Source organism: Trichosurus vulpecula, chromosome 4 (assembly GCF_011100635.1).
Source record: "Trichosurus vulpecula isolate mTriVul1 chromosome 4, mTriVul1.pri, whole genome shotgun sequence".
Lineage (NCBI taxonomy): Eukaryota > Metazoa > Chordata > Mammalia > Diprotodontia > Phalangeridae > Trichosurus > Trichosurus vulpecula.
Genome location: NC_050576.1, coordinates 186,598,653 through 186,853,271, shown reverse-complemented (window position 1 = coordinate 186,853,271; position 254,619 = coordinate 186,598,653). Strand labels below are relative to the sequence as shown.

Below are 254,619 nucleotides of genomic sequence, written 5' to 3'. Positions count from 1 at the left end.
TAGGAAACCCAAATCCCTGGAAAGAACAAAATCACACAGGAGCAACCAAGATTCATTCTCTGCCCCGTACTGTTTGTTCAATAGGATGGAAACTTGAGAAATGGCTGCACCAATTCCAAGCTCCTTCAATTTGGGAATTACATTTTTGTTGTAGGTCCTAGTGGAAAAGGAGAAGCAGCAAAACCTGTGAACCGGTAATAAGGTGTTCTTATCCTGCTTAAACCTCCTTTTCTCCCTCTGCTCTGCAAAATATGAGTGATAACCTGCTATCTTCATGTAGTACTGCCATGGCCTTTTCCTCTTTCTGAGACTGGCCCAAAGGGCAGTGTTGAAGACCATACAACCGAAAGCATGGGGACTTTGAGAATTTACTTCAGCAGTTTTTCTCTCTATAAAATCAGGTGGCAGTGAAAAGGAAAAATGAAGCCTAAAATTCAGCAGCCACCACAAAGGACTTAAAGTGCTGAGGCGTTTGATAATTCTACGTACAAGAACCTTCGACATTGTAACTACAACACTTACACCTTCTTAGATTTTTAACCTGGATCTTTTGAAATTTAGGTTGCCTCAGCCATCCTCAGGAGAGAGTCACCTATACCCTGAGTGTAGAGTTAAAAGAAAAATTTCCATTTCTCTTTAATTCATCTTGTGAATCGTTGCTGCATTTTCTCTTCCATAAATAAAGTCAATACAACAGTCAAACAAATAAACAGACATAGAGCTACCCAACCCCAGACCGGTCGGTGAGCATAAGTCTCCCTATCTGGAATTCACCGACCATCTTGTGAAGATTCACACTAGCCTGTCTGTTCAGAGGATCCAGGAAGCTGCTGTGGCAACCACATAGATAGATGGTTTTTTTGTAAACAAGGAATTATTTGAACTATGCCTGCTTAAAAAAAATAACCATTTGTTAGGTAGGTGACTGTTTTGTGCAGAAGACTGTTCTAAGTTCATAAAAGTAATCTAAGGTCTCTAACCTCATGGAGTTTACAATTCAATAGTAAGATAACATTAATTTTGACTATTCTAATTCACGATAGGGCAGCTAGGTGGTGCTATGGATAGAGCATTGGGCCAGGAGTCAGGAAGACTCATCTTCGTGAGTTCAAAACCAGCCTATGACACTAGTTGTGTGAGCTGGGGAAAACCACTTCACCCTGTTTGCCTCAGTTTCTCACCTGTAAAATGAGCTGGAGAAGGAAATGGCAAACCACTCTGGTATCTTTGCTAAGACAACTCCAAAATGGGGTAATGAAGAATCGGGCACAACTGAAACAACCAAACAACAAAATTCATGATAATATGGGCATTGGATTAGCTGAAGTTCAACCTTTCATATTTCTTGGGGGGCAGGATGGAGAAGGAAAGACAAAAAAAAATGCAAACAAGATAGGCAGAAGAATGTTTAACCTACTAGAGAACTTTTTAGTCTCAATATATGTTTGAGTACAATGCTACTTTTAAGTAATCTTTGTCTTTTAGAACCTGTATATGCCAACACCATAGTAGTTGATAATTTATTTCAAAGAAATGAAATTTAAGTTTCTTTTTAAAAATATGCCTTGAAGTCTTTTAAACTCATTTAAGTGGGTGGTTTCTCTAATAGTACGAATCAGTGAGATCTTGTCATACGTGGGATTTGAGATACAGTATAGATCACCATAGATTAGACCCATTTGACTTCTAGGAAAGTAAAGCTCAGAGAAGGTGAATAACTTGTCCAAGGCAAATAAATTGATGGCAGGAAGCTCCTTCCCAAATTCCAGCAAGATATCTTAATGTAAACATGATTTCGGCATGAGGATTTTCACTTCAACAAGCATTTTATTTAGCACCTGCTATATTCCAGGCACTGTGCTAAGCAGTGGGGATACATAGACAAGAATAAGAAAACAGTTCCTGTCATGATGGAGGTTAAAAGCTACTGGGAGATTAGATATAAGTTTAGAGAGTGGTTCACCAATATAAAAAGAACTACCATTTGGAGCTGTCAATCAGTGCAGCCATTTTAGAAAATAATTTGGAATTATTCAAATGAAATGACTAAACTGGCCATACCCTTTGCTTCTACTACTAGGCATATACCCCAGGGAAGTAATTGGAAAGAAAGACTCTACATGTAACAAAATATTTATAACAGCACTTTTGGGGGGGCGGTGTAGCAAGGAAGTGGAAAGAAAGTAGATGTCTATCCACTGGGGAACAGCTAAACGAATTTCATTGTGTGAATATAATGGAATATTACTGTGTTGTAAAAGACAGTGAATACAATGAATAGAAAAAGACATAATTTCATGCAGAAAGAAGTAGGCAGATCCAAGAAAACAACATGCACGATGACTGTAACAAATATACACGGGAAAGACAGCAACCACAAAACATCAAAAGTGACTATTGCAAAGTTATAAAAAACAAGCCTGAAATTTGCTCTTAATGGTAAGCTGGAGACAGCCAGACCTGGAAGAGTTTTGAATGCCAATGAAAGTATAATGAGAGCCCAGTCCTTAGAGCATGCCCAACATCCTCTACCTGTGGGCAATCCATGTGAACGCTTGGTAGCCCTGTTTCTGTGTGTGTATAATGGGGGGGGCACTTTTCTCCGATTTAGAGCAAGCACAGGTATCTTTGTTTCCTGTCAGTTTACTGCATGGTAATGGAAAGTCATTTAATTGGCTACTGAGCCAGAACAACTTTGTTGACAAAAAGTTTGAACAGACCAAAAAGCCTAGTGGCTTTCAAGTAAGCAGAAAGAAAAAAATGGTATAAGCTTCTGGATGGAGAAATAGTAGCAGTGGCAGCAAAAGCTTGGTGCTACCAGCTACCTTCTCTCACCACCCAGCCTCTCTCTTTGTGGTCATGAATGCATGGTGGTGTCTACATTTCTTTCTCTAGGTGAATGAGTAATGGAGAAAATGGACCAGGTTATATATGACCTTGTGAGCTTCAGAAGGCTGGAAGAACCCCCAGACACCCAGCAACCAGAGTCCATAGCAGTGTTTTCCAGTAGCCACATCTACTAAGCCTGGTGTAGAAGGACTTTTATTTTTTGCTCTTTAAAAAAAAAAAAACCCTTTAGCACTTCTAGAAAATCTTGCTGGGCTTATGTCCGATCTGTAATTGCCTTTGAAGCTTTGCTTGTAGGTGTCATTGTCTTCTGAGTTTGTGTCCTGAGCTTCCCTGTCACCATAGTAGGTTTTTATGGTCAGGCTAATTTTTACAGCTAATTTCTTGACTTTGGACTTTATATTAGTGTTTAGGCTCTGCTCACTTCTGGATGGGTGGCAGGGAGGGGTGGTGGCTGGCCTAAGCTTTTATCCTTTATGCCTTTCTGCTGCTTTCACAGCTCAGTCTGGGGGTCTGTAAGTTTGTTGCTTCCAACATAGTGTAATCCAGGGAGAGGTCTGGTCACTTTCCTTCTGGTCTGCACTATGGTCCTTGCCCAGTTAGGGCCTTTGTTCCCTTGAGACCATGAATACCCCTACTGGCCCTGGAACTTTGACCTGGAAGCAGAGCTACCAAATGGTACCCACCTAGTGCAAGTATATGGGTCCCTTGGGAACTCTTTCTGCCCAGATCTTCAGTTCTCTGGGCACTGGGCTGCTCCCCAACAATGCTACTGCAGGTGTCTCCACCAGATACTACTTCTGCAGCTCTGGACTCCTGGCCCCCTAACAACAGCGTACACAGATTTCTCTCTTTCTAATCTGCCTGGACTGGAAAATCACTCATTGTGACCTTTTCTTGGCTTTCCTGAATTTCCAGAATTCAGTTGGTGTTTTCTGTGGCTGTTGTAGAAGAAGTTTTTGGGGAGCATTGTTCACTCACTCCACTATCTTAACTCCACCCATGAAGAGTCACTCCTGAGAAGATGACACCTGCTTGACACCCAGCTCAGCAGTGCATGTAGTCAGTAGTCCTACAAACTGGAGAGCGGCTTATTCATCTGCTGTGCTGCATTCAAAAGGGAATCTGTTTGGGGGAATGGTTGGTAATCAACTGCTTGAAATTTAGTTCATTGTCCCCCAGGGACTGAGATGGTAGAGGAAAGTGCAAATGTGGGAGGTTTATATTCTTTTGTTCTTGCTATAGATTCTTGACGTTAATTGGTTCATTGATATTGAGTAGAGATCAACTGGGCAATTGATATGATGGGACACATTGGATGGGGGCTTGTCAGAATTGCCCCTTAGAACTTTGAGAGGAGCCACTGCTGCACTCTGGGGAGCTAACCTGCTAGTCTGACTGGGTTAGGAGTGTGAGCCCTACTGACTGTATAAGGAGTTGGTATTTTGTTTAGTAGGCAGTAGGAAGTCACCCAGAGATTTTTGAGCAAGAAAATGGTGTGCACATAATAGATGCTGAATAGACATTTATTGAGTAAGTGAGTGAATGACTGGATAAATCCTCAATTCTTATCTATGAAGCCTTCCTTGGTACCACTCACTAAAAGTGATCCCTCCTGCCTAGAATCTCTCAGACCACTCTGCCCTCTTCTCTGTATTTAATAATTTTCTATTTTGTGATGTAGCTATTTGTGTATATGCCTAATATCCCTATTCAACTGGAATAGTGCCAAAGAATTGAAGATTGAGGGGATCCTCATCAATTGGGGAATGGCTGAACAAGTTGTGGTATGTGATTGTGATGGATTACTATTGTGGTATAAGAAATGACAAGCGGAATGGCTTCAGGCAAACCTGGAAAGACTTACATGAATTGATGCAAAGTGAAATGAGCTGAACCAGGAGAACATTACACACAGTAACAGCAATTTTGCAACAATGATCAACTGTGAAAGACTTAGCTGCTCTAATCAGTATAATGATCCAAGATCATCCCAAAGGACTCATGATGAAAAATGCTATCCATATCCAGAGAAAGAACTGATGAAGTGTGAATATAGATTGAAGCATGCTATGTTTCACTTTATTTTTTTTCATGGTTTTTTTGGGTCTGCTTCTTCTTTCAGACATGACTAATATGGAAATATGTTTTACAGGATTGCATATATATATATCTTTTAGATAGGGGGGAGGTGAGGGAAAGAGAAAATCTGGAACTCAAAATTTCAAAAAATTGAATGTTAAAAATTGTCTTTATATGTAATTGACAAAAATATTGTTTAAAAATAAAAAGTTAAAAAAGTAAAATCTGAAAGACATATGAACAGATGTAAAGTGAAGTGATGCTTATCACTTGGAGAATGGCTGAACAAGTTGTGGTATATGATTGTTACGAAATACTATCGTGCTATAAGAAATGACAAGCAGGATGGTTTCAGAAAAACCTGGGAAGACTTACATGAACTAATGAAAAGTGAGTGGAACCAGGAGAACATTGTACACAGTAACAGCAACATTGTAACAATGATCAACTGTGAAAGACTTAGCTACTCTAATCAATATAATGATCCAGGACAATTCCAAAAGACTCCTGAAAAATAATGCTATTCACCTTTGGAAAACTGATCAATTCTGAGGGTAGACTGAAACTTTTATTCACTTATTTTTACTGTTTTTTTAATATTTTTTCTTTTGCAACATGGCTAATCTGAAAATATGTTTTGCATGAGTTTGCTTGTATATTGCTTCCTGAAGGGAGGAAGAGAATTTGCAACTCAGAATTTTTAAAAAATGAATGTTAAAGTATAATTATTTTTAAAAAGCACACAACATTCTTATGCATTACTTTTAAAACTGTGAGAAAAAAAGAGGAGCCTCTAGGAGAGGGAATTACCACAGAGAGATAGGGATAGGGTCAAGTGAGGGTAAGAAACTGGCAAAAGACAGAAGTGCCCCTTGAGGAGTAGAGATTAAACCCAATAGAAAAAATAGATATTGGAGGCTATATACAGAGGTCTCTGGCAGGCTTCCTCTGCCATCTAGTGGCCAGTGTGAGTTATATCACCCTAGGAATATGGGATGCTTGGAAGGGCATCTCTAACTTGAACCATAACCATTATTTAATGTTCCATGGACTATTCTGGGGGATGGTGTACATTCATTGGGAGGAAGCTGAGTTTTAACCTTCTCTGTGGCTCTTCTGGGGATCCAGGCAGCTTCTGTCTCATGAAATCAGATTATCAGAGCTAGAAAGGACCATTGAGACCATTTTAAATCCAATCCTACAGAGGAGAATACTGACTCCTAAAGGGTGAGAAGAGTAGGAGGTAGCTTTATGCTTTCTACAGCTTTCTCAGACCTAGGGGACTGACATCTTGGAGGTGAGATAGATTCTCCCATCCCCCTCTAAAAAAAGTGGGTAGGTAGATGCCTGCTGGTGGCAGTGCCCATGGGAGATGCTATTATCTCCTTGCCTCTCAAAGACATAAATGGGACTTAATGTCCCATAGTCTGATACCTTCTTGGAAAGTGGTGTGATGTGAGCCCCAAAGCCATTTAGTCTTGTTTGTCTTTCCATTTTTTTCTCTCCTTACCACTTCTCCCCCCAAACCTGCTCTCCTTTTCCCTCCAGAGGGAGTTGTCGTTCCCCTCTAAGGAGGACATCTGGAATGATGCTGTTGTTGCATCATGTCTGACTTCTGTTTTATAAAGCAACAAATGGCATCTGGGAGGGGTTTGGCCCCAGCTAATCCTCGGGGAGGGGGGCACTGACAGGAGGAGCCAGGAACTCAGGGAAAGTGTCCACAGATAGCCGCTTTTACTGAAAGCTCAGATAGAACCCTTCCCCCTTCCACCTAGTAGAGATCCTAAACCCTCCATGATGTTCCTCCCTCCCCACCAAGACACGCACACAGACATACACAAGCGCTTCCTCCCTCCTTCCCTCTCTCCAACTCTTCCTCTCAGAGGCTTTGCAATCTCTGCTCTCCCTCACCAGGATTGCATCATCTTTGGCTTTGTTCACCAAGCAGCAGGTGGAGGAGGATGACGAATGGTGCTGCCTGCCCCCTTTCTTCCTCCCATCTCCTTCCTTCAGTCCTCTGTCATTTTCCCCATCCACCCTGTCTGTTCCAAGATACCCCAGCAGCTTCCTTCCTTACCTGCTATTCCCAGACTCGGCCCTTCCCTTTACATCCAAAACATCATCAACTTGGAAGGAAGAAAGGGAAGAATGACCTCAAATGAAAACAGAGTAAAGCCAGGATTTATAAGCCATTCCAATTGTTCCTATTCCCACCTAGCCTCTGATTTATCTAGCAGAAGCCTGGTGGATTTAGGTCAACAATTCAACAAATATTTATTTGCTTGTTGAGAGGCAGCTTGGTAGTAGCTAGAAAGCTGGCTCCCTCACTTCAGTCCTTACCTCTCCCACAGACTGTGTGACCCTAGGCTAGTCTCTTAACCTCCCAGTGCTCTAAATAACTCTAAGACTGAGTGGTAGAGCTAGTTCGGACCTGCTTTGGTAGAGGGAATTTTCTAACCCAGGAGTTCCCTAGATCAGTGAAAGCATAGGTACAGCCCCTATCCCTGTGTACTTTGTCCATACTTTATATTTACTTCTCTGTGTATATATTGTTTCCCCCTCATCCCCCAAGGGAATGTAAAGCTCCTCAAGGGTGGGAACTATTTTGGTTTTACTATTTGGGTGAAAGGAGTTTCCTCATTGGACTATCAGTGAAATCACAGGCCCACTCCTCTCCATCCTGTGTACCAAAAGCAAAGGTCATACAGCTAAAGTCATGAGCAGAGAGTTGTTGAAAGTGTTGATGGCTCTTTGTCTGAAATTATAGCCTTGTTCAATGGCAAAGGCACCATTGAGAGCCTCAGGAAACCTCTTTTGCTTAAGGAGTATGTATGGAGAGGTGGGAATAAGGTCAAATGAGGATAGGAAACTCATTCTCCTGGGCTCCTCCTCTCTGTGTCTGCTGTTCTCCCATCTCCCCACCCCCACAGCCCTCCAACAATACTCTACACTGGAGAGGATTTCGAATATCACCTTCCCAACTCTCTCTCTGCCAGTCACTTCCTTCCCTCATGGGATGGTTAATCTGCTGGCCGCCTCACCCCGAGCTTGGAAGGAGGGAGATACTGTTTATTGGTTGTCTGTCTGAGCAAGTTTCTCTTCTTGGTCTCTCTCTGCCTTGGAACAGACTCCGTCTGAAGGGACAAAGGGACCCATTGACCCCACAGCCTTGTGACCCCACCCAAGTCTAACACTCCTTCCCCCTCCCCCCTCCCCACTCCACTGCCAAGTGACACAGACTCTTGGATGGCATAGTGGCTACTAGGGCAAAAAAAGGGCATAGGAGGGAAGTTGAAGAGAGAACTGTGCCAACCATCTGGGGGACACCAAGGGGCATGACCTCCCAGAGCCCTGGGAAACCGAGAGGAGGGAGGGAAGTAGAACTAAAGGGATTTGGGTTAATGTTCTAGGGTAGGGCCCTAAGGCTTCTGGTCAGAGCCATAAGTAGTATCCCTTCTTTCAAACTGATACTGTCTATGGCCAAGCCATCTAGGGGGCAGGAGGAATCTGGCCCAGTGAGGAGGAATGGGGGAGTTGGACTCCTCCTCATCTCTTTCCCTGGTCCTAAACTAAGTTTCCTTGGGGAGCTCTGGGCCTCCCTGCCCCTGGTCTACATTCCTGCTTCCCTCACCCCAGCACCCCACACATACCCTGCCCATAAAGCCCCCTTTGTCCTCAGTTCCCTCCCCTCCAGGAGCACAAAGGATTTCCAACTTTGTCCCTGCCTCTGTTGTGCTGACCCCCCCCAAGTCTCCCCACTCCAGTGCCTGACAGTGGGGTAGAGGGAGGAGGGAAAGTGGAACCAAGTTACCAGAACAAAAAGGATTTGTCCCTTTTTACCCTGAATAGTGTGCTGACTGAAGGAGGGGTCTGGGCAGAGAATCTATGTCCTTGACACATGGCTCCCTTCTTCTCTCAGTACTAGATCTGTCTGGGTTAATTGATGCCCCCTCCACGCTCCCTGACTGGGTACCCCCATTTTGGGCAGAGTGCCCACTTCTCACGTGCCTACTCATGTGACATCCTTTTGACTCTGGCTTGCCTAGCCAGGCTGGATGTTTCAGGCAACAAGGGCATGGTTGGCATAAGGGACACTACCCAACAACCTCTTCCCTGGCAGTCTAGGATGGGAGAAAAGCCTCTTTCTTTCTTTCTTTCTTTCTTTATTTATTTATTTGTTTGCTAACCCTTTAGTGTCTCAGCAGGACTCAGAGTGGATATCTCCTGGCTAGGGTGGCACAACATCTTTCAGACAGACTGGCCATGCTCCCAAAGTGCCAGGTTCTTTGGATGCTGTCCAGGGACTCCGTCCATTGCTGTCCCTTCCCTGGAACTGGGTAAATAATGTGGATTACTCCTGTAAGAGAGGCAGCCTGGTGTAGTGGATAGAGTTGGCCTCAGAGTCGGAAAGATTTGGATTCGGATTCTGCCTCTGACATGCTGATGGTGTGACTCTAGGCAAGCGACTTAATTTCTCTATGTTCTAGGCAGCTCTATATGACTAAACATTGCAGAAAAGGTGCTCACCTGCATGCGTAGAGGGTATATAGTTCCTTTCCCTACCACATGCTCTATTGTTCTTTGTCCATGCCCCCATCCCCACCCCTCACATAATATAAATGCAGGGACTTTGGGGGAGGGAATTATTTATGTCCCCAACTCAATAAAAAGCCCTAGAGACGGATTTTGGTAGATGATTAAATTGAAGACTTTGGGACCAAACAGAACCAGGGTTCCCTTCTCCTCATTCATAATTTGTCCACTCCTCACCATCACTGGAAAATCTTTTGGCAGGCAAGACCTTTGGGCCAGACCTTCCAAACCAACTAGTTTTCAGGACCTGCATGTTTTTCACAAGAGACAGGGTTTGCTGAATGACAGGATGGTGGGGTTCCTGAGCCTCTGGGCCTTCTCTGCCTCATTCTGGGAAATGAAAGCCAAGTCTTTCTGGGAATGAATGGTCCCCTATCTCACCCCAGATGATCTCTCCTCACTTCTCTTTCTCCACACTTGAAGATGTTGCAGATTTATTTGTCTGTGGGGTTTGAGTCCCCTGACCCCCGAGAAGGTGATGACGGGCCTCTCTCTCTGAGAGTCCCTTCCTTTCCAATATCGAGCCTGGCAACCGCATGACACGTCTGCAGCCCAGCTCCGTCCAGTGCAGACAGAAAGAAGGTGCAAAGAGGAGTGGGAGGTACTGACTGGGTGGGGTCTGTGTTAACGTGTGTGAGTGTATGTGATGCCTTCATCAAAGAGGGGCGGGGAGGGGGCGGGCGGAGAGGCGGGGCGTGGAGGGAAGGGGATGGGAAGGGGCGGTTGGTGTGCCAGACATCAGCAGCTGCTTTTCTGCTCCTCCGTGGCTCCACTGCCGCCTGGTGCTGGTGCTAGCACTACCCGACCCTAGGCTGGAGACAGGACCTAGGTGGGCACGGCTGCATGGAGGGCCCGCTGCTTCTGGCTTCCTCTCCAGCTGGCTGGGCGAGGGTGGCATAGAAAGGGCGCAACATGGAGCAGGTAGGAACGGTGGCGGGTTGGGAGGGAGGGTGGGAGGGGGAGACTTTAATAGCCGGAATAGATGCTGGAGTCTGGGCACGGCCAGGGGGGAGAGTCCTTGGGGGCGGAGGAAAGGCCGCTCCCTGCTTAAGCTGATGGGGGCGGGGCCGTAAGGCTATCCGTGGGCATGGGCGGGAAGGATGCTGGGCTCTGAGGAAGGGGTGGATGTGACACAGAGTGGCATCTCTCCCTCCCTCCCTCCTTCTCTCTTCTCTCTCTCTCTCTCTCTCTCTCTCTCACACACACACACACACACACACACAAACAACATGAGTGCTTCAGGGTAAGCCCCCACTGTGTCCCCCACCTAGGGAGACACAAGGAGAATTGAATTAAAGCATACACCCAGGGAGTGTACATGGGGCACCCACGCACTCACACTCGTGCGCGCGCGCATGCACATAGCGCGTGCCCTCAACACCGTACGCCTCACCGCGATCACATCTAATGAAACAGTATCCTACATCTGCGAAATGTCAACAATAAGTCTACACCGCTTACGCATGCTCCCAGTTTTTCTGTGTGAGGTGTGGCCCCCCAGGGAGTAAGTACCATTTGGGGGTTTTGGGGGGGGGGAAGGGGAACTTCAGGTTATAGCTATGGGAACTTTAGCGGCTGAGCAGAAGTAAGGATGTGTGCTTGTATTCAGTCCTCCACAGTGAGATTACTCCCTCCCCTCAGCCTTTCCTTAAGCGCTCATCTGAGCCTGGGCTCCCCCTTTCTTCCTCTGCCTCACTTCTTTTTACCTCATGACAACAGCAGCAGGAGCTGTTGGGCTAACATTTCATGACAGGAGAATATGGGGTAGGACGAGGTAGGAGAAGGACTCTTCAAGTACACAGACATGCATTCCCAGAGAGACACTGAGGGTTGGCCTTGTACACGCCTGCCCGCATGGATTCACCATGAGAAGTGACAAACCATCAGGAGGTCATCAGGATGCAGGAATTCTGTGGATAAACTTACGTGTGTGACCTGAAGAAGTCACTTACCTTCTGTGTAACAAAGAACACTTATGGATAAACGTGTGTGTCCGTTGTGGGGGTCTGTGTATATATACGCACACATATACATATATGTATTTTTCTAGATAACCACAGATATATACATATATGTACATTTATATACATGTGTTTATTTTATATACACATACATATATTCATATATATTTACATGCTATCCCAAAAAATCTTAGTGAAGCTTTAAGTTGTTAAAGTATATATATATACACCCCCACACCCATATCTACACAGGTGACCCAAAAATGATCTTACTGCATTTTTAAGCTTAAATAAATACCGTGTGTGTGTGTGTGTGTGTGTGTGTGTGTGTGTGTGTGTGTGTGTATTGGAGGCCTCTTTTAAAATAGAATTGCTCTTGTTCATCCTGTTGTTGTCAATAAGGAGGGAAATAAAGTACAAGCCCAGGAGTTTTGTTAGCTTCAGAGGTGACTTTTTCTAGGAAAAAGATATTTTCCCCCATGCTCACGGTACTCATGCTCACCTAGCTATCCCAAAGTATGCTGATTCTAAGGAGTTTTGTGTATGTGTGAGGGGAGTAGCCATCAGACCAAAGGCTTTACCCACCCACTCGGGCATCTGAGTGAATTGGGAAAAAGCCTAGGTCCCAACCCACACATCATGATTCCTTTTGTCCTGATTAAGGATTATCCCTAGAGGAGAGCCAACAGCTGTCAACTACCAGATGTGGGCATATTTGTGGGATTGGGTAGGTTGGGGTGCTTTCTTGCTCCAATTTTCTCTCCCAATCCATGCTTTGTATTCAGGCTTTCCCTATTCTCCCAGGTGTCACTGAATAGACAGTCCTAGTAAGGAAGGCCTCTGATGAAGGGAGGGCATTGAGGCCACAAGGGAAGGTGAACACTGGGGTTACTTGGCTAACTCAGTGGTGACCAATTGGGGAATCTCTTGAGCTCAGGATCCCAAGTCATCCCACATTGTCCCAAGTCAGAGGTGGCAGGAAACACAAGGCATGAGATAGCTGACTTGGAAGTAGACCGATGATCCAAAGCCTCTCGGAGATGGAGTACAGAGAGGGTTCCCATGACAAGTGTATCCACACATTCTAGCCTGTCCATGTCTGTGGACAGATATTTCCATATTTCTGCCCTCTCCTATCTTTGCTTCTGCTTTACCAAGCAACACCCTGAGGGGTGTGGTTGAGATCCTGGGTCCCTCAGGACTACTGTATCCACAGGCTCTTCAGGACTCAAGGCACTCAGTTTAATCAGTATTAAATTCCAGCTTTGTAGGGCAGCTAGGTGGCACAATGGATAGAGCACCATCCCAGGAGTCAGAAGGACCTGAGTTCAAATATGGCCTCAGAAACTCATTAGCTGTGTGACCTTGAACAAGTCACTTAACCCTGATTGCTCAGTCTCCCCTCAACCCCCCCCCCAAAAAAATTCCTGCTATTTACAAGTTACCAGGGATGCAAAGATGAAGCTCGCTACCCTCAAGGAACCTACATTGGTGGCTAGGTGGCAAAGCCAATAGACTACTAGATACAGCAGAGTCAGGAGAACCCAAGTTCAAATCCTGCTTCAGTTCAGTTCAAAAACATTTATTAAGTGCCCACTGTGTGCCAGGCTTTGTGCTAAGCATATAGGTATTTAGAAGCCTTGTGACTCTAAACTAGTTACCTTCTTCACCTCCATTTCAACTGGAAAATGGGAATAATAAAAATCACCTTCCTCACAGGCCTGTTGTGAGTCTCAGATGAGATAACATATGTAAAGTGCATTGCAAATCTTAAATTGACATATAAGTTCTGGATATTGTCATCATTACATTTTACTGGGGGTGTGGGGATGGTGCCCACAGATTAGTAAATATAAACTATATGCAAGGACATATGAGAAGGGTAGGAAGAAAACACTGGCTGCTTGGGGATATCAGGAAAGACTGCCTGTAGGAGGTATCCCCTGAACCTTGAAGGGAGCTAGAGATTCTAAGAGACAGAAGTGAGGAGGAGGAGCATTCCAGGCATGGAAAAATAGATAACATTCCACCTCTTGGTGCATAGAGTACCTTCTGTTTTCTTGAGTTCTAATCTGGTTTCAGACACTTATTAGCTATATGGCTCTGGGCAAATCACTTGACCCTGTTTGCCTCATTTTCCTCATCGGTAAGAAGGAAGCAGGGTTAAGAGTGATGGAATAAGGGAGTGGGAATGGGGATAAGGAGCTAGAATGTCAGGAGTTTGAGATCTGGTATTGGGGTTGGGCAAGTAGTTACTGCTCAGGTCTGGAAGAAGAGCATGTTCTGCTGGGAGATGATGCCCAACTGATCTCCAGGCCTGTTTGGTATCTGAGCTTTTAATTCAAATAGTCCCTGGCAGCTTCGTAGAACTCTGGGCCTTGGAACAAGAAGACAGGAGGATGGAGGTCTGTGGGTTGAGAGCTATGATGGTTTAGTGCAGATTAATTGGGTTTCTGCCAACATGCCCAGTTGGGGCACAGGCACTCGGAGATAAGGAGGCGGTGTCCCTCCCAGAGGACCTGGAAATCATCCTACTGATTCACTAATGGATTGGGCCTGGAAATAAACTATCCCACTGCCTAATCTTGTCTGTTGAAACGCCAAGACACAAACTGTCCTCTCTCAGCCTTTCAAGTGTTTAATCACGTCCTTTCTTGTTTGGATAGAAATTTTGGGGTGACTTGATAGGACCTCTCTAATTTTTAAGGACATATAACTTCCTTTGGATCCTCCTCATTAACCTACAGGTTGCCACCCAGCCTACATAATAGCATAATAAAAAATGATAAGAGCTGGCATTTATATAGCCCTTTAAGGTTTGAAAAGTCCTACATATATATGCTATATCTCATTTGACCTTCAACAGCTCAGTGAGGGAGGTGCTCCTCCTTTTGGATGTCATATCTCTACTTTACAGAAGAGTGAATGGAGGCTGACAGAGGTTAAGGGACTTGCCTAGGGTCCTACATCTGGTAGGTTGTCTAAAGTAGGATGTTAACTCATGTTTTCCTGATTCCAATTCCTGGGCTCCAACCACTACACCACCTAGCTTCCTAGCAAAATATGACAGTATGGCACACTGGTTAGGTCATCAGATGTGGACACTCTCACTGACCTTACGTGTGTGATCTGAGGAAGTCACTTCCCTTCTGCACAAGGTACAATAAGGAGTATTTTTACACGGGTATACACATACTTCCCCTCATATACCGGGTGTTCCTAAAGTCTGGACACATAGGCAAAAATGCATATTTTCAAGAAATGAAATAAATGAAATTTTTGACAACATTCTATTTAATTGGAATATTAACAAATAACATCTTCAATATGATTTCCATTATTTGTGATGGAAAGGTTGCTGCGCTTTGCAAGATTCACATGAACTCGATGCAGTAACTCCACATTGCCGTCAATTTTAGCACATTCACTCTTTATGCATTCAATCAAGTGTGTGGCATCTGTGGTTTTCATTGAGCACATCTTCTCCTTTAGTATATCCCAGAAAAAGAAGGCAAGGGGGCTAAGGCCTGTTAATATTACAAATATTTCAAAATATGCATTTTCCTATGTGTCCAGACTTTAGGGACACCCTGTACAGTGCCCCAAGTCTTTAAATTGCACTAAGATGTGTGTGTGTGTGTGTGTGTACACATAGGTATGTATACATACATAACTTTATCTTTGCATTTGGACTGAAGGTTTCTTAGATGTGAACTCTCTCCATTAACGCAGGTCTTTACTCCTTAATTTAGCGTTATAGTCTCATAGCTCTACAGCGGGAAGGGAATATAGAGACCATTTAGTTCACCTCCCTCATTTTTCAGATAAGGAAACTGAGACTCAATGAGGTTAGTGACTTGGTCATGGTCTCATAGTCAGTAATGTTTGAGTGGCCGGAAATTAACCCAGATCTTCTTGACTCCAAAGCCAGCTCTCTCTTCAATATTATATGCTGTGCCTTATGTTATTTTAAATAAAGACCTATGCTTAATGCCACAAAATTCCAATCTGTGGCACCACATCCCACGTGCTCTGGTACAAAATGCTGGGTGGGGAGGGGGGAACAGTAATCCTCATCAGTCAGCCCAGGCTGAGCGCAGGCTCCTATTGGTCTAAATGACATCTAAGGTCCCTTCCAACCAAATTCCATGATTCTATTTCTTCTTTCCCCATCCTCTTCTCACATCATTCAGACTCATGAGATGGATCTGCTGAGAGAAATAAGCAGATCACCTCTCTCCATTGGATTGTTAAATGTATCCAGTAAGTTGTTTCTGTTATTTTCATGATTGACTGTAGCTAGTCTTGACTTCTTATATATACCAGAGTGGGACCCAATGGCCATGCAAGTGCATTGCACTTCATAGCTTCTCTGGAAAACTGTACATACATATGCAGAATTTTCATAAATTGAATCCTGTCTTAAGACAAGGGTGAGTAGTGAGTGATTTAAGGGCCTCTGCACTGAAAGTGAAAAAGCCTTTGAAAATGCAAAGAAGTATCCCCTGATTCATCCATTGGATGTGCCTGGCTTTTCTGCAAACAAAACAAAACAAAGCCAATGTTAATAAATGGAACACATCTCAAATTTATTGTTGAGCCAGGAATCTCCAGGTATGACAAAGGTGGTGACTTCCAAAGTGACACCAAGGTGTGATTAAACCCTTATCCTCTTTCCTTCCTCTGGTAATTCTCCCTTCTCCTACCCTACCTTTTTTCCCCTCGAGCTTTTTCTCTTTTCCCCCCTAGTCTAGGCAGCTTAAAGCTACTAGTCTAGACATAAAGCTACCTTTTTCTCTCTATTGTTTTATTAATTTTTTAGAGGGGCGAAGGCAGGGCAATTGGGGTTAAGTGACTTGCCCAAGGTCACACAGCTAGTGTGTCAAGTGTCTGAGACCAGATTTGAACTCAGGTCCTCCTGACTCCAGGGCTGGTGCTCTACTCACTGCACCACCTAGCTGCTCCCTCTCTATTGTTTTAAAAAAGCAATAGCTTATATTTCTATAATAATAGGATATAGACAAGACTCTGAGGTTTGTAAAGCAGTTTACATAATCCTATCTTTTTTTCCATTTAGTAGTATTTTATTTTTTCCAAATACACGTAAAGATAGTTTTCAACTTTTACTTTTATAAGATTTTGAGTTCCAATTTTTTTTCTCCCTCCCTTGCCTCCCCTTACCCCAAGACAGCAAGCAATCTGAGATAGGCTATATATTACATATGCTCTCTTATTTGATATTCACAACAACCCTGCGAGATAGGTAGCTACAGGTATCATTTACCCCTATTTTAGAGATGAGGAAACTGACTCAAAGATAGGAAGTGACTGGCATGGGGTCACATAGCTGTGAAGTGTCAGAGGTAGGTAGGATTCAAGCCCAGGTCTCTTCTGATTATCAACCTGGCACTTCCCCCCTACTATACCACTCTGTAGCGTTAAGGATACACAACATTTGCTTCAGGACAACTCTATGAGTTCGTATTGGCTCCATTTTACAGATGAAGCAACCAGGTCTCAGAGAGGTGACCAAACATCACATCCCTGAAGAACAATGGAGGCAGGGCTTGAATCCTGGTCCCTGGATTCCACATTCTACTGTCTTTTCACTGTTTCATACTTCCTCTGGACAGGAGGTCTGTGGCGGTTTGCCACTTCCTTCTATAGCTCATTTTACAGATAAAGAAACTGAGGCAAACAGGGTTAAGTGACTTGCCCGGTTAAGTGACTTGCACCCATTGCATATGCTAAAGGATTTTATTTTATTTGGGGTGTGCCCAGATGGGAAGTTTCCAAATTCAGCACCCTCTCCTAATTGTGTAGGAGGTTTATGGTTCCTGTGAGAAGCCAGATGAAAGAAAAAGAAATAAGGCTGGGGCCTGGCTGTCAGTGATGTCCATGGGGATCTGCCTGGTATAGTGGGTAGAGATGGATAGAGAGCTGACCTCTATCTTAAACTCTCAGGCAACTGAGGTCAGAAGTTGCTAATCTGCCTTGGTAGAGGGAATTTACTCATCTGGGAGGTTCCTATAATAATGAAATCACAGATCCAGTTCTAGCTGCTCAATAGCTGCTCTGGTAGAGAAAGGTAGTACAGTGGTTAGATCATTGGGCCTCCAATTGGAAATACCCAAGTTCAAATCCAGCCTCAAACATTTACTGGCTGTGTGACCCTGGGCAAGTCACTTAACCTCTGCTTCAGTTTCCTCAACTTTAAAATGGGGATAATAATAATACCTCCTAGGGTGTGCCTGGTATATAGTAGACCCTTAATAAAGGCTTTTTCTTTCCTTTCTTTCTCCCAAACTGTCTGCCACCCCAGTTCCCACGACATCCAATTAATCCAAATGAATGTTTGGGCTCCCACCAGGTATACTTAGCCCATACTGGCAGGGAAGTGAAATCTCTTAGATGACCATGGATGTAGAACTGAAAGGAACCCTAGATCTAGTCTAATCCTCTAATTTTATAGATGAGAAAACTAAAGTTTAGGGCCGCTAGGTGGTGCTGCAGTAGAGAGAGTGTCAGGCCTGGAGTCAGACTCATCTTCCTGAGTTCAAATCTGCCTTCTGATGCTTACGAGCTGTGTGACCTTGGGCAGGTCACTTAGCCCTGTTTGCCTCAGTTTCTCCATCTGTAAAATGAGCTGGAAAGGAAACGGCAAACCGCTCCAGTATTTTTGCCAAAGAAAACCCCAAATGGAGTCAGGAAGAGTTGGACGCAACTGAAAAGGACTGAGATAACAACAAAACTAAAGTTCAGTAAAGAAGAAAGAAAGACTCGCTCAGGGCCACAGAGCTAGGGAGGGAAGTGGCAAAACTGGGATTCTAACTCAGGTCCCATGGCCTCAAATAATCTTAACTCAATGTGGCTGTGATGCTTGAGGGTTTACAAATCACTTTCCTCAAAAGGACCTCGTGGGGGAGAAATGGCAAATATTATTAACCCCATTTTACAGATGAGGAAACAGAAGTTCAGGGATGTTAATTTACTTGACAATCAGTAAGCATCAAATACAAGTCTCCCCTGACTCCAAAATCCAGTGCTGAAGAAATTGCTTACTTGGAGAGGTTCCATACAGCTAGGAAGTGATAGCTCCTTTCTAATCCAAGACACCCAGGATGGACATCAGTAGAGAAAGGAGACACACCTGCGCCCCTGCTACCCGTGCTGGACCAGTATGAGGCACCTGGATAGTCAGAGACAACAGCCGATGTTGGGCAGAGTGACGCTGGTGTTCCCTTGACATAACCCTGCCATTTTCATTCTTTGTTCCCTTAGGCAAGTCACTTAACCTCCTCTCTTCTGTAAAAAGCAGGGGTTGGCCTAAAAGCAGCAGTCTTCAAACTTTTTTGAAAGCTTATCCCTATGAGAAAAAATGTTTGAGTATCCCCCCCCCAATGTAGGGCTATTTATTTAAAAATTATATATGATTACTGTATACATGTATACATACATATATATCATAAAATATACGCAAAAGCAAATTTTAAAAGGATGAGACAAAGGTGAAATGAATATTTTAAAAAATCTTTATTTTACTAAATTTACAAAAGCTTTTTTTGGTTTTCACTAGAGCAATCGTAATATTTTAATGAAAACTATGTTATTGGATGTGCTTATTTGTTTAAATTTTGGGTAAAACATTTTTTGATGTAGTGATTCAAGGGTCTGGTTCCAAGTTCAATGTATTAAGATTCTTGGTTTTATTGGCCATCAGTGTTGAAAATGATACTTCCCAAAGATATAGAGAGCCAAATGGAAGAAGCATATCATTAACTACTCTTACTAAATCATAATCACGCTTTAAAAATCCCATCTACCAATTATACAAAAACAGTTGGTTTTCTAAAAGAAAATTCTGCCAGCTAAATTCCATTTTCCCTAATGTCAGTCATTCTTGTAAATTAATCAGAAAGTGTTGCCGTTCTATATTTTTAACAAATAGGTTCACAATTCATCCTTTGGAAGATTTTTGAGTGGGATAGAAAATTCTTCTTCCAAGTTCTTGAAAGTGGGTAGATGTGAGAGGTTTTTATAGGTGACACACACCTCATTTTGGCAACCCAAGCTTTGTTTTAAATGTCTTGCTAAGCATGACTGTATGCTATAATTGGGTAATATTTCTAGACACAATACACCCTTAGGTAAAGGTTCGTCATTAACAATAGTGGAAATAAATCTATATTTTAAACAATCTTCTTGCTAATACAGCATTTGCTTTTTAGGTTACCTTCTTATCAGAGCATTGTTTTTGCCTCCTCATCTGACTGATGAACTCGGAGCTAAGAGCAAGAGAAGTTTGGGCTATCTTTTTTGTTTGTTACTCTATTGTGCTCAAGTAATTAGTATTAATTGATTTCTTTGCAAGAATCTTTTTGAGGCACTTGTCTATTTTGTGAGAGGTAGTTTATGTAAAACCAGATAACATAATCCATAAACCTACTTCATTACCTGCAATCCATTACAACAGGCTGAAAATGAACCAGTGGGAATGATATCACATTCAACCCCATCCCATTGTAGAACTCCAGCCCTCTCCTCTCAGGATACCTTGCCTTACAGTATGTGACCATTCCTGATGTATAGACAGAGTGAGGGCACCCGGGTGGATCTATAGATTATATATTAGCAAAGCTTAATGTCTTATATTTAATAATACATATGCATATGGTATAATATTTTCTTCCTGTACCCCATTGCATCATCTTGTACACCCATTAGGGCAGGGGTGGGGAACCTGCGGCCTCAAGGCCACATGTGGCCCTCTAGGTCTTCAAGTGCGGCCTTTGACTGAATCCAAACGAAATCCCCTTAATAAAAGGATTTGTTCTGTAAAACTTGGACTCAGTTAAAAGTCTGCACCCAAGGACCTAGAAGACTACACATGGCCTCGAGGCCACAGGTTCTCCACCCCTGTACTTAGGGTGTGTACACCTCATCTTGGAGATTATTGGGGACCTCCTAGCTCTAAATATAGGAAATCCTGAAACATTTTTCATTGCCCCTTTCCCTATAGGGTAGAAGTGTTTCTCAGGTATGTGATATCAAGTTGGTGGCCTCAGTGAGGTGATGGTGAGTGGATGCCTCCCTCCCACTGCTTGGCTGGCAAGATGCAGCAAGACTACAGTAGATACCCTTCAAAAGAAATTCATGCTATCATTTCTTCTGGGATATAGAGATAGCACTTGGTGCAATCCCATCCTGGATCTGTGGCCAACCTCTTGCTCCACTGGGAGCACCCATCGGTAGATGAGAGGTAGGGGGAGAAAGGATGTGGGGGAGGGCGAGGAGAGCAGCCAGGGTAAAATGATTAAAGGTGGGAGCAGACAGTAAATTGGTTTAAGTCCACAATTTAGGTTCCTCCAGCCTGCCTATATCTGTCCACAAGAGGGCGCTGTTTCTTTTGGTTTTAATGCCTGGAGTCAAACCTTTTCTCCACTGTCACAATTCCCTCCCAGAACAAGACCCCTCCCCCTGCTTTCTCAGTACCGGCCTCCTGTTTCATATTTTGGAGGAAGATGGTTGGGACGGGGTGTATTTCAGGGTCAGTTTTAGGTTCCGAGACGCTAGTCTGCTGGATTGTTCTTTTTATTCCCAACTCTCTTCCCTACTTTCCCACATCCCCACTTTTAGAGGGAATTGGATTTGGCTTCACTATCCTCTTCATCACAGCATCTGGAGTTGGAAGAGACCTTAGAGGTTTCACATCCAGGATCTGTGTGACCTTGGGTAGGTCACTTGCCCTATCAGCCTCAGTTTCTTCTATTAAAAAATGGAGTTAGACTAAATGTCCTCTAAGGTGCCATCCAGTCCTGAATCCTATGAGCCTTGATATAGAACCATCAATTGGTGTCTGTTCAATCTCCACCTAGGAGTTCTCCTGGCATGTTTGGGGAGGGAAAGGAAGACCCTGTTTAGCCATATCCACCTACCTATAAATTCTCCCTCAGCTCCAGCCACCAATATCTAAGCAATAGAGAGAGGGAAAGAGGGAGGGAAAGAGAGAGAGAGAGAGGAAGAGAGAGGAAGAGAGAGAGAGAGAGAGAGGAAGAGAGAGGAAGAGAGAGAGGGACAGAGAGGGAGAGAGGGAGGGAGGGAGAGAGAGGAAGAGAGAGAGAGAGAGAGAGAGAGAGAGAGAGAGAGAGAGAGAGAGAGAGAGAGAGAGAGGATGTAATGAGATGTGAGGAAGGAAAATAATCAGATGGGGAAGAAGGTAGGAGGGTGGTAAAGGGGCTGGAGCTTTGGGGGCAACAGGAAAGGAAGGGATGAGGGGACGAGGGGTATAAGATGAGATGGAAGAGAGAGGTGGAGGGGTGTGAAGGGACAGGATGGGTGCCTGGGCCAGAGGAGGTGGGTCAAGAGTGCAGGAAGAGGTGTGGAAGAGCAGTGAGGTGGGGGAACTTTCTGGGAAGTGGGTGGGATCAGGATTGGGGGTAGTAGTCAGGGGTGTGTGTGTGTGTGTGTGTGTGTGTGTGTGTGTGTACATACTAGTGTATTGTAGACTAAGGAATTTGGCCGGATGGGAGTGTGAGCTCATTTCCTCTCGCCTCTTTCAGGAACTGAGGGCACCACAGGCTGGAAAAAGTGAACAGGGGGCACCCCAGCAGTCACCACCCTCCTTCCCTCCCTTTGACTCAGGTCATGATGCCTGATGCCAGTGTCCAGATTCTTAATCAGTCTAAGACTAGTGAATTTCATTCCCCCCTCCCCCCAAAGCAGCCTGTTTGTCCAGGAAGGGGAGGGTACACTGGAGAGACAGAGCACTTGGGACCCATTCAGCAGCAAGAAGGAAAGAAGTGGGGGACCATGCATAGCCTGAGGAAGTGACAGGAGCATATAAAGAACTGGCAAGAAAAAATGGACTACCACTACAGCATGAAGGATTGAAGTTAGACAGCAAGAATGATTTCCTGCATTAGGGAAATTCATGGGCTAAGATGCTCTGAGTCAGCCTTCTGTGTTCTTGAGGCTGGAAGCTTGGTGTGGGGGTGGGGGTTGTTTCAGGGTTCAGGAAGGCATTTTCCCTCTACCAGATGGAGCCATTTCCACATAGCCATATGGTAGAAGACAACCTCCCATTCAGCACCCATGTGCTTTGAGATGAGGTTAAGGGATATATTTGGGGATGAGGAGGGGGGGCCAGGGATAGGGCAGAAATTGGAATAAAAAGACATTCTTCCATAAGACTAAGGAGCCACAGATAAGAATTGAATCTCTCCCTGGGCTCCTTAGTGTTAGCACTACCCTTGCCCCCACCTTTTTTCCGGCTCTGGAGACCCAAATCCTGCTTTGGCCCAAGGAATAGAAGATTGGGAGATACTGGATACAACCAAGTCATAGAGAAAGTGTGTTCTTCCCTGTTTCACTGGGAAAGGGTAAAATAAATAGGTGACCAGTGAAAGTTCTCTGCCCCATCTCTAGGCCATAATCCTTTGTGTGGACCCTAAATCCTTTCCTTTAATCATCTGGAAGCACAGGATACAATATGCAAAGAAGTGAAGGGAAATGAAAGGAACACTGAGTTTCATGTAGCAGAAAAGATAGAGGTTAGATTGCAGGAAGGATTTACCAATCTGAAAGATCAGGTGTAACCCAAAGAATCTGGGGTTTCTTCCTTCCTCCCTCCCTAGGAGTAAGAGCATTGCTAAGCTGGACAGAGGGTAGAGGGATGAGGGATATCTAGGTGGTGACTGGAGGGAGGTGGATTTCCGACACACCCTTGTGATGCCCTTCCAGGCAAATCTTTGTGACTGGCTCAGGGTTAGACTGGAAAACACTCTTGGTGCCTTATGTAGGAATCCAGTGACTCACAGGTATGTGTCTGTGAGTATGAGTCTGTCCAATATTTCATCTCTCATCCTACACTCCTAGACTAAGGTTATTTTCTCTAGAGGCCACAACCAGTGGGGATAGTGGGAGATAAAGGAATTATGGGGATAGAAAGGAATTAAGGTAGCAGCTTTATATCTTTCTGTCTACTACCTCTTTTCTCCTATTTAATTACATTACCTTGACTCCCAAACACACATACTCCAGGGGGAGTGGAATCAGGAAGCCTGGTTTAGAAAGCCTTCCTGGGGAACTGATGATCTATGGGGAATACTGCATTCTTTCCCATAGTGTATCACCACCGAAAGATAAGGGGATTCTGACTCCCTCTCTCTGTCTCTCTCTTGTACATGAGCCTGCCTTTCTGTCTTGGCTCCATGTTTTTGTGTCCCTGTTCGTCTCCATATGTCTAATAAGTATTTAAGAAATCCTCTGTCTGCCTGTCTATCTTGTCTTATATATGTCTATATCTCTCTTTCTCTTTTGCTATTTCCCATACCACAGTCTGTCTATGTCTGTTTCTCTGTATTTCTTCTCTTTGTCTCTTCCTGCCAGTTCTGGGTAAGGTGTCCTTGACCTCTTTCCCTGACCTCACCAAGCTCTCTATCTGGGCCGTTCTAGGGGAGGCAAGTTTTGTTTCTTTTTCTCCTTCTCCTTCTCCTTCTTCTCCTTCTTCTCCTTCTTCTCCTTCTCCTCCTCCTCTTCCTCCTCCTCCTCCTCCTCTCCTCCTCCTCTTCCTCCTCCTCCTCCTCTTCCTCGTCTCCTCTTCTCTCTCTCTCTCTCTCTCTCTCTCTCTCTCTCTCTCTCTCCCTCTCCCCTCTCCCCCTCCCTCTTCCTTTCTTTTTCTCTCTCTCCTTCCTTCTTCTGTCTCTCCCTCTCTCCCTTCCTCTTTCTCCACTATTCTTCCCTCCCCCTCTGCCCCTCCCTCCGTTTCTGTTTCTCCCTACTCTCTTTCCCTCTCTCTTCCCCCTCCCTCTCTGTTCCTCCCTCTTTCTCTCCCTTTTCTCTTTCTCCCTCTCTGTCCCTCCTTCTCTACAGTCTTTCCCTCTTGTCTCTATCCCTCTCTCTCTGTTCCTTTTGCCCTCTCTCGTTAGCTCTCTAAGCTCGGTTCCCTGCTCTCTATCCTACCCATCTCTTTGCTGCTTTCTCAGCCTCAGGGTTCCGTCTGATCTATCATCCTGTGGGTTCCGATGAGCAGGGCAGGCTCTGAGCTCCATTTCTATCGGGGTAGGAAAGTAGGGTGAGTTCTCTTCTTGTTTCTCTCCTCCAGTTTCTAGCTCCTCTATCAGTCTCCCCTCACTGGGGGTCTCTATCGGTTCTTCACTTTCTCGGTGGGCTTGCCCCTTCCCTACCAAGATCTCCACCTCCTCCTCCAGGGGCCCCTTCCTATCCCTCCCAGGTTCCTCCCACTCCCCGCCCAAGCTACTCCCACTCCTCTCCAGGCTCCGCCTCTCCCCTCCCCCTTCCCTCTCCCTGTCCCTCCCCAGCCCTGATCCGGCCCCAGAGTCGCCGCTGCTGCCCGATGAATGGAGTCACCTTCTGCCTGGTCGGGATTCCTCCCCGTCCGGAGCCCCGGCACCCCCAGGTGAGAGGAACTGGCAAGGAGTATGTACGGGAAGCCTGGTGCTAAGGGATACAGGGCATGGGCAAGATGAGTGATGCTACCCAGCAATGATACTGCCACCTCACACAGAGTTCACCTAAGTGAGAGCTGGGCATGGGGGGGACCCCCTTCCTGGAATGGAATTGATTGGTTGGCAACTAGGGGCTCTGGATCTTGGGTCAGGATGTGGGTGGAAACAACCCCTGAAGCTACTAGGTCTGCTCAAGGATGGGTACAGTGCCAGGACAGGAGTGGGCACCGAGGGGTGGCAGAGAGAGTGGACAGTAAAAATACTTGCCCAGGTAAATGGTGATCAGGCTGCAGGAGTGGAAAGGGGAGGCCCGATCCCTTTGTCCCTCCGTTTGCCTGCCAGCCAGGCAGGGCGACTCTCACTCCCGTTTCCTCTGCCCGAGTTTTCTTTTTCCGTTGGTGAGGCCCAGACACAGCTGGAGAGGGAGAGAGTGGGGGAGGGGGCTCCTTTCAGAGCTGGACGTCCTCTCCAGGGCAGGCAGGGCAGGCTTTAGGATGCCAGGCTTTAGGGCTTAAGAATTGGGGCTACTTCCTCCCTAGGGCCAAGGGCAGATTGGTCAGCCTCCCTCCCCCCATAACTCACAGCCTCAGGACAGATGGCTCCTCGCTCTCTGGGGGAGTCCCCTGCCCCCACCCTTTGCTCTTGGGCTGCTTGTCTGGGTGGGTGGGTCTGGCCTGGAGGTGCCAGGGGGATTAGTCAGAGCTGTGCTGCTCTCCCTCCCTTGTTTGGGTTCTTTCATCTACCCAGCTGCTGAGGATGGGGAGAGGCCATGCACCCAAAAGGCACCATCCTGACCATCCTGCCTGTGTGACAGAGAGGGCTGATCTGGAGACTACCTTTCTGTCGATAAAGGAACCCTCACCATCTCCAGCCAGGTGCCCCTCTGGTCAAAAACCTCACCTTCCTTCCTGAGAGGTTTTTGTTGTTGTTTTGTTGACTGGAAAGGACATTGGAAACGAGGGGGCATTTATTGGTGGGGAATCGCTATACTCCACTGTATTATCTGTGTAGCCCTGAGCAAGCCAAGTTACCGCTCTCAGCCTCAATTTTCTCATCTGCAAAATGGGGATAATAAAATAGCGCCAACCTCCCAGGATCGTTGTGAGGCTCAAAAGAGATAACCTATGTAAAGTGTTTTTGCAAACCTAAAAGTGCCGCATAAAATGTTAGAGCTATCCTTATTATTAAGAGTGGCTACTAGGCATGGAAAACACCATACCAAGAATGATTCGGCTTTGGGGTCTTTATTGAATCCTCTTCTTCTATCTTTAGGGTTAAATTCTTAGGGACCCCCTGCCTTAACCTTTTTATTTTATGGTTGAGATTTGGTGCTTTGACAATTCCGTGCCTGTAGGTCCGAGTATGTCTTCCCAGGACCGGTAGATGAGATTCTCATCTCTCGATGACTATGCCGGCCTGCCCCCTCTCTTCACTCTTCCCCTCCACATCCAAGCTCCAGTGTGTTTCCTAATTACGAACTTGAAATTCAGGATGAACTGGGGGGTGGGGTGGGTCATTAAACATGAGTCCTTTGGATATACCCCTTTCCTACATCTTCAAAATTGGGGGTGGTTGGGGTGTGAGCCTGTGTGATTGTCCCCCTCAGGCAAAGCTACAGCCCCATTATCAAAAGTGCTGCGGCTGTTGATTTGATGTGTGTTTTTGCGTGTGATTTGCTTCACTTTTATGGGACAATCCCTTTCACCCCAAACCTGGTCTAAAGGCTCTCAAACCCCAATCTTCCTAGTGCCTCTAGTCCATGCAGGGGTAAAGGTTATAAAGGCTAGTTGGGATCAACCCTCTTTCCTCTATTTGCTAGGCACCTCCTCTTCCCTGGCCTTTGAGATATTTTGGCAGAGTTGTCAGCTCACTCTGGTACCTTCTTGGGCAGGAACGAGGCAGGGGGGATAGGGGAGTAGTGTTGGGAAATTGGCAGCAACACCAGGCTCAACTGGGCATGGAGTTGCGATGGGGGTTGGGATGGGTGGTGAGGAGACCAGTTTCTGATCTTCACTCAGCTTGGTTTTGAGGATTTTGTTCTCTGTCTCCCTCCCCCACTCCTAACTGCAGCCGCAGATCTAGGTCTCTTCCCAGCATCCTGGGAGAGATGGGGCTAGTCTGGGGAGTGCATCTGGATGAGTATCCTGCATTTCTATTCCTTCCATGCCCTCAAGGGGCAAGGGAACACTCTCAGTTTACCAAAAGTAAACTTCTGCTGCTTGGGCCCTCTTAGGGATGTGTGTGTGTTTTGTGTGTGTGTTGTGTTGTATATTGTGTATGAGAGACACACATACAGAGGCAGAGACAGCCAGAGACAGAGAGACAAAGAGAGATGCAGAGACATAAAGACAGAAGGGGGGAGGAGAGAGAGAGAGAGAGAGACAGACACACATACACACAGAGACAGAGAGAGAAAGACAGAGACAAAGACAGAGAGAAAGAGAGAGACAGACAGAGATAGAGACAGAGACAGAGAGTCAGAGAAAGACGGAGAAAGAGACAAAGACAGACAGAGAGAGACACAGAGAGAGAGAGAGAGAAAGAGAAGCAGAGACAGACAGACAGACACACACACACACACAGAAACAGAGAGAGACAGAGAAGCAGAGACAGAGAGAGACACACACACAGAGACAGAGAGAGAGAGAGATCTAGTTCAAGGTACAGAGTAGGGGGTTGGATGGTTTTATCTTCCAGTGGAGGGATACTTTTGAAGGCTTCTTGTCATGCCCGACATCATGACAGGAAGAAATTTCAGTTTTTAGCATAAGAGATTGAGGCTAGATGTCTGGAAGGGATAAGACAAAATGATGTAGTAGAAAAAGTCCTAGACCTTTAGTCTAGAGACCTGAGTTCAAATCCTAGCCCTGACACTTACTAGCTTTATGAGCCTGGGCAAATCATCAAACCTTTCTGAGCTTAAAGTTTCTTTATTGGTAAATCAGGGAATGGTAATATTTTCACTGTTTACCTCTTCTGCTTTGTAAACTGTAAAACTAAAAGGTATGAGCTATTGTTATTATCAAGAAGCTTTTGTAACTTGTCCCTAGTGCCCTAAACAGCTCCTGCCCTGTGGCAGGCACCTAACTGAGGATTGTGAGATGGGGGAACACAAGGCAGTAGGATTTCCCATTCTAGAGTCTCTAAGTGTTAGTTTTCTGTAACTAGAGGGGGGTTATTCAGAGCCCTGCCCAAAGGCAGAGTAATGATCTCTCAGAAGAGGGAAAGAAAGGAAGAAAGAGGAAAAAAGAAAACCAAAATGAAGAAATGGTTGCTACACCTCCTTGGGCCTCAGTTTTCTCATCTGTAAAATGAAGACTTTGAACAACTAGATGATTCTAAAGCCCCTTCTAAATCTAAATTCTAATGATAGAATCATTAGAGCTGGAGGAGATTTCCAAGTAGGAGTGTGCTGGAGCCAGCTTGAACTGGATTCATGAAAGCTAATTGTTAAATTTTCACTGTGCTCATTTATGCCTCAGAAATTGATAAACTACACATCAGGGCTTGATTTATTGTTTTATTGAGTTCTGGACCTAAGAAAGTAATGGAGAAAATATTAATAATGCAGAATAAACTGAAAATTGTGTAGTGCATGCACCACCCCGCCTCGAGAGCCAGTTGTTAAACATTTACCAGCACACCCCTGCTTAGACATCTAGTTCAACCTACACATTTTACAAATGAGAAAACTGAAACCCACAGAAGTGAAGCAACTAGTCTGAGGTCCCCAAGTCTAGCCTTTCATTACACACTAGGATCTATGTGATTAGCACGAAAGTAATTTTATGAGGATAATTTGTTTTTAAGACTCAGTCAGCAAGCTTTTATTAAGCACCTACTATGCGCCAGGTACTATGCTAGGTGCTTGGGGATATAAAGAGAAAAAGTATACACCCTTTGCTCTTAAGGAACCTACATTCTACATTCTGCCAGGGAGTGTTAGAACAGCATTTCTGCCTGCTTTTGGTCCCTTGTCTAAGTTAGATCTGCTGTATATCCGATGACCACCATCAATTCTAGGATTTTGTCAAGGGATCACAAGATTGCATGATTTAGAACTGGAAGGAACCCTAGAGGTCATCCGATCCAACCTCCCCATTTGACACAAGAAGGCCGAGGCCCAGAGAGATAAAGTCTCTTGCCGAGTCACAGGAGTAGTAATGGAAGCAGGGTTAGAATTTGAATTCAGGTCTCTGACTTCACATCCAGTACTTTTTCCATTCAGGTCAAGGATGACTAAACTAGGCCTTTCACCAGGGAGAACAGTGCTCAGTATTCTGGGAGACAGTGGATACTATTCATTATGGCTCCTACTTTTTTTGGAGGGAGGAAAGCAGGGCAATTGGAGTTAAGTGACTTGCTAGTAATTGTGTCAAGTGTGTGAGGCTGGATTTGAACGCAGGTCCTCCTGACTCCAAGGCCAGTGCTCTACTCACTTTGCCACCTAGCTGCCCCTCCTACTTCTTTTCTGACTGTCACAGGCTGGATTCACTTTGGAGTTGTGCGTGGGAGCTGGGACAAAGAGAAGGGAAACAGTCTAATACAGCTTGCAGAGGTGAAGGTGGGAAGAGGAGGTGAAACCATTGACTGAAAGGATTTTGGATTTTTCGTGATTTTGAGTTATCTACCCAACTGACTCCCTCCACCTCAAGAAACATGAATAGGGCCTGAGAGAGCTGGCTCTGCCTTCCTCCTAACCCCCTCGCTCCCCTCCTCCCCAGGCACACAACCCGCCTTTAGATCAAGGGCCCCTTTACATTGTGTGAGATGGTGCCAGCTTGTCAGCATGGCCGTGCCAGCCAGTACCCAGTAGGCACCCCCTCCCCCCCTCCACTTGCAGGGATCCAGTGCCCAGCCAGCCTTAGAACTGGATCTTAGGACAGGTCCTGATCAGGGACAGTGGGATGAAATGTGGGCATGATTAACCCTTTGTGTTCTCTGCTAGAGCAAACATCCCTGAGGCCCAAGACTCAGGAAGGGAGCAGAGCAGGTATTCTTAACTGAGAATCTATGAACATTTTGTAAAATATATATTTTGATAATTGCATTTTGATATAAGTGGCTTTCTTTGTAATACCATGTATTTTATTTTATGCATTTAAAAACACTATTCTGAAGAGTCTATGACACACAAAAAAGGTTAAGAACCCTTGGAGTAAAGGGAAGAGAAGGTTTGGAAAATCAGAGAGAAAACAAGATAGACTGGTAGGAGTAATTCACAACCTATCAGAACTTTCTATGGCTTCATCCTTAGGAAGTGGCTGGCATTAGTCTTGGGAAGACAGATCAAAGGAAATGCCAAGTCACTTTCAGTTATCTGCTTTGTGGATCATTCATTCATCCAATCCAGTCCAATTCTGGAAGCACATATGAAGTGTCTGCTATGTGTAAGTTTCTGTGCTAAGCCCTGAGGGGGACAAAGGAAAATAATAAGCAATTGCTGCCCTTAAGTAAGTAGGAAGCTTGGGCTGGAGTTTAGAGTCTGCAAAGGAAAGGTTGGTTCCAGATGGTGAAAGACTTTCAATGACCGAGTTGAAGAGTTTGTTTTCTGTCCTTGGGGCAATAGGAAGCACCTGAAGGTTATGGGGGAAAGTGGGGGTGGCATGGTAAGCTTTACCAAGATCATTTTGGCAGTTGTGCGGAAAATGGAATGAAGGGGGAGAGAGAATGGAATCTGGGAGTTCAGTTTAAAAGACTGTTGCAATAGTCTAGGTTAGAGGTGATGATGAGTGCCTGAATTAGAGTGGTGAGGAGAGAGGAGAGAAGGCTGAGATGTGAGACTTTCAGTGGAGATAGAATTGACAAGATTTAGAAACCGATTGGGTCTGGGGGTTGAGAGAGGGGAGGAGTTGAGGAAGACTGATATTGTGAATCTGGATCTCTGTAAGGATAGTAGTGCCCTCATCACAGATAGAGATGTGTAGAGGAGGGATAGATATAGGGGGAAGAAAATGTGTTCTCTTTGGGACTTGGTGAAATTGAGATATCTAGGTGAAATTAGATGTCTACCACCCTTACGTGCTTGAGGATCCACCCTTGTGGAAACTCACCTTTGTATACTTGAGAAATACAAATTCATTTCAACATCAGTCAGATAAAGAAAAGGGGACTCTCATCTCTGACCACCTCCTTCCCTCCCCTCCCCACCCCCACTCCAAATCCTAAAATGCCTTTGGGATAAAGTACAAAGTCTTCTGTTTGACTTTTAAAGCCCTTTGCAATCTGGTTCCTGCCTGCCTTTCCAGGCTTAGAGCAAATTCCTTCGGGTACTCTACATTTCAGCTAAACTGGCCTGCTCAATTTTGGAAAGATCACTGCCTCTAAAGAAGAGGATCTGGGTCAAAAATTTCATTTTGATGCTAACTGCCTGTGTGACCTTGGTCAAGTCATTTATAGAATTTGAGAGCCCGAAAGGACTTCAGTGTCCATTTAGTCCAATTCATGCACTAAAGGAATCCTTACTGTAACCTTACCTGTCAAATGGTCGTCCAGTCTTTTCTTGAAGACCTTCAAGGGGGGAGGGGCATCGTACCACCTCTTGAGGCAGCCCATTCCACTCAAATAGCTCAAATTGCTAGGACTTTCTTTTTCCTTGACAAGCCTAAATTTGCTTCTTTACAATTTCCACCCATGGCTCCTGGTTATATCCCCTCCGGACTGAACAATACAAGTCTAATTACTCTTCTACATGACATCCTTTCAGGTACTTGAAGATGGCTATCATGTCCCCTCCAGTTTATTTTTTCCAGGTTGAACATGACCAGTTCCTTCCACCAGTCCTCTGGTCACAGACTCGAGGCCCTTCATCATCTTGGTTGCCCTTCTGTAGGCCTTCCCACCTTATCAGCGTCCTTCTAAACTGCAATGCCCAGAACTAAATACGGTACTCTAGATAAGGTCTGACAAGGGCAGAGAACAGTGGGACTATTATCTCCTTGTTCCTCCAAACTAAGCCCCTAAATACAGCCAAGGATCCCGTTAACCTTTTTGTCTGCTGACTCATGAAGCTTGTAGTCCACTGAAAACCTTGGATCATTTTTAGAACAAAGGCTAACAATGCTTCTCTCCCCCGCCCCAGACACATAAAGTTGATTCTTTTGTAATTGGATTACATTTACATTGGATTTCATCCATTTAGCCAAGGACTCCAGCCTGTCAAGATCCCTTGGGATCTGAATCATGACCCATTGTATGAGCAATTCCTCCAGGAGTCATGTTATCTACAAAATTGATAAGCATCCTATCTATGCTTTTATTGAAGTCATTGATAAAAATGTTAAATGTCATAGGGCCAAGCACAGATCCTTGGAATACTCCGCCGCAGACCTCCTGACACATTGACATTGAACCACTGAACTCTTTGAGTCTTAGATCCAACCAGTTCCGAATCTCTCTGACTATGATACCTCCCCAGCTTCTCCACGAGAATTGTAGGAGATAGTTTACCAAAAGCTTTGCTAAAATCTAGGTAATCGATAGCCACAGCATTCCTCTCATCTACTAGTTTAAAAATCCTACCAAAAAAAAAAGGAAACAAGATTAATCTAGCGTGACTTGTCCTTATCGATGCCAGGTAGGTTCTTTGTAATCGCAGCTTCCCTTTCTAGATCTGTTCACAGACCATCGCTTTCATGACCCTTTCTAGAAATTCCCCTGAGACAAAGTCAAGCTCATTGGTCTACAATTTAGAGACCTTTGAAAAAAAAATTGTGACATTTTGCCCTTCTCCAACGTTGTGGTACCATGCCTATCTTTCAGCTATCACTGACTGACTCTGCCATCACATCTGCCAGTTTTTTCGGGACAGGAGGTCGTTCATATGGGCCAAGAGACTTGAATTCATCAGGAGCAACTGTCTGCTCTCTTGCTATCTCATTACTTTTCTTAACTATCAACTCGTAGCCATTTTTGTTCTGTCATTTATAGAATTCATTAAGTATAAAATTTATTAATTAAGTATATTAATATTAAGTATAAAAATCGTCATCCTTTGCAGAGAAATTAGAAAGAAAATAAAAATTGAGTAGCTCAGCCTTCTTTCTGCCATCAGTTATCATCATCCTATCTACCCCCAAGCAATGGCTCTATTGCTTCTTTGATCTTCTCTTGTCTCCCAGTAGAACTAAGAAACCCCTTTTGGTCGTCCTTAGCTTTCCTTGACATCTCAACTCATTCTGAGCTTTAGTGTTGCCAGCATTATTTTGAGAGAACCATGTCATGCTCTGGTACTCGTCTTCTCTTGCACATCCTTGCTTCCATCATCTGTAATCCCTTAATGTAGTTTAAACTTCCTGGGCCTCAGTTTCCTCATTTGTAAAATAAACTGTTTGGACTAGATGGCTTCAGATTCCTCCCAGCTCTGGGCCTATGATCCTAGAATTTCCTGACTCTGGGCTTTTGCTGTCTCCCATGCCTATAATGTATTCCCTCCTCACCTCTGCCTCGTAGACTACCTCGCATTTTTCAAAGCCCTATGCACAAAAGCCAAGCACCAGTTCCATCTGATCCCTTCGATTGATGACGCCCTTCCCCTGAAATCACTTTGTGACTACTTTGTATTTAAATTTCTCTGTGCATGTTATTTTTATTATAATTATTATTTATTTTGTTAAATATTTCCCAATGGCATTTTAAAAAAAATTAACAATTTTTAAAAATTTCGAATTTTAAATTCTCTCTCCCTTCTTCCTGCTCCTCTCCCACCCATTGAGAAGATAAGCAATATGATATCAATTTTACATGTGAAGTCCTGCAAAACATAATTCCATATTAACCATGTTGCAAAAAAAGAAAAAAAACCAACCATGTACATGTTATATACCCTCAATAGAATATAAGCATCTAGAAGGTAAGCACGGTTTCATTTTTGTGTTTGTGTCCCCTGTGTCTAATTGGCACTTAACAGATGCTTGTTGAATGAATGAATGCTTTTCAAAGTCAAACGAGAAATGCTTTTGCATTATTCACTCCTTTCATTATCAGTGCCAGAATTTTCCTGGCCTTAATAAGCTTGAGATAATTCTGTTTTTTCTTTTCTTCAGAATAGGAAGATGCCTACACAAAGCTTTAAAGGAAAAATCTTATTTCTTGTCTCTCATGGCACTCCAAGGTTCAGAACCTTGGGCCCTTCATGCAGAAGGCTAAGCAAGGGCCATATTGGGAGACCCCGCCTGCTTCCTGGGAGGGAGGGAGGACTGCCCGTCTGGGGCTCCCAGTGCACCCTCTCTGGAAGGGGAGGGGCTGCCATGCTCATTTAGATCCCTCAGCCCAGCTCTTTATGGGCCAAGGTCATCTTTTCTGTCTCTCAGTCTCTGTACATCAACTTCTTTCTTCTTCATCTTGGGCAGAGGAGAAACAAGGGTCACTCTTGTCTTCTCCATCCAAACCATAAATAAATAAATGATAAGTTTATTCATTATTATAAAGAATTGTTATAAATAAATGAATACACTTCATTTCATCATTCGGATATCTAGCTATTTGAGTGCCTTATTTGTGCTCAGTAATGTTCCAGGCACTGTTCCAGTCCCTGCCCTTATGGGGCTTACAATTCAGCTGGGGTGGAATGAAAATGCATGAAAACGGATTCGTAGAAAGACAGTTAAGTGCATAATCAAATACCTAAAATGGTGGCATAGAATGTAAGTGCTTTAGGAATTCATATGTGAGGGAACTCAGTGTGGCTCTGGAGCAGTCTGGAAAGCTTTGGTGGGGGGAAAGAGGTAGGGGCCTTCACCTGGGCCTGAAGGGTGGGTGGGATTTGGGGAGGCAGGAAAGAGATGAGGAATAGATGTAAGCCTGGGCAAAAGGTGTCCATAAGGACATCAGAAGTTCTGTCCTGTCTAACTTGGATCTCTCCTGCTGCAGCCAAGCCTTAGTGAAACTGTTCCACCCTGGAGTTGAAGGAGGAGAGATGGTAGCTCTTTGCCAGGGGTGTCTCAGGGGGAGGGGCATGGGGGAAGCCTCTGGTGGTGGCAAAGAGCCCGGGGCTGAGATCGGAACTGGGGGAAGAAAGGCTCCTTGTATCCAGTGCATTTAGGGGTGCCCAGGGGGTGGGGGAACAGTGGGGCCATTGTCTCAGGCCAGGGTCGGGAATTTGGCTGCAGAGCCTGAAGAGCTGTGCCCCCCTCCCCCCTTGCCCGGGATGCTAGGTTGTCAGAAATTGCCAATGGGTCCCCTCTAACATAACCTCTGTGGGGGCCAAGCCAGAGACATGGGGGGAGAGAGACAGTCCTGGGAGGAGAAGAGACAGAGAGATACAAAGACAGACAGAGAAACAGGGAGATTCTTGGAGACCTTGAGTCTGCAAGCTTTGAGTGTTTCCCTCTGAGGGGCAGGGGAGGATAAGGGAGGGGGGCATGTGGGTCAGGAGGAATGTAGCCGTTGCTGTGGGTGACAGATGGAAACCATGTGGTAGAGCCTGGGGCTGGTAGCGGAAAGGTTGGGGTGGAGAAGAGTCCACAGATGGAGAACCAGTATAGGGGATAGAGAGGAGACCCGGGGAATGGTACCGTTAGATCAATCCGGCTTCCTGGTCAGTTAGTCTCACAGTCTTATTTCTTTCAGGCTAGCAGCTCCTTTTCCTGGAGGTGTGAAATTCCCCCAGATTTACCTCTCTACCCATACATAAGGTGGGGGGCAGGAGGTCTGGGGGTGGGGGGGTTGTAATGGGAAGACTACAATGTTATCAGTCAGCTTTTCCTTCTCTAGAGTCCGCAACAGTCAGGAAGGGGATAGAGTGCGAGCGCCACCCTCCCGTAACAATCACGCTTAACTCCAAGGGGTCTCAATGTTGTGAAGAGGGAGGAAGATGCTTATTGCTCCCATAGGAGGTGGGGAGAAACACAGGACATTGAACGTCAGACCTGAATGGGATCTTGGAGGTCATTGAGTCTCAGCCCCTCATTTAACAGAAAAGGAAACTGAGATACATTAGGGGAAAGTGACCTGATGAGAGGAAAGGGAGAGGAAGAGAGAAAGGAAGAAAGAGAGGAAGAGAGAGGGAGGGAGAAGGAGGGAGGGAGGGAGACACAGGGAGACAGAGAGACAGAGATGGTTTCTATTCACAGGTTCCCAAGGTCAAAACAGGAAGCAGGGACCCTGGTTTTCATGTCCCAGGGCTGAACACGTTGAACAGGATGTATTCTCCCTAAGTTCATGCCCATCTCCATTTCTCCTCCAACCCTCTGTGCCCCTGAATAATAGTAATAATGATAACAGCAATAAAGGTAACAGGAATATTAATAAGTTCGATTTCTATACTTGAGGGGTTACAAAGCACTTTCCTCACAATAAACCCATGAGGTTGCTAGTGAAGCTATTATCACTACCCCTATTTAGAGATGAGAAAACCTAAGATCAGAGAGATGAGAGATTATGGACTTGCCCAGGGTTCCATAGCCTGTAAGCTTTAATATCAATTCTTGGACCCAAGCCTCCTAACTCTTGAGACCATCACACCATTACTTCTACCTCATTCTTAAGGAGGAATTCTTCAAGGCCATCGTCTCTCCTCTTCTAGGTTGAATGGAAAGAGCAGGGAGGAATGTACCTCTTAACCCTGATTCAGGGGTAATGAGGAAGGGTTCCCTCTGTCCCTTCCCTTCTTCTCCTTATTGGGGGTCTCTTCTGACCTTTCAGCAGAGTCTTCTCACAGAGGAACAGACAGATTTGTAGGATGGCAGGCTGATAGTTTCATAGGTGAGGACAAAGGTGGGAATGAAGGTCCTTCTCCTTTAAATCACTGGGAGTGAAATGAAGGATTGAAGAGCCACGGAGGCCGCCAGCTCTTGTAGCTGCCTCCCCTTATCCCCTGACCTGCAGCCAGAGAAAGCCAGTTCTTCCTTTGGATCCACAGCTTAAGGAAAATGAGGCATCTGACAAAAGAAAACAGGCAGCTGGTATAAAATGTGAGACTATTTACTGTCTTTCTTTGAATCTCTCCTGTACTGGGGTTTTTCTAAATATCCATTTGGGAGTGTGCTGGCTCTCTGCTGGGACATCTACAATAACTATGCGCTGCTTAGATCACATATGGAATATTGACTTCAGTTTTGGGTACCACTTTTTTGTGATTGATGGTTTTAAAAATTATACACACACACACACACATACACACACACATATATTGTAACATATTCTCTCTCTCTCTCTCTCTGTCTGTCTCTCTCTCTGTCTCTCTCTCTCTCTCTCTCTCTCTCTTTCTCTCTCTCTCTCTCTCTCTCTCTCTCTCTCTCTCTCTCTCTCTCTCTCCCCCCACCCCCAGTCATTTCTCAATATTCTCTACTCCCAATGCCTTCCCTCCTCACACTTTCCATCTTCCCTTAGAACAAAGACTGGTCAGAGGCTGGTAGCTTCCACGATTATTTCATCCCTAATCTCATCCTCCAGATGTAATTACTATTTATTATGCAGCAATATTATAGGAGACAGCTAGGTGGCACAGCAGTTAGAGCACTGGACCTGAATTCAGATTTGACCTCAGACTCTTACAGACTCTTCGACACTGGCAAATCACTTAACCTCTCTTTGCCTCAGTTTCCTCAACCATGAAAAATGGGGATAATAATAGCACTCACAGGAGTGTTGTGGGGATCGAATGTGATAATATGTGTAAAGTGCTTGGCATAGTACCTGGCCACAGTAGGCGCCATATAAATGTTTGGTTGTTGTTGAGTCATTTTTCAGTCACGCCTGACTCTTTGTGACCCCATTTAGGGTTTTCTTGGCGGAGATAGTGGAGTGGTTTGTCATTTCCTTCTCCAGCTCATTTTACAGATGAGGAAACTGAGGCAAACAGGGTTAAGTGCCTTGCTCAGGGTTACTCAGCTAGGAAGTGTCTGAGGCCAGATCTGAACTCAGGAACATGAGTCTTCCTGACTCAAGACCTGGCACTCTATCCACTGCACCACCTACCTACCCTATATCAATGTTAGCTATCATTATCATCATCATTCCTACTATTATGATCATCATTACAATTATCATCGTTCTCATGGAACCAATCAATCCAAAAGTCATCCAACTAACGTTTTATGGGCCAGGCACTATTCTAGTCACAGGTGATAAAAAGATGACAATGAAACAATTCTTGTCCTCAAGCACCTTACACTTTATGAAAGGAAACAACATATACAAAATAAACACAAGGTATATTGCTGGGAGTAGAGGGAAGAGGCTGGAGCGGGCAGGAACAGTTGGGAAGATAAGGAAAGGGCTCATGTAGAAGGTGAAATCTGAGCTGAACTTTGAAGAACACTAAAGATTCTAAGAGATGGGAAGCCAGGAGGGAGTGACAGCTTGTGCAAAGGAATGGAGATGGGAAATCATAAGTGAGGATCAGCAGGAAGGCTAGTTTGGCTGGAATGTAGAGTCCATGAGTGTATAATGTTGGAGTCATTTTGTGAAGGGCTTTAAATGTTTATATTTTATCCTGAAATCCAAAGGGAACCATTGGAGCTTCTTGCATGGGGTAGTGACTTGATCACCTTTGCTTTAACACTATCATTTTGTATATTTTGTTGTTGTTCAGTCATTCACGTGTGTATGAATGTATATATTCATGTGTGTATGTATAGTGTATAATTTTTGTTGTTCGGTTATTTCAGTCCTGTCTAACTCTTTGTGATCCCATTTGGGCTTTTCTTGGCAGACATACTGAACTGGTTTGCCATCTCCTTCTCCAGCTCATTTTACAGATGAGGAAACTGAGGCGAGCAGGGTTAAGTGACTTGCCCAGGGTCACATAGCTAGTAAGTGCCTAAAGCCAGATTTGAACTCAGGAAGATGAGTCTTCCTGACTACACTCCTGGCACTCTATCCACTGTGCCACCTAGTTGCCCTCCATTTTGCATATAGACTTCTCAAAATCAACTTAGACTTGGTTTTTTGATTCGGATATCTTCAGGCAATTTAAAGAATTGGAGAAATCTGATAGCCAAAGTAATATCATGGGACCTACTTTATATTTCTAGCATGCATTTCTACTAACTTTTGTTCCTTTTTTGTTCTTATTCAAAGTTTTTTTTTACACTTAAAAATTTGCATTTTGCTGCTAGTTGTAAATTTGGTGCAAACTGTTTAATAAAATACTCTCCGTATAAAAAAATTTAAATATCATTTGGGCAGCTGTGTGGAGTATAGAAGGCAGTAGAATTTAGAGGGATTAGGAAAGGCTTCCTGTAGGAGGTAGAATTTTTGCTAGGACTTGAAAGAAGACAGGGAAGACAGGAGGCAGAAATGAAAAGGAAGAGCTTCTTGGGAGTGGGGTACATCCAGGGAAAATGCCTTGATCCAAGAGATGGAGTGTCTTGTCTGGAGAAGAGCAAGACAGCCAATATCACTGGCACAAAGAGTATATAGGGTAGTGTAAAGGATAAGAAGACTGAAAAGGTGAGGAGTGGGGTGAAGCAGGTTATAGGATTTTGAATTTGATCCTGGAGGTGATAGGGAGTCATTGCAGTTTATTGAATAGGAGGGTGGTATGGTCAGATATGAATTTTAGGAAGATCATTTTGACAGCTCAGTGGATTCGAGTAGGGTGAGACTTGTGGCAGGCAGGCTAGCCAGTAGGCTATTGCAATAGTCCAGGCATAAGGTGATGAGGGCTTGATACTAGCATAGTGGCAGTATCAGAGGAGAGAAGGGGGTACATTCAAGAGATATTTACAAAGGTAAAGTTGGAAGCTTTGATAACTGATTGGATGCAGGAGATGATAAAGACTCAGGACTTTAAGATGCACTTGGGTTGTGAGCCTGGGTGACTGGGAGGATGGTGGTACTTTTAGTAGTAACAGGGAAATTAGGGAGAGGAAAGGGTTTGGGAGGACATATAATGAGTTCAGCTGGAAAGTAGTTGTAGACGTGTATTGGTGAAAGGGGTTTCCTGAGAGAGAATTATCCATAACGATAAAATACAGGTCTAGACCAAAAAAGAAAAAATTAACAAACTAGGTTGAGTTCAGATAGAAGCAACCAAGAGGCTCAGGGCTCTGGAGATTGTTGTCTAAGGAACAAAAGAAGGAACTAGTGAAGGAACTAATCTGAAGAAGATCTAAGTTGGGAGAGCAAGGGGAGCTATCTTCCGATATTCTGTAGCTTCGGAGGGCATAACCAGAACTAGTTGGATGGAAATTGCAAGGAAGCAGATTTCAGGTCAACATAAGGAAGCACTGGGAAGTAGTGAGTTCCCTGTTATTGGATGTATTCAAAGAGAGGCTGTATGAAAACCTGTAAGGGATGTTTTCAATAGGATTAAATTCATCAAGAAGGAGGTTGAAGAAGATGACTTCTAAGGTCACTTTTGCAGTGAAGACTTTATGATTCTATAATGATAAAAGAGTTATTGTGTCAAAATAGGTAGAGAGATGGCCTTGGAGTCAGGAAGACCCAAGTGTTAAGTCCAGTTTCTGACACATACTGGCTGTGTGACCTTGGGCAAGTCAATTAACTGCCTAGAGCATTAAAAGACAAAGTTGAAAAGAGTGTTTACTTGCTTTGATAGAAGGAATTTCTTTATCCAGAAGTTTTCCATATCAAAATATCAATTTTCTATATTTTTTCTAATCAATTAAATCACAGATCCAGTTGCTATCCTATATGTATATATATATATATATATATGTGTGTGTGTGTGTGTGTATGCATATATATCCTATATCACAAATTGTGCTATATTAGCATTATTATATGTACAATATATATATCACAATTTGTTTAGCCATTTCCCAAATGAAAGGAATCTTTCCTTCTCCCCCTTGACCACTTGACCACTCCATCTTTCTTCTTGACATAGAGGCAGCTGAGTAGTGTAACAGAGTAGCTAGGCGGCACAGTGGATAGAGCACTGGGCTTGGAATGAGGGAGACTTGTGTTCCTGAGTTCAACTCTGGCCTCGGACATTTACTAGCTGTGTGACCCTGGGCAAGTTACTTAATCCTGTTTGCCACAGTTTCCTCACCTGTCAAATGAGTGGAAGAAGGAAAAGGCAAACTACTTCAATATCTCTGCCAAGAAAACCCAACATGGGGTCATGAAGAGTCTTCTACGACTGGAACGACCGAACAGCAACAAAAGGTGGTATAATGAATGTGGAGTCAGGAAGATCCCAGTTCAAAATCCTACTTCAGACGCTTACTAGCCGGGTGACTCTGAGCAAGTTACTTAGCCTGTTTGCCTCAGTTTCTTCATCTGTAAAATGGGGAATAATAAAGCTCTTTGCAAATCTTAAAATACTAAACAAACCCTAGATATTGATTCTATCTCCACATGCCTCTTTGTTCAATGATTCAGTCAACAGGTATTGAGAGAGTGCCCATTGTGTGTTGAGCACCTCAATGTGGTCTATAGATTTCCCTGGGGAGACCAAAATTACAAAAAATGTTGACATTTATATGGTGCTTTTAGATTAGCAACACACTTTGCCTGCATGATCTCATTTAATTTCCACAAAAACCCTGTGAGGGTGTTACTTATGGGTATTATATCCATTTTAAAGATGAAGAAACTGAGGCTCAAAGGAAGTGAGATGACTTACCCAGGATCACACAACTAGTAGGTCTGGGAAAGAGGATTCAAACCTGGCCTTCTGACCCCATGTGCAGCATTTTGTCTACTATCCCATGATTTCGCTTAACAAGTAGGGGAAGTGGTAGTAGTATGAGGTAGTGGGTTCAAGGTGTCAGATGAATAGCGTAGGACTTTAAAGGCTGTAGGAGTTCAGAGAAGGGAGAGATCAGGGTAGTTTTCGTGGAGGAGGCAGGCCTTGACCTTGGCCGTGAAAGCTGGACATTATTTGGATTAGGATGAGGGTCAGAGAGAGAGAAAGCTATTCCAGACTGATGTGTTTGTTGTTTCATCACATAAACACTCCTCCAAGCTCCAGTCCTCCCCCCATCCTCAACATATGCTCAGTGTCTTTCAAGATGGAAAAGTCACTGTGAAGAAGATTACACCCAAAGATGGTAAAAAGGGTAAGACTGAAGTTGGATTTCACAGAGGCAGCTAAGTGGTCGAGTGGAATGAGTTGTATGTCAGGCTCTAGCCTCTGGCATGATTCTCTTGATTCCCACTGTCCCTAGCTGGAGGGGGACCCAGAGCTGCTACTACAACTCCCTTCAGGGACACCCTTGGGGGGTCTGTGTGTGTCTTTCCAAAGCTATAGCTCATGAGCCCCCACTGGTGTACTTTCCCTGTGATTACCAATTGGTATCAATTAGCCAGGTCAGCTAGGTGGTGAAGTGGATAGAGTGCAGGCCTGAAGCCAGGAAGACTCATCTTTCTGAGTTCAAATCTGGCCTCAGATACTTCCTATACTCTGGGCAAGTCACTAACCCTGTTTGCCTCAGTGTCCTCATCTGTAAAATGAGCTGGAGAAGGAAATGGCAAGTTACTTCAGTCTCTTTGCCAAGAAAATGCTAAATGGGGTCATGAAGAGTCAGATACAACTGCAATGACCAACACCAACAATAAATCAATTAGCCAGCCAGACTTCTAATTATCTTTTAATTAGGGGGCATTTATTAAGGGGGCTTAACAGGAGGAACAAAACATTCACTCTAAAAGTCTGTGACACACCCTCCCACAAGTACCTACAGATTATAGGAGAAAATAGGCATGTGGAAAAGGGGTTAACTGGTCTCTCTTGGGAGTCCCTTTGCCAGGGTCTTCTAGATGTTCCCCTCTTGAGAGATGGTGTAACTTTCTGCTGGGCTCTTTGTAGAGGCCTTAAGCCACCTTTCCTCAGTATGTCTAATTTGACTTGGGCTCCTGATAAAGACATTGCATGAACTGTTACAGGGACATTGTCAGGAGCAGGATGCCAATGGGAAATCTCAAATCCTCTGGCCTGTCAAAGTTCACAAGGCCCTCCTTTGGTTAAGGAAGGGAAGGAGACAGAGACACAGAGGGGTTGCACCCAGAATAATCTTCTCACACTTTCCTCCACCAAGGGGTTCCCTCTCAGAGGTTCTATTCTCTAGGCTGCCAAACACACCAATGCTCCATTTCAAACTATCTTTCTGTTTCTATACAAGTTCCATAGATTACGACCAAATCTCTTCAACCAATCCTTGTATACTTCCTGGGCAACATCACTCTATTCCATTCAATAATAACTTTATGAATAAAACATTTATTAAGCTCTTACTGAGTGCAGGGCATTGTGTTGAATGCTTGGGATATGCATAGAACAATAAGACGGTCCCAGCTCTCAAGAAGACAGACAAACACATAGGGAAGGTTTCAGCTACAAGTCAGATGGAAGTGTCTCATGGTCTTTAGAGTACAGCAGCAAAGCAGATGGCAATACCTTTTCTTTAATGTTATTTCCATTAATAAAATCATATCAGTTGCTGATGTTAAATCATGAGACAGTGTCCAGGATTTTAGTGGCAAGAACTTTATTCTCTAGGTTTTCAGTAGCTGTGGCTGTAGACCCTGTAGGAGCGTTTGCCAGGCTAGATCTCCACAGAGGTTGCTATCCAAGATGATGGCTGAGGACGTTAGACTGGATGCATTCCTTTTTCCAAGGTTCAGGGTCCTGGGCTGTCTCCATCAAGGCCTGAGGGGGAGATGGTGAGACTGGTTTGATTTTCCCGAAAAATACCATGTCCTATCTCTCTCGAAGGGAGCTTCCACTAAGCTGGCTTGCCTGCTCTGTAGGTGGCAGCTGATTGGCCAAAAACTTTCAAAAACTTCTAAATAGATTACACCGGGCAGCTAGGTGATGGACAACAGCTGATATGACTGAACAGCAACAGTCAAGGGCAGCTAGGTGGCTCAGTGGATGGTGTTCCAGGACTGGGGTCAGGAAGACTCATCTTCCTGAGTTCAAATCTAGACTCTGACACTCACTAGCTGTATGATCCTGGGCAAGTCATTTAATGCTGTCTGCCTCAGTTTCCTCATCTGTCAAATGAGCTGGAGAAGGAAATGGCAAACCACCCCAGTATCCTTGCCAAGAAAACCCAAATGGGTTTTTCAAATGGGTCACAAGGAGTCTGTTACAGGCCTGAAAATAACAAAACAGAATTGATTATGACTTTTTGCACCTATTCTAAGGCCTTTAATTGTTTGATTCAATAGAGGTATTCTTACCTGGTTAAGGTATCAGCGCACAATAGCTTGTTAGTTATTTCAAGCTGCTAGGGTGATCGAGTGATTAATGAAATCAATTAATCTTCAGTCTTACTTTACTTTTGACTTGGAGTCAAGGAAGACCTGAGTTTGAATTCCACAGCAAACTTTTCCTGAATGGTGTAACCCTGTTAACCATTGCCAGCCTTGCTTTCCTGATCTGTAGAATGGGGTTTCAGCTGCCTGCCAGGACAGGTACTTGTCTGTTCAAAGGTTAGAGAGGGACTAAGGCACTGGCCTGAAGAGTTCATGCTGCTTTCTTCCTCTCTCATCTTCTACTCTGGCTCCACGGCCTCACTCCCCATAAACCTAGAACCTCAGGGATAGAAGGGGTGTTACAAGTCATCAGATAGTACACCCGTCTCACACGTGTGGAAGAGAACGAAATCAGCATGAATGCTGGAGAATGTTGTGGGCAGGAGCCCTCTTGTCTGACAGATCGTAGGGCTTGGTATGTGTCACTTAATTTCACCCCCACCCTGCTCCCGTCATGCTGTGGGGTGAATGACTTAGGGCTCTGAGTTACACAGTGTCCAGCTCTGCAGCTTCTAAGAAAGGGCTAAGAGCCTCTTCTTCATGGGACTCCCCATCAGAGATGTCTATGGACTTATTATTTTGTATCTTACTTACCCTTCTCCCACTATACTTATCCAAAGAATCTCAAAACAGGCTTTCCCTCCCTCCTGCCCTACTCCCCAAGCTCCATTTCATGACCCCTCCTCCTTCATCTCTAGCATGGCAGGGGGAGGGGGTACTGCCCCAGATGGCCCTGCCTGTTCTATTCATAGCTCAGGCGGCTGACATGGTTCACATACTTGACATTTCTGATGTCTGGCCCCAGGGATGCTGCCCCCCACCCCTTTCTGCTAGCCTCCTCTTTCTCTCCTTTTAGCTTTCCCACTTCAGGGTTGACAGGGACCTTAGAGATCAATCAGTCCATTTCACAGAGGAGGAGACTAAAGTCTAGAGAGGGGAATGACTTGGCCAAAGTCACATAGCCAGTAATTGAATCAGGACTAGAATCCAGGTGTCTTGACTTCAAGCTCATGGCAATGTAAGGTGATGGTGGTACACAACAATGTGTGTGTGTGTGTGTGTGTTAGGGATCTGGCAATCAATCAATCAACAGTCATTTTATAAATTTGTGCTAGGCACTGTACTAAGTAAACACCGTGAATACAAAGGAAGAAATAGTCAAGCCCTCATGATCTAATGGGAGAGACAACCTATACCATTTATTTATGGGTTGTACATACAGGATACACATAAAGTAGATGGAAGGAACCTTAGTAGGAAAGGTTTTAGCAGTTAAGGGGACCTGGAAAGGTCTCTTCCAGCAGGTGGCATTTGAGCTGAGTCTTGAAGGAAGCTGGAGAAGCAGAGAGGCTGAGATGAGGAGGAAGAGCATTCCAAGCATGGGGGGCTGCCAGTAAAAAGGGATGAGTGTCCTGTGCACAAAACAGGGAGTAGCTCAGCATCTCTGGGTCACAGAGTGAGTGCATGGAGGGGAACAAAGAGGAAGGAGACAAGAAACATAGGAGGGATCCAGGAAGGGTTTTAAATACTAAACAAATGACTGGAGATATTTCCTCCTGGACGTAATAGGGAGCCGTTGCAGTCGGAGGGGGTGGAGGTGACCTGATTAGATTTGTGCTTAAGGAAATTGCTTTGGCATCTGGGTGACGGATGAATGGAGAGGGACTTGAATCAGGGAGACCGGTTAGAAGGCTATGAAAATAGTCAAAAAGACGGGTGATGAGAACCTCAAATAAGATAACTGGAGTGCAAAGGAGACATACACGAGATGTTGCAAAGGTTTAAGAAAAAGACAAAACTTGGTAAAGAATTGAATATATGGGCTGAATGAGAGTGGAATTGGAGATGACAATGAGGTTTCAGGCCTGGGTGACTGAGGATGGTCGTGCTTTTACGCAGTAAAAGGGAAGTTTGGAAGAGGGAAAGATTTTGCTGAAAAGAGAATGAGATCTGTTTTGAACATTTTGAGGTTTCTAAACAACAGATGAGGGCAGCTAGGTGGTGTAGTGGATAGAATGCCAAGCCTGGAGTCAGGAAGAATCAAGTTCAAATCTGGCCTCAGACACTTACTAGCTATGTGACCCTGGGCAAGTCACTTTACCCTGTTTGCTTCAGCTTCCTCATCTGTCAAATGAGATGGAGAAGGAAAAGGCAAACCACTTCAGTATCTTTGCCAAGAAAACCCCAAATGGGGTTACAGAGTCAGACACGACTTTAAACGACTGAAGAAATTAGATCCAGTAGACATTTATTTGGAAATGTCCAATAGGTAGCTGGTTATGTGGGATTGGAGGTCAAGAGAGAGACTGAGGCCAGATAAATAGATCTGGGAGTTTTTTGCAAAACTGAGCAACTCTGTCTAATCAAGGCCTCTTCCTAGCCCCCATCTGCCCCACTTCACAGAAGTGAAGAAGGAGGAAAAGCCAGGTGCCTGGATAATCCATTCTGTATCATGCCCCTGGATAATTCAAAATGGAGTTTCTTTCCCCAACCCCAATCTAGATCCTGCTGTCTGACCTTTCCTATGTTTTTGTTAGGGATGGAAACAGCTCAGGAAATGGGGGTGGGTGGGTTATGGAGGTTTGGTGGGTAACAGGCATATAGGAAGTAGACCCTTTCCCTTTTCTCATATGGGGGTCTAACCTAGAAGAATCTGGTCTCCTGAGGCCAGGATATCCCTGAACTTCTCTGGAAGGAAATATTCAATTAATTTCAACAAGCATTTATTAAGTGTTTGTGCAGGGCACTGTGCTAAGGGCTCAAAGAACAAAAAAAAAAAATCCTAAACAAGAAACAATTCCTGCCTCCAGACACTTACAAAGGGGAAAGGGAGGGAACAAGATTGTGTGGGGGTGGGAAAAGGGAAACATATAAAAACATGTAAAAAATCAGCAGCTCTTTCAGGTTACCAATAACTTTATGCATGTTGCCTCATTTGATCTTATTCCAATGACTCTCAGGTATTTATATGTACACACACACACACACACACACACACACACACACACACATCCAATTTCGGTCTTTCCCCTGAGCTCTAGTCCTGTTGGCCCTTGACTGTCCATTGAAAATTTAGAGCTGAATGTACCATAGGCATCTCAATAAGCTCAACATGTCTAAAACAGAAATCATGCCTTTCCCCAAACCTATCCCTTTTCTACTTTCAAGGGCACTATCTTTTTTCGAGTTACCCAGGTTCACAATCTCTTTTGGCTCCTCATTCTCCCTTCGCCCATCTCTGCAATCAGTTGCCAAATCTAGTCTCTTCTACCTCCACAATTTCTCTCATTCTCTCACTCATTTTCTCTCTCACCCATAAAGCCACCACACTAGTTCAGGCCCTTTTCTGTTCAGTCATTTTTCAGTTGCATCTACCTCTTCATGACCCTTTTTTTTTGGTTTGTTTTCTTGGCAAAGATATATCATTTCCTTCTCTAGCTCATTTGACAGATGAGGAAACTGAGGAAAATAAGGTTAAATGACTTGCCCAGGGTCACACAGTAAGTTTCTAAAGAGGGATTTGAACTCAGGTCTTCCTGACTCCAGGCCTGGTGCTGTATCCACTGAGCCACCTAGTTGCCCTTAATACTTCTTATTTAGGCTATTGCAGTAGCCTTCTAACTCAGCTACCTGTCTCAAATGTCTTCTCAGCTTCAGGCCATCATCCATATAGCTGCCAAAGTGATTTTCCAAAACTATAGGTCTATGTCACTCCCTTGCTCCACAAACTCTCTAGTAGTTCCCGATTATGTCTAGAATCAAATATAAACTGCTCCTCTTCTTTCATTTAAAATCCTTTACAACTTGGTCCCAACCTATCTTTTCAGGCTTGTTATTAAATATATTATTCACCTCCACATACTGTAAGGTTCAGTCAATTTCACCTTCCTAGGTGAAACGTTTCCTGATCTCCCTAGCTGCTAGAGTCCTCTCTCCTAAAATCATCTCATTTCTGTTTTGTTTACATCCGTATAGAGGTTAAATGACTCCCCCAGGATCACACAGCTAGTATAGGAGGCAGGAGGTTTCTAACTCAGGTCTTCCTGACTCCAGGTCCAGCACTGTACCAGAAATTTAGGAATCTGAAGAGTGGGGAAATGATGGAGTCTTAGAGCTAAGGGTTGATGTCTACCACCCCTCCATGGATGTCTCAGTGGGTTGGCAGAAGCTGTGACTACTTGGTTGATAGTGGCTAGGGAAAAGGAGGGCAGAGGCATGGATGGGTATTTGGAGGATGAGGGAGACATCTCAAACTTATTTCAAGTTTTTGTGCCTTTGTTAAGACTTTTTACAATGCGTTGTGCCAGGGGCTGGGAGAAAACTTTCCTTGCCCTCAAGGACCTTACATTCTACTGGTGGTGGTGGTGAGAGTGTGATACAACATACACCTAGATAAGCAAATTACAAGATAATTTTGTGTGGGGGGAGGGGAGGAGTGGGGAGAGCTAGGGATGGCTATGAAGGTGATTCCTGTACTGAGCAGAGGAGGGGACTTGATCTTTACCCTTTCCATTTCCAGAACCCCCACCCCATAACCAGGCAGATTGTGGGAAGGTTCTTAATCTGAAGGAGTGTTCTTCAAGGAGTTCTTTGAGGATCAAATGAAATACTATTTGTAAAACGCTTAACAGTGCCCTGCACATAGTAGGCACTTAAAAATGCCAGTTCCTCTTCCCTTTCCTTGCCCTATCCCTCTCAGACAGCCCCTCTCTCAACACATCCCCCCTCCAAGCTCCTCAGTGGTAGGGGATGAGGATAGCTGGTGCTAAAGATGGTACTCAGCTCAGGAGCTCATCTGCAAGCTGGCACTCTAGTGCTCAGGAGATGTTGCTACTGCCAAGCCACCTTCTCCAGAAGAGATCCTCAGATGATGGTGATTTTGGCATTGTGGTTTAAGGTGGAAGGAGATGGTTGCTTGTGCTTGAGAAAGGCTATTGAGTGATAACAGGGAGAGGAAGGATAGGCTGACTTGGGCACAGGCTGGGAAGGGACTAGAGTGAGGGGGTGGGTAGTTTCAGGGGCAGGGCTGAGAACTACTTCTTACTAAGCAGCCCCAGGTGCCCCGAGGAAACTTATGGAAGCTGCTTAGACCTGCCCAGGGAGGGAGGTGTGGCCTAGGTTTGGCTCTCTGACTTCGCCTCTTGCTCCTCATTGCCCTTGCACCTGTTGCCTGGGTTCATCTCTCTCCTGGTGGTCACGAAAACCGGAAGGACTTACCAAATGACCCTGATGGCAGAGCAGAGTGATCCTGGTCTTGGAATTCTCCCCTTTGCCTCTTCTAGGCCAACTTGAAAGAAAGGGCTATAGGGTCTTGACTTACAGTTTAAGAAGTGCTGAAAGGTTCTTGAGTGGAAAAAGTTTAAGAAACTCTGGTCTAGTACAGAGGCAGGGCAGTGGGGGTGGGGAAGATTGGGCAAGTATTGCAGAGAAAGAGCACTGAGCCTGGAGTTCAGAGACCTTAGTGCTGCTACTTCCTAGATGGGTGGCCCTGGGCAAATTACATCGTCTCTCTGGGTCTCAGTACCTTTATCAGTAAAATGATAAGGTGGGACTAGAGAAGGAGGTCCCTTTCATTCTGGAATCAGTGACTCCTGGAGACCTTGTTCTATAGTTTGGAGAAGAACCTTGAGAGGTCATTTCCATCATTCCCCTGCCTAGGCAGGGTTGTCCCTATCCCTAACCCAGGCCAGACAGACTTGTGTTCTCCTCTGTTTAAATAATCTGGTTGTTTTGGCGTTGGGCACTTAGCTTTCTTCTATTATTTCTTTTCTCCTAGGATCTAATTTAGCACCCTAGATTGTAGCTCTAGAGCTGAGAAATATTAAATACCAAATAGTAACTGTTTCTCTTTTGGCCAGGAAACCTAAGGGTTTCTCCCTTCCAGTTTGATTTTTCTCTTGAGTTTCGATTAAAGGGGCCATCCCTTAATTAACTTCTTAAAGAGGCCTTTTTGCTGAATGGGTGTTACCCACTCAAAGTGAGAACCTGAAAAGACTTTAACCTGAAAGGGCCAGGGTCTCCCAATGCATCCAGGGCCATCTGCAGTCGTCCTGATGACTATCAGGCCACTGCACCCAGATGGCTCTGGAGGAGAAAGTGAGGCTGGTGACCTTTCACAGCCCTCCCTCACTCAAATCCAAGTCAACTGCAAGTCATGTCATCATTTCCCTGATGTCGTGGTCCTCTTCGAGAATGAAAGACAAACACGGAGCTGAGAAGGACCTCAATAAAGTCAACCAGTACAACCTCATGGGTCCACCCTCATTTTACATTTGAGGAAACTGAAACTGGAAAGATGAATGACTTGCCCAAGATTACACAGCTAGTAAGAGGGATTTAAACTCTCGTACTGCAATTCAGGGGGCAGCTAGGTGATGCCATAGTGTACAGAGTGCCTGGTCTGGAGTCAGGAAGATGAGTCCTCCTGAGTTCAAATGTGGTTTCAGATACTTCCTAGCTGTGTGACCCTGGGCAAGTCATTTAACCACTTCAGTATCTTTGCCAAGAAAACCCCAGATGGGGTCACAAAGAGTCAGACATGACTGCAAACGACTGAACAGGTGTGACTCTAAGTTTGTTGTTGTTTTCTGCTGCCTTTCTGCCTACCACTTCAACTATTAGTCATCAAGCATTTATTAAGAGTCTACTCAGTGCCAGGCACTGTGCTAAGCATGGGGGACACAAAGAAAGGCAAAAAATACTGTCTCTGCTGTTAAGGCATTCCCATCCTAATGGAGGAAACAGCAAGGTAAGTAATTAGGTTTATACAAAATATGCTCAGAGCTGATGGAAGGACATCTTAAAAGGAAGGTGAGATGGGGAATGAGGTCTTCTACAGAAAGTGAGATTTGAGCTGAGTCTTGAAGCAGCCAAGAAAGTAGGCAGAAGGGAAGAGGGAGAGAATTCTAGGTTTGGGGGACAGCCAGTGAAAAGTCACAGATCATTAAAGACAAGAGGTGGAAGGAATGTCTTGTTTGAGGAACAGCAAGAAGGCAGGTATTGCTAGATCTCAAAGTGGAAGATTGGAAGAGTAGGAAGGAGTCTGGTTATGAAGGATTTTTTTAAAATAGTATTTTATTTTTTCCAATTACATGTAAAGACAATTTTTAACATTCCTTTTTTATAAAATTTGGAGTTCCAGTTTTCTCCCTCCCCCCTCCCTCTCCCTTCCCCCCTCTTGAAGACAGTGAGTAATTTGATATGTCATATATGTGCAATCATGTAATTTGTGAAGGGTTTTTAATGTCAAAAGAGACAATTTGATATTTGATCATGGGGGTAACAGGGAACCAGTAGAATTTATTGAGTAAGAAGGGGATGTGGTCATATCTGTGCTTTAGGAAAATCACTTGGGGAGCTAAGTGGAGGATAAATTAGAGCAGGGAAAGACTTGAGCCAGGGAGACCAACCGGAAGGCCATTGCAGCATGAGGTGATGAGCTCATGCCCCAGGGTGACAACTATGTGAGCAGAGAGAAAGGGATGGATAGGAGAGGTAGAAGGTGAAGGTAGAAATGAGAAGACTTGGCACCAGGCTGGATATGTGGGTTGAGTACTGTAAACGCCTGGGCTTTTCTGAGCAATTGGGTTCAGGGTGAATGAGGAATGTGACTATCAGGAAGTTGGAGAGAGGAATAAGCAAAGCCTGAATCTGGCTAGTATGAGGGAGGGGAAAAAATGCCAGGATTGTGCCAGCAGGGGGCTCTGCTTCCCACAGGGACCTGAGTGTGTGTTAGTGTGGGCAGATGTTACAGGTACTGGTAACTTAGATTGCTGTGGTGTTTTAAGAATTACAAAGTACTTCTCTGCGTATCTAGGTAGATGGCCCAAGTATTAATCTGCATTTTGCAGATGAGAAAACTAAGTCTAAGAGAAATGAAATGACCTTATTACAACTAGTCTATGTTGGAGCTGGGAATGAGCCTAGGTCTCCTGACTCTTAAGTCCTGGCCTCTTTTTTGTTGTTGTTGCTGTTGTGGTTCCCTCTTTTGTCCTGGCCTCTTTTTACCTCCAACAACACATGTCTGGATGAATATGGGTGTGCTGTATGAATAAGCACACGTATACATATGCAATGCCTGTATGACTGCATGTGCATGAACATCTGGCTGGATCTATTGAGAGATTTACTTATGAAATGATTACTATTTGCCAAGTTCTGTGCTAAGAGCTGGGGATAAGTACGAGCAATGCCTGCCCTCAAGGACCTTGCATTTCAAATGGAGGAAGATAGCACATGAAGTGAGGAGGAGAAGGGCCAAAGGAGTGGAGGCCTGGCTCTTGGCAAGATTAAGGGAAGCTCATCAATCAGACCTGGAGTTGTCTAGGGTGGAGCTAGTGAGGGATGAGGATGATGACTGGATTTTAGGCATCATGGTGAGGGGTTCAGTTGGTTAGAATTTCATCCTGGTGGAACTGGTATCCCATGTTTAAACTATGTGGGGACTGATTACTTTTGTGTTGTTCAATGGTCATAGGCTGCTTCTGTCACAGCATGTTCTCTCCCTCCCCTAGCCCCTCTCCCCCTCACTCATTCCAATCTACCTCTGAAATGTGAACCTTGGACCCCAGAGTCATGAACACAAAGTTCATATCACCTCATTATGCATTCATCCATTCATTCAATACTTATTTTTATAATAGATTTTTACTTTTATCTTTTCTTTCTATATTACCAAGATTTCCTCCTCTATCCATTACCTTATTCCTAACCCAGAGAACCATCCCCAATAACAAAGAATGTTTAAAAAAGAAAGGAAAAAGAGGAAGAGAAAAAAATCATCAAAACTAATACATAATTCATTTAAAAAACCTGACATTATATTCGATGCTGCACATCCAAGGGCTTCCCCCTCCCTGTCCCGCCCCCTCAAGCCATGGAAGAAAGTGTTTTCTTGTATTTCTTCTTTGGAGCTAAGCAGTAATTCTTTTAGCATCGCTGTAGTCATTGTCCATGCTGTTTTCTTGGGTCAGCTTACTTCACTTTGTATCAGTTCACGTATATCTTTCTTACACTACTTACCGTAACAGTGTTACTCTTTCGAGACTCAGAAAGTGTCCTAGGTTTCCTAAGACTGGGACATTGTAAATATCCCCTTTCTTTGTTCCTCTGTCTCCCTACTCCCAGTCCCTCAGCTTCTCCCCCCTTCATTGCTTCACTACTACTCCTTTGGGCTCCTATTTGTCTCTGTCCACAAGATAACATCTGTGTTTGGGCACACCCAGCTTAGCCACAGGTGGGTGCTTACTGGGCAATAGTGATGGAGGGAAGGAGTGTGTGGAAATATTTTTAGGTAGTAAATGACTTGGTGCTCTGAGCTCCTGTAATCTACCAACAAGCATTTATCAGGTGCCCACTGTGTACCAAGTATGGTGCTGGGTACTGGGTGATACAAAAAGAAAATGGAACAATTTCTGCCCTCAAGGACCTTAATTCCGTTGTTGTTCAGTCATTTCAGTCATATCTGATTCTTTGTGACCCCATTTGAGGTTTTCTTGGCAAAGATACTGGAGTGGTTTGCCCTTTCCTTCTCTAGCTCATTTTAACAGATGAGGAAACAGTTAAGTGACTTCCCCAAGGTCACACAGCTAGTAAGCATCTGAGGCCAGATTTGAAATCAGAAAGATGAGTCTTCCTGACTCCAAGCCTGGCACTCTATCCACTGTGCCACATAGTTGGCTATCTTAATTCTATCATATGTAAGTCTATAAATATAATATATATATAGAATTATATATATAAATCTATGTATAAGTCTATAAAGATAAATACAAAGTAACAAGGGAGACACTAGTATCTGGGTATTACAAAAGGCTTTCTGTAGAGGGTGGCACTTATGCTGAGTTTTAAAGGAAACTAGAGAAGCTAAGAAGGCAGAAGAAGGGGTGCATTCTGGGCAAGGGGGACAGCCGCTGCAAAGGCATGGAGATGGGAAATAGAGTGGTATGTGTGAGGAACTGTAAGAAGGCCAATTTGACATGGCTGGAGTGTAGAAAATGAGAGTAATATATATAATAAAGCTAGAACGGGAGATTGGAGCCAAGTTGTAAAGGACTCTAAATGTGGAAGAGAGAAATATATATTTAGTCCTGCAGGTAATAGGTTTGAAGTTTATTTGAAGTTTATTGAGTAGGAGAATGACATAGTCAGGTTTATACTTTAGGAAAATTGATTTAGTAGCTATGAGTAGATGGATTGAAATGGGGAGAAAAAGGGGCAGGAAGACCCAATTAGGAGGAGGCTGTTGGGATAGTTCAGGGGAAAGATGACCGGGGCCCAGAGCAGTGTGGTAGCTGTGTGAGTGAAGAGATGTGATGAGTGATATGGAGAAAGAAATGATAAGATTTGGCAACTGATTGACTGTGGGGTGAGGGAAAGGATATCCAAAGGCAGGAGATCTAGATCCCATCTTTGGGAAACTCCTGTTCAAACAAGGGAGCCAGGTCATGTGCCCAGGAGACAGAAGGAGGAAAAATTAACAGGGGCAGTATTTATGTAATAGAAAAGAATGGACTGGGGATGAGAAGATGGGTTTGTGTCCGATTTCTGTTACTTGTTGCCTTTAGGGTCATTCATTTCCCTCTTTGGGCCCCAGTTTCCTTTTCTGTACAGCAGGGACTTGGACTGCATCCATCATCTCTAAGGCCCTATCCAGCTCTGGCAGTACATGTTATACGGAATAGGGCTAAGCATGTGGATATTGGTGCTGGGAGTAAAGAGGAGGAGGAGAAGGGGGAGAAGAAAGAAGAGGAGGGGGAGGGGAGGAGGAAGAGAAGGGAGGGGGGAGGAGGAGGAGGAAGGAGAGGAGGACAAAGGGGAGGAGAAAGAAGAGGAGAGGGAGTGGGGAGGAAGAGGAGGAAGAGATGAAAGAGAAGGTGAAGGGTGGAGTTAATCTGGGAAGGCTTCTTGGTAAAGGGGGAGGGGATTCAAAACAAGTCTTCCCCTCCCCCTTCCTCAGATGACCAAGAAAATGCCTTTATGTTTATTTTGTGGTAGGACTCAGGACTCACCCTTTCTGAAACTGCTTATTTACCACAAGCTGTGGGCTCCATGGTCATCTAGGTCTGTGAGGAAAGGCTGATGGTTTCCCTCCTCCTGTCTTCTGTCTCCCCTCCCTTGACTGCTCCTCCTCTTTCCAATGCCCTTCCCCCTTACCTTCACATTGGGGAAGCTGGCTCCACTGCTGTGGCAGCAGTAGGGATAGGGGACATGGCCAACCTGGCGCCTTTGCCATCCTCCTCTCTCTATCCTGGGAACCTCTGATGGACTTGTCCAGAGCCCCCTTCTACTATAACCCTAGTGAATTAACTCAGTGGTTATTGAGGCTCCCTCCCCCACACTCTCCCAGGGTCTGTGGGTAGAGAGCCAACTCAGTGGCACTGAAAGCATGTCATCATGTCTGAGTGTAAGATTGTCTGTGTGTATCTAAATGTATCTGTGTGTATGCATCTATCAGTGCATTTATGTGCCTTTTGCTCATTGCCTATGTGTCTGAATATATTTACTGTGTTTCAACATTCTTGCAAAATACAACAGAAATAACTTTTACATTATTTGTTGTTTTGAGTTATCTGTGCCATTTGTTTACTCTCCAGTTCCTTCCCATGTCTTAATTAAAGTATGCCTGTAGTTTGCAAGTTCCTTTCACACACCCCTCTCCCCCCCCCCCGCTCCCTGTACCCCCCCTTCCTAGTCCCATTGCCCAGGAACTCTGGGGGAGAACTCTTCTCTTCCATATACATGCATCTCTCTTCTACTATCCATCTAGGGATGGGGAATGAAAGTGTATTTTTGAGGCAATAAGGGTTAAGTGATTCTCCCAGGGTCACACAGCTAGTAAGTATCAAGTGTCCAAAGGTGGATTTGAACTCAGATCCTCCTGACCCCTGGGCCAGTGCTCTATCCACTGAGCCACCTAGCTGTCCTGAGAGTTTATTATAGTACATTTCATCTTCACTGGCTATCTGTCCTGCCTGGACTGCTCTGCCTCCTCATCTCCACATCCTGGCTTCCTTCAAGTCTCAGCTAAAGCCCTGCTTTCTACCAGAAACCTTTCCCAGTTCTCCTTAATCTTAGTTCCTTCCCTCTGAGATTATTGCCAGTTTATCCTGTGGATACATTGCTGGTACAAAGTTGTTTGTATATTGCTTCCCCAATTAGACTTGAAGCTCCTTGAGGACAAGATCTGCTTCTGCCCCATCTGAGTCTCTCACCAGTGCTTCACTGAGCGTAGTGTCTGGCACGTCAGAGGCCTTTACAAATGTTAGTTGATTTATTGATTGACGGTGATTGATGTAGTCCATGCTCACTAAGTGTCTGTTGAATGAATGAATGAATGAATGAATGAATGAATGAATGGAGACAGAAGGGAACTATATGAGAGCTGAAGATGCATAAACCAGTGGGGTCGGCCAGGGTGGTGACTGGTAGTCAAGGCCCCAATCACGTGAGTTGTGCTAGCAGATCAGAAGTTAGGATGAAAATTGAACGCAGGGGTCAGAAACCTTGAAGGACAATCACTCGGGATGCTGAACGTGTGGGAAGAGTGACCGGACAATGCAAACCAGAGGGAGACCCAAGCCCCAAAGGAGGACTCAGGGGCCTGGAGAGGTCACCTTGGTTATCGCCTTGCCTCTGGGCTCCTTCGCTCTCTGTGACTTGGGCAGGAGATGGGGTGGGGGTGGGGAGAGGGGTGCAGGGAGTAGACAGTCTTGCTTGGCTGGCTCAGTGGCTTGGCTTGTTGGGGCATGTCAGGCAGGGGAGCCACGGGACAGGCAGTGCTGGGAACCAGGCACCCATTGTGGGGTAAAAGGGCGGGGAAGGGACTGAGGGGGTGGTTGTCCTTGAAGGGGGGGACTGGGGCAGGGGTTCATAGGCATGGGGATGGACATGTATGGAATTTGTTTGGTATCACATTCGGTGCATGCCTGCTGAGTGCGCAATGGGTTTGGTTTGTGGGGCTGGGTGTGATTTGGAGTGTGTGTGTGTGTGCGCGCGCTCGCGCTCAAGCACAAGAGCACTGCTCCGAACCCTTGTGATGCTCCTTAGCTGTTGGAGTGTGTTTAATGTTATGACTATCTCTCTTTCTCTGTTTCTGTCTCTGTCTGTCTGTCTCTCTCTCTCTGTCTCTGTTTCTGTCTCTGTCTGTCTCTGTCTCTGTCTTTCTCTCTTTGCATATGTAGTTATCCAGGATTATTTGGTCTTTAGACCGTCACTTGGAGTGCTTAATGGAGATATACAGCCCACCCCCAACCCACACTGACTTTGCATTTCTGGGAAGGGAAGGGGATTGAAGGAAGGAAGGAAAAGAGGTGATTCCTGATCCTTGAGGGCCCTTCACTCTTACTTCCTGTTCCCTCCCATCCCTTAACCACTATCAACATTCCCAACCCCCCTTTTTTTTCTCACTCTCTATCTCTCAACCCTTGGGCTAGAAGGAAGTTCTCCTCCTTCTTCCAAGGTCATCTACTCCATTCTCCAGTCTCTGGGCAAGACTTCCTCTCTCTCTCTCTCTCCTCTTCCCTGCCCCCCCTCCACCCCAGCTCAGCCCAAAGGAATGTCTGTCAAAAGTGGTTCTTCTGTTGGCTTTGGAGTCCTTGCCCCAACCAAACCATGTGCTCCACATAAGACACAGAACCCCTCAACTCTTGCTCCCAGGTCTCACTGATTTTAGAGATGTAAAGAATTTTGTTAATCTGAGAGTGGAGTCCAGGTTCTCCTATACTCCAAGGTTCTGAAAGATAAGGACAGGGGAAAGAAATCCTAGATTGAAAGTCAAGAGGCTCAAATGAGAGGCAGTGAGGAGCAATGGACAGAGTTAGATTTAGAGCAAGAGACCTGGGTTCAAATCCTACATCTGATATTTTCTAGCTGTGAGCCTCGATTTTCTCAACGGGGATAAATAAACCTCTAGTACCCACCCTACCAGATTGTTGTAGGGTTTAAATGACATACTATATGTAATGTGCTTTGTAAGCTGTAAAATGCTATATAAAGTCAGCTGTGATTATTAGGGACAGGGGAAGAACCTTTTATTTCATTGGCGTAAGGAACTTCCTGGTAAGGAACTCTATTGCAAATCAGAAACTTCTCTGAAAGCTAGAGAGCTGCCCAGGGTGATGAGAACGTAAGTGATTTATGCAGGGTCACATCACCTGAATGGGTCAGAGGGAGGACTTGAACCAAGATCTGCCCGCCCCATCCAAGATCATCTCTCTTCTCACAATGCCATGATTCTTCTCTGTCATTAACATTGTTATGCTGACTAGACTTGTGATTTTACTAGGGATAAGGAGCCCTCAGTGAAGAGCTTCTACCAGGGAGGACCAGCATCTTCCCTGAAACTTATAGTCTTGGGAGCAGCTAAATGTTGCAGTGGATAGAGCACTGGCTCCACAGTCAGGAGGATCTGAATTCAAATCTGGCCTCAGGCGCTTACTAACTGTGTGACTCTGGGCAAGTCATTTCATCCCTATTGCCTCCCCCTCCCCCCAAAGAAACTTATAGTCTTAGATAATTGTTGTTGTTGTTCGACCTTCATTTTCAAAGAGGACCAATGCCACATAAGCCACAGGTGAGAGTGGGGTGAGGGGGTACACCAACTATGGATGAGCAGCCCTGAAGAGGGCTGGACAAGCCCTCACACCAAAGGTGGTAGTTCTCCCTGAGCACCCCATACTCTTGGAGAATAAATGAGATAAGGAGATGGTTACCGAATATCCAGAAAAGAAAGAGGTGATCACAGAGTGCCAGGTCATGCCAGAATAAACTGATTTCCATGTCTGATAAAGCTGGCAGATCACAGGGATGCTGAAGGTGGTAGAAGATACCTAGATTTTAGAAAAGCACTTGATAGAGTCACTCATTCTGTTCTTTCAGAAATGGAGAGATGTGGGCTAGACAGGACTCGTCACATCCCCAAAACAGTCACTAATAGTTTTAATGTCAGTTCATAGATCTCCAGTTGAGTTCTCCAGGGATCTTTGTATAGCCCCGTGCTATTTAACATTTTTATTAGTGACATAGGAAAAGGAATAGACAGCATGCTTCTAATTTTCAGATGACACCAAGCTAGAATGGCTAGCTCATTGGGGAACTGTAAGGAATTTGAAAAGACCTTGAGCAAGTAGGACGTTGGGTCAAATGGAATAAGATTAAATTTGGTAGTAAATGTAAAGTCTTACTCCTGGGTTTAAAAAATCAACTTCATAAATACAAGACGGGGCAGGTGTGGCTAGATATCAGCTAGTTTGAAAAAGATCTAGGGGTTTTAGTGGACTGCACACTACGTATGAGTCAACTATGTGATATGGCAGCTGAAAAAATGAATGCAATTAATTTTAAGGCTACATTAAGAGAAGTAGTGTCCCCAGTTCTAGGGATAATAGCACTGCTGTACTCTGCCTTGATCTGGACCACATTTGGAGAAGGACATTAATAAGCTAGAGGGCATGCCGAGGAGAACCAGACCTTGAAATCATGTCATAAACAAGGCACAGTATAAAAATAAACAAATTAAAACAAAAAAGGGGGGCAGCTAGGTGGCACAGTGGATCAGCCTTGAAGTCAGGAGGACCTGAGTTCAAATCAGGGTTTAGATACTTACTAGCTGTGTGACCCTAGGTAAGTCACTTAACCCCAATTGTCTACAAAAACAAGGCACAGTGTCCAGGATTTAGGGAAGTGATAGTGCCACTCTGCTCTAACAGATCACATTTGGAGTGCCGCATTCAGTTCTGGGTGCAACAATTTAGAAAGGTTTGCTAATAAGCTAAAGGAATGTTATCTGGATGGTGAGAGGACTAGAGATTATGTCCTATAAGGATAGCTGAAGGAACTGGGGATATTCTACCTGGAAAAGAGAAAACTTGGGGGAGAGAGAGGACATGACAGCTGCCTGTTATGTGGAAGAGAAAACAAAATTGTTCTGCTCAGCCAAAGAGAACGGAAGTAGGAGTAATGGGTGGAAGGTGCAAAGTTACAAATTTAGACTTGATGTAAGGAAAAATCTATATCGCTTTCTAAAAATGGAACGGGCTATGTGAGGAGGTAGAGGGGGTGACTGGAGGTCTGAAAATAATGAAGTGTCAGATTTGAAGATGACATTATATTATTCTAATGGTGCTGGCGTTAAACTGCAGAAAAGACTAGTTCACCTCCCCCTTTAGTACCAGCTCTAAGGAAAGGTGGGTCAGAATGAGAGGCATGAGAATATAATATAGTTTCTCATCCCTTCCTCCCCAGGAGCAGTTCCCCTTATTCGTGTCTAGGAAACTAGACTGGATTGCCTGAGGGGTAGAGAAAGTTGGGGAGGTGGTCAAATAGGAGGGGTGCCATAAAGTCTGCTGGGTCGTTCTTGGTTTTGGGGGGAGAAGGACTTGGGAGAGGTCGTTGGGTGGGGGGAGGTAGGGCGCCTGTGGCAGGAAGCCTCAGAATAGAATCTCAGCAACGCCTGGTATTTTGAAGCACTTGGCCCCCCTTCCCCCACCTCCCTCCTTTGCCCACCCCACATTCCTTTCCCAGAGGAAATGCTGAGGCTTGAGGGAGAGGGACAAGAGGCACCAGAGACCCCTCCCCTTTCTTCCAGATGGTGAGCCTCAGTGGCCCCTCTGAGCAAGTCTTTCTTAGAGGCAGCTGGGAAGAATGGGATGGTGCAGGGGTTGGGGACGTTGTTTGGTTTGCTACAATCCCACCCCTTACCTCTGCCAGCTTAGCTGCTTAACTGGCTGAATATCACACATGGCTGTTACATTTTCAGGACCTCTCAGCCTGGGATAGAATGAAAACACCAACACCTTCCTCTCCACTTCCCCCCTCTTCCCAAGCTCTTAGTATGTCCCTGGCACATAGTAGGTGCTTAATAAATGCTTGTTCCCTTCCTTCCTTCCTTCCTTCTTTCCTTCCTTCCTTCCTTCCTCCCTTCCTTCCTCCACTTACCTCTTCAGAACAGGTAATAGGGAAATCAATGTTTAATGGGATGGTAGAGTTGTAGGATGGTACATTTATTCTCAGTATTCCTGGAGAGCAGGGTAGAGGAAGACTAGATGGGTTGGCTGAAGGAGAGACAGAGGTGGTGGTGGTGGTGGTGGTGGTGTGTGTGTGTGTGTGTGTGTGTGTGTGTGTGTGTACTAAGAGAAGAGGCAAGTGGATGAATCCTCTGCTCCTTACTCTTACAAGTTTGAAGGAGAAAGTGTTCTTTCTGTAGGCAGTAGGTGAAGGGGCCAGTGTGAGTGGAGGTGGGGAAAGGACAAGACAATCCCTTCTTCTGGAACCGGAGGGTCTGACCTGGCTAGAGAGTTGCATTGGGAGGATCTAAGGCAGGGAGCAGGGAGAGGGACCCCCAACCCTGAAATTCTTAGAGGAACCAGACTCCTCCCTATTGCTGAACTGTTCCTTCTGTGTCCTGAATCCCTCCTGACTCAGCCCCTGTGGCTGCCTCACTCTTCCCGTCCCGGCTTCCGCCCCCCGGGGGTGGGGGTGGGGGTGACTCCTGCACAGGGGGCCCAGCTCAGCCTGCAAACAGGAAACAGGAGAACAAAACAACTCCCGGCCCAGGCCAGCCCAGGCCTCCCCACATTCCTCATCCTAACCCTTCCTCCCCTCTTCCCTCTCTTTTCCTTCTTCAATCTCTACCTCTTCCCATTCTTTCCATTCTCTTTACCTCAGTCTCCCCCCACCTTCTGTCCCTTAGTCTCCCCCATTTTTTGTCCCTTCAATTTCTTTCCTCTCTGTATATCTTCAGTCTTCCCTACCTTCTGTTCCTCAGTTCTCCCATCCTGTCTCTTAGTCTCCCCCACTCTTTCCCCTCTGTCTTTACCGTACTCTGCCCCTTCAGTTTCCCTCAACTCTCTGTCCTCTTATTTCCCCCACTCTATCTTAAGTCCTTTCACAACCACCTGATTTCTAGTCTCTATCTCTCTTCATTCCCCCAGTCTCCCCTCTCTGCCTTCAGTCTCTGTCAACCTCTGGCCTTTGGTCTAAATTTCTCTCTGTCCCTCAGTCTCCCTACACCCTGTCCATTTGTCTCCCCCCTACTCTCTCCCATCTTTGGTGCCCCAGTTGCTCCTATTTCTCTCTTTCATTTCTCCCCCCACCCCATCTTTCAGAATCCTGTCTTCCTCCTACCCCTCCTCTTTCAGTCTCTGCTGTGTTTGGGCTCCCCAACTGGAGGAATTGACTTAGAGTGATAACAAGGGGAACTATGATAGCACTTGGGAGGCTCCCAGCTTGCATGATGATTAGGATCAGAGGCAGCCTTGGTCAGGGGGTGATGGATAGGGAGCTCATATGGTGCATTAGACACATCAGTGGTTGTTCCAGATGAAAATTCTCCTCTCCTTCAGGTTCTCCTCTAGTTTGCTTTCTCCAGGAAGCCCACATTGGATTGAGTAGCTGGTCTGTGATGTGGAGATGCATATCTCTCATCATTCCTCAAAAGCCTGCTTTCTCTCCCCTCCCTTGGAAAGACCTATTTCAAATCTCTGTAGAAGGGGGAGGAGGTCTGGAAAAAGAGGATGGCAGCAAGAAATCGTCCCAACCCAACCCCTGCTCCACCCCACAAACATACTCATACATGACAGGTCACAGTTACTGCCTGACTATTGGGGGAGGAGAGTTGTTTCTGGGGGTATCCATCCCAATGGTAATTGACAAAAAGACTCCTCCCCCCCCAACTGAAACTATTTCATTAATATTAACATTAAGGATATGAGATACACGAACTTCAGTTTTCCCCTAAACCCACATTTATGGTGAGATATGAGGAGCATTCAGACAGCTGGTATTGTGGGAGGGGTGGGGTGTTGCCTGCCTGTCACTCTGCCACCTCTGGGAGCTGGGTGGGGTCTTTGGTTTGGCTCCTTTAGATAGGTAGCCTTGATGTGTGTGTGTGTGTGTGTGTGTGTGTGTGTGTGTGTTTGCATGTGTGTGCAAAATGTTTACAACTCTTCTGTGGGAACTATGCACAGTACCATTTTTCCAGGTCATGCTGGGGGTGGGGGAAATGGAGGGGTAGAGGAAGAGAACTGTGCCACTCTCTGATGAATGGGGAGTAATATTGCGATGTGTCTCTGTGGTGTGCTATGTCTCTAGTATGTGCCGGAAAGGACTCTGTGGTGTGGTGTGTGTAGTGTATGTCTGCTCAGGTTATGTGTAGTGTGTATGTGCATGTGTGTTTGTGAGGTTTGTCTGTATGTAGTGAAGATGGAGAGCGAATGCATCTGGGCGTGTGTGTACATTGACGAGCTGGAATTGATAGATTCCTGGTCTGTGCATCTGTGTGTGCATTGTATATATTGGTACAGCAAATCAGTGTGTGTGAAGTGCGTGTCTTCATGCAGCTCAAGTGGCTGTGGGTAGTATGTATTTGAACAGTATGTACTTGTGTGCACGAAGAAATGTGTGCACATCGTGCATAGGCCAGTAGTTTTGCAGTGTGTGTGTGTGTGTGTGTGATGTGCATCCGAGCGGCGTGGAGCTCCCTGGGCGGAGGGAGGGGAGGAGGGTGGCCTGTGTGACCGCAGGCTGGCTGGGGGCCGGCCCTGGGCTGGGGGAGGCGTTTGCTCCATTGCCTGAGTTTGCTGGCGTGTCCGGGCTTGGGAGCTTTGAGCTGCGAGAGGCTCAGGAGGTGACGGCGCCGCTCCCGGGCCCCCCCCGCTCCTCTCCGGCCCCTAGACCTCGGGACCCTCCAGCTGGCTCAGCACGGCTCAGCCTGGCTCAGGAGGGCGGGGGCCTGGGAGGGGGCCCCATCGGGCTCTCCTCCCAGAGGGAGCGGGCCGGGGCGAGGAGCAGGAGCGGAGGAGCTCCGGCCCCGAAGGAGAGGAGGAGAGAGAAGTTGTTCCCGCTCCGGGGAATGCCGAGCCCCTCCCTTCTCCGCGCGTCCGGCTCCGGAAACTCGGGCCCTCCTCTCTGACGGCTCCCGGGGCCCCTCGTGCCCAGCGCCCGCTCTCGCACCCCCGCGCTCCCGGGCCATGTCACTGGTGGGTCGGGCGGTGTGGCGAGTGGAGCGGGCCGGGGGTGGGGGCTGGCGCTGGGAGAGAGCAATCGGCGTGGACTGCAGCTCCCCCGAACCGCGCTGCCTCTGGCTTCCGAGTCTCCGCCACGAAGACCGGCGGCTATCGGGGCCCCACCGTCGAGGGACAGCGATTAGGGGCAGGGTGAGACGTGCGGCTGACTCTGAAGGGATAACCGGGGGCCTAGCACTCAGGGGGCTAATGCCCAGAGAGTAGGTGGATTGCTCCTGAAAACAGCACGAATGTTTTGGAGAGCAGAGCTGGAGACAGGAGGCTGGCTGGCACTTCTTGGGTCGGGGAGGCTTTCTCTCTAAAGCGAAGAGAGCTGTGCCACCTCAATGCCAAGTGCAGCCTCCAAGCAAACGGGTCTCAAGATACATAGGAAAAGGATGAAGGGGAGAGGCTTAGAGTTTGTGGCGTCTCTCAGGGTTTTAGGTGGCTAGCTAGACAGCTACCAGAAACTCAGCTCCTCATTGACCCCCAAGTTTTTCAACACCTACTAGAAAGCCCACATTATGACTGGGCATTGCTGCTTCCAGCCCCTCCAGTTGTCTTGAATGAAAGAAGGAGGAACATATTTGGAGAGACATGCTCAGGGCATCAGGGAAACCGAGCAGGGCAAAGGATGGGTTGGTAGGCACTACCCTGCTTGGCATTCTGTTGATGAAGGTGCAGATAGGTCCTTTGACTGGCAACAGTAAAGTGCTGAGGTGGCAGAATTGTCCATCAGTGGGCAGTGACCTCAGGGCAAAGGACTGAGAGGGGTTGGGGGGTAGTGTTTCCAATATTCGGGATAGACCAGGCTGGTAGGGCATGAGTCACAGTGGGCACATTGCCCAGCATGAACTCTGTGCTCTCTGCAATGACCTCTTTATTCTCCTGTGTGCCAACTGGGGGGGTAGGGGGACCAGGATTCCTGAGTTCGGCTCCCTGGCATTGCCACCCACCACGTGCACAGCTGCCTCACTTGTCAAATTTTTGGACAACTGAATAACCCTAGAATTCTTTCCCTATAATTTCCCATATCTAGATCATAATTTCTTCTGGTGTGGGTGCATGTGGGTGCTTACAAGACTGTGGCCCTAATGGAGATGGGGTACATGTGATAGAATGTCTTTATTTACAATGTCTGTTGTAGGTGAGGCAAGAAGATACAGCCAAAATGGCTACCACATAAAAGTTGATCAGGAAGGAAAAGCCTGAGAGGAAAGGAGAGAGGAGGAAAGAAAATGGAGAGACACGGACAAGAATGGGGGTGGGAATGAAAAAGTTTTGGTGAAAGGCATTGAGCGGCTAAGGGTTGCCCAAATCTCCTGGGTTGTAAGCCAGAGTGAGACATGGTGACTATTGGCAGCTGCCAGAACTTTGGGTGTGTGGGCACTGGGGGCACTGCCTATGGAGGGACCTGTCAGGGCCGCTTCCCATCCCAGGGACAGCTGTGGGCTTAACTATAATCCAGGGGGACGGTGCAGGGACAATGAGAGCTGTAGAGAGGCTTGGCAGTGAGGTTGGGGTGGGGGGAGGGGTGGCATCATAAATCCCTGAGGATGCCTAGGAAGTCTGTCAGGATCGGGGTGGAGAACTTATGAGTATGAGCATCCTCCTTTCCCCAGTCTGCTTCATGATAGGAAAGGGCTGTAGTTTCTCCCCTGAGGCCTCCCTCCACCCCCTACCTCTGGTCAGCATATGTGGGGAATCTTGGAAATTTTAAATCTCCTTAGAATTCCCAGTAAATATTTTCCTCTTCCCCTCTTCCAGACCTAGGGCTATTGAGTAATCTTCTCTGAGGTCCAAATTGTCCATGATGCTGAAGTCGAGAGTTGGGGGTGGGGGTGAGGATGGTGGTAGGATGAGGAGCCCTCTCTTCCACAGAGCCTGCATCAGAGGAATAGGCTCCAGCTGTAGCTAGAGAACGTGACATTAGATATCACAAAATCACAGAATCTTGAAGACAGAAGAGACATCTAAGGTCTAGTCCTATCTTCCCCCACAACGCTGGAATTCTCTCTACAACATTCCTGACACTCTGTTTGAATACATCCACTGTAGGGGAGCTCACTACCTAACAAGGTAGTCCATTCCATTATTGTCCTGCTGTAATTGTTAGAGAATTCAGTCCTTCCCACCGAAAGTTGTAGGAACAACAATCTACTGGATTGGGAGCCTGAGCACCTACGTTCTAATCCTGGCTCTGTTTCTTGCTATTTGCATTTCTTTGGGCACATCCATGTCTCCACTCAGCCTTAGGTTCTTAATATGTAAAAGGAGGGGCTTGGAACAGATGATTCCTAAAGTTCCTTACAACTTAAAAGTTACCTAATTCTGCCATCCAAGTCACTTCCTTACCCAATAGTCCTATTCCACTCTCTAGGCTATACAGAGCAAATCTGTTCCCTCTAACACAAGACAACCCTTCAGATGGTTTAAGACATCTATCATATCCCCTCCTAAGTCTTTCCTTTCTGTGTCTTGTCTCCTTCCCCATCTAGTTTATTTTAAAAATATTTTTACATTATTTATTTATTTATTTTTAACATTCTCTCCCCCGTCTAGTTTTTAAAAACACACACACTTCAACTTGATGCCCTTTGTTTTTACATTTGTCATTTTCTACACACTCCTTCCAAAAGGAACTCTTCCTTTTGTTAGAGGAAAGCGCTTAAATAAAAACAGCTGATTTGGAGAACATGTCTGACGATGCATGCTGCATTCTGTCCCAGTAGGCCCTTCTGTACTATGAAGGAGAAGGGAAATAGTTCGTCAGTTTGGTCTTTTCTTTTGTCAGCATCTGCAAACATCACGGCCCGGTGGAAATGAACATTCAGGAGGCCGAGGACCTGTGTTTAAATCCCCGATCCTTATTATTATTAAATTTCTGATCCTTGTTATCTCTGTGACATTGGGCAAGTCAGTTAACCTCTGGGCTTCAGTTTCCTCCTCTGTAAAATGAAGCAGGGTAGGTAGGTGGCACAGAGATAGCTCAGAGAGAATGCAAGGACTGGAGCCGGGAAGACTTGAGTTCAAATGTGACCTCAGACAGTAATTAACTGTGTGACCCTGGACAAATCACTTAACCCTGTTTGCTTCAGTTTTCTTATCTGTAAAATGAGCTGGATAAGGAAATGGCAAGCCAGTCCCAGTATCTTTGCTAAGAAAACCCCAAAATGGAGTCACGAAGAGCCAAACATGATTTAAACAACTGAACAACACAGTGAAAGGGTTGTCCTAGATGTTTCCAGCCAAATATTTGCTGCCTTCCTTTTAGTGATCTTTACATTTCAACCACATCACTATTTCAATTCAATACAACATTTATTCATTGTCTTTGATATGAAAAACATTGTGCTAGGTGCTGTGGATAACAAAGAAAGAGAAAGAAAGAAAGGAAGGAAGGGAAGGGAAGGAGGGAGGGAGGAAGAGCCCCTGTTCTCAAGGAGCTTACATTCTGTTGGGGACCAGGGAAGTGCAACATGGACACAGATGCAAAGTAATACAAATTAATTTTAAGAGAGGGTGTGAGGAAAGACCTCTTGTAGAACAAAGGCTCCTGGCCTGTGCTTTGAAGAAAGTTGTGTTTCTAAGACATAGCGGTGAGGATCGAGGGCTTTCCAGACTGAAGACCCCTGGTGCACAGTCACTGAGGCAGGTGACAGAATATCATGTCCAGGTAACAGCTAGCAGGTCCATTAGACTAGAATGGAGAATTCATGAGAAAGAGTAAAATGAAATGAGTGGAAAGGTAGGTAGGAGGAGCCAGATTGTGGATGGCGTTGGATTTGTACTCTATGCTCTAAGCAATAGGGAGCTACTGATGATTTTTTGAGTAGGGAAGTGACATGCCGAAATCTAGGTTTTAGGAATTTAGGAATATCAATTTAATTGGAAGATTGGAGAAGTGAAAGCCTATGAGGGGGGAAATCAGTGAGAAAGCTGTTACACACATTGGTACTCTGCAAATGCCCATTGGGTGGATGGGTGGAGAAATGATTTTGGCAATTATTTTGAACTTTACCCTCAATCCAGTAAGGATCCTCAATCCTTAAGAAAAGGCCTTCTTAAGGAGGGGATGATCCGAGGATAGTTTGTCCTACCTCCTCCTCCTTCTTCTGAAGCCTCCCATCCCCACCCCAGTCCTTTCCCTCTTCATTTCAAACAAAAGCAACTGCATTGAAAGGGATGAAAGGTGTATGTGGGGGACAGGGAGGGGGTATGGTTTTTGGTGGGGGTAGAGTGGTGGTGCTGCAGAGATGAAAGTGCCTAGCTAAGGTTTAACCATTTGGGAGGGTGGAGTTCCTTTTTACCCCAGAGGGTTTAAATTGAAGAGAAGAGAGTTGTGGTGGGATTCTTCCAACAGCTCTGCTACTTGGTAGTGGCTGGGTTATGAGAGGAGGCCAAGTGAGAAGGATGTTCCAAGGCAGCATCTGGTGCCCCTTGGGCTCTGGAGTGGAGCATAAAGTTCAAAGGACCTCGTGGGTGCAGGAGAAGGGGGAAGAGGAAGAAGAGGAGGAGGAGTGAAAGATCCCCAAAAAGGAACCCACGGGGCAGAGAAATATCACTACCTTCCTTTCTTTCCTCTTGATCTCTGTGTCTCCTTTCTTTCCTTTCATCATTTCCATTTCTCTTCCCATCCTTTTCTTGCTATCTCTCTTTTACACCCTCCCTTGTTTCTGTTTTTTCCCTTTATGTGAAACTGTCTCTCCCCTGTCTCAGTTTCTGTCAGATCCTTGAATCCTCAATGTTGTGTGCAGTTTTAAATATTTAAGGAGAGGTTGAGTTATCGGAATCCAAGTGTAGGAGCTCTCTCTCTTTCCCATAAGCAAACCTTTTTCTTTCCTTTCACAGAGGGGATCTAAGTTTTATTGGGACCATAGGATCATAGTCGTAGAGCCAGAAGCGACCTTAGAGGCTGTCAAGTCCAACCACTTCATTTTATGGTGAGGAAACTGAGGCACAGAGACGTTAAGTGATTTGTCCAGGGTCATATAGCTAGTTAGGGTCTGATGATTCAAACCCAGATCTTCTTGGCTCTAAGCACTCTATCCAGCACTACTGTGTGCTGTCTCTTTTACTAGTTACCTCCCCTCTCTCTTTCTCTCATTCCACTTTCCTGGGGAATCCCAAACATTCCAGAAAGGGCAGGCAGAGGGCAGACAGATTAAGAAGCATATCTCCACACACTCAGCATTGTCTCTATAGGTCTGTTTTAGACATCCGTGGGGATTGAGCGGCTGGGCTGCTGAGTTGAAGCCTCTCTTCACAGAAAGTTCCCTTTGTCACCTATCCATTCCTGTAGTCTTGTCTTGTTCCTTCTCTATCCCTTGCCAGATGGCGAAGGCTTTCTTGGAGGTTGGTAGGAGCTTCTAGAGGCAGGAATGATGGGACAGTAAAAAACATGAGCTCACGTGGACAACTGAAATAGTAAAATTTCCCTCCCAAGAGATATTTCTTTCCTCTTCCCCATCTCCATCCCCAGGCTATCCCACCAAAGAGAGAGGGATAAATGAGTTGGACTCTGGGTCTTTAGCAGTTTGCAGAGAAAGGAACTGATTTAGGGAGAACTCCTTGGAGACCTAGAGGCAAGGGAATGAGGAGGTTTAGAGGTAAAGGTGGAGAATGACTTGGGGAGAGATGAATGAGACTATTCAATGGGAAGAGCACATCAAGGGAAGTTGACTAAGGCATAGTGGGACCCAGAGTGATGGAGGCAGAGTGGGGATTAGTAAGGAGAGCAGGAGAAAACTTGAAATTCCAAAGATTTAAGAAGGGCGCTCTCTTTCTCGCTCCTCTGTCTCTAGATCCTCAGATTATGACACTGAGGGCTGTCTTCTTCTGTTTTTTTAAAGAATTCAAGAAATGTTCCTATTACATTACTGAACAAACAGTAGTTGGCGCCTCTGAAGCTTTAATCTCAAAGCATTCTACAACTGTAATTTACCAACAGTGCTTTTCTACTACAAAGCAAGAGGAAACATAAAGGCAAAGTAATTCATTAAAAAATAATCCAGAAATCAAGAGGAATCAGGAAAGAACTTCCAAGGCCATCTCATTCAACTTGTGCCTGAATGAGAATCGTCTCTCCAAGATGTACAGTGATACAGCTGGTCATCAAGCCTTTGCTTGTGGTCTTTGAGTGAGAGGGAGCTAATTGTCCAAGTCAGTCTCTTCTATTTTTGGATGGCAGTCAAGCAGTTAACTTATGCAGGAGTCAGTTTGAATGAACTATAGTTAAATTTTCATTATGAGTATTTACACCCTGGAAATCAGCAAACACTATGAATCAGGGTTTAATTTATTGTTTTGATGATTGGCTAGATTTAAGAAAGTGTTGGAGAAAATGGTAACAATGCAGATTGAACTTAAAAGTGTGTTGCAGGTGCATTTTTTTCTTTCTGGAGAGCCAACTGTTAAACATTTATCAGCATATTGCTGGTGTACCTTCAGCTATTCTTAAACTGTGGATTGGGACCCCATATGGGGTTGAGACCCATAGTTTAAGAAGCCCTGAAGGAGTCTTGAGTGGAAAAAGTTTAAGAAGCCCTGTTAAGCCATGCCTATCTTTGAGCACTGTGCTAAGAATTGGTGATAAAATAGAGCACCAGTCCTGGAGTCAGAAGGACTTAAGTTCAAATCCAGCCACAGACATTTACCAGCTGTGTGACCCTGGGCAAGTCACTTACCCCAGATTGCCTCTTAAAAAAAAAGAATTAGTGATTTAAAAGAAAGAAAAAGATACTGTCTCTGCTCCAAAGGAGCTTACATTCTTATGGGGGGGGGGAACATATAAATTAATATGCATGTGTGAAATATATTAAATGTAGATGGGAATAATCTCAGAGGGAAAGTGGGGGTTGGGGGGAATAGGAGAAGGAAGACAGATTGGTCAGGATGCTGACCTTCCAGGAAAAGGTGGGATTTGAAGGAAGCTAGAGAAATAGAGGCAGAGGTAAAGAGGGGGAGCTTCCTAGGCATGGACAGCAGCCAGCAAAAAGGCATGTAGTCAGGAGATGAAGTATCATGTTGAAGGAATGACAAGTAGGCCAATGAATCATAGAGTTCATGTAGGGGAATAATGTTTAAGAAGACTGGAAGAGTACATATTTGTGTCTAATGGTAGCTACCTCTAGGGCAGGAGAGAGGGTGGAGAAGGAAAAAAAAAGGAATTTACATGATAACTTTATTATATATTTAAAAGGAATAGCAAGCTGTACATAATGGATTTGCAGTTTTATGTGCAATTTTTTATTATGTTATGGAAATGCTTGTTTTATTCCATAAATTAAAAATAAAATAATTTTTTTAAAGACTGGAAAGGTAGGAAGGGGCCAGGTTGAGAAGGGCTTTAAATGCCAAACAATTTACATTTGATTCTGGAGATAGTAACACACCACTAGAGTTTATTGAATCAGGGTGGGGGGTAACAGAATCAGACCTTTGATTTTGGAACATTTCTTTGACAGCTGAGTGGAGGATGGATTGGAGAGGGGAGAAACTCGAGACCAGTCGCAAGACTGGGAACTTTCCTTTTTTTAATTTTTAATTTTTAGTTTACAACACTCAGTTTCACAAGTTTTTGAGTTTCAAATTTTCTTCCCCTCCCTTCCCCTCCCCCCTCCCCCCAAGATGGCATGGAATCTGATATAGGTTCTACATATACCCTTGCATTAAACTTATTTACGCAATAGTCAAGTTGTAAAGAAGAATTGTGACCAATGGAATAAATCATGAGAAAGAAGAAACAAAACCAAAAGAGAAGAAAAAAAAAGAGAGAGAGCAAAACGTTTGCCTCAATCTGCATTCAGATTCCGTAATTCTTTCTCTGGATATAGATAGCTCTTTCCATCATGAGTCCTTTGGAGCTAAGACTGGGAACTTTCGCCTCACACTAAGACCAAGTTTGTCTCTTTGCAACTTCTACCATTCATTGCTCCAAGTTCTGCCCTCTGGGAAATGAAAGCTAGACTCTGCCTCCCTTTTAAGGGCTCCTTCCCCATGTCCTGCTGATCTTTTTACTTCTCTTGCTGTGTATGTACATAGTCATGTTTCATACCAGTTTGGACCAGCTCTGGCCAGGTCAGAACCTCAACATTATTCTTCTTATCTCCCCATAGCCTTCACTGGGCCCGAGAGATGCGCGCTCTCCCGGACCCCCCCATCTCTGGCCAGGGCCCAGGACGCTGCTGTTGCACAAGAACCCCCAAGATGGTTTTGGCTTCACCCTTCGACACTTCATTGTCTACCCACCAGAGTCAGCTGTGCACTGTGGTGTGAAGGTATGGAGATGGGCCTGAAGTCACTCTTTCCTAGAGACCAAGGAGGTGACCTGTATCAGTAGGATATGGTAAAAAAAAGGGGGGGGCATTGGTCATAGTCAGAAAACCTAGGTTCAGGTACTAGCTCTGATTTCTCTAAGCCTCGTTTTCCTCATCTGTAAAATGGAGAATAATGATACTTTTTTTTTAGTTTATAAAAGGCAGGTTTAATAAGATTTTTAAAATGTGTTTTGTATGTTCTTACCAAGGTCTAGTATTTTAATACATAATATAATAGCCGAAGTAAGTGCTTCTTTTTTACATAAATGAAAAATTATTTTTAATTTCTTAAGCAAGTCACTTTAACCTTCCTTGGAATTTATTTCTTCGTCTATAAGATAGGAAAACTGGACCAAATGATGTCCATGTGCTGAAAATACTCCCTAGATCACAGGGTTGTTTTGAGGAATGTGCTTTACAATTCTCTATAAATGTAAGCTATTATTACTACCTTTGGCATAATAATAAAAGGTGACATCCTTTCCCCCATACTGTCTTAATAATGTTCCTTGCCAGGAAGTCCTTCTTTGGGTCTAACCTAAATGCACTCTGCTACTTGATGGGGCTGTGGCTTCTCCTGCATGAATTCCATCCTCTCCCACCTCCTGTCTGCAAAACAACTGACATTTTCATAACACACATAGCTCTTCTCAGCTGCAGGTTGGGGGAGGGAGGAAGAGGAAGAGAGGGAGGTAGAGGGGGAAAAGGAGGAAGAGAGAAAGAAAAAGGAGAGAGAGAAATAGAGATAGAGGTAGATGCAGGGAACATTAGCTTCCTTGCCTAGCCTTCGCCAAGGGGCCTCTTAAGACCTCCTAAGTAGGGGCAGGATGTAGGAGGCAGCTTGCCATCAAGCCTGGGAGTCCAGAGGCCTGTGTTTCAGTCTGGGCCCTGGAGCAAATTACTTCTTTCCGGGTCATTAGTTTCTCCATCTCTAAAATAAAAGGGAGGCTTGAATTAAGAGATCTCTAAATTCTCTAGGGCAGCTAACTGGCACAGTGGTTAGAGTGCTGGGCTTGGAGTAAGGAAGACTCATCTTCTGAGTCCAAATCTGACCTCAGATACTTCCTAGCTGTGTGACCCTGAGTGAGTCACTTAATCATGCTTGCCTCAGTTTCCTCATTTGTCAAATGAGCTGGAGAAGGAAATGGCAAATTACTCCAGTATCTTTGCCACAAAATCCCCAAATAGGGTCCAAAGAGTTGGACTAAACAACAAAGTCCCTTTCAACCCTAATCCAAATCTAAAGGCATATGAAGGAGGAAATGTTGGCACGGTGGCTGATCCACGAGCTCAGTCAGAGGACCTGGGTTTGAATCCTGCCTCTGCCACTTATTACCTATGAAACCTCTGGCAAGTCATCTAATCTCTCTTGGTCTCTTTCCTTATCTATAAAGTGAGGGGGGATTGGCTTGAATGGTCACCATCTTTTCTAGAGCAATGATCCAGGGGTTCTTTATTTTAGATTTTAGTTCCCTTAGTCCAACCAAAGGTCTAAGGTCAAGTCTGGTTGCTGAGGGAGATTCCAAGTCCCTTCAGTCTGCCCAGAGGTCTAAGGTCAAGTCTGGGAGCTAAGGAGTTGTGGGTGGAGACAGATGCAGCCTCCAAATGGGGGCGGGGCCCCTGCCACAGCAACAGGAGCAGGTTTATTTTGGAGTTTCAGAGTAAATTTGTGACCCTCTCCACACCCTGGGGGCTGGGATTAACCCACACAGCTGTTAAGGGGTTCCTCCCTTGAAGGGCTCCAGTCCCGCCTGCTAGAGGACAGGGGAGTCAGGTTACACTGGGCATATCTCTGTGTTTGAGTGAACCTATGTGTTGATGTTGATGGATAAATGTCTGTATTTGTGTGTTTCTCAGATGTCTTGTGTCCATATGTCTGTGTGTGTAGGTGTGTCCTTGAGAGTAGGAGTTGGGAAATCAGGCTTGGGCTGATTAAAGTTAGTGGGGTCTTCCTAGGCTATCTAAGGACACTAATGCCTCTAGTCTATCCTTTTTGACCTGATCTCTCAGGCCTTCCCCACTTCCCTGTCTCTTCCTGCCACAGATCCCTCAGGCTCTGGCTACTTTCTCTAAGACTCTGCCCTGAGGGAAAATGCTCAGTTGCTTCCCTTTCTCCTCTTCATTAGGCAGAATTATCCTACATCTACAGAAGGGGAGGAAGGGCTGGTCCAAGCTCCACTTGAATTTTCTGACTTCTGGGGCTGGGAGACTGTGCCCTTTCCATCCCTGGAGGCCTGTTCTGGGTTTGGGGAAGAGTTGGCCAGCCCAGAGGCAGGAGGATGGCTGTGTTCCATCCTTGGTGCTTCCCACCTGGCAGTGGCAGCCCAGAGGCAGTTCAGCTGTCTAAACATATCTGTCTCTTCTTCCTACCCACTTCTGATGTTGTCAGCTCACATCAGTGAGCACTCCAAGAGAAAAGGAGAATGGTACCCAAATTGGGTCTCTGCCCACTAGAAGTCACTGAAAGCCTCCATTTTTCTGTTAACTTCCTCCCCTCCTGATCCAAGCTATTACTACCCCTTCTCCCTTCATGTAGCTGCTCCCCCAACAAGGTCCAGATCCATGCATGTCTAGGTGATAACAGCAGATGCCTGGTCCTCCTACATCTTTACCCCTCCCCTTCACCTACTGCACAAAGCTACCGGATTCGTCTTCTCCAAAGCATGCTTGAATATTGCCCTTTCTTGGCTCAAGAACTGAGGTGGCTCCTTATTACTACCTGTCCTGGCCGTTAGAAATGTCTCTGTTGTGCCTCCAAGCCCTGCCCCTCCATCAGCTGCGGACCCTGTCTTATAAACGTAACCCCTTGTTATTCCCTGATGTAGACTCTGCTGATCTCTCCACTTTCTCCTTCTGCTTTGGCTTACTCTTTTTTCTTGCATGGTCCGTTCCCCCAACCAAGGGTGTCTATTTCCTACCTCCTTGCATAATGGACTTCAAGTCCCCTCTTAGAGAAACTATTATGATTAACACTCCCTGGCTTTCATCTATCAATGAGTCTGTGTTCTTTCGTAATTGATGCCGCACCTTTCATTTGCCCTCATCTTCCTCTCTCTGTGGTTCTGTCTGCATCTTGACTGTGTATCTCTGTCTCTCCAATCAGCATGGGACTTCCTACAGCCTGACTGAAACTGTGTTTCTCTATCACCCTGAGAGCTCCCTGAGGGAAAGGCCATGAGGTGGTAAAACTTAGGATAGAGGAGTGGGAGAGGAGATGTAATCTCCAACGCCCCCTCCCCCATCCTACCAGGCTCTCCCACTGAACTCTTGGTTTTCCAGTTAGTTCTAATTCCATCTGGCAAGCTAGTAGCACGAATGAAGTACTAGGGGGGCTGGATAGGTTGCATCAGTTGGTTGCACGCTCCCTCTTTAGTTGGCAGGAATTGTCTTAAGGGTCCCCAGTTGGATGTCAGCTACTCATACCAATATTTTTGTCTTCTTCAGGAGGAAGAGAATGGAAATCGAGGAGGTAAGGAGAGATGAGGGAGTGGGAATCTGGGGCCTAGAGGAGGGTTCAAGACTGGGAGTTGGTCTCTCCTTCTCGGTTCTTGTTCTTTCCATATTTCTTCATCTACGTCCATGCCTAGTACCTTGCTTGGTCTCTATGCCATCCCCCATTCCACCCCATTTCTTCTTTTCTCTCTCTCTCTCTCTCTCTCTATCTCTCTCTCTCTCTCTCTCTCTCCTCTATCTCTCTTTGTATCTCTGTCTCTCTCCATCTCTCTCTGTCTCTCTGTCTCTGTCTCTCTCTCTCCTCTGGATATAATTTCCTCTCTCTTGCTTCATTTGTCCTCCTTTGGCCAAGTTCTTGTTTCTGTGCTGCTGGGTTAAGGGACAGGGGGACTATCCATCTACCAGGTGAGGAATGGACCGTGGCTATGGGATATCTCTCCCCCTTAAATACAAGCTGATGTTAACACCTTCAACTTCTTTCATTTGCCCACAGTATCTCCTCCCCTCCCTTCAGAAGCATGGAATGTCACATGCCATGCCAGTCTGTGACAGATTGAAACTAGAATTCTTCATTCCCTGGTTGATGCCCATAGGACTCTGTATATCCTGACCCCTAGTGGTAGAAATTGGGATAGAAACCTTGGAAACGCATCTTCTTCATTCAATTGTTGAGGACTTATTAGGCTGTACTTTTCTCTTCCCTCCAGCCATTCTGGATAAACTTTCATCCTTAGTTCTGCCCTAGGGGATGTGTGGGTCACAGTCATCCAAATGTGTATTGGAGGAGTTGGGTAGGTAGGGGAGGGCAGGTGCAGAACGAAGCTGGATCAAGACCTTCCATAAGAAAAGCCTAAATTTATTGGCTCCAGGTGGCTAAGTGGAGATTCTGGATTTGGGGTGGGGGGAGGACACTGGAATGAAGATCTCATGAGGGTATTCAAGTGTTTATGTCCTCCCTTCATGGACATTGGGGTGGTCTAGTGGCTCCTTGGAAAGTCCAACGCTGCGATCTTGGGCTGTTTTATGTATTTCTGTTCTCTGTGTCTTAATGTTTCCATGTGTCACCCCCTCCCACCCCAACCTGGAATGTCCATCTGTCTCTATGGTACAATAGAATGAAGGCTGGATTTGGAGCCAGAGGACCTGGGTTTGAATCCTTCTTCTGCCACTTGCTACCTGTGTGACCTTGGTCAAATCAATTAACCTCTCTGAGCCTATTTATCATCTCTAAAATAAGAGGTTTGGACTAGATCAGGGGTTCTTGACTTTTTTGTGCCATTGACCCCTCTGGCAGCCTGGTGAAGCCTATAAACCCTTTCTCAAAAATAATGTTTTTAAGTGCATAAAATAAAATATGTAGGATTACAAAGGAATCAATTATTTTGAAATAAAGATGGTCCTGATATCCATCCACAACCCCTTGCGGGGAGGATTCTGTAGACCCCGGGTTAAAAACCTTTGGACTAAATCATTGGAAGTTCTCTTCCGGCTCTAAATCTCTGCTCCTGTGGTCTTTTGTGTGTTTTTGTATTTTAATGTCTATAGTTCTTGTATATCTTTTTGTGTTTCTCTGTATGTGTGTATTCTCATGTGTCTTTGTAAGTTCTCTCTACATGTGTGGCTACGAGTCACTGTGTGTGTATGTGTTCTACTAAGTATACCTCTGGGTATGTGTGACCCTCGGCCCCCAACCCCCAGCTAACCTGGCCACTGCCTACCAGGGCCCTCCCCCCGGAGCCATCTGGAGCCCATGGACACCATCTTTGTCAAGAATGTGAAGGATGATGGCCCTGCCCACCAGGCTGGGCTTCGGACAGGTGAGTGAGATGCTAGGAGGGACACTCATGAGGCTCTTTCCTTTGGCAGCTGCCTTGTACTTCCTCTTGCTGGTTGGGGAAGATGCCTCCCGGGCTCCATGAAATCAGCCCCTACATACTTCCACATCAAACAAATCAGGATTTTTTTCCTTGTTTGGTTCAAATGGAATCCTAGGTACTCTAGGATTCTAGGGTGAGAAGGCTGAGAAAGAGAGCAGGGGGGGCTTGGATTTGATGCCTGGTTGAGGCAGGAGCTTTGCTAACCATCCCCCAAAATAAGCTTTTATGGGGGGATGGATAAAGGTGAAAGGTTCTGAAACCATGTTCTGAGAGACAATCAGGTTGCTAACAAGGGATGGTGTGTGTCTCCCTAAACCCCTATCCCTGAGAAGTTCAGGGGCGTTCGATTCTTAGCTTCCCCTTCCCTGCCCCCCCCCCCCCCGCCCCAATCTGTATCATCAGGAGACCGGCTGGTGAAAGTGAATGGCGAGAGCATCATTGGGAAGACCTACTCCCAAGTTATTGCACTGATCCAGAATAGGTGAGTAACCTCACTCTCTCTCCCCAACCTGAGTAATCTAAGCTCTGCTTTTCTCTTCCCTCAATCAATCAATCAGTCATTATTTACCAGCCTACTCTAAGTCAAGCACTGAACCAAGCACTGGGGATTAAAAAAAAAGGCAAAAGATAGTCCCTGCCCTCAAGGAGTTTACAGTCTAATGGGGAAAACAACAAACAAATATATACAAAGAAAGCTATGTATAGGATAAATAGGAAATAATTAACAGAGGGAAGGCACTGGAATTAAGAGAGGTTGGGAATGCTTCCTACAGAAGATAGAATTTTAGTTGGGACTTAAAAGAAGTCAGAGAAGTCAGTATGTGGAGATGAAGAGGGACAACATTCCATGCGCGGGGGATGGCCAGAGAAAATGCCTAGAGCCAAGAGATAGAGTGTTATGTTTTTGGAACATGTTGCATGAGCATTGCTCCTGAGGATCTGGAGTCCCCTGTGTTCCCGGACTTCCTTTAGTTCATCTCTCCCCTTGCCTTGGGATGTGTGTGTGTGTGTGTGTGTGTGTGTGTGTGTGTGTGTAGAGGTGGATACCAATGGTGTTGGCTGACCACCTTCCCTTGCCTCTTCAGTGATGATGCCTTGGAACTCTCCATCATGCCCAAGGACGAGGACATCCTCCAGCTGGTGAGTTCCCATTCCTGGACCCTTTCCCTAGACAGGGATGCCAAGATCTAGCGCCCTCCTCTTAATGTCTTTTCTTTTTCCCATTAGCACAACGAGAGAGTGAGGAAAAAGGGTTAATCCACCGGGGAGGGGTACCTGAGAATAGCCCAGATTGCCCAATGCCAGGGCACCTCCCAGGGGTGGCATAGGTGTTGCTTCATTGAGGGCAGCTATGCAGAGGTCTCAATTGGTGATGCCCAAAGTAGATCTGCCTAGGTAGTCTCCACTAGGAGATGCTAGTACAATGCCAGATTCAAGAGGACCGACTCTTGGTCATTCCACAGAGGCACCTCCCTAGATTGAAGAGTCCTTCCTCTCCCCTTTTTCTCCATCCCACCTTCCCCCAATGGGTGAGACTCTCCAGGAGACCAATCCAGGATGGCCCTCTCCAGCCTTTCCCCTCCACATGTCTGCACACAGATCGTCGGCCGGGAGTGGGCAAAGACCCTCTCGCAACAGTAAAAGGAGTGGGGTGGGATGTTGTCCAGCTTCTGGCTGAACATCATGGTGTCAGGCTTTTCCCTCATTGCCTGCCCAAGCCTAGGGACAACACTTTCAGCCTATCCATTTCTATCTTATGGGAAACCCACCTCAGTTCCCAACTTGATGCTTGTTGGGCAGTGCCAGGATGATTTCTGCTAAGAAAGTAGTGGAGGCTATCCCAGGCTTTGGGGGGAATGTATGTGCTCTGCAATGTTGGGCTTCCATCTTCCTCAGCGTGCTCATCCTCATAATCACAGGAATCACGGTGACCTCAATTGCTACGCTTCCCCCATTTCAGGAACTTCGGAACCCCTGACCTAGATTTTTCCTTTGCCTTTCTGGGGGGCCTTTTGAAAAGAGGAGGAATTAAAGACAGTTCTGGCTCTCCTGCTTCAACCTTCATCTCCCTATTTTTACAAAGCCTCAGAGACATTAAGTGATTCACCCCAAATCATGTAGCATGGAGTCAGAATCCAAGCTCCGCCCAGTACACCCCTCCCTAATCTTGACGGGCTCTGGGTCGGACCAGAAACAAATACTGTTGCCCCAGGATTGGGGGGAAAGGAGGGGAGAGAGTGTGAGGGAGGATGGAACATGGAGGATAGAGGTCCGGGGGTGAGTTCAAAGAGTGGGGGTGGGTACTGTGTAAAGCATTGGCATTTTGTAGGGTGGCACCTTCTCCCTTGTGCCAAGCATAGTGAGGGGAGGAGCCAGCTTGCATAGTATGAAGGATGGTGTGGAGGATTCTGGTGCCCACACGGAAGGGGTGGGCAGAGAGCACCAGATGTCAGTACTTGGATGCTGGCCACTCTTCTGTCTCTCCCCTCCAATCCTTCAACAACCGGCAGGCCCAGGAGGGTGGGGCCCAAGCATTCCTGTGGTTGGGAGCCAATACTGCCAGCCAATCAGGGTGCGGGCAGCCACTGACGCCACCACTCGACACTGTCTAGCCCCCCCCCCCTTCCTCCTCCCTCCTCTCTCCTGCCTCCCCCCACATCCCGGTCTCAAAGCCAGGGTGGGGGCCCGGCCAGGGAGAGCAAGGCCCTGAGAGGGAGGATTGAGGACGGGGCGCCCGGCTTCAGCTGGTTAGTGAGGGCGGAGCTGAGAGGGGGAACCCAGGAAAGGGAGGGGGATCTGGGGGTGGGAAGGCGATGAGCAGAGGAGGCGTGGTCAGGATGCTGTGATGTGGGGAGCCGGCAGGATGGCCGGGAGGAGAGGTATGTGTGTGTGTGTGTGTGTGTGTGTGTGTGTGTGTGTGTGCGCCCTTCTGTGTTTGTCTCAGTAGTGCGTTGGTGTCTCTTGGTGCATTTCAGGGAGTGTCTTCTTGTAATTGTGTGATCCTGTGTGTAGTGTGTGTGTGTATGTGTGTAGCCGCCCTCCCCACCCCTATCCCCGCCATATCATCCCACTGGATTATTTCCCTAGAAAAGATCCCTTATGGGGCGTTAGGAAGGGGCCAGTGAGCAGCTGGTCCGGAGCCCCCAGGCTTCTTCTGGCCGAAGGCTGACGGGGTCCCTCTGGCCTGGGGGCCGCCTCCTTTTTTGGCCGGGTGAGGGCCGGCTCTGTCACTGCTCAGCAATGCAGAGCCAGCCTCAGTCTTGGAGCCAAATTCCAGGATGGGGGGGGGGAACAAGAGTCGGGGAGGGGGGCGGGCCCGCCAAGCCCCTCAGCCAATGCTGGCCCCGGAGCTGAGCACAAGCTGAGAGAGAGCAGGAGATGGGAAAGTCTGAGATCAGGAGACTTCACATTCCCTCCCTCTTTCCTTCCCTCCTTCCCCTCCATCCTAGGAATCATTTAAACCAACAGTAAGAGGAGAAAGGTTTTTGGCTCCCTACCGGGGCCAGAGAAATGATCTCCTCTTCTCCTGCTGCTGTCTCCGCTTCCTCCTCCGACCTCCATCCTGGGCTCCTTGAGATGCCCCTCCCCAACCCCGGCCTCTTTTTCTACCTCTGGAAGCTAGGTTTGGTTTCTGATGGGGCTTTAGGCTTTCTCCAAGAGGGGTGTGTATCACCCCATTACCTCAAGGAATAGAGCGGGGTTATTTCTGGGGAAAGGAGATGGCAGATCAAATCCTGAGCTCTTAGCTGCCAGAAACAGCCTTTGGCTTAAGTCTGAAAGGAGCCACAGTAAGCATGATATAATTGGCCCCATGTTGGTTTTCTAGTACTTTATATTGGGTTTTGTACTTCTTCCTTCCCTAGAACTCAACAAACCTCTCCTCTCTCCCCAATGCTCCCCCCAGCCCATCTTCATCTTCCCCCAAAGCAGCTCCCACTTCTCTCTGTAATAATAATGATATCATTTATATAGGCTTGCAGCACATTTTATAGGTTATCTCATTTGGTCCTCACGAGAACTCTGGGAGGTAGGTGCTGTTATTATCCCCATTTTACAGAAGAAGAAACTGAGACTCAGAGAGGTTAAGTGACCTGCCCATGGTCACCCAGCTAGTAATTTTCTGAAGCACGATTTGAATTCTGGTCTTCCTGATTCCACTAGGCCAGTCCTGCCTAGACAAAGGACCGGTTGGGCTTCGATGACTTTTTTCTCTTCTTCCTATTTCTCTCCTCAGGCTTATTCCCAGGATGCCTACCTAAAGGGGAACGAGCCATACTCTGGAGAAGCGCGGAGCATACCAGAGCCACCTCCACTCTGTTACCCCCGAAAGACCTATGCTTCACAGCCCCGGGCCTCGTCCCGGGTCACCATGGTGTCTGAGCCCCACTCGGCACCACCCACCGACCACTGGCGCACTTCTCCTTGGAGTGATCCTGGCTATCGGGCCCCACCATCCTGCCCCCATCCAGAAAACGCCTCTTTTGGGATGAGCCAGCCGCGCCCCAATCCTAGTGCCTTTCCCCGCCTTGCTCCTGATCCTCGAACTTCCCGTGCCTTCCAGGACCCTGGGGTCCGGGCACCCCCAAGCAAACTGGAGTGCCAGCAGGCATTGTCCCACTGGCTGTCAAACCAGGTGCCTCGGAGGAGTGGAGAGGGGCGGTGCCCAGTTATGCCCCCTCGTGCTCGAAGCGTCTCCCAGGACAGGCTGGGAGATGTTGTGGCTCATCGACCGTGGCCCTGCTCTGCCTCCCAGGATGCCCTGTGTCATCTGGGGCATGAAGGTTGGCATCGAGCCCGATCCGATGACTACTTAGGTCGTTTTGTCCGCTCTGCTGAGGCCCTGGGGCCGGGGACACTGGTGTCTCCCCGATCTGAGCACTCTGGGTGGGTGCCCCAACGCACGCCAACCCGACCCCCTGCCTGCCTGCCCCAGGATCCCCCAGGACCGAAACCCCCAGCTCAGCCCCCTCATCCTAGCTTGGATGATACAGGTTACATTGGGTACCGAAGCTATAGCCCTTCTTTCCAGCGCCGGACTGGTCTCCTTCAGGCCCTTTCCTTCCGGGACGCTCCCTTTGGAGGGCTCCCTACCTTCAACCTCCCCCAACCATCTGCCCCACATTCAGCAGAGTCCTCAGAGCCACTCAGGGTCACACGGCCAGAGCCCAACACCCAACCACCAGAGCTGCCCGCTGAGGAGAGGAGGGAGGAGGTGGTTCTCCGACAGAAACCGCCCACTGGGCGCAAGGCTCAGCAGCCTCCTCCGAGGCAGATGAACTTTGGGTTTGGTGAGGAGACCTCAGAACCTGAATCAAGTGGGCAAGGAGAGCATCCAAATAGGAAGGTGGCACCATTGGCAGCTGCTGAAGACTCGCTGGCATCCATTCCCTTCATCGGTGAGTGGGGGTTGGTGTGGGGCAGGATGGGAGAATAGGTAGTCCATTCTCCTCCATTCTGTTCCCTTTGTCCTACCTTCAGTGTCAGAGGTTTGTTCTGGGTGATGATAGGGGAGCCCGGAAGGGAGAGATTCGTCTTTTGCCCTTGAGAAGCTTTCAGTCTGATATGATGATGATGATGATGATGGTGACAACTAAGCATGTCAGGCACCATGCTGAAACGCTTTACAATTCTCATAACATTTGAGCCTTACGATAACCCTAGGAGTTAAGTGCTATTATTATCCTCATTTTATACATGAGGAAATTGAGACAGAGGTTAGGTGACTTGCCCAGGGTCACACAGGTAGAGTCTCAGGCTAGATTTGAATTCAAGTCTTTCTGATTCTAGGCCCAGCACTCTATCCATTGCATTACCTAGCTGCCCAGCTAGGTGAGACAAGGTCCCACCCTCAGGGTGGATACCTGACATGGACTAGATCATGCCTAACTGGCGAGATCAGAGATATCAGGGAGAGCTGTTTTGGAGAGATTCACACTCAAGGAGGGTCAGGAAGGCAGGATGCATGATGAACCAGGCTAAGGTCTCCTTTCCCACTTTTCCTGCTTTTATCCTTCTGAAGATGAGCCTACCAGCCCCAGCATTGACCTAAAAGCCAAGCATGTACCAGCCTCAGCCGTTGTGTCCAGTGCCATGAACTCCGCCCCTGTCATGGGCACCAGCCCATCCTCCCCAACCTTCACCTTTGCCCTTGGCCGCCACTACTCCCAAGACTGCAGTGAGTACCTGTGCTTATCCTCATTGTACCCAAAGCTTACTTCCCAGTCTGCTCACTACTTGATTTGTTAGTCTCATCCCCCGATGTTTATGAAGGTTGAGATCTGATTTCTTTTGGACCCGTGATCTGATTTTCAACAGCATCCCCTCCCCCATTGCTTTCCTTTGTTTTGGGGTTTAGGGCTGGGTGAACATTTTCACTGCCAGGTCAGAGATTCTGATGTGGGAACATTGGGAGGTGGTCTGGGACCCTGGGCTGGGTGTGGGTGGGGAGAAAGGAAGGAACCAGGGAGCCACCAAATGTGCCCCCAACCCCAAAGCATATGTGTTGGGGATGGGCATTACAGGCAGTATCAAAGCCGGCCGACGTTCATCCTATCTTCTGGCCATCACAACTGAGCGCTCCAAGTCATGTGATGATGGCCTTAACACCTTCCGGGAGGAGGGCAGGATACTCCGGTAAGTCACTCTTGATGTGGTTTGGGAGGAGTAGGGGAGAGAGGAGATGAGGGACGTGGGGCAAGATCACCTATCCTAAGTAGTACTTCATGCTCATTCACATACTGCTAGCTGATTGGGTAGGGCAAGGACAGAGGCACTCTTCTGAATACTGGATTTAGAATAAAAGGAAAGGGCTTGGTTTCAAATCCTGGCTGTTGCTTAGAGTGGATGTGTCCTTCAGCAGGTCATCCCACATCTCTGGGCCTGAAATTCCTTATTTGTAAAATGAGGGAGATAGAGTCAGACCTCAGGTGACTTCTGACGTCTCTTCTATCCCTTGAGTCAGAAACCCATAGAACTTGGTATCTCTCCCCAGTTTCAGGACAGTGTTCTATTCATGGAAACCTTTAATCTTTTGAATATTCAGAGAAAAGTAGGAGGGAAAAATCAGAATCCCCTTCTCCTTATCCCACTCTTCCTCACCTCACACACCAGTGCTTCTCTCTCCAGACGACTCCCTAACCGAGTGCCCAGCCTTCGAATGCTGCGAAGCTTTTTCACAGATGGGGTAAGCTGCTGGAGGTGGGATGGGCTACAAGTGGTGGGGTAAGCTGCTGGAGGTGGGATGGGCCACAGGAGTGGGGTAAAGGGAACTATAAAAACTGGCAGGAAGCCCTGCCAGCCAGAGCCTTGGTCTCAAGCCTTCCCACTTGGCCAGTCTTTGTAACCTAGGATAACTCGCTTATTGTCTCTGGGCCTCAGTTTCCCCAGCTATAACATGTTTTTGCAATCAACCCTACACCCTCCTTATGTTAGAGACAACAGGGGGAAATAGGCTCATCTTTGGTTATTCTTTTTAGGGTCTTATTGATAATGTGTCTTAAGGGAAGGAGGAAATGGCCCAGTCTTAATTTCACTTTCTTCTTGATGTGATCAGGGCTTTTGTTTAACTCTTCCAAGACCTTGTTACCTGCTCTGCTAACCTAAAACTCCATCATTTCCTTCGTTTATTTAACTCCTTATTGACATTATTAGCCCCTTTGTTTACTTAACTCCTTATTGACAGTATCACTTCCTCTGTTGATTTAATTCCTTCCAGTCTGAAGTTGAGGGTTTAGTCAAGTTTTCTCTTCCTAACAGTGTGACACCTTGGGAGGTCATATCCTTTGCAGCTCTCCCACATCTCCTGTGTACATGTCTTATGACCTCGATACAGGAGACTCAGAGAGGCTAAATAAATTACTCAAGATTTCACAACAAATTAAGGAGGAAGAGGAAGACCAGACATAGTGCCCCCCCACCCGCAAACATGTGGTATTTGAAGAGGTGTTGGTGTGGAGCTCCTGTCTGATCTACTTCTTCCCTTTTCATCACAGTCCTTGGACAGTCTAGGCACATCAGAAGATGCCCCCTCCAAGAGACATTCAACCTCTGACCTCTCAGACGTGACCTTTAGTGATATCAGGAGAGAAGGCTGGTTATATTTTAAGCAGATCCTCACCAAGAAGGGAAAGGTAAGAGAGGGAGGGGTAGGGGTGGGGGTGTACAGTCTGTGGGCTGCTGTTGTCTGACCCCAAATCCCCTATGTCAGAAAAATAACAGGGGGAAGGGACAGATCTCAAAACAACCTTTAGAGGGAACATCCTTCAGGAAGCAGCCTAGGAACCAGAGGAAAACAGCTTAAATTGCAATATGAGATCAAGGTTAGAGTCCAGTTCAATTCAGTGACAGTTTTTAAAGTGTCTTAAGCTTCGTACTAGGTGCTGAAGTCAGATACAAAGAGAAAAACAAAACCAAAGAACTTCCTAACTGGAGCTAAGGTGGCAGAGTTGACTGGGGAGGTGTGTGTATGTGTGTCCCTGAGTTCAAATCCCCACTATGCCAGGTTATGGCAGTGACCTTAAGCACATTACCCTTTCTTTTGGGGCCATACTTTCCTCTTCTGTAAGAAGAGGGTGTTGGACTAGATGACCTCTAAAATCCCTTGCAGCTCACAGACTAACAGGATCTTATCATGCTAAGGAGGCTGGATGAGAACACATTTTACAGGTTGATAAAAAGATGATACCATTGGTCCAGGGGTATGCTGGCAAATATTTAACAACTAGGCACTTGAGGGAAAAATATCCCTGTGACACATTTTTCATTTAATCTGCACTATTAACATTGTCCCCCATTACTTTAAATCTAGACCCTTACCAAAACAGTAAATCATTTCTGAGGTGTAAATGCTCACACTGAAAATTTAACAATTGTCTCTGGGGGACTGAATTCTAGCTGGCTCCAGCATGCCCCTGGATTGATCCCACTGGTTCTCAGCTGACTTCCTGGGATGACTCTAGCCCCAAACTAATCCCTTTACAACAACTGAAGGTGCAAATGTAAGATAGAAGGGTAGGGGCATTGTGTCCTGGGAGGACAGAGGGGCTTCCAGAGATGTTAACGCTAATGTATGCTCCAAGACCTTGGGAATTGGGGCAGGAGAAGTGAGGTAAGGGGAACCTGGAACTCAGGAAAGGGAACAGGCTGTGGAAGAGATGGGGGTATTTATAGAATTTATAGATGCTTACAGATGCTGTGGGGGGGCAGTCTGGAAGTAGTTAGAGGAAGTATTTATTGGGATAAAATTTCCTCCTGCCCACTATTCCCCTCATAACATCCCTTATAATTACTCACTACGTTTTCTTTCTTCTTCAAATATGCCTTGCTTGTTTCTGGAGATTGTTAATAAAAAAGAAAAGAGCCACGAGATTGGGATTTTAAGGAGAAATCTGGGAGCCTGGATTATTCACTCCCTGGATAATCCAATTTACATGTTGGGCAATCAGACACACCCAGTCCCAGCCCCATAAATGCCTACTGTACTCTTTTGCACACCTTGTAATTAGTTCATTTACTCATCCTGGATAAGTGAGTGAGAATCTTTTCCCAAATTAACCAGATATTTGAGGAAGAGAGGAATGGGGAAGCTTTTGGGGAGTGGGGTGGGGCAGGGGGGTGGGGGGCATGGTGGGGTCCAAGCCTGGTTTTGGTTTCATTCTGCTTTCTTGGAGACTTTGGAAGTCATTAAATAACTAATGATAACTGACATTTAGCTCCAAAATTTGCAAAGCACTTCCCCTATGTTGGGGGCTCTTAAACTAGAGTCTATAGACAATTCTCCTCCCCTTCTGCTGGAGTTCGTGAGTGGATTTCGTGGGGAGTGGGGAGGAGTTCTATGCACTTGGATAGGAAATAAATTGAATTTTTATTTCAATATAATTGGTTTTCTTTGTAATCCTATCATTTTGTGTTATGCCTTTATAAACATTCTTTTGAGAAGAGGCCCATGTGCTTCACCAGTGGTCTATGGCACAAACTAGGTCCAGAACCCCTGACTTACATGAGCTCATGTAAGTCTCACAACAGCTATTCAGTGCTGGTAGTGACTACATGTATTATTATGCCCATTTCATAGATAAAGAAACTGAGGCCCAGGGAGGCTATTTCCCATGGTCACACAGTTAGTAAGTGTCAGAGGTGAGATTTGAAACCCAAGCCTTCCTGATATCAATCAAATATTTTTATCTGCTACAACATATAGCCCTTCATTTCATGATGCCCTTCCTGTTGCTTCCCATTTTGTGGATCATCTCAGATCTCACTTCCTCCTGTGGCTTTGGGTGTGTAGGGAGGTTGGGTCTTTAGAGATAACCCATCGTATTTTGTGATTTTACAGAGAGCCTCTCTGATTCCTCTTCTCCACATAGTCTGTGCTGGATTGGAGTGGACCATGATGTGATATTAACAAAATGAGGATGTGCCTCTTGGGGTCAGGAAGGGGGTGTTTTCCAACCCTGTGGGCAACCCCCCTTTCGCTAGTCACTTAGGGGAAAGAACTCTTAGGGCCTTTCCCTTTGGGAAGCCTCTAGTATGCTGAGAGAAATGTTCAGGCCTTTCCTTCTGGGGATCTGCTATTATAGATTAGATCGTTACTGAATTGGAAAGGCAGGTGGTACAGTGGAGAGTGCTAGATCTGGAGTCAGGTGACCTCTGCTACTTCTTACCTGTGTGATCTTGGATGAGTTACTCACTTTCCCTTCCTGGGCCTCGGTTTCCTCAACCATTAAAAAGAGCAGTTTGGACCTGATGACGTCTAAGTTCCCTTCTAAATTTGTGAGCCTGTGATCCTATGAATTTGAAAGGGGGGAGTGTGGCTCTGAAAATGGAGATCCCTTCAGGAACCTGTTTTCTGAGGAAGGTAGGCAAGAATTGTGAAGAGACATAAGGGGTTAAAGGCTCTATTTAGAAGCAGAAGAGGTATGATAGAGGGTTAAAAGTATGAGGTATGGAGTTCAAATTCTGCTTTGCCCCTTATTCCCTGAGTGGCCTTGGGCAAGTCACTTGGGCTGAAATTTCTTCATCTGAAAAATGAGAGGGTTGGGCTAGGTAACCTCTGGGATCCCTTCTGGCTCTAAAACCATGATTAATAGGAGTTGAACAAGGGTTTGGGGGACCATCTAGAAGAAGGCATTGTACCTGTGGCCTGGTTCTCTGCCACCTCACTGCCATCTCTCCCCCTTTTCTGCTTGATTCTCAGAGGCCCTAGCTGAGTGACAGTATTTTAAAGGAATGGAATCCCCTGGAAAGCAGCTGACCATAGCCACCAGCAGGGATAGGGTCTGGGAGGGCCGAGGGAGTGTTGGGAGGAGGGGGGCAGTTGTAAGTTCAGGTTTTCACCTCTCTCTCTTCTTTCTCCTCCCTGTCTGTGTGTCTTCTGCAGAAAGTGGGTGGTGGCCTGCGCCAGTGGAAACGTGTCTATGCTGCGCTCCGGGCACACTCACTCTCCCTGGGCAAGGAGCGGCGGGAGGCAGGCACGGCGGCGGGCGCAGGTGAGGAGGAGACAGCGCCCGTCTGCATCAGCTCGTGCCTGGTGGACATCTCCTACAGCGAGACCAAGAGGAGGCATGTGTTCCGGCTCACCACCGCTGACTTCTGTGAATATCTCTTTCAGGCTGAGGACCGTGATGATATGCTGGGCTGGATCAGAGCGATCCGGGAAAACAGCAGGGCCGAGGGCGAGGTGAGAGCTGGGGGGCCTCCCACCATGACCACAGTAGGGCAGTGGGGACCATCTCCCCATTTGCCTCTCTTAAGCCATTAGAAAATGTCCCATGCCCATCTTGTCTACTCTGAATAGACAAGTGACGATTTTCTTTTTCTGTGGATCTTAGAGGATGAGATTACTTTCTCCCTCTTAACCCCCCAAAAGCAGAGTTGGCTCAGGTTTCCTATATGTTAGGACTGACCTAGAGAGACAAGGATGGATAAGATGACCTTGGAAAGAGAGAGAGAAGCCTGGCTATTGGAGGCAGTGTAGTAACTATCTCTACACTTCTCCTTGATGCGGTTTCCCAGCATTTTAGGAGCAGGCATGGTCTGTGTTAATATCAACTGAGTTTCTTTCTCTGGCCCAGGGGAGAGGCAGTGCCTTCAGAATTGGGCCTTGTGAGTCTCAGCTCCAACCTACTAACACTTCCTGGCTCTGCGGTGAAGGACAGGATCCCAGTGGGCATTTCCTGTTATCTTACCGTTTGACCTCCTTATGGCCTCTCTGAGAAGAGTGGGCTTGTTCTTTCCCCTCTTCCCACCATAGAATGGGGTCTACCTTGAGATACCCGCATCCAAGGAGACCATGTGGAGCAGATGGGTAGGCTTCTCTTCAGGGGGTTGCCACACCCTAGTGGGAATGTCCAGTGATCACAGATGTGGGTACCTCAGTGGTGTCTCAGGAAAGGAGTAGGAGCTCCCCTAAGGGTCCACTTTTCTGCTTTGGGCACATAAGTCTTTTAACAGGAGAGAGGAGGATAGGTTGGAGCAAGTGCCAAGAATGGGCAGTGGGGGAGAGAGATGCCTGCTGCTTCACTGGGCACTCATGTTTGGTGTATTCTCTCTTTCTTCCCATCCTCCCTCCTCCTCTCTGCCTCTACTTCTCCTTATTCTCCCTCCTCTACCCCTTCTTAGGACCCTGGCTGTGCCAATCAAGCTCTGATCAGCAAGAAGCTTAATGACTACCGAAAAGTAAGGTGAGGACCACCAGGCATTCCCCCTATCACTGCAGCAGTGGGGAGAGTGCTGGACTTGGGTCAGGAAGACCTAAGTTCAAATCCAGTCTCAGATACTAGCCATGTGACCCTGGGCAAATCACTTACCTCTTATTGACTTCAATAATACATGGGGATTAATAATAGCACCTACCTCTTAGGGTAGTTGTGAGGATCAAATGAGACAATGCAGGTAAAGCATTCTGTAAATGCTAGCTATTTTTAACCCTGGTTTTCCCCCTATGCCCTCCTCCCCCATAAACTGGAAATGGCCCCAGGACAGAGATAATGATGGAGGTTGCTGTTTTATATAAGATATAAAAGCCTTGGGGATTACAGTTGTCCCTTTGGGCTTCTGTTTCTTCCTTTGTAAAATAAAAGAGTTGGATTAGATGACATCTAAGGTCCCTTCCAGCCCCCATATCTTGTATTTTTATGAGTGGAGAGAGTGGCCTATGGGCCTGGCCTACTGTTATAGCAGAAGTGGAAAGAGCACTGAGTTGAGGTGTTAGGAGACTTGGGTCCACCACTAATTGGTTGGGTGACTTTGGACAAGTCACTTGCCCTCTCTGTATTTCAATTTCTTCTCCTGTGAGATGATGGGGTTAGATTAGATGATCCTGAGAACACTTACAGCTTTGATGGAGGCCTCATGCAGAGGATAAGGGAACATGTGTCCTGAGTACGTTGGGCCTGCTGGGAAAGAACCTGCCTACCTTGCTGGTGTCCTGGAATGAATGGGGGCAGCACTTGTGGGGTGGGTCCATCAGGCTCAGGGAAAGGAATGTTCTCTGGTGGTAGCCTTCAAATGAAGACCCCTCTACCCTTTTGCTTTCATTTCTTTCCTAGCCATATCTCTGGTCCCAAAGCAGACTCTTCTCCCAAAAGCTCTCGTGGAATAGCGGGGCTCAAGTCAGAGCTTCTGAAGCAGAATGCTCCCCGATCTCCCAGGCCCCAGGATCCTCCTTCAGGGACCAAAGGTAGGAGACTGAAAAAGATGTGGGAGGGACTGGGGAGTCTACCAGATGATGACAGGAAGAGGACTTCAGGGGTGGTTGTTTGAGGAGAGTGGACTTGTGTCCTTTGTATCCCTTCATGTGTCTTTCTGAATGTATGTGAGTCTATATGGGATTGCTATGTAGATATGTCTATGTCTACATGGCTATGTCTGGACTCCTGGTGGATCAGTGTCTATGTCCCCCTAAGTAACCAGTGTGTGTTCTTTCTCCCCACCCCCATCCCCACCTTGGCACCCTCAGATGACAGTGCTGCCACCTCGAGAGCCCCCTGGGGCATCAACATCATGAAAAAGAATAAAAAGCCCTCCCCAAGGGCATTTGGAGTTCGTCTGGAAGAGTGCCAGCCTGCTGCTGATAATCAGGTGGGGCCTAAGAACTTAGGAGCAGTGGGAGCAGTGTCTGGGACAAGGGGGCTGATACCAAAGGCTCTCAGAATGTGTGTGTGTGTGTGTGTGTGTGTGTGTGTGTGTGTGTGAACTTATTGGGGGGGAGGGAGGCTTTGGAGTTTTACTCAAAACCCAGAAACACCCATACCCACACACAAGTGGAACAAGGGAGGAAAATGTTTCTTGCCCACTTCCCCCCAAACACGCGCGAGTGGACACACACACACACACACACACACACACACACACACACACACCTTTGCTTACTGGGAACAGCCTGGTCTTGGTATCTCGGTGTGTTTCCTACTTCTTCTGCCTCCTGCCCCCAACATGCTTATATCCATCAGCACCAGCTCTAATAGTGATGCCACTGCGTCTCTGTCTGCAGCGGGTACCCTTGATTGTGTCAGCGTGCTGCCGGATGGTGGAGGCAAGGGGGCTCGAGTCCATGGGCATTTACCGAGTGCCCGGCAACAATGCTGTCGTATCTAGTCTGCAGGAACAGTTAAACCGAGGGCCTGGGGACATCAACCTTCAGGATGAGGTGAGTCTGTTAGAGCATCTCTTTATTTTTTTTAAATCGGCGTGTTGATCCGAGAGTATGACTAAGGACAGGGGTGTGGGTAAGGCACTTGCTTAGCTGTGATCTGGTTGAACACTCTGTTGTCAACTGAGGAAGCATTTATTGAGTACCTACTTAAGAGGCCCTGTAGATCTACTCCTCTGCTCAAAAGCCTGCTGGGGCTCCCTATTGCCTGAGTAAAGTTCAGATTCCTTTCCCTGGCATTTAGTTTCTTTTACAATCTGGCACTGCCCTCACTTATTTCATGATCTGGTCAAATTGGACTTAAACATACTGTATACCAGTGGTGTGTAACTCAAATAGAAATGGAGGCACTAATCTGTAAATAAAGATCTCTGTGGGCCTCCGACATGGTGACTTCATTTTAAAATGTAATGTTGTTCATGGTTTGTTGCATTTTTATTTACTTTGTTTTAATATTTGCCATTTACATTTTAATATGTTGCTGGCTGTATTTGGAATTGGTTGCAGCCACAGGAGCCCTGCCACAGATTTGATGCTTCTGCTCTATGCTTTGCCACTTCGACATTGTCACTCCCATGTTCCTTAGGCCTGAAATTTCCTCCCCATCTCCTTCTTGGGGCACCTAGTGCTGGCCCTGGAGTCAGGAAGACTCATCTTCCTGAGTTCAAATCTGGCCTCAGATACTTACTAGCTGTGTGACCCTGGGCAAGTCACTTCACCCTCTCTGCCTCAGTTTCCTCATCTGTCAAATGAGCTGGAGAAGGAAGTGGAAAACCACTCCAGTATCTCTGCTAAGAAAACCCCAAATGGGGTCAGGAAGAGTCAGATACAACTGAACAACATCTATCTGTTGAATTCCTACATATCTTTCAAGGCCCAACTCAAATACCACCTCTTCCAAGAAAGCCTTCTCTGGTCTCTCCCTCCCCTCACAAATATGTTTCCCCTCTCAGACCTCACATAACACATTTCTTGCTCCTTTTTAAGGTGTTCATAGCTTTTATATTGTACTTTAATTATTTGGAAATGTGTCTACCCCTGTATGCACCTCTAAGTTCTATGAGGCAATTAGGTGGTTCAGTGGTTAGAGCACTGAGTCTGGCATAAAGAAGACCTGGGTTCAAATCTACCCTAAGACACTCACTAGCTGTGTGACCCTGAGCAAGTCACTTGACATCTGTTTGTCTCAGTTTCCTCATCTGTGAAATGAAGATGATAGCACCTATCTCTCAGGGTTGTTGTGAGGATCTAAACATAGTAAACACTATATAAAAATTAGTTATTATTATTATGACCCGAGCTCATACCCAGCCTCAGACATTTACTAGCCTTGTGACCTGGACAAGTCACTTAATCTCTGCTTGCCTCAGTTTCCTTAACTGCAAAATAGGGATATAATAATGGCACCTACCTTCCAGAGTTGTTGTGAGGATCACATGAAACAATATTTGTAAAACCTTACAATTCTTGGCACTCAGTAGGTGCATTATAAATGCTTCCTATGACCTACTATGTGGCTATGTTATATCTTCTCTGGGCCTTGGTTGGTTGGTGTTTGTCCTTCATTCTCGAAAAAGACTAAGACACTGTACTCAATGGTGTGCTGGAGCCAGTTTGAAGGGCTGGAGAGCTGGTTGTTAAATTTTCAGTGTGAGCATTTAGGCCTCAGAAATTGGAAAATGCTACAAATTAGGGCTGTATGTTTTGCTTTGTTGATTGTCTAGACTTGAGAAAGTGTTGGGGAAAATATTAATAATGCAGATTACACTTAAAATCATGTTGTGGGCATGCCACATCCCGCCCTTGCCCCCAAGAGCTGGTTGTTAAATATCTACCAACACACCCCTGTGTCTACACCCGGTAGTTGCTTATTAGACTTACAGTTATTAAGTGCTTGTTGAATTGATTTGGGAGGGGGACGGTAACCTGGTATAGTGAAAAGAACGCTGGCTCTTGAGATGAAGAAAAAGAAATGAAGTTTGAATGCTCGCTCTGATAATATCTTTGTGACTTTGGACAAGTCACTTAACCTTTTGGTGCCAAAATTTACTCTGTAAAATGAAGACTCCTAAGAGGTTAGAGAAGGCAGGAATATTCGTGTGAGTAGTTAGGGGAGGCTTCCTGGAGGAAGAGCGTGAATGGGGGAGGATTAGTAAAGGTGCAGAGACTTAGGGAAGTGTGCCGAGGTGCTGTGATGAGACCAGCATTTGTGTTGGAAGAGGGGGCAGTAAACGAGTTGAGGTTTGTGGAGGATGGACAAAATATGGGGGGCTTTGTTGCTGGGCTAAGGAGCCATGTAGGTTCTTTAGCAGCAGAATAACATGGTCAGAATTATGTCACCTCCACCTAGAACATTGTAGTTGTTTTGTTGTTCAGGCATCTCAGTCGTGTCCACTTCTTCATGAACCCACTTGGAGTTTTCTTGGCAAAGATACTGGAGTGGTTTGCCATTGCCTTCTCCAGCTCATTCTACAGATGAAGAAACTGAGGCAGTCAAGGTTAAGTGACTTGCCCAGGGTTCCACAGTTAGTCTGAGGTCAATTTAAACTCAGCTCTTCCTGACTCCAGGCCCAATGTTCTGTCCACTGCATCATGTGGCAGTTCTTATCTTAAGAGCCTCCTAATGGATCTTCTTGCCTCAAGTGTCTCCCCTCCCAAAGCCAACTTCCACTCAGCTGTCAAAGGGACTTTCTTAAAGCACCGGTCTAATCATCTCTCTGTCTCTCTTTTTCACTATTTCTCCATGTATCTCTGTCTCTCTCACACACACACACATACACAGACACACACACACACACACACACACACACACACAGAAACACACTCACACACTACTCAGACTCTTCCGTGCCTCTCCCTGTCACCCTAAGGATCCGGTATTGACTCTTCTGTTTGTATATAAAGTTCTTTTCAGCCTGGCTCCAGATGGCCTTTTCGGGCTTATTACATCTATCAGGGCTGTCCAACCTTAGGTTTTTATTGAAACAATAGACAATATATTTTGATTTGCCATTTTAGTGAGAGCTCTGTGGTAGCTCAGCTTCATTTACTAAAGCATTTATGTAAGTTTCTACGCTTGTAGGCGGGCCTCATAAATCTGTGGCGGCATGTGGTCCTGCGCCATTTTGGACAGCCCTGACACGTATTATTGCACTTCACACATTTCCATGTCAACCAAACTGTCTTACTTGCTCTTCCTTATACTGTATATTCCATCTCTAGCCTCCGTTGTCCAGGCTGTCCTCTCTGCCTGGAATGAACTCCCTCCTGGTCTGGCCTCTTGAGAATCCCTAACATCCTTTAGAGCTCAGCTCAAGAACGAGCTCATTATAGGAAGCCTCTCCTGATCCCTCAAGCTGCTTATGCTGTTCAGCTCCACCCCTAATTACTTTTTCATAAAAGTATTTATGTATGGATGGATACACGCATATATTCTTTCTTTATTTATTTTTAGACTTCAACATTCACTTCCATAAGTTTTAAATTTTCTCCCCCTCAATCCCCACTCCTTCCCCAACACACCCTGCAATCTGATATAGGCTCTACATATACATTCCTATTAAACATTTTCACATTAGTCATATTGTATGGAAGAATTATAAAGAATGGGAGAAACCATGAGAAAGCAAACAAAACAAAAGCAATTAGTCTATTTCAATCTGCATTCAGACTCTGTAGTTCTTTCTCTGGGTGTGGATGGCATTTTCCATCACGAGTCCTTTGGGATTGTTTTAGGTCCTTGCATTGCTGAGAAGGGCTAAGTCTATCAAAGTCAGTCCTCACATACTGTGGCTGGCTGTTACTGCAAATGTTCTCCTGGTTCTGTTCACTTCGCTCAGCATCAGTTACACACATATATGCCTTACTTACTTTGTCCATATTGTTTTAGCCAATAAGATATAAGATTCTTGGTGACAAGGACTATTTCAGTTTTTTGTTTTTGTATGCCAAGTGCCTATGTGCCTAGCACAGTGCCTGGCACATAGTAGGTGCTTAATAAATGCATGTCGAATGATGTGTGTGGGATAGGTTTCTGGTAAAGAGACAAGTTAAAGGACTGTTGTTGTAATCCAAGTGGGAATTCTAGACTGCCTAAGAAATGTGAGAATTGAGAGAACTAGATGGAAGGAAGGAAACAAGTATTTAATCAATGCCTACTATGTGTCAGGTACTATGCTAAGCACTTTACAAATATTATTTGATCCTCACAACAGCCCTAAGAGGTAGATACTATTTATATACTCATTTTAGAAATGAGGAAACTGAGTCAGAGATTCAGAGCTAATAAGAGACATTTACTAGCTGTATGACCTTAGGCCTAGAAATCAGGAAGACCAGAGTTCAAATATAGCCACAGGGACTTACTAGCTGAGTGACCTTGGGCAACTTAACCTCTTAACCTCACTTAATCTCTGTTTGTCTCAGTTTCCTCAATTGCAGAATGAGGATAATAACAGCACCTATCCAAGGTCACATGGATAGTGTCTCAGGTCCTCCTGACTTCAGGCCCAGCGCTCTGTCCACTGAGTCACCTAGGCACTTAGAGCTCTTTTAAAGAAGCAAAAGATAACTTGATGCCTTTAGGTATAAAGGAAAATCTGGATGACAGGATTCAAAAAAGGTCTTGGCATTGAGTTAAATCAAATATTTGATTTGAAATTTATAGGGATAAATGTAAAATTTTATGCTTGGGCTCAAATAATCCATGTCCCACATATAAAATGAGAAAACAATCAGCAATTTGCTTGAAATTGACCTATGGGTTTGAGGGAGCCCCAAGCTTCATGTGAGTCCAGCAGCCAAGGCAGCTTTTAGCCCTAAGAGGTGAAACCTCCAGGAACTAAGGGATGATGGTCCCAGAGGGTTCTGGTACTTGTTAGATGGCGCCTGAATGCCATGTTCATTTCTGAGTTCCATGATTTGGGAAAGACATGGATAAGCTACAAATGGTCCAGACAAGAGTAAGCAGCATGGTGATGAGCATGGAGTTCATGCCCCCTAAGGGACTAGCTGAAGAAACTGAGAATGTTTAACCTGAAAAAGAAAAAAAGACTCAAGAGGGGACATGGATAAAGGCTGTCTCCAGGGAAACAGAGGCATAATTAGGATCAAATGAATGAAAGCTCCACTGAGTCAACTTTAGGCTTAAGAAAAACCTTCCTAATAAGTAGAATCATCCCCCAGTGGAATAGGTAGCTTCCGGAGAGAGAGGCAGCTAGGTGGTACTGGGCCTAGGACTAGGAAGACTTAAGTTCGAATCTGGACTCAGACACTTACTGGCCGTATGACCTTGGGCAAGTCACCAAACTTTGGTCTGCCTCAGTTTCTTGAACTGTAAAATAGGGGATAACAGTAGTACCTACCTTCCTGTTGTGAGAATTAAGTGAGCTCATAGGTGAAAAGCTCCTAGTACTGAACCTGACACATAGTAGGTGCTTAGTAAATGGTTATTCCTTTCCTCTTCTCCCCTCATCCCAGGTCTTCAAGCTGAGGCCAGATGCCCACTTGTCAGAAATGTTGTAGAGGGCATTCTTGTTCAGGGATGGGCTGGCCTGGATGCCTCTGAAGTCCCTTTTGGCTCTGAATTTCTGGGATTCTGGAAGAGAGAGAGAGTTGTCAAGACTGATGACAAGTTTTTGAGAATAGTATTATCATAGGTAGACACAGGGGAGTGGAAGAGGAGGGCTGCTTCTGGAGGAAGGCGATGAATTTGGTTTGGGACATAATGAATTTGGAGTCTTACAGGGTCATCCAGGCAGAAATGATGTTCAGTGCTTTCCTTGATTAATGCTTGTGCCTTGCCTCTGAGATTATCTCCGATTTATCCTGTCTGTATCTTGTTTGAAGATAATTGTTTGCATGTCGTCTCATCCGTTAGACTGCGAGGGAAAAGCACTATGTTAGGTGGGATCGAGGCATTCAGTTAATTTAAATACAACCAGCACTTCTTAAATCACCCACTCTGTGCTCGGGCACTTTCTAAGTGCTAAAATACAAAAAAACCCAATCATCTGCCTTCTTGGAGATACCCATTGAACCCATTAGAAGAGGTTAGTTCTCTAAGAGAAAGAGTGTATTGAGAGAAGAGTCAGTGGGCTGAGGATCAAGCTTTGGGGAACACCCCAAACTAGGGGGCCGGAAGAGGAAGAGAATGAGTGTTTAAAGAGGTAGGAGTGAGGCTAAGATAATGTAATAATTATAGAAGGCCAAGAGGGTGGGGGCAAGGTGGAGGATGGTGGCAGATGTGAGATAGTTTCAAGAAGGGGGTGATCTATGAGGCTGATTTATGGTACCGAATGCTGTAACCTAAGAAAATTGAGAAAAGGCTATTGGATTTAGCAATCAGAAAGTCATTAGTGACTTCAAGAAAGCAGTTTCAGTAGACTTACGAGCACTAAAGGCAGATTGCTGGAGGTTGGGAATAAATCAGGAGAGAAGGAGACACGCCATCTATTTGTTCTTTTGTATGATGTTACCCACCATACCCTTGGGGAGCACAATTCTCTGGGTTTCAAAAAAAAGGAGTGGATAGTAACTAGAAAGGGAAGCAGGGATCCTCTGTGTGTTTGCAGCCTCGTTGCCAGCCCTAGTTCTTCACTCTCCTCACTCCACATATCCTGGCAGTTGCCAAAACTTGTCATTTCTATCTCTACTATATGTTGGCTCCTTAGCATTTACATATAGCCGCCCTTTTAGTCCAAGTGCTCATCACCTCTTTACTAGATTGTGGCAATAACCTTGTATATGATTCCCCTGCCTTAAGTCTCTTCTCCTTCTAGTTGTCCTGTGTAGAGACATAAAGTGATTTTCCAGGCCTTATTCTCAGTGAATGAATCAACAGGCATTTATTAAGTGCTCATTATGTGACAGACCCTGTCATAGGCGCTGGGGATGAAAATACAAAAAATAAAACAACTCTTTTTTCCCCCTTTTAAAAATAGTATTTAATGTGAAAATATGTTTAATATGAATGTATATGTAGAGTTTATGTGGGATTGCATGCCATCTTGAGGAGGGGGAAGAGGGGAGGAAAGGGAGGGAGAGAAAATTTGGAATTCAAAAGCTTGTGGAACTGAATGTTGTAAGCTAAAAATAAATAAATTAATTAAAAAATAAATAAAAATAGTATTTTTTTTTCCATTTACATGTAAAGCCAATTTTCAACATTTGTTTTTTGAAAGATTTTAGAGTTCCAAATTTTTCCCCCTCCCTTCCCTCCTTCCTTCTCCCCAAGACAGCAAGTAATCTAATATCGGTTATACATGTGAAATCATTTAAAACATATTTCCACATTAGTCATGTTGTGAAAGAAGAAACAGTACAAAAGGAAAAAAAAACACCAAAAAAACCCCAAAGTAAAAATAGTCTGCTTTGATCTGCATTCAGACTCCTTCAGTTCTTTCTCTGAATGTGGAGAGCATTTTCCATCATGAGTCTTTTGGAATTTTCTTGGACCATTGTATTGCTGATAGTTAATCATCGAACAATGTTACTGTTACTGTGTGCAATGTTCTGATTCTGTTCACTTCACTCAGCATCAGTTCATGTAAGTCTTTCCAGGTTTTTCTGAAATCCGCTTGCTCATCATTTCTTTCAACGCAACAGTATCCCATCACAATCACATACCACAGCTTGTTCAGCCATTCCCCAACTGATGGGCATCCCTTCAGTTTCCAATTCTTTGCCACCACCAAAAGAGCTAAAACAGCCACTATTCTCAAGAAACTTGCATTTGAGAAGAAAAGATGAATAAATACTTACATAAATATATACAGGACATATGCAAAGTATTTTGGAAGGGGGCCTAGCAGTCGGAGGGAATCAGGAAAGACTTCATTCACTGAATCTTGGAGGAAGAGAGGGATTTGATAAGGTAGAGATAAGGAGGTAGGGTATTTCCAGGATGGGACATAGCAAGTGCGAGGGAGAGAGACAAGAGATGAAATCCTGTGTGTGAAGAACAGAGAGAAGAATAGCTTGGCTGCCTCACAGAGTCTGGGAGGGGAAGTAATGCATAATGAGGTCAGGTAGTGGAGTGCTTTAAAAGCTAAACAGAGGAGTGTGGCAATAAGGAACCACTGGAATTTATTAAGTAGGGGAGAGATGTGGTGAGAGCCACCCTTCAGGAAATCTACTGGCAGATGAGATGGAGGACGGCTTGGAGTGGGAAGTCCAGTAAAGAAGCCACTGTAATTGTCTGGGAAAGAGGTGATGATGGCCTAAACTAAGTTGGTGGCTGTGTGAATATAAAGAAGGCATCATAGAGATGATGCAGAAATAGAAAGGCAAGATCTGACAACTGATTGGAGAATATGTGGAGTGAAAGAGAGTGAGGAGTCAGGAGTAATACTGAGTTCATGAACCCAGGATACTGGAAGGATGATCGTATCCTTGACAGTAATATGGAAGCTCAGAAGAGGAAAGATGAGTTCTGTCTAGGAAATGCTGACTTTGAGATGCCGGTGAGACATCTGAGTGGAAATATCCAATGGGCAACTAGTGACTCCAATAGGCAGCTTGTGACTTGTGACCTGTGACTGGCGCTCAGGGGAGAGACTGGAGCTGAGTATGTAGATTTGTGAGTCATTTATGCAACTCATGGGAGCTGATGAACTCTCACAATTGGGGGCGTGCTATAGATGATGAGTCAGCAAGAGACGGAGATGGGATGGTCAGAAAGCTAGGAGGACATCCAGGAGAGAGTAGTGTCAAGAAAAGCCAGAGAGAACAGACTATCCGAGAAGAGAGCACAGTTAACAGTGGTATATGGTACATGATAAGTGTCATATGCTATAGAGAAGTCAAGAAACGTGAGGCTTGATGTGTCTTTTGTCTGCTCAATAAAAAACTCCAGGGGCTCCCTATTGTTTCTAATATCGAAATGTAAACCTGGAGCAGGGGGAGGGGTTACAGCTAGGTGGCACAGTGGATAGAGCACCAGCCCTGAACAATGTGAAATATCTCATTTGAAAAACCACTGACCTGGAGAATAGATTCTGGAGAGATAATTTAAAAATTATTGGACTACCTGAAAGTCACAATCAAAAAAAGAGCCTAGAAATCATCTTTCAACAAATTATCAAGGAAAACTGCCCTGATATTCTAGAACTAGAAGGTAAAATAGAAATTGAAAGAATCCAGCAATCACCTCCTAGAAAAGATCCTAAAAAGAAAACTCCTAGGAATATTGTAGCCAAATTCCAGAGTTCCCAGGTCAAGGAGAAAATATTGCAAGCAGCCAGAAAGAAACAATTTGAGTATTGTGGAAACACCATCAGGATAATACAAGATCTAGCAGCTTCTACCTTAAGGGACCAAAGGGCTTGGAATATGATATTCAGGAGGTCAGAGGAGCTAAGATTAAAACCAAGAATCACCTACCCATCAAAACTGAGTATAATACTCCAGGGCAAAATATGGATTTTCAATAAAATAGAGAACATTCAAACATTCTTGATGAAAAGACCAGAGCTGAATAGAAAATCTGACTTTTAAATACAAGAATCAAGAGAAGCATGAAAAGGTAAACAGGAAAGAGAAAGCATAAGGGACTTAATAAAATTGAATCATTTTGTTTACATTCCTACATGGAAAGATGATACTTGTAACTCATGAGACCTTTCTCAGTATTAGGGTAGTTGAAGGGAATATACATATATAGACAGAAGGCACAGGGTGAGTTGAATATGAAGGGATGATATCTAAAAAAATAAAATTAAGGGGTGAAAGAGGAATATATTGGGAGAAGGAGAAAGGGAGGGATAGAATAGGGTAAATTATCACACATAAAGTGGCAAAAAAAAGCAGCTACAATGGAAGAGAAGAGGGGGCAGGTGAGGGGGAATGAGTGAATCTTGCTCTCACTGGATTTGACTTAAGGAGGGAATAACACACTCACTTGGGTATCTTACCCTACAGGAAAGTAGGGGGGAAGTAGATAAGAGGGGAGGGAATGATAGAAGGGAGGGCAGACTGGGGGAGAAGGTAGTCAAAAGCAAACACTTTTGAAAAGGGACAGGGTCAAGGGAGAAAATTGAATAAAAGGGGACAGGATAGGATAGAGGGAAATATAGTTAGTCTTTCACAACATGACTATTATGGAAGTGTTTTGCATAATGATACATGCGTGGCCTATGTTGAATTGCTTGCCTTCTTAGGGAGGGTGGGTGAGGAGGGAAGAAGGGAGAGAATTTGGAACTCAAAGTTCTAAAAACAAATGTTAAAAAAGTTGTTTTTACATGCAACCGGGAAATAAGATATTCAGGCAATGGGGTATAGAAATCTATCTTGCCCTACAAGAAAGTAAGGGGAAAGGGCATAAGGTGGGGGGTAGTGGGGTGACAGAAGGGAGGGCAGACTGGGGAAAGGGGTAATCAGAATATATGCCATCTTGGTGTGGGGGGAGGGTAGAAATGGGGAGAAAATTTGTAACTTAAAGGAAACCAGGGATTCTAAGAGGCAGAAGTGAGGAGGTGGTACATTCCTGGCATGGGGAAACAGCAAGTGCGAAGGCCTAGAGATGGGAGATGAAGTACTATGTTTGCAGATCAGCAAGCAGGCCAGTATATCTGCATCAGAGAGTGTGAGTCAGGGAATAATGTGTAAGAAGACTTGAAATGTAGGAAGGGTTGTGATGAAATCAAACAGAGGAGTTTATATTTTGAGGGAGATGCAATTGGGTTTAAGTGACTTGCCCAGGGTCATACAGCTAGGAAGTATCTGAGGCCAAATTCAAACTCAGGTGCTTTTTTTTTTGCCACTTTATGTGTGATAATTTACCCTATTCTATCCCTCCCTTTCTCCTTCTCCCAATATATTCCTCTTTCACCCCTTAATTTTATTTTTTTAGATATCATCCCTTCATATTCAACTCACCCTGTGCCTTCTGTCTATATATGTATATTCCCTTCAACTACCCTAATACTGAGAAAGGTCTCATGAGTTACAAGTATCATCTTTCCATGTAGGAATGTAAACAAAATGATTCAATTTTATTAAGTCCCTTATGCTTTCTCTTTCCTGTTTACCTTTTCATGCTTCTCTTGATTCTTGTATTTAAAAGTCAGATTTTCTATTCAGCTCTGGTCTTTTCATCAAGAATGTTTGAATGTTCTCTATTTTATTGAAAATCCATATTTTGCCCTGGAGTATTATACTCAGTTTTGATGGGTAGGTGATTCTTGGTTTTAATCTTAGCTCCTCTGACCTCCTGAATATCATATTCCAAGCCCTTTGGTCCCTTAAGGTAGAAGCTGCTAGATCTTGTATTATCCTGATGGTGTTTCCACAATACTCAAATTGTTTCTTTCTGGCTGCTTGCAATATTTTCTCCTTGACCTGGGAACTCTGGAATTTGGCTACAATATTCCTAGGAGTTTTCTTTTTAGGATCTTTTCTAGGAGGTGATTGCTGGATTCTTTCAATTTCTATTTTACCTTCTAGTTCTAGAATATCAGGGCAGTTTTCCTTGATAATTTGTTGAAAGATGATTTCTAGGCTCTTTTTTTGATTGTGACTTTCAGGTAGTCCAATAATTTTTAAATTATCTCTCCAGAATCTATTCTCCAGGTCAGTGGTTTTTCCAATGAGATATTTCACATTGTCTTCAATTTTTTCATTCTTTTGCCTCTGTTTTATAATTTCTTCATTTCTCATAAAGTCACTAGCTTCCACTTGCTCCACTCTAATTTTTAAGGTGGTATTTTCTTCAGCAGTCTTCTGGATCTCTTCTTCCATTTGGCTAACTCTGCCTTTTAAGGCATTCTTCTTCTCATTGGCTTTTTGGAGCTCTTTTGTGATTTGGGTTAGTCTATTTTTTAAGGTGTTATTTTCTTCAGTATTTTTTTGGGTCTTCTTTAGCAAGCCATTGACTTATTTTTCATGATTTTCTTGCATTACTATCATTTCTCTTCCCAAGTTTTCCTCTACTTCTCTTACTTGATTTTCCAAATCCTTTTTGAGCTCTTGCATGACCTGAGACCAATTCATATTTTTCTTGGAGGCTTTTGTTGTAGACTGTTTGATTTTGTTAACTTCTTCTGGCTGTTTTGATCTTCTTTGTCACCAAAAAAGGTTCTGTAGTCAGAGTCTGAGTCCTTTTACACTGCTTGCTCATTTTCCCAGCCAACTACTTGACTTTTGAGGTTTTGGTCAGGGTATGACTGTTTTCAGAGTGAGAGTGCTTTGTCCCAAGCTTCACGGGTTTTGCGCTGCTGTTTTCAGAGCTACTTCTGTTCTGAGGTGGTATGATATTCCTGTCCTGACCTGTGCTCTGGTCTGTGAGTGCAAGTATTGCTTTCTGCCGTGTAACTACTAGGAGGACTCCCTCTCCACAGTCACCACAAACTCTGCCACAGCAGCACTCCTCCTCACCCAAGAACTGCCAACCAGGACCGCAACCCAGGGCAAAGCAAGAGAACCCTGCCTCTGCACCAGCAAAGCGCTTCCTGCACTCCCACTCTGATCTGCCACTTGATTCCTCCCACTGTGCGGGCCAGGGCCTCTGGAAGTAGCTGCTGCCAAAACTTCCTGCTGCTGCCACGGTGCCACTTCCGCTGCCCCCAGGGCTGGAGCCTGACCGCGCACTTCTCTCACCCAGATCCAGCAGTTTTCCCAGTGACCTGCTCTGTTGTCTTTGGCGTTTGTGGGTTGAGAAGTCTGGTAACTGCCACAGCTCAGTGAATTAGGGCCCTGAGGCCTGCTCAGCTGGGTCTACTCCTGGCCTGGTCTGTCCTGGACAGCCCACGCTGGGCTTCGCTCCACTCCCAACATGGTGTAATAGACCCTTTCCAGTGACCAGAGACTTGTTTCCCTTTGTTATTTCATGGGTTCTGTAGCTTTAGACTTTGTTTAGAGTCATATTTGCAGGTGTTTGGAGGGGTTTGGGGGAGAGCTTAAGCCAGTCCCTGTTTTCAAGTCCCTGGTTTCCTTTCAGACTCAGCTCAGGCACCACCTTGTACATGAATTTTTTCATGACCCCCCTCAGCTGCAAGTGCCTCCCTCCCCAAACTATGCTGTATTCATCTTGTGCATATAACATGTGTGTGTGTGTGTGTGTGTGTGTGTGTGTGTGTGTGTGTATAACCCTATTAGAATGTAAAGTACTTAAGATCAGGGATCTTTTTCTTATCTCTGTAGTGCTTAGCATATTATCTGGCACTTGGTAAGTAATTAATAACTGCTTACTGATTGATTGATTACTGTGTGAAAGGTATGTTAGGACTGTTGGGTAGAGCTGGTTGTTTTATCTCGTATTCATCCATTCAACATTTATTGACTACTCACTCCCACTATTGAATAACTCACCTTCCACTATTGAATAACAAGACACTCCTGTGGAAGATACAAAAAGAAACAAGACTTAGCCCCTGCCCTCAGGGAGCTTGTGGTCTGCTTGGGCAGATGAAGCATTAGATCAGAGATTTAGAACTGAGAAGGGACCTTAGAGACCAACGTAGCCCAACCCTTTTAAAGTTGAATAAACTGAGGCAGACAAAACTGCAGTGACTTTCCCAAGGTCGCCTGAGTACTATGTAACAGAGCTGAGATTTGATTCCTCATTCTGATTCCAGATTTGGTGCTCTTTCCACCTGACCCCACTGTCTCACACATGCAGGCAGCTTTAGTTCCAGGTCGGATGAGATCAAGTTCCTTAAGAAAGTTACAAACAGAGCTGTAATGACACAGAGGAGACAGCAAGAACTAGGATGAACAGGGAGGACTTCCTGGGGGAGATGACCTTTGAGTCTGAGCAGGTTGAGTGAGGCTGGAATATAGAAGGGTTTGGTTGCCAGGTTTGGAAGGCTAGGGTTGCCATACGTGGAGATGGGTGGGGGGAGGGGAGGTCAAGAATAGGGTAAGTGTCAAGATGAGAGGAGCAGCAAGAGTATATAGAGAGGAAAAAGCATAAGTGTGTTGGTTTTGGGGTTTTATGTGATTTTTTGTGTTTTTTGGGAGAAGCAAGTAATCCAATTAGACTGGAATGTACGATGTGTGAGGGAGGGAATGGTCAGTGATAAATCTGGAAAGGGATGTTGGGGCCAGATTTGGAGAGGGCCTTAAATGACAGGTGAAAGAGTTTGGATTTTTATCAGGGAGGTAAAAGGAAGCTGTTGGAGGTTTGTACAGAGTGGATGGATGATGTGTGGGATCAGAGCTGCGCTTTAGAAAAACTCCACTACCTGGTGGTCTAGGCTGGATTGGGAGTAGCCCCAGAGACTGTGAAGCAAGAACTGTTAGGAGGCCAGAACAATTGTCCAAACTCCAATGGAAATGAAGGCCATTAAACCACACATAGGGATCTCTGCAGTCCATGTTGACTTAGAAAACCACATATTAGCATTATATAATTTCATGGTATTTTTGTTAATTCTGTTAAATATTTCCCAGTTACATTTAAATCTGCTTCCTAGTGTTCGACACCTTTGATTTGTACAATCAGCAATCAGGACTTGAATTAGAGGCTGGCAGTGGGAGTGGAGATGGTGAAGGGAGGACAGGACTTGGTGCACGTTGGACATGAGGAGTCTGAGCTCTAAGGTTTCATGGCTGGACTGGAAGAAGATATGATACCGATGACAGAAATAATATTGTTGTTTGGTCGTTTTCCATTGTGTCTGACTCTTTGTGACCCCATGTGGGGTTTTCTTGGCAAAGATACTAGAGTGGTTTGTCAAGTCCTTCTCTAGCTCATATTACAGATGAGGAAACTGAGGCAAACAGGGTTAAGTGACTCGCCCAGGGTCACACAATTAGGAAGTGTCTGAGATCAGATCTGAACTCAGGAAGATGAGTCTTCCTGACTTCAGGCACTGAAGTGTATCCACTGTGCCACCTAGCTGCCCCTCCACTAAAATATGGAATGTTTCATGAATTTTTGTGTTATGCTTTTTGCATACATTCTTTCATTTGAGATTCATATCAACCTTGTGAGGTAGAAGCTATTATACCACTTTACAGATGAAGCAAATGAGGTTGAGAAGTTAAGTGACTTGCTCTGGTGCCTGGCCCATAGTTGGTACTTAATAAATGCTTATTGACTTGACCCAGCTAGGAAATATCAGAAGCATGATTTAGAACTCAGGTCTTCCTGACTCTGGGTCCAGTCTACCCACAAGGCCAAGCTGCCTCCCATAAAGAAGTCAGAAGGAGGAGTGGGTTTGGTGGTCGGGGTGGAGATGATGGTGTCCGTGTTGTTTGAGGTACCAGTGGGACATTCAGTTGGAAGTAGCCAGGAGGCAGTAGGAGGCCAGACGACTGGCTAAGAGGAAAGGTTGAGGCTAGATATACAGACTTGTAATCTTCCTTATGAATCACTGAAGCCACGGATCACAAGAGAAAGTGTAGCTGAAGGAGAAGCAGACATTGGGATGGTCAGCCTTAAAGAAGATCCACATTCAGAAGGAAATGTGAGGTAGAGAGAAAGTGAAACCAAAAGGAGAAAGAGGAATGGGGCAAGAATCACACGCTTTGAACTAGAAGGGAATCCCCGGGACCATGTAATTCAACCTGTATTTGAACAAGAATCCATGCATGCTAGTATATTGTTTGTTAGGCGATACAGTGAGTGGAGCATTGGGCCAGGGGTCAGGAAGCCCTGAATTCCAATCCTGCCTCACACACTTATTAGCCGAGTACCATGGATGATTACTTAACTTCTCTAGGCCTCAGTTTCCTCATCTGTAAAATGGAGATAATAATAGCACCTCTCTCACGTGTGTGAAGGGCTTTTGTAAACCTTGAAGTCCCGTATAAATGCTAGCTGTTATTAGGGATCATTCAGTTTTCCATCGAAGACCTCTGTTGAGGGGAGACATGCTCCCTTCCCAGGCAACCCATTCCACACTTTTAGAGCTCTGAGTGTTAGGAAAGTCAAGATTAAATCAGCAGTATGTGGTGGAGCAGCATTAGAGACCAGGAACCAATTGATCCAGAGCTGGAAGGGGCCTCAGAGGCCATCTGTCTGAGGGTCTGAATTTTACAGATGAGGAAACTGAGGCCCAGGCAAGATATGACTTGACCAAGGTCATACTGGAGGGTCAGCATCAGAGATGGAATTTGAATCCAGGTCCTCTGGATGATAATAGTTAGCATGACTATACAGTGCTGTTTCCCAACTCTGCTAAATATTCCCTTTGTGACTCTGGCCCAGGCACTTTGCCATCCCTTGGTTTCCTCACCTGTAAAATAAAAGGGTTGGACTAGATTGAATCTAAGGTTTTTTTTCAGGCCAACTTATGTCTGGTCTCACCTCTCCCAACTCTCCCATGTTGACCTTTTTTTTTTAAGACAAATTTAATGCTTCAGAAGTCTTTTCCTGTTCTGTTAAGAGAGCTAGTATGGCGCTATAGAAGCCAAGAAAAGAGAGGGCATTAAGAAGGAGGAGTGGTCCCAGAGTATCAGATACTGCAGAGAAGTCATGGAGGATGAGTACTGGAAGTCTTTCACCATAAAACATCTTTAATAAAGTGGGATCAGCAGGAATGTGTGTGTGCGGGGCATGAAACCAGATTGTAAGGGTTGAGGGACTGGCGGTTGGTGAGGAAGTAGGGGATAGATCAGTCTTTTGAGAAGTTTGTTCTATTGCATCTTGAGTTAAATTTGTTAAGGATGCTGTGGTTGGTCTTCAGTGTTTATGTGAGGCAGCAGTGCCCTCTGGTGGTCTGAATGTATGATTACTTAAGCAGGTTTCAGAAGAGTCGCATCATAGATATCCATGTATTCAACTCAAGCAATCATCAGTCAGGAAGTATTAAGGCCCTACTATGTGCTGGGCACTGTGCTAGTTGCTGGAGATACAAAAATTTCTCCCCAAGATAATCTTAAATTCAATCACTACATGTCTACTGGTTCCTTCTCTGTTGCCTACAACCCCACTGAGTCTTCCCCATCCTTAAAAAACTCTCTCTGGCCCTTTGTGTCTGTCCTATGTCATCCTATATCTCTCTTCCCTTTCTCAGCCAAACTTCTAGAAAAAACTCTCCACATTTGTTACTGCTACTTTTTCTCTTGTTTGCTTGTTGTCTCCCCCATTAGATTATGAGCTCCTTGAGGGCAGGGACTGTCCTTTGCCTCATTTTGTATTCCCAGTGCTTAGTGCAGTGCCTGGCACATAGTAGGTGTTTAATAAATGTTTAGTGATGGACTCTTGTCTCACTTTTTTCAACCCTTTGCAATCTAGCTTCCTCCTTATCACGTGCCTGGAACTCCTGAGAAAGGAGAACAAAGTTACCAGTGAGATCTTAATTGCTAAATCTAATGGCCTTTAAAAGCCATCATCCTTTTCTGTAGCATTTGTGACACTGTTGACCGTCTTCTCCTTTTGAGTACTCCCTCTGTTCAGCTTTTTCTCTCTCTCTCAGTTCACCTCCTACCGGTGTGACCATCACTTCTCATTCTTCTTTGCTGGATCAGTATCTGTATCCTGCCCTGTAACTGTGGGTATACCCCAAAGCTCTGCTCTAGGCTCTCTTCTCTTCTTCCTTTTCTGTCTCTTTCTCTCCATATCTCTCTCTGTCTCTTTCTCTCTCTGTGTGTCTGTCTCTTTCCATCTCTCTTTGTGTGTCTCTTCTTCCCTCTCTCCATCTCTCTCTCTCTCTCTCTCTCTTTCTCTCCCCCCTCCCCCACCTCTTCATCTCTCTCTCCCTCTCTGTCTCTTTCTGTCTTTGTTTCTTTCCTTCTCTCCTATGCTGAGGCCTATCAGATCTATATATCTCTCCCCTGAGCTCCAATTACACATCACATATTAGTTATTGGACATTTAGAACTGGATCCCCCATGTGCATCTCAAACTCAACATGTCCAAAATAGACCTCATTATTTTTTTCCCCCAAAACAGGGGTAGGGAACCTGTGGCCTCGAGGCCACATGTGGCCCTCTAGGTTCTCAAGTGTGGCCCTTTGACTGAATCCAAACTTCTCAGAACAAATCCCCTTAATAAGAGAATTTGTTCTGTAAAACTTAGACTCGGTCAAAAGACTCGGTCCAAGAACCTAGAAGGCCACGTGTGGCCTCGAGGCCACAGGTTCCCCACCCCTGCCCAAGAACCTTAGTCTTCTAAATTTCCCTGTCTCTGAAGAGGGCACCACCCTTTCAGTTGCCCAGATTTGTAACTTTGGTATCATCTTGGGCTTATCATCCTCACTTGATTCACATATCCAATTCTGATAAATCATGTTGCTTCTACTCTTCCAACATCTCTCATAACCACCCCATTCGTGCTCCCACAGCCACTGCCCTAGCTCAGGCCCCCATTACCCCTCTCCTGGACTGCTGCAATAACCTCCTAATTGATTGACCAGCCTTGAGTCTCACCCCTCTGCAAACCATTTTCTCTATAGCTACCAGTGATTTTCCTTAAGTGCACATCTAACCACATCATCCCTTCATCTTAATAAACTCCATCGGTTCCCTCTTTCCTGTAGGTTTAAATACATACTGTTCTGTTTGGCATTTTAAGCCCTTCCCAACATGGCCCCCTCCTCCCTTGCCAGTCTTATAACACATTACTCCCCTCCCTACACATTACAGTCCAGTCAAACAGGCCTCCTTACTGTCCCTCACACATAGCACTTCATCTCCAGTCTCTGCTTCTCTCATCTCCTTGCCTTCCTGCTGATGTCGCCCAAGCCGGGAATGCATTCTCTTGTCACCTCCAGCTCTTAGAATCCTTAACTTCTGTCAAGGTTCAGCTCATGGGCCCTTTTACATGGAGCCTCTTCTGATCTCCCTAGGTACTGGTGCCTTCCTTCCCAATTACCTTGTATCTATTATGTTTATATCTATATATGTGGGCATGTTGTCTCTCCTTTCTAGATTAGAAGAAAGTGACTATTTTTTTCTTTGTATTTCCAGTGCTTAGCACAGTGTTTGGTGTTTAGTAAGGGATTAATGAATGCTTGTTACTTTAGTAATTGAAATAGCCTCTGCCCTCAAGGAGCATACATTCTATAGGAGGGTACAACAAGTCTACATAGTGTTGCTGCTGTTTATCATTCATCCTCAAAGAGGACCAATGATATCATGAGGGTGATGTCTTGACCTGTGGATGAGTTGGACATGAGTGTGGCAGAGCTGTGTGAAGTCATCAGCCTCTACTGGGTGGAGGAACCCTAACAGCTGGGGAAATCAGGAAAGGCTTCATGGAGTAGTTGGTGCTTAAAGCTGAGCTTTGAAGGAAACCAGAGCTTCTAAGAAGGCAAAGGTGAGGAGTGAGTACATTCTAGGCATAAATTGGGGACAGCCTGAGCAAAAGCATGGAATTAGGAAATGGAATGCCTGTTGTGGGGAACGGGGAGGCCAGTTTGGCTGGATTAAAGAGTGTGTGAAGTGGAGAAATGTAGAAGAAAACCCAGACAGATAGGATGGTGTCAGGTTGTAAAGAATTTTAAACGCCAAACAGAAGTTTGTGTTTGATTCTAGATGTAACAGGGAGCCATTGGTGTTCATTGAGTAGCAGAGTGACATAGACCTGTGCTTCAGAACTATTCCTTTGGCAGCTGAGTGGAGGGTGGATTGAAAAAAGGCTAGACTTGAGTGCGGAGAGATCAATTTGGAGTTTATTGTATAGTCCATGGACTATCATATAGTCCATTTGGGCAGCTAGGTGGTGCAGTGGATAGAGCACCAGACCTGTAGTCAGGAAGTCAGGAAGACTCATCTTCCTGAGTTCAAATCTGACCTCAGACACTTCCTAAATGTGTGACCCAGGGCAAGTCACTTAACCCTGTTTGCTTCAGTTTTCTCATCTGTAAAATGAGCTGGAAAAGGAAATGGCGAACTACTCTAGTATCTTGGCTAGAAAACCCCCAATGGGGTCACAAAGAGTTGAACACAACTGAAATGACTGAACAACATAAACAGCCATGTGAAAGTTGATGAAGAATGGAACTAGGATTGTAGCCCTTTGGGTCAGGAGACAGAGAGAGATGCTAAAGATGTGAAGGTAAAGACATTAATAATAGCTAACATTTATAGAGTGCCTTAAGGTTTGCAAAGTGCTTTACATATGCTATCTAGTTTTAGCCTCACAACCACTCTAGGAGGTAAGTGTTCCTATTATGTCCATTTTAGAGATGAGGAAACTGAGTCTAAGAGAGGTTAAGTGGCTTGCTCAGAGTCACTCAGCTTGTAAGTTTCTGATGCAGGATTCCAACTCAGATCTTCTTGATTGCAAGTCTAATTTCTAGCTGCTTAGAATTGCTCAGATCCTACCATTTGTTAAGTATTTACTGCATGTAGAGCACTGTGTTAGACCATGGAGGAACTGAAAGGTTTAGATAAGGCCAAGACCCCGGCGTCAAGAATATAGTTGAATTAGGGGGTTCTGACACATGCGTATATCTAGAACTGCAGAGGATCTTCGGGGTCATCTCATCCTTTAGATGGGATAACTGAGCCCAGATGGGTGCCCAAGGACCCACAGGCAGTAAGTGGGGAAGACCAGTGTTAGGGCTTTTGCTCCCAGGTTTGTCACTATTGCTGCATAATAACTCAAATCGAAATCTCTCTTTAAGGTATACAAAGCATGCCTTTAGCGATAGCCCTTTGGGGTAGATGGCACAAATATTACCAAGCAGGAAGATTCCAGGGAGAAAGCACTGGCCTTGGAGTCAGAGGATCTGGGCTTGAACCCTTTCTCTCTTACTTCCTACCTCTATGACCTTGGGCCAGTTGCTACCTCTCTGGACATCAGTTTCCACTTCTGAAAAAAGATGAGGTTGGCTGAGATGGCTCCTGAGCTTACTTTCAGCTAAAAAATCTATGGAACCCTTTGATCCCTTTTCCATAGATGGTGAAACAGGCACAGAGGAGTTAAAGAATTTGCCCAGAGTCACACAGCTACAAAGTGTCAGAGCCATTTAAACTCAGGCCTCTTGGCTCTGAGCCCAGGGTACTCTATGTAACTGTAGCAAAAAAGAATACAAGATAAGTTAGGTACAAAGTGATGTTGAGGAATGTGGGGGAAGATCAGCAGGATTTAGGGAGGAGGCAGCCTTGGAGCTGGGTTACAAATGATGGACAGGATTTCAACAGGTGGGGTGAAAGAGGAGAGGACATTCCAGGCATAGAGAACAGGTCACGGAGGCGAAGAAGTGCAGGGAACAGATAGGGTACAGTGAAAAGCTGGCCTATTCTTGTTTCAGTCATGTCCAACTCTTTGTGACCCCATTTGTTGGTTTCCCTGGCAGAGATATTGGAGTGGTTTGCCATTTCCTTCTCCAGCTCATTTTACAGATGAGGAAACTGAGGCATATAGGATTAAATGACCTACCCAGGGTCACACAGCTAATAAATGTCTAAGGCCAGATTTGAACTCAGGAAAGAGAGCCTTCCTGACTTCAGGCCTGGCACTCTATCCACTGTACCACCTAGCTGCCCACTACTCTACTCTAGGCTACTCTACACTCACTCCAACCTGACCTTCCCCTACTCCAGCATGTCCTCCCACTTTTCCCACCTTCACGGCCAACTCCCTATACCTAGCATCCTTTCCCTTTCTCTGACCTGTTCAATTCCTATCCATTCTTTAAAGTCCAAGTAAATGCCACCTCCTTATCTGGGCAGCCTTTTGTCATCTCTGTGCCTTATTTTTCAGTTAATAATGACCTTTGCTCCCTCAGACCTTACTTAGTACCTTTTTAAATATCTGTCATGCACATATCATGCATTTAAAAATAATTTTCTTCACATTGTTAATTTGTACCTTCATTTCCCAATTTATCCTTCCTCCTTGCCTACCCATTGAGCTGTCCCTTAGAACAAAGAGTAACAAAGAAAGAGAAAAAGCAGCTTAGTAAAATTAGCCAATGCAAGAGTCAGGGCCAGCTTGATTGCATATGCATTTTTCCATAGCCATGCTCTCCTACTCCTGCCAAAAAGGGAAGGGAGCTTTCTTATGTATCTCGTGTCTCATGTCTTCTCATATATCTTCTTTGAGGAAAAACTCAGTCATCAGCATTCCCAAGCTTTCCTCTTAAAAAAAGTTTATTTCATTACTATTCTTTCTTGAATTCTTATTGCATCTATTTTCTCATCAAAGTTATTTATGGATGTGCCATGCCCCTACTTGACTTTAAGTTCTGTGAGTCTTATAAAATAATAATAATAAAATATCTAATAATATAATAATAATACATCCCCCAAGACCCAGCATGGTGCTATGCATGCATTTGGAACTTACTAGCTATCGAGTTGAATTGCTAGCAAATGTTTACCCAAAAGATGCTGCAGCACAGCCCTGGAGCCGCTCTCTCATTGGGCTAACGTGGAGGGAGGGGGAGTTAGGGGCTTTGTTGGGCTTGTGAGGGACTTCCTGACTCTCCTCTTTACTTCCTAGCGTTGGCAAGACCTCAATGTCATCAGCAGTCTCCTCAAGTCATTCTTCAGAAAACTGCCAGAACCTCTGTTCACTGATGGTGAGTGGCTGTAAGGAGAATGGAGAAGAAATGCTCCTCTCTTAGCGACAAGCCTCTTTTGAGTGGAAAGCCTAATAGTGGGCCAACTTCTGTCTCTGAGAGATTCCGTCCTCCTGCACTGGTCTGGCAGTTCCTGGTCCTTCAGGGGTGTCCCATGAGGCCTTGGAGAACTGATCTCTAGATAACCTTCCCCCTCTAACCTGCTGAATTTTGATTTCTCAGAGATGAGTGGGCACTCCCTTCTGAGCATTGTCCATTAGTTCCAATCTTTTTCCTCCCTTGGCCAGATATACACAAGGGATATTTGTGTACAAACAATGATAGATCAGACAGTGCCATGAATGGCAATTCAATGGTATTTAGATAATAAACACACCCAGATATGGACACCCATAGGGGTCCCTCCCATTCTCAGCCCTGCAAGTCATTTCCTCAATGATATTAACTACGGGTGGGTAGAGTTGTTTTTTTTTTTTAACCCAGGGTCTATGAACTTGTTTTCTTAATATTTTGATAACTGTATTTCAGTATAATTGGTTGCCTTTGTAATCCTGTGTATTTTACTTCATTCATTTAAGAGCATCATCCTGGGAAGGGGTTCATAGGCTTCACCAGACTGCCCAAGAGGTCCTTGACACACAAAAAGGTTAAAAACCCCTGGGACATCACTAGTTTCACTAATGGGGACTCGTATACTTTTACAGATAAATACAATGATTTCATTGAGGCCAATAGGATTGAAGACTCCAGAGAGAGAATGAAAACACTGCGGAAACTGGTATGGAAAGAGAGGGGTTATTTGGAAAGAGAGGGAAGCAGATGTATTATGGGAAGAAGAGCCAATATTCCTTCATTGGGAGTCAAGAGGTCTGGGTTTTTGTCCTGGTTCTGCCATTAACTTAATATGTGATACTAGGCAAGTCGCTTCTCCACTCAGTTTCCTTCACTGAAAATTGAAAGGGTTGGCCTGAATGGTCTCTAGTTTCCTTCTAAAAATCAAACTGGTTCTAGGGAATAATTCTTCACAAAATTCTTCAGGTGTGGCCATGGCCCCCATCTCTCCTTTTACCACCATTTCCCCACTTCTGAACCATCAACAAATCACAAAGCTTATGGAAAGGGGGGAAGAGAGAGATAAGGAGAAAGAAGATTCAGTATCTGCTCTTGGGAATTCCCCGTCACATTTAACCTCAAGAAGATTCATCATCATCTCTGTCACTAGTTTGCGCAGCACGTTACACATGTTATCTCACAATAACCCTGTGAAGTAGGTATTTTTAGTATCCCATCTTACAGATGAGGAAACCAAGTCAGATTTGCCCAAGGTCACACAATGAATAAGTGTCTCAGGCAGGATTTGAACCTAGAGTTTCCTGTCTATCATTTTACCCATTATGCCACACTGACTTTAGGGGAGTTTAGTTTTCTGGACAGCATTTAGGTTAGAGGATACATTTAGAGAAGAGTAAAGAACTTGGGAGTGGGTGGGTGGGGGGAGTAGTAATGTTGTAGAAGCCCTGAAGGGAATGCTGTCGAAGGGGATTGTGGGCAGATTCAAAGAAGTTGACAAAGCCCTAGTCCCTGTTCTCTCCTCTCTCCCTCCCAGATCCGGGATCTTCCTGGTCACTACTACGAAACGCTCAAATTCCTTGTGGGGCACCTGAAAACCATTGCTGACCACTCAGAGAAGAACAAGGTTGGTAAGCAGGAATAGGAGAGAAAAAAAGCCAGGATTCCCCCTGGGACTCTGATGAACCAGCTTATATAAAAAATGAAAGTACCACCTCCCACACTCAGGCCAGAAATTCCTTTTGCAACTCTAGAGGTCAAGGCATCTTACGTTGTGCCTGTCTGCAGTCCAGCCCTTTACCTAACCTGAGATCTGGCTGTCTTCTGATCTTCTGAGATGGTGACCCCAGAGCCTCTCAGTGTTTCTTATCAGTCTTTGGTAGGAATCCGTCCCTGCACCTAGCCACAATACTTCTGCTGAATTGTCTTATCCCCGATCAATTGTTGGCTTCTCTCCCTTGGCTCTGAGTGGAATAGGGCTTCCTCTAATTTTAAAATACAATCAAGGCTGCCTTTGTTTGTCCCTTTCAGGGTTTCCTGCTCCGAACAACTGGGACATCCTATTTTCCATTTAACCTCTTTCTCTTTTCTTGAGTCCATTTGCTATGGAGCAGATAGCATGTTTTTATTCACTGTACTTCTACTTGTATTATATATGTCTGATACATACACAGTTATTCTCCCCCATTAGAATGGGAGCTCCTTGAGAGCAAGAACCATGTTTTGTCTTTGTTCCTCAAATACTTAGCGCAGTGCCTCATACATGGTAGGCCTTTAATCAATGCTTGTGAATTTGACTTGCCTTTGTGTGCCTAGTTCTTAGTAAATGTTTCTGACTGGGGCTGCCCTATTATGGAACTCACAAGCAAGTGAGACTGATATGGAGGGAGGAAGAGGAGTTGTAGATGGGGATACTTAAGAGGGAGGCAGCTCTGTGGGATGTGGACAGAGCCAGAAAGAGGGAAGATTGAAGATCTTTGGGAATGGGTTAGAGGAGAGACAGCAAAAACAATTGACTGTCATCTACTTTCCCTGTCTTCTCAAGATGGAGCCCCGTAATCTCGCACTGGTATTCGGGCCCACTCTGGTGAGAACATCTGAAGACAACATGACAGATATGGTGACTCACATGCCTGACCGGTACAAGATCGTAGAGACGTTAATCCAGCATGTAAGCAGACCCTGCTTTTTGTATATTTACCCATGGCTATGGTGACCATACAGACTAGATTTTCCTAGGTAGTCCCAGTTTCAGGCTTTCTGTTCCATTCCCAAATCAGAGAAACATCCTATGTCAGGCCATATGTGCCTAATAGGATATATGAGGATCTTGCCCAACCACAACCTGGACTTAGCTCTAAGTTATACGTACTGTACTTTTATGAGCTCAAGGGCAGATTGTTTGTTGTTGTTCATCTGTTTCAGTCACATCCAACTCATCATGACGCCGTTTGGGGTTTTCTTGGCAGAGATACTGGAGTGGTTTGCCATTTCCTTCTCCAGCTCATTTTACAGTTGAGGAAACTGAGATAAAAAAGGTTATGTGACTTGCCCAGGGTCATACACCTAGAAACCAGATTTGGATTCAGGTCTTCCTGATTCCAGGCCTAGCATTCTATCCACTGTGCCACCTAGTTACCCCTATGGTAGTACTGGAATCCAAATACTCCTGCTATTGCCCACCACCAATGCTCACCTGCTCTCTGACTTGTTTCTCCAGTAGTAGGGGTGAGTTGTACTAAAATTCTCACCATGAACAATAGGCCACATCTACTAGAAGTCTGGGTGAGGATACTATCAATGACTAGGGAATGGGGACTTTTAACTCTATGAGGATGAGAACCCTATCCCTGATGGAGGAGCCCCAGGGCTGGCTCTGATCTCCACCTCCAGTGAAGGAACCAGCCTAGCCTGTGGGTAGTTAGTCAGATCTCGATGGGCTCCTTCAAGTATATAATTTCTAAGGCATTTCTTCCCTCTACTCCCTCCACCCATCCCCAGCTCATTCCTGGTTGTGCCCTGCCTTCCTTGCTAGTCTGAGCGTATTTGGAGATCTGAAACTGTTTTTTAAAATGGTATTTTATTTTTTCCAATTATATGTAAAGATAGTTTTTAACATTCATTTTTACAAAATTTTGAGTTCCAAATTTTTCTCCCTTTCTCCCCTCCCCTCTTCCTAAAATGGTAAGCAATTTGATATAGGTCATATATGTGTGATCATGTAAAACATATTTCCATGCTAGAGACTGAAAACTTTTTAATGTGAGTCAATTCACTCAATAAATTGACAGGTTTTTTTAATTAGACACCTACTGTATACCAGAGATGTAAGTACAAAGAATGAAGCAAACGTTATTTGTAATTAATTTACATTTTAATTGGGGGAGGCAACAAGTGTGTATAGAAATATATACAGATAAAGTTAAAAAGAAATAAAAGGTAGTTTGGGAGGGCGAAAGAATTAGCAGTTGGAGGGATATCAGGAAAGCTCCTGAGTGGCATTTTTAAGGAAGAGAAGGATTCTGTGAGGGGGAGCTAAAGAGAGGATGCATTCCAGGCAGGAGGGAGGGCCAATGGAAAGGTTTGGAGATTGATAGAATGCTATGAGTGAGGAACAGATCAAAGGTCAGTTTAGCTGCATCTCCAAATGCAAGGGATGGGAGGAAGGGCTTAATAAGCTAAACAGATTTTTTTTTTACATTTTTTATGGAGGCCATAGGGAGCCATTGGACTTGGTAGAGTAGGGGAGTCACCTAGTCAGATCTGCACGTAAGGAAAATTACCTTGGCAGCAGTGTGGTGGATGGATTGATGGGACAGGTGGAATAATTGGGAAGGTATTGCAATAATGTAGGCAAGAAGTGATGAAGACCTCCACTAAACTGGCAGCTATGAGGGGTATGGATTCAAGAAGTGTTGTGAGGGTAGAAATGGCAAATGCTTGATATATTGTATGTAGGATGAGGAAGGGAGAAGGCTCGAGGACAAGGCTGACATTACAAACCTGGGAGACTGGAAGGATGATCGTGTCTTTGAGAGATTGCTGTTGTTCATCCTTCATTCTCGAAGAGGACCAATGATATCAGGAGGGTGATGTCTTGATTCTCAAGTGAATTAGATGGCAGTAAGACAGAGCTGTGCAAAGTTACCAGCCTCACTCTCTCCTCCAGAGTCATTGGAGGAGTCCAATGGCAAGACATAGGTCAGAACGACTGGCGATGGCCCAGGATGCAGTGGGAGACCCTGACCTTTTTAAGCTAAGGTCTTTCCTAGGTCTCAGTTTGTTTGAGGCGATTCGATAATGATTTGATAATGAAAGGCTCAGTCTGAATTGAGGTAAAAGATGGCTTAGTTTGCCTTCACAAAAGAATCAATCAGGGAGGGGAAGACCCTCAGAATTTCGGATCTTTGAGAGAAATAAGAAGGGAACCCAAGTTTCCTCCTCTGCAGGGTATGGATAAAAATTCTAATGTCTACCTTAGAGTTGGTGGTGATTCTAATAATAGAATGGCCACTAGGCAGCTTGGTGTAGTGGAGAAAGAACTGACTTCTGAACCAGGAAGACCTGGATTCAGGCCCTGCTTCTGATGCCTTCTGGCTGTGTGATCCTGGCCACATCATTGAACTTTTCAGTTCTCTAAGCGACTCTTTAAAAATAGAAGTTGCAGAGAAGGTGTTGACCTGTCTTGGACCTGTAGTGGTAAGGAGAGTTTCCCCATCTGAGAGTTCCCTGTGCCAAGTAAATCATGTCTAGGTGGCATAGCGGATAGAATGCCAGGCCTAGAATCAGGAAGACCTGAGTTCAAATTTGGCCTCAGACACTTACTAGCTGTGTGACTCTGGGCAAGTCACTTAACCTGGTTGGCCTCAGTTTCCTCATCTGTAGAATGAGCTAGAGAAGGAAATGGCAAACCACTCCAGCATCTTTGCCAAGAAAACCCCAAATGGGGTGAAGAGTCAGACTATAAAATACCTGAACAACAGGAGTCCAAGATGTGGAGGCCAGAAGGAAGGGCGTTCCAGGGTTGGGAGAGCCTGAGCGAAAGCACTGAGATTGCAGAAGGAATATCGTGACCAGTTTAGCTGGAAGGTAGAATGCATGAAGGGCAGTAATGTGATTTCAACATGGAAGGATCGGTTGCAGTGAAAATGCTGAACAAAAAAGTCTGTGTTTTATTCTGGAAGCAATAGGGAGTCACTCAAGCTTCTTGAGCTGAAGAGCAACAGAAGCAGAGCTGTCATTTCTGAGAATGGTAGCTCAAAGAAATGTGTCAGTTGGTCATTAGCGTATAAATCTGTCATGAAGACACTTGGCAGAATCTCTCACAGTATCCTTGTGGACAAGATGGATCGCTATGGATGGACCACATAATAATACAGTTGGGGAGGGGGCCGTTTAGAACTCATTAACCAAGTAGACCCAAAGAGTATTGTTTAACGGAACATTGCCAACCTGGAAAGGAGGTCTCTAGTGGAGTGCAGCAGGGCTCTGACTTTAGCCTCAGTGATATGAAATAAATAGCATGATTATGAGAGTTAAAGATGAAAATAAGTGGGGTTGCCTATCCAACATATGGACAATCATTATTCTCATTATCCCTATTAGACTGTGATCTCCTTGAGATAGGAATTGTGTTTTTTGACCTTTCTTTGTATACCTAGTACTTAGTATCCCCTGGCACATAATGGGTACTTAATAAATGCTCATTGATCCAGCTTGACAATTTTCAGTTACATTGACACCATGTGACTGTCAGTATCTTCCTTGAAGCTTTGCAAAGTGCTTTCCTCACAGTAACCCTTGAAGGCAGACAGTGTAAATATTACGATTCCCATTTTATAGATGAGGAAACTGAGGTGTAGAGAGGTTGCACTTCACACCCGTGATCATATACATAGTAAACGTGTGAGCTGGGATTCACACCCAGGTCTCCTGACTCCAGCACCCTGTCGACATGACACCTTGGCTGAGTGGCAGACTCGGGATTGGAAATCTAACAATTTCAATCAGTGCGCTAGCAATGACTAAAGGGCTGCTATGTGCACATGTCATCATCATTAGCTTTTCTATATCACTCGATATCTATATCTATCTCCATATCTGTATCTATACCTATACCTATATCTATATCTATATCAATATCTATGCTGTATCTACATCTATCTATACCTATATCTATCAATACCTATACATACCTATATCTATACTGTGTCTGTCTATACCTAGACCTATATCTATATCTATCTATACCTATATCTATATCTATCTATACCTATATGCTATATCTATCAATATCTATACAAACCTATATCTATACTGTGTCTGTCTATACTTAGACCTATATCTATATCTATCTATACCTATATCTATATCTATTTATACCTATATCTATATCTATCTATATCTATATCTATATCTATCTATACCTATATCTATGCTATATCTATATCTATATCTATATCTATATCTATCTATACCACTCTAAGGTTTTGCAAAGCACTTTCAAATATCTCATTTTATCTTTTCAACAGCCCTGACTCCAGGCCCCTCTATCCACTGTCCCTCAATACTAAGCAATGATGATAGAAGGACAAAAGTGGTGCAACTCCTGCCTTCAAGGAGCTTATATTCTAATGGGGAAGACAACACATAAATACCAAATAGGTATCTACATAATATACAGAAAACGAAGTTGTTTTCTTGTCCCACTCTTCATGACCGCTTTTGGGGTTTTTTGTGGCAGAGATACTGGAGTGGTTTGCCATTTCGTTCTCTAGCTCATTTGACAGATGAGGAAACTGAGGCAATCAGGGTTAAGTGACTTGCCCAGGGTCACACAGCTGGGAAGTGTCTGAGGCCAGATTTGAACTCAGAAGAATGACCCTTCCTGCCTCCAAACCCAGCACTCTATCCACTGTGCCATCTAGCTCCCCTGAGTACAGGCTGCTTATGAGAGGGAGGACACTAGGAGAAGGGATCAGGAAAGACTTCTTTCAGAAAGCTCAACTTGAGCTGAGTCTTGAGGGAAACCTGGAGATTCCAGGAGGCTGAGGTGAGGAGGGAGAGCATTCCACGTTTGGGGTGCAGCCAGTTCAAAGGTATAGAGTGGCATGTGTGCAGGGCATCAAATGGGCCAATATGGCTGGACTGAAGAGTGTACGAAAGAAAGTAGTGCAAAAGAAGAGTGCAGAAGTAGAAAGGAGCCAGGTTGAAAAGAGTCTTAAATACTGAATGAAAGAGTTTATTTTTGATCCCAGACACAATAGGGAGCCATTAGAACTTAGTAAGTAGGGGTGAGGGTGATGACATGATCAGATCTGAGCTTGGGGAAAATTACTTTGATAGCTGAAGGGAGGATGGATTGGAGAGGGGGAAGATGTTTCATGTGTAATTTCATTGGTGTGAGAAACTCTGAGATGTAGCTATTCCTGCATTTTTATCTTCTGTAATTAAGTGACTTGCCCAGGTCCCATAGCTAAGTTATTGTCTGAGGCAGGATTAGAACTTGGATCTGGAGATTTCAAATCCAGCACTCTATCTCCTATGCCATCTAGCTGAGGTGTTTAAAAAGTTATATGACTCCACGGTGACAGAGCTAGTAAGTCTCAGAGGCGATATTTGAATCCAGGTCTTTGCTGGATCAACCAGCAACCTTTTGTTGAGTATCTGCTACTTGCCAGACACTATGCTGGGCTCTGGAGATGATGAATACAAAAGTGAAATAGTCACTGCCCTCAAGATGCTTACATTCTATAGGGGAGGCAATGGGCACATCTGTAAGTATATACAATACACACGCAAAGCAAGTACAAGGTAACCTGGGAGGGGAAGATGGTACCAGCCAGGGAGATCCTTGTGCAGAAGAGATGTGTGCTTGTGGGATGTAGAAATCTATCTTGCCCTACAGGAAAATAGAAGGGAAGGGGATGAGAAGGGGTGGGGCTGGGGTTATAGAAGGGAGGGATGATTGGGGAAAGGAGTAATCAGTATGCACGCCATCTTGAGGTGGGCAGAAGGGAGAGATGGGGAGAAAATTTGGGACTCAAAATCTTGTGGAAGTGAATATTGAAAACTAAAAATAAATTAATTAATAAAAAGAAAAAGAAAAAAAAGAAGAGATAAATCCTTAAGATAAGTCTGTAAGGAAGCCATGGATTCCAAAGGATGGAGCTGGTGAAGGAAGCATTTCAGGATATAGAGTGTTGCATGTGAGTAGCAGGGTGTGTATGGATGAATTGAAAAGTACCTAAAAGGGAGTGATTTGGCTGGAAAGGCAATATACAATCAGGCTGTGAAGAGCTTTAAATGCCAAATGGAGGATCTTATATTTGATCTCTAAAGGCAGCTAGATGGTCCAGTGGATGGAGCACTGGGTTTGGAATCAGGAAGACTCAACTCCCTGAATTCAAATTTGGCCTCAGACATTTACTAGCTGTGTGACCCTGGGCAAGTCACTTCACCCTGTTTGCCTCAGTTTCCTGATCTGTAAAATGAGCTGGAGAAGGAAATGGCAAACCACTCCACTATCTTTGCCAAGAAAGCCCCAAATGGGGTCAGGAAGAGGCAGACATGACCAAAGTGACTGAACAACAAATATTTGATCCTAGAGATGATGGGGAGCTCCTGGAGTTTAGTGTGAGGAGTGACGTGCTCATATTTATGATTTAGAAAAATAATATTGGTGCTAGTGTGGAGGATGGTTGGAGTGAAGGGAGACTTGGGGCAGAGGGACTGATCTGGAGACTATGATGAGATTTGGAACTAGGGCAGTGGCTATGGGAACAGGGAGAAGGGAAGCAGGTATGAAAAATGAGTAAGTGAATGAAATAAAAGGCATGTATTAAGCACGTACTGTGTGAGAAGCATTGGGCCCAAACCGAGGAAACAAATAGAAAGGTAAGCCGTCTGTTCTCAAGGAGCTATCTATATTTTAATAGAAATAGAGAAGGCTTCAGCTACAAGTCAGATGGAAGAGTCCCGTGGTCCTTAGAGTGCTGGCAGAAAAGAGAGATGTTGTGTTGATAGAAGTGACAAGATTTGGCAACTGATCAGACCTATGGGGCGAGGGAGGAGTCGGAGTGACACCAAGTTTGTGAACCCGGGGAATGGGATGTTCTCGACAAAAATGGGAAAGTTTAGAAGAAGAACGGGTTTCAGAGGGAGGATGATGAGCTCTGTTTTGGAAATGTTGCATCTGAGATGCCCACAGAACATCCAGTTAGAAACGTTCATTAGGCGCTTGGCGATCTGGGATGGAGCTGAGAAGAAGCTGGGTCTGGATCTGTCAATCATTTGCAGAGAGATGATAATTGAACCCATGGGAACTGATGAGAATAGAGAAAAAAAGATAAGAGGGCCCTGAGCAGAGCCTTAGGGGACACCTACAGTGAGTGGGTGGACCGTGAATGAGGATCCAGCAAAGCAGAATGACAGGAGTGGTCAGACAGGTAGGAGAGAGGAAGAAGGCAAGGGGGAGGGGAAGAGAGGGGAAGAAGGGAGAGGGGGGAGGGAAGAGGGAGGGAGAGAGGAGGGAGAGAGAGCAATAGAGATGAGGGAGAAGGGAGAGAGGAAAAGAAGGGAAGGGGGGAAGGAGAGAGACAGAGAGGGAGGGAAGGAGAGAAGAAGGAAGGGAGTGAGAGGAAAAGGAGAGAGGAGAGGGAGGGAGAGAGGAAAAGGAGACAGAGAGGAGAGGGAGAGACAGAGATAGAGGAAAGAGAGAAAGGAAAAGAAAAGAAGGAGCAAAGGAGGGAGAGAGGAGTTAGGGAGGGAGGGAAGGAGGAGAGAGAGGGATGGAAGGAGAGAGGGAAGTAGGGAGGGAGAGAGGAAAAGGAGGGAGAGGGGGAGAAGGGGAGAAGGGGAGGAAGAGAGAGAAGAAAAGGAGAGAGAGAAAGAGACAGAGACAGACAGAGAAGGAGAGGGGGGAGGAAGGGGAGGGAGAGGGAGGGAGCAACAGCAGTGTCATGAAAACCCTGAGAAAAAGGTGGTCAACAGTGTCATATGCTACAGAGGAGTCAAGAAGGAATAATATTGAGACAAGGTCATTGATTTAGCAATTACAAGATCACAGGTAACGTTGGAGTGAGCAGTTTCAGTTGAATGATGATGTCAGAGAAAGTAGAGGGAACAAGTGTAGAAAACTTTTTCAAGCAATTTAGCTGAGAAAGGGAAGAGAGATGTAGAATGATGGCTAGTAGAATTGGGAGAATCTAATAAGTGGGGGTTTTTTGGAAGGTGGGAAGCCAAGGAATCAGTCGATAGGGAGAGACTGAAGATTAGAGAGAGAGGAGGGGTGATAGTGGGAGTGATATGCCGGAAAAGATGAGAGTGAATGGAATCCTCTCCAGGGATAAATACAGAGGAACAAGGCCACCTTGAGACTTGAATAAAGGGAACGATGTCAAGAGACTATAACATGAACGAGTTGAAGAGAGAATTCAAAGGAATGAACTTGATTTTCTCAATATAATAGGACACAGGTCCTCAGATGAGAAGTCGGGGGAGAAGGTTGCTGTGGGAGACTTGGAGACCAAAATAACCAAGTTTTGAAGTCATTTCTGTAGTAAGGGGTGCAAGGAATCAATTTGGGAGAAGCAAATGGATTGGGTCTCTGCAATAAGGGCTCAATTAAGATGAGAAGACATATATTTGCAGTGGGCCCAGTCAGCACAGTTGTATGACTTCTTCCTGTTCCATTCAGCTGTATGTGAGTAGTAGTGGAGAAGGTGGAAGGTGGAAATAATCCAGGTTATGGTTTGATAAATTGGAGTGGCAATAGAAGAAGGTGGCAAGGGATTCAGCAGCATAGAGGAGAACTAGTTCATCAAGAGGTCTTGATTAGAAGGGAGGAGAGTGTAGCTTGAGCCTGGGAACATACTGAGAGGTGAAGGATTGAAGCTCTGGTTGGGAGTGATTTAGGAAGGGTCAGGAATAGAGAGAGATGGAATGATAGGAGACTGATAGGATAAAGGAATTTCAGGGTTCTCGATCAGAAAATTGCCTCACTTCTGGGTGATAGCCAGGTCAAAAGTATGACCATGTCCATTGGAATGGAGTTGAAGTGCAAGAATAGATTATGGGAGTTGAGTAGATTGAGGAATTGGGAAATTAGGGTATTTGAGGGAACATTGACCTGTAGGTTTAAGTAACCTAGGAGAAGGACAGGAGTTGGGGTAGAGGAGACTGTGAACAAGGCACTGAACTGCTTAAGAAAGAAGAGAGAATGTTTGGGGGCTAGCCCACAGTAGCCACCAGGATCTGAATTGGGTGGTAAATGTGGATAGTGTTAACCTCAAAGATGCAGTGATTGCTGAGTGCTTGAGGTAGAGTCTTCTGACTCTTCTTCCGGGACCAGTGTTTTGGGGAGGGGATAGGGGGTGGACTGGACAGTAGGAGGGGTATGAAAGAAGGTGCAATCAGCACTGGACAGGATAGCCAGGGGAGAGTATTGTCTGGGGGGAGCCAGACATTTGGCTTGAAGAAGAACATGGAGGGGCATGATAGCTATCCAAGTATTTGAAGAAGAATAACTTCAGAAAAGGTGTTAGATTTCTTTTGCTTAGGAGTTAGGACTAGGGCAAGGACATGGAGTTAGGACTAGGGCCAGAGAGATAGGAGATTTGGGCTCCTTATTTTATTTATTCCTAATTTCTTAATAATTATTGTTGTCCAAAAGTGGAATGGGCTGAGTTGGTAGCTGGTTAGCTTTCTGTCACTGGAGCTGTTGAGGCAGAGGTTAGATGACTATTTGTCAGGCATGTTATAGTGCTTTACAGCATCATGTAAATGATGAGTGAAGCAGAATTGCAGCAGCTCAAAAGAAATGTGAGAAATCTCCACTCCAAGTGTTCATGTGGACTCTTTGTGCCCGACCTGTGGTAGAGCGTTCCAAGCTTGTATTGGTCTGATCCGACACAGTCAGACACATTGTACTTTGACCCCACCATAGTTGGCTCCCTCCAGACAATACTGTGTCCCTGGCTATCCTGTCCAGTGCTGATTGTACCTTCTTTCATACCCCTCCCATTGTCCCATTTTGGTCCTCTCCAAGAATGAAGGACAAAAACCAACCAAGGAACCAATTGTATCATATTTCAGGGAGGGTTTGGACTAGACCCTAAAGATATCCTTCAGCTCTGAAATTCTGAGATCTCCCTGTCCTTACTGGGCTTCTTATTGTGTCTCAGTTTACCCTTTGAGCCAAGCCAGTTTGTGAGCAGGAGGGTGGAATTTGGGATATATTCATTTATCTGTTCTCAGAATACCCCTCCTGCTCCAATGTAACCCCCATTCCCCACCTTGTTTTCTCTGCAGTCGGACTGGTTCTTCAGTGATGATGAAGAAAAGGGAGAGAGAGTAAGTGATTCTGAGGGCTTTTGGGGAAGGGGAGAGTCCCCCTGAGTGGGGTTAGAAGGATGATATCACAGAAGATACCAAAGCATATGGTAGGTAGAGAGGGCACTAAGTGTCCCCAGAGTTCAGTGTTGGGCACTTCAGGGTAGGGATGAAGGAGGAAGGGGATTGAAAAGGAGACTTGTCTTTGTCTTAAGGAGCTCTCAGTCTGATGAGAGAGACTCAGTCCCTGCCCTCAGGGAGCTTCCTTTTGGCTGGGGAAGATCTTGCCCTGAGGGAACTCCCAGTTAGATGAGAGAAAGTGTCCCTGCCCTTAGTCTTATAGTGGAACTAGCTGCCCTCCCTCACAGAGCTCCTAATGGGAAGGGGGAAGACTCTTGGCTCAGGCTGATGGCTCTCTGTTTGCAGACTCCAGTCGATGAAAAGGAATCCCAATCAGTGCCCAATATAGAGTACCTACTGCCCAACATTGGCAGGACGGTGCCGCCAGGAGAGGCAGGTTCAGGTGAGTGAGCCTTTCAATGTGGTCGGGGAATCTCCATTAGTCCCAACCCACCCCAGCTCCTTTCCTGGGCTCCCTGCTTCCCCTCCTGCCCCACTGGCAGCGCCCTATTCCCACTCTCACATGCAGCAGCTAAGACAGAGGGAGGAGTTGGGTGAAGAGACCATCCCCTCCCACCTGGGGAGGAACCAGCTTGGCCCAGTGCTCCCCACCTCCAGGGGTTGGGTTCTTTCCCTGGTTTCTTTTCTGAGCCTTTAATTTTCTTTAATTCTGGCTTGTGCGCGTCCCCTTGGCCCCTGGGCACTGTTTCTCTTTTTTAATATTTCTTCTGTTCTCTCCTTACACCCATCTCTGCTTTCTCTGTCTTTCTGACCTCTATCCTTTCCTCTCTTCTCTTCACCTTTTCTCTCCCCCCCTTTTCCTTTTCCTCCTTCTTCCTTTTTTCTCTCTTTCTCTTCCTGCTCCTTGGTTCTCCCTCTCCTTTTTCCTCCAGCGGACCTGTTGGAGATTTAAAGGGTACAGTGTGTGGTTTCTCAGCTATCTTGGATACTAACCCTAGTGGGTGATTATAAGAAGATAGGGGCAGGGAGGTGCCAGGTAGAGTAGATGGAAATGTTTGGGGTCATTGTGGTAGCAGTGGTAGGGGGTAGGGGCAGGTGTCACATACACACAGACACAGGGCTAAGTCAGAGCCTCCTGGTAGGAGTATATTCTGACCCTGGCCTTCTCTACAGTTCATAGTTTTCACCCAACAGCATACAGTCTCTCTCTCTCTCTCTCTCTCTCTCTCTCTCTCTCTCTCTCTCTCTCTCTCACACACACACACACACACACTGCATGCTCCCAACACACCCTAACTTGAAAGAATATAAAAAACAAGCCCAATCAATGACATGTTTCTCTGATTTGGGACCCTGACATCCCCAGCCCTCAGAGTTCATTGTACACTAGCCAGTATCTCCCAAAAAGACAGCCTTGGGTAGGGGTATAAAGAGATGCCAGAAAGGAAGGTTCACACAGAAGTTGATTTATATGCTTGGGAAGGGTAGATTTGAAGAGGGGTGTGAAGGGAAGGCCCCCGCTTCTTCTAATCACCCACTATTAACTCTCTACTTTCGCGGGCTGTGCTTGTCACTGTGTGGTCAGCTCATCATTGCTCTTCTCACTGTCCGGAAGTGGGTGGAGAGGGGTGATGTCAGGGAGAAGAGGCCTAACCTGCTTGCCAGGCAGTGTGGATTAACTGCCCCCCTACTTTGTCCAAACCCAGAGTCAGGTTATTGCCCCCACTCGAGTCTCATGGAAAGAGAAAGCTAGCCATGACAATCGTCTTCTCTATCCCCTGTACGCTGTGAGTCCCCAGCTCCATTTTACAGACCGATAGAATGAGGTTCCCAGATGCCATACTGAGTATAAAATCACATAGCCTTGATTATCATGCCCTTCCCTTCCACTTAAAAAGAAGCTAAGCCCTAGTTGATGCCAGAGAGAACATGGGCATCAGGGCTTCCAGTGAGGCCTTTCCTCTACCCTAGCTCCTATACCTCACTCAATTTGTTTCCTGTCTCCTATATGGCCCCATTCTCCCAGGCTGGGGGTAGGGGAGGTGAGGTTGGGGGAAGAAGAAACATCTTACCTCCCTTGCCTTCCTCTATTCCCCCTCTTCCCACTCTGGTCTCTGTGTATCTAGGACATCTGTGATCTGCTGTGTTTCACCATTGTGGTTTGTGTGGTTTTGGTCTGACTTGTTTGCCTTTCTGCTCCAGTGCTTCATATTAACACAGGGGTGGGAGGTGGGAAAGAAGAGACCCCACTAATACTCTTTATTCACCATAGGGTACATGAAATAACTGAGGTCATGTAATGCCTCAGGGCCCGAAGCTTGATGTCAGTTCCTATTTTGAAAGGAAGTGGCGCCTGACATCTCTTCCTTAAATGGGCAGTTCCCTGGTTTCTGAAGCCACTGAAGAGAGAGGTTATATTCCCAAAGTGTGCTCTCTTCCCTCCCTCACCTTCCCTGCCTCTCCCCTATCCAACTTCCATTTTTTTTGTTTCTTGCCTACAGATTCTATCAACTGTGGTCCCACCAAGTCCAAGGTAAGGAAGGGATGATAGCAGGGTGGGTCTTCTACTAAAGGATTTGGGGCTTTATGAATTTCTTATGGTTGGTCAAGGGAGTTTCCTGAGAGCCTCATTCAGTATGAGGGATGGAGGTTAGATTATGGAGAATTTATTTTTGGAGGGGAGAGGTATATGAGAAACAGGAATGAGTGAGTAAAGCAGAATTGGGAGTCTCTCATTGGTCATCTTTGGAACAATTCCCAGTTATCAATGTGAATACAGGTGAACCAGAGAATTAACAAGCCCTCGATGTCAGAGAATCCCAAAACATGCCGATTTGGCTCTATGATATGTTATGTGTTTTTTAGAAAATCTCAAAGTTATCCACCCCACATGCAAATGGATTTTTATTCCCAGAAGACACACGCCACCTAGTGGGCCTAAGGAAGTATCTCACTAGTTGAGTAATAAGCTATCAGACGACTAAAATACTTGTGAATACACTGAATTGCCCTATTTTAACTGAGTGCTTACTATATAGAGCATCGCTGAAGAAATGAATATGGACCATTCCCTGTTTTCAGGGAGTTTATAGTCTAATTGAAACAAGACATAACACAAAGGAAAATAACAGATTTAAACAGCTGAAAACAAGAGAATAGATGTCACTGTATCCTGAGGATTTTTTTTTGTTCTTTTCTCTTAAAAATCTGAAAGTGTTTAGTCCTTCCAGATTTTGTGTAGAAGAAAAATTAGACTTGTTTTTGTGGCCCAAAGAGGCAAAACTAGGACCAATGAATAGTGGCTAGAAGGATATATATTTGGGCTTTAACATAAAGGGAAAAGAATAAGTCGATTCTCTAAGGCTACAAAGTTGCAGATGAGATCCTGATTTGCCTTGATGGAGGGAGTTTCCATCCTGGGAATTTCTACCACACTGATGAAATCCTCGATCAAAACAGGAATGAGCCCAAAAAAGGAGGAAAAAAATTATTAGCAATTAAAGACAGATGAAAATGAGTTTGATTGTAATCAGGAGGTAAGAAAGGCTCTGTCATTGGCAATCTAGAACAGAAGCCAGAGGACCACGGGTGCGCCGAATTCTAGAGTGCAGTCATGCTTCAAGTACAAGTTAGACTCTCAGGTTCTTCCAGTCTGGAGATTCTTTGGCTCATTTTAGCTTCTTTGGAGGCTGAGGTCCAAAGGCTTGAGGGCGCTAAGGGCTCCCACCATATCTGGGTCTTCAGTTTTGACTCCTGACAGGATGTGAATGAGCCATGCTTCCTGCCCCAGGGACCTCAAGCCTTGCTGATCCTGGTTAGCTTCTGATCAAGGAGACCTGCGCATCCGGCGTCAGGGTTTATATTTTGTACTATTTAAAAACTTCTTAATATCCTCCACTTCCAGATACATCTTTTCTCATCTTCTTCCCCAGTGAGCCATGCCTTATGACAGGCATGATCAGTCAACAACTCGGTGCTCACTGTTGGTGAAGTGATTGACACATATGATCTCATTCGGTCCTCATAGCACCCCGGAAAAGTAGGCGCTTTTATTATCTTCATTTGACAGATGAGGAAACAGCAGCCGGGAGAGGCTGAGAAAGACTTGCCCAAGGTCACGTGATCAGTGGGTGTCCAAGGCAGGATTTGAACTCAGGGCTTCCTGACTGCAAGCCCCAGACTCTAACCACTATACCATCTAGCCACCCATGAAGAGAGAGACAAAGAAAAAGAAAGCAAAACAATTTGGCAAAACGAACCTTCCTATCCATGGAATCTGATGGCATATGCAAGGTTCTGCACTAGCAGCTGACCTCAGCTCTGCAAAAAAGAGCGGGAAACTAAACTGTTCAGGGATCACTGAGCTCCCCTTCCAGGCACTGAATCTACAGCGATCTGTCCTGGACCCCTTTGGCTCTCTGGGGGCAGAGGTCTGATACAGTCTGATACAAAGGCCTTACTGCCTTTCCCCATTCCTAGGCCACTGCCAATATACCCAGATGCTCCAGTCTTTTTGTTGTTGTTGAGTCATGTCTGACTCTCCGTGACCCCATTTGGTGCTTTTTTGGCAAAGCTACTGGAGGGGTTTGCTATTTCCTTCTTCAGCCCATTTTACAAATGAGGAAACTGAAGCAAACAGGGTTAAGTGACTTGCCCAGGGACACACAGGTATTAAGTGTCTGAGGTCAGATTTGAACTCGGGAAGACGAGACTTCCTGACTCCAGGCCCGGCACTCTGTGCACTATGGCACCACCTAGTGGTCCAAGTCTAGCGCTTTTTTCCCCCTCACTCCCATCGCCTATACCCTCCAGACCAAGAAAATAGGTTTTGTTTACAAGGGAAAAGGGAATATACAAATTCATAAATAACCACAGATTTCAGGCTGGAAGGGACCTTGCAGCCATCAAGTCCAAGCCCCTCTCTGGCCTCCTTCATTTTACAGAGAAGGAAACAGTCCAGGAGAAGTTAAGTATGCTGCCCAGTCATGCAACTGTCTGAGGCAGGATTTGAACACAGATCCTCTTGACTCCAGGTTCGGTGGCTATTCCACTGCTCTACGTAATACACCCACTTAGAGGACCAACGTGTGGAACATGAAAGGAAGCAGATTGTGCTAAGAAGGGGGCATAGTTAGAAGTGGCAATATAAAAGAAAGTGGTCCGGTCTTAGCCTAGGCCCTACTTCCAAACTACAGTTGCCAGGTCTAGCTTGTGGCATCATTCAATTCAGTAAACACTGATTAAAGGCATCGTGTGCCAGGCACTTGGGATACAATACAAAGAGACAGAATTGTGATCTTCCCTGAAGCCAGGAGCTTTGGGTTTTATGGTGGTCCCCAAAGAGAATGACATCATCTACCCCAGAACACCCTCACCTGATTAGGAATTTTATTATCTGGAACAAGTTCTTTTGACATTTTTCTCTTTGACAATACAGTGGAGCAGTTAGGGGGTGCAGTGGATAGAGTGCCGGGCCTGGAGACAGGAGGCCCTGAGTTAAAATCCAGCCTCAGACACTTAGTAGCTCTGTGACCCTGGGCAAGTCACATCACCCTGCTTGCCTCAGTTTCCTCATCTGTAAAATGAGCTGGAGAAGGAAGCGGCAAACCACTCCAGTATCTCTGCCAAAACTCCACACGGGGTCACAAAGAGTGGGACACAACTGAAACAATTAAACAATCCAACAAACATTTCTTCACCGTCTCCTGTGTGTAGGGTGTTGTGAGCTAGCTAGTGGTGGAATTGTAAAGCTTAGATGAGACAAAGTCCTTACCCCTGTCCCCTTAGGATCTTATAGGGTGACAGGGTGCCGGGGGAAGCTGATCACGGAATATTGTATAATAAGTGCATTAAAGAGATGTAGAACCAAATTCTCTGTGAGCCCCTAGGGAGAAAATGGTTGTCAACTTGAGAGATGAGGGAAAATATTTTAGAGGACCTGCGCATTTAAATTGAGTTGTAAAGGATGGATAGGAATTCTATAGATAAAAGAGGGAGCGAGGGATGGACTAAGAATTGGAAGCTGCTAACAAAGGCAGCTAGGTGGCGCCATAGCGCACAGAGTGCCAGGCCTGGAGTCAGGAAGACTCATCTTCCTGAGCTCGAATCTGACCTTAGACATTTACTAGCTGTGTGACCCTGAGCAAGTCACTTCACCCTGTTTGCCTCAGTTTCCTCATATGTAAAATGAGCTGGAGAAGGAAATGGCAAACCACTCCAGTATCTTTGCCAAGAAAACCCCAAATGGGGTCAGGAAGAGTCAGGCAAGGCTGAAATGACTGAACAACAAGAAGCTCTGATTCATAGGACCTTAGAGTGGAATGGGACTACAAACATCCTCTTGTCCAAACTCTAGAAATCCCTGCTATAATGACCCTGGGGAGGCACCCAGCCTTGGTGCTTGAATCCTTCTAGTACTAGAGAGTCCACTTCTTTGCAAGAAACCCTATTCCTTTTTTCAAAAGGTGCTGGTTGTTAAAATGTTCCTTTTTATCCAGAAGCCAAATCTGCTGCCAAGCCTAGTTTTGCCCTCTGGAGCTACAGGAAGCTCATTCATTCATTCACCAGCCATTGGCTAAGTGTGTTCTGTCCTCTAGGCACTGGGCTAGGGGGTGGGGGTGGGATATAACAACAAAAAAAAGAGAAAGAAAGAAAGAAGAGAAAAGAAATAGTCCTGCCCTTAAGGAGCTTCTGTTCTACTGGAGAGGAACAAGTTATTTCAGGGGAAGGGTATTAGAACTGAGGTGGAAGGGGCATCTGGAAAGACCTCATGGAGAGCCTTGAAGGAAGTTAGGGATTCTAAGAAGCAAAGGTTGAGGAGGCACTGCTTTCCAGGCATGGGGGACAGCTTGTGCCAAGGTAAAGGGAATAGGGGGTAGGTCGATTTGGCTGGAATACAGAGTGCAGAAAGGTATAGAGGGTAAGAATAATGGGCACCAAGCCTAGAAAGGCAGTCTGGAGCCAAATGATTTAGGGCAGGGCTGTGCAAAGTGCAGCCTACAGGCTGCATGCAGGCCCACAGTGTAATTTATGCAGCCTGCCTACAAGGATAGAAATTGACATAAATGCTTTAGTAAAGGAAGCTGAGCTACTGCAGAGCTCTCACTAAAATGGCAAATCAAAATATATTGTCTATTGTTTCAATAAAAACCTAAGGTTGGACAGGCCTGATTTAGGGCTTTAACTTCCAAGAAGTTTGTATCTTATTCTTGTGGCAATAGGGAACCTTAGGAGCTTCTTGAGCAGGGGGATGACAGGGTCAGATCACCTTGCTTTAGGAATAGTGTTTGAGCAGCTTTGTGAAAGATAAGCTTGGAGAAGGGAAGAGATTGGAGATAAGGAAACCAATCAGGAAGCTTCTACAGTCATCTGGTTGAGTGATGGTGGAGGCCTGAATTGGTGTGATGTTTACTTAAGAAAGGTATTTCATCTTCCCCACGACAGCCCTTCATATCTTTGAGAACAACTATGATATCTCCCTTTAGCTTTCTTGTCTCCAAGTTATTCCTCCTTCCTTCGAGTGTCCTCATGGTCTCTAGACCCAGTTTGCACATTGCCCTCCTAAAGTATGGAAGTGCTGAGGACTGAACCCAGCGCTGCAGAAGTGCTCTGGAAGGACAGTGAGGAGGGGCAGCCAAGTGGTGCAGTGAGTAGAGCACTAGCCCTGGAGTCAGGAGGACCTGAGTTCAAATCCAGCCTCAGACACCTGACACACTTACTAGCTGTGTGACCTTGGGTAAGTTACTGAACCCCAATTGCTCTGCCTTCCCCCTTTCCAAACAATAAAATAATGGTGATTTTTAAAAAAATGCAGATTCAATCTAGCTCAGCTCAGATTGTTCTGGCCTGCTGGCATTAGCGTCACAAATGCACAGGCTCCCTAAGAATTAGGGTGAATCTTTAATAAACTTTGTTTTCCTTTGGTAAAAAAAAAAAAAATGATAGTGGGGCTGTCACCACTCCTGTTGGTCCAGCCTCGGATAGAAATAGCTGGGAAAAAAAGACAAGTCACAGCTTGAGTTCATGTTGAACTTGTACTCAATGAACTCCACTCCCCTGCCAACCCCCGGGTGTAGTTTTGGGTTTTTGTTGTGGTTGTTTTGGGAGGTAGTCCAGGTTAAGTGACTTGCCCAGGGTCACACATCTAGTAAGTGTCTGAAGTCAGATTTGAACTCAGGTTCTCCTGACTCCAGGAAGGGCCTGTACTCTATCCACTTCACCACCTTGTTTTCTTTGTCTGTTTTTCACATGAGCCTCTGCCAATCAGAGTCTCTTCCATCTAATATTCCTTGCAAATTCATTGATTTCAAACTTAAATGTTTAAGGTTTTCTATTTATCCCAACATATCTATTTTATTATATTCCACTATACTATTTGAATTTCTTTATTTGTTAGGAGCATTTTGATTTTTTTTTGGAACAGATGTTCTTCAGAGATGCATTTGCAAAATAAACAATCCGATGACTTGAGCAGAGGGAATGGCTGAAGAAGGGTGTAGTTGTTGGCAGAAGAGGTTTCTGGGTAAAGGGAGGCTGCAGCTGCCCTATCAGACCAGCAGGTTTGGAGGAGGTACATCATAGGGACAGAGACTGTTCTTGGGATTTCTTTGACATAGGGAACTCCCTCAACCAAAGCAGATGAGCGCCTTCTTTGCAACTTAGAGAATTGCTTAGGGGAACTGAGATCAAGTGACTTACCCAAGGTCACAAAGCCAGTATGTGGCAGACACTGGACCTGAACCCACATCTTTCTGGTTCTGGGACTGGATCCCTATCCAGCATACCACACTGACTCTCATACAGAATAACACCCTCCTAAGAGAGGACAGTCTCAGATAAAAGCTATCTGTTTTCTTCCTTTTTCTCTGCTCCGTATTCACACTGGGGAATGTGAAAAAGATAATAAAAAGCCAGCACCTGTTTTGTCATTTACACTATTATCTCATTGGAACCTGGTGACATTCCTGCAAAGTAGGTACTACAGGTTTTTATCATCCCCGTTTTACAGATGAGGAAATGTTTTCAAGAAAATATCTCTCATCTATAGGTTATTCCAAAGCATTGAGTTCTGTATTTGACTTCTAAGACTTCTCATCCCACTGAGAGCCCTAAGATCCCTTTCCTTATCCCTCCAAATCCCCCACCACACACACACACACACACACACACACACACACATACATACATACACATATATACTCATATACACATATATACACACACGCACATACATAACATACACACTCATACACATACTTACACATATATACACACATGCACATGCACAACACACACATATACACACATACACATAAATGCTCATATACACACATATATATACACATACACATATACACACGTATACATATATGCACACATACACACACATACACTTTGATCGCCTTGTGATCTCACTTTGCATTGACTCCCCCCTTGTCATATCCTTTCCTAGAACTCAGAGTTGGAAGTAAGTTAGCAGTAAGCAGTAAGTAATTCTGCCTTAGAGGCTTGTGGCTATGTCACCTCAAGCAAGGCACAGCTTTTCTGGGCCTCATTCCAGTATAATGGTTCCTGACATTTTTTTTGGTTGTTGTTCTACAAATGGTCCAGGAGTGGGGAGCCCCTTTCAGCAACAACAAAAATGTGAGCCCCCAGGGTCATTTAATACACTACTCCAAATACTCTTTACAATTATTTACTGCTTCTGGCACCATTAAAAATTTTTAACACAAACTCCTAAGGGGTTCCCAGGTTGTTAAATAGGAATCACTGCTCTTGTTTAGTCCCCTCATTTTAGAGAAAAAGACAGTGAGATGGCCCTGAGGGATGACTTGGCCAGGTCGGACAAATAGCAGCAGCAAGACTGGGATTTTAGCCCAGATACTCTTAATTCTAGTGTCTTCTGAATAATCATGACATAGGGTACTGTAAGGCCTATAAGTAGAGGCAGCTAGGTGGCTCAGGGGATAGAGCACTGGGCCTGGAGTCAGGCAGACCTGAGTTCAAATCCAGCTTCAGACACTTACTGACACTTACTAGCTATATGACCCTGGGCAAGTCGTTTAACCTTCATTCACTGAAGAGGAAATAGCAAACTACTCCAAAAGCCAAGAAAACCCCTAACAGGGTTAGGAAGAGTGGAACACAACTGAATAAGGCACTTTCTTTATAAAAACCTTGAGGCAGAGACAGTATAAGTATTGTTAGTTCTACACATGAGGAAGAAAAGGCCCAGAAAGATACTACTAGTGAATGTCTTGACACTCTGAATCTAGTGCTTTTCCCTGGATATCATACTTCTTCTCCAAAGTTAAAATGAAGTCTCTTTGACTAGATGATTCCCTGGTTTGACCTTCAGTAGAGAAGACATGGGGCAGCTAGGTGCTGGGCCAGGAGTCAGGAAGAGGAGTCTTCCTGAGTTCAAATCTGGCCTCAGAAGCTTACTAGCTTTGTGACCTCGGACAAATCACTTAACCCTGTTTACCTCATCTGTAAAATGAGGTGGAGAAGGAAATGGCAAGCCACTCCAGTCTCTTTGGCAAGAAAATCCCAAATGGGGCCACGAAGAGTTGGATATGATTGTGCAACAATAACAACAAAAGAGAAGACATACGTGGGTATGGGTGTGGGTGGGTATCTTCAGAAACATGAAGGCCTTCCTTAGGGAGAAAAGAGAGGTATAGTCCAAATTGTGAATGTTACAAGGAGGCAGATTCAGGCTCATTATGAGGAATTTTTTTATTCACTAATAGAATGGTGTCTGTTGTTAAGTAGTGAGCTTTCTGTCACTGCAAAGTGTTCAAGAAGAGCCTAGGTGACCATCCCTCCAGGATACCATAAAAGATATTCCTCGAAGGGGGAGATGGCTAAATTAGATGACCTCTAAAGTTTATCCCACCTCTTAAAATTCTCAATCCTGTGACCTTTTGCGGCCCCCAGCAATATCCTTTATGGGAAGCCACAGAAATTCTCGGATAGGCCATCTGCTCTCTTCCTTCTCTCAGCCCCCTATCCAAACTGGGGGACATTAATAAAAACCAACGACTCTTTTATATTTTACACATATTGGAGCCTCACAACACTCTTACAAAGTAAGTATTACAGATTTTCTCACCCTTATTTTACAGATGAATAAAACGAGGCTCCAAGAATCACTTAATGTGACTTAACTATCTTTGTGGCTATGGACAATTGTTACAGTCGGGATTTGAACACTGCTCTTCCTGATTCCAGTTCTTGCACACGATACAAAAGCAGTATTTAAAGTCATGAAGGAAATAACCTTGGTATAGTCAGGAAGATCTGAGTTCTAATACTGCGTCAGACTTTTTCAAAAAGCTATATCACCCTGAGCAAGTCACAGCTTTTCTTGGACTCAGTTTACTCATTTGTAAAATAGGATTCATGGTACTGCAGAAAGAGCACTTGCATCAGAATCCCAGCTTTGCCACTTACTATGTATGGGATGGGACCATTGAAGGTGTTACTTAACTTCCCTGGGTCTCACTTTCCTCATCTGTAAAACGAGGGGGCTGGACTCAGTAACCTTTGAGGTCCCTTCCAGCTCTAAATCTCTGCTCGTATGATTCTTGGCCAGAAGAATAAAGCTAATCCAACTCCACAAACACCTCTTCTCCAGAAACAGAGAGATAATTAGTGTTAACAATAATAGCTAATATTTATATAGCCCTATGTGCCAGGCACTGTGCTAGGTGCTTTGCAAATATTACATCGTTTGATCCTCAGGACAACCCTGGGAGGTAGGTGATATTATTAACCCCATTTTACAGTTAAGGAAACTGAGGTAAACTGAAATTGTGACTTGCCCAGGGTCACACACTAGGACATGTCTGAGGCTACATTTGAACTCAGGTCTTCCTGACTCCAGGCCTAGTACTCCATCCACAGAGAAGAACATAGAGAAGAGGGAGGTGCAGAGAAGAGGGAAGAAAAGGTGTGGGGAAGACTGGCCGTTTAGCTTTTGGTCAAAGACCTCCTCTCTCCTGGGACCACTAATTTCACTTGTAGCCCTCTTGGGAAGTTCTTCCTCCCACAGAGCTGAAAGTTTCCTCTTTGCAACTGCCACCCCATTCATTTTCCATCAATAGACTCAGGGGAATAGCCTTTAACTATACATATATATATATATATATATATACACACATATATACATACATAAATATATATGAGTGTATATTTATATACACTCATATATACTTATGTATGTATATATGTGTGTATGTGTATGTATGTATGTATATCATATAGCATGTATGTAAAAATGCAACAATTTTTAAAAATCGCATGGGAATGAAAGGACTTTACCCAATATAATCACAAATGTCTTTCAAGGACTAAGAGCTGGTTTTATTCATAAAAGAGAAACACTGGAAACTTTCCCAGCAAAGGAAGGATGCCTACAGTCCCCACTATCGCAGCACAACGGGTTTGGAAGGTACCTCAGAGGTCACCTCATCTAGTCCAAACCCTGCCAAGCAGGATTGGCCTCTCACCATCCTCAACAAGGGTCATCCAGCCCGTGTGCGCTTCCAATGACAGGGACCTTACTACCTCCTGAGGTAGTTCATTCCATTTGTAGACAGTTCTAAGTGTTTATCGATTTTCCTCTTTATACGGGATGGTAGGGGGTGGTAAAGATTGGCTTCCTGAATGATTTCATCAGTGTGAGGGAATTCCAGGTGTGGAAGTTTGACGACTTCCCCATCAATTATAGCCTTAAGGGAGTTAATTAACATCCTATTTTTTTTCTTTATATTGAGTCCAAATCTCTAGCTTCCACCCATTGGTCCTACTTCTGCTCCTGGGGCCATGGAAAACCCCGATCAATCCCTCTCCCACACAAGATCTGTGGATTGCTTAAGCATTTCGAGATTAGTTGAGTGTTAGGAAGGCTAGCTAGAGCAACGAGACAGTTGCACCCTCGGAGGCGCAAATGGCAGGTTTCGGTACTCTCTTTATTGACGCTCCCTTCTCTCCCCAAGGGCTCGTGGGCCCCAAAGAAAGAGCCGTACACGCGGGAGATGCTGGCGATCTCCTTCATCTCTGCGGTCAACCGCAAACGCAAGAAGAGGTGCGAAGCTCGGGGGCTGGGGAGCAGTACGGACGACGACTCGGAGCAGGAGGCCCACAAGCCGGGGATGGGGCTGCCGTCGGCGGCGGTCCAGGACGGCCCCGGAGGGCAGCCAGCGGAAGCCGGTGACGCCGGAGCGCCGAGCCGCCACAGCCCCCCGAGGGTCCCCAAAGAGGGGGCTGGGGAGCGGCCCGCCGCCGACACCCGCTCCATAGTCTCCGGCTACTCCACTCTCTCCACTATGGACCGCAGCGTGTGCTCGGGGACCGAGGGTCGCGGCGGAGGCGGAGGGGGCGCCGGCGACGAGGCCGACGACGAGCGCAGCGAGCTGAGCCACGTGGAGACCGACACGGAGGGCGGCGGCGGGCCGCGCCCGGGGCCCGAGGGCCGGCTGCCCCGACGGCCCTCCTTCAGCTCCCACCACCTGATGCACTGCGACACCCTGGCCCGCCGGCGCCTCTCCCGTAGCCGGCCCGACGGAGACGACGGGGGCGCCGGGGGCCGGGCTCCCCACTCCCCCGCCGACCTCGCCGGCTCCGCCTCGTCCAGCAGCCAGGAGTCGCTGCGGCCGCCGCCCGCAGCGGGGGGGAAGGCGGCCCTTACCGCCCGCCCCTCGCTGACCGAGCAGCTACGGCTGCGGCTCCGGGGCTCGGCTGACGACATGTTCGGGGTGAAGCTCCGGAGGCCTCTATCCCCCGAAACCCGACGGCGCCGCAGCAGCTGGAGGCGGCACACAGTGGTGGTGCAGAGCCCCCTGACCGATCTCAACTTCAATGAGTGGAAGGAGCTGGGGGACGGCGGCTCCCTGACCCCTGGGGAGGGGGCCCCGCCCGGACCTCACAGTGACAATAAGGACTCGGGCCTCAGCAGCCTCGAGTCAACCAAGGCTCGGCCCTCCTCCACCTCTGCTTCCCTGCCGCCTCAGTCCGGGGAGCTGGCCAGCTCACGCAGCCAGGCGCCCCGTCGAACAGCTACGTCGCGGCTCCACCAGTGTCTGTGACCCTGACGCTCACTCCTTCGCCACGGAGCCACTTTTCTGTTCTTGTGATTCCCCAACTTTCGATTTTGGGGGTGGGGGCGGGGCTGCTTCTGTCCCTCCCAGAGTCATCTTTGTTTTCCTGCTTGGCCAGAAAGGGGAAAAGGCAAGTGAAGTCTCTTGCGTTTATGTTTCTGTGCTGGAATTGGTGAGAGCGAAGAAAATGGGAAGTTGGGGGACAAAGTGAGGGAGTGTGAAGAGGACAGGGATGGAAAGAGAGAGCAAGTCAGGGAGAGAAGAGAAGCAGATAAGCCCTGGAGAGAGAAGGGAGGGGAATATATGAAGACGGATAAGTGGGGTAAAATAAAGACAGTTCCAGGCATTCTGTGATCACCTGTATGTTTGCTTCTGTGTACCCCTCTGTAGCCCTACACCCATGCGCCCAAACATCCCCCTTTACCTATGCAGGGGAAGGGCACCCCCTAGTTTTATTCTAAAGGAAAGATGAATGATGCCAATTGCTTACTTCTTCCCCTATCCTGACCCCAGCACTAGTCTTGGATACCTGATTCTCGAGAGTTAGGGAGAGGAGTAAACAATTTCGCATCTCCTGGAGCTATTATGTGTAGGAGCTGGGAGGAGCTAGCTATCACCTTAGGTTGGATGTATGCCGTGTGTGTCTATATTTGTGTGCACTATAGTCCCAGCCAACAAATTTCTGTAGCAGTTTTCAACCTGTCCCTGCTAGAAGTCAACCTTCACCTGCTTCTTCCTGACCAGTGCAGACTGGGCCATCATTCTCACTTTGTCCCCTGCTGCTTGTCCAAGTGAGGTCAGAGGGAGAGACAGGGGGCCACGCCCCTGAGGCAAAGACAAACACCAGGACTTCCCCTAACCCTAGTTTGCCAAATGTCTCAGAGCTCTGATCATCACCTCAGGAAGGGCTTTGACCATGGGGAGCTGCAGTAGCCACATCCCCATACAGTTTGTTTTTTGGGGGGGGGGGGAACTTTAGGTGCCTCCTTCTACTTCCCTCTACTTCTGTTTTGTTCTTCCAACCTAGTCTGCTCTACTTTTCAGGACTTGAGCATCTGGGCCACCATTTCCTATGGGGGACAGGGATCACTGCCACCAATACTCACCTACATATACACATCCCACTGGCTAAGAAGTCAACTTGTTCCCTTCAAGGTGGGTGGGTAGGGCTACCACCTCTCTCCCTTACATTGTAAATAGACTGAAAATAACCAGATGACTCCACCTCACTCCAAAATCCAGTCATTCCTGGGAAGCTTTGATGGGATTTCACTCTCCCTGGCTGGCAGTTTTCCTGTTTTATGCAAAGATTTGCTGTAAAGTGGATTTCTCTCCCCACCCCACCCCTTTTTTTGTAAATAGTGTCTTTAAATGTGTAACATATTATAAAGAATTTATAAGGATTTTTAAAGATGTTTCACTCATTTAAAAAGTGCTGTAACAGTGTTGGATAAATTTCACTTTCCCCCCCAACTCTTACCCTCCCATCTCCGCATGTCTCTTCTTTCCATGTGTCATTGAGACACCCTTCTTTAGGCAACAACTAAAAGTTTCTGCTTCTGAAAAATCCTGTCTTAAAAGTGCAGTCTATATATTGGAAATAAATGGCCTTCTTCAAAGAGTCTGGTGCCTCACTTGTTTTGGTGGGATCAAAGATTCTGATCTTGGAGAGCATCTTATCCAGTGGTTCTTAACCTTTTCTGTAGCATGGACCCCTTTGGCAATCTGGTCAAGCCTAGAGACCACCTTCTCAGAATAACTTTTTTAAATGCATGAAATAAAATGTATAGTATTACAAAGGAAATACAATGAAGAAAATTTAAAAAAAAGTTAAGGACATTAGGTTAAGAGTTCTTGAATTGTAATACATCCTCTGATTTTACAAAGAGAATGATGCTAGAGAGGTCAAGTGAATTGGCCAAATTCACACAGAGGCAGTTCTGCAATTCAAACCCAGAAATTCTGAATCCAGATCCAATATGTTTCTACTGTACCTTGAAGAAGGATGACACAGTCAGATTCCAGGGAGAGGGGGCGGTCACAAGACCAATGGGGTTTAGATTTGAAATGACTCATAGCCCAACATCCCACCCCCCACCCATTTTATAGAGAAATAGAATTATTTCTTTACATGCAAAGCATTGTAAATGTAACTATCATTACATCAATAATAATAGCCTCCATGGCAGTTCTAGGGTGTGGCTCTTTAAGTCTTGGATGCACTTTGGGGCTAGTTGACTGTTGAATATACTTTTTCTGTTCTTGTTTGGATTGAGTGTAAGGCATGGTCTCTTGCTACAGAAACGATTGAATGGGTGGATGCCTCTATTGTGTCCTAGTAGCGTGGAGGTGACCCTGGGTTCTTGAAAGCTATGCTTGTAGAGTTCAAACCCTAGGAGGTCCTACACAGTTGGAAAAGTTTCAGTTACTGACTGGGCTATTGCCTGTGTAACCCGTATCTGTTATATAAGACTAGCTGTGTACAATTTGCACCCACTGGTCTTGAGTACAGGGAAGTTCATCCATATATGATGAGGTGTTTTTATATTTTAATTTTTTGGGCACAACAATGCACGTAGACTGTTTATTGAGCCCCTGAGGGGGTCGAGATCTGTTTCCCTGGAAATCACAAGTCTTTACGCATGTTTTAAACAAAATATTGTGATAATTTTATTTTATCATAATGGGTTTCCTTTGTGATCCTATGTATTTTATTTTATGCATTTAAAAACATTATTCTAAGAATTCCATAAACTCCACCAGGATGTCAGAGGGGTCCAGAACACAAAGACTTCCAAACCCCCTGGCAGTTAGGAAGCCACCCTGATTGGCTGAATGATTCTGAGATTGTAGAATGGAGAGTATATTCTAGAGTATATTCAAGAGAGCCACTCTCAAAATGGTGTTTCGTGGTAGGAGCAGAGGGCATTTTGGTTTGATGGATGTCATTCTCAGTACAAGGAAAGCCAACTACAAAAGGAGGGAGTTGCAGCTCCAGGCATAGGGAATAATTCTGTGGGATGGAGGAAAACTTTAGCTGGAAGACAGCTAAACAAGTCTGGGATTGCTCATTCAGGGCTTGGTAACTTTCGTTATGTGTACCTTTGAATATCTGTAATTTTATTCTTGAGACATCTTGACCCACCTACCCTTTTCCCTTCTGAGGAAACCCCAGAAAATAGATGCCTGTGATCTGGAATATGTGGCACAGAGGAAGGAAAGAAGGAAGTAGGGCCTGGAAGTATGGCAACCACAATGGCAAAAGAAAGTTGAAGGCTGACTAGCTTCTTGAGACCAGAAACTGTCTTGTTTTTCTATTTGTATCCCTGGTGCTTACTACAATGCTTTGCCCATAGAAAAACCTTAATAAGTGGGTTTTTTTTCCCCTCATTCATCCATTCACTCATTCTCTAAGACTTGGGCTTGCTAAGTTCCTGGTGAAATCATTCTTTAAGTTCATTCACTCCACAAGTTCTGGGCCTGCTGCTTCTCTTATGAGATTCAGGGTACTTGCTTATTTGTCAGCAATAGGGATGGAGATCAGTTGTAAAGAGGGATTTCCCCATGAAGAAGACTAAGGGTTCTTTTTAAATGATATTGAAAGATAAGGAAACCTATGCTACAGGAGCCTGGAGGCAGATTGAGAGTCAGGATGCTCCGTCTAGGCAGTGATGAGTGTGGAATGAAGGGTAGATACACAACTTGATAAGGCTATTCGAGAACAGGAAAAATCCTAGCCACACTCACAGCCCTCTAATAAGTATTGTCTGTATGATATGCCAGACAAATTTATCTGTAGTCAAAGTTTGGATTAAACTCCACAAAACTTGTCTATTTCTATGCCTTTCCATTTTGTTGCTTTCTTCTAATTTCTTAGGAATTCCTATGGAAAAACTCCAACTCTTAAGGAAAGGGAGTTTTCCTCACTTTGGTCAGTACAGAGGAGTTGTGTAGAATGCTCCCTAGGGATCAGTAAGGTGAGGCTGGGGTGGGGGTGGCAGTCCCAGCCCAACTCTGGATTCCAGGGAGAACCAGTGGGCTGAGATCAAGACAGGTGGAATGTCCAGGGAGGGCAGAGTTAGGGCCCGCTGTGACGGGACAGCACACTGCTCCCCTAGTGGCAGGGCTGGGAGAGAACCGTTGGAATAAGCCTCAAGTGAGCCTATCTCATTGGGTAAAGTGGAGACAAAATGAAGGGCTATATAATGTCTACTATGAACTCTAGCTTTCATTACACTAGGAACTGAGTAGTACCTCGAGCTACCAGGGAGAGAAAAGCAATACTTGAAAGCCTCCTGAGAGCTGGGTTTGGACATCCGAAAGTCCAGCTCATCTGAGAAAACACCACCCTCCACCCCTTTTTGGGGGAAGGGGGTAGCAGTGTCCAAAGTTGTGGATTATTGCATGTATTGTCAGATTTTTTAAAATGTAGATTGGTTTTGCTCATCTTTGTCTTCTTGCTCTTTGTAGTTTTAAAAAATCTTTGTTATGTATTGATTTGTTTTGCTCATTTCCCCCTTATTCTATTTATTTTTTTTTAAGTCTTTTGTTATAGGGAATTTCTCTCTGGGAAGAGACAGGGGGAAGGATAAAGGAAGAAATGTAGATGATGTAAAAATAAAAGATATCAGTAAAAAGTTGGGTTTTTTAAAAAACCATCTCAGCAATCAAAATGAAATTGTGGCTGTTGGATGGAAGAGGGGTTTGCTAGAGATACTAGGCCTCACTGTGGTGGAACCCAGAGTGAAGTCAAGAGGATGCAGGGATTTACAGCTCTGCTTAGGAACAGTAAAGAGGAGCCTTCTGACAAAGTGTCTGACAACAGTCAGCAGTGATGCTAGTAAGGCAGCAATGAGCCAAGGGAGCCAACGGACAATCTGGCCAGTGGGACCCAAGAAACCAGGGTTAATAAGATACATGGGAGTATAGCTAAGTGATTTGCCACAAACTGGACACTATGGGAGCACCCAGGCATCTGACTGAACTTTTGGCTAACTTCCCAGCTAAAAGGCAATGAAGTGAGGGAGAAGAGAGGGCAGAGGAGGCACAAGACCTACCAGCATCCTGGAAAGGATATTATAAGATGGCAAAGTAGGTCTCCCTCCAGATTCAGATGATTGAGTTGGAAATGAAGGAGGAAGAGATGGCACTCTGGAGATTATTCAGGGACTGGCTGGCTGGGAGTTGATTTAACAAAAGATTGGATTGGCAAAAAGTCCCAAAGTGGTGGCAATGTCTGGGAGGGGGAGCAGTAGACAGGGTCCTTCTTCATGGACAAGGTGTATATTAAAGTTCAATGGAAGCAGCCTTTGGAATCAAAGTATCATGTCCTAGCTCTCTATTTCCTAGTTATAGGACCTTAGGTAAGTCCCGATTTCTTCAGTTTCCTTCCCTAGCTCGAAGATGCTCTCTTGGGAACAGGTTCCACCCAGTGGATGGAATTTTAGGTCTTTGACTCAAATTGGGGTTATCACCTCTAGGGTCTAGGGTGGCTCTAAGGACTAGAAACTATATGGGTCTCCAGGAAAGAGCTGAGATGAAACTTCAGCGTCTTTGAGAAGCAGACTATTCCAAAGAAGGGCAGTATCAAGGACCTTCATAAGCCAGAGAAGCTTATGACTTCAACCTAGTAATAGTCACTGGAGTGCCCAGAGTAGGTTTGGACTAATATACGAGCTTGCAAGGAGGGGTCTGGTGAGGATTTCCCATTCAATGATGTCCTCAAAGTAATCATAGGGGTGGGTGTGAAGAAAGCTGGGAAACAGCTCTTCAGAATCCTTCCAATTTCTAAGGATACACGGAGTGGAAGAGTGTCTGAGATGGCCTTAGAACATGAGAAAGAAAAGAAATAGGCATTTAGTCCTGAGCTGGCCCTTGAACCGAGCCAATCTGTAATCACTCCAAGGGACCTTTCCACCCACAGGGAGGGAGCAGGACCCATGGGCATTTCTGGACATCTGCAAGAGGACAGGGGGAGTGGCCAGAAGCTTAGACACCATCCAGTTGTCTGGCAAGAGTTGGAGTGGAAATGTACAGAGAGGCATCACACTAATGGAGAAGTGTTGATCTTTGCTGGGCCTGAAGGCACCCCCCAAGAGGCTGAGCACTGTAGGAAAGAATTCTCCAGCCTGTGGGCCTCCCTGAGGAATCCCTACCCTGGTCATGGAGTCCCCCTTTACCAGGGAAAGGAGGCCTGGTGGAGGCAAGCAGTTCGTGTGCAGCCCAACAGGGAGTAGGGACTCTTGAAACAGGAAAAGTAGGGTATGTTTTTGATGGAGCCAGGGAACAGAGCTTTGAAATAAAGATGGCACTTATCATGGTAGCTAGTTGACCACCAGAAAACCCAACCTGAGATACCAGCCTTGAAATAGAAGAAACCATTATTGAAGACTAGAATCATCATTAACAAAAGGCTGACAAAACACCTCAAACTAGCTCAACAGGATAGAGAGAAAGGGTCAGGTAAAGGTTTGGAATTTCAGGAACACGAAACTGTGGGTCATTTCAGGACCCTGGACAGCCTGAAGCTGAGGAGAGGAAGCATTCTTTCTCCTGGGGGCCAAGACCAATACAAGACCCCAAAAGGTCTGGGTAGCCCCCAAGAGCAAATATATTAACAGTCCAGAGCCATCAGGGAACACCTGGGAGCCCACAACTGGAGACAGATACAAGTTTTAGGAGGGACTTCAGACAGCACCATTCCTGGAAATGATGCCAAATCAATTATCTCAGGCTAGTTTCTGAGGAATGTGCCAATTCAGGAATTTGTTCTTGTGACTCCTCTCTTGTACCCTGTATAGTTACATGGGGTGACAGCAGTGAGATCGATGATCATTTACAAAGGGCTGGGAAATCAGGGTCCTCTCAACACTTTCCTGTGCCCCAAGGAAGGTGGAAAGGTAAAATAACCAGACAGCAGCCCACAGAGGAGGAGATCCAGGAGAGGAAAAAGAAACAAATTTTATTAAAGCCCCAAACACTTGGCTAGAAAAACCAAAAAGGAAAGATGAGGAAGGACATTAAAAAAGAGGGAGGGAGAGAGAAAGACAGAGACAGAGAGAATACAGCAACCCTTTTCCATTTAGAAATTGTCAAATTACACTGACAGAGATCACAGAATATCCAAAGCAGCCAGTCATTGCTACACCAACATGAGCCCTATGGGGGGGAAGGGGGAGCACAGAGCCGCCCCAGCCCTAGGAGACCCCACTCAGGGTTCTTGGGGTGCGGCTCCTGTGGAAACAGCCTACTGGGGGAAGGAAAAGGAAAAGAAAATGCCCATGCGAGAGCCACGGCACAGCAGGGGAGAGAGAGGGGGAGGAGGCGCCCCCCCCCCAGACTTCTTAGATTTCTTTTTGTCAAGCACACACAAACGGACAACAGAGAGTGCGAGCAGTGAGGCGCATGCAGCAAGCAGGGCAAGAAGGGCAGAGTGGGAACGTGCTGCGGACAGGCTGGGTAGAAAACAAAACTTGGCAGGGTGAGGAGGGGCAGGGGGGGGGTCTTTATCTGGGGGCCAGAAAGGGCATGGGATTGGTCCATTCCCTTCCCCTGGTGAAGGCTTTGGGAAAGGGGGGAGAGGGGTGGGACACAAGCGTATGCACGAATGCACCAGGTGCATGTACAAGCGTGTAGATGGATACATGCACACTCACAGGACCATGTACCTCCCTCCTTCCCCTCCATACACACAAAGTTGCAAGGAAGGGGAAGAAAGCATCCTCCATCCCCCTGGACTCTCCTTTCAGCCAGCAGAGGTGCTGGGGAGGAGAGCAAGGGTGACTTTCTATTAACACATCTGTCCCCTCGCCCCTTGGCTTCACACAGGCCACAAAGGGACGTTACACTCAAGACAGTGACAGTGGGCAACACACTTGGCCTCCAAGGGAGAAGGACAGGAGGAGCGCAGGCTGGGGGTGGGGGCATGTAAGGGAGGGGTGATGATCCCCATAGGGCAGGAAGGGTGCAGTCTGTGGAGGGAGGGCACTGAGCTCCAAAGAGTAAGAAGGAAAGGTCAAGGCTGGGGGAACAGCTTGGGGGGAGGGCAGATCCACTCCCCTAGGCTGAGGTGGGGGAAGAAGAAGGGTGTCTCTGTACAGCCAAATTGAACCAAACCAGAAGTCAGACAAACCTGCCTCCCCGACCCTGGCCTCCCGGCCCCCTCCCCCGCCAAACAGCGGCCAGGGAGAGTGCTTAGGTTTCTTTTTTTTCCCGTTTTTTTAAATATTTATATATATTTATATTACGTATATTATATATATATAATATGTAAATATATTTTTAAAACAATATAAAATGTTAAGACACTTCACTTAAATGTAAAGAGTTGCCTGCAATTAAAAGTAATTGCATCATTTATGAGGTTCCCCTTTTTTCCTTTATATTTTTTTTTGTGGAGGGGGGGTTCAGGAGGGTTCAGTTTTTGTGAGTATTTTTCCTCTTCTATATTATTCTTCAAAAAGCCTCACACACCGTCATACAAAAATGATCCCAATCTTGAAAACAAGAACCAAAAAAAAAAAAAAAAAACCAACCCAACAACCAAACTTCAAAGTATAGCCCCTTTTACCCTCATCCCTTCTCTGTGCTTATACTCTGAGGAAACCCTGTTCCTGGCTGAGCTGATTGCACGACCTTGCCTCATACACTTCCTGTGCTGGCACTCATGTACCAGTTGTGCTCCAGATGCTGGGGGAGAGGGTAGGAAGGGACCTTCTTCTTTTCTATTCCAGGTCCACTCCCCCAGCTTTCATTTAGTCATCTATCCCCACTATCCTGGACCCTGGGACAATACCAGATTTCTTCCAGCCCAAGACCCACTTAATGGTCTTCAGGATACCTCAGGATGGACCCAAATACTCTCCAGGGCCCTGGGCCAGTGCAATTCCTAGACTGGTATGGCCTGAGCACTGGTTGGCTGGCCAGCTCCCTTTGTGGCCATTGTGACCCACACTGGGGGTAGTGCAGGGATTCTGGATCGGTATCTGTTTCTTCACCACTTTACTACTTCCCTGAAAATTCCTATATTTCTTATGGGGGAGAGGAGAATCAGATAAACTTCCTTATCCTCTCCTCTCTCTCTTTTCTCTTTCCTACCTTCCTTCACTGCCTAATCTCCCAGATTCCCACACAATCTGGCAAACCCCCCACCCCCCAGTACCACAGCAGATTCTCAAAGCCATGTATTTCCTGCTGCCTTCCCCCCTCCTTTTAAATAAATTAATGACATTTAAAGTGCTAAATTAATAAACTAAAAGTAAAGTCCCTTCTTGGGGCGTCCTTACCCCCAGGGCGGTGTCCCCTCAACACCGGACTGCCCCTGCCCCCAAATTCACAGAATCCAAAACAGCCCCCCTCACCCCAGCTCTGGACTCCATGGGTAGTTCCTTATTGCCAGTAAAGGGCAGACCTCATGTCCTCTCCCTCGAAGACACAGACATGGAGGTCTCCCTGCAGCCCCTGAAGCTGGGGGTTCTATCTCCAGTCCATTCATCTTGGCTTCCAATGCCTCTTCCAGGAGGAGAGAACCAGGCTAGCAGCAGCGACAGATTAACAGTCATGTCCAGAGGTCAGACAGTCAGGAGGTGTTTCAGGGTCTCTCCTTGTCCCCCCATCTCTGAGCCCCCTCATTAGAGTTGGGTCCAATGTCCAGTTCTTCTCCCACGAAGGTATCAGGGTGGGAGAGGGGGTACCTTTCACAGCTCCAAGTCCTCATGGCTTGGAAATTCCAGACATGGGTCGGAGTTCATTTGGAGCAGTATCAGGAAGCCAGAAGGGAGTCAGGAAAAAGGAAAGTGGAGTGGGGGAGAAGGGAGGAGAGGATAGGTGAGAAGAATGGGGAAGTGCAGGATGGTGAAAGAGGAAATTGGGATAGAAAATAGGAGAGGATGGTGGCCCAAGAGAAGACCATTCTGGGACAGAAAGGGGTAGGTGGTGTGTTTGATTTTCATATTTTTTTGTTTTGGCTTTTTAAAAAAGGTCATTAAAAGTGGATTATTTCAAAAAATCAAAAACACCACAGGTGGGTGGGTGGGTAGGGCAGCTAGAAGGTGGGCATAACTGCACCAAATCCTGTTGAGATTCTGAAGAAGGGTGTGTTGGGGGTAGGGAAATGAAGGGAATATGGTGAGAGGTAAAGTAGAAGGAGGAAGAAGAGGGGAGGAAATGGGAGGAAGAAGATAGGGCTTTAGAAGGAGATGGAGGAATTCCTTGCCCCAAAGGAAGTCAATACGGGGATGGAGGTTCTGGAAGCAGAGGGTTTTTCTGAGACTGGGCTTGAGGTCTCATTTGACCCGCTCACCTCTTTAGATGGTCTACTGACCTGGAAAAAAAAAAAAAAGCAGGGGTCAGTGGGGCTAAGGGCCATGCTCTGTGCCTCTAGCCAGAGAAAAACTCCTCTAGACATCTAGGAGAAAACTGTCGTAAAAAGAAAGGGGCTAGAGGGAAGTCTGGAGAAGGAAATTCCTGGACTGAGGGCGGGGCTGTGCATACAGATGTGTGTAAGAGAGTGTGTTGCATGGACAGAAAGTCAGAAGAGCTAGTAGACCAGGAAAAGAATGCAGCCTACTAATGGAAGGTGAGAGAGAAGGAAGTAGGTGGGACAAGGGCAATCCATGCCCAGAATTCCCAGAGAATTAGAGAGGAGGGGCAGGAACAGGAGATGGAGAGGGGAAAAAGGCAGGGAAAGGGAGGAAGAAAAAGTGAAATGTTAGCTATGGTGCAAGCAAGCATCCCCACTTGGGGCAGCGTGAGATAGTCCAAGTTGGGAGGCTGGGGGAAGAGAAGACCCCAAGACTCACCAAAATGGCCTGGGGGAAGGGCCAAAGTTAGGTTTCACTCTGACAGCCCACTTACCCAACTCTGCCCCCTCTCCTGGAGTATGACCAGCTAAGAGTACAGGAAGACAACCATCTCCTTGGTTTTAGATACTATTCCTTCCAATGATTCAGCCTATGATTGCATTAACTTTTTGGGCAACTGTATCCTATTGAACTTGTAGTCAACAAAAGCCTCCAGGTCTTTTTCACATGAGCTGCTACTACATTTCACATAAACTGCTACTACCTCCCTGACCTGTATTTGCACCATTGATGTTTTGAGCCCAAGTGTGGGAATTTACATTTATTCCTGTTGAGTTTCATCCTATTAGTATCATCCTACCAATCAAGACTGTTGAGGTCAATTTGAATCCTGATGTCACTTAATACATTACTACCTCTCCAAGATTGTTGCCAACTCCAAAGCCAGATACCACTTACGTGGCTTCATCTAAGTTATTGATAATAAGTGTTGCCCCTTGGCACACCATTAGAACCTTCTACCAGAATGACATAGGTCCACTGATCAAGAACAGTAAGTTCTATAGTTCAACCAGCAACTGTAATGTAATCTAGCTTACGTGTCTCCATCTTGTCCACAAGGATATCATGGGAGATGATTAAATGCCCTGCTTAAATCAAAACATAGACTATTATGACTGTGGGCTTCCTCTCATCTAACATTCCTTCATAAAAGGGAATGGGTATATTTTGGCTGTGGGACAAAGGATAAGAGTGTGGCTTGAAAACCAGGAGGATCTAGGTTCAAGCCCTACTTCATACATACTAGCTGGGCAAATCCTTTAATCTCCCAGTGCTCTGGACAACTAAGACTCTAAATTGCAGAGAAGGTACATTGGTAAAAGGAGCTTCCTCACCTGGAACAGTTCCCTATGCCAGTGAAATCATCCCTTCCCTCTCCTTGTTCTTAGTCATTCCATGTAATCTCCCATGATCAAAGCATTCTGAGTCAGTGAGTGATTCTCAATTTGGGGTTCATGGACCCCCACTGTAAGTAGCAGATAGATTTCAGAGAGTCCATGAACTTAGATAAGAAACACATTGCATCTTTAATTTCACTAACTTCTAACTGAAATTTAGCATTCTTTCAATGATGAATTAAAAAAAAAACAACCAACATTATCCAGAGAAAGAGTCCATAGTTTCACCAGTCTTTCAAGGGCACCAAGATACAGCAGAGTTTAAGAATTCTCATTCTAAGCCCTCACAAACCATATGCTCAATAATTCATCCTGGATCAAGCTTGTTGGCCTGTACTTTCCAGAATTCTTTTTCCCTATTTTGGAAGTCAGAAAAACTTGCCCATCTCAAGCTTCTTGTTCTCGATGATTTCTTGGAGATGAATGACATGGCTCCATGCTGGAATCTACAGGTTCCTTCAGTTCCCTGGGATTTCATTCGTCTGGGCCTGGAGAACTGAACTCCTTTAAAGCAGCTCAGTGCTATTTCTTCTCATAACTTTGGATGTCAATTCCTAGAATTGTGATCATTTAATCCAACTCCCTTTTTTTTTTCTTACCAAGAAGAAAACAGGGCACTTAGGTGGCCAGGGTACCAGCCCTGAAATCAGGAGTAACTATGTTCAAATCTGGCCTCAAACACTTAGTAGCTGTGTGACCCTGGGCAAGTCACTTAACCCCAACTTCCTCCAAAAAAGAAGAAGAAAAAGAAGAAAACAATAAAGATGAAAGTGGTGAATTAACTTGCCCAAGGTCACATAGCTAGTGGGTGGTAGTGCCAGGAGTAGAACCCAGGTCTTTTCACTCCTCACATGTTTTTGCGATACCACAATGCCTTTCTCTCACCCATATTCGTTCAACCTCATCCCCTTTGAAGAGCCTTCTCCTTGGTGGGGAAGCAGAGCAGGAGTGGGGGAGCTATGCCTAGGCCATGGTCCTGTCCTCTCTTTATCCTTCATCTAACTTCATCTAACTTCAAACACAGCTTCAAAGAGGCTCTTTCCCTTCCCTTTATCTTTTTCTAAAATTTCAGCTCAGCCTCAGATTCTGCCTTTCTGGCCCTGTTCTTGTAGGTCTGGGTCACTCTTTAGTACGTATCGTTGGTTATGCATCCCTCCTTCTAGGTTTTGTTCCTGTCCTTTAAAAGCTGAATTCATTCTCATCACTATCTTTTGATTTGAAGCCTTTCCTTTTTTCTTTGCACAAGTCATTTGTGATGACAGAATCAGAATTTTGTTTTTAAACAATCTCCTAGCCCTCTACTTTTTAGAGGCTTGGGTTGTCAGATCATACTTACTTTTAAATTTTTTTCCTTTGAAATCTGTCTCCCTAATATAACAGGTGCTTCCGCACCACTGTTTCATCTCTGTGTGAAGCCAAGGGACTCCGACGTTTTCATAGAGGGAAAGAGAATGTATAAGACTGGGAAGTAAAACTGCCAATGTTCTCTTCTGGGGCAACTGATCAAGCAACATACATTTATTAAGAACTTACTATGTGCCACAGGATGTGCTAAAGTAAATAGAGCACTGGGCCTGGAGTTAGGAGGACCTTGACTTCAAATCTGGCTTCAGACACTTAACTAGCTGTGTGACCTTGCACAAGTCACTTAACCACACTTGCCTCAGTTTCTTCATCTGTAAAATGAGCTGAAGAAGAAAATGGCAAACCCATTCCAGGACCTTTGCCAAGAAAATCTCAAACGAAATAACTGAACAACAATGTGCCACACTCTGTGCTAATGAGGATATAAGGAAAGGCAAAAAACATGGATCCCTGAAATAAGATCACATACTAATGGTGGAAGCTGGGGGGGTGAGAGGTGGGGAGGAACAAAATATAAATAACTAGAAACATACACGACATACACAGAGTAGATGGAAAGTAAGCTCCAAGGAGAAAGCAAGAGAGACCAAGAAAGGCCTCATACAGAAGTAAGCACATGACCACAGGGAAAATGTACTGCCTGAGACCATGCTGAGGAAGTAAACCTACCCAGCAGGACAGAGGGAGGTATGAGATCTGTACAAAGGGTACAGGATTGGCCTCCCTCCTTCCTTTCACGCTTCCCTTGAGAGCTGGACTTTTTGATTACTGTGGGAAGGATGGATTTGTTGGTCTCTGGGTAGCAGGTGCCCCCGGACTGAGATTGCTGGATTTCCCTGAAGTACCTCTGAGCAGCTTAGACACACCTGTATCCAATGCTCCCAGGGTGGCCCAAGACACTACTTGTCCTTGACCGTGACTGTTGGAGCTCAAGGCTGAGCAGACCCAAAACCTGGGGCAGAGACAGGGACCCAAGTGGGCAGAGGAGGAAACCAAGTCTGAGGCTGGCAGCTATTGAGGATCTTGCCCACTGGTAAGCAAGGATGGAGAAGCCTGGTTTCTCCCATAGCTCTTCCCCTATTTTCTCTTTTCATAAAGAAAAACTGAGGTCCCAGGCACACACACCTCTCTTTATTCCTTTTCCATAAGCTGTGGGCATGCTACGGTAGTTTGAGAATTTTCTCCTGCCATCCCCATAGAACTGAGAGGGCAGGCAGAAGTAGCTTTCCACTTCTCTTCAGTCTCCTTTGCTGAATCATCAACTGTCACACCCACAGTGAAGTGGATCCCAAGGCTTGGGCCTGGGCCCTCTTCTTTCTCTACACTCTCTCTCTTGGCACCCTGTAAGGCCAATCTGTAAGTGAAAGATCTTTCCCACCCATAGAATAGGCTTCAGGTGGGGTCAACAAAGGGAGGCCTGATTAGAGGCAGGCCCACACCCTTTCACTAACTAGATGTGAGGCCCCAGGCCCCACACCTTTTTGCTAAGTAGGCTCTGAGCCCTCAGGGCCCTGAACCTAAACAGGTTTTCCTTTAAAATTCAACCCCAGAGCCCTGAAAGCTCTGAGGTTGGTGTTTTGCCTTTGGGGGCACACTCATTGAAAGAGTGTTGGTGACAAGACTCTAGGTAAGCCGCTGAAGCAGCCCCTCACCCCCTTTGAAAAACTCAGATGTTGGTGCTTCTCTGGTAACTATGTATTGTGATTTTGTCAGACAGAAATCTGTCTGTTGATCTGTTTATATTGTCTCTGTAATTTCTGTTTATATTTGCTCTGAAGTTCAGGTTGCTGATTTTTCCCTCTGAACTAGGTGAATGGTATATGTATGTTTCATTAAAGTGAGATTGTTAACCTCTTAAAGTTGCTTTCCTTAGGAAAGCAGATCAAAGAACCTGTGCTGGCAGCCCTCCTGTGTGCTGGTATTACTGGACTTACACAGCCACAATAGCGACGAGCAGCATTGTTGTTACATGCCCTCATCCATCCTCATGGGTTCTACTACCATCTCCATGAAGATAACTCCCAGATTTATACATCAAGCCTTAGTTTTCCTCTTGAGCTCCGGCAACACATCATCAGGAACTGCCTATTGGACATTTCTGACTGGATGTCCTACAGGCATCCCAAACTCAACAAGCAGAACTTGAAATCTTTCCTGCCAAACCCAACCCTCTTCTGAGATCACTTCTAGCTCTATATGATCCTGTATCTCATCTACTTGTCTCCTTCTCCTCACTCACACAGTCACCACTTTAGGTTCAGGACCTCATCACTTCTCACCTGGATTATCACAATAGCCTCTTATTTGAAATCCCTGCCTTAAGCCTCTCATCACACTGCAATTCAAACTCCACACGGCCACCAAAGTGCACAAGTCCGACTATGTCACTTCCCCTCCCTCACTCAAGAAGCACTGGTGACTCCCTGTTACCTATAGGATAAAATATTAACTCTGGGACCTAAAGCTCTTCACAACCATCCTCCCCTGATACCTTCCTTCTTTCCTAGCCTTCTCCTTACAGTCTAATCACACGGACGTTACTTGCTGTTCCTCACATACAACACTCATCATTATGGTGTAGTGGATAGAAGCTGGGTATTGGGAAGACCTGGCCTCGAATCCTATCTCAGACACTTAATAGCTATGTGACTTTGAGCAAGTCACGCAATCTCTCTGTGACTCAGTTTTCTCATCTGCAAAAAGAGCAATTTGGACTTGACAGCTTCTGAGGCCCCTTTCAGTTCTAAAGCTATGACCTTGTGATGTCCTGTATCTTATGCACTGGAGGTCCCCCCTATACCTGGAAAGCTTTCTCTTTTCACCTCTATTCCTTCTCATCCCCGGTTTTCCTTCAAAATTCAACCCCAGGTCTCCTTTAAGAAGCTTTCCTCCCTACTAGTACCTTGGATTACATTTTTAAACCTATTTTGTCTACACTTCTTTATGGACATATCTTCCACATTAAAATGTAGCTTTCTTGAAGGCAGAGACTGATCTTTGTCTTCTATCTCCATTACGTAGCACAGTATTCTTCATATAGCAGGTAGTTAATCCTTGTTGACTCACTGATTGGTTGGCTGATGACAGAAGGCAGATAGTTCCGTGTTCCTTCCATTTTGATTATTTTCAATAATCTCTATGATAACAGTATGTGGCATGTCTGAGTCCTGAAAATGACTAGAGAGAAGGGACTAGATGTGGGGTGGTTAGATTAAATTCCAGCTGCTTACAGCCATAGGTTCAGAGGAGTTTGAGAAGGGAATAGGCTTGAATGCCCCCTACTGGCCAGTAGGGATACTGAAGGTTTTTAGGAATGTTATCTCAAGCAAGCTCCGAAATGATTCTTGAGATCACTGAGCTAGTGGTCCAAACCAAGCACCACCAGGTGAGTAATTCAGACCCTGCACTCCTTGACTGGATAATTACTATTGCTTTTTTTTGGTAGGAAAAGCTGGGCCTGAAGTCAGAAAAACTCATCTTCCTGAGTTCAAATCTGGCCTCAGACACTTACTAGCTGTGTGACCCCAGGCAAGTCACTTAACCCTGTTGGCCTCAGTTTCCTCATCTGTAAAATGGGCTAGAGAAGAAAATGGCAAACCATTCCAGTTTTTTTGCCAAGAAAACCTCAAATGAGGTCACAAAGAGTCAAACACGACTGAAATGACTGAACAGTAAAAATAAACCTATGAAATTTTATCTTATTAGATTTGGCCCAATGTACTAGCTTGCCAGGATCTTTGCAATGACTCTGTCATCTAATGTTAGCTAGCCCTTCCAAGTTGGTGTCATTTAAAATTTGATAAACAGATTATTTATGACTTTATCCAAGTCAACAGATAAAAGTGTTGAACAACACAGGGCCAAGCCCAGATCCCTGGGGCACTCCATTGGAAACCTTCCCAGCTGATATTAGACCAATAATTATTCTTCTTTGAGTTAGACTATTCAACTAGTTCTTAATGCACCTCATTGTAGTATGGCCTAGCTAACATCTATTCATCTTTTCCATGAGAATAGCATGAGGGACTGTGTCAAAATATTTTGTTCAAAGCTAGGAAAGCCAAATCTAGGCAAAGCTTTCCCCAATCTCCCAGTCAAGTAATCCTGTCAAGAAAAAGAAAAAGGCTGGTCTGGCATGATTTATTCTTGATAAAGTCATGCTGGGTATATGAGATCACTGTTTCTATGTGTAGGGGTTCAAGGACTGGATTTGTGATTTCAGTATAGAGAAGAATTAATTTTCTGATGAAGAAACTCCCTCTACTGATGCAGGTCAGCACCTTTCCCTTAAGTTTTTTTTAAAGAGAATTTTGGGGAATTACCCACTATGTTGAGCATTTAAATAACTTGCTAAGGGCCACACAGCCAATATGTGTCAGAAGTAGGATTTGAACTTGGGTGTTCCTGGCTCCAAGACAAATCTCTATCCAATATATTCTCTCTCTCTCTCTCTCTCTCTCTCTCTCTCTCTCTCCACACACACACACACACACACACACACACACACACACACACACACACATATACACACACATATATATATATACACATATATATTAGATATATAATATCAGCATCTGCTATTTTGGAAAAACAACAATAAGCAAAACAAAGGCATTTATGCAAAAAAAAATTCTACACGGGGTAAACTACCATTTTCTTCTTGAATTCGAAGAAGATAATGAATTTATGACCTGCTAAAATGAGAAAAGAGATACAATAAAGAGAAGGCTAAAAGAGGGTCTGGCTCCAAGGCAAACTCACTATTCACTATGTTATACTTTCTAGAAGTTCATTAATTATACCTTTAAGAATGTCCTAGAATTTTGCCATGGATCTAAATTAAGCTCATTCTCCTATAGGTTGCAGACTCCATTTTCTTCCTTATTGAAGAAAGAAGAGGAGGGTGGGGGGGAAGAGGAGGAGAAAGAGGAGAAAGAGGAGAAGGAGAAGGAGAAGAAGAAGAAGAAAGAGAAGAAGAAGAAGGAGGAGGAGGAGGAGAGGAAGGAGGAGATGGAAAAGGAGAAGGAGAAGGAGGAGAAGAAGGAGGAGGAGAGGGAGAGGGAGAAAAAGAAGAATGAGAAAAAGAAGAAGGAGGAGGAGGAGGAGGAGAAGGAGGAGGAGGAGATGATGACGATGACAATCAGGACATTTGCCTTCCATTCCCATGGTACTGCTTCCATTCTCTGTAGCCTTTCAAAGATCACTATCAGTGATTCAGCCGTCAAATAGCTAGCATTTAAATAGCTCTTTAGGGTTTGCAAAGTGCTCATTTGAACCCTGGAAAGCAGATGCTATGGAGTAACTTGCCCAAAGTCATGCAGCTAGTAAGTATCTAAGGCTGGATTTGAATTCAGGTCTTCCCAATTACAAGTCCAGTGTTCTACCTGCTGTGCCCCTAGCCGCCTCTTATGTCCTCCTGTTTTTTCAGTACCCACGGATGTAGAGCCTTTTTGGTAGCTATCTTTCAAGATTCTGGTGGCTTCTACATCACCAACCAGCTTCTCCAGGCTGGCAGTGAGAATGGTTCAAATTCACACTAGAGTAACAGCCCCTATGGTCCCTTCCTTAGCCTCCTGACAGATGAAAGAATCACTGAAATAAGGGGAAAGTTTATCAAGATAGGTTGCTATGAGAGTGAAGCCTTCAGGGAGAGTCTGGACAGGAAAAGTCTCCCAGCAATACTGCTGTTTGCCTCTGTGGCACTTGCCCAGCCTATATTAAGAACTCATCAACAATCTCTTCTCATTGGACAGTTTCCAGCACATTTCCACAGAATATCTATGTCTCTTCTTCAATAATCCAAACACTTGTGGCCACATTCCACTCTCTCTAGTTCTTGGATTTTTATGCCTTCTTGAGATACAAAGCCATTCCTATCTATCCTACCTATTTCTTTTGTAAAAAAAAATATGGTGGGCTTTTTTTTGAGGGGCGGGGAGGGTGCTGTGGATATAGTACCAGGCCTGGAGTCAGGAGGACTTGAGTTCAAATTTGGCTTCAGACGCTCACTAGCTGTGTAACCCTGGGCAAGTCACTTAACCCTGTTGGCCTCAGTTTCCTAATCTGTAAAATTATCTAGAGAAGGAAATGGTGAACCACTCCAGTATCTCTGCCAAGGAAACTCCAAATGGGGTCACAGAGAGTCAGACATGACTGAAAATGACTGAACAACAACAACAAAGGTGGGAAATGGTCAAGCCAAGATTCAAATTCGGTGACCCCAAGTTTAGCAGGTTGTCCACTGTACCATGGTGCCTCTCTTTGGCCTGGGATAAGATAAGGGTCATCATTCATCTGTCAACTTTCTCTGTCAAAACATATATTTAAAAACAAACTTAACATTACTCCACACCAGTCTCTCATCCTGACTTTCCTCTTTCATTCAACAGTATTTCTGTTTTCCTATTTCCAACTCATTTTTTTACTTCTCTCCATCTCTCCCAAATGTCTCTAAGGCTTATTTCTTCTTTCAAAACATCTCTCTGACTCATTCTCTCTCCCCTCCATCCCCATTTCCACAAATCTAATTTAGATTCTTTGTAATGTCTCAAGTATGGGCCCTTGGCCATCCCCTCTCTGTCCTTGATCACCCCTCTCTTCAGTGTTTTCCTCCAGGCTTTACATCCTCTGCCTTCAGACATGCTCAGATCTCCCTCAACTTGGAAAAAAAAAACCCGCACCTCTACCAGATGTCTTTGATCCCTCCAGCTACCATCCTCTCTCTTTTTTTTTTACCTAATTTCCAGAATACATGATCCATCCTCACTGTCTCTACTTCCTCAAAACTCCCCCTTTCCTTTATCTCCTTCCAATCCCCACCATGCTATTCGGTCTACTCTGAGGCCACTGACCTTTCAACTGCTGAACCCAATGGCCTTTCCTCTGTCTTCATGCTGCACGATTTCTCAGCACCATCTGGCACTGCCAACCACCTCCTTCATGTAATTCTCTCCTTCTTTAACAGTGTCTTCTTGATAATACATTCTACTAGTTCTGCTGCATCTCTGACCTCTTCTGCTATTTCTCATCATGATTAATAATGATAACAAGAAGCATTATTTTTAGCACTTTAACATTTGCAAAGCTCTGTACAAATGTTATTTCACATGAATTTGGCAACAATCCTGTGAGGGAGGTACTATTATTGCCCCATTTTACAGAAGAATAAACTGAGCCTGAGAAAGGTTAAGTGACTTACATTGGTCACATAGCCAGCAAGTGTCTGAGGGAGGATCTGAACTTGGGTATTCCTGACTCAAAATCCAGTGTTCTATTCACTAAGCTGCCTAACTGTCCTGCTATCAACAGCCATTTGCTGAGTGTCTATCATGTTTGGGTATACTGGTGATATAAAGTCACTTCCACCGAAAGCCTTACGATCTACTTAGGGAAACAGGATACACACGCAAAAAAGGACAAATAGAGATTCCAGGTAATCTATGTCAAGGACCCTAAGAATGGGATAAACACTTGCTTGAGAAGTTCAGAGGAAGAATTCAAGGAAAGCTCCGGCGGAGCTTCAGAGAAGCCATCTTCTTCTTCTTCTTCTTTTTCTTCTTCTTCTTCTCCTCCTCCTCCTCCTCCCCCCCTTCCTTCTCCTCCTCCCTCCTCTTCCTTCAGAAGTAATCGGGGTTGTGACTGACCTGCGGTCACATAGCTAGCTAGTAAGTGTCTGAGGCCAGATTTGAACTCGGGTCATCCTTATTCCAGGGCCACTTCACCACCTAACTGCCCCCAGAGAAGCCTTCTGAGAAGAAGTGGGACTTCTACTGGATTTTGAAAGAAGTGTAGGACTTAGGAGAAGGAAGAAAATGTTCTAGGCAGGAAGAATGAATGAATGAAAAAGCATTTATTAAGCTCTTCCTACATGAAAAGCCCCTGTATTAAATACCAGGGAAAGGAATAGAGAAGAGGAAGTGATCCTTGGCATAGAAACATGAAGGTGGGAAAGTGTGAGGCATGTTCAGAGAACAGTGACTGGGCTGAAACAAAGGTTTGGCACGGAAGGAGGAAACAAGTCTGTAGTTGGAGCCAGACTGTAGGGGATCTTAATTAACGTTTGGACTTTAGGATACATGGTCCTAAATGGCCCTTCAATGATGAGGCAATGGGGACTCACTGAAGGCTTCATAGTGAAAGGTTTCATAACCGTGAACAAGGAAGATTAATCTGTCAGTGGAGTTCAGGATGGGTTAGAGAGAGGTAGGGAATAGAGGATGGAAGACCAGTGAGAAGGTTACCATCGCATATAGTCTAGGCAGCAGGTAACCAAAACCTGAACCAGGGCATCAGAAGAAGAGAGGAGAGGATGGCTGAGAGACACGAAAAAGGGTGAATCAGCAAGATTTTACAACTGATCACAACAAATAACTGAATGACTGGAAGTGTTTTGATAGAGGCAGGGTGCAGGATGTAAAGGATGATTCTGGGCTTTTGAGCCTAATTGATATTTCCTTGTCCACATCTGTACCTTGGCTCACTCTGTGCCTCCTCTTCAGAAAACTCTCCCCCCACCCCCTCCACATATTTGAAGCCCATCTATCTTCTGCAAAGGCCAGCTTGAGTCCCTGCCTCCGGCATGAAAATTCTTTCTGACCACCTCCGGATCCATATTTTATCTAGACATTTCTAACATATAAAATACTTCCCTCCGCTATCCACCTCTAGAGAAAGAACTGATAAATAGAAGTATCCTTGGTATGGTTTTGCACATGTAAATATTTATGTAATAATAGGTAATATAATAATGTAAAATATAATACAAAATATAAAATAACATAAAATAAAATTACATCTGTAAATATACGTATACACACACATATATGTTTGCATCAAATGGTGGTCTTCTCTGGTGCAGGAAAGGGCAGGAGGGAGGGAGACAGTTTGGAACTTAAAATGTAACTAAAAAAAATTAAATTTTAAAAAATGCTTCCCTTACAACAGCCCTGTGAGACAAGTTGTATAGGTACTGCTATTTCCATTTTACAGATGAGGAAACCGAGGCACAGAAAGAAAGGGCAACCTACTCAAAGTCCTACAGCAAGTAACAGGGTTAGTACTCAAATCCAGGTGCTCTATATTTCACATCTTCACATCACAGAGAACCATGAAGGCTTCATGAAATACCCGCCACCCCTTGGGGCACACCGTATACACTACTTAGGCAGGTTAATATTTTTTGCCATAGACAGCATCTGCTTTGTCTTGTCTAGATTCTGAGCCCCTGGGCAGGGACGGGGTCTGATGCTCTTCATATCCCCCTTGGGCTCCTGGCACAAGGACCCTGTATGCAGCAGAGTTTAATAAGTAGGAAGTGATTGATTCCCCCCCCCCCGCCCCACTTAATTTCATTCTAATCAAATTCGCTTGCTACTTTCTCACTACTCTTTTAAAAAGACTATGCCCCATTTCACTGAATAGAACATTTGAAACTCACATCGATGAGAACAAGATTTTTAAATAGAGGCCGAACAGGTAGGGAGGGAAAGCAGCTCCTGGAGTCAGGAAGTCCTCACTTTGAATCCCACCTCCAATGCTTACTGTCTAGATGACCGACCTCCCTCCCTGGCCAAGTCCTTTCATCGCTAGGAGCCTCAGTTTCTTCATCTGTAAAATGGTATAAAAACAGCACCTATCTCACAGGGCTAACAGGGCTAACCAAATGAGAATGAGATTGTAAAGCATTTGCAAAAAGCTTAAAGCGCTATGTCTGTTAGCTATAATTAGTTCATTTGTCCACCTCTATAGAAGTGTTTCTTTTGTGCTCATGGAAGGCTCATGGGGGTATGGAGCACGGGGTTAGAGACAGTAGGAAGGGTGTCATGAAGAGCAGTGGGGAGGAGTGGAGGAAGGGGGATTGGAGCGAGCAGAAGGTCGGTGATGGGAGATGATGGGAGAGCAGGAAAGGAAAGAGGTGAAAGGAAGAGGGAGGGCTGGGGGGCAGCTTACGTCTGGGCTCCAGGAAGGACACTGCAACCTTCGCTTTGGTGGGAATGATGAGAGCACAGGACAAATGCCCTTTGGTTGGAGCCCAGAGAACTGCGGGGAGTCAGGAGGGGAGCTTTCTCCCTCCCTTCAGGAGTTTCCAGGAGGACTGGCAAGGTGGGCACCAAGGGGCTGGGCCCCCCACCCACCCAGAAGTGGGCAGGTCCCCGCCTTCATACCTGCTGCTGGGCCTGGATCCTCATGTACTCTGACCGCTGTTTGCTGTGTTTGCCTTTGTCTGGGCTGCTTGCCTGTCCTGGCTTCAGCCTGGATGCCCCAGGTGTCACCATCTTCATAGGGGGGATGGAGACCCCGCCGCTCTGTGGGGGGGCAGAAACCAGGATAAATGTTGGAGAGACTCCTAGAAAGAAGGAGATTTGGACTGGGCTTGGCCGGCCCTTCTCCTTCCTCTCTCTGGAACTACACTGGCCCGGTCCTCTCCGGGTCCAGGGCCCCCTCTTTGGGGACTCTCTGGATCCACTAACCCCTTTTGTGTCTCTCTCGGCCTGGGGCCCTATCTGCAGGATCTCTCAGTAAAAAGGAAAATATGCTCCCTGGCCAACTCTTCACTCCTTTAATCAGAGCTAAGCAGACAAAAATGATCTCAGCAGGTGTCAGACTCCCCAATCTTCTGGAATAGGGTTTGGAACCTTTTCTGTGGGTGTCATGGACTCCTCCAGCAGTCTGGTAAAGCCTAGGGACCCTTTCGCAGAACAATGTTTTTAACTGAAGAAAATACGAAATTTTAGAGGTCAGTGAAAATAAAAATGCAATCCCCCCATTCTTTAAGTTTATGACTCTGTGGACCCCAAATTAAGAACCCTTGCTTGACAGGGTGTGGGGCAGTGAGGTGCAGTAGGGTAGTGGTTAGAATGCAGGGCCTGGAGTCAGGAAGACTCATCTTCCTGAATTCAAATCCAGCCTCAGACACTTACTAGCTGTGTGACCCTGGGCATGTCACTTAACCCTGCTTGCCTCAGTTTCCTCATCTATAAAATGAGTGAGAGAAGGAAATGGCAAATCACCCCAGTATCTTTGCCAAGAAAACCCCAAAGTGGGCACCAAGAATCGGAACCGACTGAAAAATGAGTGAACAACAAACAAGCTTGAGAGGGTTCTCTTCCGGGGTTCTCCTGCCTCCCTATCATGGGAGGTACCAACAGCCCCAGGAAGAAGGCCTTCCCAGGTCACAGGCAATGCTGACCAGAGCACAGGAGGTCAGAGATGGCACTATGTCTGCCACAGGAGAGACCTCTCTGAGCCTATGATCTCCACACCCAGGCGAGGAGCCCAGTACCGGAGCACTACAGCTTCCAGGGATTTTAGAAACCAACTCCTATTAATATAATGCTCCATTTTGCAGACAGGAAACTGAGGCCCAGAGAGGGGCAAGAACCCCAGTCTCTTGATGTTGCTGACTCACTGACCTCCATGCTACACAGCTACATGCTCGGGGGCCAGGTTCTCCTCTTTTTCAGTTAATGGGCCTTGATCTTTCCACCTTCCTTCCAACCAAGGGCGGGGGCTCTGAGAATGGTGGATGGCAGCAGACCCACTCAAACACTAGGCCCTGGTCCTACCCAAAGAGGAGAAATAACAAGAGGCTGGAAGGGAGAGACGCAGGCAGAGATAATTCAAGAGACGGAGAAAGAGTCAGAGACATGAGTGGTGGGAACAGGGGTGGGGAGGAGGGGGAGAGTATGTTTATTTGTTGGCTTGTGGATACAAAGCAGGGGGTGGAGGACTGGAGCAGGGCTGGGGAGTGTTCACAAGTAGGAGCTGGACCCCTCTTCTTCACAGCCTCCTGTCAGTGCAGGAGCCAGGAAAAGAGCTGGGCAGGAGCTCAGGCGAGCCAGCTTCCCAGCTTCCCCTGGACACCGCCACCTTGGGCATCTAGCAGAAGGAGGCTCCCGGGCAGGTGGGACGGGGCTCAGGTCTCCTCCATCCTCCCCACTTCCCACAACTCAGAAGGACAGAAGGGAGAAATGTGTGGAAGCAGGAGAGGACACAGGATAGAACAGCCACCTGGGAACTGCGGGGCTGGAACAGGGTCCCAGAGAGGGTGCCAATGGGGGGTGCTGAAGGGGCCTTGCCCATCGCATTCAGTGTGGCCTCCAGCTCCTGGAGCATCTCCTCCAAACTGTCAAGTCTCTGGAAAGGGAGCCAAAGACTGGCGTCCCTTTCTTCTGAGTCCAGACCAAGGGGATCTTTCTCACTCTGGGCCTGAGGCACAGTCCTCTCTGCACAGTCTCCCATGGGCATGTGGTTATTATGTCCAGAGTGCGTGATGGTTTCTTCTGGGCTCACAGAGGCAGGAGCAGAATTTACAAAGACGGCTGGACGCCGACTTCTGTCTGGCCTCCCTTGCCTGTGGCAGGTCAGCCCGGTTCCTTTTTCTTCCACCAGCTGTTGGATGGTCCCTTCTGTTGGTGCTTGGACCTTGGTGACCACTCTTTTCAATGATTCCTCTCCCTGTCTTGGTCTTTTGGTACTCCCAGGTGGGCAAGGATCATCTTCTGCCAGAGGCCTCGTCACCATCAATTTGGCCCCTGTCTCGTCCTGGCCAAGCGGTGGTGCTTGACACTGGTTAGTGACTCTGCTTCTATCTGCACTCATTAGTGCCCGGGGCAGCAGGATGGGCATTATCACCATGCCTGCCTCTTCAGGCATAATCTCTGGAGGTGATGGTGGATTGGAAGTGCATTCAGTTAGGATGATCTGGGGGATACAGAAGCTTCTGGGGAGTGGGGCAGTCTGGGGGGAGAAGAGAGATAAGGAAGAGTGAATGAAGGACCCCCTCCACAGGGGTCCTCTGAGTCATCCTGCCAATAGCACCTCTCTCAGTTCTTTCTGGGGGTTTCCCAAAGCCAGCTAAGGGCAGGCTCAGCTTATGCCCAGCTCTACTTCTGCCCAAACCCAGGGAGTCCATAATACCAAGACTAGTACTAGCCTCCGCTTGGGGTGGTCAGTGAAGAGAGAGATTCTCTGCCACTTGGAGACGGCACCAGAAAAGTGTAAAGAGAGGTACCAGAAACCCCTTCCCCCAAACCCTACCCCCTGCCTGAGGTGTGTACTTACCTGACACTGGGAGGGGTGAAGCCTCTAGGGAGGCTTTGGGTGAGGATACTCAAGGTGGCATCACACCCAAGTGGTTCCACCTTCTGATGGTGCAATGCAGGACACAGAGTAGTTAGCTGGGCTCATCTGGTCTGGTGCTCTGCCTCCACACATATCTATGTGTGGGCGCATGTGCGCACGTGCGCATGTGTGTGTGTGTGTGTGTGTGTGTGTGTGTGTGTGTGTGTGTGTGTAGCAGGCTGTGTATGTAAGATAATGATAGTAATGATAAGTAAGATAATGAAGTAATGATAATGTGTGGTGCTGGAGGCAAGAAGAAAGGCCGTGAGACCGGCCTCTCAAACCCAGAAGGGGCAGGAAGCCATGCCCAGTGAGACAGGCCAAGGAGTTGATGCTCACACAAGACTAGCTCATTGCTCAGCTCCTCCTCTCAGGGCACAGTCCAGGTTTGGGGGCAACATTGTCCCTGCTACCAGGCCCTGTGGTCTCTCACACCCTGGGCATCCTAAGAATGACTCTCTGCCACGGGGTAACTAAGTCTTCCTGAGCTCCCCTCTCCTCCCCAAGGCACCTGTCTCTTAGGAAGAAATGACAAGATAGCACTGGAGCTTCCAGCCAGAATGGAACTCAGACTACGGCCTGGAATGAAATGAGGCCAGGGAGCTATACCCCCTCCCCCTAATCCTAGAGTAGACCTTCCCCAAGTTCAGAGCATCCAAGTTCCCCAGGCTCTGTTCCCCTGGCATCCTCCCATGGCAGAACCATCCCAGGATCCCCAGGGAGTACAGAAGCCAGAGGAAAGGTGTGGAAATCAGGCAGCAGTAGGGACCAAGCTTAGAGAGAAGGAAAGACTTTCCAGATGCTAAGAGATGACAGGAACAGAAGCTAAGGGAAGCTGTGGGATCTCCCAGGAACACAGGTTCACAGATTTACAGATGAGGAAGTTAAATGTTTCAAGGGTAGACATGGTCTCCATGGACCAAAGTGGGTGAGATGAGGCCGAAGAGGAAAGAAGAGGCCAAGGAGCAGCCTCATCCTCCCACTCGGGGGCCCGTGCAGAGAGATAAAGCAGGAGAGAAGATAGAAGTCTAGAAGACTAGAGACACAGGGTCCCTACCCTGGGTCAGGCCCCAGAGGGCCTGAGGTGGTGGGCCAGAGCATACACAGGCAGGGGACCAAGAAGCAGATTGCTACCCAGGGGCCCAGGCTGAAGAATTCCTTCTGGGACTGGGGAGCCACAGGTTCCCCCAGGGGGAGGGGAGGAGGCTGTCAAGGAAGGTTAAGTGTCCTGTTGGTGGTGTGAGGGCAAGTCCATAAGTGTCATTCCTGATAAGTGACTGAGAGCTCAAAGGAGACCGTGAGCAGGTGAGCAGCGTGTTAGCGTGTTAGAGTATTAGCGTCAAAGAGGCAGCGGTGGCAGAGAGAGCTGTGAAGGGACAGGCAGAGAGATAGCACTTGAAAAGAGGCTCAGGCTGGTTACCTTCCGTGGGGGGCCCGGGCTGGGCCCAAGGGGCCCATACTCCTGGGGGGAGATCGAGGCTGGGAACGGCTGGCAGCGGGGCGTGGGGGAGAGGGGCAGTGAACTTCTTTCAAACACCTGAAGAGGCAGAAGGTTGGGGGTGGGTTTGGAGGGGGGGATCAAAACTTTGGGGCGTGGGTCCATTCAGCTGGTCAGGGACCCCTGAGGAGGATGGGGGACACTGAGCCAGGTGTCTAGCCTTGCTTAGGGAGGTGAGGGAAGAACCAAAGGATGGGCTAACCTCTCTTAAGCCACAGGGCTGCTTAAGAAAGAAACTCTCTGCTTCTCCCTCGTCTCCTTCCCTTTGGAAGGACACAGTATAACCCCCAAGAGCTATTCTCTTTCTTCAGTCTCAGAGCTTTTAGGTATGAGAGATCTGTAAGTATTTAGCTATAGAAATCCCAGAGTGCTTGAAGAAGAGAATATGAAAGACATTTCCTACCAACCTCAGTCATGTGAGGAAGTGAATCAGAGTTCCTCCTCACATCTTATAATGGGGTGGGATGGGGTGGGGGGGGAACTGAGGCAAAGCTCATAGTTTGCCTGGAGACTTGGGGGCAGGTCCGGGAGGAAAAGCTGGGAGTCTGGCTCCTCTTTGCCTCAAGCCCTGTCTTCTTTCCCTGGGCATGGAACAGGGAAGCTCCTGTTGGTCTAGCAGCCTGGAGCCTGGAGCCCGGCCTGAACCCTGTCACACACCTCCAGTTCCGCAATGATTCGGTCCTCGTCATCTTCATCCTTGATGGCTGATGCCATGATGGGCGGCGTGGAGGCTGGACGGGCCACCTCCGACACTGTCCGACGCAGTTTCACTTGGGGCTTCTGGACCTCCAGCTCCTCTGATTCTGCCTTCTGTAAGTGACCCCAAGTGGAGTAAGGGAACCCAATATCAGCACCTCTACCCCCAATCTCAGACCCAACTTCTCTGTTACCCTATTTGCCTCTCCTCCTATCTCCTGTACCTTACATAACCTCTCTCCCTAAGATACAATGTCTTAGAGTTTAAAGAACTGAGTAAGGGTCTACCCTGCCCCACTTTTTGTCCTAAAATACACTTTTGTTGCTGCTGTTGTGTCCAACTCTTCAGGACCCCATCCCCATTTGGGGTTTTCTTGGCAGAGATACTAGAGTGTTTTGCCTTCCCTTCTCCAACTCATTTTACAGATGAGAAAACTGAGGCAAGCAGGGTTAAGTGACTGGCCCAGGGTCATGCAGCTAGCAGGTATCTGAAGCTGGATTTGAACTCAAAAAGATGAGTCTTCCTGACTCCAAGCCTGGAGCTCTGTGCAATATGGCGCCACCTAGCTGCCCAATGGATGGTATTAAATATTCCTTTCATAGTCCCTATCTCAGCCTCACCAAATTCCTGGACATCCCCCTTCCCCAGTTCCTCCCTTTGCTTCATTCTAGGAAGGATTCTCCTTCCACATCTGGAAGGATCAAAAGAGGTCATCTTGAACATCCTGCTGCCTCCAGACAGGACCTGGGCTTCACCCCTCACAAAGCCTCTCTCTCCTTAGTCAGAGGGTTCCAACATGCTCTCCCTGCTGCATGCTACCCTGTCCTCAGCTGAAGGATGTCCCTGCCTGGCAGCGGGAGATGGAAGTGGCACCTTGATGAAGGCTGAGTCTTTCTTGCTGGTGACCACGACCTCTCCGGTGCGGGTGGTGGTGAGGCCGTGGGAGGAGGGGAAGCTTCGTCGCGGAGGGGGTGGCGGGGGCGACTTGGAAGGCTTTTCTGTTCGGTATCGGGGCACAGTCAACTCGTCTAGAGACAGAAAGGGAAGGGGGTCCCTCAGAATACTCACCTGGGAGCCGTGGGGATACTCATGCCATTCCAAAGGGAAGAGAACTAAAAGTCTACGCACTAATTCCCTTGGCCTGATCCCAAGAAAGTAGCAAGTCCTGATGCCACGCTTAGCTCAGGACTAAATGGTTCTGCTTTCTCTTTTCCAAGCTACATATTACCCTGGTTCCCATTCCACAGGGCAGAAACTGTGCCTCTTCCCCTCCCTCCACTCAACCACAGCCCAGTGCTTGGTCTGGGCCTCCCCTACCTGAGCCCCTCCGCCCACTGGCCTCTCCACGGGGGGCTGCCTTCTGGCCATGGGGAGCTTTGGAGGGCTTGTGCTCAGGGGTGGGGGCTGGCCCCCGAGGCTTTCCTGCACAATCCAGGTCCGGGATGGCCTTCAGCAGCTCGGTCTGGGTCTCTTCCAGCAGCCGGTTGATATCCTTGGCACTGTACTGGCTCAGGGCTGCCCTCTTCTCCTCCCAGTCCCTCTCAGCTGCCTGGGGGAAGGAAGGGGAAAGTGGGCGAGGAGACAAGACTCAAAGCTGACCCTCCATGGAACCCTTGGCCTGCCTTATTTTCTTCTACCATTTCTGCTTCCTTCTATCCCATCCCATCCCTAGGAGACAGCAGGGATAGAATGGGGGGCTCCAAGAAAAATCTGTGCTATTCTCCCAAAAAGGTATCAGGTCCAAGAATCTAGGGGGCCCTGACCATTTTATACTCTGAAAAGCATTTAATGAAACCCCGGAGGTTTCATTAGTTAGTTAATTAGTCAACAAGCATTTATTAAGTATGTGCTATGTGCCAGGCACTGTGCTAAGTATGGGGATGTTTAAAAAAGGCAAAAAAAGTTCCATCTTGGGGACAGGAGACACTCAGATTCCCACTTGGGAAGCAGTAGCAAATTTCCACATATCCAGCCATTTTCTCCATCCCAGCCTCCACACTTGGCCATCCTGTCATCCCTTATTCCATACCCCCAACCCTGGACCAACAAGAGGCAAGATCCCAGATTTGTATGGCCCCAATAGTCCAAGCACCTCCACAGACACGGCCTTGTCCACGCTTCTCTTGCTGGGTGTTTCAGGGCCCCTGGAGGGATTGCCCCCCTTGGGTGTATGAGCAGTGCCCTCGCCTGCCCCCCCCAGCTCATGGAGGCTCAGGGGAGGGCTGGGGGGTGGCACCTCGAAGTCCAGGCTTTTGCCGAAGTCACACTCAGCTGTTACTTTCTTTGGAGACTGGCTCAAGAGGTTGTTAGGAGGTGGCCATGTACCCTCATCCACTTGCCTGGGGAGACAGGTAGCTGTGAGGCCCTTGGAGTAAGGGAAGTGAGGTGGGCAGTGGCTGCTTGTCCTCCCCAAGGGACTCCCAGGTTGGAGAAAGGGGACACAAAGAGGGATGACTAGGCTCAGATGGGGCATATCTAGGCCATGCAGTAGAGTCTTGGGGCAGGGGGAGCTAGCAAGCAGAATGTATAGCGAGGGTAAGTTGGGCATGGTCTGATTTCAGATTTGGGGCCAGAAAGATCCCATGGGATGAGGGGAGTCCCAAGATAAAGGCTAGTTTGGGTATCTGAGCTGGTATGACAGTGACTCCTGGGGAAGGGGGTGGAGGGGTCAGGCTGACCTTCGGATCTGAGCCAGTGTGTCGGTGACCCCTCGACAGCGCTTGAGGAGCCCATCCAGTCTCTGTGGCTCCTCCTTCAGGAACTTCACTGCCTCTACCTCCACCCGGAGAACCACTCGCATCTTACTCTGCAGCCCAGGGAATTGTGCTGGGGAGAGAGAGTGGGAGGGAAACGAGGAAAGTGAATGCAGGGCATGTCCGAAGAGGAGAGTCCCCATATCTCATAGACTATCTGGGCCAATCTGTACTGGAACAGGCAATGCTGCTACAACATTCCAGATTCCATTGAAGACCTCCAGCAAAAAGGAATTAAACTACCTCTCTAGGGAGGCACTTTTAGCTCTAATTATTAAGAAGCCCTTTTTTTCTCATTTTGTTGTGACACATTTTGGGGGTTTTCTTGGCAAAGATACTGGAGTGACTTCCCATTTCCTTCTCCAGTTCATTTTGCAGATGAGGAAACTGAGGCCAACAAGGTTAAGTGACTTGCCCAGGGTCACACAGCTGGTAAGTATCTGAGGCTAGATTTGAACTTAGGTCTTCCTGACTCCTGACCCACTGTGCCACCTAGGTGTCCGTGAGTTTTTCTCATTTCCCTACTCCTTTGTAGAGGTTGGGGGTGGGGTCCACAGGTGTGGAACATTGCGTATAATGCCAGATTTTTGTAGACTGATCAAGGAACTGATTGGTCAGTTTTCCTTAAATTATTTTATCTTCTTCCTCTTTTTCTTTAAAAAAAAAATTATTTGAACCAGGCCCCATGGTGCATTCCTGTCACTCCCACTGCTGGAGGAGGCTGAGGCTGGTGGATCCCTTGAGCTCAGGAGTTCTGGGTTTCAGTTGGGCTAAAGCCCATTGGATGTCTCTGCACTAAGTCCCAAACCAATGGGGTGAGTCTAAGGAGTGAGAGACCACCAGGCTGCCTACGGAGGGATGAACAGACCCAGGGCAGAAACAGAGCAGGTTAAAGCCCAAGTGCTGATTGGCAGTGGGGTCAGCCCATGAGTGGCTGGTGCACTAGATGAGAAATGGGGAGACACGGTCTCAAAAAATTAGAAAGAAAAGAAAATATCTGTCATTAGGCAAGGGTTCTTAACTCTTTGGGGTTGTGGACTCCTTTGACAATTTGTTAAAACCTATAGCCTCCTTCTCAAATGAATGCTTTTAAATGCATAAATAAAATATACAGGATTAAAAAGGAAATCAATTATATTGAAATACAGCTATCAAAATATTTTAAAAAGCAAGTTCAGGTTAAGAACCTCTCTTATAAAGGATGGGGGAGGAGAAACAGGGGTACAGAGAGGAATCTAGCCTATACTAACAAATACACACACACATATATATATATATATACATAATATATATATATATATATACACACACACATACACACACATTTAAAATGTCCAATAGATTGTCCAATATAAGTGAGCAAAAGCAACTTGTTCCAGTCCTCCTTCCCCTCTCCTTATGAATGACGCTCTTTGCTGATGTGACCATCTAAGCTCTGAATCAAATTCTGCCCGATGTTACTTTCCCCCACTGAATGACCAAACTATGACAACTCTCTATAATAATCTATTTAGTTTTGATGGAGGAGGGGGAGGGGTTGACCGGAGAGAGGCAACTAGATAGAACAGCAAATACAATGCTGAGTCTGGGGTCAGGAAGACCTGAGTTCAAATGTGACCTCAGATATTTGCTAGCTATGAGACCCTAGGCAAGTCACTTAATCTCTGCCTACCTCAGTATCCTCAATTGGGAATCATAATAGGACCTACTTCCCAGGGTTATTGTGAATATCAAATGAGATAATATTTGTAAAGTGCTTAACATGGTACTCTATAAAGTGCCTGGCACACAGCAGGTGTTTAATAAATGCTTATTTTCTTCTTTTCCAGCCTTGGTGTGATTCTCTACAACTTGTACTCACTGCTTCTAGCTTTGTCCTGTGGGGTGAATGAGTCTAATCTTTTTTCCCTAAGACAGTCCTTCAGTCACTTGAAGACAGCAATCATTCCTACCTAAGTCTTTTCTTCCGCAGGCTAAGCAATTCTAGGTCCTTCAACACCTTCTCATGGAACCTGCTCTTCAGCCTCCCCGCCACCTTAGTCCATTTCCCCTGGACACAATCAAGCTTGCCAAAGTCCTTCCTAGAATTCAGTGCTCCAAAATCAATGCAATAGATTTGGCTTGGCCAGAGTCCAGTGCAGTGAGTGAGAATGTCATCTCCCTGGATATGACACTGTATCTCTATTAATTCTGTTTAAGATCGCACAGTTGTTTCAGTTGTGTCTAACTTTCTGTGACCCCATTTGGAATTTTCTTGGCAAAGACACTGGAGGAGTTTGCCATTTCCTTCTCCAGATCATTTTACAGATGAAGAAACTGAGACAGACCGGGTTAAGTGACTTGCCCAGGGTCACATAGCTAGTAAGTGTTTGAGGTCAAATTTGAACTCAGCTCTAGGCCTGGTGCTCTGTGCACTATGGTGCCACCTAGCTGCCCTAAGACCATACTACCTAGCCTTTGGGAGTTCTAGGTCATTCTGTGGATTCATATTAAAGGTCCAGTCTACTAAAATGATGTCTAGACACTAGATGGGAGGAGTGGGGGGACTGTGCAATGAAGGAAGAGGGAGTTAGAGTGAGTAGGTGAGAGCAGGGCTGCCCCCCCTTCCTGGGCCAGGCCACAGAGAATCACAGCCTCTTAGAGATCTTCCATGGAACCCCTCCTCCCCACTCTCATCCCTCCACCAAGTCCCCAGGCCAGGTCTACTCACACTTGAGTTCCGTGAGGGTCTCCCCCAGCTGTTTCAGCACCAAGGCCTTCTCCTCCAGCTCAGGACCCGGGACAAGCCGATGATTGTGGGACACCTCCTTCTGGATCTTCTCCACCGACTTCTCCAGGTCACTGCAGCCAAGGATGAAACCGCTGCTCAGGACCCTCCACCCCTAGCCTAGCCCTAGCCTACCCCTTTCTCCATCTCCCTGGGTAGGCCCAGAATCTAGCACAAGACACAAGGCAGAAAAAAGTCAGACACTGCCGTTCCAAATCAGAAGAAAGTAAGGGTAGGGGCCAAGTCCTGGAAGTTCAAGTCAGAGGGAACATCAGAAGTCATCCAAACCAGCTTGTCACAAGAATCAGGAATTATTGTTATTTTGAGACAGCATGGTATATTGGAAAGAGTGCTGGATTTCGAGTCAGAGCATTTGGGTTTGAGTCCCAGCTCTGCTGCTAACTACTTGTGTGACCTTGGGTAAGTCACTTCTGTTCTCTTAGCCTCCATTTCCTCATCTGTAAAATAAGGGGTTTGGACCTGAGGTCACTTCTAGCTTTAAGTATATGTTCTTTGACAGATGGCCTCTTCTTGAACACTTCCAGGAAAAGGAAGCATATTACCTCAGAAGACACTCCATTCCATTTAGACCAGAGTGGGAAGGTCTGAGTTCAAATCCCACTTCAGATGCTTACTGGGTGAATGACCTTGGGCAAATCACTTAACCTCTGCTTGCCTCAGTTTCCTCATTTGTTAAATGAAGATAATAGTAGCAACTACTTCCCCGGGTTGTTGTGAAGATCAAATGATATAATAATTTGGACCTGTGCATTTAGCACAGTGATTGGCACATAGTAAGTACTATATAAATGTTAGATACTACTAAGATTAATTCTTAGGACATTTTTCCTTATGTGAAGCTGGAATGCGTCTCCTTGAAAATTCTACAAATTGCTCCTAGTCCTGCCTCCTGGAGACTTCTCCCATAAAATGGAAGCAGATAGCAGAGTGGATCAAAAACCAGTATCCTACAACATGTCACTTAGAAGAAACACACTTGAAGCAGAAAGACACGTAGAGAGTAAAGGAAAACCTGGAACGACCTGTACGAACTGATGCAAAGTGAAATTAGCAGAACCAGAAAACATTGTACATGGTATCAGCAACATTGTGTCATGATCAACTATGAATGACTCAGCTCTTCTCAGCAATACAATGATCCAAGACAAGTACAAAGGACTCACGAAGGAAAATGCTTTCCATATCCAGATAAAGGACTGATGGACTCTGAATGCAGATCAAAGCACATTTTTTCACTTTATTCTTTCTCATGTTTTTTTTTCACTTTTGATCTGTTTCTTCCACTACAACCATGATGAATATGGAAATATGTTTTACAAGATAGCATAATATAAACTATATCAAACTGCCTAACCGTTTTCAGGAGAAGGGATGGGGGGGGTGGAATTTGGAACTCAAAATCTTGTAAAAATGAATGATAAAAATTTTCTTGATTTGTAATTGTGGGAAAGAATAAAATACTATTTAAAGCAAAAGAAAATGAAAAAAGAAAATGAAAAGCTAATCCCTGCTTCTGACCATAGTCTGTCCTACCAGTATTGGAAACAAGAGCTCATGTCCTTCCCTAAGTCTTCTTCAGGCTAAATATCTCCAGTTCCTTATAGATCTGACGCCTCTATGAGATATGGAAACATCTCAAATGAAATCAGGTATATAAAGAGCTTTGCAAGCTTGAAAGTACCTTATAAATTTCAGCTATTAGATGATAATTAGATGATGATGGTGGTAGTGGTGGTGGTGATGCCACCACCAGCAAATGAGATCATGAATAAATGCAATTAATATAATAAAGTTTGCTTTGTAAACTTGAAAGTACCATCTAAATTGCAGCTATTATTAATTAGTGTTATCAATATATAATGACATAACATCAATCAATAAGCATTCATGAAGCACCTACTACATGCCAGGCACTGTGCTAAATGCTGAGCACACAAAAAGGGGCAAAAGACAATCCCTGCCCTCAAGTTGCTTATAATCTAATGGAAGAGACAGCATGCAAACAAATATATAGAAAGTAAGCTATATGGAGAATATAGAAAATAATTAACAGTGGGAAGGCACTAAAATTAAGTGTGGCTGGGGAAAGCTTCCTGAAATACATGGCATTTTAGTGGGGACTTAAAGAAAGCCAGGTGGGGCAGCTAGGTGGCACAGTGGATAGAGCACAGATCCTGGAGTCAGCAGAACCTGAGTTCAAATCTGGCCTCAGACCAGATACTTGACACTTACTAGCTATGTGACCCTGGGCAAGTCACTTAACCTCAACTGCCTCAAAAATAAATAAATAAATAAATAAAGGAAGCCAGGGAGGTCAGTGTGGGTGGAGCTGAGAAGGAAGAATGTTCTAGGTATGGGGGGGGGAGAGGGGAGGCAGGGGCGGACATTATGTAACAATAACCATGTATTCATTCTAAGGCTTCTTGAATGTTTCTTGAATATTATTACACTGCTAAGTCCAAAAATGTTCACGATCAGTTAACATGCCCAGAGCTTTTTCGTACGAACTGCTTTCAGGCCATGCTTCCTTATCTTGTATATTCTGTAACTGAATTTTAAAATTTTAAAAATTTTAAAAAATTTAAAAATTAAAAAAAATTAAAGATGAGACTTTGAGTTGATCCTTCTCAAACATCATTGCTTTAACAGTGGTCCATCATTCTGGCCTGTGGCAGTGATCTTAATTCTGATTCAGTCATCTGATGTATTAGCTCTCCTGTCTGGCTTGATATCCTCTGAGGCCAAGATAAGCAGGCCTCTGGCCAAGCTGTTGACAAATACTGCAGGCTGAAAGGGACAAGGATAGAGCCCTGTGGCATGTCAGAAGAGACATCCTCCCAGGCTGACACTGAGCTAGGAATCAACTCTTTGCATCCAGCCCACTATGAGGCCGGCCCCCTAAGAGGATAAGCAACCAGCCTGAAGCTCTCTCCTCCTCCTCCACAAGGATATTGTGGGAGACTTTGTCAACGACCCCACTAAAACTAAGTTTCTCTATCAGGCTGCAGGTCAGAACAAAACCAAGCATAAGTCAGAGTGGAAGAGGGCCTGAGGAATATGACCTCTGGGTATTCGATGAAGATGCAAAGCTGTCTAAGCGGAATGATATCTTTCTCTCAAAGTACCAGAATGTGGGCTTCTTGGAAGCAGGCAAGTGATAGAGTCTTGCGTTTGTATGTTCAGTACCAAGCACGACGCTTCACACAATTTATTGTTGCTGTTGTTAAGCTGCTTCAGAATTGTCCCATTTTGGGGTTTTCTTGGCATTTTACAGATGAGGGAGCTGAGGCCAACAGGGTTAAGTGACTTGCCCAGGGTCATACAGCTAGTGTCTGAGGTCATATTTGAACTCAAGTCTTCCTGAGCTCTATCCACTGTGCCACCTAGCTGCCACTGCACATAACAGTAAGCACTTGATAAATGTTGGTTGTATTAGATTAGGAAAGCAGTGACTCACTATCTTCTGGGCTCTGATTGGGCCCACCCTTTTCCTGGAGAATTGGTTTAAAGGAGGAAACAGGGAGGGGCATCAGAGGAACACTCAAGGACTATAAAAAAGTGGGCTTCAGGGCAGGATTCTTATGAGGAAACCCTAGGAGAGCCATCCTTTGTGTACAAGGAAGGAAAGACTGCACTTGAAAAATAGACACTGAGTCCAAACATTACTCTGACACATAGAGACGTTACATTAGTAAATGTTTGACAGCTTGGGATCTACACCCACCCACATGATGTGATTTTGATCCTTGTAACTTAGTTTATTAGCGTGGAAGGTCAAGGGTAATTAAAATATAGGGAAACTGAGGTCCACTCTTTTGAGAGATATTACAGAATAAAGAAGTAAGGAGGATTCAATGTGAAGGTATATGTAGAACCTACATTGGATTACATGCTGTCTTGGGGGGTTAGGGGGAGGGGAGAGGAGTGGAAGGGAGAGAAAATCTGGAACCTCAAAACTTGTGGAACTGAGTGTTGTAAACTAAAAATAAAAAATAAATTGAACTTAAAAAAAAGAAGTAAGGAGGAATTGAGTAAGGAGAAATCCTCACTGAAGGGGAGGGAAACTGTAGATTAATAATGAAACAAAAGGAATAGAAAAGGTATATAGTGGGGTGTTGGTCATGAGAACAAAGAAGATGATGCACTCTAGAGAAGGGCATTCCATTGATAGCCCCAAGAACACCAGAGAACACTCGTATCCTGGGAGCCTTGAGAATGGCAGAGTTTTTTGACTCCTCATGCTTGTTATTTTCACCCCTGCCTGTGTCCCAATGATTGCTGGCAGCAGACACCCTCAGGAAGCTCCCAGAGGGCTGTGCTTCCTTCAGGGACAAGAGGGTTGAAGAGAGGCTGGGTGACTGCCAGGGAACAGGCCAGGGAAAGAGAAACCTTGGCTGGAAGGAATGAGAGGGGGGCAGCTGGAAGAAGGCTGGGGAGTCCAACCCTGGGGCTATCAAAAGAGAAGAATATTGTGAGGAGGAGAGGGGAAGAACCTGCTTAAGAAATGTTTTTTTTTTAATGTGACATGGGGAGATATTGAGGCCAGGAAATTCAACACATGAGAAAACTGAGGCACAGAGATAACCTAATGACTTAATCACAGTCACAGTTAGTAATGAGCAGAACTGAGATTTCAACCTAGAACTTCCTTCTCCCTTCCTCCCAGGAAGGGTTGGGGGTAAAGGGTATGTTGACTCCAGTGGAAGGTGACTGTTAATTTTCACCTTCCTTAAAAATCTGCAAATGCTACAAATCAGGACTTGATTTTTCATTTTGTTGGTCATATAGACTTGAGAAAGTGATGGGGGGTGGGGAATGTCGATAATGCAAACCAAACTGGAAAGCGTGTCACACATTTCCAGTGAAAGGGTCGGTAAGCATTCACCAGCACCACCCATGGTTGGGGAGGAAGGGACAGGGGAGTAAGATGGTGGTGCCTAGCACATAGTAGGTGCTTACTAAATTTCATTGATTGATTGCTAAGTCAGACTAATAAAAGAGTCTGATTTTTTCCATTAGATTTGGATCAGAAATTCATCCATTTCTATACTCTTATACATTTCTAGACCCTTTCCTTACTCCTCTCCCCCAACATGAACACATTTTGTTCTCTAGTTTTAAAAAATCCTTCTTAAAACCTCACCCTGGCTCAACAAGATGAAAGGAGAGTTTTCTATACTTCAGTAAGTAGAGAACAAGGAATCACTCTGCCCCTAGAGGCCATGTCAGATATGACAGGGGCAGCTGCCCAAGGTACCAGCTCAAGTCTTGGGAGCACCCTCGGTTTAGGAAGGGGGGAGCCAGCTAGCTGCACCAACCAGAGTGTCTTTGGCCCCAACAACCCTTCGCCCTGGGCACTGGCCAGAAGAAAAACCAGGCTGTGGGCCAAAAGCGGGGCTGAGACACAGGCAAGTTAGGAAAACTGCAGCCCCTGCATTTCTGCCAGTCTACTGGAGGCACTGAAGCCTTCTTCCTATCGCATGTGACTTAACCAAAGACAAAAGAAATGCTTGAATCCTCTGGAGAATGAAATCATATTAAAAATGAGCTGTTGAGTGGCATCATGGGAAGGGCACAGGATTGCCAGCAGCCCTGAGGTTTACTCCATTTCCCAACTCCATGCCGTTGTCCTGGCTGTCCCCCATGCCTGGCTTAGCTTCCCTGGCCTCCTTCAAGTCCCAACTCAAATACCACCTTCTGCAAGAGGCCTTTCCCTGTTCCCCCTTCCCCTCTAAGATTACTTTCCATTTTCACTGATTAGATCTTGTATACACAGAGTTATTTGCACATGTGTTGCCTCTCTCACTTCTCACGACCATTAAAATGCACCCTCCTTAAGAGCAGAAGAGACTTCATTTTTGCCTTTCTCAGTATCCCTGGCACCTAGCACACTGCTTGGCACACAGTAAGTGCTTAATAAATGCCAGTTGACTGGACCAACCATGCTGCTACTTATTAGGTGTGTGATCTCTGAGCCTGTTTTTCTCATCTGTCAAATGTGGATGATGATGCTCACACTCACTACCTTGAAGACTTGCTATGAACAATGTGACTTACAAATCTTAAAGTACTGCAGAAACACGAATCATCGTCGTCATTTGGAAAAAGGAATCTTCAGACGTATCCCTCATCATTCATGGGTTCATGGGTCTAGAGCCGAAATGGACCTCGGAGGCCATCTAGTGCAATGCTCTCATTTTATAACTGAGGGAACTAAGGTGAAGAGAGGTTAAGGGACTGGACCAAGGTCACACAGGTAAGCAAGATCAGAAGCAAGATTTGAACCGGGTCCTCTGTCTCCAAACCCTTTTCATCATACCACACACTGCTTCGCAGCCTTTAACCTAGACTCTAGGTCAAATTCCAATGATTCTAAGAGAGTCCAACGAAGGCAGATACCCCAAGGAAATTAAAGACAGACAGTAAGGTCCCATATATACCAGCATGCTTATAACATCCCTCCTTCCTCCTCTGGGCTGTGCTATAATAATAACAACGATACTGATAATGACAATAGCTAGCATTTATATAGCACCTACTGTATGCCAGGCACTTTACAAATGTTGTCTCATTTGACCCTCACCACAACCCTGGGAAGTAGATGCTACTATCATCCCCATTCTACAGTGGAGGAAACTAAGGTAAACAGAGGGGAAGTGATTTGCCCACGGTCACTCAGCTATTAAGGGTCTGAGGCCAGATTTGAACTCAGATCCTCTTGACTCCAGGCCCAGTGCTCTAACCACTGAGTCTAGCTGCCTAGTCCAACTCTGACTCTGACCATAAGGAGCCAAGTCTCCTGGGCCAGGAAAACCATGAACCAAAGCCAGCCTCCCTCCTATGCACCCTCCAAGGGAAGGCCCCCTCACTTGAGCTGCTGGGTGACCAGCTCCTCCTCGCTCAGATAGCGCAGCCTCTCCTCCTCCACCAGGGTACGCTGCCGCTGCAGGGGATCCTCCTGCTTCCGGACAGCTTCGGACACCCGAAGGCTCAGCTCGGCCTCTGTGCGCTTCAGCAAGGTTCGAACAGATTCCTGATTTTGCAGCTGCAGGGAGACAGGAAGGACATGAGAGGGGGGCAAAATGGGAAGAGGAACCTGGGCAGGGCCATGCTGAAGGTGTAACCCATATGATTGTCAGGGACAGAGGGGAGACTCTGTCAAGGATGTGGTGAGGGGGACTCTGGGTCTGGGATATGGGCATGGGGGACTCTGGTAGTGGGGGACTCTGGGTCAGAGATGTGGGGGTGGGGGACTCTAGGTCAGAGATGTGGGGGTGGGGGCCTCTGGGTCAGAGATGTGGGGGTAGGGGACTCTGGGTCAGAGATGTGGGGGTGGGGGACTCTAGGTCAGAGATGTGGAAGTGGGGGCCTCTGGGTAAGAGATGTGGGGATGGGGGCCTCTGGGTAAGAGATGTGGAGGGGAGGGACTCTGGGTCAGAGACGTGCAGATGGGGGACTCTAGGTCGGAGATATGCAATGGTTAGGGAAGTAGAGAGAGGAACTCTAAGTCAGGGATGGGGATGAGGGAGGAGGGCCTCTGGGTCAGGGAGAGTAGATGAAGGGTCTGAAGAACAGAAGAGGAGGGGCTCTTAGTCAAGAGCATGAAGGGAGACTATAAATACAGACGTAGAGAAGTAGGGGCTCTGGGCCAAGTGTTTGGAGACAGGAGGGCTCTGCTCCAGCAAAGTGGGGAAAGGGGGCTTGGGGTCTGGGATGTAGGGAGGGACTCTAAGCCATGGATATGGAAGGGGATCTTTGGACAGGGATAGAAGAGACTTGGGGACAAGGCTGTGGCACATGGAGGGGACTCTGAGTCAGGGACATTCAGAAGGAGAGGGGAGGCCAGTGTCAGGTCCATGGAGGGGCAGGGTAGTGTATCTCAGTATTAGACAGAGAAGGATCAAAATCAGGATGAAAGATGGAAGCTCAGAAATTGGAGTGTGGACTAAGGGTAGGGTTAAAGGTCTGCATGTAGACACAGAGGGCAAAGTACCAAGAGCTGAGAGCTGAGTGTTCTAGGTGAAAGAGCACAGTTCAGCCATGGGTTAGGGATTCCTAGGCCCTGACCCCTGCCCTTCTCTTTGGTAGGAGGCTCTGAATCTTATCCTATGGCCCAGATGGCAGTTTATCCCTCCTCCTCCTGGCCTGTCTCTACGCATTATCTTCACCTGAAAGGCAGTGGTTCCCTCACCAGGAACTACGCACAGCAGTGCCCTGCTCCTGCCAGGTAGAACCATCTGCCAAGAGCAGCAGGCCAGAGATAGAACCAGGAAGCCTGCCCCAGCTCTGGGTTGACAGAAACTGATGGGAAGGAAGGGAGATTTATTGCTTAATCAAGAAGGAAGGAGACGCCTGGTCAGAGAGGGCAAAGTATATTGAATCCAGAATTGTGGGCCCAGGAGCCCAGAATTTCCTGACCTAAGGAGTCCCAGGGACTTGGCTAAGTCCTCAGGCTGGGGCCAAGTCCTACCTGCATTTTGCGCAGCTGCTGGAGTTGGTTGCGGAGGTCACTGGCGTTGTGCTGTAGGTCATGGAGGTGCAGCTGCATGTGTAGACGGGTGACGGCCGTTGGGGGGCCCGCTGGGGTGCTGCTGGCTGAAGGGGGTGGAGGCGCTGGGACCGGAGGGGCACTACTGCTCCGCCCGCCCAGCCCACAAGCTGCAGGGTGACAGGTTGGCACAAGGGAGAGTCCAGGAGGAACCCTCAAAGCGGGCAACCTCCCCCTCCTCCTCCTGCCCTTGCACTTAATCCTCTCCACAGGTCCACACCTCCCTGCTAGATGGGGAGCTTCTGGAGGGCAGGCCAAAGCCCCAAAGCCAAGCACAGTGCCCCCCCCCCCGCATGTAGGAGGTTCTTATTACTTTTATTAACTATTAATAATGAATATTAGTTATTATTGACATTACTTATTATATGGTGATATTATTAATTATATGCCAGGCTCTGTGCTAAGGGCTTTATAATTATTATCTCATTTCAGCCTTATAGCAAACCTACAGAGGAGCTGCTGTTACAATTCCCATTTTACAGACGAGGAAACTGAGGCTAAAAGAGGCAAAGTAACTCGTCCAGAATCACACAACTAGGAAGAGTAGGATGCCTGATTTGAACTCGGGTCATCCCAATTCCAGGTCTGATGCTGTACCCACTGAGTCACCTAGCTGCCTATTTTTAACACACATCTATCAAAAATAGGGCTGCTATATGGCACAGTGGACGGAGCACCAGGCTTGGAATCAAGAAGGCTCACCTTCCTAAGTTCAAATCTGGCCACTGACACTTCCTAGCTGTGTGGCCCTGGGCAAGTCACTTCACCCTGTCAGCCTCAGTTTCCTCCTCTGTAAAATGAGCTGGAGAAGGAAACGGCAAACCACTAGCTGTGTGACCCTGGGCAAGTCGATTAACCTTGCTTGCCTCAGTCTCCTCCTCCGTAAAATGAACTGGAGAAAGAAAGGGCAAAACACTCCAGGATCTTTGCCAAGAAAACCCCAAAGGGGGTCATGAAGAATCAGAAATGACTGAATAACAACAAAATTAAAAATGAACTGAAATCAAGAAGGGACTCAGAGCAAAAAAGCTTATTTCAGAAAGTTGTGTTTGTCCTTCGTTTTTTTTCGAAGAGGGCCATGACATCAGGGAAATGATGACGTGACTTGCAGTTGCCTTTGATTTGAGTGAGGGAGGACTGGGCAGGGTCACCAGCCTCACTTCCTCCTCCAGAGCCATCACAGTGACCAGATATTCATCAGGATGACTGCAGATGACCCAGGATGCACTGGGAGACCCTGGCCCTTTCAGGCTAAGGCCTTTTCACGTACTCACTTAGAGTGAGGTTACGCCCATTCAGTGAATAGGCCTCTTTAAGAAGTGAGTCAAAGGATGGCCCCTTTAATTAGAAAAAAGAAAAAAAAATAAAGCTGGGAGGGAAGACCCTCAGGGTGGCTGTTCCAAAGAGAAGCAGAGCTAGAAGGAACCACTGAGATCATGGAGTATAACTGCCTCTTTTCACAGAGGAGGAAACCAAGGCCTGGAAAGGTGAAAACGCCCCAACTCACATAATGAAGTGGCTAAGCTGGTACGAGAACCAGCCTCCTGGCCCCAGTCCTCACCTGCCCACCCAGTGCACTTTCCACGACTCCTCCCCATCCAGTAGTTCTTAATATTCTGTTCAAGCATATCATCCTTTTTATTGTTAATAGTTTGGAATGGATGGTTTTATTTGAAGCAGTTTCCTAAGGCTACTTGCCTTTGTTCAGATTTTAATGTTTATTTATATTTAATATATTATATAATAATACTACATATTACATAGTAGATATAACATTATGTGATAATATATAAAATATATAATAAAAATATTGCAAAGAACCACCATGAAATCATTACATCAGTGGACTCTAAAGCAGGGGCACTGAATGGTTTTTTGTGACATAGACCCATCAGTTGGGCTGGGGAAGCTTATACGCCTCCTCCAAAATCATGTTTTTTAAAGGCATAAACTAAAAAAACAGGAAACCAATTCTATTCAAATAAAGATGTTCTTAGACCTTGGGGGGTCCACAGACTCCATGATAAGAACCCTTGCCCTGAAATCTCAAATTCTGTAATCCTGTGGCCACCCTCCACCCATAATATCGGTCCATGGAGCTGGACCGAGCAAAGGGAGCAGTCTGAAGCCCCTCAAAGAAGCAGGGAACCCAGGAGAGCAGGTTTCCTGCAGGGGCATCAGATAAGGCTACATGCCCAGAATGAGGAATTTCCAGGTCGGGGTGGTAACTGTTGCCCAGAGGGACAGCGGCACACTCACGTGCTGAAGGCGTCGCTGCTCCGTTGGAACCTTCAATCTTCTCACTGTGAAAGAGGAGATGAGCAGGGTCAGCCATAACTGGGGAGGCCCCACTCATAGAACCTGAGAATGTCAGAGCTGGGAGGAATCATACAGGCCATCTAATTCAGACCCCCACCCACCCATCCCCAGTCTTTTTTTTTTTTTTAACAGAAGAGGAAATTGAGGGAAAGTGACTTTCTTTGCCATTTGTTTAAATATCTTTTGCTTTGGACTACTATGTCCTCTGATGGATTGGCAAAAAGAAGGTCATTACTGGAGGAAGAGGGCAGGAGGATGGGAGGAGGCAGAAGAGTAAGCTATGGTGGCTGCTGACAAACACCCACAGTGTGCCCAGAGCCTAGGGCAACGGGGAAGTCTCAGAGGGGTCCTGATCACCTAGGTAACAATCTCTGCTTCCTCAAATGATAATGTATGTGCTTATCTGTTTTCATGTTGTATGCCTTTAATAGAATGTAAACTCCTTGAGGACAGGAGCTGTTTATCATTTGGTCTCCGTGTGCCTAGCACAGTGTAGGTTCTTAATCAATGATTTCTGACTTATATTGGACTTCCTAAGGTCCTGCAGGAAGCTGAGGGGAGGGCCTAGAGTAGCTTCCCTGGGGCAAGGGTGGGCATCTTACCTGGGGGTTTCAGCCTCTGAGCCACGGAGAAGCGCACTCTGTACCAGGCCTGTCAAACTTGCAATCTGCTTCTCCATGGCTTCCATTCGCTCCCTGAGTGTAGGAAGGAAGGGCCCAGTGAAGAGTCAGCCCTAGCCCGGGCTCTAGAGACTGAAGTTCCATTCCCTCCCCACCCCATAAAAACAAAGCTCAGATGCCCTCTTTCTTCCTACCACTGGGGCGGGTCTCTCTATCAGACAAACTCCTCTCTCTCTATTCATAGGCCTGAATAATTTTTTTAAATGACAAGCTATAAACCATTCATTTTGACCAGCTGGTTTTTCCCTTTCATCAAATCCCATGCCCAGGCCCACAATAGGGTTGGGAAGAGGAGAGATGGTACAAAGAAAGGGAAGGGGAGATCTGAGCCCATAGTCGTCCCCTTGTCTCTGAGGCTGAGGCCTCCTTCGGAGAGAGGCTGATCAGGGATGGAGAAGACAAAAGGCTCTAGACCAAACGGGGCCCTTCTTCCTTATTTCTCTTTGTCTATTCTTTCAGACTGCAACCCTCAGCACTTCTCTATGGGCCCCCAGTGCCCCTTCCCAAAGGGCCTTCAGGGGCCTGCTCAGCATAGGGTACACCCGACCTTTCCTCCCTTACACACACTCATATACTCAGACTTACATACATACATTCACATACACTCATACACAAATGCACAACTCTTCAGCTCCCTCCCTCTAAAAAATACCCACTCAGCCCAGGGGAGGATCTGGCCAGTAGCCAAGCCCCACCCCAGGTCCCCCTTACCTGGTCTCTGTGTCCTTGGCTGGCACCGGAGGCCCAAAGCCTGCCAATGGGCGCTCCCCAGGCCCTGGGAAAAGCTCTGATGGGGGCACCCCAGAAGATGAAGAGCCCCCCCCACCCCTTGGCTTGCCCCCTGGGCTCTCAGCAAAAACAGAGGAGGAAGAGCCAGAGTCCTTGCGGAAGGACTGCCTGACGGGAGAGGAACGGCTAGGAGGCCCAGAATAAGGGCTATGGGGAGGGGGAGGGCCGCCCTGGGGTGCTGCCACATCCACCAGTTTCTGGGGAGAAGCAGGGGGCAGACGGAAGCCAAAGCCATCCCCATAGAGCGGCCCGCTGCTGCCAGTGGCTGCTTTGTACAGGGAGTCCTCCAGGTCAGACTGTAGAGCAGTGGCAGAATATGTGCTGAGGGATCGGACTGAGCCCCGTTTGTAAAGTCCTCCGCCGGGGTAAGCGAAGGGGTCTCCTCCAGCTGAGGCCAGGCTCAGGCGCCCCTCATGGAGCAGCCCGTAGGGGTCTGCGTAGAGGCCCTCCCCTTTCACTAACATCACCCCTCCTCCCTTGCCCGCCAGGTCTTCATCGGGTTTCACGTCCCGCCTCTCCAAGATGGCACTAGGGCTAGGAGAGACACCCGGGGCAGGGGGCACACCTCCCAGCCTTTCTGAGTGGTGGACGGGGCTGCCAGCATAGGATGGGGGGCGTCCCCCACTTCCCCCTGCATAGGAGAGCCTGGACCGGGAAGGTGAAGCAGAGGGCAGGCCTGGAGGTGGGGAACCCGAGGACAGGTGAGGGGCCGGGGAGAGGTTGTTTAGGCGGCGGGTAGGAGATGACTCCCGGGAGGCGTAGACCATCTCTCTCTGTGGGAGAGACAACACCCAACCCCATACCCCATGTTATGCTTCATACCTGAGCTATCCCCGACCTCAGACCCACAATTACTGAGCCCATTCCTTAAGATGCAGTTTTAAAATGCACCATCCATCACTCGCCTACTCTGTGCAGTTCAGAGGTGCGTGGCTATAGCACTGATCGAGGAGGCCTGGGTTCAAATGTGACACTAACTGTGTGATTTGGGGCAAGCCATTTAACTTCTGTTTACCTTGGTTTCTTCATCTGTAAAATGGAAACTAATAATAGCACATATCTCCTTCAGGGTCATTGTGAGGATCAAAGGAGTGGACATCTGTAAAGTGTTTAGCACCTAGTAAATGCTATATACATGCTAGCTTTTATTATTGTGACTATTTGCGAAGCATTGAGCCAAGCTCTGGGAATAGGAAGACAGAACTGAAATAGCCCCTGGCCTCAAGAAGCTTACATTCTAATGGAAGGATTAGCATGGACCAAAAAAAGGTAAATATGAAGTAATCTAAGATGAGATAAGAGCACCCAGGAGCATCAGGAAAGGAGGTGGCAGCCGAGCTGAGCCTTAAAGATTCAACGAGATGGGAGTACATTAAACGGGGGACACAAGGCAAAGAGGTAAAAGATGGAGTCTTGGTTCAGGGACAGTAAACAGGCAGAGGGAATGGAAAGTAGAATTCAGGGAGTCATAGGAAACAAGTCAGGAGGGTGGAGATGGGTAGGGCCAGGCTGAGGAAAATTTGCCTTTCATCCCAGCAGCACTAGGGAGCCCCTGAAGCTTTTTGAGCAGGGGAGTAACATAGTCTTCAGGGATTTTTCTTTAGGAATATCATTTTGACAGTTATGTCAAAGATGGGGGTGGTGCGGAGGGGAGGGGAAGGGTTAGAAGCAGTGACATCAGTCTAGAGAACATTGCAGTAGTTTAGGTAAGAGGTGATAAGGACCTGAACTAGAGTGATGATCATGTGAATGGAGATATGGGAATAAATGTGAGAGAAAGTAAGAGGCCTTGGCATCTGATTGTCAGAAATAAAAGAAGAAGAAAGAGTTAAGGATAACTGAGATTGCAACACTGGTTGACTAAGAGGACTGTGGCACCCTCAAAAGAAACAGAGAATTCTTGAGTGGCAGGTGGGGGGAGGGTGATTAGAAGGGAGGGGAGAATAATGAGTTCAGCTCCAGTTTCAGACTGACTCTGAGATGCCAACAAGACTTCCAGGTGGAGCTGTCCAACAGGCAGCTAGGACTGGAGGTTAGCAGAGAGACTGGGTCTAGATAAATAGATGTGGGGATTGTCTTTGCAGCGATAATAATTGGACCCAAGGGACCCAAGAGAGGGCTTAGAGAAAGAAGAGAGAGGGATCCAGATGGAGCCTTGAGGTATGCCCACAGTTAGGGGCCAGGAGGATGGATTAAGATTTAGCAAGGGGAACTGGGAAACAGCAGTTGGGAAGACAACTTGGAGGGAACAAAGTCAAAGAAATACTCAGGAGAAGGCAGACAACAATGTTGAAAGCTTACTGCTACTTCAAGGAGAAGCCTGAGAAAATGCCATCAGATTTAGAATAATTTGCCCTGACTTTGGAGACATCCTTCCTGCCGTCTGCCCTCCATCTCTCCTACTGCAATTTTAGCTTATTTCCTCAGCCCCATTCCCATAAGGGATTCTTCTGCTCAGTACTGGTGGAAAGGTAGATGGAAAAACACAGAGGTAAATGGAGTGTCCTCAGAAGGGGTCAGGAAGAGCAGACGCGGAGGGCTGAGGGCCTATGAAGATGGTAGTGACAGGTGTTGGGTCTACTGTCTCCTATATCTCTCTCCTATCCTCCAGCACTTATGGCCCCCCAGGTTTCTGCCATACAGTTTTCCCATACTAGGCCTCAGCCTAGGCTGCTAGGTCTCAGAGGCAGCTAAGTAATGCAGTGGATTGAGCACCGGGCCTGGAGTCAGGAAGATCTAAGTTCAAATCCAGCGTCAGATACTTACTAGCTAGTGACTAGGAAAGTCACTTAATTTCTGACTGCCTTAGTTTCCTTGAGAATATATTGTGAGGATCAAATGAGATAATATTTGTAAAGCGCTTAGCACAGGGCCTAGTGCATAGTAGGCCCTTCACAAATGCTTGTTTCCTTCCTTCTTGCCAATGACCTGCCACCCAGGTGCCTCATGAGCCCCCCTACATATCTCTTCACTGCCCTCTCCCCCAGCTCCAGGGCCCTAGGTCCTTACCCGAAGATCCCCATTAGTGAGGTGGGAGCCAGGAAAGGCAGAATACAGAGGTTCTTTCCTGTAAATCTTGATAATACTTCGGTCTTGTATGTCCCTGGGGAGAGATGAAGGCATCACTGACCCCCGCATCCAAACACAGACATAGACTGAGTGCCCCTCACTGAACCTTGAGAGAAATGATTATTTTTCTCTTGTATTAATAACCAATTACCAATTAAGACCAAGGTTTTTCCCCTTTTCTACTTCCTCATTCAGAAATCAGCCCCTGTAGGTTATTCAGGCAGCCTTTGAAGTACTGGGCTGATACAGAGAGGGAAAACTCAGATCTGTTCAAAAGGTAAAGAAATTTTAGTTTAGGTGAATCGATGGATTCCGGCCCAGTCTATTTTACTCAGACAGGTCTGGGAGAATATGGATTTCCCTTTTGTCTAGATTACCCCCCCCCCCCCCCCCCCCGACCCCGTGGGTGATATGGGTATAGATAAGTCTCTTTGACCAAAACTGATGGTTCAGAGTCATGTCCCCCAGCCCCTCATTAGAATAAGCCCACCTCTCATTATAACGGCCATTCTCTCATTACTTGTTAACCAATCAGAGTTGATTTCCTTCCTTAGGTGTGCTCCCTTTTCCAAAGGCTTCATAATAACCACTGAAGGTTTCACAGGATAGGCCTCTTTGGTGTTGAGGGAATAAATGAGCCTTTTTTGTTAATCTGCTTGACAGCAGCGGTTGATAAAATTGATTACAATTTACCCAGAAACTCTTATGTCTCAAAAATTTTTATTGGTGACAACCTCCCTGAGCTTCATTCTATAAAAGGGGGCTAATGATAACACATACCTCACAGAATTTGTGATGATCAAATCCGATAACATATGAAAGCATTACATAAATATGAGTTGTTACCATCACCACCATCTCATTACAGGGACTGGTGGTGTGTGGGAATGAAGGGGGCTGGCCAAGTACCCAGGAGTCCAGACACTTTGGCCCAAGAGTCAGAAGAGTGTCTGTGCAAGGATACCATCAGTTAGCTAATTAACTAATTCATCAATGAATAAAATAATCCCCATCAACAAGGCCCTTACATCCTAAAGGAGAATTTGGCTTCACATTATCTCCCTCTCCTCCACAGGGAAAGAGGTAGAGGGATTTCTTCCACCTCTTGCCTTTAAGCGGAGAGAAGCAAACTAGTGCCTGGAGCCTAAATGTTGCCCCCAAAGCCCTGCCCCCTTACCGGACATCCTCAAGCTCGTAGAAGATGTTTCGAGCCTCATCCTTGATGAGGATGGCCGTATTGGGTGACTTGAGCATGCCCATGGTGAGCTTCTGTGGGAACATGTGGGCAATGAGGGCATGGAGTGTGTCCAGGCTGCTGACCTCGTGGGTGATGTGCACCCGACGTGTCTCTTCCCCGAACTGCAGGAATAGCACCCCTTGGAGGGACAGGATACTGGGAGTTAGTCACTCAGTCCCTGGCCCTGACCCACCTCCTGGCCCAGGCTGCTGTGAAAAGAGCTGGGGGAGTCATTCAAGGAAAACCTTCTAGCAAGCAAAGGGGAAAGGTGGGGAGGGGTGGTGGTGATGTGGTTAAGTTCACACTCTGTCTGTATACACTGTATGGGGCTATGTGCTCTTTTAAGGCATTTCAATACTAGCTCCTGGGGAGTGGTTGTGAGAGAATCCTGAGATATCTGAAACCTGAATGGGCAATATGGATATCCCATACAACCACTGGTCTGATACCACTGGTGACCTCATGCCCCCACGCTATTCATCTTCCCAACTGGGTCCCAAGAGAATTACAGCAGAGAGAAAGGAATGGGGAGAAAGGAGCTGAGACTGAGGAATTAGAGAAAGAGGTTGAGGGAGGGAAGAGAAAATAAAGGAGGGAGGAGAAAGAAGGGCTGAGGGCAAGGAGGGAGAGGCTAGGGTCAGAGGAAGCATTGAGTGGTAAAAGGTACTGGACTTCCGCAGGCAACTTACTACGTCATTCTTCCTCTCTGAGGTTGGACTTAGAATGTCCCATCTACCTCTAATACTCTCTGACTCTGGAAAGGGGTTGAGGATAGGGATGAGCAGAGATATAATTGAAGAGAGACAGGAGGAGGAAAGAACAAGGAAAGTACCTGGGGAACGGAGTTTTGTCTGGCTAGTTGATCGAGAGAGGGGCAGGCTCTGGCGGAATCGATTCATCCTGCTGAAGCCGAGGGGCAGCTCAGCCTCCGACATGGTCTCCAGTGACTCAGCAGAGGCGAAGGACAACTTAGCTGCCTGGTCTGCCAGCCCTGGCTGGGCACCCTGTGAGTGTCGGGAGCTTCGAGTCTGGGGCACGGAGAGGAAAGAGTGGAACACAAAATAGCAGCCTTAGTCAGCCCCTCTCCCCATTCTGTTCTTCCTCTCTGATTCCAAACACATAAGGCTCATAGATCTAGAACCTGGAGGGGACCCTAGAGGTCATCTGATGCAAACCCCTCATTTTACAGGTGAGTACACTGAGGCCCAGAGAAGTTAAGCAACTTGCTCAAGGTCATACAGCAAGCATCAAAGGTGGGATATGAACCCAGGTCCTCTGACTCCAGACCTAACTTTCTCTCTAGTGCAGTGTTTTCTTTCCACTACTCAAATGCTCCCACTCAATTCATACTCAGTCCCTCACTCATGTGCCCCAAATGCATAAAAGATGGCCTTTAATCAGCACCAAAGATCCCAAAACCAGCTCCATCCCTGATATGCTGTGTGACCTCGAGAAAGTGACTTAAGCTCTCTGAGCCACATTTGATTTGAGAGTGGAAAGCATGGGTTTCAGAAAGAGAGAAATATTCTCTGAGACCCTTGGAGACAAGAGAGAAATCATTGAAACCTGAACAAGTGGCCACCCTGCTATTTTAAACTCAAAACAAACACCAACAATGGACCTATTAGGAGGGGAAATTAACCGCCCTGCAAATTGCAGCGTTAACTCCAAACATTAATTAAGCCACCATGAAGATCATTCTCCTAGTTAAAGCTGGGGAGAGGGTTTGGGGTTTGGGGAGCATTCTGCAACTGTGATGTCACAGAGCTGGAGTTGGGGGTGGGGGAGAAAGAAGGCTGGTTGCCAAGTCAAAGTTGCATCCAGACCACATGCCCTCTTCTTCCTTTCCTCTTCCTCCTCCCCCATCAGCCAGTGTAAGAGCCAGCCGGTCCCCAGTTTAAGGACTGGTTTAAATAGGAGTCCATGGAAGGCACCTTCCCACCCCATGCATACTCATATCCCTGTGCTGCACAAGCCAGTCCTCTCCCCACCTCACACCTACCACCATATGCCATGCGCATGCCTGGTGAATGTTGGGAGGGGAGTCCTGCTGGATCACAATGAGGACTAGATCTGATGCAAAAAACTGGCTTGGAAGCCTTGCTCTGATCTATCACTCCCTCTCTTGTCACCAGGGGCAAGTCACTCTCCCTTCTCTGGGTCTCAGCCTCTTCATAAAACATGGGGATTGGCTCTTTTGTTTTGGGGGGAGGTTGCCCTGGGCAGGGAGGCCAGACCGGTTAGAGCCAGCACAGGAAGGAACCCAAGAGTCTCAACTCCCAGGCCCAACAAATGATGGGCCTGGAAGTCCATACCCTCATGAGACACGGGTACCATGCTGAGATCAGGCTTCGGTGACCCTAAAGCTGAGTGCCAGTATCGCAGACAGGGAGGGAGCACCAGTTCTAGCCTTTGCCCAATGTCCCTCATCCCTTCAGACCCAGTCCCCAGGGCCAATAGGGCTGGGAGTCCCCCAGTGGCAGAGGGAACCAGGCCCAGCCTAGCCAGCATGGTGCCTGTGCTTGGGTTGCCAGGCAACTGAAAAGGTCAGTAGTTGCTGGGCAAGAGAGGACAAAGGGCTGTGGAATTTGAGGCAGATGGAGGGAGGCTTGCAAACATGAGGAGTCTGGCATGGCTTCCAGCTGCAGCCGTAACCCAAAGCTAGCAAGCAGGCATTCTGGCCAGCTGGAGGCATCTGGAGACAGGCAAGGGAACAGAGTGAGAGCCGTGAAGCAGAGGGCACTGAGGGCAGAAGGTGGGTAGGGAGCAGGGATGGTCCTGCTTGGCATCCCTGGCAGGTTTATGACCTTACAGGAAGATGTGCCCTCTTTAATCTCTTCCTTAGCATTGCCTCCTCTGACCTGGCATGCTCACGTGGGCCAGGTGCCCCAAGGGCACTTCTTTTCACCCTCTTGCCATCCCTTGGGTGAGGAAGAAGGAAATGGGCTGTCAGAGGGGACTTCCCACCTAAGGTGAGAGAGAAAAAGGGAAATCCTGTCCATTGTTTTGGGGATATAACGTGAAATTCAGAGGCCTGGGGTTAGAGTTAAGGGGATAAGGGACAGCAGTGCCCCTAAGCTCTGTCATGCTCTCAGCTTCTAAGTAAGTGCTAGGGCAGTTGCAGAAGGAAGGTAGACATAAACCCCACAAAGGCAGGTGATCTATAGCAAAGGTTTTTGCTGTTCAGTCATTTCAGTTGTGTTCAACTCTTCATGAATCCATTCAGGATTTTCTTGGCAAGCATACTAGAATGATTTGTCATTTCCTTCTCCAGCTCATTTTACAGATGAGGACACTGGAGCAAACATGGTGAAGTGACTTGCCCAGGGTCACTCAGCTAGTAAGTGTCTGAGGCCAGATTTGAACTCAGGAAGATGAATCTTCCTGATTCCCATGCTCTATTCACTGCGCCACCTAGCTGCCCATAAAGCAAATGCCCAAGCCCATGCCACCAGAGAGCCGGACGGAACCTGAACTCCAATCATGGCACCCTAATCCTTGCCAAACACCCCACATCAGGCAAGATGATCCTGAAGTCGAGTCCCGTGGTAGGCAGCAACAACAACCAGAATGAGAATGGAAGAGGGGTAAAGGTCTCTTGCCAACCTAGGTAGAGGAGATAGGGAACCTCACCATAATTAACACGGTCCAGGCCCCTACCTCCAAGCAGTCAAGAAGTAACTTTTCCCCCGCTGAGTGCCTTCTCCTTCCTCCCCCAGACAAGCCTCTCACCCTTTGCCCTAAATGGGTGTGTGGAAGGCCTGGATGCGGGCCAGGCCTGATGAATGATGAAGCCTTAGAAAGAGGTGTTATATGGTCGATGTTGCTGGTTGGTTTTCCTGAGCTGCATTTCCCCCTCCTCTTTCAGCTTTATTCTGTTACAAGAATGGCTAGCCAAGCAGGGAAGGAGGCAGGGGAGTAATTCCGAAGTGAAGGGGAGACATTAAAATAAGAACTAGCAATACACATTTTAAAGAAAAAAAAAGAAATGAAAGAGGTAAAGGGGAGCCTTTCCGGTCTTGGAGCAGTTTAACTGCAGTTTGTTTGATAGGTGTGAGCAGAAGAGACTTGTTCCAATCTTGCTCCCCCCTCGCCTGTGAATGAAGAACTCTCTACCTTTGCTGATGTGATCAGCTTAGTTTAATCTAATTTTGCCTGATAGCTGCTTTCTCTCCTGAACACCCAGCTAAGGCAACTCCCTATAAGCTTCAGGCAAGGGACTGATTGGCGTTGGTAGAAGAAATTTCTCACTGGAAGCTCGCTACACCAATGAAATCACAGATCCAATCCCTCCTTCCCTCTCTTGCCCTCCCCCACCCCCAACAAATTACCTAGTAAAGTTTTATTTTTAACCCAATAGCATCTCAGCGGGATTATAGAAAGAAGAGTACTTATGCCTAGCCTAGTTAGGCCAGGAGACTGGGGAAATCTGGATACTCCAGAGGCTGGGCAGGGGCTGGTGACTGCAAAGATGCTTCTCCCATTCCCAGCAGGTTAGGGCTCTTTTGGAAGATAAGGAAGAGAGGCCCATGGTACAACTGAGTGAGTGTTATCCGCTCCCCCAAGATGGATGTTTCTTTAGACAAAAGAGGAGGATCTTTTCCAGGGACTAGGACTGTATTCCAAAATACCCACTATAAAGTGAGGAGATTTAGGTTCAGAATACGCTCTGTGCCATGTACCTCTTCACCCTATCCCCCACAAGTCGCGGCGGGTACCCAGGCTCTCCCCAGCAACAAAAGCAACAGCAGAAGCAACAGCCTCCCCATGGCCCACCTCCCCCTGCCCCTGTGAGATGCCCGTGCAGACACACACAGATACACACACAGAACATGTGTGTAGTAGGAGGGAGGTGGGGGATAAATAAGCACATGCAATTATCACAGAAGCGGGAAATAGCAGACACACTGACCTTAAAACTCCAGTAGTTGGGCTGCTGCCAGAAATAAGAGAAAAGAGGGTTATGTGGGGGCCGTGATGGAGGATGAGAAGCCCTGGGGACCCCTGGGAAAGGCTGCCTCTACTCCTGGCTGCCTCATTTGACCCACTGGCCCAGAGGGGAGAGGAAAACACACTGCTCGTGGGTCTCTAATCCTTGAGTCGGGTGCTTGCTACTTTGCCATGAGACCCAACAAGCCGACCTGCCCTGGGCAGAAAAGAAGGGAACCCTTGGGGAGGCCAGAGATGCTCCGAGGTAGCTTAGGGCCAGGGGGCCCAGCAGGAGGAGGAGCAGGGCCCAGGGCTGATAGGACTTAGCCATTCAAGGCCCCATTCATTCACCCAAGACTCATTCATTCACTCCACTGCAAACTCTGCTGAGTACTCACTCTGTACAAGGCCATAAGCTAGGCTCTCAGTGGGATGCAGAGATGTATACGATGGTCCCTGAACAACAGGGGCTTATGATGAAATAGCAGCTAACATTTCTATAATGCTCACTATGTGCCAATCGTACAGCTGACCACTTTCAATTATTATCTCATTGGAGCCTCACAAGAACCTGGGTGGTAGGCGCTACTATCATCCCCTTTTCACAGATGAGGAAACTGAGTTAAGTGACTTGCTCAGGGTCACACGGTTAGTAAGTGTCTCAGACTGGATTTGAATTCAGGTCCTCCTGACCCCAGGACCAGCGTTCTATCTACTTTACCAGCTAGCTCCCCCTTGCAGGGGAGAGATGATAGAGGGACACCTAGCTAGAGTACAAAGCAGGATGCACAGATATAGTAATAATAGAATTGCATATATACCTACATAATAATAATAATCAACATTTACAGAGTACTTTAATATTTACAAAGCCCTTTACATAGATGCATTATCTGACTTGATGTACAACAGCTTTGTGTGGTAGATGTTATCCCCATTTTGCAGAGAAGGAAACTGAGGTCGGCTGATTGACTTGTCCAGGATCACACAGCCAGCACAATCCTGTCAGAGGCCTGATTAAGAACTCAGGTCTTCCCGACTCCAGGTCCAGACACCTAGCTGCCTAATAAGGGTTTTGTGAGTGGTCCAAACTAGTAAATAGGGAGAGAGGAGCATTTCTGGTCCATGGAGATGATTAGGGAAGGCTTCATGGAAGAGGAGGCATTTGAGCTTGGCCTTGAAAGATAAGGAGGCACTCACTGGATGGAATAGAGGAGAGAGAATGGAGACCCACTGCTTTTGAGAATGAAGGCCAAACGACAACAATCCAAACAGGAGAGTGACACGGACAGACCTGCTCATTAGGAAAACTGACCAGGCTGGATTGAAGGGGAAGAGCCTGGAGGGAGGGAGATTAGGTAGATGATAAGAGTCCAGTAAAGAGATACTGGGGGACTGAGCTAACTCAGGAGGAGTTAGTGAGAAGGAAAGGAGAAAGTAGACCTTAATTCCCAGGGTTCCAGTTGGTGAAGAGAGCTGAGGGGACAGGAGCTCTGGCCTGACCCCCTGTGTCTACCCCTCTCCTCCTTCTCTACCTCAGGTTTACTGCAGGAGCACAGAGAAAATCCCTCAGAAGAATTTCTAGCAAAGGGCCCAGCAGGGGTCTCGCTGTACAGATGACTTTTTTTTTAAAGACTAAATCTGTGACTTCATTGGGAAAGGGAATGAACTTCCAATGAGGAAATGCCCTCTACCAATGCAGATCAGTACCCTACTCTGAAGCAGGGGTCACATAGCCAGGATACGTCAGAGGGGTGGTCAAACTCTAATAGAAATGGATATCACTAATCTATATATAAGAATCCCTTCAGGCCACATGGTGACTTAGAAAACCGTATAATAACATTATCTATGTCCTATTAGATTTTAATTTATTTCGTTAAATATTTCCCAATTACCTTCTAATCTGGTTCTCTGCCATACTAGGGAGTATCAGGGGCCCCTGTTTGATACCTCTAAACTACACCACTACCTCTCTTGACATTGATACCTTGAAACATACAGCATCTTGAAATTTTTGTTAAATTTATTTTGTTACACTCTGAACTTAACGCTCCAAAATTCAACACGTGACTTTTAAAGCTTTTCTGCTTATAGATTGCATCCTCCAATTTTTTTAAAAAAGCACTACACACACACACACACACACACACACACGCACACACACCCCTGACCGTTTTACTACACACATTTTATACATGGGGCTAATTGACTTACTGGAGTTCACACAGCTAATAAGTGTAGAAGCTGGGTCTCAAATCCAGGGCTTCTGAAACCCTAGCCATCAATACCACCAGGCCCTGGGATACAGAAGCGTCCAAACACTTGCACTCAGGTGTCTTGAGCGAAGTATTGCTCTTTCTTCCCAGGGAGAAGTTGGAAGCAGAGAACACCATTAGGAAGCTGTCTACAGACAGATAATGAGGGCTTAGACCAAGAAGGGAGAGGAAGGGGTGGCTCAGAGGGAGGAGGCAGGAGTAGAACTGACAGGATTTGACAAGTGAATAGAAGATGAATGTGAAGGAGAGGGCATCAAAGATGACTCCCCGACTTTGAGCCTGGCTGACTGAGAGGATGGCAGTATTGTTCACTAATGGTTAGGGATCAAGGTCCCCTTGGACCGTGGAGCTTCACAGCACAGGTAGTTTCTCAGAGGTTTTGGGGATCCTCTATGGCAAGGATTTATAACTTGGGGTCCACAAACGTGTTTTTTAAAAAGATTTTTGTAACTGTATTTTAACATAATTGGTTTCTTTTGTAATCCTATGTATTTTATTTTGTGCATTTAAAGATGTTATTCTCAGATGGGGTTCATGCCCAGAACCCAAAGGGTCCCAGAAACAAAAAATGGTTAAGAACCCCTGCTCTGTGGAGACCAATCCCCACCCAAGATCTAGGAACTCTACTCCAGATGAATGGTGCCCGGGAAGGAAAAGGGCTTCTTGACAAGACAGAGGGTATCCTGCCAATCTGTGCCAGCCTCAACAAAATCTGCCCAGCAGGGGGAGGAAGGACTACAGATGGTAGAGGCATTGAGGAAGGGGGTACTTGGCATGGCCGAAATGAAGACGGCGCCCACTGGGATTCTCTCACAAGGCCTAGGGGTAGTGCTGGCAGAGAAAATAGGAGAAGGAGGTGGAAAGGACATGATCTCAGGTCCTTGGCAGGTATCAAGAAGTGACACACTTTCTAAGATTTCCTGTGCCACTGCAAAAGGAAGAATACAGTGAAACCAACCAGGGATCAGGACAGCGTGCTACCCCCTCAGAAGCCTAGTAGGCACCAGGTGGCACAGCCAAAACCCTGGAGCAAGGCAGATGCATATGGGGTAGTCACATAGCCTGCAGGTATAGGGAGTGGGTAGTTCTCCAGGCAATCCCATAAGCCTATTTTGAGGGTTCCCCTTTCCCCTCCTTTTAGTCATCAGTCTTTTTTTTCCATACAGGCCTCAAACATCAGTACTGAATGGAGCAAAAAAACAAGAGATACAGCTTTTGGGGGGGGGCTGATGAGGAGGGGTCAGAATAACATCTGCTTCCCTTCTCTGGAAACCTGGTCAAAACAGGGCAGGTATAAGCTTGTCCCCATGAACTGACTATTCCAGAGGGACAGCAAGAGGGACAAGGCAAGTGACTGCAGCTCTGGCCTGGCTGCTTGTGATACAGAGAGGGGGAAGGGCAGCAGAGGGCAGAGGCAGGCAGAGGGCACCAGGGTGATTGCAATGGGAGTCATGTCTGTGAAGTGAGTGATGATTGAAGGCTCTACAGAAGAGGCTATGCTTCTCTCTCTCAACACAGCCACAGCTACAGTCCTCCACCCTTGCAAATCCACAGCCTGGCACACACCAAGAGACTGACACAACCCCTACACCGGACCTGTACTGACACACAGACCTTGCTTCACCTTCCCTTGAATACACTTTTGTCTTTGTTCTCTCTGTCACTCCTCTGTCTCCCTCCTCTCTCCTTCTCTCCCTCTTTCTGTCTCTCTCTGTTTCTCTCCTCTTTCTCTCTCTGTTTTTCCCTCCTCTCTCTCTCTCTCTCTCTCTCTCTCTCTCTCTCTCTCTCTCTCTCAATCTCGCTCCCTCTCCCTCCCTCCCTCTATCTCTGTCTCTCTCTCTCTGTGTCTCTCTGTGTGTCTCTTTCTCTGTCTCTCCCTTCTCTCTCTCTTTCTGTCTTTCTCTGTCTCTCTCTTACTTTCTCTCTCTGTCTGTCTCTCTCTTACTTTCTCTCTCTCTCTCTCCCCCCGCCCCTCTATCTCTGCGTGTGTCTCTGTCTCTGCTCTCAGTCTCTCTCTTCTTTCTCTCTCCTCTCTTTTTCTCTCTGTCGGTCGGTCTCTGTCTGTCTGTCTGTCTCTGTCTCTGTCTCTCTCTCTCTCATTACACACAGAGACAATGGCATTCAAATGATTGCACACAGATGCCCACAGAGACCTCCACAGCCCCTCTCAGCCATTCCCACACAGACACTCTTGTACATGCCCACATTCAGTCCCAGAAACACAAATATACCACAGACATACATGTTCACACAGGGAAATGCCTTTTCATCACTTCCACCCACATCAAGTTCCCTCTGGCTCTCTCAGCCAGTGTCTCATATTTGTGGCCTAACAGAAATAAGGTAGACAGGTAAGAAACAAGGCAGTGAGGCAGTGTGGGAGGGGGGCTGAGCCACTAAAGTCAGAGTATTCCAATATACCTTTCCCCTGAGCAGCCATGCCAAGAAGCAGGGAAATTGGTCTCCGACAGGAGGCAGAGCTAAAATCTGTGCACCATTTCCCTCTGGTTCCCCACCTGGAATCACTATTCTCTCCCCTCTCTGACCTGGTGCACCTCACATCTCCCCATCTCTGCCAACCATCCAGTCAAGCCCAGTTCCCCTCGGCATCAAAGACAGAAGCACATTCATTTGGCAGCTATCTACTGAGCACCTTCTAAGAAGGGTCTCTAGGTTGGATGCCTCCATAACCCCTCACCTTTCCAGAGTGGACTTGGACAGTGAAAATCCTTTCGTGTCCATTACCTCACTTGATCCTAACAACCCCTGTGAGACAAGCAGGACCAGCTGGCCTTATTCCCCTCTTTGGAGAGATGAGGATTAAATAACTTGGCCAAGGTCCCACAGCTAGTAAGTAGCGAAGCTGAAATTTGAACCCAGGTCTCCTGATGCACATTCCAAGTACCTCACTGCCATAATACTAACGAGAAGCAACAGCAGATATTTCTATAGACTGGCTAAGTATCTCACTTCTATTACCTCATTTGGGCCCTAGGAGATGGGTGCTACAGGTATTATTAGACCCATTTTAGAGATGGAGAAACAGGCTCAGCCAATGTCAGAAATTCAAACCCGGGTCTCCCTAACTCCAAGTCCAAGACTCTTTACACTAAACTGCCCTGCTTCTGAAATATCGGCGGTTCCTTACCCTTTCTACTAGTTTCTAACTGACCACCTGTGGTCAGTTTCCCTCCCTGCCGCCATTTAAGGTGGACGGGTTAGATTAACAGAAAAAAGAAACTCTCAGTGTCAAAACTGAGGGTGCCTGGCTTGCCTCCCAACTATGCAGTGCTGATCCCCAAGTAGAAACATTGCCATCTCACACATGTGATCACAGCAACCCTACCAGTGCCCTGCCAGTCCAGGAAAGAGCATGGCATTCACTGGGTGCCACAATGGGATCTGGCCTGTTGCAGAGAAGTGAGATTTAGGAAGCTAAGGAAGCCTTCACCGCCCTGACTTCACCTCTTCACCACAGAGATGGCCATTCAGGAGCCAACTTCTCTCCCCAACACCCCAAGCCCTGGCAGTCAACTCTCCTCCCCACCTAGCATCTGAGCTGTAGAAATCTGAGCCAACTTTCCAAAAAGACTCTAGAGAAATTCTCACCCCTATCTGGAAAGCCACCAACAGTCAACTGCCTCAGTACTTCCCTAGGACTTAGTACTGAGATCTAGTCCAGCTCCTAACAGAGAAGGACTCTCTTGTCTAATATACTCAACATGTGGCTAGCCCCATTGAAGACTTCCAGGGATGGAGAACTCGCTACGTTCTTTTTTGGTTTTGGCTTTTTTTAGAGATAATCTGGGTTAAGTGACTTGCCCAGGGTCACACAGGTAGGCACTCACTACCCTCTGAGGCATCGCATTTCACATTTGGATAATTCTCGTTGTTGGGAAAGTTTGTTTTCATATCAAGCTGAAATCTGTCTCCCTGAAATTTCCATCCACTGTTTTCCTCTTTAATGTATTAATCCCTCTTCCAGAAAATAGAATAGCTAGGTGGCAAAGTGGATAGAATACCAGGCCTGGAGTTAAGAAGACTCATCTTCCTGAGTTCAAATCTGGCTTCAAACACTTATTAGTTGTGTGACTTGGGCAAGGCACTTAATCCTGTTTGCCTCAGTTTCCTCATCTGCAAAATAAGCTGGAGAAGGAAATGGCAAGCCACTCTAGTATCTCTGCCAAGAAAACCCCAAATGGTTTAGAGTTGGACACAACTGAAACAACTGAATGACAAAATCCACAAGACAGCACTTTAAAATCATAAAGACAATCGTGTCCCTTCTAGATCTCTTTTCAGGCTAAGCATCTTCAGTTCATTCAGCTGGTTCTCCCAAAATATGGCTGTGAGTTCTCTCACTATCCAATCAACATCAGAGAGGCAGGAAAGGTTACCATATAGACAACCCCTTCGTAGGCAGCTAGGTGACACAATGGAGAGACTACTGGACTTGGAGCCAAGAAGTCCTGAGTTTGAGTCCTTGACACCTCCTAGCTGTGTGACCCTGGGCAAATCACATCACTTCTCCTAGCCTCAGTTAGATCTGTAGAATGGGGATAAAAATAGTACCTACCTCCCAGGGTTGTTGTGGGGACCCAATAAGAGAACACATGTAAAGCACTCTGCAAGTCTTAAAATGCTAGCTATATTTATTTATGAGTTCCTCAGTCTAGCACAGAGTAATTGGTGCCAGAGGAGGGGCTGTCAGTGATCAAACACAGATTAAGGATGGAAGGGAAGCTATGTCTAGACCTAGGAGACCAAGAGCTAAGTGGGAAGCTGGGAGCACAAACTCCTGGGTCCTCTGCCTCCTACTGCCCCAGCACTCTTAGGTTGATCTCTGTCTGTCTGTCTCTGTCTCTCCCTCTCTCTGTCTCTCCCTCTCTCTGTCTTTCCCTCTTCCATTTCATCTGGCACAGCACCCGTTCCCATTCTGGCCCTCCATCCCTCTTGTAGGTACTAGGTATGAAATAAGTTGTTGAATAAATTAACCTATCCAGTATGACTGTATGTGTTGGGGGGAGTGGAGGGAGGAGAGAGCAAATTCATTCTTCAAAGATTGTTGGGGGGAAAGATTCCCTAGCCTTACCATCCAATCAAGCATCCAGTACCCCTCAACACAACTGAAACTTCTTATTTTCTAACCCAAGATATTCCTACTGCATACTAAATGGGACCAAAAGGAGCCAGGATGTCAAAGGAGGCATAGGCTGAGGAATCTTCGGCATCCCTTTCACTAACACTCCCAACAAAATTCAACTCTGTGAGGTTTCTTCCCTCAGAGTATTCATGAAATCATCAAAGTATTCATGAAATCAACAGGAAACTGAATGGCCATTGAGAAAGTGTCCCAAGAGATGTGGCTCCCGATCCAAAATGATAATCAATACCAAAGGGCTTGCCTTCCTCTCCTACACTCATAGAAGTGTCAGAATCTATCATCCCACCCCCTTCGGGGAGGGGGAGGGGTGGTGGACAGCAGGGGGAGAAATAAATATCTCCTGTCCAATGAAGCTGCCCACAGGGGCAGGGCCTCCCAGAAACAGAGACCAAACTGGCAGTGTGCCCTGGAAGGACAAGATGGATGCCAAACTCGTGCCACAATGACAGCTGCTTATGGAGTGCCTGGGGTGATAGAACAAGGGGCAGAATTTCCAGCCAGGGATGAGGACAATGTTTGACAGCTTCTCCCAGGAGCAAAACTTGGACAGTGAGCCATTCCTTAGTCGTCAGCCAACCTAGCTAAGCCAAGAAACATCTCCCTTCCTCTGGGGGCTAAGGAGTTAACCCCTCCTTTCCTTGTTAGCTGAGGGTACCCCTCCTCAAATCTCTGCCTGAGCTGATGGCAACCAACCGTAAAGGGACTCACTGTTTCTCAACCTTGCTAGGCATGAGGAAGAGACCTTCACCCAGAGACCTCTCCATTGGAAAGCTGAGATGAATGACAAAAGGATTGCCTGGTAGTCTGGAGAATAATCAGAAGGGTCCCCTCTGAACCTCACAGGGACTTAGGGTCCATGTGGGAGAGGGGGTTATTACACCCTCCTTACCTGATGACACATAGATGGGGAATCTCAGGGGAGGGGCAATGGATTGACTGTCCTTCTAAATTAAACCTTCATTCCCTGGGGGAGGCTCACCCTCTCATCCTCACAAACACAAGGGCACACACTACCTGCATATGAACTCTAGCACTGGCAAGTACAGGTAAAGGAGCCCACATGTAAACTCTAACATAGACAAGTGCATACAAACAGGAATTACACCCAAAGATGTACATACATACATATACAACATACAAAGGCACATGCAAACTCCTACCTTCATCCCACCTCACACACACAAACACAAACACGTATACACATCCTCAGGTGTGCAAATATACGTGGGCTCCGAAGGAGGCATCCTTCCCCAAGAGGCTGACGGGGTGGCCCAGGTACCCCACACGCGAGAAAGAGGGGGTGCCCGACCCAGCTTGGGGAAGGTCATGACTCGTGGAAGTTGGGGGGAGGGGCCGCCGCGCCCTCGGGAGCTGCATCCTGAGGGGAGGGGGTAGAAGGGGGCGGGGAGGCGGGCCCGCGGCAGAGAGCGCCAGCTCCCCACCCCCCAACTCCTCCCGGGGAACCCCCCCTGCCCTGCGCCCCGCGGCCGCATCTCCCTCTCCGGCTTACCTGCGGCCACAGGTGTGTCCGCTCGGGCCCGGGCCTGGCCCCAGGGGCGCAATCAAGCGGGGCTGGGCAGGAGGGTTGGCCCCCCCTGGCTCCTGGGCTCCCACCCACCCGGGCTCTCCCCGCCCCCGGCCGCCTCCGCAGCCGCCGCTGCCCTTTGCTGCAATGCGAGACGAGCCGCTGCCGCCGCCGCCGCCGCCGAGCCGGCCCGGGCCCTGGTCGCCCCGGTAACCACGACTCCACCTGGCTCCGTGCAGCGCGCCACCGCGCACATCTCCCCTGCCTCCGCGCCTCCTCCTCCCCGCCTCCGGGCGCGGCCCCGCCCGCGCGGCCCCGCAATCGCCCCAGCCCCGGCGGCTGCTGCTGCTGCTGCTGCTTCTGCTGCGGCTGCTGAGACTGCTGCTACCACCGCCACAGCCACTGCCTCCAGCTTGGACACCCGATCTCGCAGCCCGCAGCCCGCCGCCGCCCCACCGGCCCGCCACCAGGGATTCGGGTTGCAGCAGGAGGGAGGGAGGTTAGAAAGCCCAAGGGCCACGGGGGAAGGGCTGTCGGGCCACAGAGTGGCTGCGCTTCCTCTGACACCCCTGCGCTCCCTTCCCCCAACACACACACACACACACACACACACACACACACTCACACTCTCTCTCTCTCTCTCTCTCTCTCTCTCTCTCTCTCTCTCTCTCTCTCTCTCGGAGAAATCGGAAAGATCTTCATTTCTAATAAGATGCCCCCACCATCATCCAGTCAGTGAATGGAGGCTCCCCTCCACCCCCAAGTCTAGGTAGGGTCCTGCTGCTCTTTGTGCTTCCACAGACAGTTGTGAGCCCTAAGCCTGAGGAGACACCTAGGTCCCAGTTCCCATCTGATCCTGACTTGCTGTGTGACTCTGGGTTAGTTGCTGAACCTCTCTGGACCTGAGCTGTAGAAAGGCAGAAACTAGCAGGGCAGGGAAGGACTGGACAGGTTAACAGAGAGGGCTGAATACTGAATACCAAGTATTTGACAGAGGTCCTTCACTGCTACCTTTCTACTAGCCATTTTTCCTATAGCAAAGTAATGACCCTAGAGCAGACTTCTGCAGGCTACTCCCAGTTGCCTTCTACTCCCTGTGAGTCACTGTGTGATTTAAGATTCCAGACTTCTATCCTAGGACCTCAGAATTGGGGGAGACCTTAGGGGGTCCCTTCCCCTAATGTATCCACCCACTCCACAGCATCCTCCTTTTCACTGAATAAGTCAAACTATCTTTGCAAGGAAATCTATGGACTATCAACCACATTCAAGTCATATACAAAGTTTTGGTGGGGGGCAAAGAAAGATTTGAAGCCTCTATCTATACCTGACCTCCTCACTGATGCAGATAAAAGTAACAATGCTCAATATATTTGTATTTTGTATAAATTTGTATGTACGAATATATTTGTAGAAATACAAAAATAAAAAACAAAAACAATACAAAAAATAACAAAAAAGAACCTAATGGATTACAAACAAAACTACTATTTCCTGTCTCAGGAAGCCCAAGCATCTTCCTACTTTGTCTTGGGGTGTGATTATGGGGAAAGATGCTTCAGGGTGGAGTCTGGGAGGACAGGATAGAAAAGAACTCCACATGACAGATCACCAAGCTCTCTCTCTCTCTCTCTCTCTCTCTCTCTCTCTCTCTCTCTCTCTCTCTCACACACACACACACACACACACACACACACACACACACACAGAGTCATCCTGACCCTCACTGTACCCTAAGAAGTAGTCTCTAAGGTGGTTTGGGTTGGGGGGCTGAGGGATGTTGTGCTCTCTGTCTCCATCTCTCTCTCTGTCTCTCTCTCTCTCTCTCTGTCTCTGTCTCTCTCTCTCTGTCTCTCTCTCTCTCTCTCTGTCTCTGTCTCTCTCTCTCTCTCTCTCACACACACACACACACACACAGACACACAGTCATCCTGACCTTCACTGTACCCTAAGAAGTAGTCTCTAAGGTGGTTTGGGTTGGGGGGCTGAGGGATGTTGTGCTCTCTCTCTCTGTCTCTCTCTCTGTCTCTCTGTCTCTGTCTCTCTCTGTCTCTCTGTCTCTGTCTCTCTGTCTCTCTCTCTCTCTCTGTCTCTCTCTCTCTCTCCTTAAAGGCAGAGTCAACGAGTCAATGAGGCCAGAAGCCTGTCTCCCTAATGCCAGACTCCCTAGCCTCCTTCCCTCATCCCCATCCCCTCTACAGCTTCAGACATCTCCATGTAAGATGAGATCCATTTTGTGAAAAGGGTGACTGAGGCCTATGGAGGATGGGGGAAATGGGATTTGAATGAGTGGCAAAGTACCAACATCTTTGTTGTAAAGCTTTAAGAGATAACTCTACATTGCAATGGGAGGGATAGAAGTGAGCCATCAGACTTCTTGATACTATGGATACCAAGGGAGAGGGACCAACATGCTCAGGATAAGAGGGGTTAACAATATGACCTGGGGGGTGGTGGTAGGGTATAGGGAAGGAAGAATGTGCCAGCTGGGGAGGTATCAAAGATTGGGAAGGAAAAGTAGAACAAAAATGACCCTAAACAAGTTTGCTCTTAATAGAATATCAGATGACCATCCCCTAAAAGCAAAAATTCCTTCTGATGCCCACCTATGAAGGACTGCTACTTGGTGAGTAGCTGGGAACATTCCCTTTCCTCCCCCACCCTTCAACATTTGTACAGGTGTGTGCTCCCTCCCCTGCCCTTTCTACCCTGGCTCCCTTTCCCTGCCTGCCCAGGTCTATGGGGTTGGAATGGAGGTGAACTCACCTGGGCAGGCTGGCCAGCCACAGTGGGGGCAGAGTCGCCATGAAGGTGGGAGCAGAGGGAACTGAGGAGACACACGTGGTCCACTGTCCAGCCGCCAACCTGTGTGTGTGAAGGGGGGACACCCCGTTAGGGGGAGTGGGGGGGAGGGCCTCCTGGAATGGAGGGCAAGAGAGAGAGGGAGGCCCAAGGGATTGGAGGCTGAAATCAAGGATAAGGAAGGGGCAGCCTTGACCAGAGCCCTTAGCAGACATATCAAAAAGCTCATCTGATTAATATCCAGTTCTAAAACATTCACCCTTATCTACAGGTATCTTAAGGTGGGGGCTCATTTCCTTATCACTCATCCCCTCCTTTAACTCCCTCCAACTATTCTCTGAAAGGCAGGCCACTAATGATTTCCTTACTGCCCTAGCCCCCATCCTGCTTGACCTCTCTTCAGCATCTGACATTGTCTGCTGCCTTTCTTTCTCTTCAGTCTTTCCTTTTAACTGATTCTATTTCATCCCTTCAATTTTCATATCTATGCTGATGACTTTCAAATTATAGCTCTAGTCTCGACCTCTTTCCCAGGGTCAAGTTCAATACGCCTTCAGGACATCTCTAGTTAGACATCTTGCAATCTGGCTTCTGACCCAAATGCTCTGTTCTCCAAGCAACAGCTCTTCTTTCTCCAAGGTTACCAATGATCTTTTGCCTGCTAAATCTGATGGCCTTTTTGCAGTCATCTTTCCTGGCATCTCAGCAGCTTTTGACACTATTAACCACCCCCTCCCCTGGATACATCCTCCTCCCTCGGCATTTGTGACATTGCTCTCCCCATTCTACTCCAACCTGTCTGGCTGTTCCTTTTCAGTTTTCTTTGCTAAATCATCATCCATCTCCTGCCTCCGAAGTATTGATGTCCCCCAAGGCTCTGTCCTGGATCCTCTTCTTTTCTCTCCCTACACCTTCTTTCTCCCCTCTGCACCTCTGTCTTGATGATCTCATCAGCTCCCATGGATTAAATCATTACCTTAAAGCAGGTGACTCTCAAATCAATACATCGAGCCCTCATCTCTCTCATGAAACCTGGTCTTGCATTGTCCACTACGTGCTGGACACTTCCTTCTGGATGACCTGTCCTTATCTCAAACTCTATGTCCAAAAAGGAATGCATTTTCCCCCCTAAGCCTCCCCCTCCTCCAAAGTTCCGGATTTCTATTGAGGGTGGTCTTTAAAGATGGTGATCTTTACAGTCACCCAGGCCAATAATCTCAAAGACAGCTTTCATTCCCCTCTCTCTTGTCCCCATATTCAAACAGTTGCCAATCCCTGTTGATTCAACTTCCGTGACACCTCTCCCATTCATCCCTGTTTCTCTACTCCCACAGCCACCACCCTCATTCAGATCCTTACCACCTCTCACCTGGGCTACTAAAATAGCCTTCCCACTGATCTCTCGGCTTCCATCATCTCCCACTTCTAATCCATCCTTCATATAGCTATCAAAATTATCTTCCTAATGTTCAAGCATGGCCATGTCACTCTTGCTCAAACATCATCAATGGTTCTCTATTGTTTCTAGGATAAAATACAAACTCCTTGGGCTGCCATAAGCCTCTTTTGTCTTACATATGGCCTTTCATGCACTCTTCATTCCAGCTGAACTAGCCAACTTGTGGTTTCCTGAACCAAGCATTTTATCTCCCGCCCCTCTGGCTTCCTACACCACCCCACCCCCCATACACACACACATACCTGGAATGCACTTCCCCTTTGCCTTAGCCTCTTAGAATGCTTAAAATTTCCTTTAAGGCTCTTTAAGGTGCCAACTCTCATGCAATGCCTTCCTGATTCCCTCACATTTTCGTCCTCCTCTCTCTTGTGTTTAATTGGTGTACATATTTTATACCCAAGCAGAATGTACTCTTCAAGGGCAGAGACTGCTTTTTCTTGTCTTTGTACCCCCAAGGCACAGCACAGTAAGCTGCATATGAGCTGAATTAACCATTCCACCATCCCCTCAAACTCAGTAGGTCCCAAGCTGAAACCTTCATTGTCCTCTTCCTCCTTCTCAAAATTTCCCTGTTTCCAATGATGGTGCCACCCAAGTCACCCAGGCTCAAAATCTCAGACATCCTAAATTCTTCCTTTTCCTTCATTATCCCCAATTATACAATTATACAGAAGAAGCATGATATAGTGGCTAGAAAGCCAGTGACAGATTTGAGAAGACCTAGGCTCAAGTAGTGCCTTGACACCATCCCTTCGTGTGACCCTGGGGAAATCACTTAATCCATCAGGCAAATCTTTGACTATAAATTGCACTGTAGTTGCCAATCTGCATTGATTGGCCTTTCTTTACCAAGATTTCCAAATACCAGTGGAATTACAAGTCTTGTCCAAACTACCCCACCCCCACCACTGACCTCCTCAGACCAGTGTGTCTCCAAGTTCAACTCTTTCTTTGGAATATCTCTTCCATCTTTCTCTGGCTTTCCATTCTCCTGATCACCATCCTAGGTACAGCCCCTCACCACCTCCCACTTGGACTCCTGCCTTAGTCTCCTAAGGAGGCTCTCTGCATCCAGTCTCTCCCCATCCAAAAGATGGAACCTATCACATCATCCCCTAGCCTACCCACCCTGTTCAAAAGCCCATTCATTAAGCTAGCCCAGGCTATCCTTCTATACACTTCCATGTGGCCTTTTTACTCCAGCTCATCTGGGCCTTCACATGCTGAGCTCATACTTACCTCCAAGAACACACTTGAAATGTTCCTACCACCTGGCCAAATCCTGCCCATCCTTTCCAGGCCTCAAACCAAGTCCCACCTTCTTTTTTTAATTATTTTTTTCGGGGGTGGGGCAATAAGGGTTAAGTGACTTGCCCAGGGTCACACACCCAGATTTGGGTTCAGGTCCTTCTTACTCCAGAGCCAGTGCTCTATCCATTGTATCACCTAGCTTCCTCCCACCTTCTTTGACCAGATTCACAGAAGATCAGAACTGGAAGAAACCTTAGAGAATCTTCTAAATCAACCTTCTCACTTAGAGATGGGGGATGAGGTGGGGGAGGGAATAAGCATTTATATAGCACTCAGTATGTGCTAGGCGCTCTGCTAAGTACCTTATGAGTCTTCTCTCATTTGATCCTCACAACAACATTGCTAGCATAGGCGCTGTTATTATCCCCATTTTACAGTTGAGAATACTGAGTCTGAGGCCCAGAGAAAGAATGTCTTACTCAAGGTCACAGCGTAAATTAGTGACAGAAAAAGAAGAGACCCCTCGATTACCATCCTAAGCCTCTTCCCATCATACCCCATTATTCCCTTCCAGCCTCCCAGAAACATCTCTTCTTTGCACATTTGCAGCCAGCCCTTCCTGCCCCTCGTCCTGGCATCTGATCACATACTGCTCAGTGTGGGTTACATGGTTCTTTCATATGGGTTAGCTTTATCTCCCCAACTAGACAAACTCCACCAGAGCAGAGACCAGATCTCATTCATTTATCTTTGTAATCCTCTCGGTCCCTAGTACAGGACCTTGATTAGCAGAGGATAGGGATTTTTGACTTCCTTGGTATATGGAACTCCCAGGGAGAGAAAACTCCATCTCCTACTGTAGGTCAGCACCTTCTCTGGAAATTATAGTCTTAGAGAGTTGCCTAGATGGGCAGTGAAGAGATTTGCCCAAGATCCCATCACCAATATGGGTCAGAGGCAGCATTTGACCCCAGATGCCCCTAGTTTTGAGGACTCTCTATTCATCACACCAAACTGCCCCTCGTCACAGGATCTTGATATATTTGGGTGCTCAACAAATACTTTTTGAAAGACTGAATGGATGAACAAATAAACACATGAGCGAATGACACTGAAATTTGACATTGCCTTCTCCTTCCTGTATATTCTTCCAACACAACTTAAAGCCCCACCACCAGGTGAGCTGAGAGATTGACAAGCAAAATGGTGGCATCTGGTACGAGCATGAGATGACTGGGACGCACCAGTACCTTTCATCTATCTGTGATCCGGTCAAGATTAGAGGTGCAGACAAGGAGTGGGGAATGTCCCTCCTCACAGGAGCATTGGCAGGATTGAGAGAGTCCTGGCTACCTAATGGGGGTGGGGTAGGGAGAGGGTCATTAGTTGATGGACTCCTTATCCCTTCCCAGACCATATGCCAGGACAGCAGTCTTTGAGCCAGCTCAGCAACTCTCCTGGAGTCTAACTGATGTGCTGTATTGCTCTAGATATAGACAACCACAGGATGTAGGTAGCATCCTTTAAAATGATCTCTTGTCAAAACAAAAGGAGACACATATATATATATATATATATATATATACACACACATATACATAGACACAGACATGTATCATATGTATATGTATTTTATATATGTGCGTATATACAAATTATATTAATAATAGATTGCTATACCCCCAATACTTTATATTATTAATTATATTATGAATATATTGCTATACTTTAACAATTGATATATTAACAAATATATTAATTTGTTATATATTGCTGTGCCCAATAATTAATGTATTAACAATGTTAATTAATTGTATTAATAATATATTGCTGTGCCCCTCAAATTAATACTGATTATAGGCTGCTCTTAGGTTTAGAGAGACCAGATATAGGGGAACCATGTGCCCTATATTGGGCAAAAAGGAGTTGTAGAATGTCGGAATTGGAAGAGGTACCTTAGAGACCATCTAGTCCCGTGGTTTTTAACCTTGGGATCCAAGAACTAGTTTTTTAAAAGATATTCTGATAACTGTATTTCAATATAGTTGGTTTCCTTTTTCACCCTATGTATGTTATTTTGGGTATTTAAAAATATTTTTTTCTGGAACTACCAAGAGAGTCCATTCAAAAAAATTTTTAAAGGTTAAGAACTAGTGAGCTCATTCAATTCCCTCATTTTGCAGATGAGAAAACCAAGATTCTGAAGGCTAAAAAGTGGCAATGTTAAGTCCAGCATTTTTTCTTTCCCGTGCCATATACCTCATGGGACCACATAGGTAATGTTCCTTCCAGACCTAAATCTATGCTTTTGTGATGAAGAGCTGCAAGGCATCTTAGAAACCAACTCCAACCCTGCCGCCCCCCCCATTTTAAAGACAAAATTGAGGGGAAAAAACAAGGTAAACCTCAGGCCCAGAGAGGTTAAGAGATTTGCCCATGGTCACACAGCTTTGAGAAGTCAAAAAATCAGGATTTGAACCCAGCTCTCAACTCCAAATCCATGGCTCTTTCTATTTTTGCATGCCAAGGAGTAGAGAAGACCTCCTGGGATGGAAAGCAGGAGAGAGGAAGACCCAAGGGACTGGAGACTTGAAAGTTGGTATACTAGCATATGACTTCAGTACCTCACAATCCATAGCAGACTCGTGAAAGAACCTGTCTGCTGGCAAGATGGAGAGCTGCTCTTTCACGACCACATGACCTGGAGATTCAGAGACAGTTTAAAGGACAACCCTTTCAACGGCAACAAGAAGACAGACAAGACTGACCTATTCCTAGGCTCTTTCTCCCTCCTTAAAAGGAGACTGTGCCAGAGCAGCAAATAAAAGAAGCTTCCCCAGAGACATGGAATACTTTCCCCCCCCCTCAAACTCTGACCCCAGCCTCCTGAATTTTCCAAGAAATGACCTTCCCCTTACATTTGAGAGAACGGTACATGTGGATTACTTTTCCACTTCACACAAAAGGATATAAGAAATGTGCAAAAAGTTTTCCCCATGGAGCCCATCTATGACCCAATCAATGGGACCAGAACCTTTGGCCACAGGCCTATTTTACTGGGAGCAGTCAGAAAGGGCTCTAGCTTTGGAGGAGAAGAAAAACCAGGTGTTGAACATTGCTCCAGTCAGGGGAAGAATGCAACAGGGATTTTCTCCAGCCAGATAGCTAGGACGGAGGGTAGGATCCAGGTAGATAGGATGGAGGGGCCACTGAGCCAGGAAAGTGCATCCCTGCCCCAATAGCTAGACTTAGGATATATTTGGAAAATCATGGAATGTAAGTGGACTAGCCTACTCCCCGTTTTACAGGTAAGGAAACTGAGAGAGAAAGAGGGGAGATAACCTTATTCAAGGTCACAGAACCCAGACTTAAACTCAGCTTGTCCAATTAGAAGTCCAGCCTTTCTCATATTAGCCGTCTCCTGCTTTATAATTTAGTAATCCTATGCTCCTTCATTGTTATTTTCCCTTTATGCCAATAAAGCCCTTTTGGAAAACCAACATCTGTTTCCCAAAGAAGACAAAGGGAAAGGAGGCGTCTAAGACATACAAGGAAAGGATTGGGGGGCTCTATAGAGTAATACAAAAGAGGTCAGTAATACAAAAGAGATGCCAGTGACTCTCAAGAACCATAAAGCAAGTCATGATCTGCCACATTGGCTGTATGCCTACCCAGTTAGGTTTACTACTGGAAAGCTCATTTCCCTTCCTGTCCAGGATTCCTCATGTAACAGTCATAAAACTGAAGAACAGGGAGACAGAAAAAGACATTTGCCTAGAATCATAAGACATATGGTGGGGAGATGGTGGAGAAGAGGGAGGTGAAGAGAAACCTCAGGACTCCCTAATTCTGTCCCTGACAGTGGAAGCATCCCGGGTCTTCATGCCCATCTCCAACAGGTCAACTCAGCCTGAAAGAACCAAAGTTAACAGGCCCAAAGCAGGTACCTGGCCAACCACAAACTCTTCCTACTCAGACACCAGGCCCTCTGATAGCTGGGGCTCTTGGGCCCCAAACACCCTGTCTACCACATGGCTCTACAGGGGATAGGAAGGGCTCTATCCTTAAAAAGGTTTGCTTACCCCAACCAACCTCTCACTTATACCCCCAAACAGTCACCAAGTAAGATATAGGGTGGGACAGATTCTTTTTCAAGATAGCCAACTACCCTGATGGATGCCAGGCTTCAGAGCCAAGGCTTCTATTCTCTGTCTCCCCTGGGAAAGGCAAACAAGATTAAGTTTTCTCCCAGGCACCTAAAGCACCAGCAAAATTAAACTTTGAGACGTAATTCCAGTGTCAACTGCCAAATTGTCTCCTCAATACCTCAAATACCTCCTGGTGTTGTTCAGTCCTCAAAGTTCAACTCTGGAAGACTCTCAAGTTTGGAGGATTGGTGGCCCTTAGGGACCCTTTGGGTAAAAGGTCAGCGCCCCAGGAGCTCAGAGATTAACAAGAGAATTTGTCCCCTTCTGAGCATGCCATGCCTACCGTAGCCTCTCACCTGTTCCCGGAGTCGGTCCTGCTGGCCTCGGAGGGCAAGGGCATGCTGGGGGTACTTGCTCTTCAGATGGTCCATGAAGGCATCTCGCTTGCGCTCTGCATCTGCTTTCTGCAACCCACTGAGTGCCTCCAGACTCTGGGCTGCAATCACGGTGTGCCTCCTCTCAGAAGTGTGCACGAGCCCCACATTGGAGAAGCGCCGGCCCCCACTCCCCCCACTTCCCCCACCCCCAAGGGTCCGGTACTCTCTTGGGTACTCCGCATCATCCGCAGACAGCATCGGGGGGCTGCTCCGCTCAGGATCTGCATAGGGTGGGGAGGAGGGAAGAAAGAGGAGGGCACAGGCAGGGTCAAAAATGGCCCACTCAACACTCCCCACCTCTACTGGCTAGGGGAAGGGGAGGAAGGAATCTTGGTAGGAAAAAAACTGAGAGGTGATGTTAAAAGTGAGTGGAATCCTAACAACATGGCTGGATTTCTTCAGCTACTCCTCACTTTCCTCAAGCTCTTTCCTGGGATGATATGATCAGAGATCTAGAGGTGAAAGGGACCTCAAAGGTCAACTAGTCCAACCCCTTATCTTAAGGATGAAGAAACTGAGGTTAAGCAGGATTAAGTGACTTGCCCAAGGTCACACAGGTAATAAGCATCACAGGCAGGATTTGAACCCAGTTCTTCTGACTCCAGAGACAGTATTTTTTTTCCACCATCCCATTTTCTTGGGGGAGGGGGACTGAGTGCAGAGAGGGATCTATTTGAAAATAATTCTTCTGAAAGGTGAAAAAAGGAACCTATCAGTTCTTTATTCAAGTGTCTTCTCTCTAGGGACAGGGCCAAACCTTTTCACTGCTCTTTCTCCTTCATAATCCACCATATGTGGGATATAACTGCCCTGATCATTAGGGGAGATTGGGTGAGGGCACTGTGTAAAGTTCACCAGCCAGGTCCAACTAGAGACCACCAATCCTGAGAGTTCAGAGTACTTGGAGTGACTCCCAGGGAAAGAACAGGGGTTGTGGATTCCCTCTCCCCATCTTTACCCCATCCCCCTCCCAGGAGAGAGACAGACAGAAGGACAAACAGAAGAGAGGCTGATGACAGAGAGGACAATGAGAGGAAGGAGAAAGCAGACAGAACAGTTCAAGACTCAGGGGCCCTCTCTTCATTTAGACCATCCCATTCCATCCTCCAAGGTTGGCCTAGCTTGGGGACAAAGGGTAGGGACTTACAGGAAAACACACAACATGAAGAAAGCACAAGAAAAGGAAAAGAACAGGCCGAGGGTTGGGTTGGCTATCTCTCTCTCTCTCTCTCTCTCTCTCTCTCTCTCTCTCTCTCTCTCTCACACACACACACACACACACACACACACACACACACACACACACATGCATACCACTACCACTCCCCCTCTTTACTACCACCACACCACCCCTCTTTACCAAATATGCCCTTTAACACTAAACTCCCCCTGGCTCCCCTCAATTCAGTCATTCCCCTGCACCCCAGCTCCACATTCCCCACCTCCACTGTCCCATTTTTCTTACAATACCATCCAGCACTTTGGTGCCCATTGTAAGTCTCCCAGGTGCACTCACACATTAGCACTCACCTGCCACCAAACACCCAGCCAGAGGCTGCCTTCCCCAGCTTCTGCCTTCCCTTCTCACAACAAGCTTCTACTTCCAGTCTTACATGGATCCCTAATTATATATAATCACACACCCATCATGGCTCAGCCCCACTCCGTCTCATCCTCCAAACACAACAAAACCAGATTAGCTTGTCTCTAATCTACCCATCAACAGGTATTTATTGAGTATTATCTGTGTGGTAGTGATATGATGGGAAGAACACTGTATTTGGAATCCAACGACCTCAGATCAAATTCTAGCTCATCTACTTACTGCTCGTATGATCTAGACAAGTCATGTCTCTGAGCCTTAGTTTCCCCATCTGTAAAAAAGGCTCTGAGATCCCTTCTGACCTCAAATCATATGATCCTATATGCTGGGCCCTGTAAGGAACAAACCAGAATCACAGGACCTAGCCTCCACCTCCAGAGAATTTACAACATCTCTGAGGAGGCAAGACATGAACACAGCCTCACATCCCTTCGTTTCGCTCCCCCACTCTCTCACATAGTCAATGGGCAAGTGCACCTGGGAGACTTATTTGCTGAACCACTTCCTTGAAGTGGGGGAACAGAGGAGAGGGAGAGAGGGAGGGAGAAAAGGAGGTGGGGGAGAGAGGGAAGGAAGGAGAAAGAGAGAGGAAAAGGGGAAGAGGGAAAGGAGAGGGAGGGGGAGAGAGAAAGAGGAGTAAAAGAGAGAGGAAAGGAGGGAGGGAGAGAGAGAGAGAGAGAGAGAGAGAATGAATCTCTATCACTTTTAGAAACCTTAATGACTGCTTGGTGCCAGTCAGCCCCAGCTAGATTCTATCCATCCCTCACTTCCTCTTCCACTTAACCACCATTCATTAGCCCTGGCCCAGTCTAGGCTTCTGTCTGACCCACAAGGAATAGGAGGTTTTTAGAGAGAGAATCTAGCAATGCTCAGATTAAGTCCATACTCATTGTTAGCCCAGGGTCAGCTCATTTAGATCATTGCATTTATTATGGGATTTAAAGCTGGCAGGGTCCTTAGAGATGATCTAGTCTAATCCCCCCATTTTGTGGATGAGGAAACTGAGGCCCAAAGAGGGAAAGTGATGCATATGTAAATAGCAGAGTCTGAAGTATTAACCCAGGGATTTTTTTCTTCATATACAGTTATTTTTCTACTATCCTGCATAGGGAAGAGGGGGGAAGAGAAGGGAAGGGGGAGGGGTGGAGAAGAGCGTTGAGAGCTTATGGTAGGAAAGGAACCTTGGTCAGAATCCCTCCATCCCCATTCTGATCTGGCCTCCACCCTCTGAGGAGTAGATGGCAGCAGTGTGGGTAAGGCCCTCTCCTGGCTAGGTAGTGTTGTAGGCTTATCTGGGAGCTGAGTGGCCTTAGCTGGGCATAAGGGCAGATACTTCCCTGACTAGTGCCTGGGACTCCTCCCTGGCACCTTAGCCTCCTTCTGACCCTGATAAGAGGCTCCACTCAATCTCCCCCCACCCCCACCCTCGAAGGCTAAAGGAGTCTAACGGAAGAGGAGTGAAGAGTCATGGTAGAAAGGGATTGGGAGAAATGACCTGAATCCTAAAATGGCTAAAACTCAACTACTTCTCTCCTCTCTCCCTTTCCCTTCAAGCTGGCTTCTGCCCCCTTCCTTAGGATCATAGCTCTAAATCTGGAAGAGAATAAAAAAGATTAAAAAAAGAAAGAACACACTCCCAGTAGTGGGGAGCACAGTGGCAGGGGAGGGGGGATGTCGCTCCTTCCCTAACTTTTCCTTCTGTCATACTCTCCCTTCCCCCTTTCCCACCCCCTCCCTTGCTCCTGGGCAGCTCGCGGCTCCCTTTCCCTAAGCTGCACTATTCCTTTTCCGCGCTTCCCCAGAGACAAATGGATGAGGGACCTTTGAGGCAGCCGCTTACCAGGCCTGGATCGGCAGAGTAGGGGCTGAAGAAGTTAGAGGTCCCGGGAACCTGGCCTTGCCCTCCACTCTCCCGACCCTTCCTCTGAAGCTAGCGCGCGGGTCTGACCTGCCCCAAGCCCCGGGGACGAGGCCGGGGCTAGGGAAAGGACCGATCCTTTAGCCAGCCCATCCAGACCAAGCCCGGTCCCAGGGTCGGCCGGAGCGAATGGAGGGGGTAGGCTGGGGGGCTACGGGAGCCGCGGCTGCAAGCAAATCCGACAGATCTCACAGCCCCACTTTATGACTGCAGTCCCATAAATCTCCGGCCGCGAACTGGGGAGGGGGCGCAGGGTGCGTGGCGGCAGCTGGAGAGAGCTGGGAGGGCCTTGGCAGCGACTGCGGAGGCGGCTAGGAGGGTGCCCCCGCCCAGAAAGGTGCCCCCGCCCTACGCTCCCTCTTGCCAGAGTAAGGGGTGAGGGTGCCTATCGCCCGACAGTATCCCTCCCAAAGCCGAATTAACCACTTCCACGTCTGCCCATGCCCATCCCCCTCCCTCCAACACCTGGAGTGAAGGACAAGGAGTGGGGCGGAAGAGGGGGATGGCTGGATTGATGTTCTCTAGGCCCCTGGAAGGTGAATTCACCAAGACTCCTAGGACTCATATCCCGATGGACTTTGGGAGAAGGGGGGGAGAGGGGCGAGAGGAAAAGAGGAGAGACAATCCCCCTCCCCTAGAGGCAATGTACCGAGGCGCTAAGGTTCTGAGGGAGGAGACTCGAATGTTTGCCCTTGGGGTCAGAGGAGAACGGCTGTGGCCTTGACATCCTTTGAGAGTGCCAGGTTAGCCTTGAGCAGGATGTCTAGTTTATTACATCCTTAGACCAGCAAGGGATGGGGAATTTCTTCCAAAACTCAGGAGGGTTGAGAGTGTAAATACTGAAGGACCCAGTCCTCTTCCCCTTCCCCCACCCCCTTCACACTGGGAAGAGACAGTTGGGAAGTTAGTACACTTGGGGAGGAAGAGGGCACCCACTGTGGTGCTGGGCCCAGAGAGAAGTCAAAGGTAATCTTCCACCTTCTGCTGCATCTCTTTCCCCTCCCCTTTTCACTTTCCTCCACCACAGGGAGGACTGTGTGGTCCTTTCTCCTCCCTCTGCTCGCTGAGCAGCTCCAGCAAATGACCAGAGAAATCGATTTCAATCTATCAGGCAACTTGAGTGAAGCCGCAGCCCCTAAGACACCAAATCAATGTTTCCTGTTACACTGGGGGTGGAGAGTGGGGAGAAAAGCGAAAGGGAATAGTGACAGGGCTGCAGCTGAGAGCAAATGAGTGGCGGCTGACCTCAGATCTTCCTAGTCTGGGACTGCCCATTGTGACCCAAGGTCTGGGCACACTGCACCAGAAGATGGACCACGGCTGGAAGGGGTGCGAGCCCCCCTGAAAGGAAAGAGACTGGAGGGGTGCTTTGGGGAGAGAGGGGCCAGAGCTGGAGGGTGGGGCTGGGAGAATTTCTCTGCTCTCCGTCAATGAATAACACACAAATTGTATGCAAAGCAATATGCAAATCAACACCTGTTATTTTTGAGTCACTGGTGCTGGGTACTTTGGGGAGAGGCCTTCAGTGTGCATATTGAGGGGGGTAGAATTCTGCAATGAAGGCTCTTGGTACTGCTGAGACCCACCCTCTAGCTCTGCTGGTGAGTTATGGTGGGGGGGGGACCACTGTGATAGGAGTTGCTGGGGATGGGAAGAACAAAGGAGAAATGGCTCCCCCCTCCCCAAGTGGCATAGCTAAGAATACAGGCCCAGAATAGGACCCAAACAATTTTTGTAAAAAAAAACAAAGAAAACAAAATTAAGACTATATTTATGGATTTGATTTATTTTTATCACCTACTGTATTGTTTAACATAAGATAATTATAAACTCATGATTAAAATTAAAATCACAAATTTTTAATTAAAAGATCTAGTAGGCTATCAGACTACATCTTGTCTTTACCCTAGATTTCACAATCTGCTCCCTCTTCTGGGTGTCACACAATGATATTCCAAAATGGATCATCCAAGATGCTGGATAGAGGGAGGAAGAGAAGAGAGGGAAGAGAGAGAGGAGTGAGAGGAAAGGAGGGAGAAAGGGAGAAAGTGATGGAGAGATGAGAAAGGAGGGGAAGGGAAGAAAAGAAATGATAAAAGGAGGAGGAGGAGAGAGATGGGAGACAGAAGAAAAGAAACAGAAGAGAGAGAAAAGAGGAAGAGGAAAGGGGGAAAAAGAAGATAGGGATAAAAGAGAAAAAAGAAGAAGAGAGGAGAGAAGAGAAATGAAAAGAAAAGGGGGAGAGAAGAAATGGATAGAAGAGAAAGAAAAGAGGAAAGGGAGAGAGAAGAAAGGAATAGAAGAGAGAAGAGGAAGAGGGGAGAGAAGAAAAGGGAGAAAGATGGAAGAGAACGGAGATGGGGAAGAGAAGAAAGGAGACAGAAGAGGGAGAGTGAAGAGAGGGGAAGAAAGAGAAAAGACAGGGAAGAAAGACAGAGGAAAGAGAAGCCAGGGAAGTATGAAAGGGAAGAGGAAACAAGAAATAAATCAATCAATAAGACTTTATTAAAGGAAATAAATAGTGAGAGGGAGAGAAGAAAGAGGGAGGGGTAGGAAATAGCAAAGAAAAGAATCAAGAGAGAGCAGATTTTTCTCTCCCTACTTATCAGACCCCAAAGTGAACCCCTCATCATCCCAGCTTCTGTTAAAGTCCTGACCAAGGTACTTGGGGTTCAGGAACCCAAATTCTCTTGTCTCCTGAAAAGAGCAGGCTTGATAGCTTTCCAAATCTGAGATCTCTGTGAGTCCCTCAAGGGCCCAGGTGTCTGAGGCCTTCCTAGTCTCTTGAATGTGCCACTCTCCCAATCCAGGACACCGTCCTATTTTACCCCTTTGCCAGAACTCCTTGGTAGGAATGGGGAGGAGACTATGCCTGGGGAAAGGGGTACGAGGCCTGGGTGTGAGCACCACCTGTGTGCCAAGCATGTCAGCTCACCTATTTGCCCAAATCAACAGCTGGGTATGCCTATAGATAAGTGTCAAGGGAATGAGCTGGAGGAGGGGGCTGATAGAAGGGGATTGGAGAGAGTGAAGAGCAGCCCCAATCAGACAGAAGCCCAAAAGGGGCTGGATGGAGAAAGATAGGATCATCTCCCGTAAAACAATCAAATTGGCTCCCTAGCCCAACATTCTTGAACCCTAGCTTCCCTGCTCTGTCCAAGTTTCCTCCAGCCTCCACAGCAGGAGAAATAAGTCCCAGAGTCATCCAATGGGAGCCTGTGGCTCAGCCCCAGGGAAGCCCTGAGGCTGCTGCCAGGGCCAATTGTGAGTGATGGCTCCATCAGGAAGCCCTTTGCTTACTGCCTGCCCCCTCAAGCAAAAGGCACCTATCAGAGTCTCTAGGTCAGGGAATGGGCAAAGGGCAGAGTTCATCAAGTGGCTCTAACCATTCTAACTAGAGAAGACCTTTGAGTCCAGCCCCTAGTTTTACAGAGGGGGAAAATGAGGGAAACTTAAAGAGGGTAACTGACTAACCCAAGGATATAGGGATCTAGCATAAAGTAGGACTAAAACATAGGTCTCCAGAAAGGTCCAATGAAAGAGTATACATGAAAGTCATTGGCCAAGTATTGGCTAAGACCTTGGTGGTAATATCTCAAGGCAGGGGATTCTCTTGACCTCCCCTTTATACCCTCTTGAATTTTAATTAACTATGAGGGAAATCTGCATGTAATTATGTGTGTGTTCATGTGTTTGTACCTATTTCTTTGAGTCCCTGTGGCAATAGGTCTGTGCATCTGGGTGTCTGGGTGTGTGTGTGTGTGTGTGTGTGTGTGTGTGTGTGTGTCCATCCCTGGGTCTGGAGTGTACATGTTTGTTTTTTGTTGGGTTTTTTTTTTCAAAAACTATCTTTTCCGCCACACCACAGCAGCCCAAGTTATTTTCCAGGCAATTGCCTTTCTGTAAACATTCCTGTGTAATATCCCCCCAAATGGCTAATGCCCACTGCTGTCGCCCTGATGAGCTGCCTATCTTTCCAACAAGAACACCGAAAAGCTGAGGGGAGAGAATGGGAGGGTAGGCAGAAAGGAGAGTGAGGGAGGGATTAGAAGACTAAAATCACTGTCCTGATGAATGCAAGGCCATCTCCTGGCACTAAAATTAAGGGGAAGGAAAGGAGCCATTCTGCTGAATGACTACTCCTAACTGAGCCAGAATGTCCCCACCCTCTTTCTGACCCAGGACCTGTCCTCAAGATATCTGACATCTTTGGAGAGGGGGAAAGACACAGTGAGGGAACAGGGGAGTACATGGGATACTCCCATTCAATATCACCATAAGTGCTTTGGAAAGCACTTTCTTCACAGCATATATCTGTGAGGTTGGGAGTGCAACTGTTCTTAGCACCATTTTACCCATCAGACAAATAAAAAGAAGCTAGGAACTAGGCAAATCCCTCAGGAACACCCAAGAAACTGCTGGCTATCATCAGAGTTTCAGAAGGAAGGATTTAGAGAAAAATGACTTGAAACAAGTAGATCTGAAATAAGTAGATGGTTCAGTGGATAGAGTGTTAGCCTTGAAATCCAGAAGATCAAGGTTTGAATACTGCCTCAGGTACTCACTAAGTGTAAGACTCTTGGGGAAGTTCTTCCAAAAAGTCACTTCAAATAACGCTATTTAAGGGGCAGCTAGATGGTGCAGTGAGTAGAGCACTGGCCCTGGAGTCAGGAGGAACTGAGTTCAAATACGACCTCAGACACTTAACACACTAACTAGCTGTGTGACCTTGGGCAAGTCACTTAACCCCAATTGCCTCCGAAAAAGAAAAATAAAAGAAGGTAGGATTTGAACTGTGTCTTGAAGTGAACCACAGAAGCTTAGAGGCTTCTAGCTAGCAGAAGTGAGGAGGGAGGGAATTGAGTGGGGGGTGGAGTGACTTGGTCAGATCTATACTTCAGGAAAATCACTTCAGCATCTGAGTGGATGACAGATTGGAGGGAGGAGAGACTTGAGACAGTGACCAACTGATGAGGGCTTAACCTAGGGTATTGACTGTGTGGATGACAGAAGTGGACTTATTTGAGAGATGATGTGAAGATAGAAATGACAAAAATTGAATATGTGGGGTGAGAGTGAGGAGTTGAAAATAATTCCAAGGTTGCAAGTCTGGGTGACTTGGAAGGATGATGGCATCTTTGACAGTAATAAGGAAGTTTAATTCAAAAAAAGTAAGGCTTTGGGAAGAAGCTAATAAGTTCAGTTTGGGATGTATTGAATTTGAGATGTCTATAGGACATACAGTTTGAGATATCCAAAAGGCAGTTGGTACTGGAGCCCAGAAGAGAGACTAGGGCTGGACATAGAAATCTCTGAACCATCTACCTTGAGATTTCATTTAAAAGCATGAGGGCTAATGAGATCATCAATTGAGATAATATGGAGTGAAAAAATTAAAGATGCCCACACAGAGCCTTGGGTATACCCACAGTGGGCAGGTATGGTATGGACAAAGCATCAGTGACATCAGATACATAGGAGGAAAATGAGGAGAGAACAGTGTCTTGAAATTCAAAAATTCAGAGAGGAAAGAATATCCAAAAGAAGAAACTGATGAACAATTTTCAATTCCTCGAAGGGGTCAAGAAGGATGAGGATGAGATTTGGCAATTAAGAAATCAACAATAACCACAATATTGTTTTAAGAACAGCTTTGGTAGACTCAGTCATTTGGACTATTATCAATACCCAGATTAGCTACCTATGAAGGAAGGTGCTATCTGCATCCAGAGAAAGAACTGATAAACAGAGGTATGTATAGAATGATTTTACAAATTTATTTCATATATATATATATATATATATATGTATATATGCGTGTGTATGTCTAATGATAACCATCTTGGACGAGGGAAGAAAAAAAGGAAGAAATTTACAAAATAACTTTATTATATATTTAAAAGGAATAGCAAGTTGTACATAATAGATTTGCACATTCATGTGCAAATCATCTTTTTTAAAAATTCTACTATGTTATGGAAATGCTTGTTTTATTTCCCAAATTAAAAATAAAATATTTTTTTAAAAGAGAGAGATCCATGGGGGCAGCTAGGTGGCATAATGGATAGAGCGCTGGCCCTAGAATCAGAAGGACCTGAGTTCAAATCTGACCTCAGATGCATACTAGTTGTGTGACCCTGGGCAAGTCATTTAACCTTGAATGCCTCCAAAAAATAAATTTTTTTTTAATAAAAAGAGAGGTTAATGATAACTTTGGAGAGAGTGGTTTCAATTGAATAATAAGTTCAGAAGGCAAATTGCAGAGACTTAGAAAAGACTGAGAGGAAAGGAGTTGCAGGCACCTAGGTAGGGCAGCTTTCTCAGAGAGTTTGGCCATGAAAGGGAGAAAACATATATGATGATATCTAGCAGTAGTAGTAGTATAAAGTTATTTTTAAAGATGGCAGGGAGACATGGGCATGTTTGTAGTCAGTAAGAAAGCAGCCAGTAGACAGGGAGAAATTGAAGATTAGTGAGAGAGTGAGGATGATAGAGGGAGCAATCTCCCGGAGAAGATGGGATGGAATGGGATCACTGATGCATAGAGAGGTGGTTTTGTCTTGGTAAGGATAAGGGACATCTCTTCATGTGAAACAGGGGTGAAGGAGGAGATTATGGCAGAAGGCATGTAAGTGATGTGAGATAAGAAGGAACAGAGAAAAGGGAGCTTATGACAAATGTCTTCAACTTTTTCAGTAAAGAATGAGATAAGTTCCCCAGCTGAGAAGGTTAGGGGAGGGGTATTGTGGGAGGGTTGAGGAGAAATGAGATTTAGAATAGCCACTGTGCAGAGTGGGATCATGAATCAATTAGGAAGGACCAGAATGATTACCCTTCTGTGGTGTGAGGGCCCACTTGAGATTAAATAACAAATTTGTAGTGGACCCAGTCCACAGGGTTTCATGATTTCCTTCATCTCTGTCCAGCAGCACATGAATAGAAGTGAAGGAGGTGGAAGGATTTGGCAAAGTATGATTGGGAAATAAAACAAGGGGGAAGGGATTCAAGCACTGAGTGGAGTTGATTCACCAAGGGGCTGAGACAGAGAAGGTAGGAGAGTATGATTCCAGAAAAGACTATGAAAGAATCAGAGAAATCTCTATCATATGATGTAGTGGGTAAGGTGTTGGATTTGGAAGCAAGGAATCTGGATTCAGGTTCTGACTCTGTTACTTATTGTCTGTGTGACCTTGGATAAATCACTTAGCTGCCCTAGGTCTTGGTTCCTTCATTTGTAAAAAACAAAATTAAGAGGTTGGATTAAATGATCTCAAAATTCCATCTGGCACTAAAAACCCCTCTCTCCTAAAGTCTCCCTAAACACAGAAGACTATCTAAGACTGGCTCAGTTGGCTAGAAGTCAAATAAGATTTGTGGTGAGATTTCAGCATAGAGGCAGAAGGATAGATATAGTGGACTGTCTATCCATGAGCAACACAGGTTGAAGGATTGACCAGACAGCATTCCAACAGCTCTCCTCCTGACTTCTGACCCGTGGGCTTGAACTGCAGAGGACTGGGAGGCAGGTGAGGTAGAAGCCGGGTAAGAACCACTTGATATGGACAGCAACCTTGTACCCTACCAGGGACCCAGAGCATAAGCCAAGGAAATGTTCTCTCCTTAGCATTGCCTACTGCCCAGGCACCAAATGAGCATGGGACTTGGGGAGGGTTTCAAGTGAGTGTTTGGCTTGTGTCAGACTCCACTACCACCCATGCACACCCATACAACCTGGGGGAGGGGAGTTGAGTGGCTCCACTTTGAAGAAGAGGAAACCAAAATCATGAGAGGTTCATAGATTCTCCGCCAGGTAAACAGTTAAGAAATTTTAAGAAAAAGCTATGGAGTTTGGGGGTGGGGGACACAGAGAGAGTGCTAGTGACTCTGAGTCTCACAAAAAGAAAAAAACACAAACCAATTTGGGCAGATTTAAAACCCACCAAAGGCCACTTAGCTGGGAAATGAGAGGAAATCTAATTAAAGGGTTTCATCAGCATCAAGGCTGAGAGAGTGTGGACGGTTTACCTACCTGGGAGCCTGCTTTGAATAGGCGTGATAACATCTTCTAAAACTTTAAATTTTAAGTCCCTTCCCCCAGGTCTCAAGATGTTGGGTAGGTAGGACATGGGACGGAGACACATGGCACCTCTAGAGAAGGCACTACCCTGCTATCTGCAGTTCAAATGTCTTCTACATCTCTGTTGCAGATTGACCAAATCAGATGCATAGAAAAAGAAGGCAGTAGAAGCCAGTTTTCCTTCTCCCCCTCGATACCTCCCTTCCCAGCCCATGCCTACCTCATGGCACCCTCCCTGATACTATAACTGGGAAGAAATGAGGTGGTCTGCTGGAACCCAGGGAGGTTGGAGGGGAGAAATAGGGAGAGGCTGGGGAAAGATGCCTAGCTTGCTCCTAAATCTGGTGTCTGGGGATAAGAACCTCTGAGTGGGACCTGGGCCACAGAGAACAGCTGGGCCCTTGCCACTATAGTTTGGAGAATGTGACAGAAGAACATGCCAAGCTCTGGCATTAGTTCCTCCAGCTGTACCCAACTCTGGCTGGCACAGCCTGGGATTTTTGCCACTTGGTCTGCCATGGGTAGAAAGAGCTGCCCTGCCCTCTTTCCTCTCCCAAAGGCCATATACCTCCTTGTGAAGGCACTACAGCTGCTGAATATGTAGCTTTTCAGGACACGGTAAGATATTGGTCTTTTCCTAAGTGCACTTCATTTGGGGAATGGTGGGAGAAAGAGAGATGTGTATGGCTATCTTGCCAGCCCAGGTTAGGAAAGGACATGGGGATGGACTTTCATATCATGTCCAGCTTGGCTCATTATTGTATTACCCTCAGAAGTCAAGAGGTTCTTCCTATAGTCTAGCCTCCATATATTCAATTAGTCAATTGACAAGCATTTATTACACACTTGCTGTATACAACACACTGTACATAGCAAGGGCTAGAAGAAGGGTGGGGATACAAAAATAGACACAATACAGACCCTGGCTTCAAGGAGTTTATAATCAAAAGGAGAAGAATAATATATGCACAAATAACAATGATACAAGGCAGAGTGTGGCAAATACAAGGAAGAAGTCCAGGCAAAGGCTATGGGAAATTTGAGGAGAGAGATCATTTTCAGCTGAGCAAGTCTGGGAAGCCTTCATGGAGGAGTTTGGAACTGAAAGAAGAGAGAGACTTTACCAAGTGGAGGTGAGAGAGGGAAGAATGGGCGGGTAAGGGAGTGGTCTATTCCAGGTAGGGAGAAGCATATGATTATTGGATTTAGGATGGAAATGAAACTAAAAAATTATTTAGATCCAATCCCTTTGATAAAAATGAGAAAAACAGAGGAGTAAAGTGACTTTTCCAGGGTCACGCAGGTAATTAAGTAGCAGACTTGAAATTCTGACACAGGGTTTCTGGCTCCCCATCTAAAGTTCCTACAGTCCTGCTGCCTCTCCAGTGTGAACAAAGGTGTGAAGAGAATAGAAGCCAAGATGAGAAAAACAGAAAATGGAGAGGAGTCCAATTTGCCAAGCTCTCCTACCTTGACCCTGGTTTGTTTCCTTTGACTAGGACATCCCTGAAGATGGCAAGTATCAGGCAGCTTCCAAGGGCAATATGGAATCAATCATTCCCTGAGAGCTAGCCCCAGACCCCTGTAGGGCAAGGATTTTTAACTTTTTTGTGTGCCATTGGCAATCTGGCAAAATCAATGAACCCCTTCTCAGAATGCTTCTAAATGCATAAAAGAAATTACATGGAGTTACAAATGAAACAAATTCTATTGAAATACAATAGTCAATATATGCATATATATGCATGTGTATATGTATATGCACAAATACACATATGTACATATACATACATATATACATACATATGTATATACATATCCATATACACATATATTTATACCTATGTATATGCATATACATATACATATACACATACATATACGTTCGAGAGCCAAATTCATGGATCCCAGGTTAAGAATCCCTGCCTTAGAGAAAGGGAAAGTTTTGAGCTCCAGTCCCTGGAAATGTAGGGAAAGAAGTAGCTTGGGAATACACACGTGACCCCAACCAAGGCTTCTCGGAAAGCTTCTGTCTGGGGAATCCTCCCTCCCCCCAGACCCCACCTCCCAAAAGAGAAACAGACTGACAGCCAGAGGAGAGATTTAGCAACAGGGCAGAAAACAGACTTGATCTCAAAGAACCCTCTCCCTATAAGGCACACGGAGTCCACTATCCCCTACCTCCACCCCCAGCTAGCGCAAGAAAGAAGCCAGAAATTAGGGGAGATTAACTTTTTCCTGATGAAGTCCCCACACTCCAGCCTCAGCTCATACTACTGATGTCCATATACTTGAAACTCCAGTCAATCTGTACCTCTCACCATCCCCCGTACATCCCTGGGTTATCCTGGCTCTGGTCATTTATAGGACTGTTGCCTATAAATATAAACCATTATATAAAATATTTTATATAAATTACTATATTATATAAACTATAAATATAAACTCTGTGCCAAGGATGCCTTCCCTTCCCATTCAATTCCCACCTGTTCTTTAAAGTCCAATTTACATGCCACCTCCTCCAGGAAGTCTTCTCTGATTCTTCTGGTTGTTAATGACTTTCTACCCCCTCTCTCCAAGAATTCACGTAACCCTTTGCACTTCTATAATGCTTTTATCACACACTAAAGTATACAATCATAGCTCTATAGGTTCAGTAGCAAGAATGATGACTCTTAAGTCACAGGACCTGGATTCAAATTTTGTCTCTGCCACTGACTACCTGTATGTCTTTGGGCAAATCACTTCAGCTTTCTAGAGCTCAGGTTTTAATAGTTTCTCTTCTTCCTCCAAGGGCCTCAGAGAATGTTCCTTTCTTTTTAATAATCATACTTTAATCAATGATGCACAGTCACGAAGGACACTAAGGGTGAAGCTGGCTTTTGAATCTTTGGCTCCGATTGTGGTTGGAGTTGGGTTGGAGGGTTAAAAGGAAATAGTATGGGGGCATTTGAGTAGGAGGCAGTGCCACACAGAAGAAAGAACTTGGGCTCTAGATTTAAAGGACAGAGGTTCAAATCTTACCTCAGACTCTTACTACCTAAATGACCTTGGGCAAGTCACTTAACTTCCCTGGGCCTCAATTTCCTCATCTGTAAAATGAAAGGTTTGAACTAGGTGGCAAATCTAGTCCCACTTCTTTGTTTGACAGGTGAGCATAATTGACTCGCCCAAAATCACACAAGTGGCAATTGACCCAAGTTCCCTGACTCCAATGACATAGTACACATGCTAGGTTTATACAGCATCTCCTTCTGCTAGATTTTGTGCCCCTAAGGCAGGGAGACTGACTTATTGAAACTGATCACATTCCAGTTCCAGGCTAAGTGAACAAAGTTGAGTTGAATGCTGTCCCCCTCCCCCCATCTCAGGAGGTCATGATGTTCAGGCCAGTGCTTGTCCTCCCCTTGTACCTCCAGATGAATTGAGAAGATTCCTCCTCAAAACACTTTCACGAGAGAATCCCTTCCTCCTCTTTAAAGTCCCACTTACATGTCACTTCCTCCTAGAAACCTTCTCTGATTCTTCTAATGACTCTCCACCCCTTCCTAAGACCTCATTTAGCCCTTCGCACCTTTCTAATGCACTTGTCATATACCAGAATATAGGATCATTCTTAACCTCCTACCCTGCCCCATCCACTGCCCCTGGATAATGATTCATGCAAAACCAATTTGAAGGGAAGGGACACTGATTGGGCTGGAAAGGGAAAGTCAAGGAAAGCCAACTCCTCATTTATCCCAAGGTCTTATTTCTATCAGAACCATAACTCTGGTATTAAGAAAAAAAAAGTAGTTCGCTAATGAGGATTTGGCTAATTGGCTTCCTTGGGGAAGCAACGTAGGCAGCGATGAGTGTGAGTATGTGTGTGTATGTGGGGAGGTGGTGGATGTCACCCCTAGTCACCAACCCAGAACCCAGAACAGCTAAATATAAGCCTGACACGTCCCCGCATTGCCAACCAGTGCTAAGAAGCCATCTCCTCCACATCATCTCTGTCTCTCTCACTCTCCCTGGGAAGGTGTTGTGTCAGCTCCCTGTCTCCTTGGAGAAGCAGTGGAGGGGAACTTGGTCAGGCAGAGAAGGAGAGAAAAAGGGAGGGGAAGGTTAGACCCTCCCAGACTTGCTGTCACCCAGAGGAGGTTGGCAAAGCACACCCTGGTATCACCCGCAGGGTGCTGGCCTTGCCAACCGGGACGGGGCAAGGGCAACCATGCCCTAGGTGGGGCAGAGTGGGGGAGAGGCTGCTGTACAAACAGACCCCAGATCTCCCCTACACTGAGAATGAACAAGAGAAGTTGAACCAAGTACCAAACAAGCAAAAACAGAAACAAAAACCACCTAGATGACTGCAGCAAAAAGGATAAAGGTCAGACTTTGGAAAGGTCTTCCAAAACCTTATAATGATACATGGAGAGAGCCATCACCTTCCCTAGAGGTCTTAGGAGATACTCCTGATCCTCAGCCTGTTTTTGAGTCAGCGTGAAATAACGGACAAGTTGCTGGACTTGGTATCAGGTACACCTGAGTTCCAATCCTTTCAATATTCTTTTTTTTTTAAATAAGATTTTGAGCTCCAAATTTTTCTTCCTCCCTCCCCAAACTGATATAGGCTCTATATGTGCAATCATGTGAAACATCCAATTCTTCTTCAGACACTTATTAGCTATGGGTAAGTCACCTATGCTGAGTTTCCCCATCTATAAAATGGGTGTGATAATATCTGTAGCATTTACGGTACAGGATGAAATAATGGGGAAGCTTTGGTCTGCCAGCTCTTAAGAGTTTGTACATTTCAGTTATGATTATTAGGAGGTTAGGAATAATGTTATACAGAGGAAGGGTGGGGATGGTGCGGGGCCAGTTATCTCTCCTAACTAAAGAGAAGTTCCTTTGGTGGAGTGTCTCGGGGACTCCTCTTCCTCTGGTTGGTCTACTCAGGTCTTTCTTCTGTGAAATGCTAGAAATCCCTAACACTTCCCACCGTACTCCACTAAGAAACATTATCTAGTCCCACACGCTTGGAGAATCTCCTGGCACTTGGGGTCTCCTCTGTCTGTGGAGATAGTCCCAGAAACCCCTGTATTTATTCATAGTGTAACACACACACACACTCAGACTCACAAACATAAACTCTTTCTGTGTCTCTCTGTCTCTGTCTCTTTGTCTCTCTCTGTCTTTGTCTCTGTGTGTGTGTCACACACACACACACACACACACACACACACACGCTCACAACCACACATACCACCATGCACCGTTGTACGCTCAGACACAGCCAGGTTGGCCATCGCTGCACAGGCACTGTGACTCATCAGCCCACAATCATAGCTAAAGCATATGTCAGGAATACTTGGATTAACAGCTACACAGCATCTCTGGGCAGAAGCCCATATCCTCAAGTCTCTAACAGAGAAAGGGTATACAGGAAACCCAGCAAAAGTCCTCAAGTTCCCTGAAATGCCAGCCACCTGCCCCCAGTTGGGGAGTGATCTTAGGGAAAGAGCAGAGAGGAAAAAACAAACTTCACCCATCCTGGGTCCAGAAGCCATCTTGAAGGCCCCTTGGCTTAGGACCAGACAGCACTAATTCACTCTGGGAGCTCCCCCTCCTCTCCAAAGAGGTTTCCACCCCCTCTTTGTCTTTTCCCCATTGCTGGACCCCTAGTTCAGTGATTCCTTGAGAAGTTTTGACAATAATAACATTAGCTCACATTTATATAAGCGCTTTAAGGTTTACAAAGCACTTAGCATACACTATTTCATTCAGTCTTCACAAAAGCCCATTTAGGTGGCATTACTATCCCCATTTTATAGAAGAGGAAATTGAGGCTCAAAAAAACCTCCTCGAGGTCACATGGCTAGTAAGGGGCTGGAGCGGGTCTTTCTTCCTGACTCCAAGTCTGGCACTCTAACCACTAGCATACATTGTCCTTGCCCTGCCACATGGAATTTGATCATCTCGATGGCCACATTTTCTCTCTACTTGTCCACTGGACTGGATGTTAACAATGCCTGATTCCCTTCCTAACAGGGCCATGGGAAGGCCCTGTCCTTTTTCACACAGGGAGAGGGAGGCACAAAGAGAAGAGATAACTCTCTCTCCAGCTTTCTTTTCCTTGGCATCTCATCGCCTGCTGCTGGAGGACGGAGGGCAAGGATTGCTGGATTCTGGGGGTGGCGGATTGGAGAGTGGAAGGCTGAGACCTTGCCGGTTAATTATTCTCTCACCCTGAGGAAACCAAGCAGAAAGCAAACAGCCAAATCTGCATCCCATTATTTTCTGTTTCTAGGGACAGCCAAGGTTAGAATCAAATGAAGTTCGGGAGGAGGGGAAGGGAAGGGAGCAGGTGTCTGAGCTCCAAGAAGGCCCAAGAAGGAAGAAAACACAAGCATCTCCCCCTGCAAACAGGGCGGGGGCCATTTCTCTCCTCCCAGTCTTCCACCCCAGCCACCACTGTTGGGAAGTACAATAAGCTTTGTTGTCTAACCCTGGTGCTGCAATAAGAACCGAGAAGATAAGGGACCAGGATGGGAAGATGGGAGAAGCAAGATCAGTCTCATTCACCTGCGAAGGCCCTCAAGACCTCAAATTGCTTCTCCACAATCTAACAGTAAATACTGATGGGGCATCCACAGGCCCAGCACTATTCTAGACACTATGGGGAACTCCAGAGAATGATGCTTTGGGTTTGGGTCAATTAATTATCCAGCCATCCCTGGATCTAAACCCAGGTCAATGTGCACCAGAACAGCTTTCAACACACACCCCAAAGAGAAAACAGGGATTTGCCCATAGGCTGAACTGGGACAATAGAGATCATTTACTCATTTTACAAATGAGAAAACTGAGTCTCAGAGAGGAGAAATCATTTGCTTCAGGTTACCCAGTCCTTTGGTTTTTAGATTTCTTCACAGCCTAGCTCTCCTCAGTCTTCTTACACTTTATTTGCTTCCGACAAACTCCCTGATCCAGTCATTCGAACATACTTGCTGTTCCTTGAACATGACACTCCACCTTTCATCCCTGTCTTTGCATTGACTGTCTCCTATCCCCAGAATCTAGGTGGTATGATGGATATCGAGTCAAGAAAGCCTCTTCTTCCTGAGTTCAAATCTCAGACACTTACTAGCTCTGTGACCCTAAGCAAGTCATTCTTTGCCTCAGTTTCTTCATCTGTAAAATGAACTGGAGAAGGAAATGGCAAACCACTCCAGTATCTCTGCCAAGAAAACCCCAAATAGGGTGACCAAGAGTCAGACATAACAGAAAAATGACTGAACAATAACAAAAATGCCTGAAAAGTTCTCTTTCCTCTGCCTCTTAAGGTCCTGGCTTCCTTTAAGATTCAGCTCAAATGCCACTTTCTTCAGGAAGACACACACACACACGTCTTCTGTGAGCACCATAAAGGCAGGAGCAGTTTTCACCTTTTGTTTTTTGTATCCTCAAGCCTTATCACCATGCCTGGCCCATAGTAGGTGCTTAATTGGTGGAAGAGTCAGAGGAGAAACTGGGCTTCCTAAGTCCCAACCTAGCTCTCTCACCACTAAAAGCCTATCTGAGCCCAGAAGATGGTTCTGAGCCTTTAAGCAGATCTCTCCACATCCCCACATATCAGGCTGTCATCCCCAAAGGTCACCATCATGAACATTTTCCAACTTCTTCCCTCTCCTCACTTTGGCCTATCGAATTGCTGGGGAAGTTCTTTACCAAAAGAGGTTCTGAATCCCAATTCAAGGTAAGAGAGGAAGGCCAGCGACTCAGGAAATCCAGAGAGGAGCTGAGCTTAGATGGAGGAGCAGGGAGTACCAAGGATCTTCAGCCTGGGATCTAATAAGACTATTCTTTCTGAAGGTTTAGGGTACCACTGTACCTTCTTTTTTCTTTTCTTTTTTTTTTCTTGAGGCAATTGGGGTTAAGTGATTTGCCCAGGGTCACATAGCTAGTGTCTGAGGTTGGACTTGAAGTCTTCCTAACTCCAGTGCTGATGTGCCACCTACCTACACCACCCTACTTTCTTCAGGAACAAACAGCACCCTGAGGGGACTCTCTTTCTCTCCAACAGCTCCAAACTCATACCTACAAGCAGTGGCCAGGAAGTAGACAGAGACACCACCTAAGTTTTAAGATCAGAATTCACCTCAGGCAACCTTTGCTCCCCCCAAGGCCTGGATGCCTCCTCCTGTGTGGGCCTGCCTGATCCTATAGCCCCTTGTCTGATACTTTTAATGTGTACCTCTGGAACTGGGGACTTCTGATCTGTCAGACCTAGTCTATCCTTTTGCTTATTCGGGATCCTGGTCCTAGCCCTAGCCCCTTCTAGTCAGATTTGTCCATTATCCATGCCCTGATGTAGAGAAAGAAGGAAAGAAGAAAATAAGGAAGGAAGGAGGAAGGGAGGGAGGAGGAGAGGGAGGGAGGGAGAAAAGGAGGAAAAGGGGAAAGAAGGAAGAAAGGAAGGAAGGAAGGGAGGAAGGAAAGAAAAAAGGAAGGAAGGAAAGAGAGAAAGGAAGGAAGGAAGGAAGGAAGGGAGGGAGGGAGGAAAGAAAAAAGGAAGGAAAGAAAGAGAGAAAGGAAGGAAGGGAGGGAGGGAGGGAGAAAAGGAGGAAAAGGGGAAAGAAGGAAGAAAGGAAGGAAGGAAGGGAGGAAGGAAAGAAAAAAGGAAGGAAGGAAAGAGAGAAAAGAAGGAAGGAAGGGAGGAAGGAAAGAAAAAAGGAAGGAAGGAAAGAGAGAAAGGAAGGAAGGGAGGGAGGAGGAGAGGGAGGGAGGGAGAAAAGGAGGAAAAGGAGAAAGAAGGAAGAAAGGAAGGAAGGAAGGAAGGAAAGAAAAAAGGAAGGAAGGAAAGAGAGAAAGGAAGGAAGGAAGGAAGGGAGGAAGGAGCAAGAGAGGAAGAGAAGAAAGAAGGGAGAAAGGGAAGGAAAAGGGGAGAGAAGGAGGGAAGGAAGGAAGGAAAGGAGGGTGGAGGGAGGATTTCTTAAATGCCTGCTGTGTGCTGAGCATTGTGCTAAGTGTTTTACAAATATTATCTTGTTTGGTCTTCACAACAGCCCAGTAAGGTAGGTGATATTATTACACCCATTTTGCAGTTGAGGAAACTGAAGCAGACAAGTTAGGTGACTTTCCCAGGGTCACACACTATTAACTTCGCTGTTAACTGTAACCATCTAAGTTTTTCTTCTGTCATTTTCCCTCTTTGTTACAAGGTTAAAAAAATGTAAACCCTTCTACAATGTTTCAGTTTATTGAAACGCTTGCTGGTTTTAAGGGAAGAAGAGCTTTCGCTCCTTGCCAAGGCTAAGGTGGGGTTGGGGGTGGGGGTGGAGCTTCAATCTTAGGATCTGGAAGAGAAGGGGACTTTTGGGATGATCCAGTCCCACGCCCTCATTTCACAAAGGAGGAGACTCAGGGAGAAGTGACTTACACAAAGTCATGCTGGTAAGTAATAGGACCTGGGTTTGACATTCCAGGTCCCCTCTGATGCCCTGTTTGGGGCTCTGAGGGTCAGGGCTATTACAGAATAAGGAAAATCTCAAAGAGAAGGATCTGGGGCTCAGCTTCGAGGACCCCACAAACCCACTTCCCACCTGGAGAACTCTTATACAGGCAGTCTACCACCAATTCCATTCGACAGGTATTGATTAAGTCCTACTCTGTGCCAAGCACAGATCTTTTATACAGAGACAACAAAAAAGAAGCTCTCAGGAAGCTTACATGGGATCATTTTTAGAGCTGAAAAAAGACCTTAAAGACCATTGAGTACAACCCCCTGATTTTACAGATGAGGAAACTGAGGCAGACTGAGGTTAAGTGACTCTCCCAGGGTCACACAGACAATAAGTATCTGAGGGATTTGAACCCAGGTCTTCTTGAACCCAAGTCTAGTCCCCATCCACTAAATTGTACATCTTCATCATCCACATTTTGAGGGGGAGGAGGGAGCAGAACGAAGCCAGGGACTGAGCCCTAGCTGCTCAGAATCATAGCCATCTCCAAACTACTAAATCAGAATCTTATGACAAAACTTGGCATACAACAACCACACAGTGCTACAAACCTACTTCTTCTTTCCTATTGTTGATTCAAACCAGAGCAAGACATCTTGACCCAGGGTATGGGCCCCATGCTTAGAAGAACCCCCCCCCCACCCCCACAGACACACACACACACACATACACACACACACACACACACACACACAAAATCCCACCCCACCTCTATTCTCTGCGTCTGCATCTGAAGCTCTGCTCCCTGGCTAATTCTGGTGTCTCATCAGACAGTAATTATGGGGGAAGAAACGCTGCTGACAGCTCCCAGCTCTCAGCACCTGTCAGTGTGCCCGCCGTGTTGTCACTGTGGCTGCCATTATCATGAGAAGATGCAACAGGAAAGAGGAGGAGGAAGGGTGAGGTGAGGCATCCACCTCCTTCCCCAGTTTCACATCTGACCTCTCTTCCTCAACTCCCTAACTTCCTCCCACTGGTTCCTAGACATCAGCAGAAATATTACGGTATAACCACCTCCAGAACATAGCACAGATGTGTTTTCCTTGAACCTCAATTCAGATGCACACATGTATATACACAGCTGATACACACACATATACACATGATGTGTGGCCCCAATTGGGTGGGATCCTGGGAAATCCACAGGGGAGGGGTAGAAGGAGATGAAGCAACAGTCTCTCTTTTCTTCCCTCTCTAAGCAAAAGAGAGTCATATCAATAATCAAAGACAAGGTTGTAACTGCTTGGGGTGGGGGACAATAGAATGCTTCAACCTTGCAAGTATGACTGACCCCGACTAGATGTGAATCTATTCTGGGCTTAAATGCTCAATATTTAATCATCACCATACCCGATCATTAAGGCTGTTTAAATCTATTTAAATATAATTCCCTTGGTAGGTGTGGCTTGGGGCAGTTGGGTGGTGAAGTAGATAGAGTTCTGGGCTTGGAGTCAGGAAAACTTGGCTTCCTGAATTCAAATCCGGCCCAACTCTGTGACCCTGGGCAAGTCACTTAACCCTGTTTGCCTCAGTTTCCTCATCTGTAAAATAAGCTAGAGAAGGAAATGGCAAATCACTCCAGTATCTTTGCCAAGAAAACCTCAAATGGGGACACAAAGAGTAGGACATGACTGAAAAATTATTTCACCACAAAAGATGTGGCCATCTATATCTGATTTATCTCTCTTGCCTTCCATCCATCCACCTATCCTCCATTTTAGCAGATGAGATGGAGCAGGGACTTCAATCCACCCTTCACATTACAGCCCCAATTAATCTGCCTTTTCTCGACTCCAGGTCATCCTCTGTTCAAAAACTCCCACTGGCTACTCCCTACCCATTAGGGAAAAACACAAACCCTTTAGACTGCCATCCAATGCCCTCCACAACCTGGCCCTCACCAATCTCCCTGGCCCTAATTCGTATCACTTCCTCACATTCCAATCAAACAGGAATACTAATTTCCCCCTTTGCTCATGCTGTCCCTTATGCCAGAAATTATTCTACTCTAGGACTATCGATGGAAGGTAAGTTCTGTCCATGAGGTTTTCTCAGCAAAAATACTGGCATGCTTTACCATTTCCTTCTGCAGTGGATTAAGGCAAACAGAGGTTAAGTGACTTGCCCTGGGCCACAGAACCTAAGTGTCTGAGGTGGGATTTGAATTCAGGTCTTCCTGACTCTAGGCCACTGAGCCACTTAGCTGCCTCCTTAAGGACATAGAATAGAGCACCAGGCCTGGAGTCAGGAAGACCTGAGTTCAAATCTAGCCTCAAACATTTATTAGCTATGTGACTCTGGGCAAGTCATTCAATTCTGTTTGCTTCCATTTTCTCATCTATAAAATGAACTAGAGGAGGAAATGGCAAACCAGTCCAGTAGCTTTCCCAAGAAAACCCCAAATGGGGGTCACAAAGAGTCAGACACGACTGCAATGACTCAACAACAAACAACAACACCCTGCTTCCAGGCCCAACTAGATGCCACCTCCTCTTTGAAGGCTTTCTTGATCTTCTCTTGTTGAAAGTGATCTCCATCTCTTCAAATGCCTCATCGCACTTCATTTACACCTCCCATCTATCCCATCACACAGGTCTTTTGTGTGTTCATGTCTCAGTTTCCCTATGAGAGGGTAAGCTTTTTTAGGGCATGGTCTGCGTGTTATTTCATTTTTTTAAATCCTTATCACCAAGAATAGCACCTTACGATACAATTTAACTCAAAAACACTTATTGGGTACAAGGCACTAAGCTAAGCACTGTGGGTATAAAGATGAATATGAAATAGACCCCACCCCCAGGAAGCTCACAGTCTATTACAGGATAAGTTAGGAGCGATATCTACCAGGGTCCCTGCTGTGTAGACTAGATTAGTTGTATTCCCCCTCCCCAGAAGGCAAGGAGACTTGATTGGTGCAAGGGCTAAGGGTAAAGCCACACGGACCTGGCTCCATGATTGTCTAAGAGTATAAAAAAAGGCCAGATTATGAGGCTTGGCAGATATCTCGTGGTCCCAGAAGTCGCCACATCTTTCCAACCAAGCAATGGTGCTTCAGTATGGAGACCTGGATTTACCTACCAAGGTAAATCGTGTATTCTGATTGAGATTCTGATTTCCACACTATAGCTAAGTAAATCTACTTTAAATGTCAATCAGTCAACAAGCATGCATTAAGTGCTTGTCATGCCAAGTGCTGTGATAAGCTCCGGGGATACAAAAAAAGACAGTTTTATTCCCCCCATCACAGAACTCACATTAATGGGGGAGATAACGTGCAAATAGCTATGTACAAACAAGGAAAGAAGCAAGTGTTTATGAAGCACTTTATAAATTTGGTCCTCTCAACAAGTCTCAGAGGTAGGTACAATCATCATCCCCCTTTTATAATTGAGGAAGACAGAGGCTAAGTGACTTGTTCAGGGTCACACAGCTAGTGTCTAAGACTAGATTTGAACTCAAGTCTTCCTGACTCCACCTAGCTGCTAAGGTATAGTGTAGATAGAAGGTACTCTCAAAGGCAAGGCATAAATGGGGGAGGGGAGGGACCACAATCATTTCATTCTTAGGTCCAACCTAATCTGGGATTAGCTCAAATCAGGCCTGGCCTACTAGAGAGGCATATAACATGTACCCTGATAAGACAGAGAGTGAAGGAGAGATCAGACAAAACGCTCAAGGAAAATCGGTAGAGACAAGGTTTCTTGGGGGAGAGGGCCCCAAAAGTGACCACACCTTTCCCAACTGACCAAAGGGGTTTCCATATGGAGATAGGGTTGGCCACATCTCCCAAGAGAAGTCCTGTAGCCTGACTGATTGTCCTTTCCACAATATCTAAGTGAATCTAAGTAAACCTGAGCTGAGCCTTGAAGCAAGAAAAGTATTCTGAAAGATGGCAATTGGGAAGGACTTAAGAAACAATTTGGTTTTTACATCTGTAAAATGGACATAATAGCACCCAGCTCACAGGATTATTGGATCAAGTAAGATCATATTTGTAAAGTGCTTTACAAACTTTAAAGTGATATACACATGAGATGACGTTGAGGGTGACAGTGATTGTGGTGCTCCCCCAAAGGTGCCGTGACTAGCTGCTCATGAGGACTTTAGTCTCTGGTTAGTACTTTCCAGTCTCTAGGGACTAACAGCTTCTTTTTGGCAGTGACACCAAACATTCATTTTCTTTTGGAGACAGCCAGCCCAGGCCTTAGATGTCCCTCAGGCAGAAGGAGCCTGGGGTGGGAGGGGTGTTTTACTTAGGGAGGTTCCTAAAGACAATGGCCGTAGTGGGAAGGGAGAGAAACGACTGATGGGTGAAGCTGCAATAAGGGTACAAAACTTCATCATTTCCCCAGGCTTGAGGGAGGTGAAGAAGAGGGATCAAGGCTGCAGCTCTATAAGAAAAACAAATTTTAATTAAGAACAGATGAACTAAATCATCTCAAGAGTTGTGTTATTAAAAAGCCATCATAGTGGTGATGGCCACTGCTTTCCAGAGCCACCCACCAGATCTGCGATTCTAACTCAGAGGAGTCGAGAAGCCCCATCTTCAAGGTTAGGAGGTGGGGGTACATGGAGATAAATTTCTGCCTGCCTCACCCTCCTCCCCTGGCTGGGACAAAGCATTCATTCCTGTGGTCTGGGCAAGGTTTAGATGGGGCACTCCCTGAATACTGCTTTGAGCTTGCCCTGCATATGGGAGAATCAACACAAAAAATATCTATATGCCATGAAGGCAAGCTAATTTTCTAGCATTTAAAAATATACATTTATAGAAAGAAATATTCAAAATTGTCTCTCATTTGTACTCCCCCTCTCCCACTGGGTCATCTAGAGGTCATCTTATCCATTTCCCAGACTCCATACCATACCAGACTCCCCAGACTAGCCCTCCACTGAGATCTCTAGGGGAATGGATCCTATAACATCCCCCAACCCCACTCTGCTGATTTCTCCCATCTCACCCTGCCAGGAAGTCTTTCCTAAGTCTAGATGCTCACTCTAGGTATCCCTAGTCTTACCTGTCTCCCTTCCCCCATATCTTTCACTTCTCCAATCATGGATTTAGAGCTAGAAGCAACTTTGGAGATCATCTGCTCCAATGCCATCAGTTTAGAGGTGAGGAAGCCAAAGCCTGGAGGACTGAGAATCTCTCTCCTGTTTAGCCAACACTCTAAACCCTTCTCAATAAAGTTATAGACTTCATTTGCAATTTGGGGTGCACCCTTCCTTCTCAGAAATTCTCAGGAAGCCCAGAGACACTAAGTGATTTGCCCAATGTCACACAGGTAGTAAGTGGAAAATCCAGGATTTGAACCCAGGTCTCCTGACTCCAATTTCAACACTCCTTCCAAGTATACCGTGCTGACCATATCCCTCCTTCGCCTCTCCCAGAGTGGTTTCCCTCTCTCCCTGGGACCCTCCTCCAAGCTAATTCTCCCAATTTCTCAGAAAGGAATAACCATTTCTTAAGCACCAACGGTGTGCCTGGCACTGTGCTAATACATATATTGTCTCATCTGAGCCTTACAAAAACCCTGGGAGATAGGTGCTATTATTATGCCCTTTTTACAGTTGAGAAAACTGAGGCAAACAGGTTAAATGACTTGCCCAATGTCTAAGGCTGGATTTCAACTCAGCTCTTCCTGATTCTGGGACCGGTATTCTATCCACCATGCCCCTGAGCTGCCAATCCCAGTTCCTCTAGTAAATTGGATAGATTCCATCCACATACCACCTTCCCCAGCAATTCAATTCATTTCATTCAACTTTCAAAGACCAGACATAGGCAGTAGGCTGCTCCTCTTTGATGCCCTCCCCCAAGGCCAGACCAGTGCACCCCCAAGGAGGCTGAACCACTGAGCCCCAGAGTATCCCAGGGCTCAGGTCACTGCTACTCCCTTCCCCTCCCTTCCCTGCTAAGAAAAAGGGAAAGTGGGCAGGTTCCCTTCTCCCCTCCAGGTACAGGCCCTTCTTTCTCCTGGAGTCCCACCCTGGTTCCTGCCCCCACTTACTCAGATGCGCTCTATGCCCCCTGAGCCAGGCATTTCAGGATAGCACTCAGATTAAGGAGTGAAGGGGATGGGAGTCGCTGCCTCTTCCTCTCCTTTACTAACCTGGAGACTTTAAACAGAGGGAACAGAGTCCTCCTGGCTTCCCTCCCGCCGCATGCTGGAGCCCTGGGTAAGGGATAGGAAAGGAGGAAACTCATGAATGATCATATCTTCATGGCAATGGACTCCAACTAAGTGGGGAGGGTCTGGCACTAGGGAGAGGGACAGTGCAATGAAGAGGCTCACAACAGTCATATGGGGAGAATTTCCAAGGCTGGTCTTTGGGTGGAGAACCATGGGGTGGGGAAGCCTCCTAGGTTCTTCAGTGACATACAAAGATGCCACAAACATTGCCAGGGGGAGGGAAGCCCTCAGGTCCTTCAGTGACATACATAGATGCCACAAGCATGGGGAGTGGGGGAGGAGACAGAATAGGCACTTTAGGCAAGGAAGGCCTGGAGTATAGGAGGAATCTTAGAGCAATAGGGATAGGAGATAAGAAAAAAGTCAAAGTAGGGGCTTCATCAGGGAAGGGAGTGGGTGACAGAGATGGAACAGACACACACTGGACAGAGGACAGACAGAAGACAAACAGAAAATAAAGAAGGGCTCCCCAGAATAGATGGTCTCCAGAAATTGACCCATTGAAAGCCACTGGACTCAGTGTTCTCCCTGCCAGCCCCCACCACTGACTTACACAGATTACAGATTGAATAAAGAGAGCGCTAGGGGACACAACCTCTCCCCAGATGAGGTCTCCTGTCTTGTTTATTATTTTCCAAGGAGAAGTGAGCATCAGTGATCTGAATACTCTACCATGGGGTCTGGGATGAGGGGTCCTTGGAAGGCTTGGGGAATTGTAAGAAGCTCTGTGCTCAGCAGTGAAAAGCTGCTATCATAATCCCCTTTTTTCCAACCCAATTTAGTAATGTCCTTCCAAGTCTTACCCCCCTCTACCCCATTTCCTGCCTTTTCATGGAGAGGGTAGAAGAGTAGAAGAGATACCACGAAATTATTGGAAGGAGTACTGGTTGTTATATCAGGTGAGTACTCACACTACCCTAGGGGGCTTATATGGGAAATTTCATGATCTGACTTCTGCTCTCAGGGAGCTGCTCTGGGCCTCCAGATGGCATTTTGTCTGTCCTCCATCTTCAGATCTCACCAGCCCTCAGACAGGTGGATATCCACTGAAACCTCTAGAGGAAGGGACTCCATGGCCTCCCTCAGTTCTACCCTCCTTATACTTCCCACTTATTCTGCCAGGAAATCATTCCTAAGTCATTCCCCAGTAGAATATAAGCTCCTTGAGGGCAATCTTTCTTTCTTTCCTTCCTTCTTTCCTACTTCCTTTCATTCTTCCTTCCTTTCTTGCTTTCTTTCTTTCCTCTCTTTCTTTCTTCCTTCCTTCCTTTCTTTCTTCCTTTCTTTCTTTCTTATCCCCAGTACCTAGCCTATACCTGCTACATAGTCAGTGCTTAATTCATACTTGTCAATTAAGTGATTGAGTGAGTTCAACACACTCCCTCCACATTTCAGGATGACTCCATATCCTTCTGTCCCTGGCAGGAATGAATGGCAGAAGAGCATCCCAACCTTTCCTGTCTGCATACACACAAACACACTCAGGCACAGACATGTACTTTGATATGCATTGTGTCAGGCATTCGCTCCACTGGCTCAGACCCATACACAACCAGATCACGTTTCCCTGAAAGCATTTTTAGAGCCCCCTGCCATTTCCATCTTTCCAATTTTCCCACTGATTACCCATGACGTAGGCATCCTAGGGAGAAGCAGCTGTTGTGCCCAGATGTTTGGAGACTGAATAGCAGGAGAGAATTGATAATGTTTCCTAAACACACTTAGTCCTGGAGGTCTTCCTGAAGGAGGTAGACTTGGGGGATAGATGGAAACAAGAACAGGCAAACAAAACCCATGAAATTCCAAGCTTCCTCCCCTCTCTTTACCTTCCTCATTGCTCCTCAGTACAACATTTCTTCCCCCAAACCTCCTTTCTCCTAGTTAACTATGATCCCAGTAGGATGGGAAAAGGGATAAAGTTCACTGCAAGAAGAGTAAACTTTTCATGGATTGGAAAACTAGAGACAGAGGTCTCCCTAGGGCTTGCCTGAAGAGGTCATTTTGTCTGTCCTCCAACAATCTGGCTCTATTACCCTGAAAGAAGAATCTCTCTAGGATTTAGGCCAGGGGTGGGGAACCTGCAGTCTCAAAACCACATGTGACCTTCTAGGTCCTGAATCCAAACTCCACAGAACAAATCCCCTTAATTAAAAGATTTGTTCTGTGAAACTTGGACTCAGTCAAAAGGCCACACTTGAGGACCTGGAATGAGACAGGTTCCCCACCCCTGTGCTGGAGATTCCTTCCCAAGTCTTCCTCACTAAGTCTTCCCCACTCCCTTATGGAGCTGCACATGCCAGTTGCATTTTTTGACATCTCCTTCCTTCTGGGATCTTCTTCCTGAGGTCTAACCTCAATTCCTCCTGGGCACCTTTGTATTAGCTGTCTCTCCTCTCTGCCGTTCTCTCTCTCCTCTCCAGCACCTCTTGAATGCCTGGTTCCCCTCAGGACTGAGCTCAAACTCTTCATTCTGCTGAAGGCTTCTCCTAATCCCTCAACTGCTACTGCCTTCTCCTTTTAAGGTTATATCTCTTTTTTCTGTATCATGTATGTAACTTTAGATAGGCATTCTGCATCCCCCATTAGAGGGTAACCTCCTTGAAAAGTTTCTCTAGCAATGTAACTTCAAAGCAACACAGAGTCATAGAGAATTCTCTGGGGGCAGTGAGAAATTAAGTGACATGCCCAGGGTCACACAGCAGGTGTGTGTCAAAGGAGGGACACACACACAGGTCTTCATGGCTGAGACTGGCTCTCTCCATTACGCCACATACAGACATATAATCTTAATCAATTCAACTCTAATGTCATTCAGTCTAGGCACTTGGGGAGGATTTGCTTTTGTCTTTGTATTCCCATCACTTAAAAACATGCCTGGCATATGGTAGTTGATTAATAAATGTTCATTGGTTGACTTCTTGATTGACTGGGGTTCCTCTTCTGCTCATCTTCACCCCCACTCCTACTACTGAGAAGACAAGACATCGCAACTCCAAGTAGGAAGGACTAAGACATAGGATAGAGGAAGTCAAATTGCTGTGCACATTTCCCACTGTTGAGCCTGAGGAAGGGGAAAGGAAAAGGAGAGAAGGGGATAGGTGAGAGCAGAGGAAGAGAAGGGAGAGAAGAGAAGGAGAGAAAGGGGAAAGGAGGGAGAGAGAAGGGGGAGAAGAAAAGGAGAGAAATGGGAGAGGAGGAGGAGAGAAGGGAAGAGGAGGGAGAGAGGAGAAGGAGAAGAGAGAAGAAAGGGGGAGAAGGCAGGGAAAGGGACAAGAGGAAGGGGAGAAAAGGAGAAGAGGAAAAGAAGAAAAGGGGATAGGTGAGAGCAGAGGAAGAGAAGGGAGAGAAGAGAAGGAGAGAAAGGGGAAAGGAGGGAGAGAAAAGGGGGAGAAGAAAAGGAGAGAAATGGGAGAGGAGGAGGAGAGAAGGGAAGAGGAGGGAGAGAGGAGAAGGAGAAGAGAGAAGAAAGGGGGAGAAGGCAGGGAAAGAGACAAGAGGAAAGGGAGAAAAGGGGAAGAGGAAAAGGAGAAAAAGGGAAAGGTGAGAGGAGATGAACAGAAAGAGAGAAGGGGGATGGAGGGGGAGAGGAAGGGAAGAGGAAAAGGAGAGAAATGGGAGAGGAGGGAGAGAGGGGAAGGAGAAGAGAAAAGAAAGGGGGAGAAGGCAGGGAAAAGGGACAAGAGGAAGGGGAGAAGATGGGAAGAAGAAAAGGAGAGAAGGGGGAGAGGAGAGAGATGAAGAGGAGAGAAGAGAGGGAGAGAAGGGGGAAAGGAGGGGGAGAGGAGGTAATAAGAGAGAGGAGGAGAGAAGAAAGGGAGAGGAGGCAGGGAAAAGAGGAAGGGGAGAGGAAAGGAAGAGGAAAAGGAGAGAAGGGATAGAGGAGGTGAGACAAGAGGAAGAGAAGGAGGAAAAAAGGGTAGAGAAAAGGAGAGAAGGGGGAGAGGAGTAGGAGAGAAGGGAAGAGAAGAAGGGGGAAAGAAGAGAGGGAGAGAAGGCAGGGAAAAGAAGCAAGAGGAAGAGAAGAGGGGAAGAGAAGGGAGAGAAAAGAAAGAGAGAAAGGGGAAAGGAGGGAAGAGGAGGAGAAGAAGTGAGGGAAAAGGGTTGAGAGATAAAGGAGGAGAGGAGGAGGAAGCAGAGCCCAGTCCAGTATAGTCCTTGAATGTCTTTAACGCATTGTCCTCCAGACAGTACAGAGAATGAGAGACAGGTCAGTCAGAACCTCCCATTCATCACATCCCTAACTACTCTCTACTCTTCGTCACAGGGCACCCCCACCTCGTAGAGGAGTGAGCTAGAGGTCCTTCATCATCAACCAAATATCTCTATCTGTTCCCAGAAGGAAATCATAATAAATAAAAGCAGGTGGTGAGGGTCCCTTGGGGAAGCAGGAGAGAGCTGAGAGCAGTGTTGAAAGCATGGAGAAGGTGCTGGTTCAGAGCAGAAGAGGTGAGCGAGCAGAGGCTGCCAGTGCTGCCCCACCTCCCCCACTCATTAAGGGCCCTGCCATCATTCTAGGCTCACATCCCTGGGAGAGCTCAAGAGGAAGGAGAGATGCAGGAGGAACACTGGATTAAGAGTCAGGAAATCTAGATCCAAGCCTCAGTTCTGCCACTCACCAGCTGTTTCCTCCCTTCTCTAGGCCTCACTTTCCTCAAATGTAAAAAAAAACGAGAGGATTTAAATGGTCTCTAAGGTATTTGGAGTTCTTGCATATACAGGCCAAGATGGCAGGGATGTTGGTCTCAGCCCCACCACAGCAGGGGGTACAGGATAGGAGAGCCCACAACCATGATCATTGGTGCCAACCCCACCAGGGACAGGGATTTGGCGACTCCTACAGTTGGGCTGTTGTGGATTGAGCCACAGTAGGGAGGGTGAGGGTGATGTGTGTGCCTGGTGTAAATGAGTCAGGGAAATGTTTTCCAAATGATGCCAGGATCGTTAATTTTTCCCCAAACAAGACAGATGCTGATGCCTGAGGCAGCATCAGGGATGCCTGCTGTGCCTGCATGCATTCTCCCATGCCCACAATTATTTCTTGCCCTCTGGGGGAAGTGGAGGTGGGTCCCAATAGGGCCCCCCATCCCACTTCTCTTATCAAGTCCCATGCATCTGGCAGGGGACCCCTCTATGCAATTTCTATTTGGGGGCCCTACTATGGGATCTAAGGCTGGGGTATCTCTCCCTCTCTAGGCCCTGTCTAGGGCCCCTTCTGCAGGATCTCTGTGTTTGGAGATTTTCCCTTTAGGTTTCTGTTTGGTTCTTCTCTATGGGGTCTCTCTGGGGCCTTTTTTGTGGTGCCCCAAAAAGATAAAAATGGTTGCTTCCCCTGCCAACTACATTGGGGAAAAAGAGGATGATCAGGGAAGGGACAGAACTGCTACTGCCTGGGGCTGATGAGACAAGGACAAAGGACCCCAGGGAAGACAGAACTAGCTGCCCAAATCTCGTTTTGCTTCTATTTTTCTCTGCAATGGAGAAAGGTCTTTGAACTGGAACGGCAGGGAGTGGAAACCCAAGAAGAGTAGGGAGATAGTGAGACACCACGGGGGGCCACTAGATGGTGCAGTGGATCCAGAGCTGGCCCTGGAGTCATACGACCTGAGTTCAAATCCAGTCTCAGACACTTACTAGCTATGTGACCCTGGTCAAGTTACTTAACCCTATTTGCCTCATTTTCCTCATCTGTAAAACGAGCTGGAGAAGAAAATAACAAGTCACTCCAATATCTTTGAAAAGAAAGTCTCAAATGGGGTCATGAAGAGTTGGATATGACTGAAATGACTGAACAAAAAAAAAAAAACACACCATGGAGCTTCCTTCCTTTGATAAGTTTAAGTCAATGGGGAGAAGGAACTTTACCCTACCAGGGTCCTAAAAGCACAAGACAACTGAGCCACTTGTAAGTCATCTTCGAAAGATTATTGTGGATGGGAGAGATATCACAGAAATAGAAAAGGGAAAAGCTCATTGCAGTTTTGTTTTGTTTTTAATGGAAAGAGAATGGATTCTGCAAACTCCAGGTCAATGACCTCAATTTCAATGGAGGGGGTGGGAGGATTTTAGATTCTAGAATATAATATTAAAAAGAATGATCAGAGAACATCTAGAAAAAGGGAATAGGAACCCTAAAGAGATCTCAGGACTTCACCAAGAGCTGGTCTCCCCTAACTATCGATCAATAAGCCAAGTACTAACTTAAGAAAACAAAATTTACATTCCTCTGGGCAAGCACCCACAGGCAAGGTTATGATACCCTATGTGGACAAAGAAAAGAAAGAAGGAAAAAAAAAAGAACAGAGCTGTGTTGCCCAACTTCCCACTTGGTCATTGAGCCCTGATTGGCTCAGAGAATGTAAATAGCAATTGTTTCTGTTTTGGCCAGAAACCCTGAGGGTCTATCCCTCCCAGATTGATTTTTTTTTCTTTAACTAGGTAAAGAGACCATTCTCTGCCTCATTTATTACCTAGTCTTAACCAATGAACAGGCGCTGCCTCAGTCATACTGAGACCCGTTAAAGACCTTAGCTTAAAAAGACCACCTACCATTGTATCCAGGACCATCTCAAGTCATCCAGAACTATATCTTGCCACTGGACCCAGATAGCTTCGGGGGAGAAAGTGAGGCTTTGTGTGACTTTGCATAGCTGGCCCTCACTTAAATCCAATTCACTTGCATGTCATGGCATCACCTCCCAGATGTCAAGGTCCTCTTCAAGGATGAAGGACAACAACAACTAGGTACTAACTAGAAGCTGGGGATTCAAAAACAAATTCCTGTCTTCAAGTAGTTTTACACTTTACAACATGTACGCAGGTAAGAATATATAAAATAAAAACAAGGTAATTTGGGGGTGATACTAGCAGCTGAGGGGGTCAGAAGAGGCCTTGTGTAGGAGGTGGCATTTGAGTTGAGCTTTGAAAAAAAACCAGAGATCCCAAGAGAAGGAGTTGAGGAGGGAGTGATTCCAGGCATGGTGCACAGGCTTTGAGGAAGTATGGACACAGGAGATGGATTGTCCAGTGTGAAAAACATGAAGGTCAGTCTCTCTGAACCATAAAGTGAAGAAAGGGGAGTAAAATGTAATAAGCCTGGAAAGATAGGTTGGAGATGGGCTGTGAAGGGCCTTAAATGTTAAACAAAGGCACTTGAATTCAAGAGATAATAGGGAGCCACTGGAGGTTAGTGCAGGAGAATGACACAGCCAGTCTTTTGCTTTAGGAATATGACTTAGGTGTGAAGGTTGAATTTGAGAGGGGAGAATGTTTAATATGATTGTCCACATATAGCCTACATCAGATTGTATGTCATCTTGAGGAGGGGAGAGGGGAGGGAGGGGAAAATTTTTTAGAACTCAGAATCTTGTAAAAGTGAATGTTTAAAACAAAAAAGGAAGGAAGGAAGAGAGAGAGAGAGAGAGAGAGAGAGAGAGAGAGAGAGAGAGAGAGAGAGAGAGAGAGAGAGAGAGAAAGGAAAGAAGGAAGGAAGGAAGGAAGAAGGAAGGAAGGAATTTTAGAGAGGGGAGAGACTTGAGGCAGGGAGACCCACTAGGAGACTAAGGGTCTGGACAAATCTCATTCCCTTTTTTAAAACAGGACACAAAGCTGGGAGGGATAGCTAATTTATTGGATGGCAGAGCCAGAAACCAGAAGGTATTAATAAGTTAGAACACTGGGCCAAATCTATGATGAAACTTACTTGTAATAAATGCAAATTCTTCCACTCGGGTTCAAAAGATCTATTCCACAAAGTATAAGGTAGGGACACCTGGCAGAACAATTCTCAGAGCAGTTACTCTGGAAAAGATGGGGGGTGGGATTTAGTAGATTAGAAGCTTAATGTGAGTCAACAGTGTGATACGGTAGGGAAAAGAGCAAATTTGATTGCAGGCTGAATTAAAAGAGGAAGAATGTGCCCGGGAATAGGGAGGGGACAGTCAGGCTATACGGCCAAGGGTAGATCATATTGGTTCAGGTCTGAGCTCTACATATTTTAGGAAGAACTTTGAGCATCTTGAGAACTTACATAGGAGGGCAACCAAAATGGTAAAAGGCCCCTGAGATGATGCCAAGAGGCTCAACTTCAGATATTTAACCCAAAGAAGACAAGTGGGAAGGGGGAAAGGAAGGAGGGAGTGGGGAAAGAGGGAAGCACATCACCCGATAGTAGTTTGTTAAGTATTTGAAGGGCTGTTACCCAGAAGAAGGATTAACCTTGTGTTTCCTGATCAAAGAAAACAAAACTATGAGCAATGGGTGACTGTTACAATTGGTATATGTAGGCTTGAGGTCAGAAAAACCACCAAATTATTAGAAATATCCAAAGAGCCTAATAATTGTAAATATTCAAAAAGTGAATGGGCTTTGGGGGAAAGTATATGAGGGTGGGGAATGAGTCTACCCTCCAGAGGGTCTTCAGGCAGAGCCTGGATGATGACTTTGTCAGATATAGCTTAGATTAAATGGCTTCTAAGGTCTCCTCCAACTCTGACCCCCTCTGACCTTCTGTGGGATCTCTATGTCTTGGGGGGACCTATGCAGGGTCCTCTGGTTGCCAAAAAACGGTTTTCTGTGGCTGGGAAACAGACACTGCTGAAGTGCCAGGACCTCCTCTCTCTTGGTGATTGTATCCAATCCATCCCATTATCACCTCTATGTGAATGAGTCCCAAATGTATATACCCAGCCCCAGTTTCTTTCCTAAGCTTCACCCTTGCATCTCCAACTTCCTGCTGGACATTTATACTTAGTTGTCCTACTGGCCCTTCAAATTCCAAGTGCCCAATTCAGAATTTATCTTCCATTCTAAACCTACTAGCTCTTTGAACTTCCATATTTAGTCCCAGAGTATCAACATTCAATTCAGTAAGCATTAATTAAGTGCCTACTATGTGCCAAGCAAGGAACTTATGTTCTCCTGAGGGGTTACAATGGATATACAGATAAGAAAGTACTTCACTCAACCACCAAAGTGATTTCCTTAAAGCACAAGCATAACCATGTCATTCTAATATTCAGTCAACTCCAGTTGACTGCTTCTATTGCCTCTAGGATTACATATAAAACCCCCTGTTTGGCTTCTAAACACCTTTGTAACCTGGCCCCTTCCTCTCCTTATGGTCTTCTTATCCCTTATTCATTTCCACATACTCTTAAGATCCAGTGACCTTGGCCTCCTTTACATTCCCATCTCCCACCTCCAAGCATTTTCACTGGCTGTCCCTTATCCCACCTCATCTCTGTCTCCCGTCTTTCCTGCCTTCTTTCAAATCTCAGCTAAAACCTCACCTTTTACAAGAAGCCTTTCCCACTTCTTAATCTTAGAGCCTTCTCTGAGATTGCCCCGTCCCCAAATGATGCTCACTATAGCTTATTGTAGACTGTGAGCTCCTTGAAAACAGGGACTTCTTATTTCTCTTCGCATTCCCTGCTCTTAGCACAATTCCTAGCACACAGTAGGTGCCTTATAAATGTTTGTTCACTTGATTTAATGCAAAATATATGCCAAATAATAACAAAGTCAATTGGGGAGAGGCATTAAGACCTTGGGAAATCAGGAAAGGCCTCGTATAGGAAGTAGGTTGAAACCCAAGGGTCACCTTTGACTCTTCCCTCTCCCTCATCCTCCAAAGAGTTGCCAGTTCAGTTGATTCTATTTACATAACATCTTGCAGATCCAGCCCCTCTGAACTTTACCTACACTGTCACCAGCCTCCCTCTGGCCCCTCATCACCCTTCACCTGCAGTAATTTAGTGCAGTCCTAATTTGTCTCCTCTCTCTAGTTCCTTAGCCTGGAGAGTTGCCAACCTCATCTTCCTAGTGCAGTAGTTTGACTATCCCCCAACTCAAAAAAATGTCAATGGCTCCCTATTGTCTATGGGATAAAATGCAAACTTCTTGGCCCAACAACAACAGCTTTAGCACCTGATATGTGCCAGGAGGTAGGTGCTATTATCCTTTTCGCAGATGAGAAAGCTTAGATAGACAGAAGTTAAGTGACTTGGCCAGGGTGACACAGCTAGTAAATATCTAGACAGAAGTTAAGTGATTTGGCCAGGGTGACACAGCTAGTAAATATCTAAGGCTAGATTTGAACTCAGGTCTTTCTTGACTCCAAGCCTAGCACTCTAGCCACTGTACTACCCAGCTGCCTAGCATTTAAAACCTTCCACAATCTGGTTACAGTCTTCCCTTTCAGTCTCATTTCACACAGTTCTCTTTCAGGGAGTCTGTTTTCTAGCTGAGTTAAATTTTGAGCCATTCCCAAGCTGTATCCTCCTTTTCATCTCTCCAAGCATTTCCTCGATATTTTCCTCAAACCGGGACAGCACTCCTTCCATATTTTAGTCAATTAAAATCCTTCTCTTCTTTCAAGACCTATTGAAAGTACCATCTTCCATGAAACCTTCTTAGCTTCCAGCTAAAATTAATCTCCCCTATTCAAACTTTCCTTGATCATTTTGGGTCTCCATAACAACCTATCTTTCTATCTATATCTTCCTCCTCCTTCTCTTCTTTCTTCCTCCAGGTCTCCCATCTTGCCCAGGCTGAAAATGTAGTAAGCACTCATGGGTCATGGCTCTAATACCCTACACTGGTCTGCATAGGAGCTTTGATCTTCTAAGTTTCTGATCCAGGCAAGTTTGCTTCTCCTGAGGCAGCCTAGTGGCCCCCTGATCCCAGGAACTCAACATATTGGTGCCAGAGTTAATGTGGACATCCAATCAACTCAGCCCTTTGCAGCTCAGAACTCCTGAGCACATCTAATCCGCCAGCCTTCACC

General features: G+C 46.1%; 2 protein-coding genes across 3 annotated transcripts; one reads left to right on the top strand and one right to left on the bottom strand.

Annotated features, from left to right (window-relative positions):
- The first annotated feature begins 24,837 nt into the window (after positions 1-24,837).
- Positions 24,838-143,537, top strand: ARHGAP23 (Rho GTPase activating protein 23). 2 transcript variants are annotated; one of them, XM_036756895.1, is made up of 24 exons: positions 24,838-24,900; positions 72,240-72,401; positions 75,885-75,909; positions 77,615-77,710; positions 78,173-78,251; positions 78,856-78,910; positions 82,005-83,166; positions 83,790-83,945; positions 84,292-84,403; positions 84,896-84,953; positions 85,762-85,899; positions 89,148-89,447; positions 90,389-90,450; positions 91,318-91,448; positions 91,728-91,849; positions 92,262-92,417; positions 114,757-114,835; positions 115,540-115,613; positions 116,442-116,531; positions 117,450-117,575; positions 127,715-127,756; positions 128,162-128,258; positions 130,318-130,349; positions 140,818-143,537. In XM_036756895.1, the coding sequence occupies exons 1-24, from the start codon at positions 24,838-24,840 to the stop codon at positions 141,904-141,906; spliced, it is 4,506 nt and encodes a 1,501-aa protein (XP_036612790.1). In that variant the 3' UTR covers positions 141,907-143,537. The 2 variants fall into 2 exon arrangements, with proteins under 2 accessions (XP_036612790.1, XP_036612789.1); XM_036756894.1 differs by lacking the exon at positions 24,838-24,900 and adding an exon at positions 64,040-64,275.
- An 8,406-nt stretch (positions 143,538-151,943) lies between these two features.
- SRCIN1 (SRC kinase signaling inhibitor 1) lies at positions 151,944-216,558 on the bottom strand. Its single transcript, XM_036756121.1, has 20 exons — positions 216,458-216,558; positions 197,457-197,480; positions 193,377-193,572; positions 192,485-192,683; positions 191,248-191,341; positions 188,161-189,011; positions 187,372-187,464; positions 186,710-186,753; positions 184,373-184,560; positions 182,772-182,947; positions 175,825-175,955; positions 173,040-173,187; positions 172,454-172,700; positions 171,679-171,910; positions 171,235-171,389; positions 170,322-170,474; positions 169,587-169,703; positions 167,054-167,782; positions 165,208-165,348; positions 151,944-152,239 (listed from the first exon to the last, which is right to left on the bottom strand). Exons 1-20 carry the CDS (start codon positions 216,530-216,532, stop codon positions 152,105-152,107), a joined length of 4,128 nt encoding a protein of 1,375 aa, XP_036612016.1. The 5' UTR covers positions 216,533-216,558; the 3' UTR covers positions 151,944-152,104.
- Positions 216,559-254,619: the final 38,061 nt, after the last annotated feature.

Bases quoted from the DNA above. Each gene is read 5' to 3' on its own strand.
- ARHGAP23 (XM_036756894.1), top strand. From the start codon at position 64,090: ATGTCACTGGTGGGTCGGGCGGTGTGGCGAGTGGAGCGGGCCGGGGGT. The intron at 90,451-91,317 runs GTGAGGACCACC...TTTCTTTCCTAG, and splicing joins AATGACTACCGAAAAGTAAG to CCATATCTCTGGTCCCAAAG. The intron at 116,532-117,449 runs GTTGGTAAGCAG...TGTCTTCTCAAG, and splicing joins ACCACTCAGAGAAGAACAAG to ATGGAGCCCCGTAATCTCGC.
- SRCIN1 (XM_036756121.1), bottom strand. From the start codon at position 216,532: ATGGACCATCTGAAGAGCAAGTACCCCCAGCATGCCCTTGCCCTCCGA. The intron at 192,684-193,376 runs GTACTTTCCTTG...TGTCCCTCCAAG, and splicing joins GACAAAACTCCGTTCCCCAG to GGGTGCTATTCCTGCAGTTC. The intron at 169,704-170,321 runs GTGTGTGACAGG...CTGCCTCTTCAG, and splicing joins GAATCATTGCGGAACTGGAG to GTGTTTGAAAGAAGTTCACT.